General features: G+C 46.2%; 4 protein-coding genes and 1 pseudogene across 7 annotated transcripts; 2 read left to right on the top strand and 3 right to left on the bottom strand.

Annotated features, from left to right (window-relative positions):
* Window positions 1–8406: 8406 nt before the first annotated feature.
* On the bottom strand, window positions 8407–31873 carry RPUSD3 (RNA pseudouridine synthase D3). The gene is made up of 9 exons (XM_040359020.1): window positions 31646–31873; window positions 28934–29088; window positions 27063–27107; window positions 23842–23938; window positions 20373–20480; window positions 16920–17004; window positions 14390–14516; window positions 11843–11982; window positions 8407–8873 (listed from the first exon to the last, which is right to left on the bottom strand). The coding sequence occupies exons 1-9, from the start codon at window positions 31747–31749 to the stop codon at window positions 8679–8681; spliced, it is 1056 nt and encodes a 351-aa protein (XP_040214954.1). The 5' UTR covers window positions 31750–31873; the 3' UTR covers window positions 8407–8678.
* Window positions 31874–69847: 37974 nt separating this feature from the next.
* On the bottom strand, window positions 69848–73449 carry LOC120945135 (annotated as a pseudogene).
* Window positions 73450–115738: 42289 nt separating this feature from the next.
* Window positions 115739–150414, bottom strand: CIDEC (cell death inducing DFFA like effector c). 4 transcript variants are annotated; one of them, XM_040359014.1, is made up of 7 exons: window positions 150257–150410; window positions 139885–139964; window positions 128442–128519; window positions 123240–123381; window positions 122230–122379; window positions 119795–119982; window positions 115739–116318 (listed from the first exon to the last, which is right to left on the bottom strand). In XM_040359014.1, exons 1-7 carry the CDS (start codon window positions 150287–150289, stop codon window positions 116126–116128), a joined length of 864 nt encoding a protein of 287 aa, XP_040214948.1. In that variant the 5' UTR covers window positions 150290–150410; the 3' UTR covers window positions 115739–116125. The 4 variants fall into 4 exon arrangements, with proteins under 4 accessions (XP_040214948.1, XP_040214952.1, XP_040214949.1 ...); XM_040359018.1 differs by lacking the exon at window positions 150257–150410 and adding an exon at window positions 144488–144627; XM_040359015.1 differs by lacking the exon at window positions 128442–128519 and having other exon boundaries at window positions 150257–150414.
* Window positions 150415–150471: 57 nt separating this feature from the next.
* JAGN1 (jagunal homolog 1) lies at window positions 150472–165743 on the top strand. Its single transcript, XM_040359019.1, has 3 exons — window positions 150472–150584; window positions 152877–152980; window positions 164999–165743. Exons 2-3 carry the CDS (start codon window positions 152892–152894, stop codon window positions 165465–165467), a joined length of 558 nt encoding a protein of 185 aa, XP_040214953.1. The 5' UTR covers window positions 150472–150584; window positions 152877–152891; the 3' UTR covers window positions 165468–165743.
* A 23120-nt stretch (window positions 165744–188863) lies between these two features.
* IL17RE (interleukin 17 receptor E) lies at window positions 188864–268039 on the top strand. The gene is made up of 16 exons (XM_040359013.1): window positions 188864–189282; window positions 225426–225441; window positions 229287–229424; window positions 232940–233046; window positions 235442–235565; window positions 238449–238585; window positions 240421–240483; window positions 243788–243854; window positions 245798–245970; window positions 249373–249420; window positions 250846–250891; window positions 253749–253903; window positions 256102–256161; window positions 257126–257180; window positions 263007–263114; window positions 267290–268039. Exons 1-16 carry the CDS (start codon window positions 189151–189153, stop codon window positions 268018–268020), a joined length of 2160 nt encoding a protein of 719 aa, XP_040214947.1. The 5' UTR covers window positions 188864–189150; the 3' UTR covers window positions 268021–268039.
* Window positions 268040–282029: the final 13990 nt, after the last annotated feature.

Here is a 282029-nt window from a genome sequence, read left to right as displayed (position 1 = left end):
CAGCAGCTTCAGTTTGTTTCTGCCTAACCGTCAGGAGAGTCAGGCTCTCTCTGGAGTCCTGGACTCTGGAGTTTTTTCTTGCAAATTTTTTTTTGCATTTTGCGAGTTTTTTCCTCGCTTTTTTATTTTATTTTTATTTTTGAATCCTGCGATTCTTCTATCAACAGCCGACTGGGTGACAGGCTGGGTCCTCGACCCTTGTAGTCCCCCCAGGTTCGGCCTTCGAGCGTGTGCCGGCCCTCAGCTCCGCTTTGGGACGTCCACGACAGGCCCCATTGCTCCAGGGGCGGCCGGGGAACTTCGGTTCTAGGGCACACATATGACCGGTCTCTATGGCTTTGTCACAGTGTGTCTGGCCGACAGCCATGCCGTTCGCGGACGTTGGTTCTGTCTGGGATACCTCCAGCCGGGTAGTCGCAGGACAGGTAAGTAGTGGCCCCTTACTCAGGTAAGTGGTCTGGCTGGAATGTTTTCCCTTGGGAGGTCGACTGAGGGTTTTCCCCTGCTTTCCTCTCTCCCTTATTCCTCTCCCTCCTTCCCCCTTTGGGTGACGGCTGTGCAGGGGTTTTTTTTCTCTGGGGCTCATTTTTTCACTCGTGGTATGGCTGGGGCTGTTCTGTGTCACTGCAGGGGACTGTGGTGGACATTCTGGGCATTTTTGTGTGTGCTGTGTGCTGTTTTGGTGTACTGTCATTTTTGGGTACACTGTCTTTTTAAAACTGCGCAACGGCGGCCATTTTGCCGGAGCCGCGCTTGTATTATTCGGCGGCCATTTTCTTGTGGCCGGCGCCGTTTTAAGCACTAGTTCGGCCTCTAGTGGCCGTTTCGGCGGGGAAAAAAGACCGCGAATCATCTGAGGGGACAGACGCAGCGCTGCAGCTTCTCCTCAGCACACACTTGCCTTCACAGACCGCGCTGTACCAGGGGGGTGGTGAGTCTCAGGGGGCCCCAGACTGTGCTCTAGCGGCCGGGAGGTGACCTGTGGGGGACTTTTTTCCTGCCATTGGCAGTGGGGGTGACACGGCAGCTGCAATATGGAGCCTGAATCAGGCCCCTCATTCCTTACAATGCCGGAATTAACCCTTAGCGCCCCTTCCCCTGCCACATCTGTTGAATCGGTGTCGGCTGTCCTGGAATCTTTTCTCACCAGGTTTGAAGCTGCCAGTGCTCGGTTGGGGGGTAAAAAGCGCCCCCCCCCCCAGAGGCTGTTTCTGGGGATATCTCTGACGCAGAATCTGATAACGCTGTTGCTGCTTCTGGTTCTGTCATGTCAGAGGATGCGGGCTTAACCCACATGGACAGCGAGGATGACTCTGCTGCGGAGTCTGCTGACAAGGAATTTGTTGGAGCTCTTATTACTGCGGTACGTGAGACTCTTCATTTAGAGGATGTGGCGGAGACACCAGCGGTGTCAGTCCCTTTTGGATTCCGCAAACCACCGCGTACCGCTAAGGTATTCCCTTGTGTTCCTTATTTGGACAATTTGTTGTATAAGGAATGGGATACACCGCAAAAGGCTTTTACTATTCCTAAAAGCTTTGCTACCCGTTACCCCCTGGAGGAGGACTTTTTAAAAAAGTGGGTCACTCCTCCGTCGGTGGACCCTCCGGTGTCCAGACTGAGTAAGGCTACTACGTTGCCTGTGGAAGGGGCTCCTGCTTTCAAGGACCCCGCTGATAGGAGAGTGGAGGCCGTGGCCCGCTCCCTGTTCTCGGTGGTGGGTTCGGCGGTAAGGCCGGCTCTGGCCGGCGCCCTGGTTGCTCAGACGCTAACTGAAAGGGCGAAGCTCCTGCTGCAGGATCTGGAGGTCCAGGGTGCTTCCGAGTCCTCTAGGGACCTGGCTGAGCAGTTGATTCAGGGTCAGAAGTTTCTATGTGAGGCGGCTATGGATTAGATTCCTTTGCTTTCCAGGGCTTCTGTCTACGCAGTGGTTCTGCGCCGCCTTATATGGCTGAAGTGCTGGTCGGCTGACCAGTCCTCGAAAAAGGCCTTGGTGGATTTGCCCTTTAAGGGCGGACGGCTCTTTGGGGCATCCCTGGATGACATCATTAAGGATGCCACTGGAGGCAAGAGCACCTTGCTCCCTCAGTCGGGGAAGGGTAAGGAACCTCGCCGCAAGCAAGGTCCTACTTTTATTACCCCTAAGCGTTTTTTTCGTGCGCCCAGCGCGGCTGGAAAAGGTCCGCAAGGGGCAAAAGCCCCTGCTGCCGGGCGTAAGCGCCCCTGGTTTAACAAACCAAACAAGCCTGCGGACAAGCCTGCTTCCGCATGAAGGTCTGCCCCCGCCCGGGTCTCGGGTGGGGGGACGGCTTCACGACTTCGCGGATCGGTGGAACTCTCTTCTGACCGACCGTTGGGTTTGCGAGGTGGTCGCCTCGGGGTACAAGATAGAGTTCCTCTCTTGTCCCCCAAACAGATTTTTTCCATCCAACCTCCAGCTTCCTCCGGATCGTCGGCTAGCCCTGTCCGGGGCTGTCCAGGATCTTCTGGACAGAGGGGTGGTTGTGCCGGTTCCCTCGCTGGAACGGTTTCGGGGGTTCTACTCCAATCTGTTCGTGGTTCCCAAGAAGGGAGGGGTTCGCCCTGTCCTGGACCTAAAGGCCCTCAACTCCTTTGTCAAGGTGCAGCGATTCAGGATGGAGTCGGTCCATTCTATCATAGCGGCCCTCCACCAGGGGGACTTCATGGCGTCCTTGGACATCATGGACGCATACCTGCATGTCCCCGTTTGCACAAGCCACCAAAGGTATCTGCGTTTTGCGATCGGGGAGGACCACTATCAATTCGTGGCCCTCCCGTTCGGGCTGGCGTCGGCACCACGGGTGTTCACCAAGGTGCTCGCCCCGATCCTGGCCTTGCTAAGGCAGCGAGGGATCGCTATCGTGGGATACCTGGACGACCTTCTCCTGAGAGCTTCTTCAAGCTCAGAGTTAGAGGAGGACGTGTCCATCACGTGTCGGACTCTGCAGGAGTTCGGCTGGCTTCTGAATCTCAAAAAATCAGTGTTGGTTCCGTCCCAGAGGCTGGAACACCTGGGGCTGGTTTTGGATTCGGGGGAGGCAAAAGTGTTCCTCCCATCGGAAAAACTGCGGACCCTGCAATCTGCAGTGAGACAGTTGTCGACCCAGAAGTGGTCGTCTCTTCGCTTCTGCATGCGGGTTCTGGGTCTGATGGTGGCCTCCTTCGAGGCGGTTCCGTATGCCCAATTCCACACCAGGGTACTACAGAAGGAGATTCTGTCACGATGGGACAGGGTCCCATCTTCTCTGGATCGCCAGATTCGGTTGAGCCATCTGGCCAAGTCTTCCCTGGCATGGTGGCTGACGTCTCCGGTGCTTCGGTCCGGGAAGTCTTTTCTTCCGTGCCGCTGGACAGTGGTCACGACGGATGCCAGCCTCTTCGGCTGGGGGGGCGTCTGGGGCACCCAGTCAGCCCAGGGGCGTTGGACTCAGGAGGAGTCCCGCCTGCCGATCAATATCCTGGAGCTCCGAGCGATCAAGCTGTGCCTTGTCAGGTGGTCCCTGGAGCTGCAGGGCCGTCCTGTCAGGATCCAGTCCGACAACGCCACGGCCGTGGCGTACGTCAATCATCAGGGCGGCACAAGGAGCTCGGCCGCGGCGACGGAGGTCGCTCACATACTTCGGTGGGCCGAAAGGTCCGTTCCGGCCCTGTCAGCGGTATACATTCCGGGAGTTCTGAATTGGCAAGCCGACTTCCTAAGTCGCACGACTCTGGATCAAGGGGAGTGGTCTCTCCACCCGGAGGTTTTTCAGATCCTGTGCCAAAAATGGGGCACTCCAGACGTGGACCTTCTGGCGTCCCGTCTCTATCGGAAGGTACCACGGTTTGTGGCCAGGTCAAGGGACCCGTGGGCAGACGCGTTAGTGGCTCCCTGGGGTCAATATCACCTGATTTACGCCTTCCCTCCTCTAAGGCTCCTACCCCGCCTGCTGCGCAGGGTGGAAGCCGAAGGGATTCCAACGATCCTGTTCGCCCCAGATTGGCCGCGTCGCTCTTGGTACGCGGACCTGGTACGTCTGGTGGCAGACGCCCCCTGGCGCCTGCCTCTGAGGGAAGATCTCCTGTCTCAGGGCCCGATCTTCCATCCTGCTTTACGGTCACTGGCTTTAACGGCGTGGCTGTTGAGAACCAGGTACTGAAGGACCGGGGCCTGTCGGGCCCGGTAATCTCTACCATGATGCGTGCACGGAAGTCCACTTCTCGAAAAATGTATCATCGTACATGGAAAGCATACATCTCTATGTGTGAGGAGATGAAGTGGTGTCCCGGATCCTGCTGTTCCTACAGCGGGGAGTGGACCAGGCTCTTGCCTTGAGCACGATCAAGAGTCAGATTTCTGCTCTGGCTGTTTATTTTCAGCGTCCCATGGCAGCGCACTCTTTGGTTCGCACGTTTGTGCAGGGGGTCCGGCATGTGGCCCCCCCGGTGCGCCCTCCGCTACCTTCTTGGGACTTGAACTTGGTCCTCTCGGCGCTTCAGCGTGCCCCCTTTGAGGACATTCGGGAGATCCCCTTGCTGACTTTGTCGCAGAAGGTGGTCTTTCTGGTAGCTATTACCTCTATCAGACGAGTGTCTGAACTGGCGGCCTTGTCTTGCAAGGCCCCCTACTTGGTCATCCATCAGGATAAGGCGGTGCTGCGCCCGCGACCTTCTTTTCTTCCGAAGGTCGTTTCGGCCTTTCACATTAACGAGGACATTGTTGTTCCATCATTATGTCCTCAGCCGAAGAACCCGAAGGAAGCCGTTTTACATTCTCTAGATGTGGTTCGGGCCCTTCGAGTTTACTTGTCGGCGACAGCTCCGTTCCGGAAGTCGGACTCGCTGTTCGTGTCTGTGTCCGGTCCCAGTAAGGGCCTGGCAGTCTCGTCGGCCACCATTTCCAGGTGGATCCGACAGGTTGTGCTTCAGGCCTACGCCCTGAAGGGGCGGGCGCCTCCCTTTCGGGTCACGGCGCATTCGACCAGGGCGATTGGAGCCTCCTGGGCTTTCCGACACCAAGCCTCTGTGTTACAGGTGTGTAAGGCTGCGACCTGGTCGTCGGTCCACACTTTTTCGAAGTTTTATAAGGTGGATGTGAGTGCATCTTCTGATGCCTCATTCGGCCGCAGGGTGTTACAGGCGGCAGTTTAAGGTTGGAGTTCCTCCGTTGAGTAACTCCGGTTTTGTTTGGGGTGTAACCTGTTGTTTGCTGTGTTATTTTTCCCACCCCTCGTTTTTTTGACACTGCTTGGGGACGTCCCTAAGGTCAAAGGATGCTGTGTCCGTCTATGAACGAAAGAGAAAAAAGGATTTTTGTACTCACCGTAAAATCCATTTCTCTGAGTTCATAGACGGACACAGCACCCACCCCTCCTTTGTTTGTACTGCTTGTTACGAACTGAAGCTGCTGGAGCAGGGTGTGGGTTATGCCTGGGGGAGCCACGCCCCCTGGGAGGAGCGGCATGAAGGAAAGTTTTAACACCTTAAGTGCTGTAAGAATTCTGCCTAAAATCTCCTGGTAGGAAGGACATAACCCTAAGGTCAAAGGATGCTGTGTCCGTCTATGAACTCAGAGAAATGGATTTTACGGTGAGTACAAAAATCCTTTTTTTTCAGCTCTTTAGCGCCACGCTTTGGGCAACTTCTGCTAATGTTGTGTTATGGTGAGCATTGCTTCTGAGTATGCCTGTTTGTACTTTGGAGTTTTGTCCGACGGATTTGTGTACACACAAACGGATAATCCGACAGCACACATTTGTTGGAAAAGAGTACCGCTCCAAGCCCTGCGACCTATGCTGTGCTCCCACCCTGTAGTACCGACAGGTGCAGACTCTGCGCTGATCCGTGGAAAAAATAAATGTTCCTGGCCTGCCGCACTCTAATAGGCGATTTATTGAAACAAAATAGGGGTGCAACGGAACAAAAAACTCACGGTTCGGATCGTTCCTCGGATCAGGAGTCACGGATCGGATCATTTTTCGGATCGGCAAAAAATAAATAAAAAAAAATTCTTCCCCACTGTAATATACACAACTCCCCCCCACTGTTCACCCCCCCCAGATGCTTAGTCATAGCTTATGCTAGCTACGTTGGTGGTAAAGCACCGCTAGTTTTATCAGCTCTTAACTGTCGTTTCTCACATCAACCCATGCTCTGAGGCCACCATAAGAAAAATTGATGTTTATTGTTACATATTAAAAATACAATTAACCACTTGCTTACTGGGCACATATACCCCCTTCCTGCCCAGGCCAAATTTCAGCGTTCGGCACTGTCACGCTTTGAATGACAATTTGCGCGGTCGTGCGACGTGGCTCCCAAACAAAATTGACGCCCTTTTTTCCCCAAAAATAGAGCTTTCTTTTGGTGGTATTTGATCACCTCTGCGTTTTTTTTTTTGCGCTATAAAAAATAGAGCGACAATTTTGAAAAAAAAAAAAAAAAAACAATATTTTTTACTTTTTGCTATAATAAATATCCCATTTAAAAAAAAAAAAAAAAAACGATTTTTTTTTTCAGTTAAGTCCGATACGTATTCTTCTACATATTTTTGGTATAAAAAAAAAAAAAAAAAAAAAAAATCGCAATAAGCGTATAGTAATTGGTTTGTGCAAACGTTATAACACTTACAAAATAGGGGATAGAATTATTACTTTTTTTTCCCACTAGTAATGGCAGTGATCTGCGATTTTTGTCACGACTGCAATATTACGGCAGACACATCGGACGCTTTTGGCACATTTTTGGGACCATTGTAATTTATACAGCGAACAGTGCTATAAATATGCACCGATTACTGTATAAATGTGACTGGCAGGGAAGGGGTCAACACTAGGGGGCGAGGAAGGGGTTAAATGTGTACCCTGGGAGTGATTCTTACTGTGGGGGGAGGGGACTGACTGGGGGAGGTGACCGATCTGTGTCCCCATGTACAAGGGACACACCATCGGTCTCCTCTCCCTCACAGGACGTTGAGCTCTGCGTTTACACACACCGATCCACGTCCCTGGCATTGTGACTGCCGATTGCGGGTGCTTAGCAGACATCACGGCCGCCAGGCACGCGCATCGGCACCTGTGTGACGCGGCGGCCTCCCAGCAGATTAGAGCCACCTTGCGGCCGTAAATAGTCGCCCCGCCGGGTGGCTAGTGGTTAACTAATAAATGATTAATTGCACTAAGTGACACTGTCTTTTTAAAGTGGTTGTAAACCTCAGACATGAAATAAGAACAAAGCGTATCCCTCTATAGCAGTGATGGTGAACCTTGGCACCCCAGATGTTTGGGAACTAAGGGCCAGATTCAGGTAGAATTGCGGCGGCGTAACGCATCATAGATAAGTTACACCGCCGCAAGTTTTCATCGCAAGTGCCTGATTCACAGAGCACCTGCGATGAAAACTATGCCGGCGGCCTCCAGCGTAAGCCCGCGTAATTTAAATGGGCGTGTGCCATTTAAATTAGGCGCGCTCCCGCGCCGGACCTACTGCGCATGCTCCGTTTCGTAACTCCCGCCGTGCTTTGCGCGAAGTGACGTCATTTTTTCGAACGGCGACGCGCGTAGCGTAATTCCGTATTCCCGGACGTGTTACACAAACGACGTAAAATTTTAAATTTCGACGCGGGAACGACGGCCATACTTTAGACCGCAATACGTTTGCTGACTAAAGTTAGGGCACCAAAAACGATGACTAACTTTGCGACGGGAAACTAGACTAGCGGCGACATAGCGAACGCGAAAAACCGTTGTGGATCGCCGTAACTCCTAATTTGCATACCCGACGCTGGTTTACGACGCAAACTCCCCCCAGCGGCGGCCGCGGTACTGCATCCTAAGATTCGACAGTGTAAAACAATTACACCTGTCGGATCTTAGGGCTATCTATGCGTAACTGATTCTATGAATCCGTCGCATAGATAGAAACAGAGATACGACGGAGTATCTCCTTTGTGAATCTGGGCCTACATTTCCCATGATGCTCATGTACTCTGCAGTGCAGCTAAGCATCATGGGAAATGTAGTTCCAAAACATCTGGGGTGCCAAGGTTCGCCATCACTGCTCTATAGTGTGTACTTGTCTTAATTAAGAGCAAGAAGTGCCACTTTTGTCTGCTGCTTCGTTCCGCTGCTATCCACATAAATCACTTCTGACAAGTTTTCCCGACACAAAGGTTAAAAAAAAAAAAAAAAAAAATGGTGACTGGGGAGAGACTTCCAGCTGATTGACAACATCAGCTCTTTTCCTGTGTGAAGGGGGGGGGTGTCCCTTCCCTCCAATCAGCTCTCAGAGTTTTCCTCCCTAAGCTCTGCAGAGTGCAACTTCAGCTTTCCTTCCTCTTTTTTCTGAACTCTTTAAAATTCAGCACTTTGAACAGATGTAGAAAAGAGGAGACAGCAGATAAACAAATACAACTTATGGATTTGTTTATTGTTTGAGGCCAGTCACTTCACTGGGTATATGTAAGGGCTTACAACCACTTTAAGTTCCATTGTTGTTTAAAAAAAAAAAAAAAGAAAACCTATTTTATGAATCCAGAATGAGGCTACTGATTTTATGTGCATAGAGAACACTCAAACTGTCCCTGTTTTCCTGTAGCTCCCTGCAGAAGAAGAATAAGTCCACAGTGAAATCGTGTCACAAATCCATTAATACAGAAATCCATGCTTGATGCAAGCAGGTTAGTTTTGCACCCTAAGTCCTAAGAGTTCCATTGTCCGCTGGAAGAAGGGCAGGGGTGGAGCCTGGAGATGTGCGGGGTACCTCCCTTGAGGATCTTTCGGCATTATGAGCTGGTGAAAGTGGAGGTGAAGGGGCATCCGAGGCATCTGCTGGCTTGAGAAATGCATCTTACGAAGAATCTTCTCTTCTACCCTCTGGGGAAAACAAAGACAAACATGGGTCAGTTTGTTACCTATTAATATGATTATTAGGACATGAAGTGATAGGAAATCTCTCCAATAGGAACACAAAAGCAGTGAAGATTTACAGCATCCAACAATCAGGGCCGCCATCAGGGGGGTACAGGCAGTACACCCTTAAGGTGCCCGGATGGCAACCCCCCCCATTTTTTATTTTATAAAAAATATTATATATATATATATATATATATATATATATATATATATATATATATATATATATATATATATATATATATATATATATATATATATATATATATATATATATATATATATATATTTTATTATTTTTATTAAATGGACAATTTTTTTTTTTCTATATATTAAAGGGCCCAGAGGTTTCTTTTTTTTTGTATTATTATTATTAAAGGGCCCAGAGGTCCCGGATGGCAACCCCTCTTTTTATAAAAAATTTTTTTTTTTATATATATATATATATATATATATATATATATATATAATCGTGTTTCCCCGAAAATAAGCCCTACCCCGAAAGTAAGACCTAGTGCAATTATCAGGGTGGGCTGCAATATAAGCCCTACCCCAAAAATAAGCCCTATCAAAGTTCAAAAAAAAACAAACACTGTAATCCATTACTGTATACTGGTGCAGTGTCTCAGTTTATTACGGTTTAATTATATGTTTTACAGCCACTGGAGGTCCTCTTTTATTGTCCTGTCTGATGTCTGCCGCCCCTTTCTATTCAGTGTACGAGCGGGCTGACGTCAGCGGGATCTCGGCTTTCATCCTCTCCTCCCCGCTAACATTGCCTGGATCTCGGCTCTTCTCTCTTATCCTCTCCCCCGCACTGATGTCTGCAGCCCCTTCATCTTCAGTGTATGGAGCGGGCTGACATCAGCACATGCACTGTGCTATCCATCATGCTTCAAAAAGGAACTGTTTTTTTTTTTTTTAGGGTTACAACCACTTTAATGCCGTTATTAAATAAGCCCTACCCCGAAAATAAGCCCTAGTGTGTTTTTTTGTAGCAAAAATTAATATAAGACCCGGGCTTATTTTCAGGGGGAAACACGGTATATATATATTTTATTTCATTTCTTCTTCTTTTGTAAAGGCCCCCCCCCCGCTTTTCAATTTCAGGCGGCAGCACCCCCCCCCCCCCTCCATCGTTCTCTGCTGTGTAAGGGGGCCCCATAATTCCTGATGGCGGCCCTGCCAACAATGTTTTATTACTTCCTGTCCCGTGAACAATGCTTGCCCCATTTTTTTTGGCGGACAGGAATTGAGGGGAAATCTCCCAAACGGGGTCACAGGCAGAAATAAAATCCTGACGGAGACGTAACCCTTTCCTACACCATCTAAAAACTAGAAAAACATTTTGGTTGGATTCAGACTTCACTACTACTTACAGTAAACATACTGCAAGCGGGTGGCAGGTGCAGGCTAGGCAACATGCATGTACTTTGCCGGCTTTCCTCCGGGTTTGGGGCGTGCTGCCTTGTGTTGCAATTGGACACAGCAAGGGTGCTCGCCCCCTCCCTTGGACTACAGGAGACTCTCTACGTTGCAGATAAAGAAAGGAGCTGTCTGTTAGTGGGCGTCCTGACTCTCCTGTAGTCCAAGGGAGGGGGCGAGCACGACACTCCACACCAGGGAGAAAGCCTCGCATTACTGTGTGGAGTTACAGACAGAAGAACAGGAAGTGAGGATTTCTCAGAAGAAATAAGGACATTTAAAAGCAAAATGGAAGGATGAGGTAAGTGAAGGAGGACTGCACTAAGGTAAAGGAAGCTATTTAGGATTTTTTTTTTACCTTTACAACCCCTTTAATGCCCACCCGCTGCATATACTGTATGTGTTAATGGGTGGCAGAGCTTTCTGTGCTGAGAGCGCGCTCACTGCATACACCTAGCACAGTGACCTGCTGTCACAGATAGGACTGGCTCCTGATCACGTGACCTCTGATAGCCTCTTACAGTGGTCATGTGATCGGCGGGTCCCTCCCACTCCCCAGGCATAAAGATCCTGTTAAAGAGAAGCTGGAGAAGGGCGGAAAGGGTTACAAAATGCATGGAATGATAATTATAGACAGAGCTGCTTTCATTTGTACCTTTTAGATGCTCTATAACATTAAAGGGGAGTTCCAGCCTTTTTTATGTTTATTAAAAGTCAGCAGCTACAAGAAGTGTACCTGCTGGCTTTTAATAAACATACACTCACCTGCTCCACGGTCCAACAACGCGACGCCTGAAGCATTGTTACCCCCCCCCCCCCCCTTCGCCTCCATTCTAACTGTGGGCAACCGGCCGTGACAGCTTTCGGCTTCACGGCCGGGCACTCACTGCGCATGCTCAAACTGCGCAACGCTCCCTGAGTGGACAGGTAATCAGCTGGGCAGGGGCTGACTGACAACTCATGGGGCCCCCGGGCAATAGAAGATTATGGGGCCCCTGGGCTTACAGATGGCCACCACGCCAGGAGGCAGGGCAGCTAAAATCTCGGGATTTTCACATCAAAAGCATGTCGGTTTCGGACATATCAGGGACAGATGTAAAAAAATTTTAAAAATAAATAGATTTTTACATACTGTCCCTGGTTTTACTGAGCCTGGCAACCCTTATGGGGCCCCCTAGTGGCATGGGGCCCTCGGGCAGTGCCCGAGTGACTCAATGGTCAGTCCGCCCCTGCACCTGGGACCTGTCACGTGTCCCAGGTGATCGCCTACAGGGAGTTGCCGCCAAAAGCGATATGACGTATCACCTAAGCGGTCCCTGGGCGAAAGGAGGAAGTGGGACAGGAAGTCCCACCCCTACTGAAGCCCCCACTCCCCCCAAACAAAATGACATGCCAAATGGAGTGGTTTAAGCGGAAGTTCCACTTTTGGGTGGAACTTCGCTTTCATCAATCAATCATACTGGAAATGTGACAGGTACTCCTAAGAAAAGCAGCCAAGCAATTACCTGGGTTTGTGGAAGCGCCAAATCAAACGGAACGTAGGTGTCCTTTCCCAAAATCTTCCCTACTCGTGCGCTATACGTGTGGTCACCAAGTATCGGACAAAACTTCAGGGTGCATTGAACCATCAGCTGCTCTCTGAAGACTGAAAAAAAAAAAAATATTAAATAAAGTAACAATAATGATAAATGCAAATTTACCTCCCTAAAAAAGAAGAGCAATGCCATTTTTACATGGTGAGCCTGAAAGATAATATTCAACACACCGGAGGGGGGAGGGGGTCAAATCACCAACACCGAATGCAAGATTTGCAATTTTTTTTAAATAAAACATTGCATGCGATATTCAAAAAGTGGCCACTACCTGCACCTGTACTGGAAGTTCCGCTTTTAAGAATATTAGACATTGAAAAGGTCATTTTTAATACCATTCAATTACAATATGACTCGTGTCGCAGTTGTACACGCTATATTATTTTTTTTTCTTTATTTGACAACGAAAGTGGAGGTAATACGTTAAAAATTTTTAGCGACTTGCCTGTTCCTGACAACACAGGAGCACAACCGACAGACAAAGACAGAGCGTTGTCACCCTTTAACAGGAAGTGCCTGCACGGGGACATTCATGCCAGGGGATTATTTGAATGATGGAAATCCTGAAAAGGAACTTATAAATGACATTAACATGTTTAAGCTTCTATGAGATTTGAGCGATTGAATTTGCCCCGGACCATTATGCAGCTAAATGACCAGGACCCTTTTTGCGATTCGGCACTGCGTCACTTTAACTGACAATTGCGCGGTCGTGCAACGTGGCTCCCAAACAAAATTGGCGTTCTTTTTTTCCCCACAAATAGAGCTTTCTTTTGGTGGTATTTGATCACCTCTGCGATTTTTATTTTTTGCAAAATAAACAAAAATAGAGCGACAATTTTGAAAATAATTCAATATTTTTTACTATAATAAATATCCCCCAAAAAAGATATAAAAAAAAAACATTTTTTTCCCTCAGTTTAGGCCGATACGTATACGTATATGTATATATATATATATATATATATATATATATATATATATATATATATATATATATATATATATATATATATATATACACACGTATTTTACCAAAAAATCGCAATAAGCGTTTATTGATTGGTTTGCACAAAATGTATAGTGTCTACAAAATAGGGGATAGTTTTATTGCATTTTTATTAATAACTTTTTTTTTCTAGTAATGGCGGCGATCAGCGATTTTTATCGTGACTGCGACATTATGGCGGACACATCGACACTATTTTGGGACCAATGTAATTTTTACAGCAAACAGTGTTATAAAAATGCACGGATTACTGTAAAAATTACACTGGCAGTGAAGGGGTTAACCAGGAGGGGGCGCTGTAGGGGTTAAGTGTGCCCTAAGGGAGAGTTATTACTGTGTGGGGGCGTGGCTGTGCATGCGACGTCACTGATCGTCTGTTCCCTATGACAGGGAACAGACGATCAGTGACAGCCACACTAGGAAGCACGGGGAGATGTTTGTTTACACTCACCTCTCCCCGTTCTTCCTCTCTGTGACCCGATCGCGGGACACCGGCAGCGATCGGGTCCGCTGTTCCCGCGGGTACAGTCACGGAGAAGAGTACCGGGTTGACCCACGGTTGGAATCTTAAAGGGGACGTACATGTACGCCCTTGTGCCCAGCCATACCATTTGACGATGTATATCGTCGTGTGGCGGTCCTCAAGCGGTTAAAGCACTATATACTCATTCTCAAAAATATGGTGCAGCTCTGCATAGAAACCAATCAGCTTCCAGGTTTTATTGTCAAAGCTTAAAGCGGTAGTTCACCCTCCTTCACCCCATTATTCCATTACTTTCGGCATCGTAGCGCGAGCTACGGTATGCCGGTCTTAAATTTTTAAACCCCGTACTCACTGTGCTATTGTTGATTGAAGAATCCGACTCCCGCGGGGAATGGGCGTGCCTATGGAGAGGGAGGATGATTGACGGCCGGCTCTGGCACGTCACGCTCCCCGAAGACAGCCGGAGTAGGTCTCGGCTATTCACAGCGCCTGCGCACAGGCTATGCGCAGGCGCCGTGAATAGCCAAGCCTATTTCGGCTATTTCCGGAGAAGCGTGACGTGCCAGGGCCGGCCGTCAATCACCTTCTCTCACCAGAGGAACGCCCATTCCCCGGATTCTTCAATCAACGATACCGCAGTGAGTACGGGCATAAAAAATGTAAGACCGGCATACCGTAGCTCGCGCTACGATGCCGAATTTAATTGTCTAATAAAAAAAAACTTTTTTTTTTTTTTTACAGGGCGAACCCCCGCTTTAATTGAACAAGCTGAAGTTAAAAGCTGATTGGCTCCCATGCACAGCTGCACCTGATTTTGCATTCTCCAGTTTCAGTAAATCTCCCCCACGTGTGCCGCCTTTGCCTGCTGGCCACATTACCAAGTGCAGTACGGGGGGGGGGGGGTTCCCGGACAGGCAGACGTCTCTCCACCATCTATCATTGAGTCTACAGAGCGGTTGTAATGTACCTGTCATGGGCTGCAGCTGAAGTAAAGAACAACCATCTGCAGAGTGCAGAACCATATAGAGCGTCCGCGTCTCCTTCACCTCTCTCCTCTCCAGGCTCCCTCTGGATGGATACGTCACTGGAATCACCTGTACAAGAAGTATAAACTGTACATAAACCACATAGAATAATCATCACACAAGGAAGAAAAACTGCGCTAGTCAAATTATAACATTCAGAAAGAATACTCAACAAGTTAACAAACAGATCGAGTATAGAGGGAGGCGTGTAATACACAAAACAATATAGACAACAAGGGGTAAAGCCACGCCACTGCATGTAAAAAGCCTGTAAGGAGCCCTTCCTTCTCAGCGTGGTGACGTCACTGCACGTGCAGTGACGTCACCACGCTGAGGAGGAAGGGCTCCGTTCGCTTGCCGGCCGGCATTTTTTTTACATGAATGATTTTATCTGTGTCTTTGTAAGTACAACTTTTTTTTAATAAAATGTGTTATGCGGAGTTATGCTATGTCGCATCCTCTTTTTACACATGACCAATTGGTGGAGCTTATGTTTGTGAAAGAAGTCTGACTGGATGTGTGGGTGTTCCTAGGCGGGGTTTATGTGTATATATAGACTAGAGGGCGACCGATATCGTTTTTTTCAGGGCCGATACCAATACCAATTTTTTGGCTGCCTTTCGGGCCGATATCAGGTGCCAATATTCTGTACAGCCACGTCACTTGCCACCGTCACCTGCCACCAGATACTTGCCACCGTCACCTGCCACCAGATACATGTCACTTGCCACTGTCACCAGATGCAGCGTGTCACCTGCCACTGCCACCAGATGCAGCATGTCACTTGCCACTGTCACCAGATGCAGCGTGTCACCTGCCACTGCCACCAGATGCAGCATGTCACTTGCCACTGCCACCAGATGCAGCGTGTCACCTGCCACTGCCACCAGATGCAGCATGTCACCTGCTACTGTCACCTGCCACCAGATGCAGCATGTCACCTGCCACCAGATGCAGCATGCCCCCTGCCACCAGATGCAGCATGTCACTTGCTACTGTCACCTGCCACCAGATGCAGCATGTCACTTGCTACTGTCACCTGCCACCAGATGCAGCATGTCACTTGCTACTGTCACCTGCCACCAGATGCAGCATGCCCCCTGCCACCAGATGCAGCATGTCACTTGCTACTGTCACCTGCCACCAGATGCAGCATGTCACTTGCTACTGTCACCTGCCACCAGATGCAGCGTGCCACCAGATGCAGCATGTCACCTGCCACGGTCACCAGATGCAGCATGTCACTTGCCACTGTCACCCAGATACAGCGTGTCACTTGCCACCCAGATACAGCATGTCACCAGATGAAGCATGTCACTTGCTACTGTCACCTGCCACCAGATGCAGCGTGTCACCAGATGCAGCATGTCACTTGCCACTGTCACCAGATGCAGCATGTCACTTGCCACTGTCACCTGCCACCCAGATACAGCGTGTCACCTGCCACCGTCACCTGCCACCAGATGCAGCATGTCACCAGATGAAGCATGTCACTTGCCACTGTCGCCCATATGCAGCGGGTTACTACTTACGCTACTTCTGGCAGCCTCTCTCCAGCAGCGTCTGAGCGGGTAAATGGCCACATGGCAGGCGGTGAGAGATGACGTTTCTATCTCTCTGTGAAGAGCAGCCTCCCCATCGGGGCAGAACAGCGGTGATGCGAGGCGGGCAGTGAGAGATGATGTAATTTCTCTGCTGCCCGTCACACCTCTGACAGAGACTGGCAGAGACTGCAGCGAGCGCCGTGTGGGGATAGGGGGGAGGAGGTCTGACCAATATCGCCACGTTTCTGACCGATACCAATAACTTGAAAACTGTAAATATCGCCCCCCCCCGATAAATCGGTCGACTCCTAATGTAGACCCCCCCACCCTAGATAACTCACAACATGTGATGCTGAGCCTCCACGATTGAAAAAAAATAAAATAAATGAAATCCAATGAATGAAAGGGGGGCCCCCGGGACAGTCACGCTGGGGAGGAAGGGGGGTTGAAGACACTGCGGGGTCAATTTACTGAACCTGGAGAGCGCGAAATCTGGTGCAGCTCTGCATAGAAACCAATCAGCTTCCAGGTTTTATTGTCAAAGCTTAAATTGAAGAAGCTGAAGTCAGAATCTGATTGGCTACCGTGCAGAGCGGCACCACATCTTACACTCTCCAGTTTTAATAAATCAACCCCACAGCGTCTTCAACCCCCTTCCTCCCCAGCCTGACTCTCATTGGCCCGCCTCTTTCATTCATTAGATCTCAATGTCCTTCAGCCAGAAAATGAGACGGGAACTATCCAACTTGATTCTAATGAACATTGTGAGAAGCTCACAGTGTGCAGTGAAATCAGAGTAAGCAATTATAGTCCAAGAGAGGAACCTGTACAACTGTGCAAGCAAGACTGATGGGGAGGCCGGGGTTCAGATTTATCCATCGAAGGGCCACAAGCTGCTCAAATCCATGGAGACGTCAAATCAACTTACCAGCCTTAGATCTTTAATATCTTCCTCCTTCAGAGCCACTTTTACATCGCCCTCCGCTGGGTCTGGCACGCCCAATGTGATCGCACTGAAAAATAAGAGGCCATTACTACCTACATGGAGTTTGCATGTTCTCCCTGTGCCTGCGTGGGTTTCCTCCGGGTCCTCCGGTTTCCTCCCACGCCCCATAGACATGCTGGTGGGTTAAATGGCTCCTGTACATTTTAGGGACCTAAGATTGTAATCTCTGAGGCAGAGACTGATGTAAAACGTACACAGAGCCGCCATCAGGGGGTACAGGCAGGACACCCGTAAGAAGCCCAGTGGTCCCCAAGGGCCCGGATGGCACCCCTCCCCTTTTTAATAAAAAAATAAATAAAAAAAAATTGTCAGCACCCAAAGCCTCCCCCCCGACCTCTAAGGTACCCAGTGGTCCCCAGGGCCCCGGACGGCATCCCCCTTTTTAAAAAAAAAATTGTCAGCACACAAAGCCCCCCGACCTTAATTCGCAGCGACAGACTCCCCAGCTTCTCAATTCGCAGCGCCCCCCCATTCTGAATTTCCAGCGCCCCCTCTTCTCAAGTTGTTTTAACACCCCCCCCCCCCATCTCTCAACTTGCGACACTCCCCCCGCTTCTCAATTTGCGGCAGCACCCCCCTCCCCCTGGTTCTCTGCTCCAGGGGCCCCATGCCTGAAGCTGTGTAAGGGGCCCCCAAAATTCCTGATTGCGGCCCTGAATGTACAATATATATGTCAAGTATAATAAAATATATGTAAGGTGTCAACTGTATAAATAAACGTAATAAACATTCATTCCAATAGTAAGGATTGCAGTAAACAACCTTCGACAAGACATTGTACCTATGCATAATAGGAACAGGTTCAGGTTCACGGGCTCCAGTGCAGTGATTTGCCGGAGCCGCTATTACCTCACTCCCACGCATTCACGCGGGAGCCGCGGGTCCTGGAGAAACGGCACAGGCTTCAGAACCCATGCACCGATGACATAATCGGTGCAGTGTATAGTAAACATCTCCTAAACGGTGGAAGTTTATTAGATATTTACAATACCTGTTATTATTATAGGCAAACACACCAGAGGAGTTTACTTCTTCTTTAAAAAAAAGTAATAAAACCATTGATTCTGCACTTAGCTGGCGCCCTCTTGTGTTCCGTTTTGTAATTTCAGAGATTCCATCCTGTTTCAGGTACAGCTGCCTAATGAAGTACAACACCCATCCTATGGAATTTTTATGCACTCCTTATGAATATTTTTTTTTTAACTACCGTATATACTAGACTAGAGTATAAGCCGAGGCACCAAATTTTACCACAAAAAACTGGGAAAAAACGTATTGACTCGAGTATAAGCCTAGGGTGAGAATGCAGAAGCCATTGTAAATGGAAAAGAGGGTCAACAATGCCCATTTGCACGCCTCACTGTGCCCAAGTCAGTGTACCTGAAATGTTTACAGGCTGCGGGCGTCTATTCATTGTTTAAAAGTCGCGGTCTCCTCCTGGTCCCGTTCCGTGAAAGGCGTTTCCCAGCAGCCTACCACGGACGTCTTCTCATCCTCGGACTCGGTTTCCCAGCAGACACTGTGTTCAGTGTTCCGCCAATCACAGACGTTCTCTTGTCCGAGGATGAAAAGACGTCTGTGATTGGCGGAACACTGAACACAGTGTCTGCTGGGAAACACCTATCACGGAAGGGACCAGGGGGAAGCCGCGACTTTTAAACAATGGACGCTCGTAGTCCTTCGGGTACACCGACTCGAGTATCAGCAAGTGTATCCTCACATTTATCTCCCCCGTTGAAGTCACGTGAAAGTGACGTAACACGTAGGACACAGGCATACGGACACTGGAAGTGACGCAACAAGGTCCCGCGCTCGCTGCTCGTTTATGCATTGCACTTTACTTCATCTATAATGCGAGTACCTTTTACCTAATAAACTGTGAACTCGGTAATCTCTTATCTCTCCATCCATAATCGCCCCCCCATCCCACAATACTGGAAACGCTGGAGAAGGAAGGAACCCCCCTCCCCCACCTCGAATGACCTAGCATTCCACCATATCTTTTAATGCTGCTTACCTTAAGGTAAGTAAGATAAGAAGGTAGTACACCTACAGGTGTTACTTACACCGAAGAGCCACCTCTCACAGAAGTCACAGTGCCGCCTGTTACTGTTACAGAGCACCAGCAACACCACACTCCGCACCCTGGATCCAGAGGAATTGATTTTCTCCTTCTGAGATTCGCCAGCACTTTAGCACCTTTTGCTACACTTACAATGGACTTTATTTCCATTTGTTTTTAATTTTAAACTCATTGGGCCAGATTCACATAGAATTACGCCGGCGTATCAGCAGATACTCCGACGTAAGTCCGAATCTAAGGCCGTTGTATGTTTAAGTGTATTCTCAAACTGAGATACACTTAAACATGCCTAAGATACAACGGCCAGCGCCGTTGTATCTTAGGGTGCAATATCTACGCTGACCGCTAGGTGGCGCTTCCATTACGGTCAGCGTAGAATATGCAAATGACTAGTTACTCCGATTCACGACCGTACGCTTGCCCATCGTAGTGATTTTACGTAGTTTCCGTAAGAGTTACGCGGCGTAAAGATAAACATGCCCCCTAGGTGGCGTACTCAATGTTAAGTATGGCCGTCGTTCCCGCGTCGCAATTTAAACATTTTACGTTGTTTGCGTAATTCGTCCGTGAATGGCGCTGGACGCCATTTACGTTAACGTCGAAACCAATGACGTACTTGCGACGTAATTTCGCGCAATGCACGGCGGGAAAATTCGAGACGGAGCCTGCGCAGTACGATCGGCGCCCCCTACATGGATCATTTGAATTAGGCGGGCTTGCGCCGGTGGACTTTACGATACGCCGCCGCAAGTTTACAGGCAAGTGCTTTGTGAATCAAACACTTGCCCGTAAAACTTGCGGCGGTGTAACGTAATGGAGATACGTTATGCCGCCGCAGTTATACGAGAATCTGGCCCAGTGTCTTTTCTATATATTTTGAACACTCATTGTTGATTATCATTTCACTTGTAGTCACTTGTTTACAGCACAGCAGCACTTATATATATATTCTATCCTCTGTGCTTATTGTCATTAATTTATCTAGGTTTATATGTTATTTAATGTGGGAGCGCAACACCACTGTTTGATTTTTTTATTTCTGGATTTTAGCACAGTGCTAGGCTGTGTTGCAGTGTGAATGGGACACACGGGAAACAATTGTTTCTGGTGTGTCCCTGCGCTGACAGACGTTTTGCCACGAGGTAAAACATGTCACCACACATAGTGTGAATTGGCCTTTAAGTAAAACAGTTGCTTTGCCCCATACAGGTACACTTGGGTTTTTTTGGGCATTGTACACAACACTTGGACATCTTGGGTACCTTTTACAGGACCACAGGACACAAACTTACCGGAATGTTGTAAATGGTTTCTTTGCTTTGCGACACTGAGAATAAAAATCTTCAAAGTGCTTGGTTGTCACATGGCAAGTGGAGAGAAGGACGAGGCCGGAGCTCTCCCTACAGGAGAAAGAAGGAGGAAAAGATCACAGACATCCATCAGAAGTGCCTTGGTAGGAGTTCTACATCCTGGTAGGGTTGGGTTGTAAAGCCGGCCACACACCAGTAGAATTTCTTGAGAAAATTTTATTTTTGGAACGTTCGTTCCATTTACTGACTAATAGCCAGATTCAGGTAGAGCGCCGCATCTTTAAGGCGGTGTAGCGTATCGTATTTACGCTACGCCGCCTTAAGTCAGAGAGGCAAGTACTGTATTCACAAAGCACTTGCCTCCTAACTTACGGCGGCGTAGCATAAATGGGGCCGGCGTAAGCGCGCCTAATTCAAATGAGGATGGGGGGGGCGTGTTTTATGGAAATGATTGGTGACCCGACGTGATTGACGTTTTTTACGAACGGCGCATGCGCCGTCCATGTACACATCCCAGTGTGCATGGCTCCAAAGTATGCCGCAAGGACTTATTGGTTTCAACGTGAACGTAAATTACGTCCAGCCCCATTCACGGACGACTTACGCAAAAAAGTAACATTTTCAAATTTTGACGCGGGAACGACGGCCATACTTAACATCGGCTACGCCACCTAGGGGGCAGCTTTATCTTTACGCGGCGTATCTCTTACGGAAACTGCGTATCTTTACTGCGACGGGCGCACGTACGTTCGTGAATCGGCGTATCTAGTCATTTACATATTCTATGCCGAACTCAACGGAAGCGCCACCTAGCGGCCAGCGGAAAAATTGTACCCCAAGATAGGACGGCGCAGGCCGTTGTATCTTAGCTAGGTTTAAGTGCATCTCAGTTTGAGCATACACTTAAACGTACAACGGCTTAGATTCCGAGTTACGTCGGCGTATCTACTGATACGCCGGCGTAGTCATTTGTGAATCTGGCTATAAGGGGTCAAGTCAATGTTCATTTTTTTTTTTAACCTTATTGATGAGAACATTCAAAAGGAGGCTCTTGGGAGGAGCTGTGCAAATAACAAAATACCATGATGGGTGTTGTCAGGTAGGCTGTAATTGCATGCAGACCGCCCTAGGTAATGCCTGCATGTGATGCCGAGTCTCCATAATTGAAAGAACTAAATTCCAATGAATGACGGGGCGGGTCAGAGATGGGACAATCAGGCTGGGGAGAAAAGTGCTAGATCATGCTTGTGACAGACCCAACCGGGGCTTTTAGAGGGGACCAGCGGCGGCTGGTGCTCAAATTTTTTTTGGGGGGGGGGGGCGCAAACTGAAAATAAACAAACACATATTGCAGCCACTGTGCCGATCAAACGCAGTCACTGTGCCCATCAATTGCCGCCAGCGTGCCCCATCAATTGCCGCCAGTGTGGCCGCCCACCCGGCACTTACCTGTCTCGGGTCACAGCGCTGTCCTCCATGCTCCCTCAGAGTCCTCCATGTCTTCTCCCGTCCTCTTCCCATCTTCTGCTATGATTGGATGCCATGATTGGCTGAAGTGGCAGGTGCTGTGATTGGACGCCTATCAGGTGACAGGTAACCAGACCCGGTGTACCTAATTGGCTGAGAGGTGGGTCAGTGTTAGGGAAGCAAATAAATCGCTTCCCTAACACAACACAGAGAAAACAGCGAATGCACAGCATTGCGCCCACTGTTTACCAATTTGGAAGCCCATTAGAGCCCACGGCTCTAATCAGGAAGCCCATTAGAGCCTGCGGCTCTAATCAGGACGCCCATTAGAGCCCGCGGCTCTAATCAGGACGCCCATTAGAGCCCGCGGCTCTAATCAGGACGCCCATTAGAGCCCGCGGCTCTAATCAGGACGCCCATTAGAGCCCGCGGCTCTAATCAGGACGCCCATTAGAGCCCATGGCTCTAATCAGGACGCCCATTAGAGCCCACGGCTCTAATCAGGACGCCCATTAGAGCCCACGGCTCTAATCAGGGGCTTCCAAAAACACCCCACCGCTGTAATTCAGATGCCCGGCGCCCGACAAGGGGTCGGACACCTGAATCGGAGGCGGGAGCAGCGACAATAGATAGAGCAGTGCAGGAGAGAGGGGGTGACGCTCTTGCGCCCTCTATGGACGCACCTCCACTGGAGGGGACTGCAGGGTAGCCTCTTGCCTACCGACTATGGGTCCTGGCATTTGAGGGAGCATTCAAGAAGATGTCCTGTTATATAATGCTAGATGATATGTCATTACCACATGTAAAAATCAAGGAAGCCAACATGAGATTCAGTGAGAAGATGGATATGGAAAGAATTCCGTTTAATGAGATCTGTTGCCGGACTTTCTGGGGCGGTCACTCCGTAACTAATCAAGACTTGTGTAGGGGCCAAGCTGTTGATTAGATCACTGTTAGCTGCTAGCTGTTCATTAGATGTACTGTTAGGGTGGCCATACGTGGCCAATCTTCTTGTACAAATTTCCTTCAGATTTACCAAAAAACATATAAAAATTTGGTCAAACAAACTAAACAACTATCAATTGTATCCAATTAGGCAGGCCCTTGCACTACATGGTTTAAGGCAAATCTAAAAAGGAAAAAAAAAAAAATGTACAAAAAAAAATTGAACATGTATGGCCAGCCTAAGATGTGCTGATGATATTACTGTTTAAAGTTGGCATTGTTTAGGATAATGTGATCAAGCTCTTATCTGATATTGTGTGGTATATATTCTGTGCAAGCTTTCAATAAAGAGTCCAGTTTGCACCTAAGCTAGTGTCGTCTAGTTCTTGGATACAATATTCAGCTATAATACCTGGTTCCAGAGTAAAGGAAGCTGTATCTTGGCGGAGGCACCCAGGCGGTGCGTCACAATGGTGGACGTCCTCCAGCCAGGAAATAAGGGGGGGGGGGGGTTCTATCAGCCTTGCTGCAGCTTCTAGCGCACATTGTGAGAAGCTCACAGTGTGCAGTGAAATTGGAGTAAGCAATTACAGTCCAGCTGGAGCTCTGGCTGGAGACTGTAATGCGGTCGGAATTTCCGACAAGATGAGCCTTGGTCGGAAATTATGTGTGTATGCTCCATCAGACTTTTCCTGTCGGAATTTCCTCCAACAAAAATTTTAGCGCTGGTTCTCACAATTTTCCGACGGAAAAAATTCCAATCGGAAATTCCGATCGTCTGTAGCAATTCCGACGCATGCTCGGAAGCACTGAACTTCATTTTCTCTGCATGTTCTAGTGTTGTATGTCACCGCGTTCTTGGCGGTCGAAAGTTCAGAGAACTTTTGTGTGACTGTGTGTATGCAAGACAAGCTTGAGTGGAATTCCTGTCGGAAAAACCATCCAAGGTTTTTCCGACGGAAGATCCGATCGTGTGTACGCGGCATTAGAATGCGGCAACATACACTGAAAATAAATGATAATAAAATAACACACGTACTTTGGTGCTGCTTTCACGATATGCAGTTCAGGTTTGATCTCCAACAACTGCTGTAGATCTGGAAGTATGGACACCAGAGAGATCTCCTCTGAAGTTCCTGCAGAAATAGGAAACATTGTTAACAGGAAATGAGACTGGATGACATCACTGCGATACAGGGAAGGATGTGATTGGCCAATACAGACACTCCTCTAACCCATTATATAGTGCTACACAGTGCTGGGACAAGGTCATCTGGTGCCCAGGGCGAAGATGGCAAAATGGCAAACTGCGCCCCCCCCCCCCTCCCAATTATCGTCACTGTTCATTGTCACTGTTGTGACTATTTGTGCCTGTCTGGAGATTTCCACAGGTATTCTATCCCGCCATTACAGCCTCAGTGTGCCCGCCATTGCAGCCTCAGTGTGCCCGCCATTGCAGCCTCAGTGTGCCCGCCATTGCAGCCTCAGTGTGCCCGCCATTGCAGCCTCAGTGTGCCCGTGAATGCAGCCTCAGTGTGCCCGTGAATGCAGCCTCAGTGTGCCCGTGAATGCAGCCTCAGTGTGCCCGTGAATGCAGCCTCAGTGAGCCCGTGAATGCAGCCTCAGTGAGCCCGTGAATGCAGCCTCAGTGAGCCCGTGAATGCAGCCTCAGTGTGCCCGCCATTACATCCTCACTGTGCCTATGAATGCAACATCACTGTGCCCACCATTACAGTCTCACACTGTGCCCATTACAGTCTCACACTGTGCCCATCAAATGCAGCCTCGACTTGCCCATTAGTCTCACTGTGCCGACTAATTCACACTCACTGTCGTCTGGTTAGTAATGCATACACAGTGGCCATCTCCCGCTGTGTATCACGGAGTTGGCTGGGTCTGTGTTCAGACTTCGGCAGGCGCGCTGTAACAAAGTACCGCTCCTCTAGACTGGCTCGTGTGATAGGCGGAAAACTGCCATCACGTGAGCCGGTCTAGGAGGGCACTCGCCGAACACAAACACAGCCAGCGGGGAGAGAGAGAGGGGGGGAGAGGGGAACGCTGCAGCCGCAGGAGGGGGAGCGCGGAGCCCGCTAGTATGTACTGTGAAGCACACTGCCAGCCTGGCACTTCACCTGCGCCCCCTCCCGCCCGCAAATTGTATCACCCGGGGGATCCGCCCCTGCCTTGTACCGGCCCTGGTGCTACATACTGGATGACAGCTCACATATCACTCACACACACACACACACGTCACTTTGGGGAGATTTATCTTCACTTCCTGTCCCAAAAGAAACAAATAAAACTCTCCAAATTAAGAGGAAATCACCCGGTGTCCACATGGGAAGATTTCCTCTCTATTCCTATTTCATTGACAGCAGTAATAATGAGGATTTACCATCACTTTCTGTCCAGTTGTCAATAGCCATCAGGAAGAATAGAGAGGGCCAATCTCCCCAGAGAGGACACACCGCATTATAAACTCCAAAGAGGGTCCCAATATTCTGCACTCCATCCAAACAAATTAAATAAAAATGGCTTTAGACAATTTAGGGTTAGAAAAGGTGACCCAATACCCTACACCCCCCGCCCTCCAGTCCCCGATGTACTTACCTCCATGAGTGATGACCCGTTAATACCAAGGCAGCCGGTATAGCAGTCAGGGGATTCGAAATCCTATCTCTTACCCCTCTTCTGTCTGCAGGGATTCCAGGATGGATCTGAGTAATGCTCTGTGCGGTTGCTGACCAATCAGAATCATTTCTGATCCATCCTGAAGGCGCTGCAGAGAGAAGAGCTGGGATTTCAAATCCTCGGAACGCTATACTGGTTGCCTGGGCACTGACAGCTTATCACACAAAGAGTAAGTAAAGCAGGGACCGGGGATGTGGGGAGGGTGTATGGTGTAAGTTCACCTTTTTATTTTTTTCTGAAAGGGTAAAAACTTACACTTTAAAGCTGAACTTCAGGCAGAAAACAAATTGTAATTTCAATATACAGTGGAACCTCGGATTACGAGCATAATCGGTTCCAGGAGAATGCTCGTAATCCAAAGTACTCGCATATCAAAGCGAGTTTCCCCATTGAAGTCAATGGAACCTAAAATAATTTGTTCCGCATTGACCTTAATTGCATGCAATGCCGCATGTGGCCAGAGGTGGGGTGCGCCGGAGAGCCTCGGAAACAGCCGTGACATCAATGTGCTGTGCATAGCCTGTGTAGAGAGCAGAGCTGTGGAAGAGACCCACAAGGCCCCACCCACTACAGTAAACAGGAGGGGGCGGAGACAAGACCAGTCATCCTGCACAAGGAGAGAGAGCAGCAGTGAGCAGTCTTTATTACAGGAAGTCTCACACTGGATTACTGCACAGGTCTGGGTGAAATACATAAAGCTCACCAAGATTGATGGGAGAATACACAAGACAAATGGATTTAGACAATATTAGCTAGATTCAGGTAGAGTTAGGTCGGCGTATCAGTAGATACGCCGACCTAACTCAGAATCTGCGCTGACCTAAGTTTAAGTGTATTCTCAAACAGAGATACACTTAAACCTATCTAAGATACGACGGCTTGCGCCGTCCTATCTTAGATTGCAATATTTAGGCTGGCCGCTAGGTGGCGCTTCCATTGCGGTCGGCGTAGAATATGTAAATCACTAGATACGCCTATTCACGAACGTTCACCCGGCCGACGCCGTACAGATACGCCGTTTACGTAACGCTTTATCAGGCCTAAAGTTATTCCAACAAATAGTTGGAAGAGTAATGTTAAAGTATGGCCGCCGTTCCCGCTTCGAAAATTTTACGTTGTTTGCGTAAGTCGTCCGTGAATAGGGATTTACGTAATTTACATCCACGTCGAAATCAATAGGCCCGTGCGGCATACGTTGCCGCAATGCACACTGGGAAATGTAGGCGGACGGCGCATGCGCCGTTCCAAAGGTCAAAGGAAATTAACATAAAACACGACCCCTCAGCCTATTTTGAATTAGGCGCGCTTGCGCCCACCGCATTTACTCTACGCCGCCGTAAGTTAGGAGGCAAGTACTTTGAGAATACAGTACTTGCCTCTCTGACTTAAGGCGGCGTAGCGTAAATACGATACGCTACGCCACCTTAAAGATGCAGCGCTCTTACGGAATCCAGCTATATTTGCTTATTCCAGGGTTCAGCTGTACAGATTCCTGATCAGATCTCTGGTGCACATCAATCACTGTGGAGGGGGGACAGGTTGTCATTATTATATACATTGGGTGCGTACCTGCAATCGACAGTCCTTGTGGTTTGTTAATGGCAAGGAGCGGACCTGAAAAAAAAACAGGACAATGTTGCAGTCAGTAAAGACAAAATAAAAAGCGTATTTTAGATCTAAATAGGAGAACATTAAGAGCCGGATCACACCAGTCGCAGTGCGGGAACATGCGTGGAAGTGTGCGATTTCCCACACCGCATGGAAGCATGCTCGAGTTCCATTAATTCCAAATTGCGCCCCCATGCATCTTGGAAATGTGGTTGCCAAAGGGGGCACAGCTACAGGGGTCACCCTTTGCTGCGCCACCCTTTACGTATGGCCGATGCTAGCATAGGCAGCTGGATGGGTAGGAGTACCAGCGCCCGGAGGCTGGAGGAGGGGGGGTGGGTAGCAGAGTGCCCTCCTTTACCACACTGGCTGCTCTTTAGTCCCCCATTCCCCACCCGTGTCCTTGGCCAGCACCCTCTCTCCTGCCCCATGCAGCGCCACTCGGTCCAGTGTCCTCCCCAGCCAGAGTCCCACCACCTAGGGATGCCACCTCATCCCTTTAAACCCGAGCACATATCAATTTTGCAGGAAATAAATGCACTTTTCGCCTGTGTAGGCAAAAATCCTTTCATTGGCACTGCCTGCATAGGAGGGGCAGCTGTATATTGAGCATTCCTTCTCTCCATTTTCCTCCTGCCTGCCTTCCCATGCCTGCAGGAGGAAGAGGAGAAGCGGGCTGATTCAGGAGGAAAATGAAGAGATCAATTCCTCTATATGCAGCCACCACTCTACCTATCCAGCTTTCTTCCACTGTCCCCCGTGTACTCTCCAGCCCCTGTGTGCTCTTTCCCCGATCTCCACTCATCCCCCCTCCCCTCTGATAAATGTGTCATTTACCGGGCCCTTTTTTTTCCCCCTGAATTTAGAGTCAGTGATTCGTACCGATCACTGACTCTGTCCATTCATAACTGAATTATGAATGAACAGGAAGTTCTGTACAGAGATAGTCCTCTCCATTCATTCTGTGTAGCTGAGGTTTTGGAGATAGAGGTCTGTGTCCTCAGTCCCTTTCTCTGTCCCAAAGGTGAAACATCAGTGGTCTGTTTAGACCCCTGATACCTCACCAAAACCCCCAAATGGGGCTCCTAAAAAAAATTGTAAAAGATAAAAAAAAACATAGTAAAAATAAACAATAAAAAACTACTGGCCACCAGTGGCGGAACTACAGGGCTCACAAAGGTCGCACTTGTGACCGGGCCCTGGAGTTCCACCACTGGGCTTAGAGTGAGTTGTCCTGGCTGGGGGTCAGGGGGGCTCTTCATAGTTTCTTGCACCGGAGCCCTGAAGGTTCTAGTTACACTACTGGTGGTTGCGTTCACAGCGGTCACAACACATGGTACCGCAGTGGTTTGGCGCGGAGCGATTTTAAATGTCACGCCTGCCATACTTTTTTGCATGGAAATGTACAAAACCATGGAAAGTGGCCCTAGCTTTATCTTCATCACTAACCTGCAAGGAAAGATGTGGATTCTGTAGAACTCATCACTGCAGGGCTGTCCTGTCCTCTTCCTGATGATGAAGTTCCGGCACTGTGGGGGTTAACAGCTTCTGGTGCCCCGGGCTCAGCTGCACTAAAGATGACCTGACAGGGACACGCCCCCTCCTGCATTTTCCTCCAATGAGAAAAGTTCTTTCACCGATTACAATGCCATGATCTGTGAATGGGGGAGGAAATCCTGTAACTGATCAGACTCTTCCCCATTCTCTGGCAGTGTAAAAAGTGAAAGAAAGTCTCGCAACAGGAAGAGGACAGGGCTACAGAATCCAACAACCTGCACATCAGTGAGTGCCCCCAGGCCCGGTAGAGTGCCGCACTTTGCGGTTCGGTTTACCTTCCCTGTAGACGACATTCTGAGCCAGATGCTGGCACAGCTCCTCCTTGCTGAGGTTACTGACGAGGACGATCCCTGGGTTCCTCAGGATGCTGCGTTGGTCTTCCTTCTGAACCTTCTTCGTTTTATCCGGTGTTTGCAGAACCTCCTGGTACCTATCACAAGGGAAATACCACCATGATAAATATTCCCCCAACGTAACACCGGAACCTCACCTTTCTATAGACGTCCTATGACCTTCATCTATGACCTTCCTATAGACGTCCTGTGACCTTCATCTGTGACCTTCCTATAGACGTCCTATGACCTTCATCTATGACCTTCCTATAGACGTCCTGTGACCTTCATCTGTGACCTTCCTATAGACGTCCTGTGACCTTCATCTGAGACCTTCCTATAGACGTCCTGTGACCTTCATCTATGACATTCCTACAGATGTCCTGTGACCTTCATCTATGACCTTCCTACAGACGTCCTGCGACCTTCCTACAGACGACCTGCGACCTTCATCTATGACCTTCCTACAGACGTCCTGCGACCTTCATCTATGACCTTCCTACAGACGTCCTGCGACCTTCCTACAGACGTCCTGCGACCTTCCTACAGACGTCCTGCGACCTTCCTACAGACGTCCTGCGACCTTCCTACAGACGTCCTGCGACCTTCCTACAGACGTCCTGCGACCTTCATCTATGACCTTCCTACAGACGACCTGCGACCTTCCTACAGACGTCCTGCGACCTTCATCTATGACCTTCCTACCGACGTCCTGCTACCTTCCTACCGACGTCCTGCGACCTTCCTACAGACGTCCTGCAATCTTCATCTATGACCTTCCTACAGACGTCCTGCGATCTTCATCTATGACCTTCCTATAGACGTCCTGTGACCTTCATCTATGACCTTCCTACAGACGTCCTGCGACCTTCATCTATGACCTTCCTACAGACGTCCTGCGACCTTCATCTATGACCTTCCTACAGACGTCCTGTGACCTTCATCTATGACCTTCCTATAGATGTCCTATGGCCTTCATCTGTGACCTTCCTATAGACTTCCTATGGAGTGATGAGTCGGGGGGGCCCCCCCAACAGGAAATTCAGAAAAATAACCCTTTTGTATGTCATTTTTTCAGCTGTTTCCAAAAGGGTCAGTTCACTTTAAAGTGATTTTTCAGTTGTAGGTGGAGCCTGGCGATCAGAGTCCCCCATTGGGTGACCATACAATCAGATTGTACAGTATGTGGCTATGAGATCTCCCTGTCACAGTGCCTAGCTCTGTTACCGCCAACCTTTGTGTGTTACAGATCCTCCCGTTACATTCTCCATAAAATAAATAATCCAGTAGGGATGGTGGGAACCCTTCATATCAAGCACAGCAGTGTACAGACCTAGGATCTCAGTGCAGGGATGGTGGGAACACCTTAAAATGGGTGCAGCTGGTATAAAGACCTGGGAACGCAGTACAGAGAAGATGGGAACCTTATATAATGGGCACAGCGGGTGTACAGACCTGGGAACTCAGCACAGGGATGGTGGGAACCCTGTATAATGGGCACAGCGGGTGTACAGACCCGGGAACAAAGCACAGGGATGGTGGGAACCCCATATAATGGGCACAGCGGGTGTACAGACCCGGGAACTCAGCACAGGGATGGTGGGAACCCTGTATAATGGGCACAGCGGGTGTACAGACCCGGGAACTCAGCACAGGGATGGTGGAAACCCTGTATAATGGGCACAGCAGGTGTACAGACCCGGGAACTCAGCAGAGGGATGGTGGGAACCCCTCATAAAGGGCACAGCAGGTACACAGACCTGGGAACTCAGCAGAGGGATGGCGAGAACCTCTCATAATGGGCACAGCGGGTGTACAGACCTGGGAACTCAGCACAGGGATGGTGGGAACCCTGTATAATGGGCACAGCGGGTGTACAGACCCGGGAACAAAGCACAGGGATGGTGGGAACCCCATATAATGGGCACAGCGGGTGTACAGACCCGGGAACTCAGCACAGGGATGGTGGGAACCCTGTATAATGGGCACAGCGGGTGTACAGACCCGGGAACTCAGCACAGGGATGGTGGAAACCCTGTATAATGGGCACAGCGGGTGTACAGACCCGGGAACTCAGCAGAGGGATGGTGGGAACCCCTCATAAAGGGCACAGCAGGTACACAGACCTGGGAACTCAGCAGAGGGATGGCGAGAACCTCTCATAATGGGCACAGCGGGTGTACAGACCTGGGAACTCAGCACAGGGATGGTGGGAACCCCATATAATGGGCACAGCGGGTGTACAGACCCGGGAACTCAGCACAGGGATGGTGAGAACCTCTCATAATGGGCACAGCGGGTGTACAGACCTGGGAACTCAGCACAGGGATGGTGGGAACCCCATATAATGGGCACAGCGGGTGTACAGACCTGGGAACTCAGCACAGGGATGGTGGGAACCCCATATAATGGGCACAGCGGGTGTACAGACCCGGGAACTCAGCACAGGGATGGTGGGAACCCTGTATAATGGGCACAGCGGGTGTACAGACCTGTGAACTCACCAATGTCTACCAAACTCTGAAATATCAGTTTTGGGTGGAGGGACACATTCTTTATCCGCCTATCCATGCAGGATTTACAGGCAGTGCCCTCATACTGTCCTCTCATGTCACCTTCATGTCCCAGTAATCAGGGGCTAATAAAAGGACTCACCAGGGCACCGAGTGCTTCCTCCTTGTAGAGGAGATCTGGAGGGCTGCAATGTGACGGATCAGCCCACACACAGGCAGACAGGTCCTCTTCCAGGGCAGAGCCATCCTCAGAGTCCCATCACCTCCCTCTATCCAATCACATGTCAGCACAACACACGGCACAGGCCGCCTTCCTGGGAGCTGACATTTTCCTCCCCACTGAGCATGTGCCAACTGCCGCAGAGCATACTGGGAAATGTAGTTTTTCCCTTACCCTTTTCTAACGTTCCCCATTTTTCGGCCTCTTGTCCCTTCTGGAACTTGTAGTTCTACAAAAGAAGGAGAGGGGGATTTGGGAGGGAGAGGATTTGAGCTGGGAGGGGGGATTAGTACCTGAGATGTCGGGAAGAGATGATATGTGATATGAATAGGGGGGAGGGGGAGGTGTACCCGGGATGTATGGAGATGATGAATGGAAGGTCGGGGTGATAGTCGCACACACACCTCTACAGGTAAGGGGTGGAACTACAATCACCACAGACTTGTTTCCCATAGAGAATGTGTGACGCACATAAAGAGAACCTGTCTGCTGATGCTAAACCTATAAGAAGGCTTGTCTATGGGAACAGATGATAAAGGAATCATTTTTCCCTCTATATCACGTGGGCGGCACAGTGGTGTAGTGGTAACGCTATTGCCTAGCAACAAAAGTGTCCTGGGTTCGAATCCCGGCCACGACACCTGCTGGAGTTTGCATTGTTCTCCCTGTGACCTGCGTGGTTTTCCTCCGGGCTCTCCGGTTTCCCCCCACAGTCCAAAAACATGCCCAGGGGTTAATTCTCCAAATTAATGAATTAACAAGTTTAATTGTCCAAATTAACCCCTCACACGCCGATTCATCGACTACACAGGCTTCCAGCCAGCTGACCTCGGGTTCACCGGTCATTAACCTCTCACATGCCGATCGATCCGCGGCTACACTCCGATTAAATTCACACGTGCCAAGTGATCAATCCGGCCACACAGAGGAAGAGGACACCCTGCAGCTGACTGGAGTAATCCTCACACGTCCATCAATCGGCTTCCCAGAAGACAGGCAGAGGGGGGTACAGGCAGTACTACCCCCTTAACAAAAGAGAAATAATATAGGGTACAGGCAGTACCCCCTTAACAAAAGAGAATATATTTTTTTATAAAAAAAAGAGGGGTTGCCCCCCTTAACAAAAGAGAAATAATATAGGGTACAGGCAGTACCCCCTTAACAAAAGAGAATATATTTTTTTATAAAAAAAAGAGGGGTTGCCATCCGGAGCCCTGGGGACCTCTGGTCCCTTTAAAAATAATAAATATATATATATATATATATATATATATTAGGGCTGTGCAAATTAACTTTTAATTAATCGATTAATCTTTAATTTTTTTGATCGATCAAAATCTTTTTGATCGATTAAAATTCTTTTGATTGGTACTCACCTCTCTGCCGGCTTCTGGGCCTCCAGGGAGTTCCGTCGGAGATCCAGTAACGTCACGGACACCGGTGGGGCTTGCCGTGTCCATCTGAAGGGCTCCTCCTGCATGCCGGCGGGACCTTACTATCTGCCACACGCAAGGGCTGTTACACTTCCCTCTATGAGCCTAGGTTCACACTGCTGCGATTTCAAAATCACGGTAAAATGCGCGATTTTACCGCGATTTCGCGTCCGCGATTTTGCCGCGATTTCGGCCGCAATTTAATGTAAATCGCGGCCCGAAATCGCAAAAAGTAGTACAGGAACTACTTTTTGAAATCGCAGATGCGGCGTCGCACTGATTAGGACAGTGCCATTGCCGACAATTGCCGCCGATTTGAGATGCGATTTGACATGTCAAATCGCATCTCAAATCGTTCCAAATCGTACCCAGTGTGAACCAGGGCTCAACCTGGGATTCTACAGCCATCCACTGGGAGTTGTGATAGTTCCCTTCATGGGACATCTACATGCCGACGGACTGATGTTAACCTCTCCTCATCTTGATTCAGCAGTGGTATCGTTGTACACATTTTTATACCACCATCATACTTGGCTACATGTTTTTATGACTGCTTTTGTTACTGTTTGGTATTACTCGCACTATTTTTACAGTTTATGTAGCTACATCGATTTTATCTCCAAGAAGATCAGCTAAAAGTAGTTGGATTATTATATGCGTTATAATTAATCGAAATTAGTCGATTAATCGATTAAAAAAAAAACGATTAATCGAACAGAAAAATTTTGATCAGTAACAGCCCTAATATATATATATATATATATTTATATTTATATAAAATAAAAGAGATGAAAAATATATAAAAAAAGATTTTGTTTTATATAAAAAAAAAGGGGGGTTGTCATCCGGGGCCCTGGGGATCTCCGGACCCCTAAAAAAAAAAAAAAAAAATTGGCCCTTTAATAAAAAAAAAATATATATATATTAAAAATATATATATATATTTTATAAAAAATAAATAAAAAAAGGGGGGGTTCCATTCGGGGTCCTCTGGGGACCTCTAAAAAAATAAATAAAAAAATAGGCCCTTTAATAAAAAATAAAATAAAAATATATTAAAAAAGGCAGTACCCCCTTAAAAAAAGGGCTTCCGAGGTCCCCAGGGCCCTAGATGGGGGACCTTAACAAAAAATACCCCCTTAAAAGAAATACAAATAAAATAATATACATTTTTTTTTTTTTTTTTTAAATAGGGTTGCCATCCGGGGCCCTGGGGACCTCTGGGCCCTTTAATAGTAATATATATATATATATATATATATATAAAAGATTTTGTTTTATATAAAAAAAAGGGGGGGTTGTCATCCCGGACCCCTAAAAAAAATAAAATAAATTGTCCCTTTATTAAAAAATAAAATAAAAATATATTAAAAAAAATATGTTAATAAATAAAAAAAAGGGGGGGGGGTTTCCATTTGGGGTCCTCTGAGCCCCTGGGGACCTCCGGACCTCTAAAAAAATAAATAAAAAAAAAAAAGGCCCTTTAATAAAAAATATATTAAAAAAGGCAGTACCCCCTTACAAAAAAGTACTCCCTTAAATTAAAAAAAACGTGGGCGGCACAGGGCTTCGGAGATCCCCAGGGCCCCGGAGGCCGCCAGGGCCCCAGATGGCAACCCCCCCCCCCTTTTTTATATAAAAAAACTAATTTTTAATAGATTTTTATTTTTTATTTATTTTTTTAGGGGTCCGGAGATCCCCAGGGCCCCGGATGGCAACCCCTCTTTTTTTTATAAAAATGTTATTTATTTTTTTTATTTATTTTTTTATATATATGTATTTTATTAAAGGGCCCAGAGGTCCCCATGACCCCAGATGGCATCCCTCCTATTTAAAAAAAAAAAAATATATATATATATATTTCTTTATTCTGACCCCTGTATGATGGAGGGGGGGGGGGGCACTGACCACTATGGTCCCCCTCCTCTGCAATACAGTACTTCTGTAGGCTAGCATACCTCAGAGAAGGTACTGACTGTAGCGTGGATGGTGTCCCATGGTGCCTGTGTACACTAACGAGCTGAGGAGAAAGCAGCAGTGGGTTCTAATTGTGGCCGCGCTGTGTGGAGGTGTGTGTGGGGACGGTCGGACCCCGGGCACCCAGTCTGACTCTGCCTCACTCCCCCCATTCTCCCCGCACATCGCATGGAGATATCGGAAGGGAAGGAGGGAGCCAGTGAGCCGGGTGTCACCATAGCAACGCCACTGAGGATAGCCGAGGAGCCCGAGAGGAGAGCCGCCCGCCCGAGTGATGTGAATTTGTAATTCCCGCCTTCTGGAGCCTGCGGAACCTATCATGGACGTCCTGCGGCGCGGTATTGGAGCAGTGGGACGTCCATCACAGGCTCCAGAAGGTGGGACCGGTGCATTGCCATGAAATGTGATTTGCCATGAAATGTGATGGTCCGCCTCCATCACATCCTATTGGCTCACTCCTGTCACGTGACAGTCTCAGCTAGGCTATCATAGGGAGAGGATCTCCTCTCCCTGTGATAGCTGAACCTGCACGGAGCTGTTAGCGTAGACCTGTATGCACAGTACTAAATTTAGTTTACTCGCGCACCCAGGGAGGTCAACCCCCGTGCAGCTCTTCAAAGGGCTAAGAGAGAGGAGAGGGGGGCAGGCAGATGGGAGGCTGCTCCATGTTACACTGGCTTCTCCTTCCTAACAGTATATGTAATATGTTACACCACAAGCCCAACACTACTGCACTGCCTGCTCCCAGTTACAGGCTGTGCATGATGTATATACTTGGACACACAGCCTGAGGGGCTTTCTCCTGCCTCATATAGCAGCAGCTCCGTGCAGGTTCAGCTATCACAGGGAGAGGAGATTCTCTCCCTATGATAGCCTAGCTGAGAGTGATGACGTTTAACTATGTCACGTGACAGGAGTGAGCCAATAGGATGTGATGGAGGCGGACCATCACATTTCATGGCAAATCGCAATTCATGGCAATGCACCGGCTGCTATGGCACCCGGTTCGGCGGCGCTCGGGAACAAATCGTTCCCGGCGGTCGCCGCTCGGCTCGGGGCTCACAATAGTGAACCTGCATGCTGAGACTCGGGGCTTTCCGGGGACCCCAGCCACCCAAGCCAGGGCCTCCCGACGCCCCTGGGGGGAGGTGTACCCGGGATGTATGGAGATGATGAATGGAAGGTCGGGGTGATAGTCGCACACACACCTCTACAGGTAAGGGGTGGAACTACAATCACCACAGACTTGTTTCCCATAGAGAATGTGTGACGCACATAAAGAGAACCTGTCTGCTGATGCTAAACCTATAAGAAGGCTTGTCTATGGCAACAGATGATAAAGGAATCATTTTTCCCTCTATAACACGTGGGCGGCACAGTGGTGTAGTGGTAACGCTATTGCCTAGCAACAAAAGTGTCCTGGGTTCGAATCCCGGCCACGACACCTGCTGGAGTTTGCATTGTTCTCCCTGTGACCTGCGTGGTTTTCCTCCGGGCTCTCCGGTTTCCCCCCACAGTCCAAAAAACATGCCCAGGGGTTAATTCTCCAAATTAATGAATTAACAAGTTTAATTGTCCAAATTAACCCCTCACACGCCGATTCATCGACTACACAGGCTTCCAGCCAGCTGACCTCGGGTTCACCGGTCATTAACCTCTCACATGCCGATCGATCCGCGGCTACACTCCGATTAAATTCACACGTGCCAAGTGATCAATCCGGCCACACAGAGGAAGAGGACACCCTGCAGCTGACTGGAGTAATCCTCACACGTCCATCAATCGGCTTCCCAGAAGACAGGCAGGGGGGGTACAGGCAGTACTACCCCCTTATCAAAAGAGAAATAATATAGGGTACAGGCAGTACTACCCCCTTAACAAAAGAGAAATAATATAAAGAGAATATATTTTTTTTTATAAAAAAAAAAGGAGGGGTTGCCATCCGGGGCCCTTTAAAAATAATAAATAAATAAAATATATATATATATATATATATATATATATATATATATATATAAAATAAAAGAGATGAAAAATATATATAAAAAAAAAAAGATTTTGTTTTATATAAAAACAGGGGGGTTGTCATCCGGGGCCCTGGGGACCTTCGGACCCCTAAAAAAAAAAAAAAAAAAGGCCCTTTAATATAAAATAAAAATATATTAAAAAAAATATGTTAATAAATAAAAAAAGGGGGGTTTCCATTCGGGGTCCTGGGGGCCTAAATAAAAAAATAGGCCCTTTAATAAAAAATAAAATATATATTTTTTTTTAGGGCTTCGGAGGTCCCCAGGGCCCCAGATGGCAACCCCCCTTTTTTTATTTATTTTTTTATAAAAAAAACATATTTTTTTTAATATATTTTTATTTTATCTTTTATTAAAGGGCCAATTTTTTTATTTATTTTTTATAATATATATATATATATATATATATATATATATATATATATATATATATATATATATTTTATATATTTTTATTTTATTTTTTATTAAAGGGCCAATTTTATTTTTTTAGGGGCCCAGAGATCCCCAGGGGTCCGGATGACAACCCCCCTTTTTTTTATATATTTTTTATTTATATATATATATATATATATATATATATATATATATACTATTATATATATTACTATTAAAGGGCCCAGAGGTCCCCAGGGCCCCCGGATGGCAACCCCTCTTTTTTTTATAAAAATTGTTTTTTTTTTAATATTATTTTATTTATTTTGTTTTCTATATATGTATTTTATTAAAGGGCCCCAGATGGCAATCCCCCTATTTAAAAAAAAAAAAAATATATATATATATATATATTTTTTATATATATTTTCTTTATTCTGACCCTTGTATGATGGAGGAGGGGGGGCACTGACCCCTGTATGATGATGGAGGGGGGGCACTGACCCTTGTATGATGGAGGGGGGGCACTGACCCCTGTATGATGATGGAGGGGGGGCACTGACCCCTGTATGATGATGGGGGGGGCACTGACCCCTGTATGAAGAAGATGGGGGGGCACTGACCCCTGTATGATGGAGGAGGGGGGGCACTGACCCCTGTATGATGGAGGAGGGGGGGTGGGCACTGACCCCTGTATGATGGAGGAGGGGGGGCACTGACCCCTGTATGATATTTAGGCAACATTACAAAATAACATTATTAAAGAGGAAGTAAACCCTTAATTTAAAAAAAACAAAAAAACCCTGCAAGAGACGGGTATAATGAGCTAGTATGCACAGCATACTAGCTCATTATGTGTCACTTACCTGCGATCGAAGTCCTACTCCGTACCGGCCGCCGCCGCCATGTCCCCTCGTCGCTTCTTCCTGGTCTTGCCGCTCCGGCGCATGCCCCGTAGAAATCGGCGCCTGTCATTAGTGTAAATGACAGATATTTCTTGCACCTAAAGGTAAGACTTAATCTAGACTTACCTGTAGGTTCAAGTTGTGTGGTTGGCTTTACAAGCACTTTAATATAAAGCATATTTCAGCAGAGCTCAGACTGGGAGAGGGAGAAACAGCACAAAACAAAAACAAGACCTGTTTTTACTGAACTGTAGTTGAGGAACATCAGATCTTTTCCTCTGCCAGACAGGGCATTGCTGAGTCCACAGTAAATACAGCTGGATAAAACATAAACGGTCTGTCTTCATTTCAGGCTGCAAAGCAACAAATCTGATTACAGTGGAACCTTGTATTACGAGTATAATCCGTTCCAGGAGAATGCTTGTAATCCAAAGCACTCGCATATCAAAGCAAGTTTCCCCATAGAAGTCAATGGAAATGAAAATAATTTGTTCCGCATTGACTTCTATGGCATGCAATACCGCATTTGGCCAGAGGTGGGGGGGGCGCCGGAGAGCCTCGGGATAGCTTGGCTGAACTCTGAAAACCTTGGAAAAGGCTCGGGAACGGAGTATTTCCAAACGGCTCTGCTCGGCTCCGACACCCCCCTCCCCACCTCAGGCCAAATGCGGTACTGCACACCGCTCTGGCTTGAATCCTTCTCGTTTTGTGAGACAACAATCGCAACCCGAGTCAGGATTTTTTTTGTATTGTTAACCCCGTTACTCGCAATCCAAGGTTTCGCTGTTTTTTAAAGTGGGGAGAATTGTCATTGCTGGTCCAGATTTTTTACAAGTTCACTAATCCAAGCATTTTTGTTCAAATACTGAATATATATATATTTTTTTTGTTTGCCAGGAGACACATAGGTAAGGAAAATCATTTTAGCTCTGCCAGTGACACTAAATATCTAGCAATGGAATTACTTTGTGAAGTGCGATTTTATTATTTATTTTGTCAGCAGTTTGTAAAATTCCATTTCTCATTTGCGTTTTCACAGGTTGAAGTCACATGGAAGTCACAACATTCGATCCGAAGAACCCGACCCAATGCGCTACTTAACCACACCGGTGCAGTTCCTTGTTGTCTGCCAGGCAGCCGCATCATGGGACTTCGGAAGAAGCTCCAGAACAGAATCAGAGCAAAGAACGATCATCAAACGATCGATCCAACTTGCAAATGGAAAGCCTTTGTTTGCATCTGCCTCATACAGGGAAGTGTTCTCTAGCTGATAAGAGTGAGAGGGAGAGGAATAAATATTTGGAGGGACCTAGAAGGACCCTATTTCCCCCCCCCCCCGGCTTTGTTTGGAGAGTATGTAGTGGTGGGTGGTCCCTTGCCTGGGGAGTATGTAATGGTGGACAGTCCCTCGTCCTCCAGGCTTTGCCTGGAGAGTATATAAAGATTGTTTGTACCTTTGTTTGGGGAGTATGTCATGGTGGATGGTCCTTTGTCTGGGGAGTATGTAATGGTGGATGGTCCTTTGTCTGGGGAGTATGTAGTGGTGGGTGGTCCTTTGTCTGGGGAGTATGTAGTGGTGGGTGGTACTTTGTCTGGGGAGTATGTAGTGGTGGATGGTACTTTGCCTAGAGAGTATGAAAAGGTAGATGGTCCTTTGTCGGGGGAGTATGTAATGGTGGATGGTACTTGTCTGGGAAGTATGTCATGGTGGATGGTCCTTTGTCTGGGGAGTATGGAGTGGTGGATGGTCCTTTGTCTGGGAAGTATGTCATGGTGGATGGTCCTTTGTCTGGGAAGTATGTCATGGTGGATGGTCCTTTGTCTGGGGAGTATGTCATGGTGGATGGTACTTTGTCTGGGGAGTATGTCATGGTGGATGGTACTTTGTCTGGGGAGTATGTAATGGTGGATGGTCCCTTGTCTGGGAAGTATGTAGTGGTGGATGGTCCTTTGTCTGGGAAGTATTTAGTGGTGGATGGTCCTTTGTCTGGGGAGTATGTAGTGGTGGATGGTACTTTGCCTAGAGAGTATGAAAAGGTAGATGGTCCTTTGTCGGGGGAGTATGTAATGGTGGATGGTACTTGTCTGGGGAGTATGTAGTGGTGGATGGTCCTTTGTCTGAAGAGTATGTAATGGTGGATGGTCCTTTGTCTGGGGAGTATGTAATGGTGGATGGTCCTTTGTCTGGGGAGTATGTAGTGGTGGATGGTCCTTTGTCTGGGGAGTATGTAGTGGTGGATGGTCCTTTGTCTGGGGAGTATGTAGTGGTGGATGGTCCTTTGTCTGGGGAGTATGTAGTGGTGGATGGTCCTTTGTCTGGGGAGTATGTAGTGGTGGATGGTCCTTTGTCTGGGGAGTATGTAATGGTGGATGGTTCTTTGTCTGGGGAGTATGTAGTGGTGGATGGTCCTTTGTCTGGGGAGTATGTAGTGGTGGATGGTCCTTTGTCTGGGGAGTATGTAATGGTGGATGGTCCTTTGTCTGGGAAGTATGTAGTGGTGGATGGTTCTTTGCCTAGAGAGTATGTAATGGTGGATGGTCCTTTGTCTGGGGAGTATGTAATGGTGGATGGTCCTTTGTCTGGGGAGTATGTAATGGTGGATGGTCCTTTGTCTGGGGAGTATGTAATGGTGGATGGTCCTTTGTCTGGGGAGTATGTAGTGGTGGATGGTCCTTTGTCTGGGGAGTATGTAGTGGTGGATGGTCCTTTGTCTGGGGAGTATGTAGTGGTGGATGGTACTTTGTCTGGGGAGTATGTAGTGGTGGATGGTCCTTTTGTCTGGGGAGTATGTAGTGGTGGATGGTACTTTGCCTAGAGTGTATGTAGAGGTGGGTGACCTTGGCTGGAAAGTATGTAATGGTGGACAGTCCTTGCCTTCCAGGCTTAGTCTGGAGAGAATGTAATGGTGGATGGTCCCTTGCCTGGAAAGTATGTAATGGTGGGCACTGGGCAGTCACTTGTCTTCCAGGCTTTCCATGGAGAGTATGTAATGGTGAATAGTCATTTGCCAACAGAGTATGAAGTGGTGGATGGGCTCTTGCCTGGAGAGTATGAAGTGGTGGATGGGCTCTTGCCTGGAGAGTATGAAGTGGTGGATGGGCTCTTGCCTGGAGAGTATGAAGTGGTGGATGGGCTCTTGCATGGAGAGTATGAAGTGGTGGATGGGCTCTTGCATGGAGAGTATGAAGTGGTGGATGGTCCCGTGCCGTAAAAGTATGTAATGGTGAACAGTCCCTTACTTACCAGGCTTTGCCTGGAGAGTATGTAAGGGTGGATGGTCTTTTGCCTGGAGAGTACGTAAAGGTGTCCTTTACCTGAGGAGTATGTAGTGGTGGATGGTCCCTTGCCGGGAAAGTATGTAATGGTGGCCAGTCCCTCGTCCTCCAGGCTTTGAACTGGAGAGTATGTCAAGTTTGATTGTACCAGGGATTGTGGGAACCCCATATAATGGGCACAGCGGGTGTACAGACCCGGGAACTCAGCACAGGGATGGTGGGAACCCCATATAATGGGCACAGTGGGTGTACAGACCCGGGAACTCAGCACAGGGATGGTGGGAACAACATATAATGGGCACAGCGGGTGTACAGACCCGGGAACTCAGCACAGGGATGGTGGGAACAACATATAATGGGCACAGCGGGTGTACAGACCCGGGAACTCAGCACAGGGATGGTGGGAACCCTGTATAATGGGCACAGTGGGTGTACAGACCCGGGAACTCAGCACAGGGATGGTGGGAACCCTGTATAATGGGCACAGCGGGTGTACAGACCCGGGAACTTAGCACAGGGATGGTGGGAACCCTGTATAATGGGCACAGCGGGTGTACAGACCCGGGAACTCAGCACAGGGATGGTGGGAACCCCATATAATGGGCACAGTGGGTGTACAGACCCGGGAACTCAGCACAGGGATGGTGGGAACCCCATATAATGGGCACAGCGGGTGTACATAGCTACACCAGACTGACGAGCGGCCCATAAACCATAAGATGATAATGATGTCAAAGAAATAAATAGTGCTTTTTTAGATGTATGAAGCAGGATCAAACCTCACTGACACTGTCCCTAAGAATCATTCAGCAGCCTCTCCCTGTCATAACTAGAGCGGAGTTCTATGAATAAAGAATGCTTGTTTAGATGTACAGTATGAAGCAGGATCAAACCTCACTAACACTGTCCCTAAGCAGCAGAATCAGCAGCCTAACTCATGAAAGAATAAAGTTATGTTAAAACCAAGCACACCATTGTTTTTCTTGTGAAATTCCCAATAAGTTTGATGTGTCACATGACCCTCTTCCTATTGAAAAAACAAAAGTTTTGTGGAGCTGCGGTGGCTCAACGCGATTGGCACTGCGCTGACAAGCCATTCACCTCTGCAGCTAGGGGTTCGGATCCCGGTCTCGGCTACATGTGAATTGAGTTTGGTGGTCTCAGCCCGGCTCCCAGTGGGTGTGCTATGCAAGGTAAGCCTGCGCTTAGTACGCCCACCCCCCTCCCACAAAAACCACCACACTTACACGCACTCGAAATTGGGTTAACATCACGCACTTTGACCACGCGGTCTCTAAAAGGAGAGGCGAAGGACTAACGGGGCTGGTTGAGCGGGCTAATCCTCTCACTCCCTTATAGGGAGTCCCTCTGCCTCGTTGGGCTTCAAAGCGGAGCAGACCCCCTCACACACCTGCCATTGCCACCCGGGGCATGGAGAAAGGTGGCAGATTGCCTCTGGGGGAGGCCTGCCTACTCCCAACTCCTGCAGTCCGGCTCCTCTCTCGAGTACACGCACAAAATACACTTTAAAAAAGAAACAAAAAAAAAAACTAAAGTTGGATTCAAAATGGCCGACTTCAAAATGGCCGCCATAGTCACCACCCATCTTGAAAAGTTTCCCCCCTCACATATACTAATGTGCCACATACAGGAAGTTAATATCACCAACCACTCCCATTTTATTAAGGTGTATGCATATCAATGGCCCACCCTGTAGATAGAGATATCTATCTATCTATCTATCTATATATATCTACACACAGTATATATATATATATATAGTGTTGCCTTTGTAACATTTTACTGTACTCCAGTCCCCACAGTCCTCTTATCCCACATTGTGACAGCGGGTGGGGGAACCTCTCCCCCAAAAACCAGCATGGCCGCACAGGCCAACGGCTTGTAGTTCTCAATGGACTGCGGGGGGTGCTGGTGAGCGCTCTCATAGTCCATTGATCTTCCTTCTCTCAGGTAACTTCCTGTCCCTACGGGCAGACAGCTATCCTGAGTGTCTGCAGGAGCCTGACATTGCCCATATGATCTACTGATTGCGGGTGCCGTGCTTTGCAGGCTGTTTAGAAAAAAAATGTGCATTTATTATTATAATTTTTATTTTATTTTTTAAAGGTGAACTTTAGGCTAGACAGCTGGTAGATAGTTGCATTCAACTGGACTTGTTCTGTGATATTGAAGATGCTTCTCCAAGCCACATCTTCCATTCTAATGAGTGTCAGGAAAATAACCCAACATTTCTATCTACAGAGGAAGCACCAACACATAAATCCAATCACCATGGAATGTGTCAAGGTAGATGGCGATCGTCTAACAATTGGATGTGAAAGTGATGAAGACACCTTGTTCTAGTGACATCATCCCATCCTTGGTGTCAGGAACCTGAACAAGAATCCAACTTTTACTCACATTTCTAGATGGCGATTTCCAGGGCCGCCATCAGAGGGGTACAGGCATTACACCTGTAAGGGGACCGATGGTCCCCAGGGGCCCGGCTGGCTCCCCTCCCGATTTTTTTTTTAATTTAAAAACATTTTTTACTTTTTTTTTTTTTTTTTGCATTACACCTGTAAGGGGCCCGATGGTCCCCAGGGCCCCTTACAGGCCCGGCTGGTCCCCCTCCCGTTTTTATTTTATATATTTTTTTTTTCATTACACCTGTAAGGGGCCCAGATGGTCCCCAGGGCCCGGCTGGCCCCCCTCCAGCTATTTTTTTTTTTCATTACACCTGTAAGGGGCCCCATGGTCCCCAGCCCCCCCCCCCCCCCCCCCCGCTGCTTATTATCTTGCGTCCAGAGAGAAGAGATTACACTCATTTTTTTACATCAGCACCCCCCGGCCCCGGTTCTCTGCTCCAGGGGGGCCCTGCCTAAAGCTGTGGAAGGGACCCCAAAATTTGTGATGGCTGCCGTGGCATACTGGAATGATTGATTGGTATTATTCTACCTGCAAAGAATGACAGTATCATTTTAGTTCAGTCTTATAATTTAATAGTAACAGTTTATATTAATGTGCTTTAAAAGAGTCACATCATTCGGTTACACTTATAAAGAGCTGTCGGATAATGCCCGCCTCGCTCCCTCTCTGTAGAACGTGTCTCGACTGGCGGCATATTCCCGGACGTTGGGGAGGCCGGGCAAAATGCAGCAGTCCAGGGCGCTGCGATTGATGTTCATGTTGTGGACGCCGTACCACTCATCGTTCTTCCTGTCATAGTACTCTGCTTCGGAGATCGTTCTGTAACCGTCGAAACCTCCAGTCACATAAAGGAGATCCTCCAATACTTCAATCCCGAAGTTGCTGCGTGGGCTGAACATGGAGGAGATCTCATTCCAGCTGTTGTTGGCTGGGTTATAGGCCTCGGCACTGCTCAGTCTGCCGTCTTCATTACATCCTCCGACCTGTAAGAGACAACACATGTTACCGTGTACTACTTCATGTGGCAAAAGAGGTTTTACAAGGATGATGGGTATGGTCCTAATGGTCCCCATAACACGATGAACCTGGTCTGAATATAGCATGTAACCCTTATGCCACGCACACACGATCAGATTTCCAATGGAATAAAATGCGATGGGATTTTTCGTCAGAATTCCGATGAAGCTGACATTCACCAGTCTTGCCTACACACTATCAGACTAAATTCCGACCGTCCAAAACGCGGTGACGTAAAACACTACGGCGAGCCGAGAAAAATGAAGTTCAATGCTTCCGAGCATGCGTCGACTTGATTCTGAGCATGCGTGGATTTTTCTCCGATGGAGTTCCACACAGACGATCGGAATTTCCTATCGGTTTTTTTTTATCATCGGAAAAATTTAAAAGATGTTCTATTTTTTTACACCGATGGAAAAAAGTCAGATGGGGCCCCACACACGATCGTTTTTTCCGATGAAAAAAAGTCCATCGGACATACTTGCCAACTGTCCCGAATTTCCCGGGACATTCCTGGGATTTAAACCTTTGTCCCGGTCTTACCGTTTGCCGGGAAATGTCCCGGGAAATAGCTGTTTCCACATTTTTTAGAGGCTGTGGCCAGCACTGGTAAAATGTCTTTGCCGGCCACCATTTTTATAAAGACCAGCTCCATCCCTCGTACATCTCCGACTCTACCCACACACCCTTTGAGCCACGCTCCCTTTAACCACTTAAGGACCGCCTCCTGCACATAAACGTCGGCAGAATGGCACGGCTGGGCTCAAGCACGTACAGGTACGTCCTCTTTAATTGCCCAGCCGTGATTTGCAGGCGCGCACCCGCGGCACGCGCCCGCGACTAGGTCCGAAGCTCCGTGACCGCGGCAGCGGGACCCGCGGACCCGATCGCCGCTGGGGTCCCGCGATCGGTCCCCGGAGCTGAAGAACAGAGAGAGGTGTGTGTAAACACAGCTTCCCCGTTCTTCACTGTGGCGCCGTCATCGATCGTGTGTTCCCTAATATAGGGAACCACGATCAATGACGTCACACCTACAGCCACACCCCCCTACAGTTAGAAACACAGATGAGGTCCCACTTAACCCCTTCAGCGCCCCCTAGTGGTTAACTCCCAAACTGCAATTGTCATTTTCACAGTAAACAATGCATTTTTAATGCATTTTTTGCTGTGAAAATGACAATGGTCCCCAAAATGTGTCAAAATTGTCCAAAGTGTCCGCCATAATGTCGCAGTCACGAAAAAAAATCGTTCATCGCCGCCATTAGTAGTAAAAAAAATAAAAAATATAAAAATGCCATAAAACTATCCCCTATTTTGTAAACGCTATAAATTTTTCGCAAACCAATCGACAAACGCTTATTGCGATTTTTTTTACCAAGAATATGTAGAAGAATACGTATCGGCCTAAACTGAGGATTTTTTTTTTATATATTTCTGGGGGATATTTATTATAGCAAAAAGTAAAAAATATAGAATTTTTTCAAAATTGTGTCTCTATTTTTATTTATAGCGCAAAAAATAAAAACCGCAGAGGTGATCAAATACCACCAAAAGAAAGCTCTATTTGTGGGGAGAAAAGGACACCAATTTTGTTTGGGAGCCACGTCGCACGCCTGCGCAATTGTCAGTTAAAGCGACGCAGTGCCGAATCGCAAAAACTGGCCAGGTCCTTTACCTGCCTAAAGGTCCGGGTCTTAAGTGGTTAAGCCACACCCATTTCTGTTTATACCACGCCCATTTTTCCGATGCAGAGTCCCACCTTCAAATAAATGCCCTGCCCCCTACTTATAGCAAGACTCCGCCTACAGACAAAAAAGTGTCCCTAAAAAAATGTATTTTGCAATGTTGCCAACTATGCACTGATGACAGGTGCAATGCTTTCCAGGCTCCTCAGTCAAATAATAATAAATGCCCATTTCTTGCCTGCAAAAATATGTGTATTTATTATTTTTTTACCAAAAGGGGAACTCATCCTTTAAAGTGAAGTCAAGGCAAGGCCATCTTTCCTAGTTTTGGATGGAGTGGGGAAGGATTAGTACTCCTATCAGGGGCTCTGTTAGAGAGATATCCTCTCATTTCCAGTTCTTCTGACAACGGTTTCACCAGACACATGATGCAATTTATAGTTCTCATTCAATCTCATTTGGGTAGAAAGGAATCATTGCACATACTGCATAGATCAGATCTCCATAGGCGATGACACCGACACCACTGCGTTGGTTCCACATCGGGGCGATCATGCTCCATTGGTCTGTAGTTGGGTTGTAGACTTCTGCTGTAAAGAGGTGTTCTTCTCCATTGGATCCGCCACATATATAGATCTGTAAAAACATATTAGTGATATTAAACTCTTGGCTTTTAACCAGTTACCGACCTCCTCATGTACATTTACGTCGGCAGAATGGCACGGACAGGCACAATCACGTACCTGTACGTCCTCTGCTAGACGTGGGTGGGGGGTCCGATCGGGACCCCCCCCCCGGTACATGCGGAGGTTGGGTCCGCTCGGGGAGCGATCCGGGACGACGGCGCGGCTATTTGTTTTTAGCCGCTCCGTTGCGATCGCTCCCCGGAGCTGAAGAACGGGGAGAGCCGTGTGTAAACACGGCTTCCCCGTGCTTCACTGTGGCGACGCATCGATCGAGTGATCTCTTTTATAGGGAAAACTCGATCGATGGTGTCAGTCCTACAGCCACACCCCCCTACAGTAGTAAACACACACTAGGTGATCCCTAATTGTTACAGCGCACCCTGTGTTTAACTCCCAAACTGCAACTGTCATTTTCACAATAAAGAATGCAATTTAAATGCATTTTTTGCTGTGAAAATGACAATGGTCCCAAAAATGTGTCAAAATTGTCCAAAGTGTCCGCCATAATGTCGCAGTCACGAAAAAAATCGCTGATTGCCGCCATTACTAGTAAAAAAAAAAAAAAAAACTATCCCCTATTTTGTAAACGCTATAAATTTTGCACAAACCAACCGATAAACGATTATTGCGATTTTTTTTACCAAAAATAGGTAGAAGAATACGTATCGGCCTAAACTGAGGAACAAAATAATTTTTATATATGTTTTTGAGGGATATTTATTGTAGCAAAAAGTAAAAAATATTGCATTTTTTTTAAAATTGTCGCTCTATTTTTGTTTATAGCGCAAAAAATAAAAACCACAGAGGCGATCAAATACCACCAAAAGAAATCTCTATTTGTGGGGAAAAAAGGACGCCAATTTTGTTTGGGAGCCACGTTGCACGACTGCGCAATTGTCTGTTAAAGCGACGCAGTCCCGAACTGTAAAAACCCCTTGGGTCTTTAGCCAGCATATTGGTCCGGGGCTTAAGTGGTTAATAGACTTAATGGCTTTGGGGCGGGGGGGGGGGGGGACGGCCATAACAGTACAACAATACACCATAGCTCAATGGCAGCTGAAACACCTCAGTGTGTTACCTCCACTGTTGCTTACTTAACCACTTTCCGACCAGCGCACGACGATATACGTCGACACAATGGCACGGCTGGACAGTAGGGGCTTAAAAGGTACATCCCCTTTAAGATGCGGCATTGTGAGCGTGCGCGCGTGCCGCAAGCTCCGCGAGTTCGACCGCGGGTCCCGCAGATTCAATGTCTGCGCCGATACCCGCCATCGTCTCACGGAGAGGAACAACAGGGAAATGCTGATGTAAACAAGCATTTCCCCATTCTTACTAGTGACAAGACACTGATCACAGCTCCCTGTAATCGGGAGAGGTGATCAGTGTCGTGTCACACGCAGCCCATCCCCCCCACACAGTCAGAACACATCCCTAGGACACACTTAAAGGGGTTGTAAAGGTCTGTCTTTTATTTTCTAAATAGGTTCCTTAACCACTTGTCCACCGGGCCTATTTTGGCACTTCTCTCCTTCATGTAAAAATTGTTTATAGCGCAAAAAATAAAAACCACAGAGGTGATCAAATACCACCAAAAGAAAGCTCTATTTGTGGGGGAAAAAAGGACATTAATTATTTTGGAGCCACGTCGCACGATTACACAATTGTCCGTTAAAACGACGCAGTGCCGAATCGCAAAAAGTGCTCTGGTCTTTGGCCAGCCAAATGGTCCGGTGCTTAAGTGGCAAAGTGGTTATGAAGGCAGAAGGTTTTTTTTGCCTACTGCATTCTAAGCAGTAAGGTAGCATGTAGCTCCCCCCACAGCCCCCCAAAATACATACCTGAGCCCAATCTTGATTCAGCCATGTGCACGCGAGCCGAGGCTCTCTTAGCTCTCTCCTTCATCATTGACTCAGATACAGCTGATGTAAAGCGCTGCGCAAACTGTTAGCGCTATATAAATCCTGTATAATAATAATATTAATAATAATACAGCAGTAGAAGATGCTCTCGCTGCCACAGCGGGTGCTGTGGGGGGTAATGTGTTGCCACCATCCGGGGACCCCGGGGTGGCGGGGGTGTCGCCTGCCGCCCAGGGTTCCCCTGGGGGGCTGCAGGATTTGTTGGGGGGTTTGAGAGACCTGGTACAGCGTTTTGCTGGGTGGGGGGGGGGGCGCCGCCTCAGGCTGCACCCTGGGTAGGGGGTTCTGCTGGGGGGAGGGTTCCCGTGACAGTTGGGGCACCTGCCCCGGTTGGGGGGGATACGGGGGTGGTTCCGGATAGTAGTTCCGTAGGCGACGCGGGTGGGGACAAGCCCGGGGGGGGGTCAGGACAGACGTGGTGAGGATGGCTGATGCGGCAAAAGGTGAAGTATATGTATTCTTTTTAGGGGCCGCTGGGGGCTCATCTGAAACAAGAGGTCAGGGAAAAGATCGAGAAAGGTGAGTATGTGGAGATATTTTCCCTGTTGCCTTTAGAAAAATTCAATTTGGACAGGGTAAAACCGGATAGTACTAAAAAGGAGGACGAGGAGAAGAGACATTACAGGTTGATCCCTCGTACATCTAGTAATTGGTTACAGGCGTTTGCCATATTAGCCAGCGTCATAGGCAGTGGCGGCTGGTGAAGTTTTATGATGGGGGGGCGCAATACCCCGCCCTTCCACATTTGGTCCCTCCCATTTCTCATAAGCCACACCCCTTATAGAATCCACCACTCCGTCCCCTGTATTCCACTTGCTTCCACTCAATGTCAGGAGTATACAGCTCAGCGTCACAGCACAGAGTATATAGCCCCAGCATCACAAATCATGGTATATAGCGCAGCCTTACAGATCGGTGCAAACAAACTAAAATATGACACTGTTAGTAATGAAGGACTCGAAATGGGCAGGAGATTAGACTGCGGACATACTGCACAAGATTACCAGAGACTGCGGACATACTGCACAGGATTACCAGAGACTGCGGACATACTGCACAGGATTACCAGAGACTGCGGACATACTGCACAAGATTACCAGAGACTGCGGACATACTGCACAAGATTACCAGAGACTGCGGACATACTGCACAAGAGTACCAGAGACTGCGGACATACTGCAGAAGATTACCAGAGACTGCGGACATACTGCAGGAGATTACCAGAGACTGCGGACATACTGCAGGAGATTACCAGAGACTGCGGACATACATAAAAGATTACCAGAGACTGCGGACATACAGCAGGAGATTACCAGAGACTGCGGACATACTGCAGGAGATTACCAGAGACTGCGGACATACTGCACAAGATTACCAGAGACTGCGGACATACTGCACAAGATTACCAGAGACTGCAGACATACTGCACAAGATTACCAGAGACTGCGGACATACTGCAGGAGATTACCAGAGACTGCGGACATACTACACAAGATTACCAGAGACTGCGGACATACTGCACAAGATTACCAGAGACTGCAGGAATTACTTGTCCTGCGACTTGGGACTTAAATGTTGCATGACAAGTCGTACCCCATGATTTCCAATGAGAACCGTTCATATCTGTGCGACTTCAAAGTAGTCCCTGCATTACTTTGGTCCCACATTGATGCAACTTGAGGTCCCATAGACCTCCAGAATACACAGGCATTGCTTTAAGTCACATCAGAATTGCAGTAGAATTGTGCAACTTTCAGACTGCATTAGCCTGAAAGTCGCAAGATTCTGCCACAATTTTTTGGTGCGATTTTGCAGCGACTTGAAGCAATGCCTATGTATTCTGGAGGTCTATGGACCTCAAGTCACATCAAGGTGGGACAAAAGTAATGCAGGGACTACTTCAAAGTTGCACAGATATGAACAGTTCTCATTGGAAATCATCGGGTCCAACTTATCCTGCAACTTTCCAGTCCCAAGTCGCAGGACAATTTGCAAGCGGGGGGTGGGGTGGTGTTGACGGCCGATATTTTCCCTGCACATTAAGTATAAAAAAAGTTTTTTTTTTAATAACTGGGGGGGGGGGGGGGGGGGGGGGTGGGGTGGTCTGGTGGGGTAGTGTTACCGGCCGCTATTTGTGCTGTAATGAATTTTTACATAGAAAAGAAATGTTGTTAATAAATGGGTAAATGAATTATAAAAAAAAGATTTTTTTAATAACCGTTATTGGAAAAATCTTTTTTTTATAATTCATTTACCCATTTATTAACAACATTTATTTTCTATGTAAAAATTCATTACAGCACAAGTAACACTACAGCGGGCGGTAACACTACCCCACCAGACCACCCCCCCCCCCCCCCCAGTTATTTAAAAAAAACTTTTTTTATACTTAATGCTAAATTGAATCAAATATAAAAAATAAACTGTTAATAATCTTAATATATTTAACTAATATTAAATAAAAAAAAACATTGATGGGGGGGGGGGGGGGGGTGGGTTGTTGCCTGGCATTATTTTCGCTGAATATTAAATATTAAAAAATAGTTTAAAAAAATATAAAAAAATATATAAAAAAGAAATTGGATTAAGCAGGGGGGGTGGAGGGTGGATGCCAGCCGCTGAATAAGCGGGGGGTGGGGGGGGCCGCCGAATAATTAAAAAAAAAAGAGTTTTAATAAGCGGGGGGGGGGGGGGGGTGGGACCGACAAATAGTAAATGCAAGAAAAGACTATGAATAAGCGGGGGGGGGGGGGGCCGCCGAGTATTAAATAGAAAAAAAACTTTGAATACGCGGGGGAGGGGGGGGGTGCCGGGCGGCCACCAAATACGAATGTGGACATACGATAATGGAAATCACGGGAGGGGTTGAATGCTGCTGTGAGACAGGCAGGCTTACCTGTTCCTCGGTCGGGCGCAGTGAGCTCGAGCTGACCCGACGTCACTTCCGGTTTTTCCAGTGACGTCGGAACGAGCACAGAGACGGGCGGGTGCACACAGACAGTGTATGCACCCGCCCGGCCATAACAATACACTCCATCGCGCCAGAAGCAAGTGGCGCGATGGAGAGCGCCACAAAGGCATATTTTTGGTGCCAATGTAGCGCCGCGTCTGCAATCCCGTGATTGCACAGACGTGGCGCTACTCCTAAAGGACTGTTCCCGGCGTCCGGCGCGCGGACATAAGGCCCTTTTTTGGGAAAAAAAAATTTCTTAAAGGGACAGATTTAAAAAAAATTTTTTTTTTTTTTTTTTTTTTTACTGACTGTGTGATGGGGGGCGGCGCCCGGGCGCCCCTATGGACGGGCCGCCACTGGTCATAGGGGAGAAGAGCCCGGAACACTGTTCTGCGCTTTTCTGCTATATGGACCCATAGGGGAAGCTCATCGAGTTTATGGGGGAATGGGATGGCTGAGGTATGACAAACAGTTTCGCCAGCGACGGGCTGTCCGCCCTTCGCTGCGATGGGACCACAAGGATATTAGCTTGTGGATGCAGATGATTTCCGCACCCCGGACTAATACTCCGTTTTTTCAAGGTGGGGCCGGGGGTACGTCCACCTCTGGATCGCCGGCCGGAAAAAAATGGGGGGTGTGCTGGCAGTTTAACGAGGGTTCCTGCAAGTTTGGGGGAACCTGCCGTTTTAAATACGAGTGCTCCGGATGCGGGGGTGCTCACCCCCTGTCCCGGTGTTTCAAAAAAGGAAAGCGGGCGGGGGACAACGCCAGTGAGGGGGGAAAGGATGGGGCTTTTCCTAGATAGGTACCCGGATAGGGCGGCGGCGCGGCTGCTCGCGGCGGGGTTTTCCGAGGGCTTTGTCATTCCCAGTTCTTTGTCGAAGGCGCCACCCTTGGCGAGGAATCTGCCGTCTGCCTTGGAGAATCCTGCAGTGGTGTCAGCAAAATTGGCGAAGGAAGTGGAGCTGGGTAGGATGGCTGGGCCGTTCGCAGAGATGCCACTGCCGGATTTGGTGGTGTCGCCTCTGGGGGTGGTGCCCAAGAAAGAACCAAACAAGTTTCGCCTCATTCACCACTTATCTTTTCCAAAGGGGAGGTCGGTGAATGACACTATAGACCCAGAGGCATGCACGGTGTCGTATACGCCGTTTGACGCTGCGGTAAGGTGGGTGCGGCGCTACGGAAGGGGCGCTCTGATGGCAAAGTCGGACATGGAGGCTGCGTTTCGCTTGCTGCCGGTGCACCCTGACAGTTTTAGGCTGTTGGGTTGCCGATGGCGTGACGAGTTTTACGTGGACCGGTGTTTGCCTATGGGCTGCTCCATTTTGTGCGCACTGTTTGAAACGTCATCCAACGTGTGCGCGATCTTGTTGGCAACATTGCAGCACATGGCGGAAAGGTTCGGGGTGCCGTTGGCAGCCGACAAGACGGAGGGCCCGGCCACGGCTTTGAGTTTTCTGGGAATCATGATTGATTCCGAGGCGATGGAGTGCAGGCTTCCGAGGGACAAGGTGGAGAATCTCCGGATGGAGATTCGGGGGATGCTGGGGCGGGACAAGTTTCAGTTGCGGACTTTGCAGTCCTTATTGGGCAAATTGAACTTCGCCTGCCACATTATCCCTATGGGTAGGGTTTTCTGCTGACGGCTGTCGGCAGCAACGGCGGGTGTAAGGGCACCTAAGCACTATGGGCCAGATCCTCAGCCAGCGGTGCAAATTTAGTTTGTCCTAACTTATGTCATTTAAGTTACGTTGCCCTAAGTTGGTGTCGTAAGTGCCGTATCCACAGCGCATTTGCGTCTAAATTTGCGCCAGCGTAACTTAAATTCAGAGGCGTAAGGCGGGGTCTTTGCAAGTGGGAAGGAAGTGGGCGTGCTTCATTGTAATGAGCCGTGACCCCATGCAAATGAGGCGCCGGCCGTACTGCGCATGCGCGCACGAATCGGGACCTCACTGGGCATGTGCAGAACTGGTCTCGGCGCAATCAGTGAGATAGGTAAAAGGCCAAGTGTACTTAGTTTGAGGATCGCCCTGTGTGTAAAAAGCACCACACACACACACTTCCCTTGCAAAAGTATATCCCATTGTTCCCCTTCCATGAGCAATTTGCTTCTGCTCTGTTTGTTTGTGTGTTGGTAAGTTGTGTTTGTGAGAAAAGTGTTTGAGGAGTTGGAGAGTCTAGTTGTTGTTTGTTTTTGAGAAGTGTCTTTATTTAAAGCGGATCTCCACTCTAAAGTGGAGTCCCGCTGATCGGCACCCTCCCCCCCTCCGGTGTCACATTTGACACCTTTCAGGGGGGAGGGGGGTGCAGATACCTGTCTACAGACAGGTATCTGCACCCACTTCCGGCCCTACGATACGGGCAAAGGACGGGTTTTTTCTCCGCTTCCCGTCCGTCCCCCGTTGTATGCTGGGAACACTCGGCTCCCAGCACACAGCGGGAGCCAATCGGCGGGCGCAGCGCGACTCGCGCATGCGCCGTAGGGAACCGGGCAGTGAAGCCGGAGCGCTTCACTTCCTGGTTCCCTCACCGTGGATGGAGGGGGGAGCAGCAGGGTGACGAGCGATCGGCTCGTCATCTGCTGCGATCACCGCTGGACTCCAGGACAGGTAAGTGTCCTTATATTAAAAGTCAGCAGCTGCAGTATTTGTAGCTGCTGGCTTTTAATATATTTGTTTAGTGGCACATCCGCTTTAATTTGTTTGTTATTGTTTTTGCTGATTGTTTTTTGGTGTTTGTTTTTTGTTTGTTTGTTGGTGCGTGTTTGTTTTTGAATTACTATTAGCTGTGTCCTTGTGTGTTTAGATTTTGTTTAGTTTTTTGTGGTATATATTTTTGTCAGGTTTTTGGGTGTGTATTGTAGATTGTTTGTCGGGTGTGTTTGTTGTTGCTGGGTGGTGTATGTGATGCCCCCCAAACGCAGGAAGCTTAATTTCACCCTGGGAGAGAAGCAAATTCTTGCTCGGGGCATTGTGAAATATGGGCGATTTCTGCATGGCCCTGAGAGCCAGAACACCACCCCGGCCAGGAGGAGGCAGCTTATAAAAAAAATCACCGACCAGATCAATGCGGCGGGGGGGGGGGGGGAGATGATATAATAAATGATCTGAGAAGCGTCGTCCGGAATAAGATGGCAAGGATCGACGCCCATACCAGGGGCACTGGAGGAGGGGGACCCTGCCCAGTCAGACTGACGGAGGAGGAATGGGCAGTGGCCCAGTGTTTCCACCCACAGCAGGTGGTGGGCCTGCCTGGCTATACGTCAGATGTTCCTAGGAGGACAGGCAGGTTTTTTGTTTATTCTCTGTTGATTAGCATGTGTGGGTGGGGGAAGGGAAGATGTGCCAAGTGTGTGGTTCCTCAAACATGTGATTGTTTTGTGTCCTCCACAGATGGCCAGGAGGTTGCAGGCCAGGAGGTTACACGCCAGGAGGTTACACGCCAGGAGGTTACACGCCAGGAGGTTGCAGGCCCATCGGGCCAGGCTGCAGCACCACCCCCAAGACAGGCTGATGATGAGTCCCAAGAAGGGCAGGATTCCCCAGGGGAGGGGATTGGCCAAACCTCCACTCATGAGGGGGAGGAGGTTGAGGGGGAGGAGGATGAGTGGGAGGAGGATGATGAGGGGGAGGAGGAGGAAAATATGCAGATTGGCCGGGAAGTCCTCCTGGCCACTGATATGATGACCTTTGAGTCTTCCCCTGAGGCTACCCCTGAGGCTGGCACCAGTCAGGCCACCATCAGGGGTAGCCCCTCCCACTTCTCCCCCAACAGGCCTCCAGTCACCAGGGTCACTCTCTCCCCTCCTCCAGGCCCGCAAGACTCAGCGGCAGCCAGGGGGCCAACCCAGGAGACCGTGGCTGTGGGCGAGCGTCTTTTCGGCCAGTGTGGTGAAGGACAATGCCCGGCAGACCCGCACTCTTGGAAAAATACTGGAAAAAATTACGCAGATGGAGCACAGCCAGGGTGAAATGATGGAGGCACTCGGTGATGTGGCCACCAACTCAACGGCAGTCATTACATGTTTGAACGACATACAGACCGCCACAACACGCGTGGCCCATGAGCTGAGTGCCCTGACCCAGGCTGTGCAGGACAATACAAGGTCTGGCCAGGCCAATGCGGCTGCCCTCACTGCCTGTCTCACTCGCATTGCAGGGGCCATGGAGGGCAGGCCAGCAGGGGCGGCTCCTCCTTCCCCAGCTCACCCCCCCCAGGAGGCTCCTCCTTCCCCAGCTCACCCCCCCAGGAGGCTCCTCCTTCCCCAGCTCACCCCCCCCAATGGACATCCTCCGCGATGGCGTGGCCGTGCCCCTGCCCAGCCATGGCGTAGCAATCGCCGCCGCTAATTAATTTGCTGGGATACTTTTGTTTTTTGGTTTATGCTTTTTTTTTTTTTATTATTTAATTTGGTCTTCTGTACTTATGATTTTATTTATGTGTGTGAATGATGTGTGAATGTAGGGGGGGTGGCATTCCTGAGAAATTAAGGGTGTCACCCTCAGTTTTGGTGGAGAAGGGATCCCCAGGACCAGGGAGAAGTGCAATCCCAGGTTCCTGAATGGTGTATGAATGCACAGTGACATAATTGGAGCCGTGGCGTGGCGTTACTGCTCCCAAGTCCCAAAGGGGGGGGGGGGGACTTGGATCTAATCCAATTCGATGTGCATGTGATGTGTCTGTGCTAGGAACCACAGTGGTGTGCATTCATGCATTATCATTGTGACTTTATTGATGTGCATTTACAGGGAAAAGATACATTCTTATTGTGACATTAATCATTTACTGGGAAAAAATGCCTTCTGCAAGGCGTCTCCTGGCTGCTGTGCCCTCAGCAGACCGGGTAGAGTTGGTTGGGGGGGTATTGCCTGGGTCAGGGGTCAGGTCATCACATAAGTCAATATGCAGTCCCCTTCTGAGGGCAAAGTTGTGGAGTATACAACATGCCCCAATTATTTGGCACACAAAGTCAGGGGAATACAGCAGTGTACCCCCAGACTTATCCAGGCATCTGAAGCGGGACTTCATAAGCCCAAAGGTCCGTTCAACCACTCCCCGGGTACGTATGTGCGCCTGGTTGTAGCGTTGCTCTCCTGGGGTTTGGGGGTTCCTGAATGGGGTCATTAGATGAGGTCCCAAGGCATATCCTGAGTCACCTGTAAGGGAAAAGACAGGAGGATATTAGTCATGCATGTGCCCCTTGTGATGTCAGCATCATGGGGGGGACATACCTGACACACATGTCACTCACCAATCAGCCAGCTGTCTCCATACATGTTCTGGTCCAAATCTCTGGAGATCTGGGTCTGCCGGTAAATATAACTATCATGGCAGGATCCCGGAAATTTAGCACAGACGTGCCAGATGAGGCCATGGGCATCTATGATCACTTGCACATTGATGGAATGCCAGCCTTTACGATTCCGGAACATGTGCTCAGTATCATGGGGTGGTTATAGTGCCACATGGGTACAATCAATGGCCCCGATGGTGTGTGGAAATCTGGCAATGTGATAAAAGTCTGTAATGGTCTTTAAACGCTGATCCTCCTGGGTGGGTTTTTGAAACTGATTTCCCATGCGCCGCAGGATTGCAGGGACCACTTGGTGCACACACCTGCTGATGGAGGATTGTGCCATCCCAGCCACGCCTCCACTTGTGCGTTGGAATGAGCCAGTGGCAATGTTATATTCTAAAATCCCTTCCGGAAGGATTTTATAAAGAATATATATATTCTTGTTAATATGAATGAATGTGAGACTGTTTGAGCTATTAATTTTCTTTTGTAAATTCGCTGGATTCGATGTTTGAAACTCCAAAAACGTATAAGTTTGAATATGAAATATATATATATGTTCATTTGAAATGTTTAATGTTTTAAGTAAAGAATTGTATTTGATTGGAATGTGTTCTCCTATTGAGGTAATTCATATGGCTGTTTCTCAGTGATTGATTAGTTAGGCCACATTCTGTTTAGATTGTGATTTTAGCTGTGTAGACCTTTCACCTTTTCTTACCTAAACAAGCCATTTCCTCTTGAGATCTACAGAATATTTAGACTAGGTTCTCAGGAGACATTTCCTATGTAAAGGTTGAGATAGATGTAAAACAGATGTTGTATCAGGTTTTCATTATAAATCACGCCCTTTGGGAGGGTATATTTCTGAGCGCGAAATTCAGACAAAGAAATGTCTTTGATATATAAACTGAAGGTCTGCCAGCTGGGGCAGAACTCGCTCTTCAGCCATCTTGAAGGACTCTCTCAGGCACCATCAAGAGGAGTCACTCAGATATTTTGCAAGCATACAGAAGCAAGTCTTGGAACACACATCTGATTAATTTGAAATTCTTATTTTTTGAACTCTTATTTGAAGCTATTTTTATACATTGAAACTGTTTTGTACTTATATTAAGTGTGTACATTAAACACACGTTTTTTATTCACGAATCTGTCTCACGATCGATTTAATAGCAGTAAGTGTGCTATTTAAATATAAGCCAAGTTATCAACTTTATTTCATTGGCTAAGCCAGCCAGGCTTTGAACGATTTTCAAATTTTATACCACTTTCTCAAAGTGCTATCGGAGAGAAGTAGAGTATTGAGTAATTTTTGAAACGTTTGACGAGAACCTAGAAGTCAACAATCAGCCAGTCGCTCATTTTGTCGCAGTTTTTTTACAACTGTCCCTTATATCGAAAGGGGGAACATGTTAGTACTGAAAGAAACTACGCAAAGAGTTTGACGAGAGCCTAGAAGTATCGATTTATCGTGAATGACCTGGAGATTCGTAGAACACGGAAGACTTCTTATTCGGTGAGTAAAATCATGGAATGTTTTAAATGTTCAGCTGATGAATGTCAAGGTTTATCGAAACAGATTTGTTATTCTGTTTTATGGAAGTCGTTATATTTGCAATGTTTAGAATCTAATCTGGCTATTGATGCAGAGAGATTCTCGTTAGCTAAAATTAAAAGGAAATTAAGTAATGTAATGAAACTAGTTACAGATTTTAATTCAATGATTTCTGAGGTAACAGAAATACATTCAGAGGACACTTCGGGTAATGCAGGCAATATGCAAACACATGAGAATGTATCTACTGCAGCTAGTTGTTTAAATTGTGGAACTGTATGTAATTATGTTGAGCAGAGTGAAATAGGAACGCAGTCAGATATGGTATTAACAGAATTTGCTCAGTCCTCAGATAAAATGGAGGAGATACCACATGCAGGGAAACAGGATAATATTATTGCAGCAGACATTACTAAAAACACAGTGAATGTTTTTGAAAGCATTTCAGGCAATAGTGACAAGCAATGTGTTACGTTTGTTCATTCTAAGAAGCAATGTGTTTATCCATCGTCATATGCACAGAGAAAGCAAGTTTTCAAATGTTCTTTATGTCGCAGGAAAGGTCATATGGCAAATTATTGTTGGTCAGTGAGTGACAGGAAGTCACATAATTTCAAAACTTCTCCAAGGCGTTATGAAGTTTACTCTGTAAGATGGAGTAATCATAGGAGGTATAATTTTCAAGTTAGACAAGAAGAACAATATTATTTAAAGTACAATAAGCCATTTGTTACTTCTAATGTTACGCTGGGAGGAAAAAATAGGCATGTTCCTTAGTGAGCGGCATGGAATTTATGATTTTTGGTTATGACTTTTTGGCTATGATTTTTGGTATTGCATAAGGATTATTGAATAAGGTTTTGATGTAAGTTCGACAGATTTCATGTTGGGAATCAGAAAGTTGAATATTTTATTTTTCTGGCAGAATTGCAGACAATTCTGAAAGAAGAGATTTTAAGTGGAATATATGTAACGTCTAGTTCATGAAAAGTGAAGTGAAATTTTAAGGAATATTAATTGGTTTAGGAAAAGAGACAGAATTTATTGTTTCTTTACTTGTATAGTGTAGTGGATGTGCATTGTGCAGTAAATGTAACAGATCATATTGAAGTTTTTTTAAGACATGAAGGGAATTGATTTTAATGATAAAAGAAATCGAATGAATAAGTAAGGATTTATATATGTGTATGTATGTAGTGTTATTTGTTTCAAACATTGAGTACAATATATATTATTCCTATCTCAGCTCTTCACAGTCCATCCTTAGTAATTTTGGAGTAAGTGACATACATCCTTGTGATTTAAATTTCGCGGGGTTTTGCTTCCAAAGCTCTCCTTTGTAAGAAAAGGTGGGGGCCAAAGGGAGACATGCAGACGTGCTGACAGCCTGATAGGAATCACACACACACACTTTTGAAAAATCACACACACAAGGAAGTTGATCCAGTTTGAAACACATACACATACGCACAATATATATATATATTTATACTATCTTTATTAGTATTTTGAGGTTTCTATTTAAGAGACTTTAGCAAAGGAAGTAGGTTTTACATGGTGATGTGGTGATTCAACCTGAATTGGTATAATTGTTGCAAGGAAAACAAACACACAGATACCCTAATTTGCTGAAGAACAGGAAAAGGAATTTTTGTTCCTCTACAGGTTGATTTGACATCTTCTATGGTTCATGAGAACGTTGATGTTGCGTCATGACTTTCAATGGGTTTTTGTGTCTTGTTATACCTCAACACCTTTAGGGAATTCACTAAATTCATTCATGAGAGTTTAGGTCACTTTGGTAAAAGAAAAACTGTTTGATTTTCTTATAGTAAAGTTTTATTGGGACAAAATGGAATACATAACAGACAGTGTAATTTAATCTTGTTTTTTTTTGAGTAGTGTCAGAAGTATAGCATCTTCTGAAACACTGTGAATTTTATGACAGGAAGGAAAATGTCATTTGGTTTCCCAATGAACCTTTCTTGTCTACGCCGCAGAGAGAGGCAATAGAGAAAACAAAGTGGTTACAGATGTTACAGGACAATCTGAACAGTATTTTGCCATATGCAGCTACTTGCATGCAAAAAATGATCCCTCCTCATACTTCCAAGTTTGAGAAAGGAGGTCAACTCATGATAAAATCTTTCAGGAAAACTGGACCATGGCAAAGTAATTGGGAAGGTCCATTTGACATCTTAGATGTTCAAGGAGTGATGGTGAAGGAAAATGCCGCTTGTGTTTCAAGTTCAAAGACCTCTCAATTCAGTGAAAAATGCGCGTAGACAACAAAAAGTTGGATGCACACTGATCAGTGCAAATTGTATGATCCAAAATAAAAATTATATTTTGAGATAAATGATACTGCTTTTCTTTTCTTTAGGAAAAATTGTAAAAGATCTAAACAAAGAAGGAAAGATGACTACAAAAGGAATGAGAAATCTTAAAGAAAGAAAGTTGATTATCATCATCGCAGGATGCATTTTTTCATTATTGACATTTCTATCAGTGGTAAAATATATCACAAACCGTTCCAGCCATGTAGAGGTTAACAGGATTGAACATTTTCTCAACAAAGACATTATAGTAATAAGAAACAAAAGAGATGTGGACAATGATGTCACTTTAGATAACGGCGAGCCAGATATTAATACTAATACGGAGGACAAAAGCGATAAAAACCATGATATTAAGATAGATAAAAATTTGGACAAGTTCAGATATACTGATGTTAATACAGCTGACGATTTGTTTGGGTATATAGCTGTGGGACAGGGGTATGAGCATTGTATGGAATTATATTTCATTCATAGTAATGAGGTGGAAATAGAAGTTAAAATAGAGTCGAAAACCAATTTTGTTAAAATGCAAGGATTTTATAGGTCTAATAACATAACCAAGACTTTTGAATGTAATATACTGATTAGAGCTTTTTGGTCATTATTTATAAAAGGTAATGATTCAACAATCTGGTCAGGAGATGTTAATAATGATATGTCAAGGTCTGGAAAAATATTTTATCCAGTAGACCAGTATTATTACCTTTTTCAATGTTTTGTAAAAATATTAGACCCAGAACATCTAAATATAATTGGAGATGAAAAAGGAGACATTGTAAGAAAATGGGATTTTAGAGTAATAAGAAAATCTACTCAGTTACGAGTCAAAATTAGCATTACTGTGGTAGATATTATTGTTCCAGAGATAAAAGTGTCACCACAGTCTTTAAAAGTCATTGAAGATGAAGATGGATTGAATTTGATGTGTAGTACTCAGATATATTTACCTCAAAATTCATTGTTAACTTGGAAAAGGAATGGTGAGTTTTTGGGTAGTTTTTTCCACAGTACAACTAATATAATTCACAAAGGAATTTTTGGTAATGTGAATTGGATCAATGATAAATTTATTTATCATCAATCAGGTGTATCTTTAAATGATACTGGTATATATGAGTGCTGCATATTAATAGAAGGCTATCCCTTGAAATGTGCTAATGCAAGTATAATTGTCATGTCCCCAGGGAAAACTCCATGTGTTGGTAAAAACAGTGTTTTTGCTAATCCCTTCCAGATTAACCATTTACAATCCAGAGCTCTATTGAGAGAAGGAACATTCGTCATTATATTGTGGAATTTTAATATTTCAGAATGGAAAATTTCTACAAGGTTTCCACAATGTCAAAGATATTTGGTTAATATGGAATTGGGTATTGAAAGATGGTTTGGAATCAATAGTCATAACAGAAATAGACGTGGTATTGTTGAAGGAGCCCTAGGGGGCATAGGTATAATTGGCAGCATTGCAAATAGTATGGATATTAACACGTTAAAATCTGATCTTGAGTCAGCAGGTTTAGTGGGAAGTAAAGGTTTTAAGATCCAAAGAAACTTAAATCAGATATTAGAAGATATGGTTATTAAAACAGCCAATGTAATGGGTCCATCCATACTACATCTTCAGAATATTACTCTCAATTTAATGACTAGTGAAGAACATTCACATATTGCCAGATTATGTTTAGAAATTCAAACAGAATATTCCACTAATTTTAAAATAATTGCACAAGCTTTTCAGAGTGGAATTACCCCTCTTGGTATATTGCAGAATTTACCCAGAGAATATGCATATGCAAGAAATCATACTGATTTATGGGTAAATAAATGGTTAGGATGTAGTCAGGATGTATGTTATAGTTCTTCTATGATTCCTATAGCAGGGAGAGAACAAATTTTGGTTCCAATTACTGTTTTGGGATTACCAATTAGTGATACTCAATTATTATTTTATAAATTGCAGTATACAGATTTTGCGCTTAACAAGGATAATTTGGAATTAGAACAATTAGATTTGTCATCATGTTTACAATTTCAGTCTAAAGTTCTTTGTTTACCTAATCAAGATAAAAGTATATTTCATTCTTGTTATCATAATCATACATTATGTTCTGCAAGAATAGAAACATTTGAAGCTTCTTCTGAATTAACTACTCTTGTAGATAAAAGGAAAGTTTGTTTTCAGATCATGAAAGATACAGAAAGGGTTCAGACTTTCTTTTCCTCTTGCACAAACACAGAAAACCTAAAACGGGGATTGTATTGTACAGAAGGTGATTTAAGGGCCATAAATGTAAATGGTATAAGAACTAATTTATCTCATCTATCATTGAGAAATGTTAGTGTTAGTCCGACACTATATAATTTGTCTCAAATAGATGAGTTTCCATGGAGAGAATGGGTTAACATAATTCAAAAGGATCAAGGTTTATTAATGGCTCTAGCTAAAGAACTCAGGAATGCAGAGATATCGTTTAAACATGAGCAAGGGAATTTGCAAGAGGTAGTTCACCAATGGTCCACTTTAACAGGTTCCAGTTGGTGGCATCAATTTAAAAACAGTATATCTATTTGGGGAAAAACTTCAATTACTTCCGCAGCAGGAAATATTTTATCACATCCTATAGTTATTATTTTTATTATTATTATGTTATGCATTATATATCAATTATTTTTAATGTTTAGAATGAAAAAACTGTATAAGCAAATCAGAAATGAAATCAAGAAAGGTGACGATATGTTGCAAAATAAGCTTAAAAGGAGATTAGGTTTTGGAGTTGCAAATTCGATGACAGGTGACAATGCATTTGGAGTTATTAGATCAAAGTCAGAGTGTTTGTGACATAAATGGGTGTATAAATGATTAGGAAATATGGTCATTATTCATATTTCAGAGGGGAATGTTATATTCTAAAATCCCTTCCGGAAGGATTTTATAAAGAATATATATATTCTTGTTAATATGAATGAATGTGAGACTGTTTGAGCTATTAATTTTCTTTTGTAAATTCGCTGGATTCGATGTTTGAAACTCCAAAAACGTATAAGTTTGAATATGAAATATATATATATGTTCATTTGAAATGTTTAATGTTTTAAGTAAAGAATTGTATTTGATTGGAATGTGTTCTCCTATTGAGGTAATTCATATGGCTGTTTCTCAGTGATTGATTAGTTAGGCCACATTCTGTTTAGATTGTGATTTTAGCTGTGTAGACCTTTCACCTTTTCTTACCTAAACAAGCCATTTCCTCTTGAGATCTACAGAATATTTAGACTAGGTTCTCAGGAGACATTTCCTATGTAAAGGTTGAGATAGATGTAAAACAGATGTTGTATCAGGTTTTCATTATAAATCACGCCCTTTGGGAGGGTATATTTCTGAGCGCGAAATTCAGACAAAGAAATGTCTTTGATATATAAACTGAAGGTCTGCCAGCTGGGGCAGAACTCGCTCTTCAGCCATCTTGAAGGACTCTCTCAGGCACCATCAAGAGGAGTCACTCAGATATTTTGCAAGCATACAGAAGCAAGTCTTGGAACACACATCTGATTAATTTGAAATTCTTATTTTTTGAACTCTTATTTGAAGCTATTTTTATACATTGAAACTGTTTTGTACTTATATTAAGTGTGTACATTAAACACACGTTTTTTATTCACGAATCTGTCTCACGATCGATTTAATAGCAGTAAGTGTGCTATTTAAATATAAGCCAAGTTATCAACTTTATTTCAGGCAAGAAAATGCAGAGTTGCCAGTACTTTGGTGAGTGGCTGCAGTGCATGGGAGCGTTGTGTTGGGCTGGTAAGATCATCCTGAAGTATTGTTGTTAATTCCTGGATGGCCTCACGGGTAAATCTGTAGTTGCGGAATACTTCAGAAGCAGGCATGCCAAACAAATCTTGGCGTGGGCGGAATACCCTCTCCTGTGCCCTCCTCCTCCTCCTCTGTGCCCTCCTCCTTCTTTGTGCCTCTATAGACACTAATGCAGCTAGGATCATTGATGGTCCTGGCATTTTGGCAGAGAGATTTTAGTCCTGAAAGTGTGTGTGTGCTGAGCTCTTCCTGAATGGTGTTGCTTCAGCAGACATTCAGACGGCATGTGTAAAATTAGGGCTGCTTTTATAAAGTGTAAATTCCCACCGGGAAACTAACAGGTGCGCACAGGGCGTAATCTACGGCGCACACACTTAATTCTGTGGATCGCCCTATCTCCCTCATTTGCATCTTTGCCTATCAAATAAAGCGGCGTGCCTAGCGTAATTTGCGCCCGAGAATGCGCCGGTGTAATTATTTTAGGTAGGACGGAAAAGCCGGAATTTCAGGCGCTTCTCGTTTTGAGGATCGGGCGCAAAGATACACGCCGTGTAAAATTAGAAAAATCGAGTTAAGTCGGCGTATCTCTTTTGTGGATCTGGCCCTATATTCGGCTAACGGGGGAGCTGAAGGCAGACTTACAGGTGTGGGACACGTTTCTGGAGACGTACAATGGGAGGGCCATTTGGATGTCTGGGCCCGTTAGCAACTTTGATTTGGACCTGGTCATGGACGCGGCCGGGTCCACGGTTTACAGGGCCTTCTTTAAGGGATGATGGGGCGCGGAGGCGTGGCCGGAGTCATGGCTGGCAGCGGGTTTTGAAAAGAACCTGGTGCTGCTGGAGCTATTCCCAGTGGTATTGGCGATCGAGTTATGGGGTGCAGAATGCAGAGATCTAAAGATCAGGTTGAACTGTGACAACATGGGGGTGGTGCAGGTCATTAATCGTATTTCCGGTTCGTCGGTTCCGGTGGTGCGATTATTGCGCCACCTTGTGTTGCGCTGTTTACAGTGGAATATTTTTCTGTATGCAGTGCACATTCCGGGGGTGGATAACAGGCTTTCTGACGCCTTGTCTCGATTTCAGTGGGACAGGTTCAGGGAGCTGGCTCCAGGGGCAGACGCAGAAGGGGTCCCTTGCCCGGGGTGGATGTGGGGACTGGCATTGGAGTCGCAGCAGACTGGATCAGGAGGTCGGTGAGTGGGCCGACATGTGGGCCGACATACTCGAAGGTATGGGAGGAATGGGCTGGTTACAAACGGCTGGCGGAAGCTGAGCTGGGGGACGTGGAGATGGGTTGGTTAGTGGTCTATTTTGTGGCTAGACACATGGAACAGGTGGGGTCCGTGTCTTCCTTGGAGAAGAAGCTGGCGGCCCTGGCCTTTTTGTTTAAACTGGAGGGTCGGGAGGACCTTACGAAGACATTTTGGGTAAAGCAGGCGGTAAAAGGGTACAAGAAGGGACGTCAGAGCAGTGATACATGGAGTCCGGTGTCATTTTCGGTATTGCGCAGGATTTTTGGGGTATTGGGGGAGGTTTGTTCGTCCGACTATGAAGTGCGGTTGTTTCGGGCGTTATTTTTCGGGGCGTTTCGGGTGGGGGAGCTAGTCAGTCCCTCTAAGCGGGGTGCCAGGGGGTTTATTGATGGAAGACGTTAGGTCATCGGAGGACAAGGTGGTTTTTAGGCTGCGGAGGTCAAAAATGGATGAGAGGGGAATAGGGGTGGATGTGTCTTTATATCCGTTGATGGGTTCGGAGGTGTGTCTGGTAAGGGAATTTCTGGGGGTGCGCCCTGGGGGGGGGGGGGTGGCCCATTCTTGATACATGGGAACGGGTCTTTCGTTTCACGGTTTAAATTTACAGCAATATTTAGAAAATGTTTGAAGAAGGTGGGGTTGGACGAGCGACTGTTTGCCTCGCACTCCTTCCGCATCGGGGCGGTGACCGAGGCGGCCCAGTGCAAGTTGGATGAGGCGGCAGTGAAACGGATTAGGAGATGGGAATCTAGGAGATTTCGCTCTTATGTACGCCCACACTTGGTGCTGGATTAATGAAGGGGGTGGGGGGTGTGTGTGGAAAGTCCGGAATATATCATGGTAGTAGAGTTCTGATAGTCATTGTTATTGTTTTGTTTTTCAGGTGGAAGGTGGGCACGCCTCGTGTGGATCATGGGGCATTCATATGTTTGTAGGGGTGCCAGGCGAGCAGATGCTAGGCCAGAAGGTAGGCAGTTGGGGATTTCCAGGCGGGAGGCAACAGTTAGGTGGTTGGGTATCCCGGGGATGGGTTGGAGCAGGGTGCTGTCAGAGGTGCAGCGCTATGCTCGGCTCGACCGACCTCCGGATGTGCTACTGTTGCACGTCGGGGGGAACAACCTGGGTATCCGGCCTATAGGGGACTTGGTGACGGCAGTCAAGGCGGATGTCTTGACGTTGCGGGCGTCTTTCCTGAGAATGTTGATGGTCTGGTCTGACATTGTCGCGCAAACAACTTGGCGTATGGCAAGGTCAGTGGATCGGGTCAACAAGGGACGGGTGAAAGTGAATAAGGTGCTGGGAAGGTTTGTGGCCAAACATGGGGGGTTAGTGGTTCGACACAGGGAATTGGAACGGGATGTGGGGCTGTACCTGCTCAGGGACGGTGTTCACCTAACTGATGTGGGTACAGATTTGTGGATCCTAGGTGTGCAGGAGGGAATTCAGAGGGCCCTGCGGGTGTGGGGAGGCCCGTAAGGAAAAGGGGTTTTTCCCTTTCGGGCTGTGGCGGTGTCCTTGGTCTTTGATGGTGGCAGTTAACTGATGGAATGGAAATGGTTGGGGGGCTCATCAATGGGATGGGCCCCCTTATGGGGTTATTGCAGTGGAACGGTGTCCGTTGTAATACGGTTACGGTGCACTGCGGGTTAAAAAGGGGTGTCTCCGAGCTGGAGTCGGCTGGAGGCCTGGTATGGTAATGGTAACGCAGTGTGGTGGTGAAGAAAAGGTTAATTGGGGGTTTTACTGTCAAAGACCAATTGGGACTGTTGTTAATAATAAAGAGTTTTGGTAAAAGTATTGTTAATAATAAAGTTGGAATTGTTGGAAATTCCTATTATTCAAATTTGGTTAAATATTTAATTTTGGTTACAAAATAAAATGGCTGTTGTGGCCAATTTTACTCCAATTTTCTGTGTCAGTGTCGTTACTTGGTTAAGAGGTTAAAGAGAGGTGGTAAATGGGGGTGGGTAAAAAGGGGAAGGTTACAATGGGGGGTGGTAAAAGTAGGGTTGCAATGTTATACTACACTAGTCATGTACCTTAAGGCCCCTTGCACACTGGGCGTTTTTCATGCGGTACAGCGCTAAAAATAGCGCTGCTATACCGCATGAAAAATCATGCCCTGCAGTGTTCAATGTAAAAGCCCGAAGGCTTTCACATTGAACCGGTGCGCTAGCAGGAGCGCACCAAAAGTCCTGCTAGCCGCATCTTTACCGCGGTATAGGAGCAGTGTGTTCACCGCTCCTATACCGTGCCTTCCCATTGAAATCAATGGGAAAGCGCGGTAATACCGCCTGCAACGCGGGCGGTATTAACCCTTTTTCGGACGCTAGCGGGGGTTAAAACCTCACCGCTAGCGCCCGAATATCGCGGTAAATGCAACGGTATAGCCGCGCTACAAATAGCGCGGCTATACCGTCACCGCGGCTCCACGCTGCAATGTGAAAGCAGCCTTACGATGATTTCAAAGTGAACCTGAACAATACCCAGAACTCTGCTTATACTGGTAATTTGTGTGTCTGTTTTGTGCATAAATAATTGTGTAAATTACCGTATTTATCGGGGTATTGCGCGCTCCGGCGTATAGTGCGCACCCCTAATGTAGACCCAAAATTCCTGTAAAAAATGTTTTTTATTACTTACAGTTTTGGTGTCTTGCCCGGCGTCCATCAGCGGCCTTGTCCGGTCCGGCGTCCGTCTGCGGCCTTGGTGGTGTCCTCCCGGCTTCTCCCGCGCTGTCTCCGAATCCCCGCTTCCAGCGATCAGTTTGAACGCCTCCGCCGACATATACCGAGCGCAGTACACTCGGGCACGCTCGGCCACTCGCGCGTAAACGTCACAGAGCGTGACCACGAGCGAAGCCGAGCCTGGCCGAATGTACCCGAGTGTACTGCGCTCGGTATATGTCGGCGGAGGCGTTCAAACTGAGCGCGGGAAGCGGGTATCGCGCACCCACGATTTCCCCCTTATTTTAAGGGGAAAAAAGTGCGCGGTATACGCCGATAAATACGGTAATTCTTTCTTCACTGCTTAGCAGGTCCCTGACCTGGAAGAAGGAACGTCCTCTGACCCCCATGTCATTGCTGAGTCTTGTAGTGGCCCAGTGGTCAAGGAATGGAAACACTTCATGCTACAGAGGACAAAGGCATCCGACGCTCACAGAAGTGTTGAATGCCGAAGAAACTCATGGAGGCTGCAGCTCTAGAATGTTGGGTTGTGTAAGACCATTTGGTTTTTGAGTGGGTGTCTATATCTTACCTTGCCATTGAGAGTGGTGGCTTTTGCATCGCTTCTTATTTCATTCATTGGAGCTATAAGATCCCATTGATTGGTTTCTGGGTCGTAACATTCTGCAGATTCCAATCGAATGTAGCCATCAATCCCGCCCATGGCGTAGAGCCGGTTTTCCAGGACTGCCGTGCTGACATAGCAGCGCTTATGATTCATCGGAGACACTTGTTTCCAGATCTTCCTGACTGGGTCAAACCGTCTTACGCTATTGCAGAAATCCACGCCGTTAAACCCTCCAACCAGGTACACATAACCATTTAGGTACGCCGTTCCATGATAGGCCCTGGGGCTTTCCATATCATAGGTGATGTCCACCCAGCGGTCAACTCTGCAGTCGTAGGTCTCCATGGCGTTGGTAGGGTTACTAGAGCTATAGCCGCCAACGGCGAGTAGAATTGCACTAGGCAGGCGCGGCCTTGTCAATGGGTTCATGAAATCTGACCCGGAGGATCTGTTTGCGTTTAGGTCGTTCTTTGTTTTCAGCACACTGGTGACAATACTCATACATTCTTTGTTGTCCTTTACATGGATGTTGGTCATCACGTTGTTCATCAAATACCTGGTGTTTATCAAAGCCATTCGAACCTGAGGAAGAAGAGAGAAAGGGGTTTTGTGTTGTAGAGGTCAACAAAACTCAATAGACAATCATTGAGGTACAACAGCCCAATACAATTTTGACACCACATAAGCTGTGAAGTGGTGTTAAAAATCCCATTTATAATTTCACAGTACCAGAGCAGTGCTTCATTGGAGGGGTGGTGGTAAGATTCAGTGACACGAGGTTCCACTAGGCCCCTGCGGTATATGATGGTCATAGGTAGTCTGTTTGAGACCGGTGCAATGGAGACACCCAGAAAAGGAGGCCTACGCATCCCTGCTCCTCCAGGACCTCTCCCTACATCTGCACCTGTGCTTTTCCTAACCAGTGGACCTTTCTACCTACCTTACTGCCTCATAGCGCCCAACTGTCCCTGATTTCAAGGGACTGTCCCTGATTTGGAGCAATGTCCCTCTGTCCCTATTTCCATCTCATTTGTCCCTCATTTTGGTCTGATCCATAGAGATGTATATAAAATGCACTTTTTATCTATCAAATAGTGTTTTCTAGTGCTAAATATTTCATCCAAATTCTAAATTGCTGCATTTGTAAATTTCAAAAGCCAATATAAAGAAATAGTAATGGTTAAAAAAAAAGCCCCTGTTGGTTTAGCCAATCTTGTTTTTTTGTGTACAAGTCTCCTTTAAGGGGGCGTGGCACGGGGGTGTGTCCTATGCCTGCATACTTTTACAGATAGGTGTTCCTCATTTCCAACTCAAAAAGTTGGGAGGTATGCTGCCTCATTGCGATTGGGGCAAATGATCACCGTCCTCCCCAAGATGGCCACCCGGAGCCCAATATAGGAGCCTTTCCTCCCCACTGGACCCCCGCCAACAAGAACTACCGCAGTTCCACCATCAGGTTGGAGGATGTACTGCAGCCTGCCCCTGCCTACATACTGGTTGGAGCTGGCATAAATCCAGGGAATGTTGGCTATGGTCAGGGAGCCCATAGAGAAACAAACATGATCTAGCCATAAGTCGGTTGGGATAGCAAACACTCTCAGATATTTAAAGATAACTTAAAGAGGAGTTCCACACAAAAATGGAACTTCCTCTTATCCCACTCCTCTCCCCCTTACATGCCACATTTGGCATGTAATTTTTTTGGGGGGGGAGTGGGGGCTTCAGGAGAAGGGGACTTCCTGTCCCACTTCCTCCTTCCGCCGAGGGGCTGAAAAGGCGATTAAGCTTAATCGCCTTTTGGCAGCCCCTCCCTGTAGGCGATCGCCTAGGACACGTCAGGTCCTAGGCGATCGCCTGTCCAATCAAGCAGCGCAGCGCCGAGCCACGCCGTGCGCGCATGCGCAGTGCCGCTCGCGCATGCGCAGTGGGTGCCCGGCCGTGAAGCCGAAAGCTGTCACGGCCGGGTGCCCACAGTTGAAATGAAGACGTCGGGAGGGGGGGAGAGGAGCGGAGCCCCAAACGGCGCGTCGCTGGAGCGTGGAGCAGGTAAGTGTCAGTTTATTAAAAGCCAGCAGCTACACTTTTTGTAGCTGCTGAATTTTAATAAACTTAAAAAATGGGTGGAAAACCCCTTTAAGACTGTTCAGTTTAACGAGGATGTTCACTCTGGAAAAAAAAATGAAAGTCAGCAGCTCCAATCCTGCAGCTGCTGACTTTTAATAAAAGTACACTAACCTGTCCAGGGCCTGCATTCTAACTGTGGGCAGCCGGCGTTGCTGCTTTCGGTTTCACAGCCAACTGCCCACTGTGCATGCGTGAACCTCGTTGCGCTTTGTGAATGGTCCTGCAGTCTTCTGGGACCTGTGGCATGTCCCAGAAGACTGCAGGGAAGAAGAGGGAGAGGAGAACTTTGGTTCAGATCGCCTAGAAGATATGAGTGGATGTAGGAGAGGGTACCTGTCAAAACTAGGTACCCGCTCCCCCCCCCCCAAAAAAAAGGAGGAGGATGTAAAGCTTCCTGTTTTGGGTGTATTTCCACTTTAAGATTACCTGTAACATTGTGTACATTTTTACAAACCAAGGAAAGGAAGGGGTTGAAAACCTTCATTATTTTTCTCAAAAAAAGTTCAACAGGGGTGCTGATTGCTCTGTGCGAGAACACACCTACAAAGTAATGCATAAAATATGGAATTTGTTTTTCTTACATTGAGGTTGATTTGCTAAAACTGGAGTGCAAAATCTGGTGCAGATGTGCAAAGAAACCAATCAGCTTCCAGTGTTTTTTTGTAAAAGCTTAACTGAACGAGCTGAAGTTAGAAGCTGATTGGCTACAGTGGCGTAACCAGAGTTATGGGCGCCCGGGGCAGAATTTTGTTACGCCACTGATTGGCTACCATGACAGATCTGTTTTTGCACTCTCCAGTTTTAGTAAATCAACCCCAATGGGTAAATGGAGTCCTCCTTACCTTAGGCAGTAGGGTGGTAATATGTTGCCTACGTTAAGTTGGGTGGTACTCAATCCATTTGATTATAGCTTCGAAGACGACTTGCTCCCCTTTAACCATAAGATCGTCTTTCTTGATGAGATCTTCAAACTCCGTTAGGCTCAGTTCCAGAAACTCCTCGGAGGTCGTTGTTATTTCATGAAAGTGGCAGAGAATGTACGCATGGGTTTTTTCATGCAGCTTGTGGCAGTGAAAATGGTTGGAGAATCTGCCAATGCCAACGCAGTTCTTGGGGCACAGCTGGTCTATGAGAAAATCTGAGCAGCGCCATTGTAGACCCAGGATGTTAAATTGGTCAGCGGCCATAAACAGGTCTTCCACGTTCTCAGAACTGATGGAAATTGCATTGGTGTAGGCATAGAGAAGGATCAATCTCATCATGTCCGGGGCAATTCCAGGAATGTGGTACACGTTCTTTCCGGTCCTTGTCCACCTTTCAGAAAACAGAGTCCTGGGAGGAGGAGAAGAATTCACTTTACACCGCTGTTTTTAAAATAAAGTTTTTAATAATTCAATATGTGTTTTTTTTGTTTTGGATTTGCAGTAACACAATTACTACACGTAGGTCTGTAGTTGATGGTAGGGTAGCCCAGTGAAAGTGAATGTTGTACCGTGTTTCCCCAAAAATAAGCCCGGGTCTTATATTAATTATGCCAACAAAAGACACAGTAGGGCTTATTTTCAGGGTAGGTCTTACCATGTAATGTGCTGTCTTCTCTCCGCCTCTCCCTCCCTGCCTGTCAGGAATCCCCAGTGTGAACCGAGTTAAAATGCTTGTACAATCCTATAATCCACTCTATTACAGTAGTATATAATGTACAATGTGTGTGTTTCTGTAATATAATTGTGCCAAATACCTTCGTTATAGCGCTGCTCTGCACTTCTGTTACCCGCCGCAGCTCTCTTCCCCGCAATTATATTACAGAAACACACACATTGTACATTATATTATACTGTAATATAGTGGATTATAGGATTTTACAAGCATTTTTAACTAGGGCTTATTTTCGGGGTAGGGCTTATATTGCAGCCTTCCTGGAAAATAGCACTAGGTCTTATTTTCAGGGTAGGTCTTATTTTTGGGGAAACAGGGTATGTCCCAAACTGCTGGCGTTATATAAATCCTGCATAATAATAATAATAATAATAATAATAATAATAATGTCAAGCAACAACATTTTGCTGCACAGTAAAGCCTTCTTAGAACAGGAGATATTCACATGTCTCATTCCATCACATTTCCCCAAAATAAGAGGATAATTCCTCATTTCAGGACAGCAAGTGGAACCATGCAAATAATTGCCTTTTAGCACACTGGGCCAATATTATAGAGCCATTCATTCCAAACTGCATGCAGCTTTTTTTTCTCAAAGTCCGCGGTGCACAAAAACAAAACACCAAAGTGAACCTTGTTTCCCATGGAGAAGATCCCTTTAGGGCCCTCATCATACCAGTAGGGATACTATGGCCCTAATTCACATACATCGGCGCATATTTATGCCGGCGTAGCGTATCTAATATGCGCTACGCCGACGTAGCGCAGAGAGGCAAGCACTGGATTCACAAAGCACTCGCTCCCACTCGCTGTTAAACCTACACTGGGTTTCCTCAACTAATTGGTGCCACTGTGATTGTTGCCGAACAATGCCGACCCAAATAGAGTCTACTTGTTGCAGGGAGATCGAGTCTGTTAGGGAGAGTATTCCGGAGGGAAGCAATTGCATTACCCTCGCTCCAATGTTTATATCGCAAATAGCTACAGAAGCCAATGTCAGACTTACAAATAATTCATGGTACCTTCAGGAAAGACCTCTTGTAGATGCTGATAATAACAGGTATTTATATAAACATAAATATATCAACATAAATATATCTATAATCATATATTATAATAAATATGGATTGACTATATTTTTTTTCTTTTTTTTTTACTAAATAGAAGATTGAGGAAAACGGCATACCGATTATTTATCGGATGGATATACGGATTTTTAGGGAAGGGAAACCGTAGAGTAATTCCGTCGAGTGCTGTCAAAAAAATACGAGAGGTTTTCCCTGATCCTAATGCAACTTATGTAGGTTTCAAATATTCGCAGGATTACGATGCCGCAGAAATGGCATTTGATTAAAAAAAAAAAAAGTGTTATTTTTTCCGTATTTTCAAAAAACTTTTAATTTTTCTAATTTTTGTGCTGTGTTATATTTAATAAAAATAATTCTAAAAGTAGTTATGTATCTGTTTCTTTTTATGTATTTTCATTTATGCAAAAACAAAATTTTTAACAATATCTTTTTTATTAAAATATATATATAAATAAATTTCAAAAAAATATACAAGGCAACTGTATTTAAAAAAAAGACACTAAAATGTACGTGTCACAACAACATAAAATAAACTTATCACACATATTATTGAAAGGTAAATAAAAATAACATAATGTAGATTTTATTGGTAATATTTCTTTTTAAAGCGGTTGTAAACCTTAAATTTGCACTTTTACCTACAGGTAAGCCTATAACAAGGCTTACCTGTAGGTAAAAAGAATATCTCCTAAACCTGTACGGTTTAGGAGATATTCCCCTCGCAATGCGGGCGGCGCATGCGCAGGGGGGATCCACGGCGGAAGATCCGGCAGCCGCCGGACCTTGCCGATTTTTAAATCTCCCGCGCGCATGCGCGGGAGTGACGTCATCGCCGCTCCAGCCAATCACAGCGCTGGAGCGGCGCCGCTCCAGCCAATCACAGCGCTGGAGCGGCGATACCCGGAAGACACGCCGGAGCAAGATGACATCTCGCTCGGCGTGAACCAGGTAAGTGTTGTTCACCTCGTTTTTAGGTAAGTATTTCATAATCAGCTATTATGCGGTGCATACTAGCTGATTATGCATTTTGCCTTGCAGGTAAAAAAAAAAAAAAAATTATATATGCGGTTTACAACCGCTTTAAGATTTCTTAAATCTACTCATGTGTTCCCTGATAGCAACACTCTTATCCGGTCTTTCAATTGGTGCGATGTTTTTTGGCATTTCTTTATTTTTTGATCGCCAAGAACTGGTGAGTTTGCCCTCCACAATGTCAATCATGTTTGCGAGTATCTTGAACAAATGTTGATTGTCCATTTTTTCGTATATATTACGCACTATCCATTTTTTTTCCTGCCCCTTGGATATTCCAAATTTTTCCTTTCGACGGTGATTACCTGACCGCTTTCATCTTTTTTTTTTTGTCAGAGCGGGCTTCCGAATCGCATTATGATTGTGGCATAAAGCTGACAACTTTGTTCTGGTTTCCATTGAATCGAATCGATAGTGAATTCTTTTAGGCTGAAATTTTAAAATCATACTGTGGTATGTTTCGATTATCCCAGTCTGATAAAAATGTGTAAGATGCTTGATGTCTTTGTCCAATTTGGCATCAAGGACAATTGTGGACAATGCATGGTATGCAGCCGAATCTTCTTCTAGCCATTTAACATTAGTAGAATCCACACTGATCGGATCGTGTAAGCATTTATGCTTTACATTATCGACTTCCCATTCATGTACATTTTTTACATGATGTAGTAGTGATTGCCAAATCTGACGGAAAAGGTCCTCATTTCCTTTGCAATGACTACTACAAAAGTAGAAATGAAGCAGAATTTGTCGAACCCATGGCAAAAGTTTTCTGTAATTTGCTTTTTTTGCAAGTTGCACCAATTTTCTATTTATACTTTTGACGTAATGCCATTGTATCGAATTGATGGTCTATTTTTTTTATATTTTTTGTTAGTTGACATTAATTTTCTGATCCCAGTGTGACGATCGGTTCCCACAAATTGAACATCCAAATTTTTGTCAATGATGCGATCTAAACAATTTTGAAATCCCAACTTCTCCATCGCAACTGAAGAAGTTGTCTGGGAGACCTGCACCATCTCAAAGTCCACAATTGTTTTGGTAAAAAAGTCCATACACGTGTACGTCGAATATTTGGCAGAAAATCCGGGGCTATCACATTGCCCATCCCCTATAATGAACACAGGTTTACCGTCCAATTCCTCATTAACATCAGACATGTTGTTTTGCCATGCAATGTCAACAGCCTTATGAATAAAGACTGATTGTGCTCTGTTATATGAGGTTTTACCGAAGATTGCTATGCCGCAGAGATCAAACATTTCTCTAACTTTGGCATAGCTCCCTCCGGTAAGATCAATGGCCCCTGAAAGTAAAATGTTGCCAGCTGCATAGTGTTTTACTTTTGGTTGGCTCTCCCAAAGTTTCAGCCGATGTAAAGAAGTACATGTTGAATAAACGACAAGCATTGTCCCTATAATTATTTTTTCCAATTTTCTAACATGTGAAAGACAGCCAGTTAACGGACAAATTTGTAACTTTAGTAGTAGGTCAAGACAGCTTTCAAAGACAATGAATTTTTTATCTTTTACAACATTCAAGGGGTATGGAAGCGGATTCTCATTTTGATGTTCCGTTTCATCTAGACTGTCATCTAATGTGAGATCGCTTTTTTGGGGTGTGTCACAGTCAGATATATGAAAACTTGGGTCATCATAATAGGTTAATTTTCTTTTGCTCTCCAACTCTGGACTATCAATCTCATCAGACAAAATATTGTGTGTTTTTTTTTTCTTTTTGGATGGAGGGGGAGACATGAGGGACGTAGAGGGTGAAATATCCAAAGGGATCACTTCTGATCTCCTTTTTGGATTTTCAGGGGTAGACCTGTGTAGTGGTGACATTATACATTGCTCTCTACTTACATAGGGGTGGTCTAAACCAAATGATCGAGGGCTGCCCATTTTGGGAGACGTAGGCTCCGACACCATAAACTGAGACGAGGGCGCTACTGTTTGGGTGCCAGCTTCCTGCCTTGACACAATATCCATATTATTTTTGTCATGACATGGGCAATGACAATTAACACTGCTTACAGTAGCAGTAGAGGTAGAGGCCATCATCTGTTCTGTTCCCCAAATTTTTTTAAGTTTCGATAGCCATTTATTATCGTGAACGAACAGGTTTTGCGGTTTTGAAAAAATGGTTGGTACAGCATCTATGTTCAGTCTCTTTTGTGTCCCACGCATTACAAAACATTCATTGGTGAAGTGTGCGGAACACATTCTGTAAGAGTCAGAACGTTTGTCCCCTTTTATAATTGGAATGTATTCGGAAATCATTCCTTGGTCCATTCCTGCATTGCTCAGCCAAGCTTTCATCCTGTCATCCTCCTTTGGGAAGGCAAAGTAACTAATGTTACTTTCCTTTTGACCCTTCCTTGTGTAATTACCACAATTTTTGGCAAAACATCCAGGCATTTCTAATAAATACATAAGATTTATGGTGGTTAATAAAGGTAAGAAAACAAGAAACAAAATATAGCAAAGTTATTATACTTTAACATGAGATTGTACCATTAAAAAAAAGTAATTCTTAATAAAATTTTATTAATATCAAATTTTACATAAAAATTAAATCATTAAAAATAAAGAATACAAATATTTTAAAACATAAAAACTCAATTTACAAATTGAAAAATAGACATAAAGAGAGCAAGAAAGAGAGCGCGAGAGAGAGAGAGCGCGAGAGAGAGAGAGTGCGAGCGCGAAAAAAAGAGAGAGAAAAAAGAGAGAGAAAAAAGAGAGAAAATAGAGAAAGACTAATATAGAGAGAACAAGAGATTGGAAGTACCAAAAAAATTATACAAGAAACAAACTCGATAAATAAACCTTATGCAATCTATAATTTATAATGCTTGTTTTGAATAAAATTCAAAAACAATTGTCGGATGAGGGTGGGGGGGGAGAGAGAGAGACAGAGAGAGAGACAGAGAGAGAGATAGAAAAATATAAACAGAGACACAGTGAGAGAGAGAGAGAGAGAGACCCACAGTGAGAGAGAGAGACCCACAGTGAGAGAGAGACACCCACAGTGTGAGAGAGACAGACACACAGCGAGAGAGACACAGAGAGAATGAGAGAAAGAGAAAGAGAGAGAATGAGAGAAAGAGAATGAGAGAAAGAGAGAGAGAATGAGAGAAAGAGAGAGAGAACGAGAGAACTAGAAAGAGAGAGAGAATGAGAGAAATAGAAAGAGAAAGAGATAATGATAGAGAAAAAAAAATAGAAATAGTCAGAGACAAAGCTGAAAGGTAAGAAAAAAACAAAGAGACTAATTTAAAAATATAGAAAGAGTAAATTAGAGAGAACAAGATATTGGAAGTACAAAAAAAATTATACAAGCAACAAACTCGATAGATAAACCTTATACAATATATAATTTATAATGCTTGTTTTGAATAAAATTCAAAAACAATTGTCGGATGAGGGTGGGGGGGGGGGGAGAGAGAGAGAGACAGACACCAAGTGAGAGAGAGAGAGACACACCAAGTGTGAGAGAGAGAGACACACCAATTGTGAGAGAGAGAGAGACACAGAGAGAGAGAGAGAGAGACACCAAGAGAGAGAGAGACACCAAGAGAGAGAGAGAGAGACCCACAGTGAAAGAGAGAGAGAGAGACACCCACAGTGAAAGAGAGAGAGAGAGACACCCACAGTGAAAGAGAGAGAGAGACACCCACAGTGAAAGAGAGAGAGAGACAACCACAGTGAAAGAGAGAGAGAGACAACCACAGTGAAAGAGAGACAACCACAGTGAAAGAGAGAGAGAGAGACACCCACAGTGAAAGAGAGAGAGAGACACCCACAGTGAAATAGAGAGAGAGACACCCACAGTGAGGCCCCATACACACCATAGAATCTATCCGCAGATAAATCCCATCAAATGGGTTTCTGCGGATAGATCCTATGGTGTGTACACGCCAACGGATATTTATCCGCAGATAAATCTCCCCTGGGATGGATTTCCAGCAGATGGATATTTGCTGACATGCTCAACAAATCCATCTGCTGGAATCCATCCCAACGGATGGATCCGCTCGTCTGTACAGACTTACCGGATCCATCCGTCTAAAGGGATTCCCCGCACGCGCCGTAATGATTTGACGCATGCGTGGAATTCCTTATATGACAGCGTCGCGCCCGTCGCCGCGTCATAATAGCGGCGACGGCGCGACACGTCATCGGCAGAGGATTTCAGCGCGGATTTCAATGCGATGGTGTGTACACGCCATCGCATAGAAATCCTCTGAAATCTTAGAGAGGATTTATCCGCGGATACGGTCCGCTGGACCGTATCTGCGGATAAATCCTCTCGTGTGTATGGGGCCTGAAAGAGAGAGAGAGAGAACCACAGTGAGAGAGAGACACCCACAGTGAGAGAGAGACACCCACAGTGAGAGAGAGACAGCGAGAGAGAAAGAGAGAGAAAGAGAGAAAAAGAAAGGGACAAGCGAAAGAGACACACACAGTGAGAGTGACAGTGAGAGTGACAGTGAGAGAGATAATGATAGAGAGAAAAAGAAAAATAGAAATAGACAGAGACAAAGATGAAAGGAAAAAAACAAACAAAGAGACTAATTTAAAAATAGAGAAAGACTAATATAGAGAGAACAAGAGATTGGAAGTACCAAAAAAATTATACAAGAAACAAACTCGATAAATAAACCTTATACAATCTATAATTTATAATGCTTGTTTTGAATAAAATTCAAAAACAATTGTCGGATGAGGGTGGGGTGGGGGGAGAGAGAGAGAGAGAGAGAGAGAGAAAGACATAGAGAGAGACAGAGAGAGAGAGACAGAGAGAGAGACAGACAGAGAGAGAGACAGTTATAGAAAAATATAAACAGAGACAGAGACAGAGCGAGACACAGTGAGAGAGAGAGAGAGAGAGAGTGTGAGAGAGAGAGAGAAAGAAAGAAAGAAAGAGACAGTAAGAGAGAGAGACACACACACACACACACACACACACACACACACAGTGAGAGAAAGAAAAAGACACACAGTAATAGAGAGAGAGAGACACACACACACACACACACACACACTTAGTGAGAGAGAGAAAGAGACACTGACAGAGATACACAAAAAGAAAGAGAGAGACACAGACACAGTGAGAGAGACAGCGAGAGTGAGAGAGGGGGAGACACAGACTTAGCGATAAAGAGAGAGAGAAAGAGTGAGACAAAAAGAGAGAGAGAGACACAGAGACAGAGAGAGACACAGAGACAAAGAGACAGAGACAGAGAGAGACACAGAGACAAAGAGACAGAGACAGAGAGAGACACAGAGACAGACAGAGAGAGACAAACATTTGTAACAATTTTTAAATAAACAAATAGTAAAATAACTACTAATTTGATAGGTTTGCATGGCTTTGAAAAATTAAAATTAATTTTATTTCACAATTCTGCCAAGGCTAAAATATGTATGTAAATATGGATACAGACCTACATAAAAAAAAAACACACACACACACACACACACACACACACACACACACACTCTATCATCAGATTACATAATACTACAGATTACATAATACTACAATCAAAAACAATAATAAAAAAAAAAAAATTACCTGCAATCAAATGAAGATTATGTAGATATTTGAAATTGTTGGAATTACTGAATGAGTAGTTTTTCTTCAAAACTATACATTAAAAAATAAATCAAATGTTAATATTGCTTTAAAAATGTTTTTTTTTTTTAATAAAATATAATAATGAAATTTTATACTATAAGCATATAGAGTGTGTGTGTGTGTATATATAAAGGAAAATTTATTATCATACTTACCGTAATTTTCCTTTCCTGATAGACTCCATGGCAGCCTACGTGTGGGTTAATCCCGCCTCCTCTCCAATGTGATAGGACCCCATACCCATAAAAGTTAACTCACCAATAGACTCAGTGTTCCGTAACTATCCCGACTCCATAATTTCAGGGTGGGAACTCCGTCTGCCATGGAGTCTATCAGGAAAGGAAAATTACGGTAAGTATGATAATAAATTTTCCTTTTTCCTGACTGACTCCATGGCAGCCTACGTGTGGGAAATAACTAGCCAACACACGGGTGGGTATGCTGAACAGAAATATATTTAATTTGTCCCGTCAGCCGACAAGACTGATAAACCAAAATTTACAGAAGACAGTGCTGCAGGTTCAACACAGTAATGGGACATAAAGGTGTTTATAGAAGACCAAGAGGCCGCTCTACAAATAACATCTGGCGCCACATGACGGGCTGCTGCCCAGGAAGCTGCCATCCCTCTCGTGGAGTGAGCTGTTACCGCCTGCGGAGGAGCCAAGCCCTTTGCACAATAAGCCTGTTGTATCGTTTGGACGATCCAGGATGCGATTGTTCTTGAAGATGCCTTCTTCCCTTTGTTCTTGCCTGAATGCAGGATGAACAGGTGATCAGAACGTCTGAATGTGGATGTAATTTGAAGATATTCAGTGAGTATCTTGCCCATATCCAGAGGGTGAGTCTCATCAGAATCCGGGTTTTTAAAGGTAGGGAGAACTACTTCCTGATTCTCATGGAAAACCGACGAGACCTTCGGTTTGGAGCCCAGCATAGGTATCAGAACCACTCTGTCTGGAAAAAAGGTGAGAAATGGCTCCTTGTGACCCAAAAAACCGATCTCGGACACTCTCTTGGCCGAGGTGATAGCTACCAAAAAGGCTACTTTGGCTGAAAAGTTCTTCAATGAGGACGGGGAAGGTCCCGACATACTAAGTCCATTCAAAAAGTCAAGTACTAACGGGAGATCCCATTTGGGGAATCTTGGCTTCCTCAGAGGTCTCAATCTTGAGGCTCCACGAAAAAATTGTTTGATTAGTGGATGAGTTGCCCAAGGGATTCCAGAAAAGGCTGAAAGTGCTGAGATTTGAACTCTTAGAGAACTTACAGACAGGGGTAGGTCTAGCCCTGATTGAAGAAAGCTCAGGATGTTTTGGATTTCTGGGTTCTTGAAGGAACTGCCCGCGGTTAAAGAAAATTCCACAAACTTAGACCAAATTCTACCGTACACTTTATTTGTGCTTCCTTTCCTTGAGCTCATAAGGGTAGAGATCACCCGAGAGGCGCAGCCAAGGGATTCTAGCCTTTCCCTTTCAAGAACCAGACCGCTAGTTTCATTTGAGCCGGACAGGGATGGAGGAGTGTCCCCTGGGAGAGAAGGTCTGGTCTGCATGGTATTGGAATTGGGTCCTGAAGACTCAGCTGGACCAACAGAGGGAACCAAGGCCTGTTCGGCCAGTATGGAGCCACCATTGTGATTTCCACTTCTTCCGCTAGAAGTCTCTTCAGGAATTTTAGAATTATTGGGATCGGGGGAAAGGCGTACGCCCTCTGAAACCACCATCGATCCGTTAGGGCATCTGTCCCGATTGCCTGGCTGTAGTAACCCCTCGTGTAGAAATTCTTCAATTTGGCGTTGTTCGGGGAGGCAAAGAGATCCACTTGGGGATTGACTCCCAGTGATAATATCCAACGGAAAGACTGGTCGTGGAGAGACCATTCGTTGACGTCCACCTGAGTTCGTGACAGGAAATCCGCTTGGGAGTTCTGAATGCCTGGAATGAAAACAGCCGTCAGGTTGACCAGGTTCACTTGGGCCCATTTCATAATGGGCTCTACTTCCTGGAGAAGGGATGAGCTCCGAGTCCCGCCTTGTCTTTTGACATATGATACTGCTGTGGTGTTGTCCATCCTTAGAATTACTGACTTTCCCTTCAGCAGTTGTGAAAAGGACTGTAGGGCACACCAGGCCGCTCGAAGCTCCAGGGTGTTCGAGCCTGGATTGTGGAGGCGAGCGTCCCACCTGCCTTGCGCCATGCTTGTGCCGCATAAGGCCCCCCAACCGGAGCCACTGGCATCTGTCGTCACTGTGACCCACGAAACTGGAGCGATGGAGTGACAATTCAGCAGATTCTTCGGTTGAAGCCACCAGAAGAGGCTGCCCCTCATTGACGTGGAAATGTGGATCCGTTGACTCATGCTCCCTGACTTCCACTGCCTGAGAAAGCCGGATTGGAAGGGACGTAGCCTCCATAGAGCCCATTTCACCATCGGTGTTGTGGATACCATTGTCCCAATGATCTTCAAGCATTGATGAGCTCTTAGGTGGCGAGTACTCAAGGCCCGGGAAATCCTCTCCTGAATTACCGGAATCTTCTCTGCTGGTAGAGAGATGGTCTTCCTTACTGTGTCGAATTGAGCTCCCAGATAGGTTAGACACTGAGTTGGCTCTAGATGGCTTTTTGCCAGGTTCAGGAGCCACCCGAATTCGGATAAGGTCGAGATGACCTGATCCCTCTGTGCCAAGAGAAGGGTCTTGTCTTGGGACAGGACCAGGAGGTCGTCCAGATAATGATACAGACGAATCTTCTTCAGCCTGATGAGAGCTACCAGTGCCAAAAGAACTTTGGTGAAGACCCGTGGGGATGTTGTTAGGCCAAAGGGTAGGCACACGAACTGGAGGTGTTCCTGGTTGACATAGAACCTGAGGTACTTGTGCAGCTCTGCTGCTATTGGGACGTGGAAATAGGCATCCTTTAGGTCCACGGAAATCATCCAGTCGCCTGGCTGTATTGCTTGTTGGATGGTTGATAGAGTTTCCATTTTGAACTTTTTGTGTGTTATAAATTTGTTCAAATATGTCAAGTCTATGACTGGGCGCCAGGTACCGTTCTTCTTTTGTACTAAGAAGAGAGGGGAGTACACCCCAAGAAACTGTTCGTCTTTTGGGACGTGTACCACTGCTCCTTGAATCTTCAGGAGGTGAATGTAGTCTAGAAGGACCTGTTTCTGCTCCAGTGACCCTGGAAGAAGGGTGGAGATGAACTTTGGACAGGGAGGACTGGAAAAGGACCATGTGTGTCCTGAGGTCACGGTCTTGATGACCCAAAAGTCCTTGATTGAGGCCGCCCAGACGTGCCGATAAAGGAGTAGACGAGCTCCCACACGATCCGCTTGGGCGGGCGTTGTCTCAAAAAGATTTCCCCTTGTCGCGTCCAGTTGACGCCTGAGTAGTTGGAGTAGGTCTCCGGTAGGAGCCTCTACCTCTGCTCCAATTCCTTCTGTAGTTTCCACCAGGCCTGTAAGCGCGAGCTTCCCTAGCGCGGTCCGGGCTGTATCGCCGGAATTGAGGCATTTTTCTTCCCGATTGGCGCTTGTCCTGAGGAAGGAAACCAGACTTGCCGCCCGTGACTTTGGAAATGGCATCATCTAGCTTGTTGCCAAACAGGGTTGATCCTTCAAAGGGAATCTTGCACCAGTTCTGCTTCGAAGATGGGTCAGCAACCCAGGGGCGTAGCCAGAGGGCCCGTTTCGCGGTCACAGAAGAAAGCATAATCCTGGCTAACAGGCGGATTAAGTCAACGGAGGCTTCGCCCAGGAATGCGACCGCCAGTTTTAACTCTGCCGTGGCTGAGTTCTTGGCTAGTTCTTCAGAGACGCCTTTGAGGAAAGAATCGACATTTTCCGTCCAGGCTTCCATGGCCTTTGATAATGCCGCTAAAGCTAGAGCCGGTTTGCACGCTGTGCCCGCAAGGCCATAAATTCTTCTGAGGTCCTGGTCCATTCTTCTGTCCAGGCCATCTTTGAAAGAGACGGAGTCAGCAATAGGTAAAGTGACATGTTTAGCCAGTCTCGTTACTGCCGCATCTACCAGAGGAACATTTTCCAAATGTTTGACCTCCTCCTGCTTGAAGGGATAGAGCCTTGAGGCTTTGTTAGCCATGGAAGATTTTCTGTCCACCTTGCTCCATTCCTCTTCAAAGATACCCTTCAGTTCGGATAGAAACGGGAACGTAGGGCGTTCTTTTCCCAAGCGCTTAAAGTATTTTTTCTGCTTGGCTGGAGAAGCAGGTTGTTCCTCCCATAAGAGAGCCTCCTTAATCGCTTTGACGAGTGGCGTCACCTGCGCGAAGTCAAATTCTAAGCCTTCTTCATCACTCTCTAGGTCACCCTCAGGAAAAGCCGGAGTGGAGGCTTGAGGCCGGGAAGGACCTGGATCCTCTAGGATCTCCAAGTTTGGAGAAGCAGACCCGTCAGTGTTGGTCTGAATCTGCGTGTGGGGCATGTTCTCTCTTAGAGTTCGTTGAACCACACGTTCCACCAGAGACTCGATGCGATGACCTTCAGTCTCTTTTTCCCTAACCGCATGGGCGTAGCATCGGTCGCATAATGATTTGCCCTCAGGGACACGAGTGTCACATCCCCAGCAGGCTCTGCGATCAGAGCGACTTTCATGGCGGTGGGAGCGGTGTCTTGAGGAGGAATGTGATCTTCTCCTCCGGTGGGAAGAAGTAGATGGAGATCTACGCTTGGACCTCGACTTTGAGGAAGAAGAAGTGCGTTGCGGACTGGCAAGGTCTTCCGGTTCTGGATTGGAAGGGCTAAATAAAAAACATTTAGGGAGGAAACTGTCAATACACATGAAAATGTGACTAGCAGCCCCGAACCCGAACCCTTTCCCGCACATACCTTGTGCGTGAGGGCTGGCCGCCTGTGGACGGTGACTGGTCCATAATTACTCTGGACCTGCGTACAGTGGATGGTAATTCAGGATCAACAAGAAACCTATGGTGCCGAATAAAAATACATTAAATAAAAGTGTGCTGTCCCCTTAAGAAGAAATTCTCTGCTGCTGTTTTTTTTTTTTTTTTTTTAAATAAATAAATAAATATATAATCAACTAAATAAAATTCATTAAGACAAATCAATTAAGTTTACATAGTGATTTAAATAATTAAATAATTAAATACATGCAGATAAATATAGGCAAAAAAATAGGAGCATGGTAAAATCAATAAGCCAGAAGCAACACTCACTGACCTGGCAACCAGAAGGGAAACACCCAGACACTCAGCTGCTCGCCTGAAGGGAGACCCAATGATCATAGGCGAGCAGCTGATTTTAAATCACCCGCCGGTGACGTCACGCGTCCTCCACGAACGCGCCTGCGCAGTGGAACGCAATCCCACGGCGCCTGCGCGGCCGCCGCGGGAATCGACGGACTGCGCATGCGCGACCAAGCCTCGCTCTGAGGATGGATACGGCGCATGCGCGGGGCACTAGCGATGGGGAATCAGGAAGTCACAGGCGTGCTGGAACGCAGAGGCGCTCCAGCCGCCATACACACACAACACAAACAACACAGAGGCACGAATAAGCGACTGCCATGGAGGAAATATATATAGAAAGGGACCTTGCCAGCCGATCCTAGAAGTCTTCAGCACATGCCACAGCCACAACCAAGTGTGCTGGGAAGCTCACCACCCGCCCATGGCTGGGATCCGAGCTGCACCGCTTAAAGTGTGCTCTTTTCCATTCCTTGAAGAAAACGATTTTGATCCATGGAGGAGGAAAAAAAAGGAACACTGAGTCTATTGGTGAGTTAACTTTTATGGGTATGGGGTCCTATCACATTGGAGAGGAGGCGGGATTAACCCACACGTAGGCTGCCATGGAGTCAGTCAGGAAATATATATATATATATATATATATATATATATATATATATACACATACACACACACACATATACACACACACACAAAAAATTATCAAAAAATGTATAAAAATAATATTTAATTAGACTTACCAAATTCCTAAATTTTGAATGAAGATTCCTCAATTTTATTACTTTCTTGATGTAATTCAAAATCTATTTTTGGATATAAAGAAACTATGATATATATTTTTTTAAATCTTTCCTTTGTTTAACAAATATTTTTTATATATATATATATATATATATATATATATATATATATATATATATATATATATACACATACACATACATACATACATACATACATATTATATATATATACATATATATATTTTTTTTTATTAATTTATAAAAATAAATTAGATTGATTGATATATATATATATATACATAAATCAATCACACTATCGCTCTGTATATATATCTATATATTTTTGTTTTACTATATGCATGTACATAGAGAGATATGAACAGATGTATTTATAGCATATAACATAAATTAGTATATATAAGGTTGGTTGTGTGTTTGTGTGTTGGTATTTTCTTACTGTATACTAGAATAAGTCATAAAATGGAAATTTAAAAAAAAACTGAATGTGTTTCAAAAAACAGTATAACTAGATGCTTTGTCTGTGTAGCATTACAATGTTATCTTATCTCTGTAAAACAAAAGAAGCTCAAGAGAGGCCAAGTACAGGTAATGCCCTTTCTCTTGACCTTCTTTTATATATACCCAGCATGTGCTTAGAGTCTATATCTACACACATGCAGACATGAATTTGTGTATTGTAAAGTAAGAAAATACAAAAAAAAAAACACACACAGACTTATATATATATATATATATATCTATATTAATTTATTTTATATGCTATATATACACACACACACACCTGTGTTAATATATAACAGTTTACATGCATGTATTAAAAAAAAAAAAATAGATATATATATTTTCATAATAAATAAAATGTATATGTTGCACAAGTTTAGCTGGTTTTGGTAGATAATCCTTTTTTTTACAGTACCTTATTGAGAATTCAAATTTTCTATCTCTCTAATTATTTTTACAAATAAATCACGATAGGAAAAAACTTGATTCGCTCTATATGACAGAGATTATATATATTATAGAGCAAAGCATGTTTTTTTTATACCATGCATTTTTTGTTAAAAATATATATATATTATCATTTAAAAAAAATATATATAACATCTTAAAAAAACTTTTTTTCACTCTATATGACATACATTATACAATTTAAAAAAATAAAAAATATATAATTATATATATATATATATATATATATATATACCGTATATATATATATATTTTTTTTTTGTTATACTAAAATAAACAAAAAAGACAGACAATTAAAAATGTTCTTATTTTTTACAATATTTGATAAAATAATATGAGATGAACACACACAAGCACGGACACACGGACACACTTACGCATCCAAATTTAAAAAAAATTATTTCACTTACCTGATTAAACAATAGATGAGATAAATTGAGGTTTTGAGAAATGTCTGTATTTTTTCTGTTGTTGGTAGTGTTAATAGTAGTTATTCAACCTGGTAAAAATAAGATGAATGATTTTTCAAATAATTTGGTTTAAACATTTTATAAAAAGAAAAGCGAATCCATCAGAAAAAAAAAATAGAAAACACACACCAAAATATATGATTCCCAAAAAAATATATCTATAAAAAAAAAAACAATTTATTCTCAAATAATGATTGTGATAAATAATAATGAACGTGGATATATAGCATTTTAAATACAATAAGGCCATTTTAAAAATAAAAATCAATTGCATCCATTCTTTCATTGCAAGCTGTAAAGCTAGCAATGAATTAATAGAGATAAGTTTTGTTGTCATTTTACATTTAATATGAACAATGAATAAAACATTTACAGCTTTGAAAAGTAGTTTACTTACCTTACATTCAAGTTTAGTACGCCAGCAAGGACCGAAATACCGCTGTACCGTCCGATGGATTCCTTTCTCTGCTGAATTCAGGTGTGTAATGGCGTTTTACACCTCTCTTCCAATACTTGAAATGGAGACTTCGTTCCCGCCGACGTCACATGACCCGCTTGCCGAGTCACATGACACGCTTGAGGACTCAGGTGACCGACGAGATGTCACGCGAATACAGCAGAGCGCGTCGACAGAGGAGTTCCCAAATCGGAGTGACAGGACGGGGGAGAATGGACTAACACGCCCATTCCCCGCGGGGGATATTGATTGACAGATCTAAACATCGAGCTGCAAACGGGTAAGGAGCACTCAAAAAAAAAAAAAAAAAATCGCCTGGGCATTGTTTTTGCAGAGCAGTTGAATTGATTGTATGTTGTAAAACAGGGTGAACCACCGCTTTAACCACTACGCAGTCCCTAAATATCCTTCCACTCCTGTACATAGTGCTCACTGTCATACTCTCCACACTCCTCTCCTGTACATAGTGCCCACTGTCATACTCTCCACACTTCTCTCCTATACATAGTACCCACTGTCATACCCTACACACTCCTCTCCTGTACATAGTGCCCACTGTCATACCCTCCACACTCCTCTCCTATACAGAGCGCCCACTGTCATACCCTCCACACTCCTCTCCTGTACATAGTACCTGCTATCATACACTCCTCTCCTGTACATAGTGCCCACTGTCATACTCTCCACACTTCTCTCCTATACATAGTACCCACTGTCATACCCTACACACTCCTCTCCTGTACATAGTGCCCACTGTCATACCCTCCACACTCCTCTCCTATACATAGTGCCCACTGTCATACCCTCCACACTCCTCTCCTATACATAGTGTTCACTGTCATACCCTCCACACTCCTCTCCTATACATAGTGTTCACTGTCATACCCTCCACACTCCTCTCCTATACATAGAGCCCACTATCATACCGTTTACATTCCTCTCCTGTACATACTGCCCACTGTCATACCCTCCACACTCCTCTGCTGTACATACTGCCCCATCATACCCTCCACACTTCTCTCTGGTACGTACTACCCTCTGTCATACCCCCACACTCTTCCTGTACATACTGCCCATTGTCATACCCTTCACACTCCTCTCCTGTACATAGTGCTTTTTGCCGTACCCTTTGTACTCCTCTCCTGTACATAGTGCCCACTGTTAGACCCTCCACATTCCTCTCCCTCACCTGCACATACTTCCCACTTATTTACCGTCCATACTCCTCCCCTATGTCGCTTACCCACAAAAACAGTTCTTTAAAATTATACTGACTATCCTCAATGTTACCAGCTCTAGAATGGACACACTTTTGTTAGTTCAACTAAAGGAAATCTCAGTTCTCATATTTGTCCTGCCCCATTATTAGTACTCATTTAATTTTGTGATTACTACTATGATGTATAGAGGAACATCGGGGATCTCAGCTACACTAAATATAGCACTTATATAAAAAAGTGGCCCTGAAAATATTTTTTAAATGTTGGCAACTGTGCACTTAGGCACTGCCCAAGGGCCACCGGGTCAGTAGGGGCCCCATGAGAGGCTCCTGGGATCCTGTGATAATAAAGCGGTAGTAAACTTTCCTGACATTACTACTTTTTAGAGGCCCTGGGGTAGGTTATGCCACAACGTACAAGTAGGCACAGCATATTAGCACATTAGTGTACACTTACATTTTCAGACTGAGCCCTCCAGTGCTGTGATGAATCAGTCGGGGCCCGGGCGCTTCCATCTTCACCCGGTCTTCCTTCTGGGTTCTGTGCCTTTGGTCACTTGCCTTGGCCGGGCTGCGTTCATGTCATTCCCACGCATTTATTTATTATTTATAAAAGGCCCCACCAAAATCCTCAGCACCAGGCCCATGATGTTCTTAATCTGGCCCTGGGGAGCGGTCATCAGTGACGTGTCACGTGTAGCCACACCCAAGGGCGGACTGACAACTCATAAGGCCCCCGGGCAATAGGCAATTATGGGGCCCCTGGGCAATAGGAAATTATGGGGCCATTCAGTATACAAACACACACTGAAAAGGTACTGGAGAGGCGGGGCAGCTATAATCTTGGGATTTTTTTTAAAAACACAGATTTTTACATACTGTCCTGGTTTTACCGAGGCTGGCAACCCTGATGGGGCCCCCTAGTGGCATGGGGTTCTCGGGCAGTGCCCGAGTGTGCGAATGGTCAGTCCACCCCTGGCCATACCCCCTAACAGTAAGAATCACTCCCTAGTACTGACTTAACCCCTGTAGCGCCACCTAGTGGTTAATCCATTCACTGCCAGGGTCATTTTCACAGTAATCAGTGCATTTTTATAGCACTGATCGCTGTAAAAATGACAATGGTCCCAAAAATGTGTCAAAAGTGTCCGATGTGTCCGCCTTAAAGTCGCAGTCATGATAAAAATCGCTGATCGCCGCCATTACTAGTAAAACTTTTTTTAATGAAAATGCCATAAAACGACTCCCTATTTTGTAGATGTTATAACTTTTGTGCAAACCAATCAATAAACGCTTTTTGCGTTTTTTTTTTACCAAAAATATGTAGAAGAATACGTATCGGCCTAAACAGAGGAAAAAATATGTTTTTTTTTTAGATATTTTTGTGGGATATTTATTATAGCAAAAAGTAAAGAATATTTTTTTTCAAAACTGTTGCTCTATTTTTGTTTATAGCGCAAAAAAAAAAACACAGAGGTGATCAAATACTACTAAAAGAAAGCTCTATTTTTGGGAAAAAAAGGACGCCAATTTTGTTTGGGAGCCACATCGCACAACCGCGCAATTGTCGGTTAAAATGACGCAGTGCCGAATCACAAAAAGTGGCCTGGTCTTTGACCAGCAAAATAGTCTGGGGCTTAAGTGGTTAAGAAGTAAAAGGTTTACCGTCTCCAAGTGAAATGTACCCACACAGGGGAGCATAATTCCTGTATAATATTAATAATAAATCACATGGCTATGCTCACACTCAAATCTGAATGGGGGCAAGACTGAGCCCATGTTGAACCATTTGAACATGGTGCTCTTGCAATCATTTGGCCAGCCTCTGTAGTACCTCTTGTAAGCCACAAGATGTCAGTCTTCTGGGTTCAATATTTCCCAGTGTCACTCAGCCTGTGCTGGGAGTGCGCTGTGAACACAAACACATTGGGGCATATTTGTGCCCCCCCCCCCCCCCACGGATAAAGAACCACTTCTGTGAGGCTGCATATTTGTGTACGGCCATTGGGAAGGGGTAATAAAATGTAGCAATTTATTATTTTTATGCATTTATAAATTTTTTGCATTTAAGCCTGCAGGGAGTTGCATTTGCAATCAGTGCATCATGGGTGCAATCAGTGCCGATCCTGACCTCTCTGGGGCCCTAAGCACAATTCTGCTAAGGGGCCCTCTACCTTTTTAATGCCCATTTTTCACATTGAGAAAAATGTTCTGGAGCCTACACATGACCGTTTTTAATGACCAATTTAAAAAATTGCATTTTTCTTGTCATGAAAAACGGTCGTGTGTACGCGGCATGACAGTGTTTACCAGTACACAGTGGCGGTGCGTCCATAGTGGGCGCAGGAGCGCCGCCCCCTCTCGCTCCTGCACCGCAACAGAAAGCAATACATAGATTCATGCATTGGGACCCCTGGCGAGCCCCTGGCGAGCGCCGGCATCTGAATAACGGCAGCTGGTTGGCTGTGTGGAAGTGTCTATCAGAGCCACCGGCCTAGGGGCTGTAATTGGCTTCCAAATAGTTAACCAGGGGAAGCACGGTGCGTGCATTCCCTGGTTAACACTGACACGCATCTCCGCCAATCAGGTTCACCGGATCTGGTTACCAGTAACCTGATTGGCTGAAGCAACATCGAGGGCGGGAGAAGACATCGAGGGATCGTGAAGGAGGGTGGCTGACGAGAAAGGTAAGTGCCGGGCGGGGGGGGGGGCAATCTGGCGTCATTTTAAGGGGCAATCTGCCGGTAATTGATGGGCACAATGGCAACAATGGCACGGCACAGTGGCTGCGTTTGGCATGGCACAGTGACGACAATGGCATGGCACAGTGGCGACAATTGATGGGCACAGTGGCGAAAATTGATGGGCACAGAGGCTGCGTTTGATGACATGGCACAGTGGCGACAATTGATGGGCACAGTGGCATGGCACAGTGGCTGTGTTTGGCATGGCATCATGGCAACAATGGCATGGCACAGTGGCAACAATGGCATGGTACAGTTTCGACAACTGATGGCATGGCACAGTGGCGACAATTGATGGCATGGCACAGTGACGACAATTGATGGCACAGTGGCTGCGTTTGATGGCATGGCACAGTGGCGACAATTAATGGGCACAGTGGCTGTGTTTGGCATGGCACAGTGGCGACAATTGATGGCATGGCACAGTGACGACAAATGATGGCACAGTGGCTGCGTTTGATGGCATGGCACAGTGGCGACAATTAATGGGCACAGTGGCTGTGTTTGGCATGGCACATTGGCAACAATTGATGGGCACAGTGGTGACAATGGCATGGCACAGTGGCGACAATTGATGGCATGACACAGTGCCAGTGGTGACAAGTGATGGACACAGTGGCATGGCACAGTGGCTGCATTTGGCATGGCACAGTGGCAGCAATTGATGGGCACAGTGGCATGGCACAGTGGCTGCGTTTGGCATGGCACAGTGGCAACAATGGCATGGCACAGTGGTCGACAACTGATGACATGGCACAGTGGCGACAATTGATGGGCACAGTGGCGACAATTGCTGGCACAGTAGCTGCGTTTGATGGCATGGCACAGTGGCGACAATTGATGGGCACAGTGGCATGGCACAGTGGTGACAATTGATGGCATTCAGGGTTTTTTTCCCCACATAACATTCAGGGTTTTTATTTTTTTCCACATAACATTCAGGGTTTTTTTTTTTTTTTCATATAACATTCAATGTTTTTTTTTGTTTTACCACATTCACCTCATAACATTGCACTGGCAAAATGCGATCTCACCGCTGCTGTGCCGCTCTCCTCAGAGTGACTGACGACTCCACCCCCTCTCCCCTCCCTCCCCCCTCCCTCTCCGGAGCAGGGAGCTTCAGCAAGTAGCCGCTCGCGGACTACAGCTCCCATGAGCATTAGCGGGGGCCGTCTCAATGACGTCACCTGACGTCTGACTCCTAAACACTGGCCGCCCGCGGGGCTGAATCAGAGTTTGGCATGGCACAGTGGCGACAATGGCATGGCACAGTGGCGACAATTGATGGGCACAGTGGCGAAAATTGATGGGCACAGAGGCTGCGTTTGATGACATGGCACAGTGGCGACAATTGATGGGCACAGTGGCATGGCACAGTGGCTGCGTTTGGCATGGCATCATGGCAACAATGGCATGGCACAGTGGCAACAATGGCATGGTACAGTTTCGACAATTGATGGCATGGCACAGTGGCGACAATTGATGGCATGGCACAGTGACGACAATTGATGGCATGGCACAGTGACGACAATTGATGGCACAGTGGCTGCGTTTGATGGCATGGCACAGTGGCGACAATTAATGACGCCGATACACAGAGCTTCCCAGCGGGGCCCCGAGTCAATCCGGGGGCCCTAGACAGCTTGCGTAGTCTGCGTATAGGGCGGATCGGCCCTGGGTGCAATGAATAGACTCTTGCATTGCTTATCCCCATGTCCAGAAAAAAAGTGAAGACGGCAACTCCGGATTCCCACAGAATATCTTTATTTCTACATGATTAATGTAGAAGATTAAAAACAGCTGATGCGTTTCGACATACAACCTTGTTTACTCCAGGACCGTACAGAAGTGTGGTCCTTCTGATAGGGTTGGAAGATGGCACTTGTGTGTATAATAATACTTTTTTTTTATTTTTTTTAAAGATTTTTATTAATATTTTCATATTAATAGGGCAGAGAAAAGAAGAAGTAAAGAACAAAAAGGAATCGTATAATAATATTAAGAATAAATCTCATGACTATGATCACACTCAGGTTTGAATGGGGGCAAGACTGAGCTCATGATGAATGAACCATTTGAACGTGGTGAAATCATTTGGCCAGCCTCTGCACTACCCCTTGTAAGCCACAAGATGTCAGTCTTCAGAGTTGAATAATCCCCAGTGTCACTCGGTTTTGAAGACCGAGGACAGACAGTGAGTACAGAGACTTTTGTAGCCTAATGTAACCCCTAATGTAACCAGCAATCCTAAAAACAGCCAAACAGATTAAAGAGCAGCCCCAATTAAACAACTGGGATAAGGCTTAGGAACACCAACCGGAGGATTATCATAAAGGAGGAACATACAAAGCAATGCATGAGAATTCAGCAAGCCTTCAGCTCCAGTCTGGGAGGGTTGAATGCAGATCCTACATTGCTATTCACCTTTAGTGGCCTATTATCTAATTTAGCTTCACTTAGCTGCTGGGGCCTAATCCCCCCTGACCTTATGACTAGGCCATGCCCAATAGCCATTGAAGTAAAACTGTCTCTGTGACCAGTAGAGGCCAACTGTCACCACACAGGGGAAGGCAATGGGGGGCATTACACCATGGAGGTCAATTCCCATTGAGTGCCAATGTTGTCTGCAGTTCTTGGACAAGGTTGTAGCAGCTTGATTAGAGCTAAATGGGTGTCATTTTTGTGCCAGTAATGATTTATCTTCACTTACCTAAAATAAAGGCTGCATACAGAGAGGATGTTCTTATGGGCTCTGAACACGACATCATCCACCTTTATGGTGACATCACAAAACTCGTCCTCCATCCGCAGATCATGGAATTGGGTCCAGGCCATTCTTCTAATTGTCTGTTCCAGGGTGTCAGTATTGGAACAGGCTGATAGGGCCACTGAATCCCAATCCATGGCCAGCCCTGGAGGCTCCTCTGTGCCCGTCCGTGACATGTCTCTGTCTCCACTGAACTGACAGTTGGCTGTACTGCTGAGGTTACCTGACATTTCAAAACTGACCAATCAGAAGCCACTTTACTACTCTAGGGTTACATTATAAAGTTTTGACGTCTGGCAATTACAGACAACGCTATTGGTTGTCCTTTGCATAGATATCAAGCCATTACCAATATACAATACATCTGTCACTATAAAGTGGGATTAAACCCCAAAAGTGAACATTATTTTGCAGCTTTCCACTTCTTAGATGTGATGGCTGCATTAGTTTTCTTTTTTAGGTTTTCTCTCCTTTATTTTCATCTGGTGATCCAGCCAGTAAGTCTGTTTTACCAAAAGGTCAATCTGTCCTGCAGTATAACAGTTAGAGGGATGAGACAAACCATTTAACACCGACAGGCATAGGCGTGCGCAGCCTATTACATTAGGGTGTGCACCTCAAACCAAACCTCAAAAACACCTTCATGTGTGTGTGTGTGCCTATATATAGATAGATATACATTCAAATTCTCTCTCTTTCTTTCTCTCTCGTTTTCTCTCTCTCTCTCTCGTTTTCTTTCTCTCTCTCTCTCTCGTTTTCTTTCTCTCTCTCTCGTTTTCTTTCTCTCTCTCGTTTTCTTTCTCTCTCTCTCTCTCTCGTTTTCTTTCTCTCTCTCTCTCGTTTTCTTTCTCTCTCTCTCTCTCGTGTTTTCTTTCTCTCTCTCTCTCTCTCGTTTTCTTTCTCTCTCTCTCGTTTTCTCTCCCTCTCTCTCTCTCTCGTTTTCTTTCTCTCTCTCTCTCGTTTTCTTTCTCTCTCTCTCGTTTTCTTTCTCTCTCTCTCTCGTTTTCTTTCTCTCTCTCTCGTTTTCTTTCTCTCTCTCTCTCTTGTTTTCTTTCTCTCTCTCTCTCTCGTTTTCTTTCTCTCTATCTCTCTCTCGTTTTCTTTCTCTCTCTCTCTCGTTTTCTTTCTCTCTCTCTCTCTCGTTTTCTTTCTCTCTCTCTCTCTCTCGTTTTCTTTCTTTCTCTCTCTCTCTCTCGTTTTCTTTCTCTCTCTCTCTCTCTCTCGTTTTCTTTCTCTCTCTCTCTCTCGTTTTCTTTCTCTCTCTCGTTTTCTTTCTCTCTCTCTCTTGTTTTCCTTCTCTCTCTCTCTCTCTCGTTTTCTTTCTCTCTCTCTCTCGTTTTCTTTCTCTCTCTCTCGTTTTCTTTCTCTCTCTCTCTCTCTCGTTTTCTTTCTCTCTCTCTCTCTCTCGTTTTCTTTCTCTCTCTCTCGTTTTCTTTCTCTCTCTCGTTTTCTTTCTCTCTCTCTCTCTCTCGTTTTCTTTCTCTCTCTCTCTCGTTTTCTTTCTCTCTCTCTCGTTTTCTTTCTCTCTCTCTCTCGTTTTCTTTCTCTCTCTCTCTCGTTCTCTCTCTCTCTCTCGTTTTCTCTCTCTCTCTCGTTTTCTTTCTCTCTCTCTCTCGTTTTCTCTCTCTCTCTCTCTCTCGTTTTCTTTCTCTCTCTCTCGTTTTCTTTCTCTCTCTCTCTCGTTTTCTTTCTCTCTCTCTCTTGTTTTCTTTCTCTCTCTCTCTCGTTTTCTTTCTCTCTCTCTCTCGTTTTCTTTCTCTCTCTCTCTCTCTCGTTTTCTTTCTCTCTCTCTCTCGTTTTCTTTCTCTCTCTCTCTCGTTTTCTTTCTCTCTCTCTCTCTCTCGTTTTCTTTCTCTCTCTCTCGTTTTCTTTCTCTCTCTCTCTCGTTTTCTTTCTCTCTCTCTCTCGTTTTCTTTCTCTCTCTCTCTCTCGTTTTCTTTCTCTCTCTCTCTCTCTCGTTTTCTTTCTCTCTCTCTCTCTCTCTCGTTTTCTTTCTCTCTCTCTCTCTCGTTTTCTTTCTCTCTCTCTCAAATTCAAATAAGCTTTATTGGCAGGACCAAATACATGTTAGCATTGCCAAAGCAAGGAAAAGGGGAAGGGGGGGGGGTAATATAACAGGGAATGGACATAAGTCTGTGAAAGTCCTCAGTTTTTCACGTCCCTCTCAGTATGTGACACGCTGTCACATATTGGGCAGCTATCTTCGCCATTGGCTCCTCTTCTCCCAGTAGAATTTGGAGTTTCCTCTTCTCTTCTGTAGAATTGAAGTCCGGGATGAGAGCGGAGAGTCTCTGGAAGTGAGTGTCCCTCAATGATGAGTACTTGGGGCAATGTAGCAGGAAGTGTTCCTCATCCTCCGGGACCCCCTGGTCACATTGATGGCACAGTCTCCTCTCCCTAGGCTTGTAGGTCTGTCTGTGCCGTCCTAATTCCATTTCCATAACTCTCTCTCGTTTTCTTTCTCTCCCTCTCTCTCTCTCGTTTTCTTTCTCTCTCTCTCGTTTTCTTTCTCTCTCTCTCATTTTCTCTCTCTCTCTCTCTCGTTTTCTTTCTCTCTCTCTCGTTTTCTCTCTCTCTCTCTCGTTTTCTCTCTCTGTCTCGCTTTCTTTCTCTCTCTCTCTCGTTTTCTTTCTCTCTCTCTCTCTCTCACTTTCTTTCTCTCGCTTTCTTTCTCTCTCTCTCTCTCTCTCTCTCGCTTTCTTTCTTTCTCTCTCTCTCTCTCGCTTTCTTTCTCTCTCTCTCTCGCTTTCTCTCTCTCTCTCTCTCTCTCGCTTTCTTTCTCTCTCTCTCTCTCGCTTTCTTTCTTTCTCTCTCTCTCACTTTCTTTCTCTCTCTCTCTCTCTCGTTTTCTCTCTCTCTCTCTCGTTTTCTCTCTCTGTCTCGCTTTCTTTCTCTCTCTCTCTCTCGTTTTCTTTCTCTCTCTCTCTCTCTCTCGCTTTCTTTCTCTCGCTTTCTTTCTCTCTCTCTCTCTCTCTCTCTCGCTTTCTTTCTTTCTCTCTCTCTCGCTCGCTTTCTTTCTCTCTCTCTCTCTCGCTTTCTCTCTCTCTCTCTCTCTCTCGCTTTCTTTCTCTCTCTCTCTCTCTCGCTTTCTTTCTCTCTCTCTCTCGCTTTCTTTCTCTCTCTCTCGTTTTCTTTCTCTCTTTCTCTCTCCTTTTCTTTCTCTCTTTCTCTCTCCTTTTCTCTCTCGTTTTCTTTCTCTCTTTCTCTCTCCTTTTCTCTTTCTCTCTCCTTTTCTCTTTCTCTCTCCTTTTCTCTTTCTCTCTCCTTTTCTCTTTCTCTCTCCTTTTCTCTTTCTCTCTCTCTCTCTCTCCACACTCTTATAAATAAATGTTAACAAACATTTTTAAATGTATTAAAACATTTTTAATTAAAAAAAATATATCAATGTAAACAAACATAATTTTTTTAACTTATTAATTCAATAATCTTAACATAAACAACGCTTTTAAATACATTTCTAAATCAAATAAGCAATTTTAAAAACTGAACGGTAAGTAGGATTTTTTTTTTAATAAGTGTCATGTTTTAATATCCTGAATTGTATTTACTGCTTTAAATAAATTTGTTAGATTCCCCCAGCAACAATAGATCCCCCAATAACAAGACATCTCCCCAACAACAATAGCTTGACCAGCAACAATAGATCACTCCCATTAACAATAGATCTCCCCCGCAACAATAGATCACCCCACAAGAAATACGCCCCCAGCAACAATAGATCTCCCAGCATCCGTTATCAATATACTCTCCAGCAGCCAGCAACATAAGCCCCCTCCCTCAACAGTAGTATTCTCCCATCAGCAATTGACCCCCCCCCCAGAAACAATAGATCCCACCAGCAGTAATACATTTTTATCTGCTGGGAATCCGTCGGCTGGATTTTTATCCGCTGGGAAATGTCCGCTCGGACGTACACGCGACCGGATCTATCTGCTGGAACTGATCCTCGGATCAATCCCAGCGGATCGATCCGGTCGTGTGTACGGGGCCTCAAGGTTTGACCTCATATTAGATGGTTTTGGTAAACATGAAGAGAAAACCATCAGGAAAACTGATAGTGTGTATGGGGCTTCACACTTGCTCACCTTGATTAAACAAAACAGGCTGCTTAAAGCCACTCACCTTCCGCTGCCGCTGTTTCCAAACTGCCATTCAGGGACACCCCCACAAAAAGATGATTTTTGCCATTTTTTGCCGACTTTTGGGGCATGGGCGTATAAAATCAGCGGGCCCGGGTGCAAGATTTTGGTGGAACTTTCCTGAAATACAAATGAAATCCTGTGTATCCGGACTAAGAGTCTGTTTATACCAGAATGCTGTGAGGGAATCCTGTGTTTTGTGTGTGTAACGGAATGACCCGTGACACCCAAAGACTTTGTGAGGATGGAGGGTACTCCTGTGTCAGCGTCCCTGATAACTCTTGGGTCTGAGTCCACTCTGTGCCCTTTGGGCATGGAGTAGCAAGTGAATCATAATTCATGTATTACATGAGATTTGACATCACTGATAGTTCGTATTGCAGGATTTTGAGACACTGCAAGATGTTGGTTAATTGTGACCCCAACCAGTCAATAGTGACTCATCTCTCTCTGAAGACTGTTAATATGTTAAATAAGGCTGGCTTTTGAAAGGCCTTTAATTGTGTGATAACACTGTCTAAAACCTATTGATGCTCAGAGGTGTGAATAGGTGTCAAGCTGCATGCGGAGACGAAACGTCTGCCTAGGAAACTCAGTGTGTGATGGGTTTGTTTGTTATGCTGTTTAAGGAATGTGCAGTGATTAGACATGATAATTATAGGCCGGTGCCGACCTGTCTAGAATGTTTAAGTAATTAGCCTTAGTGTGTGATTAGGGGGGTGGAGATCTCATTGTTGTTTTAATGGTTGTACTGTATATAAGACTGAGAAGAAACTATTAAAATTGTCATTACATTTGGAACAAGCACAGAGGTGTGTCTCGTCTTCATTCTGGGCAAATGAAATGTGATCGGGTCCTGTCGGTTGGAGTGTCGATAAGCTGTCGTGACTGGGATGGAAGGTCGTAAACGGTGGTGACCGTTACAGTGCATTTCAAAATGCACTCCCATAGCAATCTGTAGTGGGTGTCAACTTAACCCCTTTACACTTTGCCTCCTGGCACACACGATCCAAAATCTCCTGATCGCTTGCAGCGATCGCAAGCTTTCGCTTAGATGCCGGTAACTGTGAAGGGGGTGCTCAGGGCGTTCACTCTCGGCACAGTGCTACCGATTGCAATTCATTCAAATATGTGACCTCTCTGTGCCAAGGCCCAGGCACAGAGAAGTCGCATATTTGTGTGTGGCCGGTGCCAAGGGGTTAATGACTACCCAAATGCAGGCAGCAAATGCAGTGATTGCCTGCACCAGAATGTATGATCAGCAGTACCATGCGATCCAGTTGCTGTGTGTTTTGTAAAGTAGCGCATGCACAGCTCTTGGTGCAGACTGACATGGTTTCATCCCATTCAAATGAAAGGGCTGAAATCGCACAGCACCTGGAAGGCATGTGAATTGCAAAGGAACGCAGAGCATGTTCCTATGTGATTTGTGGTGAGAACCAGTCCTGAGCCTTGGAGCCCATTGCTGAAAAAAGGTCCGGCACTTGGCTTCACTAACTTGCCTGACATGGGGGCACTGGCACCTGGAGCAATTGCCCTGAATCTCTAGCAAAGTTTGTCCCCTCAATAACAGCCAGCTTGTCTTTGAAGATGGGGAAGGGAAGGGGCAAGTTGTCTAATATGAATACTGCCAGTGATTTTGGGGGATAAAAGCATGCTGTATGTGCTAGGGGCACACTTTAAGAGGGGAGAGAAATTGAGCTGGAAGGAGGGGCAGGGGCAGATCCAGAGTCTTATCGCGGGAGGGGCACTGCCAAAATTTTTGCAGGCAATTTGTAGGGGCGATGGCTGGTGTTGTCGCTTCAATCATCACGGCACCGTGGTTAATATGGTTGCAGAATGATCAAAGCACATCATTTCAATTAATACTGTGTGGGAGCAGCCAGGTGGAGGGAAGGAAAAGGTGGTTGCAGCCAGGTGGAAGGGAGGACAGGGGGGGGTTGCAGCCCAGTGGAAGGGAGGACAGGGGGGGGGGGGGGGTTGCAGTCAGGTGGAAGGGAGGACAGGGGGGGGGTTGCAGTCAGGTGGAAGGGAGGACAGGGGGGTTGCAGTCAGGGGAGGACAGGGGGTTGCAGCCAGGTGGTGGGGAGGACAGGGGGGTTGCAGCCAGGTGGTGGGGAGGACAGGGGGGTTGCAGCCAGGTGGTGGGGAGGACAGGGGGGTTGCAGCCAGGTGGTGGGGAGGACAGGGGGGGTTGCAGCCAGGTGGTGGGGAGGACAGGGGGGTTGCAGCCAGGTGGTGGGGAGGACAGGGGGGTTGCAGCCAGGTGGTGGGGAAGACAGGGGGGTTGCAGCCAGGTGGTGGGGAAGACAGGGGGGTTGCAGCCAGGTGGTGGGGAGGACAGGGGGGTTGCAGCCAGGTGGTGGGGAGGACAGGGGGGTTGCAGCCAGGTGGTGGGGAGGACAGGGGGGTTGCAGCCAGGTGGTGGGGAGGACAGGGGGGTTGCAGCCAGGTGGTGGGAAGGACAGGGGGGTTGCAGCCAGGTGGTGGGAAGGACAGAGGGTTTGCAGCCAGGTGGAAGGGGAGGAGAGAGGGGTTGCAGCCAGGTGGAAGGGGAGGACAGAGGGGTTGCAGCCAGGTGGAAGGGGAGGACAGAGGGGTTGCAGCCAGGTGGAAGGGGAGGAGAGAGGGGTTGCAGCCAGGTGGAAGGGGAGGACAGAGGGGTTTCAGCCAGGTGAAGGGGAGGACAGGGGGGTTGCAGCCAGATGATTAGCTGCAATTGCCCTGTTGCGCCCCCCCCCGGATCCGCCGTTGGTGCCAAGTGATCAATCCGGCCACACAGAGGAAGACGACAGGGGCTCCCTGCAGCTAACTGGAGTAATCCTCACACGTCCATCAATCGGCTTCCCAGAAGAAGACAGGCAAGGCCGCCATCAGGGGGGTACAGGCAGTACCCCCTTAAAAAAAAATTAAATAAAATAATATAAAAAAAATGATATATTTTTTTTTTTTTAAAAAGAGGGGTTGCCATCCGGGGCCCTGGGGACCTCTGGGTCCTTTAATAGTAAAAAATAAAATAAAAATATATTTAAAAAAATATGTTAATAAATAAAAAAAGGGGGGGGTTTCCATTCGGGGGCCTCTGGGGACCTCTAAAAAAATAAATAAAAAAATAGGCCCTTTAATAAAAAATAAAATCAAAATATATTAAAAAAAGGCAGTACCCCCTTAAAAAAAGTACCCCCTTAAATAAATTTTTTTTTTTTTTTTTTTTAGGGCTTCGGAGGTCCCCAGGGGCCCGGAGGCCGCCAGGGCCCCAGATGGCAACCCCCCCTTTTTGTATTTATTTTTTTATAAAAAAAAACATTTTTTTCAATATATTTTTATTTTATTTTTTATTAAAGGGCCAATTTTTTGGAAACCCCCCCTTTTTTTAATAAAAATATATATATTTTTTAATATATTTTTATTTTATTTTTTATTAAAGGGCCAATTCTTTTTTTTTTTTTTAGGGGTCCGGAGGTCCCCAGGGCCCCGGATGACAACCCCCCTTTTTTTTATATAAAATAAATCTATTTTTTTATATATATTTTTTTATTTCTTTTATTTTATATATATATTTATTATTATTAAAGGGCCCCGGATGGCAACCCCTCTTTTTTTTATAATTTTTTTTTTATATTATATGATTTCTTTTTTTTAATTTAAAAGGTCCTCTTCCAGGGCAGAGCCATCCTCAGAGTCCCATCACCTCCCTCTATCCAATCACATGTCAGCACAACACACGGCACAGGCCGCCTTCCTGGGAGCTGACATTTTCCTCCCCACTGAGCATGTGCCAACTGCCGCAGAGCATACTGGGAAATGTAGTTTTTCCCTTACCCTTTTCTAACGTTCCCCATTTCTCAGCCTCTTGTCCCTTCTGGAACTTGTAGTTCTACAAAAGAAGGAGAGGGGGATTTGGGAGGGGGAGGATTTGAGCTGGGAGGGGGGATTAGTACCTGAGATGGCGGGAAGAGATGGTATGTGATATGAATAGGGGGGGGGGGGAGGTGTACCCGGGAAGTATGGAGATGATGAATGGAAGGTCGGGGTGATAGTCGCACACACACCTCTACAGGTAAGGGGTGGAACTACAATCACCACAGACTTGTTTCCCATAGAGAATGTGTGACGCACATAAAGAGAACCTGTCTGCTGATGCTAAACCTATAAGAAGGCTTGTCTATGGGAACAGATGATAAAGGGATAATTTTTCCCTCTATAACACGTGGGCGGCACAGTGGTGTAGTGGTAACGCTATTGCCTAGCAACAAAAGGGCCGTGGGTTCGAATCCCGGCCACGACACCTGCTGGAGTTTGCATTGTTCTCCCTGTGACCTGCGTGGTTTTCCTCCGGGCTCTCCGGTTTCCCCCCCCACATTCCAAAAACATGCCTAGGGGTTAATTCTCCAAATTAATTAATTAACAAGTTTAATTGTCCAAATTAACCCCTCACACGCCGATTCATCGACTACACAGGCTTCCAGCCAGCTGACCTCGGGTTCACCGGTCATTAACCTCTCACATGCCGATCGATCCGCGGCTACACTCCGATTAAATTCACACGTGCCAAGTGATCAATCCGGCCACACAGAGGAAGAGGACACCCTGCAGCTGACTGGAGTAATCCTCACACGTCCATCAATCGGCTTCCCAGAAGACAGGCAGGGGGGGTACAGGCAGTACTACCCCCTTAACAAAAGAGATAAAATAATATAGGGTACAGGCAGTACTACCCCCATAACAAAAGAGATAAAATAATATAGGGTACAGGCAGTACCCCCTTAACAAAAGAGAATATATTTTTTTTAATAAAAAAGGAGGGGGTTGCCATCCGGGGCCCTTTAAAAATAATAAATATATATATATATAATAAAAGAGATGAAAAATATATATAAAAAAAAAAAAGATTTTGTTTTATATAAAAACAGGGGGGTTGTCATCCTGGGACCTCCGGACCCCTAAAAAAAATTGTCCCTTTAATAAAAAAATAAAATAAAAATATATTAAAAAAAAATATATATTTTTTATAAAAAATAAATTCAAAAAAGGGGGGGGGTTTCCATTCGGGGGGGGGGGGGGGGGGGGGGGGGGGGGGGGGGGGTTCAGGCAGTACCCCCTTAAAAGAAATACAATTAAAATAATATAAAAAAAATATCTTTTTTAAAAATAGGCTTGCCATCTGGGGCCCTGGGGACCTCTGGGCCCTTTAATAGTAATAAATATATATATATATATAAAAAAGATTTTGTTTTATATAAAAAAAAGGAGGGTTGTCATCCCGGACCCCTAAAAAAAATAAAAAAAATTGTCCCTTTACTAAAAAATAAAATAAAAATATATTAAAAAAATATATATTTTTTATAAAATAATATGGGGTACAGGCAGTACCCCCTTAACAAAAGTACCCCCTTAAAAGAAATACAAATAAAATAATATAAAAAAAATATATTTTTTTTTTTAAAAAGAGGGGTTGCCATCCGGGGCCCTGGGGACCTCTGGGACCTTTAATAGTAATATATATATATATATATATATAAAAAATATTTTGTTTTATATAAAAAAAGGGGGGTTGTCATCCCGGACCCCTAAAAAAAAAAAATTGTCCCTTTAATAAAAAAATAAATAAAAATATATTAAAAAAAATGTTAATAAATAAAAAAAAGGGGGGGGGTTTCCATTTGGGGTCCTGGGGGCCTCCGGACTTCTAAAAAAATAAATAAAAAAAATAGGCCCTTTAATAAAAAATAAAAATATATTAAAGAAGGCAGTACCCCCTTACAAAAAAGTACTCCCTTAACCACTTGGGATCCGCCTGCCGTCAATTGACGGCTACAGTGCGGATCCCAATCTCCAAACTGCCGTCAATTGACGTCCGCCCCTTAGGGCGGTCCCCGCGCGCGCTCCAGAGCGCGCAGCGGGGAAACTCTGTGTTGGCCGTGTCCCTTGGACACAGCCAATTACAGATCACCGCGAACGGCCAATCAGAGAGGCCGTTTGCGATGCGATCTGTGCGGCCAATGAGAGAGGATCTCATATGTAAACATATGAGATCATCTCTCGTTGCCGTTTTACACAGAGACAGCGGTGCTGTCTCTGGAGAGGAGACCGATCTGTGTCTCTTGTACATAGAGACACAGATCGGTCACCCCCCCCAGTCACCCCCCCTCCCCCTACAGTTAGAACACTAAGCAGGGATACATTTAAACCCCTTCCTCACCCCCTAGTGTTAACCCCTTCAATGCCAGTCACATTTATACTGTAATTAGTGCATATTTATAGCACTGATCGCAGTATAAATGTGAATGGCGCCAAAAATGTGTCCGATGTGTCCGCCATAACGTCGCAGTCCCATTAAAAATCGCAGATCGCCGCCATTTCTAGTAAAAAAAAATAATTAAAAAAAAATAATTCTGTCCCCTATTTTGTAAGCGCTATAACTTTTGCGCAAACCAGTCGCTTATTGCGATTTTTTTTTTTTTTTTTACCAAAAATATGTAGAAGAATACGTATCGGCCTAAACTGAGAAAAAAAAATGTTATTTTTTTTTTTAAATTGGGATATTTATTATAGCAAGAAGTAAAAAATATTGTATTTTTTTCAAAATTGTCTCACTTTTTTGTTTATAGCGCAAAAAATAAAAAACCGCACAGGCGATCAAATACCACCAAAAGAAAGCTCTACTCGTGGGGAAAAAAGGACGTCAATTTTGTTTGGGAGCCACGTCGCACGACCGCGCAATTGTTAGTTAAAGCGATGCAGTGCCGAAAGCTGAAATTTCACCTGGGCAGGAGGGGGGTATATGTGCCCAGTAAGCAAGTGGTTAAATAAATAAAAAAAAAACATTTTTTTTTTTAGGGCTCCGGAGGCCGCCAGGGCCCCAGATGGCAACCCCCCCCCCCCCCATTTTTTTTTTTTATAAAAAAAACACATTTTTTTATTTTATTTTTTATTAAAAGGCCTATTTTTTTTTTTTAGAGGTCCGGAGGTCCCCAGGACCCCGAATGGAAACCCCCCCCCCCTTTTTTTATAAAAAAATATATATATTTTTTAATATATTTTTATTTTTTATTAAAAGGCCTATTTTTTTTTTTTTCTTTTTAGGGGTCCGGAGATCCCCAGGGCCCCGGATGGCAACCCCTCTTTTTTTATTATAAAAATGTTATTTCTTTTTTTTTAATATATGTATTTTATTAAAGGGCCCAGAGGTCCTCATGACCCCAGATGGCATTCCCCCTATTTAAAAAAAAAAAATATATATATATATATATTTTTTTTTCTTTATTCTGACCCCTGTATGATGGAGGGGGGCACTGACCCCTATGGTCCCCCTCCTCTGAAATACAGTACTTCTGTAGGCTAGAATACCTCAGAGAAGGTGCTGATTGTAGCCTGTGTACACTAACGAGCTGAGGAGAAAGCAGCAGCGGGTTCTAATTGTGGCCGCGCTGTGTGGGGACGGTCGGACCCCGGGCACCCAGTCTGTCTCTGCCTCACTCCCCCCTCCCCATACATCGCATGGAGATATCGGAAGGGAAGGAGGGAGCCAGTGAGCCGGGTGTCACCATAGCAACGCCACTGAGGATAGCCGAGGAGCCTGAGAGGAGAGCCGCCCGCCCGAGTGATGTGAATTTGTAATTCCCGCCTTCTGGAGCCTGCGGAACCTATCATGGACGTCCTGCGGCGCGGTATTGGAGCAGTGGGACGTCCATCACAGGCTCCAGAAGGTGGGACCGGCTGCTATGGCACTCGGGAACAAATCGTTCCCGGCGGTCGCCGCTCGACTCGGGGCTTTCCGGGGACCCCAGCCACCCAAGCCCGGGCCTCCCGACGCCCCTGGGGGGAGGTGTACCCGGGAAGTATGGAGATGATGAATGGAAGGTCGGGGTGATAGTCGCACACACACCTCTACAGGTAAGGGGTGGAACTACAATCACCACAGACTTGTTTCCCATAGAGAATGTGTGACGCACATAAAGAGAACCTGTCTGCTGATGCTAAACCTATAAGAAGGCTTGTCTATGGGAACAGATGATAAAGGAATCATTTTTCCCTCTATAACACGTGGGCGGCACAGTGGTGTAGTGGTAACGCTATTGCCTAGCAACAAAAGTGTCCTGGGTTCGAATCCCGGCCACGACACCTGCTGGAGTTTGCATTGTTCTCCCTGTGACCTGCGTGGTTTTCCTCCGGGCTCTCCGGTTTCCCCCCACATTCCAAAAACATGCTCAGGGGTTAATTCTTCAAATTAATTAATTAAAAAGTTAATTCTACAAATTAACCCCTCACACGCCGATTCATCGACTACACAGGCTTCCAGCCAGCTGACCTCGGGTTCACCGGTCATTAACCTCTCACATGCCGATCGATCCGCGGCTACACTCCGATTAAATTCACACGTGCCAAGTGATCAATCCGGCCACACAGAGGAAGAGGACACCCTGCAGCTGACTGGAGTAATCCTCACACGTCCATCAATCGGCTTCCCAGAAGACAGGCAGGGGGGGGGGTACAGGCAGTACTACCCCCTTAACAAAAGAGAAATAATATAGGGTACAGGCAGTACTACCCCCTTAACAAAAGAGAATATATTTTTTTTATTTAAAAAGAGGGGTTGCCATCCGGGGCCCTTTAATATATATATATATATATATATATATATATATATATTTATATATAATTTTGTTTTATATAAAAAAAAGGGGGGTTGTCATCCCGGACCCCTAAAAAAAATTGTCCCTTTAATAAAAAAATAAATAAAAATATATTAAAAAAAATATATATTTTTTTTATAAAAAAAAAAAAAAATAGGCCCTTTAATAAAAAATAAAATAAAAATATATTAAAAAAAATGTTAATAAATTAAAAAAAGGGGGGGGGGGGGGTTCCATTCGGGGGCATAAATAAAAAAAAAGGCCCTTTAATAAAAAATAAAATACATATATACATTTATAAAAAAATAAATAAAAAAAATAGGCCCTTTAATAAAAAATAAAATAAAAATATATTAAAAAAGGCAGTGCCCCCTTAAAAAAAAGTACCCCCTTAAATAAATAAAAAATTGTCCCTTTAATAAAAAATAAAATAAAAATATATTAAAAAAAATATATATTTTTTTATAAAAAAAATAAATAAAAAAAATAGGCCCTTTAATAAAAAATAAAAATATATTAAAAAAAATATGTTAATAAAAAAATAAGGGGGGGGTTTCCATTCGGGGGCATAAATAAAAAAAAGGCCCTTTAATAAAAAATAAAATACATATTTTATTTTTTTAAGGGCTTCGGAGGTCCCCAGATGGCAACCCCCCTTTTTTTATTTATTTATTTATAAAAAAAACATATTTTTTTAATAGATTTTTATTTTATCTTTCATTAAAGGGCCAATTTTTTTATGTATTTTTTATAAAAAATATATATATATATTTTTATTTTATTTTTTATTAAAGGGCCAATTTTTTTTTTTTAGGGGTCCGGAGGTCCCCAGGGGCCCGGAGATCCCCAGGGCCCGGATGACAACCCCCCTTTTTTTTTATATAAAACAAAATCTTTTTTTTATATATATTTTTTTATTTATTTTATATATATATATATATATATATATATATTTTAAATGGGAGGGTTGCCATCCGGGGCCCTGGGGACCTAATAATAATATATATATATATATATATATATATATATATATATATATATATATTTATTATTATTAGGGCCCCAGATGGCAACCCTCCCATTTAAAATATATATATATATATATATATATATATATATATATATATATATATATAAAATAAATACAAATATATATATATATATATATAAAATAAATAAAAAAATATATATAAAAAAAAAGATTTTGTTTTATATATTTAAATATATATATATATATTTTATATATTTTTTTCTTTATTCTGCCCCCTGTATGATGGAGGAGGGGGGCACTGACGCCGTATGATGATGGAGGGGGGGGGGGCACTGACCCCTGTATGATGGAGATGGGGGGGGGCACTGACCCTTGTATGATGGAGATGGGGGCACTGACCCCTGTATGATGGAGATGGGGGGCACTGACCCCTGTATGATGGAGGAGGGGGGGGTACTGACCCCTGTATGATGGAGGAGGGGGGGTACTGACCCCTGTATAATGAAGGAGGTGTGGCACGGACCCCTGTATGATGGAGGAGGGGGGGGTACTGACCCCTGTATGATGGAGGAGGAGGGGGCACTGACCCCTGTATGATGGAGGAGGGGGCACTGACCCCTGTATGATGGAGGAGGGGGGCACTGACCCCTGTATGATGGGGGGGCACTGACCCCTGTATGATGGAGATGGGGGGGCACTGACCCCTGTATGATGATGGAGATGGGGGGGGGGCACTGACCCCTGTATGATGGAGATGATGGGGGGGGCACTGACCCCTGTATGATGGAGGAGGGGGGGCACTGACCCCTGTATGATGGAGGAGGGGGGGTGGGCACTGACCCCTGTATGATGGAGGGGCACTGACCCCTGTATGATGGAGGAGGGGGGGGGCACTGACCCCTGTATGATGGAGGAGGTGGGGGCACTGACCCCTGTATGATGGAGGAGGGGGGGGGGGCACTGACCCCTGTATGATATTTAGGCAACACAGTTGACCTTGATCCCCCCCCTAGTGTTAACCCCTTCTTTGCCAGTGACATTTATACAGTAATCAATGCATTTTTACAGCACTGTTCGCTGTATAAACGTCACCGGTCCCAAAAATGTGTCAAAAGTGTCTGATTTGTCCACCGCAATATTAACAACTTCTTCCAGGCTTTTCCTGAAGAGTATGTAATGGTGGACGGTCCCTTGAATGGAGAGTATGTAATGGTGGACGGTCCCTTGAATGGAGAGTATGTAATGGTGGACGGTCCCTTGCCTGGAGAGTATGTAATGGTGGACGGTCCCTTGAATGGAGAGTATGTAATGGTGGACGGTCCCTTGAATGGAGAGTATGTAATGGTGGACGGTCCCTTGCCTGGAGAGTATGTAATGGTGGACGGTCCCTTGTCTTCCAGGCTTTTCCTGGAGAGTATGTAATGGTGGACGGTCCCTTGAATGGAGAGTATGTAATGGTGGACGGTCCCTTGAATGGAGAGTATGTAATGGTGGACGGTCCCTTGCCTGGAGAGTATGTAATGGTGGACGGTCCCTTGAATGGAGAGTATGTAATGGTGGACGGTCCCTTGCCTGGAGAGTATGTAATGGTGGACGGTCCCTTGCCTGGAGAGTATATAGGGGTTGATGGTTCCTGGTCTGGAAAGTATGTAATGGTTTTGTCTGGAGAATATGGAACGGTGGGCAGTCTTTTGCCTGTGGAATATGTAGCGGTGGACGGTCCCTTGCCTTCTGCCTGAGTAAGATACGAGTCCACAGGCCCTTTCCTCCGAGGCCTGCTGTTAACGACTGCCCTGGAAGAAGGTCCAAAGAGTCCTAAATATATCTGTCACCCTCGCCTACCAAATCTCCATTAGCCTGTGACATTGGTTAAAGATACCTCAAGATACTATATGAAATTTTGGTGCTATTTTTGTGTATCCTGTACCCCCAACTCACTCTCCCTTGGAACACTGAGCCAATAACATAGCAAAATATTGATAAGTTTGAAGTCTGTCTATTGCTGTTGCTAGGTTGGCGAGTGTCTGGGTGCAGCAATAGGGCATATTACCAGTACAAGGTCTAGTAGGGCCCAGAAATACCAACAGCAACTTCTACATCTGTATAGAATTGTTCTCAGTGCCGGCCCAAGACATTGTGCTGCCTGGGACCAAGAATGAAGTGCTGCCCCCCCCCCCCCCCCAAAAAAAAAATCACGTCATGGCTCTATACATGTATAAAGAGGACCTGTCATGGCTCTATTCATGTGATAAAGACAAAATTGCTTAAGGAAAGCAACCAATGGTCGGACTTTATAGGCAACACAGACAGGAATAGTAAAAAATATATAATATTATTACAAAGTAGTTACATAAAACAACATTAAAAAGAAAACCATACAAGATGTCAGGTATGTATGTTGCCTATAAATGTCCCCTGTGCGTCTACGCGTTTCGCCATGAGGCTTCTTCAGGACAGACAAGAGAGGAAAATAGTCAAAGTCATCTGAACCACATAGGCATAGGTATAGATATATCCTGTACACAGGCTGTCTCCCGGGGGCAAACGCTGCTATCCAATCTGCCATAATGAGTAATAACATTGTACCGGGGAAACGCACGGGACGGGGCGGTATTAGGATCATAAGAATTTGTGGGTAGAGTAGGAGGGAGCGGCAATGCAGAGGGCTGGAGAGGCGGAGTTCCGATCGGAGCCGAGAGCTAGGGGGAACAGATTCCGACGGGCAACCATTCTCGGCACAACAGGTTCCTCAGAGGGAGCGGCGCCTGCCTTTCTCACTCGCAGACTGCTCCCCTCCGGCTGTGAGTGTCCTCACAGGCAGAGGAGTGGGCTGTCTTGCGGGCGGCAGAATGCTGCCCCCCCTAAAAAGTGCTGCCTGGTACCCATGGTACCACCCGGTCCCATCATAGGGCCGGCCCTGATTGTTCCCATGTTTTTTTTTTTTGTAATAGTTTGTTTGTAAATGAAAGAATTCACAAGTATAAGTGATTTAATAGATAATTCATATAATGATATATTTTTTTACAACCAGAATAAATACATATTATACATCAGTTTAAATACAATATAAAGTAGTACATTAGCAAACTGGTAACAAGTCTGTGCTGCTCAGACAAAGCTTGTGAATTCCCTCTCGTTGCGCTGAAAGTCCTTTTTTATAATGGATATGAAGATACTGAACCACACAGTGCAGAGTATAAAATCCAGGACTCTGTGTGAAGGTACAAGACCTGCCTAGTGGATAATGATTCTCCAGCAGTGTGCTGTCTCACCTCAAGTCTATACAAGGATATTAATGAGTGATGAGTGCGGAGGGACATGTTAGAACGTCTTTAAATGGGACATTTATGGAAACTAGAATTCCAGAATTTTATACCCGATACTGGAATAGTGATGAAAGCTGAAATTCAGGTGAGAAGCCATATACGTGAAAAAGAAAATCCTGCCAAAGGGCTGTTCAGCCAGTTTTGTGATTAACACTTCTGTGCCATGGAGGCAGATGATGTCAGCACTACCTGGTTATGTTTTGCAGCTTTGCATGCCACCTTTTCACTTCCAACCACTTACAGTACTTCATAAGGCTGCATTCACACCTGAGCGTCAAAACGCCCGACGCCGGACGCTTCTGCCGCTAGAGGGGAGAATTCCCATTGCTGTCTATGGAGATGGTTCACATCTCATAGACGCCGAACGCCTGTCGCCTGAAAAAAAGTCCCGGACCCTTTTTTTCAGGCGACATTGGCGTTCGCCCATTGACAGCAATGGGAAGAGTTTAAAAAAAAAAAAAAATTAAAGTTTCACACTCGCGGCAAAATTTGCCGCGTACGCCGAACGCCGCTGTCGCTCAGGTGTGAATGGAGCCTAACTACTGAAAAGAGAGGAGAAGTGCAGATGGGGGGGTTCTTTCTGGCAGTGCAAATCACAAGACTGGCTGAACAGAATAACAAGTCCTTGGCAGGTAAAATAGTTCCCCTGCTTGTACTCCCAGTGGTGCATTTAGTGATTGGCCCAATGTTTCATTTGAACTGAAAGGCTTATTAGAGGTCACATCCAATGGCAGCCAGATGCCCGGCCACCAAATATTTTATATATGACCATTCCCCACGGAGATATACCCATGAATTGCTCGAAGGGGGCCCAATCATGTAGCAGAATAGTTAAGGCGATTGATACCTCTGGTGCTGTCTAAAGCAGCCTTTCTCAACCTTTTTACCCCAGGGGAACCCTTAAAATAATTTTCAGGTCTCGGGGAACCCCTGATGAAACCCATTCATTGGGGGTCAGTGGGAACAATGTCCCTTACTTTGTTGGTCAGTGAGAAGAATGCAATTTTTTTACAGTGGTGGTAAGAATGGCCCCCTTACAGAGAACTATGAAGATCATTGGTGTCATACCACTGGCTCCTCCAAGTGGAATTGGCTCAGAACTATGGAGGCACCATCAAACAGGAGGTAAATCAGTAACAGCTCAAGGAACCTCTAGCCACCTCTTGAGGAACGCTAGGGTTCCACGGAACCCTGGTTGAGAATGGCTGGTCCAAAGGAACAAATACAAAAGTCTGTTTCTTAAAGGGGTGGTTCACCCTAAAAACTACTTTTTCTTATTCCACTGCCCCCCCACATTCCATCATGATTAAGGCTCTTATTATTTTTTTCATGCTGTACATACCTTAGTACAGCATATTCACCCGTGCATCCGGGTTGCGAGTCCCGCGGGAGTGGGCATTCCTCACATGCTGGTGATTGACGTTTTGCCCAAAAACGAGTTCCCCCCCGTCGCGCAAGCCGCGTCACGATTGGCGAAAGGAGCCGAACGGCGATGTGCATGCGCAGTATAGCGCCGACTCGCCATTCGGCTCCTTTCGCCAACCGTGACGCGGCTTACGCGACGGGGGGAGCTCGTTTTTGGGCAAACCGTCAATCACCAGCATGTGAGGAACGCCCACTCCCGCGGGACTCGCAACCCGGATGCACGGGTGAATATGCTGTACTAAGGTATGTACAGCAGGAAAAAAATAATAAGAGCCTTAATCGTGATGGAATGTGGGGGGGCAGTGGAATAAGAAAAAGTAGTTTTTAGGGTGAACCACCCCTTTAAAGATCCAGGAAAGGATTGGGTTGGGTTGGGTTGGGATTGTTCATGGTTCCCATGAATATAGTGACTGTCCCATTTTTGATGACCACCTCTCCCAATCAGGAAGGATAAAGATGAGACCCCTGGAACCTGCACTGTCAAATCAAGTCACCAATGGCAGCTCCCATATTTCTACCCCATTACCGTCCTTTGAAGACTGCCCTGTTTTCAGATAAAACATCCAGCAGTATGGTCTTTGAGCTGGCAACACATGGTTGGATTTTGATTGGTCAGCTCAATTCTACCATTTATATTAAAATCTATGAGAATTTTTCATTGGTTCTTAACCAAATTGATCTTTCATATTGTCTATTACATGCTTGCAGTAAAAGCTGGCCATATACTAGTAGACGTTTGTTATAAAATTCCCAGTACATTTAATGGCTTGAATGTTATTAGAAAATACTTAAAAATTTGAAACAAATGGACTTTACCAAAAACGAAAACCATGTTCACCGTTTTGAGATTTTTTTTTTTTTACAAATACATTTCTTTCTGCTCCTTTGAATTTTCTCATCACGGCGGTCAAAATGAAACGTTGATTTGGCCCAACTAATGTAAAAAGAAATCCAGAAAACGTTCTAGAAATGTAAAATTTTGAACAAAGTTCTACTAGTGAATGGCGCGCTATTATTGGAAGCAGTAGCCCATAAAAATCTTTCTGTGCAAGACCAACTCTAGAGTTAAAGCCGATTTCCGATTGGCAAATGTGGATGTTTGCAGCTTTTTTTTTTTTTTTTGTGCATTACGTTAAAGCCCAAGTGAGTGTATAAAAAATGATAAAAAAGCAAAAAAAGACACAGCAACTCATTAACCATCAATAGTCTGACTCCAATGGAAAGAGAAATTTGATTGGCTGTTGCACTTTGCCCTTCATCCTTACAGCAAGTGACATTTTCACAGTGTCTACATCCCGGCTGTTCCCGTAAAACGATGTGTATTATGTGCTATCAAAAAAATAAAAATTTTCAGATGAAATGTAAAAAATGAGGAACAGCTCATCAGTCCATGACCTGTAAACTCGGTTATTGGTGGAGTGAACAGCGCTTCGTTATGGATACAGAAATTGTCCAGATCCGGCAAGCTCAGGATAAGGCTGGAAGGATCCTCCTAGGATAAAAGGGGATGAAGTCTCTGAGAGCGGGGAGCTGCTTCTTCTCTTCCTCCTCCAGCTTCAGCTTCTCGCCGGGTTCCAGCAGCTGCTGCACATAGCACGACGTACCCAGGAGGACATGACCCGTAGCCTGCATAGTGTAGAGAGTCCAGCGTAGCGCCTCCCTATGGGGACAAATTAAATATTAATGGAAAAACAGGGGCATTTTTACACTCTTTGGGGCAGATCCACAAAGGAAGTACGCCAGCGTATCTACTGATACGCCGGCGTACTTTCAAATTTCCCGCGTCGTATCTTTGTTTTGAATCCTCAAACCAAGATACGACGGCATCTGGGTTAGATCCGGCAGGCGTACGCCTTCGGCTCTTAGATGCAATACTTCGGGGTCCGCTAGGGGGGCGTTCCCGTCGTTTTCCGCGTCGAGTATGCAAATTAGCTATTTCCAACGATCCACGAACGTACGAGCGGCCGTCGCATTCTTTTACGTCGTCTCTAGTCGGCTTTTTTCGGCGTATAGTTAAAGCTGCTATTTGGTGGCGTACGCAATGTTAAGTATGGCCGTCGTTCCCGCATATAATTAAAAAAAAAAAATGTTGTTTGCGTAAGTCGTCCGTGAATCGGGATGGACGTAATTTACGTCCACGTCAAAACAATGACGTCCTTGCGACGTCATTTAGCGCAATGCACGGCAGGAAATTTAGGGACGGCGCATTCGCAGTTCGTTCGGCGCGGGGACACGCTTCATTTAAATGAAACACGCCCCCTACTCGCCGATTTGAATTTCGCGCCATTACGCCGCGAGAGATAGACTATGCCGCCGTAACTTACGGCGCAAATTCTTTCTGGATTTGAAGCAAACGAAAGTAAGTTACGGCGGCGTAGCTCAGATACGCTGCGCCGGGGCAGATCTTTGTGGATCTGCCCCTTTGTAGGCAGATGATGTTTTTCTTTCTGTAATAGAAGCAAAAGAACCTCTATGTGGTTGGGGGCATGTTAACCACATCCCGCCTGGCCTATAGCAGAATGACGGCCGGGCGGGGAATCAGTTAGCCTGACTGGGAATCATATAACTTCCAGCAGGATAAGCCACTCACGCGCACCCCCTAAGGGCATGCAACTCAGCGATCGGTGGTGTTGCGATGTGTTGCTCATACACACCGCATCTCTGATCTCGGTAAAGAGTGATGTAGGCTCTTTACCATGTGATCAGCTGTGTCCAATCAGAGCTGATCACATTGTAACCAGGAAGTGCCATTTATCAGCTTTTCTTCCAATCATGCTGACTAGGCTTGAGTAGAAGAGAGCCGTCCATTCCAGCGCCTCTTCTTCTGACGGGGGTGGGTGGGTCTGTGCTCGATTATCAGTGCAGACCCATCAAGGATACCCTAAATTGCCCACCAGGGATTCAATCAATGCCCATGAGCAATGTCCATCAGTGAATAAAGTGAATCTCTCGTGCTACTGTGAGTATATGAAAAAATGTGTAGATACAATAAATTACTAAAGCTGCTGAATCTCGTAACGTTCACCGAACATAAACAATGGATATATCTAAATAAATGATTAGCGCTAAAGTCAATACATACATATAAATAGTGCCAACACCATGTGATGTGGTGCTGATAAATCTAGCAAGTATTATATTGCTTGCTAGATTTATATATCCAATGTCCATCAGTGCCTCATCTGTAGGGCCCACCAGTGAAGGAGAAAATGTACTTATTTACTACATTTTTTAACAGAACTGAAGAATAAAAAAATAAAAAAATTCTGTCTTTTTTTTTGGTTTAGCAAAAAATAAAAAACCCAGTGGTGATTAAATACCACCATAAGAAATTTTTTTTTTTTTCACATGGGTACAGTCTTGCATGACCACGCAATTGTCGTTCAAATTGCAACAACGTTGAAAGCTGAAAAATGTCCTGGGCAGGAAGGAAGGGGTGAAAGTGCTCGGTATTGAAGTGGTTAAAGATGCAAGGTTAAGCTGGGTTATAATAACCCCCTAATTATGCTCCCCCCCCCCCAAACTGCAGTGGAGGGGGCGATTACATGCTTTGTGAAAAAGGTATCACGATTGGAACATAGGAAGTGCCGCAAATGCCCTGCACCTGCGTGCAAATTTGTTTTGAATAGAAAATCGGGTTAAAATTAGGAAGTGAAGAGGCATCACATTACCTTCTCACTTCCTGCCAGTCACCCAAATGAAGATCAATCTTCAGAGGAGTGGCAGGTTTAGATGCAAATCTAAAGCTACGCTAAAGCCCCATAAACTCTCTTAGATTTTCTGCAGATTTTTGGCTTCAGATTTACCAAAACCATATACTATGAGGTCAAACCTTAAGAGTTTCAATTTGTATGCAATCAGACAGGCCCTTGCACTACATGGTTTTGGTAAATCTGAAGACAAAAATCTACAGAAAATCTAATAGTGTGTATGGGGGCCTTAGGCTCCATTCACACGATCGGACCATTCAGGTCCGCCTGTCAGTTTTTACGGCGGACCTGAACGGCCGCTCCATGCAGTCCTATGGAGCGTCGGATGTCAGCGGTGACAGTGACAGAGTTGCCAACTTTCAGTAAATTTACAAACAGTTTGTAAAATCGGTAATTTTTGCATCTGTCCATAAATGACCATTATGGACGTGTAGTCTGTATTAGCTAGATTCAGGTAGGAGAGCCTAACGTTAGGCAGGCGTAGCGTATCGCATATACGCTACGGCGCCGTAAGTTAGAGAGGCGAGTGCTGTATTCACAAAGCACTTGCGTCCTAAGTTACGGCGGCGTAGCGTAAATGTGCCGGCCTAAGCGCGCCTAATTCAAATTGTGAAGAGGTGGGCGTGTTTTATGCAAATGAATCGTGACCCGACGTGATTGACGTTTTTAACGAACGACGCATGCGCCGTCCGTGGATATATCCCAGTGTGCATTGCTCCAAAGTACGCCGTTACGACGTGAACGTAAATTACGTCCAGCCCAATTCGCGTACGACTTACGCAAACAACGTAAAAAGATAGGCTCGTTCCGACGTCCATACCTTGCATGGGCTGCGCCACCTAGGGAGCAGCTTTATCTTTACGCCGGCGTATCTCTTACGCGCACGTACGTTTCTGAATCGGCGTATCTAGTCATTTGCATATTCTACGCCAAACTCAATGGAAGCGCCACCTAGCGGCCAGCGTAAATATGCACCCTAAGATACGACGGCGTAGGAGACTTACGCCGCTCGTATCTTAGCCTAATTTAAGCGTATCTGGTTTCCAGAATAAGCTTAAATTTATGGCGGCGTAGATTCAGAGTTACGACGGCGTATCTACTGATACGCCGGCGTAAACGTCTCCGAATCCACCTATGTATGTCCGTAATGGACAGATGCAAAAATTATAGATTTTACAAACTGTTTGTAAATTTACTGACGGTTGGCAACCCCCGCTCAGTGAGCGGAGAGGGACTTGTCATCTGCAGGCTCAGCGGAGAGATCTCCCGGACTCCGTAGCGACCAACCATTGCCCCAGTAATGCCAGGCCTTATAATTTTTGACTGATCTTTAGTATTTTTTGCATGGGCTAGAGTTGAGATTTAAATCTTATGTTACAAAGGCTTCCGTATGTATCTGTACAAAATATACCGTGTGTGTACTCACTTCATTACTCGCTTGGCGCTGTAGCACTGAAGATCATAGGACACAGTGTACGTTCCATAGAGTGTAGCTTTGACATTGATGCATCCTATGAAATCCTGTGGATGATTCTTGTACAGGTCGAAGCTAATCCGAACCACATCGATCTTCTTCTGTGGCTTGCTGGACAGGGAGATGTGGTAGCCTGCTGTCTGTAGGGTATGAAAATAAGTATTAGACTTATTGGCTCCGATTCCTGGAAATATTTGTCATTATGGCACATACAGTGAGGGAAGAAAGTATTTGATCCCCTGCTGATTTTGTACGTTTGCCCGCTGACAAAGAAATGATCCGTCTTTAATTTTCTTGGTAGGTTTATTTTGACAGTGAGAGACAGAATAACAACAAAAATATCCAGAAAAACGCATTTCAAAAAAAGTTAAAAATGTATTTGCATTTTGAGTGCAAGAAGTATTCAATCCCCTATCAGCAAGATTTCTGGCTCCCAGATGTGTTCTATACAGGTAACGAGCCGAGATTAGGAGCCCTCAAAGGGAGTGCTCCTAATCTGAGCCTGTTACCTGTATAGAAGACTATAGGCATGCGCAGCCTATTACATTAGGGTGTGCACCCCAAAACTCAACACATACTACCGATCACTCACGTTGAAAGGGAAGGGGTCAGTAAGTTACATATTTACCTGCCCCTTCCCGCACTCATCCTAAAACATCCCCGCAGCAACAGCCGGAGGGAGAGGAGAGTAGGGAAGCTGGATGCGCTGCGAGGGGAAGCCAGCACAGTAGGGGGAATTTGTGCTGCACAGTGTGATTAGGGTGTGCCTGGGCACACCTGGCACACCCTGTGCGCACGCCTATGTAGAAGACCCATGTCCACAGTAGCAATCAATCAGGATTCCAATCTCTCCACCATGGCCAAGCCCAAAGAGCTGTTCCTTGGTCTTCATGATGCGTTTTTTTTTTCTTTTCACCATGGTTCTCTAACAAACCTCTGAGGGCTTCACAGAACAGCTGTATTTAAAGTGGTTGTAAACCCAGTTTTACAAAAAAAAACAAAACACACACACCACCTGCAATACAAAGGCATAATGAGCTAGAATACTAGCTCATTATGTAATACTCACCTCAGATCGAAGCCCCTGCAGCCGTCCTCATACACCGCTCGGACAGCCAACATCTCTCCTGGGGGTAACTTCCGGGTATCGCGGCTCCAGCACTGTGATTGGCCGGAGCCGCAATGACATGTGCGTGGGAGCCGCCAGTCACGGCACAGCCTCCTTTAGGAACGGCACAATTGCCGTTGCTAAAGTGCGCCTGCACCGTTGTCCACAGCGCATGCGTCGTAGACATCGGCGCCCGTCATTATTGTAAATACTTCCTGAAACGCGGAGGTTTAGGAGAGAATTCGAGCACCTACAGGTAAACCTTAATCTAGGTTTATCTATGGGTAAAAGTGGTTGTACAGGGTTTACAACCACTTTAATACTGAGATTAAATTACACACAGGTGGACTCTATTTACTAATTAGGTGACTTCTGAAGGCAATTGGTTCCACTAGATTTTAGTTGGGGGTAAAGGGGGGCTGAAAACAAATGCACACCACACTTTTCAGGTATTAATTTGTAAAAAAAAAAAAAATGAAAACCATTTATCATTTTCCTTCCACTTCACAATTATGTGCCACTTTGTGTTGGTCTATCACATAAAATCCCAATAAAATAAATTTACTGTATATACTCGAGTATAAGCCGAGATTTTCAGCACAATGATGCCCCTTATACTTGTCACCTTTTTGCGCCTGATCTCCCGGACTTTGGGGACCCAGGACCGGCCAGCCGACCGACCAAACTTGGCACACATATAGCCCCACTCTTCCTCTACAAGTGTACAAAGTTTGTTGTCCGGGGGACCTACGACCGGGGAGCACCGATTTTTTAAAACCGGGCACCCCTTCCATAGACTCCCACGTTAAGCGGTAATTTCTCAAGTTATTTTGGGGACCCGGTACCCGTCGTAGGTCCCCTGGACCCGGAACTTGGCACACATGTAGCCCCATTTCTCCTCTACAAGTGTGCAAAGTTTGTTGTCTGGGGGACCTACGGCTGGGGAGCACCAATTTTTCAAAGCCTGGCACCCCTTCCATAGACTCCCATGTTAAACGTCAGTCTAGTCATGGGCACAGTGAGGAATGGGCACAGTGAGGCATGCAGATGGACACCCTAGGCTAATACTCGAGTCAATATGTTTTCCCAGTTTTTTTGTGGTAAGATTAGGTGCCTCGGCTTATATTCGGGTCGGCTTATACTCGAGTATATACGGTACGTTTTTGGTTGAAACATGACACAATGTGGAAAATTTAAAAAGTGTTACGAATACTTTTTCAAGGCACTGTAAGTGTAGATTCTGTAAGTTTGTACATCAGACATAGTACTCTGCGCTCACCTGGGAAGGTTTCCATGTCTGCCCTTTGGTCAGCGCCATGAAGACAACTCCGCTATCCACTGACTGAAAGAAGTCCTCGGTGTCTACTCCAGTCCCATCTTCATCCAGAACCAGCGTGATGGCATCACTCATGAGCAGAGCGTCCTGGGCCTGTGCACAAGGAGAATGGATACAGATCATGCAGGATGACCACATATCAAACAGCTGTATATATTGTGTAGATAAATGAAAGTGTACATATGGGGACCATCGGGCCCCATACAGATGTAATGCAAAAAAATATATATATATACCGTATATATAATAATAATAATAAAAAAACCGGGAGGGGGGCTGGCTGGGCCTGTAAGGGGACCATTGGGCCTCTTACAGGTGTAATGCAAAAAAACGAAGGGGGGCCAGCCGGGCCCCTTACAGGTGTAATGCCTGTACCCCCCTGATGGCGGCCCAGAGTACAGGAGAGGAGTCGGTACAACTGTGCAAGACTAAATGGAAAGCCGGAGGAGTATTTTTCAAATACAGTGGAACCTCGGATTACGAGCATAATTCGTTCCAGGAGAATGCTCGTAATCCAAAGTACTTGCATATCAAAGCGAGTTTCTCCATTGAAGTCAATGGAAACTAAAATAATTTGTTCCGCATTGACTTCAATGGCAGGGGGGGCGCCGGAGAGCCTAGGAAACGGCCAAAAAGGCCCAGGGACATCTCGGCAAACCTTGGAAAGACTTTGTTCCCGAGATTGTCCTCAGGCCTTTCCGTGCATTTCCGTTCGGCTCCGGCGCCCCCCACCTCAGGCCAAACGCGGTACTGCACACCGCTTTGGCCTGAATAGTGCTTATTTTGCGAGACAACACTTGCAAACCGAGCTACGATTTAAAAAAAATACAGCGCTCGTATTGCGAAACGCTCGTTAACCGCGTTACTCGAAATCCGAGGTTCCACTGTAATGTATTTTTTCTTCTCATTGAGAGATAAAGACCTCAAAACTGATATTAATCCCATTTCCTCACCTTGTTCAGTAGATCTCCGAGACTATCCGCTACAATGCCCTTGCGGACGCTCCGATCCCAGTTACAGACTCTGAAGGGCCGAGGCTTGGACGCCGGGCGAGAGAGGAACTGTTGAGTCATAGTAGCACTGACCGAGACACATCTAAAAGAAAATCATGACAACAGTTACAGTATAGAAATAAGACAAATCTTTTTTATGTGCCGGTATTATTGCACGATCCTAAAACGCGAATGTTTTTTTTTGTCTGGTTCCTACTATAACCCAAAACTTCATGTATTCGGGTGGATCCGAGATTGGCCTCCCTCCACAACCTCAAAGTGGAAGTTTAGTCGGAAAATTAAAGCGGAAGTAAACCCTTCTATTTTATAGTTTCAAAAAAAGTTACATTCCTGGCATGCCGGAAATGCTAGCTGTCACATTGGTTGTGCTCTCAACCAAACTGTCAAACCATCCAATGACCGGTGTCATAATGGATGACATGTGCAGCAATATGGCAGTTGCAGATTAAACAGAGGCCAAGATGGCAGCTTCCTTGGCTGAAAACAATAGAAGGGTTTACTTACACTTTAAGTCCTGCTAGATCACTGCATGCTGACCTCTTTTACAGGTTTATGTAAAACATTAAAACAATGCCTGTGCGGTAGACATGTGCGGTTCGTTTCGTATAAATATTCGGACCAATTTTTAATTTCTCGGATATATCCGAATTGCAGTATAAACGAAGATTCCCGAATGCGCCGAATAACTAAAACAGCATTCGTCCTACTTTCCGAAATTCTAATCCTAATTTTACATCAAATTTTACGGTAAATTCGAAAAAGACATAAAAAACAAAATTCCGAATACGAATTTAATGAACCAACTGAAATTAACAAAACTAAATACAGCAATACCTCAGATTACGAGTAACGCGCTTTTACAAGCGTTTCGCAATACAGTAAAACCTTGGTTTGAGAGCGTTTTGTAAGACAAGCTAAATGTTTTAACTACTACCCGACGGCCGTACGACTTTATACGGCCGCGGGGTGGTTCTGAATCTCTAACAGGCCGTAAAAACACGGCCTGCGCGCGCATCCAGCGGCGCAGGCGCGCGCGTCCGACGGCGGCGCACGCGTGCTCGCCGCATCGCTGAGATGCCGATGCGAGTGCCTGGCGGCCGTGATGTCCGCCAGGGACTCGCGATCCCCCGCTTTAAAAGTGCCTCTTCTCTTTTATACCCTGTAAAACAAAATGCTTTGATATACAAATGCTTTGGATTACAAGCATGTTTTTGGAATTAATTATGCTTGCAAACCAAGGTTTTACTGTACTAGCCACTATTTTTTTTTTAAATCCTGACTCGGTTTGTGAGCGTTGTCAAGGATTCAAGCCTCTGGGGTGTGCAGTACCGCATTTGGCCAGAGGTGCGGGGAGCGCAGGTGACATTCGGAGCCGTTTGTAGCTGCTCGGAAACACTCAGTTCCCGAGTGACTCAGAGTGCATCTGAGCGTGTCCGAATGTCTCCGATGCCCCCCCCCCCCCACCTCTGGTTACATGCAGTAATGCATAAACAAGCAGTGCCACTGGAACGGATTATCTGAGTTTCCATTATTTCCTATGGGGAAACTCGCTTTGATATACAAGTGCTGTGGATTACAAGCATTCTTCTGGAACTAATTTGGTTCGTAATCCAAGGTGCCACTGTAACTAGATTAACGAATCTAAATGAAACAATTTTTTTCGGCATGCACACGTCTAATACAAGGTCTCACCCTGCTCTGCACATGCTCAGTTGCTTGTTATTTTAAAAAGGCATTGTGCCCATTTCCTGACATCCTAAAGATTTACTGCTGCTCAAGGCTTCTGTAATATGGCAGCCTCCAGCAAGAAGAAACAGAAGCAATTTACAGCACACACTTCTTTTGGTAGCAGAATTATTAATGTGTAATGTATGTTCCTTGCTAATGAACATCATTTTTTTTTTATCAAGTTGTTTAAAATTCCACCGAGAGTGGCACACAAAACACCATCAGGAAAAGTGAAAACCATCAGAACCCTTGGTCATCATAATCTAGCTGTCCATCAGCCTGTGTCTGTGACAGTTCTTCTTTCTGGGAATATTTCCCAACTCCGTCTGTCCTTTGTCCTCACTGCACACGGATTGTGACTTTTGGTCAGAGTAGGAGTGAGTCTCAGACATTGCCAGTGAATTGCCAAACATCGGGCTGTCTGACCAGCAAAGTAAACCAAAGGGAACCGGGCGATCAGCACAAACCATGTACAGTACTACAGTCAGAAACAAGCCCCTCAGAGGCGTTGCTAGGGGGGTGCGGTCCGCACCAGGTGACACCCGCTAGAGGGGTGACAACAGCCCTATACCACCCCAGCCTGCCCTGTACCCCCCCCCCCAAACAGCCCTGTACCACCCCAGCCTGCCCTGTGCCACCCCAAACTTTCCCATGCCACCCCAACTTGCCCTGTGCCACCCCAACTTGCCCTGTGCCACCCCAATCTGCCCTATACCACCCCAACCTGCCCAATGCCACCCTAACTTGCCCTGTATCACCCCAACTTTCCCATGCCATCCCAACTTGCCCTATGCCACCCTAACTTGCACTATACCACCCCAACCTGCCCTGTACCACCCTAACTTGCCCTATACCACCCCAACCTGCCCTATGCAACCCTAACTTGCCCTATACCACCCCAAACTACCCTATATCACCCCAACATGCCCTATACCACCTTAACCTGTCCTATAACACCCCACTACACCAACCTGCCACTATACTACCCTAACCTGCCACTATACTGCCCTATACTATCATTTACAGGGGCTGGTTTGGGATGTGCCCCGTGCATGTGCGCTGCCTGCTTGGTGCTAGGCAGCCTAGACAGAGGGGGGTGACACCATGTTTTACCGCACCGGGTGACACCAGCCCTAGTGACGCCACTGAAGCCCCTGACAATAATATGGTGACTGCATTAGTTTTCTTTTTTTCAGACTGTTCAGCGGAGGCCAACAAAATGTGCGCCAGATGGTTGTCTTGAGAATCCACAATTATTTTGCTCCTGAATAAGTTGAAACAACAGGAAGATAAAAGACAGCCACTGCTTTTTGGCGGGAAAACAATCCCCCTTTATTGGGGCTTAAAGTGGTTCTAAAAGGCTTTTTACCTTCATGCATTCTCTTCCTGGGTCCTCCACCGCCACTCCTGGCTCCTCCCCTCTCACTGAGTGACCACCATAGCAAGCCACTTGCTATGGGGGCACTCATGCAGGCTGGCTGCTGAGCCGACTCTGTGTCCATAGGCAAACAGAGTGCAGCACCCCCTTATACGTCTCAATCCAGCGTTATGCACACCAGCAGCGGCTCTTTCTGCTCACTCCATCCTCCTAGGCTCAGAGACAACAGCAGGAGCCATTGGCTCCTGCTGCTGTCAAATCACAGCCAGTGAGGAGGGGGTGGGACAGAGCCAAGCTCTGTGTGTCTATGGACACACAGAGTCGACCTGGGAGCAAGCCCACATGAGTACTCCCATAGCAAGCGGCTTGCTTTGGTGGCCACCCAGCAGGTGGAAGAGGAGCACTGGAGGGGGACCTGAGAAGAGGAGGATCGGGCCGGGGTTGATCTGTGCAGAGACACAGAGTCCCAGAAAAAAAGGGGGACGCACGAGAGAAAACAGGATAAATCATTGGAGTGCAAGATAAAATGTTTTGATTTGTGCATAAAGGTTACAGTGTATATACCTCTTTGGACAGATACAGTGGATATGGAAAGTATTCACCCCCTTAAATTGTTCACTCTTTGTTATATTGCAGCCATTTGCTAAAAGCATTTAAAGTACATTTTTTTCCTCATTAACCACTTAAGGACCGCCTCCTGCACATATATGTCGGCAGAATGGCACGGCTGGGCACAGGCACGTACAGGTACTTCGCTTTTAAGAGCCCAGCCATGGGTCGCCGGCGCGCACACGCGACCCGGTCCGAAGCTCCGTGACCGCGGGACCTATTCGGAGCTGAAGAACGGGGAGAGGTGTGTGTAAACACACCTTCCCCGTTCTTCACTGTGGCATATATCTGATATAGGGAAAGACAATCAATGACGTCACACGTCCAGCCCCGCCTACCTACAGTTAGAAGCACATATGAGGTCACACATAACCCCTACAGCGCCCCCTAGTGGTTAACTCCTAAACGGCAATTGTCATTTTCACTTCCAATTTTTCTTCACTGACCTCAGAACCTTCTCTACTCCCAATTGCCACAGTCCAGCCCACCTAAAATCTGAAAGACAGCAAGTGGGCCCTTTGTTTTAGAAAGTTTGGAGACCCCTGAACTAGATGGTAGATGATAGACAAAAGGACCATACATCTAGTTCACCTCTGGAGTAAACCTGCAGGTCTGTTATATAAAAGGGCAAAGAGCAATGATAATAAACTGCAATTACCAAAAGCAACTAGCATTTACCGTATTTATCGGCATATGCCGCGCGCCGGCGTATAGCGCGCACCACAAGCTGAGGAGGGAAGTTTAGGGAAAAACTTACATTTTGGATGTCTTGCCCGGCGTCCATCGGCGGCCTTGTCCGGCGTCCGTCGAGCCTTGTGGGTGTCCATCTGCGGCGGGGGTCCGTCGAGCCTTGTGGGTGTCCATCTGCGGCGGGGGTCCGTCGAGCCTTGTGGGTGTCCATCTGCGGCGGGGGTCCGTCGAGCCTTGTGGGTGTCCATCTGCGGCGGGGGTCCGTCGAGCCTTGTGGGTGTCCATCTGCGGCGGGGGTCCGTCGAGCCTTGTGGGTGTCCATCTGCGGCGGGGGTCCGTCGAGCCTTGTGGGTGTCCATCTGCGGCGGGGTCCGTCGAGGGGTTGCAGCGTCGTGTGTTCGAATTTGGCACGCTGTGCAGAGCCGGATTTCCTGCGCACTCGGCTTCTCTCGGCTGCGGGAGTGGCCGAGCCTAGCGCGCAGTACACTCGGCTCGGACAATGTCGGAGACAGCGGGGTATCGGCGTATATCGTGCGCCCGCGATTTTTTCACAAATTTTAAAGGGGAAGAAAGTGCGCGGTATACGCCGATAAATATGGTACTTATGGAAACCAGATGATTGAAAAAAATTGGATCGCTGAGCCTTCGACACGGGGCTATGCCTTGCTGAACAACTCTATTAGATATGATAGAATTTGGAAAAAGTGGAAATACATAACAGAAAGTTATATTCTTACTTGGAAAGAGATCTGGGGGAGAGGAGACTCAGTGACTTCATGGCATATTCCATATTTGTAAGAACGATCTGCTCTTCTCTGAAAGAGAAAATGGAATTTAATATAAATAATCTTAGATTGTAAACTCCTTGGAGGGCAGAGACTGATGTGAATGTACAATATATATGTAAATTGCAATAGCTGGATTCATGTAGAGCGCCGCAACTTTAAGGCGGCGTAGCGTATCGTATTTACGCTACGCCGCCGTAAGTTAGATAGGCAAGTACTGTATTCACAAAGTACTTGCCTCCTAACTTACAGCGGCGTAGCGTAAATGTGGCCGGCGTAAGCGCGCCCAATTCAAATGAGGATGGGGAGGCGTGTTTTATGTTAATTACTCGTGACCCGACGTGATTGACGTTTTTTACGAACGGCGCATGCGCCGTCTGTGTACATATCCCAGTGTGCATTGCGCCAAAGTACGCCGCAAGGACGTATTGGTTTCAACGTGGACGTAAATTACGTCCAGCTCTTTTTACGGACGACTTAAAATTTTCAAATTTCAACGCGGGAACGACGGCCATACTTAACATTGGCTACACCACCTAGGGGGCATGTTTATCTTTAGGCGGCGTATCTCTTACAGAAATGGTGTATCTTTACTGCGACGGGCGCACGTACGTTCGTGAATAGGCGTATCTAGTGATTTACATATTCTACGCCGAACTCAGCGGAAGCGACACCTAGCTGCCAGCCTAAATATTGCACCCTAAGATACGACGGCGCAGGCTGTCGTATCTTAGCTAGGTTTAAGTGTATCTCAGTTTGAGAATACACCTAAACTTAGGACGGCGCAGATTCCGAGTTAGGTCGGCGTATCTACTGATACGCCGGCCTAACTCTTTCTGAATCTAGCTACAAGCGTCATTAGGCAGCCAAATCCTCCCGGGGCTGAAGTGGTAAGAAAAAGGTTTTGTGATACTTAAATTTCATCTTTAAAGTTTTTAGGTTTTTAAAACGCAATTGAAATTTCTGTCTCTTCACAAGCATTTCAATATTTTCATTTAACCAGACCGACTACAAATAAGCCAATTCCAAAAATATCATTTTGTAAAGATGTAGCTGCAGGCGGTTCATATAAAATACGCAAGTCATCAGGGTGGACAATCCAGTTTTCCCAGCCGAGAACCACAAGAAGCAAAAGATCTGTCCGTATGTTCCCACCTTTACTACAATCTATTGGTAGCCTTATAATAAAAAGCAATTTCTAACCTAGTAGAAGCCAGTATTCAATATACTTACTCATTGACCATTGTATCAGATGTCTGAGAAGTTCACAGGAAACTTGTGTAATGTAAATTGCGACAATGTCAGGCTTTATATCCTTTCTCTACTCGTCATCGATTACATCACAGAGTGTGCAAAGTCTCCGCCACCGAGTCACTTCTCCAGCTCCACCCAAAGTGGCCCAGTACATAGAGAGGGCAAGGTCTGCTCTGGTGAGGGTTCATAGGTGAATGACGACGGTTTATTAGTCACTTGTCAGATTACACACTCATGTGATACGTTTTTTTAAAATATCACATGCTGTAATGTTATAGGAAGACTCCAGCCAAAGAGGAAAACTTAGGGCCAGATCCACGTAGGGATGCGTATTATTAGGCAGGCGTAGCGCATTGTAGTTACGCTACGCCGCCGCTACTTTCAGAGGCAAGTGCTGTATTCACAAAGCACTTGCCTCTAAAGTTACGGCGGCGTAGCGTAAATCTCCCAGCGTAAGGGCGCGGAATTTAAATGATGAACGGGGGGGCGTGTTTTATGTAAAACAAGCTTGACCCCACGTAAATGACGCTTTTTCGTACGGCGCATGCGCGCGCATGCTCAATATCACGTCGGATTTTTCAAATTAAAATTACGCCCGCTCAATGCCTAGACGACGTGAACGTAATTTACGCAAAGCCCTATTCGCGAACGTTTTAAGCAAACAACGGAAAATTCTACGCTGGCCCGACGTCCATACTTAACATTGCATACGCCTCATAGAGCAGGGGTAACGTTACGCCGAAAAAAGCCTTATGTAAAAAAAAAAACGCCGGGCGGACGTACGTTTGTGGATTGGCGTATCTAGCTAATTTGCATACTCAACGCGGAAATCGACGGAAGCGCCACCTAGCGGCCAGCGTAATAATGCACCCAAGATCCGACGGCGTACTAAGACGTACGCCAGTCGGATCGAGCCCACATTCAGTCGTATCTTGTTTTGTGGATACAAAACAAAGATACGACGGGGCATCTTAGAAATTACGCAGCGTAATTTCTTTGTGGATCTGGGCCTTAGTGGGTAATATGCAGGGGTGGACTGACAACTCATGGGGCCCCCGGGCAATAGAAGATTATGGGGCCCTCGGGCTTACAGATGGCCACCATGCCAGGAGGCAGTGCGGAGGCAGGGCAGCTAAAATCTCAGGATTTTCACATCAAAAGCATGTCGGTTTTGGACATATCAGGGACAGATGTAAAAAAAAAAACACAGATTTTTACATACTGTCCCTGGTTTTATTGAGCCTGGCAAACCTGATGGGGCCCCCTAGTGGCATGGGGCCCTCGGGCAGTGCCCGAGAATCCCAATGGTCAGTCCGCCCCTGGTAATATGTCTCCAGAAGAACATGGAGACCATAAGGACATTGATTTGGGGTCTGTCTCCTCCATGTACAAAGGTGTGCGACTACAGCCTCGTACACACGATCGAAAATTCTGACAACAATTGTGTGATGGACGTGTTTTGTCGGATAATCCAGCTCTTTAACGCCACCCTTTGGGCAACTTCTGCTAATGTTGTGTTATGGTTAGCATTGGCAGGGCTGTCTTTAACCACTTCATCACTGGGCACTTAAACCCCCTTCCTGCCCAGACCGATTTTCAGCTTTCAGCGCTGACGCATTTTGAATGACAATTGCGCGGTCATACAACACTGTACCCAAATTATATTTTTATCATTTTTTTCCCCCACAAATAGAGCTTTCTTTTGGTGGTATTTGATCATCTCTACAATTCTTATTTTTTGCGCTATAAACAAAAAAATACAAATATTTTTAACTTTTTGTTATAATAATATCCAATTTTTTATTTTTTTTTTTTATATTTTTTTCCTCAGTTTAGGCCGATACGTATTCTTTTACATATTTTTTTTACCAAAATCGCAATAAGCGTATATTGATTGGTTTGCGCAAAAGTTATAGCGCCTACAAAATAGGGGATAGATTTATGATTTATTTTTTACTAGTAAATGGCGGCAATCTGCGATTTTTTTTGTCAGGCCTGCGATATTGCGGCGGACATATCTGACACTTTTGACAAATTTTTGGGAGCATTCAGATCAGGGCAAACAAACCTGCTCCCCTCACTCACACCGAGGCCGCAGCGGGGATTGGCCAGCAGGAGAATAAGGAAGACAATAGCTAATAATTACGGTATACGCTATTGTCACACAACTGGGTAGGCTCAGGGCGCAGTGCTTCCACCCTTTTTTGAAGCCAATTAGTACAGTGTTTCTCAACTCCAGTCCTCAAGGCGCCCCAGCGGGCTTTCCATTATTTTACACAGGTGATTTGATCAGTTTCATTGCCTTAGTACCGTATTTATCGCGGTATAACGCTCTCCCGCGTATACCGCGCACCCCTAAAGTTGCCCCGAATCCTGTGGAAAAAAAGTTTTTTTTTGTACTTACAGTTTTGGTGTCTTGCGCGGCGTCCATCGGTGGCCTCGTCGGGTCCGGCGTCCGTCTGCGGCTTCGGGTATCCTCTTCGTCGGGTCCGGAGTCCTTCTGCGGCTTCGGGTGTCCTCTTCGTCGGGTCCGGCGTCCGTCTGCGGCTTCGGGTGTCCTCTTTGTCGGGTCCGGCGTCCTTCTGCGGCTTCGGGTGTCCTCTTCGTCGGGTCCGGCATCCTTCTGCGGCGTCGTCCCGGCGTCCTCCCTGCTCGTTTCCCGCGCCGAGTTTGAATACTGCGCCGACATATACAGAGCGCAGTACACTCGTGTATTGTCGGCAATGCTCGGCAACTCTCGCGCTGACGTCCTGTACGTCCAGGACGTGAGCGCGGAAGGAGCCGAGACTGCCCGACTATACCCGAGTGTACTGCGCTCGGTATATGTCGGCGCAGTATTCAAAACTCGGCGCGGGAAATCGGGTATCGGCGTATACCGCGCACCCACGATTTTGCCCTGATTTTCAGGGCAAAAAAGTGCGCGGTATACGCCGATAAATACGGTAATTACCACAGCTGTTTCATCTGAGGGAAATCCTGAAATCATGACCTGTTGGAGCACTTTGAGGAATGGAGTTGAGAAACACTGAAAGAGCCTCAGGCTCTAATCATGTACAAAAAAACAAAACAAAAAAAAAAACCACACCCATTGAAATCCATGTGTCCGGCGCCCTGCATGTAGATTAGGGTCGGGGGCATGGATTAAGGGCGGCGTTCCTTATGGACGGACCACCACTGAAACTGACCAATGTATGGGCTGCCTAAGAGGGGTGTTCCCCTCACTTAGGGGGAGGCCCCCTCTAATTTCCCATTGTGTTTAGAGACAGGAAGCCAGGGAGAGTCTACCCAAAGACAGACCCCCCCTACGAAATTGAACAGGGGGTTTGGCCCAACCCTACTCAGGGCAGCCATCACAAATTTTGGGGCCCCTTACACCAGGGCTCGACAAATCCCGGTCGCCAGGTCGCCATGGCGACTAGAAATAGGGTCCTGGCGACTTGGCTTGTGAGCTGGCGCCATCTGGTGGTGAGCCGTTGGCATTACAAGTTATTAGCACCAGATGTGTAAGCTGGCGCCATCTGGTGGTGGCCGTTGGTATTACAAGTTAAACAGCAATTCTAATGTAATTTTTACTGCCATCTTCTTCCCTCTAATTAGAACCCCCAAACATTATATATATTTTTTATCCTAACACCCTAGAGAATAAAATGGCGATCGTTGCAATACTTTCTGTCACGCCGTATTTGCGCAGCAGTCTTACAAGCGCACTTTTTTTGGGAAAAAATTACACTTTTTTTAATTAAAAAATAAGACAACAGTAAAGTTATCCCCATTTTTTTTAATATTATGAAAGATAATGTTACGCCGAGTAAATTGATACCCAACATGTCATGCTTCAAAATTGCGTCCGCTCGTGGAATGGCGACAAACTTTTACCCTTTAAAATCTCCATAGGCGTTGTTTAAAAAATTCTACAGGTTGCATGTTTTGAGTTACAGAGGAGGTCTAGGGCTAGAATTATTGCTCTCGCTCTACCAATTGCGGCGATACCTCACATGTGTGGTTTGAACACCGTTTACATATGCGGGCGCTGCTCACGTATGTGTTCGCTTCTGCACGCAAGCTCGTCGGGACGGGGCACGTTTTCTGGCTCCTAACTTTTTTAGCTGGCTCCTAGATTCTAAGCAAATTTGTCAACCCCTGCTTTCCACAGCTTTAGGCAGGGCCCCCCTGGAGCAGAGAAAAAAAACTGGAGGGGGGCCAGCCGGGCCTGTAAGGGGCCTTGGGGACCATCTGGCCCCTTACAGGTGTAATGCAAAAAAAATAAAAAACAGGAGGGGGACCATCGGGCCCCTTACAGGTGTAATGCCTGTACCCCCCTGATGGCAGCCCTGACCCTACACAATCCAAAGCAAAAAAATAAAAATAAAAATGGATTTAGAGAATTCTGAAAGCTTTTTAAAGCTTGACAACAATGGATCAAATAAGAATACATTCACATCCTGAGCAGCTTTAGGAATTTAAGTTTAAGTCACCTAATTAGCTATGGATAATGTTATGGTGACCTCAGGATGAGAGTTATTTCAAGGTGTAGAAGAAACATAATTGCATGCTTATTCTAAAGCCTTCATTGATGGATTAGACAAACTTCATCTCAACCAACCTTTCCCAGAGGCAAGTATTATCTTTAGGGTACAATGTAAGGTGTCTCCTCTATACCCAAAGGCCCCTTTCACACGTGCGGACCGTATGTCCGCTTTTTTATCCATCCGTTTGCAGATGAAAACGGGACATACATTGGTCCCTATGTGATTGCGGGTGTCAGCGGATGAACTACAGGTCCCAGGATGAACCAGTGAAATCTATGGGGGTCACAAATTTTATTTTATTTTTTCAGGAAGGAGGTGGGGGGGATTTTGTCCCTGAATGGCAGTTTGGAAATGTGGTCACCCTAGTACAGGATAGGGTCACTTTTTTTTTTTTTTGGAGCTTGTAAAGCATTGCTCCAGCGATCAGCAGATTGCTGGTGCCATGCAGGTCTCCTTTAGGCCTAATTCACACTGGTACAATTTGAGATGCGATTTGACATCTCAAATCGCATCTCAAATCGGCGGCATTTGCCAGCAATGGCACCGTCCTAATCGGTGCGATGCCACATCTGTGGCGCTGCACCGATTTCAAAAAGTAGTTCCTGTACTACTTTTTGCGATGTCTCTGAAATCGCGGCCAAAATTGGGACTGCAAGCGGAAGTGAAATCGTGCGAGTTCAGCTGAACTCGCACGATTTCACTCCCGCAGCCCAGTGTGAACCTGGGCTCAGATCTATTAGTATATCCGTGCAGGGCCAGATTAAGAACATCATGGGCCTGGTGCTGAGGATTTTGGTGGGGCCTTTTAGGCTGCATTCACACCTCCGCGACAAGTAACGCCGCGTACGCGGCGTATTTTGCCGCGAATAGTGTAACTTTTTTTTACAAATCCTTCCTATTGCTTTGTATGGCCGAACGCCAATGCCGCCTGAAAAAAAGGGTCCGGGACTTTTTTTCATGCCGCAGGTGTACGGCGTCTATGAGATGTGAACCATCTCATAGACAGCAATGGGAATTCTCCCCTCCAGCGGCACGAGCGGCCGGCGTCGGGCGTTTTGTCGCGGAGGTGTGAATGGGGTGTAATAAATAATAAATAAATGCGTGGGAATGACATGAACACAGCCCAGCCAAGGGAAGTGACCAAAGGCACAGAACCCAGAAGGAAGACCGGGTGAAGATGGAAGTGTCCAGGCCCCGCCTGATTCATCGCAGCACTGGAGGGCTCAGTCTGAAAATTGAAGTGTACACTAATGTGCTAATATGCTGTGCATACTTGTACGTTGTGGCATAACCTACCCCAGGGCCTCTAAAAAGTAGTAATGTCAGGAAAGTTTACTACCGCTTTATTATCACAGGATCCCAGGAGCCTCTCATGGGGCCCCCTACTGACCCGGTGGACGGTGGCCCTTGGGCAGTGCCTAAGTGCACAGTTGCCAACATTTAAAAAATATTTTCAGGGCCACTTTTTTATATAAGTGCTATATTTAGAGTAGCTGAGATCCCCGATGTTCCTCTATACATCATAGTAGTAATCACAAAATGAAATGAGTACTAATAATGGGGCAGAACAAATTTGAGAACTGATATTTCCTTTAGTTGAACTAACAAAAGTGTGTCCATTCTAGAGCTGGTAACATTGAGGATATTCAGTATAATTTTAAAGAACTGTTTTTGTGGGTAAGCGACATAGGGGAGGAGTATGGATGGTATATATGTGGGAAGTATGTGCAGGTGAGGGAGAGGAATGTGGAGGTTCTAACAGTGGGCACTATGTACAGGAGAGGAGTACAAAGGGTATGGAAAAAAGCACTATGTACAGGAGAGGAGTGTGAAGGGTATGACAATGGGCAGTATGTACAGGAAGAGTGAGGGGGTATGACAGAGGGTAGTACGTACCAGAGAGAAGTGTGGAGGGTATGATGGGGCAGGATGTACAGGAGAGGAGTGTGGAGGGTATGACAGTGGGCAGTATGTACAGGAGAGGAATGTAGACGGTATGATAGTGGGCTCTATGTATAGGAGAGGAGTGTGGAGGGTATGACAGTGAACACTATGTATAGGATAGGAGTGTATGACAGTGGGCACTATGTATAGGAGAGGAGTGTGGAGGGTATGACAGTGAGCAGTATGTACAGGAGAGGAGTGTGGAGGGTGCGACAGTGGGCACTAAGTACAGGAGAGAAGTGTATGACAGCAGGCACTATGTACAGGAGAGGAGTGTGAAGGGTATGACAGTGGGTACTATGTATAGGAGAGAAGTGTGGAGAGTATGACAGTGGGCACTATGTACAGGAGAGGAGTGTGGGGAGTATGACAGTGAGCACTATGTACAGGAGTGGAAGGATATTTAGGGACTGAGTAGTGGTTAAGCGGGTCATACATGGATTGAAATTACGCCAATTATGCAGAGACCAGCCATAGTCAATCTATGTATGGGCTAGCTGGTTTTACACAAGTCAATCTATTAATCAACTTGAGTACAACCAGCCTGTTTTTTTTTCTTAAAACAATCAGTGCTGCCAGCTAAAGTTAGCAACACTGATCATTGTACGCACTGGCAGAACACAATAACACTGCAGGAGCGATTCCCCCATCCACAGGTCAGCAGGTGAGAGGGTGTGTGGGGACAGGCTGGGGAGAGATACTAGTCAGTGGCTGGGTAGGCACTGGTAGTGTCAGAGCCAGATACACACAGGTTACATACGCCACGATCGTTAGAGCGAGAACAATAATTCTAGTACTAGACCTCCTCTGTAACTCTAAACATGTAACCTAAAAAAATGTAAAGCATCGCTTAGGATACCAAAAAAAATTGTGCTAACTTAACTAACTAACTGTTTTTTTAATGAATGAAACATTTTTTTCCAAAAAAACATGTTTGAAAAATTGCTGCGCAAATACCGTGCTAGAGCTGCACAATTAATCGTTAAAAAAATCGAGATCTCGATTCAACCCCCCTGACGATCTTCAATGCAGAGTTTGCTGATTCTTTCATATAACAAGTGGGGAGACTTTCTGCTGTCAAAAGAAAATATCTGGGCAGTCTGCCAAGTTTTTAACAGGAAACATTGTAACTGACACTTCCTTCCTAAGATCAAAGGGATACACTTCTGTGTGTAAAGAACAAATCTGGGCAGTCTGCGAAGTTTGTAAACAAAATGAAACATTGTAACTAACTAACATTGTAACTAAATTTAACCACTTAAAGTCCAACACTTGTTTCTTAAGTTAGAAAGCAATATTATTTGCTAGAAAATTACTTGGAACTGCCAAACATTATATATATTTTAGCAGAGACTCTAGGGAATACAATGGCTATTGCTGCAATATGTTATGTCACACTGCATTTTCCCACTTCAATGAATAATAAAAACCATAAAAACAAAACAGTGAAGTTAGCCCATTTTTTTATTTTTTGTTGTTTTAATGTGAAAGATGATGTTACGCCGCAACAATCGTGAGAGAATCGTGATCTATCTTCTAAGCAAAAAAATTGCAATTCTCATTTTAGCCAGAATCGTGCAGCTCTGTACCCTGAGTAATATACAAATAATTATTATAAGCCCTGTGATCCTATCAGTCTGCTGCAGTGTGTCAGCTTGTATTTATATTGGCCGCTCTGAATGTAGCTTCTGACAGGCTGTGCAAGCAGGCCGTATCTCCGGAGCCATAAATGATAGCCGTCCCATATTTTAAACAGTTGTGGGGTAGCTCTTCCCATGCCTACCCCCAAATGTGGGGTTTCTGTGACCTCTGATCATTGAGCTACAACCCCCCAAATTCGATCTTAGAAAAAAAAAAATCTTAAAAAAAAAAAAAAAAAATTTTTTTTTTTTTTTTTTGGCAAATGGGCCTATCTTGAGAAAGGGGCCTGGAGCTGCAGCTCCATCAGCCCCATTGTTAATCCGGCCCTGTATCCGTGTGCCGTACATCCCATATGGGCAGGAAGATAAACCGACAAAGAAGAAATCAATGAACTACCACGACGCTCTACAGCGCTGCGAATGAGCATTGAGAACTACAAACCGACAACCGCAAAAGGATGCCACGGCTTGTAGTTCATTCACACACACACAGCTGTGAGAAGGACTGACGAGGCCACGTGGGCGGAGCCCCGCATGGCCGCGCTGATTCTAAAAAGGGGACAGCTAGTACGGGAAACTTCATACTGTACTGCTGCCACAGGGAGGGGGAAATCAGGCGGCAGCTGCAGCATTGGGTACATGTTACATGTTCCCAAAAGGTGAACTTATCCTTTAACCACTTGAATACCGGGCCTATTTCTGACACTTGTTGTTTACAAATTAAAAAAAAATCTGTATTTTTTGCTAGAAAATAACTTAGAACCCCCAAACATTATATATATTTTTAGCAGAGAACCTAGAGAATAAAATGGCGGCCATTGCAATATTTTATGTCAGACTGTATTTGCACATCGGTCTTTCAAACGCAATTTTTTGGAAAAAAAAAAAAATACACTTCAGTGAATAAAAAAACAAAACAAACAAACAGTAAAAGTTGGCCCAATTTTTTTGTATAATGTGAAAGATGATGTTACGCCGAGTAAATAGATACCTAACATGTCACACGTTAAAATTGTGCACACTCGTAGAATGGCGACAAACTAGGAATCCCTACTGTGGAGCTATTGGGCCAGATCCACAGACGAAGTACGCCAGCGTATCTACTGATACGCTGGTGTACTTTCAAATTTCCCGCGTCGTATCGTTGTTTTGAATCCTCAAAACAAGATACGACGGCATCTGGGTAAGATCCGACAGGTGTACGTCTTCGTACGCCTTCGGATCTAAGATGCATTACTTTGGCGTCCGCTGGGTGGCGTTTTCCACGTCGGGTATGCAAATTAGCGATTTACGACGATCCACGAACATACGCGTGGCCGTCGCATTTTCTAACGTCGTCTGTAGTCGGCTTTTTTGCGGCGTATAATTAAAGCTGGTATTTTGCGGCGTATAGATAGAATTGCCATGTTAAGTATGGCTGTCGTTCCCGCGGCGAAATTTGAAATTTTTTCTTTTTTTGCGTAAAAGGCATCCGTGAAGAGGGATGGACGTAACTCACGTCTAAGTTCAAAAAATGACGTCACTTCGCGCAAAGCACGGCGGTAAATTTCTGAACGACGCATGCGCATTTCATTCGGCGCAGAGACGCGCTTCATTTAAATGAAACCCGCCCCCAACCCTGCCCAATTTGAAATCCGACGCCAGAAATACACTACGCCGCCGTAACTTACGCGGAACTAAATGTATGTGGATCTGGCCCATTGTGTTGTTCTGCATACTGGCAGAACACGACTAGTGCTAGCAGCTATAGCCATTTTTCAGTAATCGCTTGCAAAAAATCCGACCAGCTAGTTTTACTGAAGTCGACCCATCAAATCAACATCAGGACAACCAGCCTGCCCATGGATGGATCAAATCTTGGTCGGTCCCTGCTGAACCGGCCAAAAATTCGATCCATGCCCAACTTTAGGATGCTAAAAGACATGTATGGGCATTCAGGAAGAAATCTTCTAAACACGGCAGAGGGCTCTGTAAAGTAGCAAGGTCAGCAGAGGGGGGAATTGGCTGTAAAGTATAAATAACTCTCACCGTCCAACTTCTCTTCCACCTGTTGAGGACCCCCGACTGACCCCCTTCTGGATCCCAGCAGCCCGAGATACGACTTCTGTCTGAGAAAAAAAAAAAAAAAACGTGAAACCAAATAATGAAATCGATAAAACTGTTGGAGGGTATTTATCATTATATTCGTCTTGTTGTTCTCGTTTGAAGGACAGACCACTATCAGAGAGAAAGTGTCTGATCTATAGACAACATTACTAATCCCTTTAAAGACAGAGCAGTCAGCCTTTGTTTAGCCTGTAATGGGTGACAGCAGATGTGAATGGGATGTTCTCCGCCTTGTACACAAAAAAGGCAGAGTGTCGGGTAACACAACTACTGTACAGGGAGGAGACAACCGCAATTCCTAGTAGCTCAGGTTTCAGGTAAAGCCTAAATTTCAAGATAAGGATCACAATCATCAGATGTATTCTTCTTGACTATTGGTGTACTTTGTGTATTTCTCCCAGATCTGTACATTCAGTGTGAGACTTCCTGTAATAAAGACCGCTCACTGATGCTCTCTCTCTCTTTGTGCAGGATGACTGGTCTTGTCGCCGCCCCCTCCTGTAGTTTCCTACAAGCAGCCTGTAGTGGGTGGAGCCTGCTGGGCTCCTCACACAATTCTGCTCTCTGCACAGGCTATGTACACTACAGTGATGATCACCCCACTACATTTAAATGCATATATTGTAGGCTGATATCTTCTGTTGCTATTCAGAAATATCGTTTAACCCCTTTGGAGCCGGTGTCTCCCAGCCCTTAAAGGCCCCGTACAGACGACCGGATCGATCCGCTGAAAACGGTCCGCCGGATCGTTTTCAGCGGATAGAACCGCTGCGACCGCTGCCGGATTTCTGTCCGATGGTTGTACACACCATCAGACAGAAATCCGCGCGTAAACAATACGCGGGGCGTGGCTGCGCCGTCGCCCCGACGATGACGCGGCGACTTGGGCGGCCCTGGAAGTTCAAAGCTTCCACGCATGAGTCGAATCAGTACGACGCATGCGAGGGATGGCGGTCGGTCGGACGTGTCCGGTGAGTCTGTACAGACGACCGAATACGTCCGGCGGACAGGTTTCCAGCGGACAGATTTCTTAGCATGCTAAGAAATTTTTATCCGCTGGAAACTGTCCGATCCGCGGGACAATTGTCCGCTCGGGCCTACACACGACCGGATCCGTCCGATGGAACTGGTCCGGCGGACCAGTTTCAGCAGATCGATCCGGTCGTGTGTACGGGGCCTAAGGGGTTTAGAATGCTGGGAGGTGGGTTTAGGATCATGCCTCCCGCCGTGATTGGCCGTTACAGCGGTCACATGATATGAAAGCTTTCCGATTGCAAGGAGGGACCAGGGGCTTTCTGTTAGCCACTGGTATCTGTGCTGGGAGCGCGTGCGCTCTTAGCGCAGGTGTATTAGCACTAATACACGCAAATATGTGGCGTCTTGGTGCCAAGGCCCACCTGCTGAGAGGCCGCATATTTGCCAAGGTTAAAATTAAAACGTTTTTGTGTCCGGAGTTCAGCTTTAAAAGAATTATCCAATGAAGTAAGGGGTTTGTCTGGGCAAAAAAAAGAAAACAATACTGGCACATTTTCCCAATTTTTTTTTTATTTTTTTTATTTATTTATTTATTAGGAGCCCCCTGGATTTCACAAGATGAGTAGGGATTTTTCACCGTTTGCATAATTTTTAGAACATGGGGAAATGCGCATGTATTTTACAGTTATGTACTGCATATTTATATTATTTAGACCAGATACACGCTTTTTTTTTTTTTTTTTAATTAGGTCATACAGAGTCTGCAGCCATATAAACTCTAAGCCAACCATAAATAATTCCTCAAGCCCCCCCCCCCCCCCCCAATTATTCTGCACAGCTGACAGCTTCATTCCGCTGTGTCTAATTTGTGGATTTTTTTCACATATTAGGAAGTCTCTTGACTATAATGACTAATGGCCTGTACACACGATCCGAATATCGGACGAAAACGATCGTCAGAGGAAGAAATCGTACGATTTTCGGATCGTGTGTGCACTACTTTCGAGAGCCGATCATGACAGTTCATCCGTTTTTATTCGATCGGACAAGCACGAAAATTTTCCTCGTACGATGTCAGATCGTATGATTTTCGTTTAGTCAGTATAGTTGTCGTCCGAAAATACACTACAAATACATTACAACACGTGACACCACTTCCGAATTTTTTTTTTCTGTCGTTCGAGAATTTTCGTGACTTTATTAACCTATTTAATTTTACTTGCGACTATTAAGCGGAAAAAGTCATACGATATTCGGATCGAGCATAAGTCTTAAAATAGCTAGGAATGTTACAGACCAAAAGGTCACATGGATTGCTGATATAGGACTACCTGGAGATTCATTTTTTATATTTACATATTACCGGAATGATGGATGAATGAGATAAAATAAAACTAAAATATGTTATTCTATCTCACTTATAGGGATTTTGGGTGATTAGCGTCCCCATCACAGCCCCCCCCATACATCAGTGTCCCCATCACAGTCCCACCCCCCATACATGAGTGTCCCCATCACAGTCCCACCCCCCATACATCAGTGTCCCCATCACAGTCCCACCCCCCATACATGAGTGTCCCCATCACAGCCCCCCCATACATCAGTGTCCCCATCACAGTCCCACCCCCCATACATGAGTGTCCCCATCACAGTCCCCCCCCATACATCAGTGTCCCCATCACAGTCCCTCCCCCAATACATCAGTGTCCCCATCACAGTCCCTCCCCCAATACATCAGTGTCCCCATCACAGTCCCTCCCCCAATACATCAGTGTCCCCATCACAGTCCCACCCCATACATCAGTGTCCCCATCACAGTACCCCCCCCATACAGTGTCCCCATTACAGTCCCCCCCACAGTCCCTCCCCCCATACATGAGTATCCCCATCACAGTCGTCGTCCCCATACAGTGTCCCCATCACAGTCCCCCCCACAGTCCCTCCCCCCATACATGAGTGTCCCAATGACAGTCCCCCCCCCATACAGTGTCTCCCCATCACAGTCCCCCCCCCCATACAGTGTCTCCCCATCACAGTCCCCCCAGGACAGGTATGTCTTCTGCGCTTAGACGCTTCCCTGACGGGTCAGTATTTGGCGCATTACAAATACAATAAATCAATCAATCAATCAATCAATCAATCAATCATCACAGTCCCCCCATACAGTGTCCCCCATCACAGTCCCCCCGCAGTCCCTCCCCCCCATCACAGGTCCCCCCTCCCATACATCAGTGTCCCCATCACAGTCCCTCCCTCACACACATCAGTGTCCCCATCACAGTCCCCCCTCACATACATCAGTGTCCCCATCACAGTCCCCCCCATCATACATCAGTGTCCCCATCACAGTCTCCCCCATCATACATCAGTGTCCCTATCACAGTCCCCCCCATCATACATCAGTGTCCCTATCACAGTCCCCCCCATCATACATCAGTGTCCCTATCACAGTCCCCCCCCCCCCATCATACATCAGTGTCCCCATCACAGTCCCCCCTCACATACATCAGTGTCCCCATCACAGTCCCCCTCACACACATCAGTGTCCCCAATCACAGTCCCCCCCTCACATACATCAGTGTCCCCAATCACAGTCCCCCCCTCACATACATCAGTGTCCCCATCACAGTCCCCCTCACACACATCAGTGTCCCCAATCACAGTCCCCGCATCATACATCAGTGTCCCCAATCACAGTCCCCCCCTCACATACATCAGTGTCCCCAATCACAGTCCCCCCCTCACATACATCAGTGTCCCCATCACAGTCCCCCCCTCACATACATCAGTGTCCTCATCACAGTCCCCCCCATCATACATCAGTGTCCTACCACTCCATCAGTGTCCTCATCACAGTCCACCCCATCATACATCAGTGTCCCCACCACAGTCCACCCTATCATACATCAGTGTCCCCACCACAGTCCACCCTATCATACATCAGTGTCCCCACCACAGTCCCCCCATCACTGTCCCCCCCCCATCATACATCAGTGTCCCCCCCATCATACATCAGTGTCCCCATCACAGTCCCCCCAATCATACATCAATGTCCCCACCACAGTCCACCCATCATACATCAATGTCCCCATCACAGCCCACCCATCATACATCAGTGTCCCCATCACAGCCCCCCCATACATCAGTGTCCCCATCAGAAGACACAGACCAACTTATCTAAATCCTATACACACAGTGAGGATCTCCTAGCAGGCCATAGCTTGGAGACTTCTTATCTACAAGATACCTGCTACTGTTTCAAGAGCAATTGAAAATGACTGATCACCCAAACACTATATGAGAGAGATAAAACAGTCCTAAAATATGTTATTTTAATTCATCCAATCACCATTCCGTATTGAATGTTTGTAGCATTTTCCATATAAATGTTCTGTACATGGCGAGCCTTAGAGGGTACTAATAATAGACTGCCACATTAAAGGGGGTGCCAACATAACCCCCATCAGGGGTACCTGTCACGCCTCTTATAATAAGCACTAATATAGGATTCTCTTTACAAAGTAACAATAATAATAAGAGAAGTACTCACTGAGGATGGATTGGAGCCAGTCTGTCCTCCTCCAGCTGGCTATCAGCTGTTTCCCATTACCTGGCTGGGGAGTTTTGTGTATGAAGTGTCCCCTCCCCTCCCCTTCCCCAAACTGCTCAACTGTAATGAGTGATCTCAGGTCATGACAATACAGTCCCCCCCCCCCCCCCCCCATCAGTGTGGAAATAAACAGGAGGAGAGGTCAGTAGTCATTAGTCCATCTCTGCATTGAATTCCTGCTTTATTGCCACAGGCTCCAGCCTATCCCCCACCCCCATCTCAGCCTGCTGTCACTATCACATGGTGCAATGGCTGCACTCCTAGCTCAATCACAATTGCATCATCAATGCTGTACAAGTGGCACGGGCTGCATGGGTGCCAGGTGCGATCAGCTGCTGCGCCAGGGTTGTAGGGGAAAGGTCACCGGGATCTAACGACTGCCATGCCCTTTGGTTACACACACACACAGAAAGATCTGGATTGGTCAGATCATAGGGACGGCCTCTTTAAAAAGTGAACCTGTCAGGCTCCATATGCAGCAGTGTTGCCAACCTACCAGATTGAGATTTACTGGCACGACACCCGAAATTTACTGGCACAGTCACGTTTTTACTGACATTTCACAAAAGTTACTAAATTACATTTTTAGGTGCAAATTTCAGTATTTAGGCTACAAACAAGTACGCTAGGCAAATAGCAATGTGATTTAAGGTAGATATTAAGGTAAAAAAACATATTTTTGTTATTTTCGATATAAGGGCAAATTATTTAGTCACATCACCCCCTGCCTCCATCCCCCCTCTGCCACCAACACCCCCTGCCTTCACCCCCCTCTGTGGTGCCACAATCTCCCCCTGCCTCCAATCTCCCTCTGCCTCCAAACTCCCTCTGCCTCCAATCTCCCCCTGCCTCCAGTCTCCCCCAGGCCCCCTGCCTCCAATCACCCCCTGCCTCCATCGTCCCCTGCCTCCATCCCCCTCTGCGGTGCCACCAACAACCCATGTCTCCATCCCCACCCTCTGCGATGCCACCAACACCCCCTGCCTCCAATCTCCCCCAGGCCCCCTGCCTCCAATCACCCCCTGCCTCCATCGTCCCCTGCCTCCATCCCCCTCTGTGGTACCACCAACAACCCCTGTCTCCATCCCCCACCCTCTGCGGTGCCACCATCCCCCTCTGCGGTGCCACCAACACCCCCTGCCTCCAATCACCCACTGCCACTAACACCCCCTGCCTCCAATCTCCCCCTGCCTCCATCCTCCTCTGCCACCAACACCCCCTGCCTTCACCCCCCTCTGTGGTGCCACAATCTCCCCCTGCCTCCAAACTCCCCCTGCCTCTAGTCTCCCCCAGGCCCCCTGCCTCCATCGTCCCCTGCCTCCATCCCCCTCTGTGGTACCACCAACAACCCCTGTCTCCATCCCCCGCCCTCTGCGGTGCCACCATCCCCCTCTGCGGTGCCACCAACACCCCCTGCCTCCAATCACCCACTGCCATTAACACCCCCTGCCTCCAATCTCCCCCTGCCTCCATTGCCCCCTGCCTTCACCCCCCTCTGTGGTGCCACAATCTCCCCCTGCCTCCAAACTCCCCCTGCCTCTAGTCTCCCCCAGGCCCCCTGCCTCCATCGTCCCCTGCCTCCATCCCCCTCTGTGGTACCACCAACAACCCCTGTCTCCATCCCCCACCCTCTGCGGTGCCACCATCCCCCTCTGCGGTGCCACCAACACCCCCTGCCTCCAATCACCCCCTGCCACTAACACCCCCCTGCCTCCAATCTCCCCCTGCCTCCATTGCCCCCTGCCTCCATCCCCCTCTGCGGTGCCACCGCAGCCACCATCACCCCCTGCCTCCAATCTCCCCCTGCCTCCATTGCCCCCTGCCTCCATCCCCCTCTGCGGTGCCACCGCAGCCACCATCACCCCCTGCCTCCAATCTCCATGTGCAGTTCCAAGCCGAATCGATCTCGGCTATTTTTACTGGCACTTTCCACAACCACTGACATTTACGAAAGGGGGGGGGGGGGGGGGGGGGGGGGGAGTGCCAGTTTTTACAAACTGTCTGTAAAAATACGGACGGTTGGCAACACTGATATGCAGCCAAATGCATTTTTTAAAGCAGAACTGCATGTATGCGAGAATATACATCATCCGCTGACAAATAAAATATTAGGAACCAGTAATGTGAAAATTAGAAAACAGCTCATGCCGACGTCGGCTCAACCCCAACGGCCTCTGACGGCTTGTTTTCCCCGCAATCCCTGCATTCAGTGTGCAGTACCGCACACGTTTGTCATTTATTTAGGCGCATTTGCGGTGCATTTTCTTTGGGCATTATTTTATTTATTTATTTTACCTGGCATTTACACGCATTTGTGGTGTGTTCATATTAGGGTGACCACATTTCCAAACTACCATTCAGGGGACCCCCCACCCTCGTTCCCAAAAATCAGCTTGTGCTGCAACGAATCATGCCACAGTGATTGGACACAAGAGGCGGGATTTATGATTTCTCCAATCACAATCAGGGGGCGGGGATTGTGCTCCTCCAGGCATTCCCGGCCAGGACAAGTACTGTTAGTGAGCAAAGCGGTGATGTGGTGGCCTTTTTTGGGGGGATCAGATTGGCCCGGGGGGGGGGGGGGGGTGTCTGTGTCAGTTTTATTCCGGGACACTGTATTGTCCTGAAATGAATGTGCCCGGGACAGCCCGGGCAACGTGGTCACCAGTGGCGGCTGGTGCTCAAAATTTTTGGGGGGGCGCAAACATACGAAAAAAAATAAATAAAAAAATTGCAGCCTTACTGTGCCCATCAAACGCAGCCACTGTGCCCATCAAACACAGCCACTGTGCCCATCAAATGCAGCCACTGTGCCATCAATTGTCGTCACTGTGCCATCAATTGTCACCACTGTGCCATGCCATCAAATGCAGTCACTGTGCCATGCCATCAAACGCAGCCACTGTGCCATCAATTGTTGCCATTGTGCCCATTAATTGTCACCACTGTGCCATGCCATCAAACGCAGCCACTGTGGCATCAATTGTCGCCACTGTGCCATCAATTGTCGCCACTGTGCCCATCAATTGTCACCACTGTGCCATGCCAAAAGCAGCCACTGTGCCATCAAACGCAGCCACTGTGCCATCAATTGTTACCACTGTGCCCATCAATTGTCGCCACTGTGCCCATCAATTGTCACCACTGTGCCCATCAATTGTAGCCACTGCGCCCATCAATTGTTGCCACTGTGCCTATCAATTGTAGCCACTGTGGCCATCAATTGTAGCCACTGTGCCCATCAATTGTAGTGTAGTGCCTCCTGAACATCTGTCAGCCAATGCTATAGTACCCTCTGAAAGGCAATTTAGAGCGGATCGCATCCCATAGAGCTCATTCACACTAGCGATCAGGCAGTGGTAAAACCCTGCAGCTGAGCCACACTTTTACTGCTGCCCCCCCCCCCCCCAATGACCGTGGGTGTACACATGCCACACCCACGATGCTTTGTGGCACACTAGCGCAGGGATCAAAGCGGGTGTTGAGGCAATACTGCACCTCCTCACAGCCTGTCAAATGCTCGGAAAAAGCCTTTTAGTACCCCCCCCTCCTTAAACTGCAAGGGCAGGAAATGGGGGTGTTCACAGCCGCAGCAAAAGCTATCCAACATATTCCGATTGCAAGGTGCAAAGCTCGCCAAACGCAACCCATTCAAGTGAATGTGGAAGCACCACAAATGAGCGAATAAACAAGTGTATGTATATTATATATTTTTATATCCTGACTTTTGATGTGATTACTATATGTAGATTCTCGTTCAATAGAAGGCTTGTATCCCAAATGGTCAGCATCCCCTGGAGAAGCCTGGAATATTGGCGAAACATGTTGGGAATTCCATTCAAAAGTGCTGTACAGGGAGTCCCCGAGTTACGAAAACATCCGCTTGCGAACGACTCCTACTTATGGACGGGAGGCTGCGTGGCCACTTTTCTACGGCAGGCACATTCGACGGGACCTTTTCGACGGTGGGCACATCAGACAGAAGCTTTTTGACGGCGAGCACATTAGACAAAACCTTTTCGACGGTGGGCGCATTCAACTGAGCCTTTTCGACGGCGAGCACATTCGACTGGACCTTTTCGACGGCGGGCACATTCGACGGGACCTTTTCTACGGCGGGCACATTAGACGGGACCTTTTCGACGGCGGGCGCATTCAACTGAACCTTTTCGACGGCGCGCACAGTCAAATGGACCTTTTTTCGACGGCGGGCACATTCGACGGGTCCTTTTCGACGGCGGGGGCATTGGACGGGACCTTTTCGGTGGTGAGCACATTCAACGGGACCTTTTCGACGGTGGGCACATTAGACAGAACCTTTTCGGCGGCAGGCACATTCCACGGAACCTTTTCGGCGGCGAGCACTTCAGACGGGACCTTGTAAAACAACGTATCTGCCGCTCTGCGCAACTTTTTACATTATCTTTTGAGATCGCTGTACTTCATTTTGCACCCTAAAAAAATCCCATAAAAATTCCCCAATACCTATTGAATTAAGGGATAGGGTGCTAATAATAGCGGTTTGCCCGTGGTTATAAACTCCAACCCCTCAATTGCGCGCAATGCACGTGCTCGTGGCACGTTTATTTGGCAAAAATGTGGTTTAACTGCCAGTGAGTAGGCATCAGTCTCCTCTGAAAAGCAATCCAGGCATGGATCGCTTTTCAGAGGAGCGATACGTTTAGACGTATGACTAATCCCAGCATTATGGAGGATTTTTGTTCTCCCCCCAGACATGGGCTTTAACCCTTTCCTACTCTATCCAAATTATATATATACTGATGTTTAAACTGTGTTATGAACATGTCTCGTTGCCACTAACAACCAGTCAGCTACAAACAGTGCAGAACAAAAAAATGAAAAAAAAACTACACGAGTCTGTCAGGTTGCTATGGGCAGAGGCGTTTCTAGGGGGGTGCGGTCCGCACCGGGTGACACCCGCTAGAGGGGTGACACCATCCCGTTTTTTTATTATTTTTTTAGCTGACATGCCCAGCCTGCCCTGTGCAATCCCAGCCTGCCCTGTACCACCCCAGCCTGCCCTGTGCCACCCCAGCCTGCCCTGTACCACCCCAGCCTGCCCTGTATCACCCAGCCTGCCCTGTACCACCCTAAACAGCCCTATACCACCCCAGCCTGCCCTGTACCCCACAAACAGCCCTATACCACCCCAGCCTGCCCTGTACCCCACAAACAGCCCTATACCACCCAGCCTGCCCTGTGCCACCACAGCCTGCCCTGTACCACCCCAAACTTTCCCATGCCACCCCAACTTGCCCTGTACCACCCCAATCTGCCCTATGCCACCATAACTTGCCCTATACCACCCCAACCTGCCCAATGCCACCCTAACTTGCCCTGTACCACCCCAACCTTTCCCATACCATCCCAACTTGCCCTGTACCACCCTAACTTGCCCTATACCACCCCAACCTGCCCTATGCAACCCTAACTTGCCCTATACCACCCCAAACTACCCTATATCACCCCAACATGCCCTATACCACCATAACCTGTCCTATACCACCCACTACACCAACCTGCCACTATACCACTTTATACTACCCTAACCTGCCACTATACTGCCCTATACTATCAATAACAGGGGCTGGTTTGGGGTGCGCCCCGTGCGCTGCCTGCTTGGTGCTGGGCAGCCTAGACAGAGGGGGGGGGGTGACACCATGTTTTACCGCACCTGGGGACACCAACCCTAGTGAGGCCACTGGCTATGGGCAACCACATAGCCTCTCCTCATTTCTCTTTGCATACAGAAAGCCTAAAACACGGAGCTGTAGCTGCCTGGAGGAACACAAGTCTCAGCATGTCCTAATAAGACGCTACAGCCAGCCAGGACTCCTAGAACACCCCTCCTCCTCCTCCTCTCCCCTAGATTTATTCGCTGAGCCCCTCCTGCCACCCACTTCCTTCCCAGCTGCTGACTATCACTTCCGGGAGGAGCAAGATGGCGCCGCCCAGAAACCGGAAGTGGTCATGGTGCAGCGCTGAGTGAGCCATTATTCGGCTGTGAAATTGAGAGGTGAGTCTGTGGTGGAAACAGTCACCTTATTGATATTGTGGGGGGGGCGTCCAGCGCCCGGATAGGGGGTGATAGTGGTGGTGCAGTGACAGGAAGGGTGTCAGTAAATATCGCATAGGGCAAGGTGTCTATGGGGAGCCTGGCAGATCAGTGTGTGGGGGTGCAGATTTGTATGGGGGAGGGGGAATATTGCAGAGTATATGAGACACATGGTGCTGGGGAAGCTGGGCAGAGCAACCTGTCACCCTGCAAACTAAGCCCTCCCTCACCCTATTGCATGCATTGTATATATTATACCCAAAATCGCCTCGCCAATTGATTACAGCGCAGTGATGCACTAATGTGCGTTGCGGTGCACTGCTGAAAATACATTGTGATTGACTGACCCACCCTAATGGCCCGTACACACGATCGGAATATCGGACGAAAACGATCGTCCGAGAAAGAATCGTATCCTTTCGGATCGTGTGTACACTACTTTCGAGAGCCGATCACGGCAGTTCATCCGATATTATGCGATCGGACAAGCACAAAAAAATTTCCCTCGTATGATACCCGATCGTACGATTTTCGTTTAGTCAGTATAGTTTTCGTCTGAAAATACATTACAACACGTGACACCACTTCCCATTTTTTTTTTCTTTCTGTCGCATAAGAATTTTCGTGACTTTAGTAAATAAGGATGAGCTCCGGCGTTTTCGCACAGTCCACGTGCAGAGCCCGCCAGAAAGTCGGCACCGCGCTGCGCTAATCACAGGCAAGGAGACCTTGGCCACAGAGATTGGGAAATGTCTCACTGCCTGTGATTAGCGCGGTACCGACGTCCTGGCGGGCTCTGCACGTGGAGTGTGCGAAAACGCCGGAGCTCATCCTTATTAGTAACCTATTCAATTTCTACTTGCGACTATTGAGTGAAAAAAATCGTACAATATTCGGGTCGTGTGTACAGGCCATAATACAACGCGCGTTATTGCATGACACGCTGCGCCCGCATTTAATTAAATTTAGCTTCTTTTTTTATTTATTTTTCATACATTGCATTTTTTGAGGGCCCATTCACACCGCAATGCATGCATTAACGCGTGAGATTTTTGTAATGCGTTTGCATTTGTTGCATTTATTTTTTTGCCTTCATTTCCTTACAGAGTAGTGCATTTATCCACTTGACCTCTGGAAGAACCCCCCCACTTTCATGGCCACGCCTTGACAATTGCGCGATCGTGTGACTCTGTACCCAAATACAATTGTGTCCTCCTTTTTTTTTGTTTGTTCTCTCAAATAGAGCTTTCTTTTGGTGGTATTTGATCACCCCTATAAGCAAAAAAAGAGCAACAATAAAAAAAAAAAAAAAAAAAAATCCAACAATTTTTTTTATTTTATTATTTCTATGTAAATTTAGGCCAATATGTATTCAGCTAAATAATTTTTGCGGAAACCCCCCCCCCCCGCAATGCCTTGTACAATTTATGCATTAAGGTGAAAAAACATCTGATGCCGGCCCCCCCCGAGCCCCCGTTTTACTTACCCGACCCCTCGAAAGTCCCGCGCTCGGTCCCGAGATCCTCTTCGCCGCTCAGCCTGGCCGCTGATTGGCTAGAGCAGATGGATTGAGAGCAGCGCAGCCATTGGCTGGCGCTGCTGTCAATCACATCCAGTGACGTGGCACACCGAGGGGCGGGGCCGAGTGATACAGTGAGCGGCTATGGCCACTCTCTGTATCACGAGAGCGCGCCTGCAAGGACTCATCACCATGCAAGCTTTCTCTCATGAATGTGGTGAGTTCTTGCGGGGAGGACCAGAGACAGCCACCGAGGGACCCCAGAAAAAGAGGATCGGAGCCGCTCTGCAAAACGAACTGCACAGTGGAGGTAAGTATAAAATGTTTGTTATCTTAAAGATTTTTTTTTTCCTTTATTAACCCTTTAAGTGTGTCCTAGGGAGTGATTCTAATTGTGTGGGGGCTGAGCTACCAATGACACTGCTCCCGGTGACAGGACAGATCTCTGTCCTGTCACAAGGCAGAACAGGGAAATGCTCGGTAACACAGGCATCTCCTCGTTCTGCAGCTCCGTGACACGATCGCGGGACACCGCCGGACATAGAGTCCACGGTCAGGGAGCTCGTGGCAGGCGCACACTCACACAGCAGCAAATTTAAAGGGACATACTTGTACCTGCCTGTGCCATTCTGCCAACGTAAATGTTTGTGCGGCGGTCGGCAAGTGGTTAATACAACCACAGCAATTAAATACATAACTTATTGCTCTTTTCTTTATTTCCGTCTGCCTTGTAGGAGTTGGACTGAATTATGGCTTCCCGAGCGGGTCCTCGAGCCAGCGGCACAGATGGAAGTGACTTCCAGCATCGAGAGAGGGTGGCTAATCATTACCAGATGAGGTATGAGCATATCCACCATGTACAGGTCACATAGTGAGAGTATCAACTGTTCCATGATTGTATTACTACATGTATGTATAAGTATATACAGCATGTCATTTTATAAGCCCTTACCATGATCTCTGCTCAATCACTGCAAAACAAAATACCTTTCCATCCTGCCAGAGATCCGGGAAAAACTGCCTGTACTTTCACATTTCTTTTGGAAAGGTTATGTCACAAGAATAATGGTTATATGGTTTAATTAATCATTAACCACTTAAGACCCGGACCTTTAGGCAGCTAAAGGACCCGGTCAGTTTTTGCTTTTCGGCACTGCGCAGCTTTAACTGACAATTGCGCGGTCGTGCGACGTGGCTCCCAAACAAAATTGGCGTCCTTTTTTTCCCACAAATAGAGCTTTCTTTTGGTGGTATTTGATCACCTCTGCGGTTTTTATTTTTTGCGCTATAAACAAAAATAGAGCGACAATTTAGAAAAAAAAACTATATTTTTAACTTTTTGCTCTAATAAATATCCCCAAAGAATATATAAAAAACAATTTTTTTTTCCTCAGTTTAGGCCGATACGTATTCTTCTACATATTTTTGGTAAAAAAAAATCGCAATAAGCGTTTATTGATTCGTTTTTCGCAAAAGTTATAGCGTCTACAAAATAGGGGACTGTTTTATGGCATTTTTATTATTATTATTTTTTTTTTTACTAGTTATGGCGGCGATTTTTATCGTGACTGCGACATTGTGGCGGACACTTTTGACACCATTTTGGGACCATTGTTATTTTTACAGCGATCAGTGCTATAAAAATGCACTTTTCACTGTAAAAATTACACTGGCAGTGAATGGTATAACCACTAGGTGGCGCTGCAGGGGTTAAGTGTTCCCTAGGGAGTGATTCTTACTGTTGGGGGGTGTGGCTACACGTGACACGTCACTGATGACCGTTCCCGATCACAGGAAACGCTCATCTGTGACAGTGTCACTAGGCAGAATAGGGGAATGTCTTGTTTACAAAGGCATTCCCCTGTTCTGCCCTTGCCGACCGCAATCGCAGGCCTCCCGGGACTCGTGAGGCACACGGCAGGCTCGCAAGCGCACGCTGAGTGGCAGATTTAAAGGGACGTACCTGTACGCCAGTCTGCCTGCCCGTTCCATTCTGTCGACGTAAATAGTCATGTGACGGTCGGCTAATGGTTAACATTCACCACTGTTGGAAGCATTCAGCGCTTTATGAATAGTTTTCTCTCACATTGTGTTATATGTTGGCACTTTATTCCGCTAGCGCTGTTATTATTCATTCACACGTGGATATAGACCAACGTGGGGGCATGTGTAAGCGATCCAGTGGCTGCACAGCTGCCGAATTGCTTTCACGTGACAGCTGGCCTGTCAGATTTCTAGTACAGACATTCCTTGCTGGTGTAGCAAAATAATGGTGGTTTTGGCAAATCGACCCAATTATAGGATGGTGAGCTGAGTCTGTGCTGTGGACCAGTGATGGGACAAGGTCATTTTAGCACCTAAGGCTCCTTTCACACTAAACGGACTCCGTCGCTACGGAATCGGCCTGCTCCCGCCTGCTCTGTGGGACATCTGTCCGCAGATCTCCACTAAGGATGAGCTCTGGCGTGTTCGCATGCTACACGTGCAGAGCCCGCCAGGAAGTGTGCACGGCGCTGCGCTAATCACAGCCAGGGAGACATTGTCCCGATGCTCGGCTACAGAGATCGGGAAATGTCTCCCTGGCTGTGATTAGCGCAGCGCCGTGCACACTTCCTGGCGGGCTCTGCACGTGTAGCATGCAAACACGCCAGAGCTCATCCTTAATCTCCGCTGAGCCGACGAAAGACGAGCTCCTCACTGAGCGGGGAGGGGCTTGTTGGGCACCGCTGTCTCCTATGGAGCGATCTGATGAAAACGGACAGCATGATCCAATTCGCCATGAACGGATGGGGACATATCCCCATACGTCTATTTTTAGCCGATCGGGTCGGATGTCAGCGGACATGTCTCCGTTGACATCTGACGCTCCATAGAGATGCATGGAACGGCCATTCAGGTCCACCGTCAAAACTGACAGGCGAACCTGAACGGTCCGTCCGTGTGAAAGAGGCCTTAGGCTAAAAGCCCAAGTGCCCCTCCCCCCCCCAGCCAGCGATCCCTAGCAGTCCTGCTGTTTTTGTCGTCCTCTACATACCTCGCTGCCTGTCCTGACAATGTTGTGAACTATTGCTCTGGCTTCCAAGTTAAATACAATTAGGTAGATTCAGTAAGAGTTAGGCCGGCTTATCAGTAGATAAGCCGACCTAACTCCGAATCTACGCCGACTTATGTTTAAGCGTATGCTCAAACAGAGATACGCTTAAACATATCCAAGATACGACGGCTTGCGCAGTCCTATCTTAGATTGCAATTTTTTTGGATGGCCGCAAGGTGGTGCTTCCATTGCGGTCGGCGTAAAATATGTAAATGAGGAGATACGCCGATTCACGAACGTACGCCCGGCCGACGCAGTACTTTTACGTAAGAGATAGGCCGCGTAAAGTTAGAGCTTAGCCCTAGTTGGAATAGTAATGTCAAGTATGGCCGCCGTTCCCGCGTCGAAATTCGAATTTTTTACGTCGTTTGCGTAAGTCGTCCGTGAATCGGGATTTACGTCCACGTCGAAATCAATAGGCCCGTGCGGCGTACTTAGCCACAATGCACACTGGGAAATGTAGGCGCCCGGCGCATGCGCAGTTAGAAAAAAAACGTAAAAAACGTGAGGTCAAACGCCATTAACATAAAACACGCCCCCCTCAAACACATTTGAATTAGGAGCCCTTACGCCCGCCGATTCAGGCTACGCCAACGTAACTTAGCAGGCAAGTACATTGTGAATCATGTACTTGCCTCGCTAACTTACGGCGGCGTAGCTTAAATTCCTTAAGCTACGCCGCCGCAAAGTTACGCGAACGTACCTGAATCTACCTAAATGTATTGTATGTACACGGGCCACTGAAGTCTTCAAATCACGTGAGACGGCTTCCAGCTATGTTCTGAACAAAATGCCATAGAAGAATGCATTCATTGTCATACCTGTGGAAACTTCACGAGCAGGTACAGTTCATAAATACGAGTCATGAAAACAGGTGATATTTCAGGTGTTTGTACCTGCCCAGGGGTTGGGTAATTGGTATTTGAGTTCTATAGAGAAGAACTGGCCTGTGCCAGGAGCAAAGATTAATGGCACAGTTTGTGTCGGGAAGTACGTCATAGAAGAAGAACACGAATCTATGTAAAGGTCAGAATGTTGTTTAAAGACACCTTTAGTAGGTGGCAGAGAGTTACATCACCGATTTGTCATCCTTAACCACTTCAGCCCCGGACCATTTGGCTGCCCAAAGACCAGAGCACCTTTTGCGATTCGGCACTGCGTCGGTTTAACTGACAATTGCGCGGTCGTGCGACGTGGCTCCCAAACAAACTTGACGTCCTTTTTTTCCACAAATTGAGCTTTGTTTTGGTGGTATTTGATCACCTCTGCGTTTTTTTTTTTTTGAGCTATAAACAAATAAAGAGCGACAATTTTGAAAAAAAAGCAATACTTTTTGCTATAATAAACCCAAAAAATATATAAAATTAGGCCGATACGTATTCCTCTATATATTTTTGATTAAAAAAAAATCGCAATAAGCGTTTGGTTTGCGCAAAAGTTATAGCATCTACAAAATAGGGGATAGTTTTATTGCATAATTTTTTTTTTTTATCGTGACTGTGACATTATTGAGGTCACATCGGACACTTTTGACGCCATTTTGAGACCATTGCCATTTATACAGCGATCAGTGCTATAAAAATGCACTGATTACTCTATAAATGTCACTGGCAGTGAAGGGGTTAAGAGCCCATTCACACCTAGGCGTTTTGTCGCCTGTAGCGCGACGCTCACAAACGCCAGAGGGACCAAAAAACATTAAAGTCTATGGGGATGGTTCACATCTGAACGCTGATGCGCCTGACGCCCATCGCCAAAAAAAAATCCGGACCCTTTTTTGTCGCGCGTATCTGGCGGTTTGGGCGTATTTGAGCGTTTCCATTTCCCATAGAAACGCTCGATTCAAGCGACTTGCGCGACAACGGGCGTTTGCTACGGGCGTTTCGTCGCTTTAATCAATAGAACTTGTCGCCCATGCAGAAGATTAAAAAAATCTACCAACAAGAGATGAAAAGTTGATAGTTTTTCCTATTGGCTAAAATAAAAAACGTCAAAGTACAAAAACGTCGGACAACGCTGTATGCAAACGCGCAAATAAGCATGAAAACGCTGGAAAAAAACGCAGAACGACCGACGCTCAGGTGTGAATGCAGCCTAAGTGTGTCCTAGGGATGTGTTCTAACTGTAGGGGGGATTTGCTACGTGTGACACAACTCATTTTTCTTTTGGCAGGTACACCAGTCTGGCTGTAAACATATTTACCACCACTTGGCGGCACTGCTGTCGTCTTGTCGGTTGTCCGCACGCAGCTTCTTATCGCATGGAAAGCTTCATTTTTCATGAATGGTTTGCATAACTCTGTTTTTATTTTAACAGCGCCTGGGGTAACGCGGAGCAGCTCCCTGTTTTATGCAAACACACCTTTTGTATGCGCTTATATCATTTTTTGTGTGTTTTTATTTTTGGGGACAATGGTGATAGCCATGAACAGTTGTTGACAAGAGAAGCTTTTAACCAGGAAGCTTTATGGACCAGGCCTATTATTCATACTCTGCCAAACCTTTAAAGGAAAATTTCCACTCCTGACCCGTTTTTGATTTGATCACCTCTGCGGTTTTCATCTTTTGCGCTATAAACAGGAATAAACCGACAATTTTGAGAAAAAAAAAAACTTGCTATAAAACATATTCAATAAAAAAAAAAAAAAGTAAAGAATCGAATTTCTTCATCATTAGGCCAAAATATATTCTGCTACGTATTTTGGGTAAAAAAAAAAATCCCAATAAGCGTACATTGATTGGCTTGCACTATAGTTATAGGGCCAGATTCTCAAAAAAGCTCATATCTATAGGCGGGCGTAGCGTATCTCAGATACACTACTCCGCCGTAACTTAGTGAGGCAGGTCCCGTATTCTCAAAGAACTTGCGGCCAAAGTTACGGCGGCGTAGTGTAACTGTGCCGGCGTAAGCCTGCGTAATTCAAAGTAGGCTAGTGTGGGCGTGTTTTATGTTAATGTATCGTGACCCGACGTGATTGACGTTTTTAATGAATGGCGCATGCTCAGTATCACGTCGAATTTTCTAATTAAATTACGCCCGCTCAATGTCTAGTCGACATGAACGTAACTTACGTCCAGCCCCATTCACGGACGACTTACGCAAACGACGTAAAACACGACGCTGTTCCGACGTCCATACCTAACATGACTTACCCCTGCTTTAATGAGGGGTAACTTTACGCCGGCGTATGTCTTACGTAAACGACGTATCTTACTACACCGGGCACACGTACGTTCGTGAATCGGCGTATCTAGCTCATTAGCATATTCAATGCGGAAATCTACGGAAGCGCCACCTAGCGGCCAGCGTAAATATGCAACTAAGATACGACGGGTGTAAGACTTACGCCGCTTCTATCTTAGCCGAATTCATGCGTAACTGATTCTAAGAATCAGCCGCATAGATACGACGGCTCTCATTTGGACTTAGGACGGCGTACATGGCGCTACGCCGTCGTAAGTCCTTTGAGAATCTGGGCCATAGTCTACAAAGTACAGGATAATTATTTTTTTCAACTAGTAATGACAGTGATCAGCGACATATAGCGGGACTGCGATATTGCAACGAACAAATCGGACACTAACTGACATTTTTTGGGAAACAGTGATCAGCGCAAAATATATGCACTGGCAGAGAAGGGGGATCAAAGGGTTAAATGTGTCCCTATGGAGTGCTTTCTAACTTTGGGGGAGGTGCTTTAACTGTGGGAAGGCAGAGATCTGTGTTCTTGCTTAGCAGAAACACAAGATCTCTGTCTTCCCCCTTGTTTACATAGGCAGACCGCTGTTCTGCCTGTCTCACGAATGATTGGCGGGACCCGCTGATTGGCTCCCGCTGTCTCCAATCACAACAGGAGTTGCTTGGTGGCGGCATGCCCCCCTAGACCTGGAAGTGTCAGATAATGTACTAGGTACGAGATCTGGCACAGAGCGGCCACCTTGCTGCAGTGTATGTGCGTGGGGTGGTTGCTAAGCTGTTAAAGGAGAAGTATGGCCAGGGCTCTTTTTATCCCTCCTTCACCTGTGGGTCACAGGAGGGCACTTCGTTCTGCACTCCTGTGACCCGTCTTTTTTTGCCCATGGTCCAGGCTCTAGATCAGTGATGGCACCCCAGATGTTTTGGAACTACATTTACCATGATGCTCATGCACTCTGCAGTGTAGTTGAGCATCATGGGAAATGTAGTTCCAAAACATCTGGGGTGCCAAGGTTCTGCCATCACTGCCCTAGATCGATTCTGACTTTAATGTCAGGATCCCCCCAGATGCCTGTACCGGCAGCTGGCTAAAGCCTCTCAGCATGCCGCTGGAACACTGTTCCAGCCGCTCCCAACCCCTCCACAGCACGGCGATCCAGTGAGTGCCGGAGAGGCAGAGCAGAAAGTCGGTGACTGACAGCCCCTGGCTCCCTGAAGACTGAGAACTAAGCGATACGCATCGCTTGATCGCTCAGTTCTTGGTCTTAAAGGCAGCATGGAACAGCTGCAGCAGGTAGGTATAAATGTTTTTATTTTTATTTTTTATTTTTTTTTAACAGTTCCAGAACTTTTCTGTTAAATTTGATGGAAAGCTTTTTGGTTTGGATAGAGTAGGAGAGCGTTAAAGCCTCTGCCAGGTTAGGGGAGTAGAAGAGCGTTAAAGCCTCTGCCAGGTTTTTTAGTGCACACTGGGAGCTCCCCACTTCCTGTGCCAGTGGTAGCATTGTCACCCAGACTGGAAGTGATAAGAAAATATCCAAGGGGGAACCTGGAACATAAAAAGCTGTTGAGGGTCCTATAACTGGGTATACACGTAACGAAATGCAATTGGTTCAACAGTACGTGTTCACCGCTGTCTGTTTAACAATCCGTCGGTCAAACGATCTGCTTCTGTTGAATGATCCTGCTGGAAAACCAGTATTCGATCAGCGCTTGAAGCCAATGGCTGCAGTGCTGATCTGTGTATTTTGACAGAGGACGGGGGTCCGGTCCCCAGCAGGGGAGATCTCTGCATTATCATCGCTTGTGTTTTAACCATTTATACCTAAATCTAAAACAACGTTTTTGCTTGGTCATACCTGTTTATGCTGCAAAACTGTTTTCAGGAAGATTTCCGTGCCTTTTGAAAAAATGCAGCCATGCTGCATTTTTCTGCACCGCACCAAAGCTTAACTAAAGCAACCATTCACTTGTGTTCCTATGCAGGAATGTATGAAATGTCACTTTGACATTTCAATAAAGGTAAATGGAAAAAACTGTGTAAACAAACATCCACACTCACCTAGGTGGATGCTGCATCTGTCCCCTACTGCCTACAAGACGGAGGACTTGGCGATCAAACAACATTAATCGCTCAGTTCTCGGTCTTCAGTGAGCAGAGAGCCGGTGACTGTCCCCTCCTGAGCAGAGAGCCGGTGACTGTCCCCTCCAGAGCTTACTGTGGATGGAGTGGGAGAGGCTGAGCCAACTGCCAGTCCAGGCATCTGGGTGGATCCTGACATTAAAGTCGGGATCTCTCCAGAGCCTGGTCCGGCTGGGAAACGTCAGCAGACTTTAGCCCGCCGCTGTCGGCTGAATAGGGGTCACAGGAGTGCAGAACGAAGTGCATTCATGCGACCCACAGGAGAAATAGGGCTAAAAGAGCTTTGGCCATACTTTCTCCTTTAACAGTATTTTGCGTTGTTACAACGCAAGGCACCGCCAGCACACAACGCACACTAGCCTGCACGCTAAAACAAATATTTTTGGCATTCAGCTAGTGTGAACGGAGCCTTAAGCCCCATACACACTATTAGATTTTCTGCAGATTTTCAGATTGACCAAAACCATATAATTATAATATGAGGTCAAACCTTAAGAGTTTCAATTTGTATGCAATCAGACAGGCCCTTTCACTACAGGGTTTTTGTAAATCCGAAGACAAAAATTAGCAGAAAATCTAATAGTGTGTATGGGGCTTAAAGTGGAGGTTCACCCGAAAAGTACATTTTTAACATTAGATTGAGGCTCATTTTGTGAAGGGGAATCGGCTAGTTTTTTTAAAATCGAAGCCGTACTTACCGTTTTAGAGATGCATCTTCTCCGCCGCTTCCGGGTATGGGCTGCGGGACTGGGCGTTCCTACTTGATTGACAGGCTTCCGACGGTCGCATCTCTCGCGTCACGATTTTTCCGAAAGTAGCCGAACGTCGGTGTGCAGGCGCCGTATAGAGCCGCACCGACATTCAGCTTCTTTCGGCTACTCGTGACGCGATGTATGCGACCGTAGGAAGCCTGTCAATCAAAAAGGAACGCCCAGTCCCGCAGCCCATACCCGGAAGCGGCGGAGAAGATCGCTCTCTAAACGGTAAGTACTGCTTCGATTTAAAAAAAACTACCCGATTCCCCTTGACAAAATGAGCCTCAATCTAAGGTTAAAACATTTTTTTCGGGTGAACTCTCGCTTTAAGGCTCCGTTCACACCTAGGCATTACTATTTGAGGCTACATTCACACCTGAACGTTTCAAATTTGCACGTTTTTGCCGCAATTTTGTACAGGTCACCATTGTAAAAAGCTGAAAAACGCCTGTATTCTGCCCCAAAGAAACTCATTTCTTTTTTTCTTTTTGGAGCTTAAGACGTTTTTCAGGCTTTTTGCTTCAGGTGACAAAACGCTATTGGGTGGGGCCCATGGGCTTGAGCCCAGTCAAGCCCAATGGTAAGTCCGGGCCCTGGCGACAGAACACTCAGATGTGAACAGGGAAATTACCGTATATACTTGAGTATAAGCAGAGTTTTTCAGCACATTTTGGTTTTTTTTGTGCTGAAAATGCCCCCCCCCCCCCCGGCTTATATTCGAGTCATCTTTTTGTGCCTAATCTCCCGGACTTTGGGGACCCGGAACTGCCTGGCCGTAGGTCCCCTGGACCCCAAACTTGGCACACATGTAGCCCCTCTATTGTTCTACAAGTGTGCAAAGTTTGTTGTCCGGGGGACCTACGGTCGGGGAGCACCGTTTTTTCAAATCTGGGCACCCCTTCCATAGACTCCAATGTTAAACGGTCATTTCTCTGGTGACTTTGGGGACCCGGTACCGGCCATCATGGGTCCCCTGGACTCGGAACTTGGCACACAAGTAGCCCCATTTCTCCTCTACAACAAGTGTGCAAAGTTTGTTGTCTGGGAGACCTATGACTAGGGGTCACCCCTTCTTTAGACTCCCATGTTAAACGTCAGTCTAGTCATGGGCACAGTGAGGCATGCAGATGGACACCCTAGGCCAGGGATATTCAATTAGCGGACCTCCAGCTGTTGCAGAACTACAAATCCCATGAGACATAGCAAGACTCTGACAGCCACAAGCATGACACCCTGAGGCAGAGGCATGATGGGATTTGTAGTTTTGCAACAGCTGGAGGTCCGCTAATTGCATATCCCTGCCCTAGGCTTATACTCGAGTCAATAAGTGTTTTTTTTTTTGTGGTAAAATTAGGTGCCTCGACTTATATTATACGGTAATGGGGTTTGTCTTGATGGACATTTTTAGAGTCGAGGCTTACAGCAGAAAAACGCCCAGGTGTGAAACAGAGCCTCTAGTAATGGTGGCAATCAGCGGCTCTCTGCCGCCCGCCTCACAGCCTGTCAACTCTTCGGTCCCCGGGTACTACTGGGTGGGGAGCAGAGGAAGATGACTCTGCCAGGGAAGGCAAGGAGATAAGCAGGAGGCAGGCTGGGACTTGAGCCAAGGCAGAAGAACATGCGAGCGGGAGCGGAACGGTCATGCACCAACTACTACTACTAAGAAATAAGAAAACGCCCATCCAAGTAAATAAGCTCTTTTTATTCCAGCTTTTAGCATGTCAGCAAAGAACAAAATGTGAAACATGCAAAGTGAGCTCATTAAATAGAAATCTTAAATAGAGCCGGTTACCTCTGGGCTCATGCATCTAAAGTATTCAGCCCTAAAGTTGAACTCAAGGTTTACTTTTTGTATTGCATAGTTTTTTTGGCTCAGCTTGAACCAATGTAAGTGTACATGTTTCGTAAGAGTGATCGCCGTAGTCTTCCAAGTCTTCAGCTTCTCTCCTGCTTGGTGAACACAGGTCACTTGATCAGCAGTTCGGCCATTTACAGAATTGCTTTTGTTTTTAATAATGAACACAAGGCATTCTCAGATTGTCCAATCGGAGAACTCTCTTTTTTGCAAGGCGTTTTGAAAATGGTGGTCATCCTGAGCGGCACAGGACCAGGAAAGTCTGCGCAAATCATTGTAGTAGCACCGACTTCTACAATAATAACTTCTGTGTATTGCGGCTCCGGCGCTGTGATTGGCCAGAGCCGCGATGATGTCGCTTGCGCTCGGGAGCCGCCGGTAATGGCACACGGACTGAAGCAACGGCACATATAAGTGCCATTGCTTCCGTTTGCCCCAGTGAGCATGTGCCGACGACATCGGCACATACAGGGGATATCTCCTAAACCATGCAGGTTTATGAGATATCCTGGGTAGCTACAGGTAAGCCTTAATATAGGCTTACCTGTAGCATAAAGTGGTTGTAAAGGGTTTACAGGTGAAAAACCTCATGTGATGCAGAAGACTTTTTTTACTTGCCTGAACCCGGTCTTTTCATCAATGGGGACAAGTACATAGATTGAGAGCAGTGCAGCCATTGGCTCCCGATGCTGTCAATTCAAATTTAATGATGTGGGAGCTAGGGGGCAGGGCCAAGTCCTGCTGTCTGTGTCAATGGACGCAGGACACGGGAGCATGCTCGCATGAGTGCCCCCCGAGGGAGAGCGGCTCTCCAACGGGGCACTCAAGAAGAGGAGGAGCCAGGAGCGCTGCCAAGGGACCCCAGAAGAGGAGGCTTAGGGCCACTCTGTACACTGCACAGAGGAGGTAAGACATGTTTTTTTGTTTGAATGAACCTTTACATATCCTTAAAGTGGAGGTTCACCCGGAAATGTAAATTTTTAACATTAGATTCATGCTCATTTTGTCAAGGGGAATCGGGTAGTTTTTTTAAAAAACAAAGCAGTACTTACCGTTTTAGAGAGCGATCTTCTCCGCCGCTTCCGGTTATGGGCTGCGGGACTGGGCGTTCCTATTTGATTGACAGGCTTCCGACGGTCGCATCTATCGCGTCACGATTTTCCGAAAGTTGCCGAACATCGGTGCGCAGGCGCAGTATAGAGCCGCACCGACTTTCGGCTACTCGTGACGCGATAGATGCGACCGTCGGAAGACTGTCAATCAAATAGGAACGCCCAGTCCCGAAGACCATACCCGGAAGTGGCGGAGAAGATCGCTCTTTAAAACGGTAAGTACTGCTTCGTTTTTAAAAAAACTACCTGATTCCCCTTGACAAAATGAGCCTCAATCTAATGTTAAAATTTTTTTTTAGGGTGAACTCCCGCTTTAAGGACCTGCAACTAGGTAAGTCGAGGTTAAAAAAAAAGGGAGTGGGAGTAGGGAGCATGAAAGTCCTATTTATTCAGAGACAGTGGCTGGACAGGGAAGGAAAAGCAGCGCAGCGATGAGCTTGTCTGTGCGCCATTTTTTTCTTCTCCTATCGGCATGCTCCTTGAGTTCTGCTGTATATGGACTGCAACGGGCTTATTACCAGGTCAGATTCAAGTACTTGGGCTGCGTTTGTATAGTGTTGTATAAATGATTACCGAACTGCATTTATTTGTGTCTCTTATCTGCCCAGAATTCAGCTATAAAATGCTCATGTGCATGAGAATTGACCACAGATTGTCCCACTCCTGTCATAGTCTTTAATAACTTGTGTCTCTTCCGCTTAGCGTGTCTCTGAAGAATGAAATCAAGAAGCTGACCTACGCCCACATCCTCATCTGGGTCCTGCTAGCCGCTCAGATCGCTGTGGCCCACCTGAAGCTGGTGCCGCACAGTTTGGTGGCCATGCCGTACCAGTGGGAGTACCCGTACATGCTCAGCATCATCCCATCTCTATTGGGCTTGTTCTCCTTTCCACGTAACAACATCAGCTACCTGGTCATCTCCATGATCAGCGCCGGGCTCTTCTCCATCGCACCCCTCATCTACGGCAGCATGGAGATGTTCCCCATGGCCCAGCAGCTCTACCGACACGGCAAGGCCTACCGATTCATCTTCGGCTTCTCCGCCGTGTCTGTCTTATACTTGGTGATGGTGGCGACTGTGCAGGTTCACGGCTGGCAGATTTATTACAGCAAGAAGTTGCTGGACTCTTGGTTCACCAGCACTCAGCAGCAGGAGAAGAAGAAGAAATAGCCAATGAGGGTCTGCGGGATTGAACAGTAGGGAGAGACCTGACTCTGCTGAGATGCATGATGTCACTAGAACATGACTGGTCCAAGCTAAAGGGGGGGGGACATGCTACAAGGAGGCCTAGTAAAAAATGACATTCACGTCTGCCAAGCCTGCACATAGCGGACACTCACATCCATGAAGGGAATCATCTGTGTTCGTGCCACCATCTGTCTGTGAGCTTTCTGTGTCCTTTTAAAAGAATGTACATGATGAAATAAAATATCTTCTTGTATGAAACATCGGTGAATAGACTTGTACACAAATGTTATGTGTAATGTTCTATGTTTGTGTTACAGCCCACAGACCCTTAAGTTTCCTGGAAAAGATGAGAGCTGCTTGATGCCTTATGATAAAAATGGTTGTGAGATGAGGGCAGAGAAGGTGCTGCACCAGATAACTAACTACCTTATGTACAAACAACGGGGGACATTTACTAAAACTGGAGCACTTCGAATTTGGTGCGGCTGAGCGTGGTAGCCAATCGGCTTTTACCTTCAGCTTGTTCAGTTAAGCTTTGATAACAAAACCTGGAAGCTGATTGGTTTCAATTCAGAGCAGAACCAGATTTTGCACTCTCCAGTTTTAGTAAATCTCCCCCCAAAGTGTCTCTTCAGTTCGGTCCACGCTTGCCCACTGCAAATGGGTGCTTGTCCAGCTCATTATTGAGGGAAAAGCACAGAGGCGCCACTCTAAGTGCAGTATAGTAAATTTATTTTAATGAGCAAACTGAGCGTACCATACTCACAAGAGTAGGGTTAAAGCAGGCATGTCAGACATAAGTTGTCAGTTCGTCCGGGAAGGGGAGTTCATCCATTGGCTATTCAGCTAGTAAATTGGAGTGGGTTGCGCCGGTGTTCGCCGATGCTTCCTGGACTTCGAGCACACAGGGAGCTGGGTGGATGACAACACTTCGAGGTTAGCGTGTGGGGGGGGAGGGGGGACCAGGTGGATGACGACACTTGCGGGTTAGCGTGTGGCGGAGGGACCAGGTGGATGACGACACTTGCGGGTTAGCATGTGGGAGGGGACCGGGTGGATGACGACACTTGCGGGTTAGCGTGTGGGAGGGGACCGGGTGGATGAAGATACTTGCAGGTTAGCGTGTGGGAGGGGACCAGGTGGATGGCAACACTTGCGGGTTAGCGTGTGGGAGGGGACCGGGTGGATGACGACACTTGCGGGTTAGCGTGGGGACCAGGTGGATGACGACACTTGCAGGTTAGCGTGTGGGAGGGGACCAGGTGGATGACGACACTTGCGGGTTAGCGTGTGGGAGGGGACCGGGTGGATGACGACACTTGCGGGTTAGCGTGGGGACCAGGTGGATGACGACACTTGCGGGTTAGCATGTGGGAGGGGACCAGGTGGATGACGACACTTGCGGGTTAGCGTGTGGGAGGGGACCGGGTGGATGAAGATACTTGCGGGTTAGCGTGTGGGAGGGGACCAGGTGGATGGCGACACTTGCGGGTTAGCGCTTGGGAGGGGACCGGGTGGCTGACACTAGCAGGTTAGCGTGGGGACCAGGTGGATGAGGACACTTGCAGGTTAGCGTGTGGGAGGGGACCGGGTGGATGACGACACTTGCGGGTTAGCGTGTGGGAGAGGACCGGGTGGATGACGACACTTGCGGGTTAGCGTGTGGGAGGGGACCGGGTGGATGACGACACTTGCGGGTTAGCGTGGGGACCGGGTGGATGACGACACTTGCGGGTTAGCGTGTGGGAGGGGACCGGGTGGATGACGACACTTGCGGGTTAGCGTGGGGACCAGGTGGATGACGACACTTGCGGGTTAGCATGTGGGAGGGGACCAGGTGGATGACGACACTTGCGGGTTAGCGTGTGGGAGAGGACCGGGTGGATGACGACACTTGCGGGTTAGCGTGGGGACCAGGTGGATGACGACACTTGCGGGTTAGCATGTGGGAGGGGACCAGGTGGATGACGACACTTGCGGGTTAGCGTGTGGGAGGGGACCGGGTGGATGAAGATACTTGCGGGTTAGCGTGTGGGAGGGGACCAGGTGGATGGCGACACTTGCGGGTTAGCGCTTGGGAGGGGACCGGGTGGATGACGACACTTGCGGGTTAGCGTGGGGACCAGGTGGATGACGACACTTGCGGGTTAGCATGTGGGAGGGGACCAGGTGGATGACGACACTTGCGGGTTAGCGTGTGGGAGAGGACCGGGTGGATGACGACACTTGCGGGTTAGCATGTGGGAGGGGACTGGGTGGATGACAACACTTGCGGGTTAGCGTGGGAGAGGGACCGGGTGGATGAAGACACTTCCGGGTTAGCAGTGGACCAATAGGCGATGCGTTTATGAAGCATGTGCTCCTTCTTTAGGCCTAACGAGGGCCATGTTGGAAAATGGCTTATAAGCTCCAGTGCCAGAGCTCCTGGGTCCCAATATATATATATATATATATATTATAGCCAGCTATGCTATATGTGGCATGTCCAATGTGAGAGGACATTGGGACCCAGGAGCTCTGGCACTGGAGCTTATAAGCCATTTTCCAACATGACCCTTGTTAGGCCTGAAGAAGGAGCGCATGCTCTGTAAACGCGTCGCCTATTGGTCCACTGCTAACCCAGGAGTGTCGTCATCCCACCCGGCCCACCGCTAACCCGCAAATGTCATCCACCCGGTCCCCTCCCACACGCTAACCCGCAAGTGTCATCATCCACCCGGTCTCCTCCCACGCGCTAACCCGCAAGTGTCGTCATCCGGCTTCCATCCGGGAAGGGGAGTTCATCTGTTGGCTATTTAGCTAGTAAATTGGAGTGGGTTGCGCTGGTGTTCGCCGACGCTTCCCGGACTTCGAGCACACAGGGAGCCTGGGTGGATGACGACACTTCCAGCATATGTTTTAGGTACTTTTCAGTTTGGTGGGCCCCCGCACTGAGGCTGGTGCAAGCGCCAACTCTTTTCTATGTGCCCAGCTCATTACTGACGTCTTGTTCAAAACCGATTAGTCCATGCAAATTCTTCAAAGGTGAAATGGATAAATACCAGATATTCATAAATCTCAGGCAGCGCTTGCTCATACATAAACTAGTTATGCTAAAAATGTTGTAGTGAATATAAACATTACTATATTAGTGAGATCAAACAGTATTCCACTCTGTTCATCAATAATAAAAAAAGTGATATAGTGCTTTTGGCAACGTCGCCTATTGATGACGAAACGCGCCAAGCTGTCGCTCCTGTGCGTCACTTCCGACCCAGAGAGTGGAACCAGGTGTGGACCAGAGTTTTAAGTGCCGAAGTTTGGCGCTATTCCATGAGTGTGCGCAATTTTTAAAGCGTGACATGTTGGGTATCTATTTACTCGGCGTAACATCATCTTTCATATTATACAAAAAAATTAGGCTAACTTTACCGTTTTGTTCTCTTTTAATTCGTGAATCGTTTAAATAATTTTTCAAACGACTGCCATTTTATTCCCTAGGGTGTCCGTTAAAAAAAATATATTTAATGTTTGGGGGTTCTGAGTAATTTTCTATCAAAAAAAAAAATATGAATTTTACATCAAGGAGATAAGTGCCAGAATAGGCGCGGTATGGAAGTGGTTAACAACGCCCTGGGATCGCAACAGGAAGGAGTTGGGCCTGTGGGCGTCACCAGAGGATACCAGGGAGAGTGGAACAGGTCCCCCTAAATAAGACCTGCAAGCCCAGTTAACTTTCCTTGCTATAAAGCAGGGATATGCAATTAGTGGACCTCCAGATGTTGCAAAACTACAATTCCCATCATGCCTCTGGGTGTCATGCTTGTGGCTGTCAGAGTCTTGCTATGCCTCATGGGACTTGTAGTTCTGCAACAGCTGGAGGTCCGCTAATTAAATATCCCTGCTATAAAGCAAGGGAGTCCCCAACATCTGGTGAGTGCGGAGTGAATGTACCATTGCACGTGGTGGAAACACCGGGGACACCCTGGGAACAAGGAAGGCACAAAGCACTTTATATTGCACAAAATGACTGTGTTTGCACTCTATCCCTTTTTTTTTATTGATGATCAGTTTAAAAAATTGTTTGATATCACTAATATAATAAATTTTTATAGTATTCACTACAACATTGTTAGCATAATTAGTTTATGTGTAAGCAAGCACTGCCTGATATTTATTTATATCTTGTTAATCCGGTTGGATAGCATAGACAGCGGCTGCTCACATTACAATTATCTATACACAACTTGAAATTACTGGTTGTTCACCTGTCTATTATTGTTAAGGGCTTACGACGGCGCAACTCAATGTACGCCGTCGTAAGTCCTAATCTGGGCCGTCGTATCTATGTGACTGATTCTTAGAATCAGTTACGCATAGATATCCATTAGATCCGACAGGCGTTTTTACGCTGTCGGATCTTAAATGCAATTTTTTTTTTTTTTTGCCGCTAGGTGTCGCCTCCGTCGTTTTCCCCGTCGTGTATGCAAATTAGCAAAATACGCAGTGAAGTTACGACGTTTACGTTAGATTTGCGACGCGTAAAGTTGCCCCTGCTATATGAGGAGCAACCAATGTTAAGTATGGCCGTCGTTCCCGCGTCGTAAATTTAAAAATTTACGTTGTTTGCGTAAGTCGTCCGTGAATGGGGCTGGATGCCATTTACGTTCACGTCGAAACCAATGACGTCCTTGCGACGTCATTTAGCGCAATGCACGTCGGAAAATTTTAGGGACGGCGCATGCGCAGTACGTTTCGGCGCGGGAACGCGCCTAATTTAAATGCTCTACGCCCCCTACCCGGCTCATTTGAATTAGGCGGGCTTGCGCCGGGGGATTTACGCTACGCCGCCGCAACTTTACAGGCAAGTTCTTTGTGAATAAAGCACTTGCCTGTAAAACTTGCGGTGGCGTAATGTAAATGACATACGTTACGCCGCAGTTTTACGCCCATCTACGAGAATCAGTGCCAATATGTTTTACTTAACTGGTTGCCGACCAGCCGCCGTCGTTTTACGCCGGCAGATCGGCTCCCCTGCGTGAGAGCACGTAGCTAGACGTCGGCTCTCGCGCAGGCCACTAGAGGCGCGTGCTCGCCCCCGACTCCCGTGCCCGGCGGGCGGGATCGCCGCTGGGCACATGCGATCGCTCGTTACAGAGCGGGGACCGGGAGCTGTGTGTGTAAACACACAGCTCCCTGTCCTGTCAGGGGGAGAAATGCCTGACCGTCTGTTCATACAATGTATGAACAGAAGATCAGTCATTTCCCCATGTCAGTCCACCCCCCCTACAGTTAGAACACACCCAGGGAACATACTTAACCCCTTCCCCGCCCCCTAGTGTTAACCCTTTCACTGCCAGTGGCATTTTTATAATAATCCAATGCATTTTTATAGCACTGATCGCTATAAAAATGCCAATGGTCCCAAAAATGTGTCAAAAGTGTCCGAAGTGTCCGCCATAATGTCGCAGTACCGAAAAAAAAAACGCTGATCGCTGCCATTACTAGTAAAAAAAAAAATATTAATAAAAATGCCATAAAACTATCCCCTATTTTGTAAACGCTATAAGTTTTGTGCAAACCAATCAATAAACGGTTATTGCGATTTTTTTTTAATGAAAAATATGTAGAAGAATACGTATCGGCCTAAACTGAGGAAAAAAATTGTTTTTTTATATATTTTTGGGTGATATTTATTATAGCAAAAAGTAAAAAATCGGATCTTAGGATGCAGTACTGCATCCGCCGCTGGGGGCATTTTGCGTCGAAATGCCGCCTCGGGTATGCAAATTAGCACTTACGGAGATCCACGAAGCTTTTCAGCTTCGTTTTTTCTCCGTAAGTTTTAGTTTGCAAACGCAAAATTAGGGCTGCTTTTACAAAGTGTAAACTGTTTACACCTTGTAAAACCAGACCTTTCTGTCCAGCGACGCGATTTTTTTTAATTTTTAATTTTTTTTTTCGCGCCGTATCTTTTTTTTTTCCCGACGCAACTTTATTGACCCGTCGCAATCCACAAAGCTCGGGGTAACGTAATTTCGCGCTATGCACGTCGGGAAAATGACGTCACGAGCATGCGCAGTACGGCCGGCGCGGGAGCGCGCCTAATTTAAATGGGAATCGCCCCCATGAAAAAAGGAACGCTTTGCACCGGCAGGAATTTAAGTTACACAGCCAAAAATTTCTAGGTAAGTGCTTTGTGGATCGGGCACTTAGGTAGAGATTTTAAGGCAGTGTAACTTAAATGGAAAAAATTAAGTTACGCCGGATCTTTGTGGATTACCCCCTTAGTTCTTACATACATCTTAATTATAGAACACTAAAGCAAATGTACAGAGAAAGTAGGTCAGTGCGACAATTTTTTTCCCCTTTATTGGGGCTGACCCAGTTCTGCGAGCGCTGATTTTTATGAGGCGTAAACCAGCAAACTTTGCTCCCTACGCGGGTTTTTATTATTAGAAATATTTCTTGTAGACTTTTTATTTCTTTTACTCATTTATATAACACAACCCACCACCCAAATCTGTCCCCGACCCACAAAGGATCTCAGTCTCATCTCTCATGTCCCCATATGTAGGTTGGAAAGTGGGGTGGGGTACATGATGTGGGGAAGATCAGTGATGTTGAATTTAGTGGGATTTAACCACATCAGCCCTGGAAGGTTTTACCCCCTTTCATGACCAGGCCATTTTTTGCGATTACTTTAACCGCTTGCCGCCCGCTGCAGGCAGAACTACGTCTGCAGCATGTCACGGGCAGGCAGAAGGACGTACCTGTACCTCCCCTATAAGAAGCGCTTGTTGCGGGCGCACGCCTGCCACGATCTCCATGAGCGCACCCACAGACTCGGACGCCGCGGGCATACCCGCAATCGTCTCACGGAGAGATAGAACGGGGAGATGTTAGTGTAAACACAACGGCCCCGATTCACAAAAAATTACGCCGGAGTATCAGTAGATACGCCAACGTAACTCGGAATCTAAGCCCATCGCAAGTTTAACCACTTAAGCCCCGGACCAAGGGGTTTTTACAGTTCGGGACTGCGTCGCTTTAACAGACAATTGCGCGGTCGTGCGACGTGGCTCCCAAACAAAATTGGCGTCCTTTTTTCCCCACAAATAGAGCTTTCTTTTGGTGGTATTTGATCACCTCTGCGGTTTTTATTTTTTGCGCTATAAACAAAAATAGAGCGACAATTTTAAAAAAAATGCAATATTTTTTACTTTTTGCTATAATAAATATCCCCCAAAAACATATATAAAAATATTTTTTTCCCTCAGTTTAGGCCGATACGTATTCTTCTACCTATTTTTGGTAAAAAAAATCGCAATAAGCGTTTATCGGTTGGTTTGCGCAAAATTTATAGCGTTTACAAAATAGGGGATAGTTTTATTGCATTTTTTTTTTTTTTTTTTTTTTTACTAGTAATGGCGGCGATCAGCGTTTTTTTTCGTGACTGCGACATTATGGCGGACACTTCGGACAATTTTGACACATTTTTGGGACCATTGTCATTTTCACAGCAAAAAATGCATTTAAATTGCATTGTTTATTGTGAAAATGACAGTTGCAGTTTGGGAGTTAAACACAGGGGGCGCTGTAACATTTAGGGTTCACTTTGTGTGTGTTTACAACTGTAGGGGGGTGTGGCTGTAGGACTGACGTCATCGATTGTGTCCCCCTATAAAGGGATCACTCGATCGATGCGCCGCCACACTGAAGCACGGGGAAGCCGTGTTTACATACGGCTCTCCCTGTTCTTCAGCTCCGGGGAGCGATCGCGACGGAGCGGCTAAAAACAAATAGCCGTGCCGTCGTCCCGGATCGCTCCCCGAGCGGACCCGACCTCCGCATGTACCGGGGGGGGGTCCCGATCGGACCCCCCACCCACGTCTAGCAGAGGACGTACATGTACGCCAATGTGCCTGTCCGTGCCATTCTGCCGACGTATATGTACATGAGGAGGTCGGGAACTGGTTAAGTGGATGCTCAAACTGAGATACACTTAAACCTAGCTAAGATACGACAGCCTGCGCCGTCGTATCTTAGGGTGCAATTTTTCCGCTGGCCGCTAGGTGGCACTTCCGTTGAGTTCCGCGTAGAATATGTAAATGACTAGATACGCCGATTCACGAACGTACGCTTGCCCGCCGCAGTAAAGATACGCCGTTTTCGTAAGAGGTACGCCGGCGTAAAGATAAAGCTGCCCCCTAGGTGGCCTAGCCAATGTTAAGTATGGCCGTCGTTCCCGTGTCGAAATTTGAAAATTTTACGTCGTTTGCGTAAGTCGTCCGTGAATGGGGCTGGACGTAATTTACGTTCACGTCGAAACCAATGCGTCCTTGCGGCGTACTTTGGAGCTATGTACACGGATGGCGCATGCGCCGTTCGTAAAAAACGTCAATCATGTCGGGTCACCAATCATTTACATAAAACACACCCCCTCATCCTCATTTGAATTAGGCGCGCTTACGCCGGCCCTATTTACGCTACGCCGCCGTAACTTAGGAGGCAAGTGCTTTGTGAATACAGCACTTGCCTCTCTGACTTAAGGCGGCGTAGCGTAAATAGGATACGCTACGCCGCCTCAAAGATGCGCCCGGATACGTGAATCTGCCCCAACATCTCCACGTTCTGCCTAGTGACACTGTCACTGATCGTGTTCCCTGTCATCGGGAACACGATCGGTGACGTGTCACGGCAAGCCACGCCCCCCCCCTACAGTAAGATTCACTCCTTAGGGAACACTTAACCCCTACAGCGCCACCTACTGGTTAACCCCTTCACTGCCAGTGTCATTTTCACAGTAACCAGTGCATTTCTATAGCACTGATCACTGTAAAAATGACAATGGTCTTAAAAATGTGTCAAAAGTGTCCGATGTGTTCGCCAAAATGTTGCAGTCATGATAAAAATCGCAGATCGCCGCCATTACTAGTAAGAAAAAAAATATTCATAAAAATATCAGTAATCTATCCCCTATTTTGTAGGCGCTATAACTTTTGCGGAAACCAATCAATAAACGCTTATTGCGATTTTGTTTTACCAAAAATATGTAGAAGAATACGTATCGGCCTAAACTGAGGAAACATTTTTTTTTAGATATATTTTTTGGGGATATTTATTATAGTAAAAATGATGTGCCACAACCACATGCATTGCACATGGTTGCGGGCGCTTGCGTTCACTTGAGTAGGTCGCGTTCGGCAGGCACAACACCTGCTGAAAGCAACAGGGGGAATAATTCCTGCCTGCCGATGTGCGCAGGTTCACGTATATATATAAAAAAGGGGGTGCGTGGGCGTGTACACAGCAGAAGCCGGCCTGTGGGCGCCGGGGCACTTAATGGCCGCAATCTTCCAGGGGTCAAGCGGTTAAACTTGGAAAGCTACTCAACTGGTACCTGGTGCTGAATTTGGCCCAAAACTACCAAAAAAATCCCTTTGTCTAAAATACTGCGAAGCACCTTTTACCAAATCTAGAATTCAATGTAAAAGAGACGCTTCTGTGGTTATATGTGGGACGTACTGCTGCCCTTTAAATTATGCTTGACGTGCAGATAGATAACATTCGTCTTCATGAAACTCGCCGAATCTGAAAGGAAACACGTCTAATTATATCTAGAAAAACGTTTTCTGCACTTTTCCACAAACCTTTGAGTTTTTCTTGATATTCTTAGTGTGATTTTATTATATACGACTTTCACGTTCCTTGCAAACCTTTATTGTATATACAGGAAACCAGAGCGCGCAGAGCGTGCAGAGCGTGCCGTGTCTGGCGCGTGTGACACAGATAAACGACCATGGGTTAACTCTTTTAGTGCTGGAGAAGTTAACAAAATCAGCTTAAAATGACTTTTATATTTTCACAGGGTGGGTGGGGCCGCTGACGAGATACACTAAATTGTCAAAAGTATTGGGACGCCTGCCTTTACATGCACATGAACTTTAATGGCCTCCCAGTCTAAGGCCCCGTACACACGAGAGGATCCATCCGCTGGAATTGATCCGCGGACCGGCTCCAGCGGATAGATCCCCTGGTGTGTACATTCCAGCGGATCTGTTTCCGCTGATTTTTATCCCCTGGGATGGATTTCCAGCGGATCAAAATTTGAAGACATGCTTTCAAATCTATCCGCTTGAATCCATCCCAACGGATTGATCCGCTGGTCTGTACAGACTCACCGGATCAATCCGTCCGAATGAATCCCCCGCATGCGTCGTAATGATTCGACGCATGCGTGGAATTTCTTATATAACAGCGTCGCGCACGTCGCCGCGTCATCATCGCGGCGATGGCGCGACATGTCATCGCGATGGGATTTCAGCGCGGATTTCGATCCGATGGTGAGTACACTCCATCGGATCAAAATCCTCGCAAATCCTCGAGAGGATTTATTCCCGGATACGGTCCGGTGGACCGTATCCGCGGATAAATCCTCTCGTGTGTACGGGGCCTTAAAGGGGTTGTAAAGGTAATTTTTTTCCCCCTAAATAGCTTCCTTTACCCTAGTGCAGTCCTCCTTCACTTACCTCATCCTTCCCTGGGACAGCATCCCCCACCCTCCCCGCTGGGAGAAGACAATGGCCCGTCAGGAGGGATTCCTACATCAACACTGTCTGTGATGATGGGGGAATCAAGCAAGTTTCTTATCTGAAACCCGTGGTTGCAGGACAGAAATATGCTTTGTGTATGGCTGGCCTAAGAGATTCTGTAATTTTCCTGTGTTAGGCTTGGTTTTTTCCCCCCTATATAACAAAGCCCACAAGGGCGTTTACTCATGTGAACCACACAGTTGCTCAAACAAAATAAAAATCTTCATATTCTCGTGCAGTGTGCGGATGGGTGAATGTACTCTGCTTGTTCATGTTAGAGCAATGCATACAGGACAGACAACATCCTGGTTTCCTAGGACCCGAGAAAGTCAACAGTACATTCTTCCTTTCTTTTAGAATACCCTGTTTCTCCGAAAATAAAACCTACCCCTAAAATAAAACCTAGTGTAATTTTCCAGGAGGACTGCAATATAAGCCCTACCCTGAAAATAAGCCCTAGTTTAAAATGCTTGTAAAATCCTATAACCCACTCTATTACAGTAGTACACAATGTACAATGTGTGTGTTTCTGTAATATAAATGCAGGGAAGAGAGCTCCGGCAGGTCACAAAAGCGCTGAGCGGTGCTATAATGAAGGTATTTGGCACAATTATATTACAGAAATACACACATTGTACATGGAGTGGATTACAAGATTTTACAAGCATTTAACTCAGTTCACACTGGGGATTCCTAACAGGCAGGTAGAGAGAGTGGAAGAGAAGACAGCACATTACATAGTAAGACCTACCCCAAAAATAAGCCCTACTGTGTCTTTTGTTGCCAAAATTAATATAAGACCCGGGCTACTACTACTTACGGTAGTAATTATTTACTATTTCTATCCCTTGTTCTTCCTTTGTGATGGACTTACAATGGTGGTATCTGAAATTCACTAATCAGTGGATAATTCACTTTACGTATGTGCCGATATTTACAAATACTTGAAAAAATATCACTTGAAAATGGATGAAATGATTTTTCACGTCTTTCTCTCTATTTATCTTGTCTCATAAATCCATCAAGGACGTCGCTGGGGTGAGCCCCATGCTTCAATCTGTTTCACATTTCCGTCATTCCTGTTATGCCGCCTACACACGATCAGTCCATCCGATGAGAACGGTCTGAAGGACCGTTTTCATCGGTTAACCTGACTGATGGTCCGTCGCGCCTACACACCATCGGTTAAAAAAAACGATCGGGTCAGAACGCGGTGACGTAAAACACAACGACGTGCTGAAAAAAAACGAAGTTCAATGCTTCCAAGCATGCGTCGACTTGATTCTGAGCATGCGTGGATATGTTTTGAATCGGTCGAATGCTGCAGCCGAAATGTTTACATTTAACAAGTGCATTTCCAAACTGACTAACAATTCAATATAGAGTAATTAGCATTAGGGTTGTCCCGATACCACTTTTTTGAGACCGAGTACTGATACTTTTTTTCAAGTACTCGCCGATACCGATACATTTTTTTTAATGTCATGTGACAGTGGCAGTATTTCTTTTTTTTTTTACAATTTTACAATTTTTTTTTTTTTTAGGGGGGGGGGAGTGGATTGTGAGTGTGTTTTTTTTTGTTATATCAATTTTATTTTATTTAAAAAATTATTTATTGCAATTTTATTTTTTAATCAGCCCTGTTGGGGGTCCTTGGAGAGATATCAGGGGTCTTAACAGACCTCTGACATCTCCCTTTTAAGACATAGAAAGGGACTAAGGACACAGATTCCCCAGTCCCTTTCTCAGCAACCTCAGCTAAAATGAATGGAGAGAAGCTCCTCTCCATTCATAAACTGAAGCATTGTAAACACAGGTTACGATGCTCAGTTATGTGAATGGACAGAAGGCAGCACGGGGGAGAAGGACAGCACGGGGGGAGAAGGACAGGACTCAGTTTTTTGTCTGTAGCAATCCTGTGTTGGATCAATGGGCATCCAGAAGAAAACAGACTTGTCTGTTAATATCAGGTTATCTTTGATTCCTCTAATTTGGGTACGTAAAAACGGAAGAGGATCCTTTTTAATTGTTATTTTCCAACCTAGATGGACTCGGAATTTGGTGAGTGTAAGCACATCCACCTGTCCATGGACTTGTATGGAGCTTCTGATCAGGTCTGCAAGAAAACTGACAGGTGGTCCTAATGAGAAAGTCCATGTAATGATGGGAAGGTTATCCCTGCTTTATGACCGCCCCCTCTAAAGCGTTTCACCCAATAGAGTCTTTATGACTAAGCCCTATTGGGTGACATGCATTGGAAGGGTGGGTACTGTCACTGCCATGCTTGTGGATGTCTTACACAATAAACGTGGGTACCAGTGATTGATCCAGTGTGAGAGGGCCCTTTCTTTCCACATTGAGTCTATGAGCGGAGACAACTCAGTTCTAACTTTGGTACCTGGGTTTTCGAGAGACGGCGGGAAAGAGCTAATGGGAGTTGCTTGTTTGCTGTCAAACATGTAATGACTTAACACATCACAAAAATACTAGGATGATTATATTAATAATCTCCTTTATATCTAATCTGGGTATTAGGCGTGTCTGTCAAACTACATCTGGGAACTGTTTTACCCGTTCATCTGAATCATCCACATTTTTTTTTAATATCGGATCTTCCTGAAGGCCAGAATGAGAGAAGGCGTGGTAGTACAACACATAAGAGGAGAAGAACTAAGGAGACATTTACCCAGATGCACCAAACAATAGGTGCATAGGGCATAATCCACAGTCTTTCATCACTAAATCTCAATTCTGCTGAACCTTCTGTTATGCATAAAGATTTAGGGCAGGGATGGCCAACCAGTGGCCTAGGGGCCACATGTGGCCCGCGGAGCCCTCTGATGTGGCCCATGACCTCTTGCTCCTAAATGGTTGGTTGGAAAGCCCAGATCACAGGTTGCCGACCCGCCATACCACAGCATCAGTGTTGTGAATGAAGCTGATGGTAGAGGAAGAAAGTGGCTGCGTAGCTGAGCCCCATAAGCCGATGCTTCCTCTACAGCGCCGGCTTTTGCCACAGGGGGAGTCTATGGCAAATTTCAGCTAACGCGCAGAATAGATACAGGTGCACTACGCTGCACCCGCGGTGTGAGAAAACCACAGAACATCAGTGTGAAAGCAGTCTTAGGCCCTTTTCACAAGATCAGCCTGACCAAATAGGACCCTCAATTCACCTGTAAAGAGCGACAGGTGTCTGTTTTTTGCCCACCAACCTCCAATCCGAAAACAGAAGGGAGTTCGTACCCTTTTGTCTGGGCGGATCGGATGGCCATAGCGTAGCCGTGACCTGTCATCCGCCCGCTCCGCTCATTGTGGCCCTTGACTGGTTGCCAAGTTAGTTAAGTGGCCCTCGCTTTTCAAAAGGTTGGGCACCCCTGATTTAGGGTTTTGCCTGAAACCAAAAATGAATAGATGTTACCAAAAGTATTGGGACGTCCTTTACACGCACATGAACTTTAATGGCATCCCAGTCTTAGTCCGTAGGGTTCAATTTTCGCTGCTCTAAATCATCCCAAAGGTCTATCGGGTTGAGGTCAGGACTGTGCAGGTCAGTCAAGTTCCTCCACTCCATGGGGCCGGATTCAGATAGGTTAGCGGATCTTTAGATCCACGTAACCTATCTGATTTACGATCCGCCGCCGCAAGTTTTTGAGGCGAGTGCCTAATTCAGAAAGCACTTACCTCAAAACCTGCGGCGGCGTATCGTAAATCCCCCGGCGGAATTCAAATTCAGCGGCTAGGGGGAGTGTACTATTTAAATCAGGCGCGTCGCCGCGATCCAACAGCGCATGCGCCGTCCGCAAATTTTCCCAGCGTGCATTGCTCCAAATGACGTCGCAAGGACGTCATTGGTTTAGACGTTAACGTAAATTATGTCCGGCTGTATTCGCGAACGACTTACGCAAACAACGTAAAAAATTCAAAACTTGGCGGGGGAACGACGGGTATACTTAACATAGGATACGCCACACTTACCCCTGCTATAGCAGGGAAAAAGCCGGAAAAAGCCGAACGCAAACAACGAAAAAGAAAAAGCGCCAAGCGGTCGTTCGTTTCTGAATCGGCGTAAATGCTCATTTGCATATTCGACGCGTAAAACATGTGGAAGCGCCACCTAGCGGCCTGCCTAGAATTGCAGCCTAAGATCCGACGGTGTAAGTCACTTACACCTGTCGGATCTTAGGCATATCTATGCGTAACTGATTCTATGAATCAGTCGCATAGATACGACCGGCCGGCCTTAGAGATATGACGGCGTATCAGGAGATACGCCGTCGTATCTCCTATCTGAATCTGGCCCCATGACTTTATGGACCTTCCTTTGTGCACTGGTGCGTAGTCATGTTGGAACAGGAAGGGGCCATCATTTCCCACAAAGTTTGGAGCATGAAATTGTTCAAAATGTCCATCGCACCGGATTCCTGTACAAATTGACTCGGGGCACTGTGTGAATCGAGCAAGGAGACAGCTCGATCACACAGCGGGGAGACATCGCAGGATCCAGGGGACAAGGTAAGTTACTTTACCTGGATACTGTGATGCGATCCCGAGAATGGAAGGAGATGAATGGTGAGTGAAACTTTTAGCTTAAAGATGGATTATTTCACTAAGACGAAATGTGTTACTATTAGAGACACGATATCTGTCTGTGTGCTCTGCAAACAGCCAGATTTTTATAACACTTGGAAAACAGGACGGGTTAATCTGTCCAATGACAATGGACCCACAGGTCAGGTGTGTTCAAATTTCTCATCAGTAAACACACTTAAACATCCCATAATAGTTGAGGCAGATAGCCACAATAGAACAATAGAACACAGTCACACCCCAAACCATCACAGCAAAGAGTACACAACAGCATGAGACAACACACAATGGCCCAGATTCTCGTACGAGTTACGCCGGCGTATCTCCAGATACGCCGTCGTAACTCTGAGTTTGAGGTGTCGTATCTATGCGCCTGATTCTTAGAATCAGTTACGCATAGATTTGTATTAGATCCGACTGGCGTAAGTCTTTTATGCCGTCGTATCTAAGTTGCATATTTATGCTGGCCGCTAGGTGGGGCTTCCGTCGATTTACGCGTCGAATATGGTAATGAGCTAGATACGCCAATTCTCAAACGTACGTGCGGCCGGCGCATTTTTTTACGTCGTTTGCGTAAGGCTTTTTTCGGCATATAGTTACCCCTGCTCTATGAGGCGTAGATGAGACGTACTAATGTTAGGTATGGACGTCGGAACAGCGTCAAATTTTTCACGTTTTACGATGTTTGCGTAAGTCGTCCGTGAATGGGGCTGGACGTAAGTTCCGTTCACGTCGACTAGGCATTGAGCGGGCGCAATTTAATTTGAAAAATCAACGTGATACTGAGCAAGCGTGCGCATGCGCCGTTCGGTAAAAAACGTCAATCACGTCGGGTCACGAACATTAACATAAAACACGCCCACACTAGCCTAGTTTGAATTACGTGGGCTTACGCCGTATCAGATACACTACGCCGCCGTAACTTAGAGCGGAAAATGTTTCAGAATACGGGACCTGCCGCTCAAAGTTACGGCGGCGTAGTGTATCTGAGATACGCTACGCCCGCCTAAAGATAGCATACTTGCCAACTGTCCCGTTTTTAAAGGGACAGTCCCGTTATTTGGGACCTAGTCCCAGCTAATTTAGACTGCCGGGGCTTATCCCGGCTATTGGGGAAGGCAGGTGCGGCTTCTGGGTCTCAGCAGGGACCTGAGCCTGCGCTGTGTGTTTGGGATGCAAAGCTCCTTTCTGTCCCCTCCCCTCCTTCCAGTCTCGTGCTGCCTGTGCGGGGTTCTTGTTATCTCTGACTCAGCCTCCCCTCCAATCAGCAGCGCGGTGTGCTGTGAGACCTGGGAGGCGGAGCTCACTGTAGCTCCTGTCGGCTGGCCAGAGGAAGGGAGGAGGTGAGTGAGCTGAACTTTTCTGTGGGAAGTTTCCTAGGGTATATAGTAGTATACACTTTCAAGGAGATTTTTTCTTAGGAGAAGAATCGGGGGAGATAGTGAGTTTGAGTGTGGGGGAGGGGAGGGAGGGATGAGGTCTGCAGCCCAAACACATTTTGACAGATCACTTCTAAGCATGTCTGTGCAAACATCATCCAATCCAATTGCTCAGACTAGATAATGTGGAGTCATTTATAGCCATTCATGTAACCTGTATATATATGTGGTGAGTTCACACTTCTGATTGTACATGTATACAGAGTCTGTGCAATCAGAAGTGTGAACTCACCACTTACACACACAGGTTACATGAATGGCTATAAATGACCCCACATTATCTAGTCTGAGCAATTGGATTGGATGCAGAGTGCTATAAACTGGATTACATAGATCTGTATTTACATCTAGTACTGTTGTAGGATTCATTGTTTTAAATGTTTTTAGTGGATGAGTTTTTTTTTATTATATACATCGCTATCTGACCACTTCTCAGTCCCCCTCTCCTGTACATACTGCCCCCAGCTTGCATCACCCCCAGATCACATCATACAGACATCACTCCGAGCTTCCTACCCCCCCCCCCCCCCCCTGCTGAGGGACATCATTCCATGGTCACTTTCCTTCCCTTATCTTCCCAACATCACTTCCTGATTACCCCATAGACACCACAAGAAATCCCTCCCCATTATGCCACCGCCATACCCTCCAAACTCCTCTCCTGTACTAACTGTGTCCATCATACCCTCTGCACTCCTCCTCTCCTGTACATACTGCCCCAGCATACCCTCTGCACTCCTCCTCCTCTCCTGTACATACTACCCCAGCATACCCTCTGCACTCCTCCTCCTCTCCTGTACATACTGCCCCAGCATACCCTCTGCACTCCTCCTCTCCTGTACATACTGCCCCAGCATACCCTCTGCACTCCTCCTCCTCTCCTGTACATACTGCCCCAGCATACCCTCTGCACTCCTCCTCCTCTCCTGTACATACTGCCCCAGCATACCCTCTGCACTCCTCCTCCTCTCCTGTACATACTGCCCCAGCATACCCTCTGCACTCCTCCTCCCCTGTACATACTGCCCCAGCATACCCTCTGCACTCCTCCTCCTCCCCTGTACATACTGCCCCCATCATACCCTCTGCACTCCTCCTCCTCTCCTGTACACACTGCCCCCATCATACCCTCTGCACTCCTCCTCTCCTGTACACACTGCCCCCATCATACCCTCTGCACTCCTCCTCCTCCTCTCCTGTACATACTGCCCCATCATACCCTCTGCACTCCTCCTCTCCTGTACACACTGCCCCATCATACCCTCTGCACTCCTCCTCTCCTGTACACACTGCCCCCATCATACCCTCTGCACTCCTCCTGCTCTCGTGTACACACTGCCCCCATCATACCCTCTGCACTCCTCCTGCTCTCGTGTACACACTGCCCCCATCATACCCTCTGCACTCCTCCTCCTCTCGTGTACACACTGCCCCCATCATACCCTCTGCACTCCTCCTGCTCTCGTGTACACACTGCCCCCATCATACCCTCTGCACTCCTCCTGCGCTCGTGTACACACTGCCCCCATCATACCCTCTGCACTCCTCCTCTCCTGTACACACTGCCCCCATCATACCCTCTGCACTCCTCCTGCTCTCATGTACACACTGCCCCCATCATACCCTCTGCACTCCTCCTGCTCTCGTGTACACACTGCCCCCATCATACCCTCTGCACTCCTCCTCTCCTGTACACACTGCCCCCATCATACCCTCTGCACTCCTCCTCTCCTGTACACACTGCCCCCATCATACCCTCTGCACTCCTCCTCTCCTGTACACACTGCCCCATCATACCCTCTGCACTCCTCCTCTCCTGTACACACTGCCCCCATCATACCCTCTGCACTCCTCCTCTCCTGTACACACTGCCCCCATCATACCCTCTGCACTCCTCCTCTCCTGTACACACTGCCCCATCATACCCTCTGCACTCCTCCTCTCCTGTACACACTGCCCCCATCATACCCTCTGCACTCCTCCTCTCCTGTACACACTGCCCCCATCATACCCTCTGCACTCCTCCTCTCCTGTACACACTGCCCCATCATACCCTCTGCACTCCTCCTCTCCTGTACACACTGCCCCCATCATACCCTCTGCACTCCTCCTCTCCTGTACACACTGCCCCCATCATACCCTCTGCACTCCTCCTCTCCTGTACACACTGCCCCATCATACCCTCTGCACTCCTCCTCTCCTGTACACACTGCCCCATCATACCCTCTGCACTCCTCCTCTCCTGTACACACTGCCCCCATCATACCCTCTGCACTCCTCCTGCTCTCGTGTACACACTGCCCCCATCATACCCTCTGCACTCCTCCTGCTCTCGTGTACACACTGCCCCCATCATACCCTCTGCACTCCTCCTGCTCTCGTGTACACACTGCCCCCATCATACCCTCTGCACTCCTCCTCATCTCCTGTACACACTGCCCCCATCATACCCTCTGCACTCCTTTTGCTCTCGTGTACACACTGCCCCCATCATACCCTCTGCACTCCTCCTCTCAAGTACACACTGCCCCCATCATACCCTCTGCACTCCTCCTCCTCTCCTGTACACACTGCCCCCATCATACCCTCTGCACTCCTCCTCCTCTCCTGTACACACTGCGGAGTGGGTGGAGCTTCGGGGAAGTGAGTGTGGTAATTAATTAATAGCTGTGCTGCAAAGTGTCCCTGGAATTTTTTTTCAAATGTTGGCAACTATGAGATAGGCGTTTTTTAGTGAATCTGGGCTAGTATATACAACATTGAGTCTGACTAGCACAGATCATAGTGGGGTTCTCATTCACCCTGTGCCCCTATTAGAGACACAGGGTGACGTACACATAAGGGGGGCTGGGGAAGCTAGACAAGGAGCCTCCAGATCTCTCCAAGGCAAGCTGAGTTGCACAAACCCCCCACCCAAAGTGACCCCCGTCACAGACATCAATAATGGATACCTCCTCATACTAACCACAGGCACTATGGCCCAGATTCTCGTATCTCAGCGTAAATCTCCCCGGGTGTAACGTATCTCGTTTACGTTACGCCGCCGCAAGTTTTACGGGCAAGTGCTTTATTCACAAAGAACTTGCCTGTAAAGTTGCGGCGGCGTAGCGTAAATCCTCCGGCGCAAGCCCGCCTAATTCAAATGATCCGGGTAGGGGGCGTGGATTTAAATTAGGCGCGTTCCCGCGCCGATCGTACTGCGCATGCGCCATCCCTAAAATTTCCCGACGTGCATTGCGCTAAATGACGTCACAAGGACATCATTGGTGTCTACGTGAACGTAAATGGCATCCAGCGGACGACTTACGCAAACAACGGAAATTTTTAAATTTCGGCGCGGGAACGACAGCCATACTTAACATTGGTTGCCCCTCATATAGCAGGGGCAACTTTACGCGTCGCAAATCTAACGCAAACGTCGTAACTTCACTGCGTCGACCGCGCGTACGTTCGGGAATTCGCGTATTTTGCTAATTTGCATACTTGACCGGGAAAACGACGGAGGCGACACCTAGCGGCAAAAAAAAAAATTGTATTTAAAATCCGACAGCGTAAGAGCCTTACGCCTGTCGGATCTAATGGTTATCTATGCGTAACTGATTCTAAGAATCAGTGGCATAGATACGACGGCCCAGATTAGGACTTACGACGGCGCACATTGCGTTGCGCCGTCGTAAGCCCTTTGAGAATCTGGGCCTATGTATTTCTTTTTACTCCCACTGACAACCAAGCTTGAGGCATTGTTTGCCCCCACGACACTGGGCATTTTCTACTCCCATTGACCACAGTCTGACCCCCCTAAAGTCTGAAGACCAGGAAACTGCCCTTTGTTTAGAAAGCTTGGAGACCTCTGCTCTAAATGAAGAACATTTCCAGCAGTGGAACCAATGAGGTTATATTGCCGTCGCCGTACAGTTATAGGAAGCTGTGGGAGAAATTCTCTTTCAAAGCTTTCAGTTCCTGTCTGCGTCTGTCTCCAAGAAGAGAATTTACTGTCTGAGAATCAATCAGCCTCCATCCTAAATGTCAGAACCGAAACTCATCAGAAACAAAAAAAATAAAAATAAAAATTTCTGTGGCGTCTACAAAATTTACATCATTGTTTTGACTCTTGAGAGCTCAGCTATTGCGTATGGTAATCACAGATGTGGGTGCGACGAATATTTCAAAGGGTCTGTCACAACACGCGCTCAGCAAACAAACAAACTGTGTCAAAGTTGTGAAAGCACCAAGAAGGGGCTTCCGGAATTACACAGAAGAGACCACACTGATTACTCGTACGTGGCTGGAAAATGCCCCTGATTAACCACTTCAATACCGGGCACTTTTACCCCCTTCCTGCAAAGGCCAATTTTCATCTTTTAGCGCTGTTGCACTTTGAATGACAAGTGTGCGGTCATGCCATGCTGTACCTATATGACATTTTTACATTTTTTTTTTAACACAAATAGAGCTTTTTTTTAGGTGGTATTTAATTACCATGGGGTTCTTGATTTTTTTTTAAATGAACAAAGACAGAAAAAAAAAAAAAAAAAAGGTTTTCTTATAGCCAGATTCAGATAGACTGGCTTACTTTTGAGGCGGCGTAGCGTATCGCATATACGCTACGCCGCCGTAAGTCAGAGAGGCAAGTGCTGTATTCACAAAGCACTTGCCTCCTAAGTAACAGCGGCGTAGCGTGAATGGGCCGGCGTAAGCGCGCCTAATTCAAATGAGGATGAGGGGGGCGTGTTTTATGTAAATGACTCGTGACCCGACGTGATTGACGTTTTTTACGAACGGCGCATGCACCGTCCGTGGACATATCCCAGTGTGCATTGCTCCAAAGTACGCCGCAAGGACGTATTGGTTTCGACGTGAACGTAAATTACGTCCAGCCCCATTCACGGACGACTTACGCAAACGATGTAACATTTTCAAATTTCGACGCGGGAACGACGTCCATACTTAACATTGACTAGGCCAGCTATTTGTTCGATTAACTTTACGCCGGAAAACGCCTTACGTAAACGGCGTATGTTTACTGCGACGGGCAAGCGTACGTTCGTGAATCGGCGTATCTCGCTGATTTACGCATTCTAGGCGTAAATCAGCGTTCACGCCCCTAGCGGCCGGCGGAACTAGACAGCTAAGATACGACGGCGCAGGCCGTCGTATCTTAGCTAGGTTTAAGTGTATCTTAGTTTGAGAATACACTTAAACTTACGACGGCTTAGATTCCGAGTTACGACGGCGTATCTACTGATACGCCAGCGTAACTCTTTGGGAATCTAGCTATTAGTTTCTGCTATAAAATTTTGCAAATAAGTAATTTTTCTTCTTCACAGATGTGCGCTGATGGGACTGCACTTATGGACATTGATGAGACTGCACTTTGAGGCTGCACTGATGAGGGGGCACTGACGTGGCTGCACTGATGGGCACTGATGAGGCAGCACTGATGAGGGGGCACTGACGTGGCTGCACTGATGGGCACTGATGAGGTGGCACAGATGGGCACTAATGAGGCAGCACTGATGAGGGGGCACTGACGTGGCTGCACTGATAATAAGGACACTGATTATCTGTGTAAGTGTCCGTTACACTTGCCGGTTATTGGCTTTCCCTTCCTTACGCTGTGACAGTGTGTGAGAAAAAGACTGCTGATAACTAATACATTTATTTACATGTGATCAGCAATGATTGGAGACCTGCGTAGCATCAGAAGTCTTTTTGGAATCAAATTTAGGACCGGAATGAAGGAAAGGGTTTGATGTGGTGCCTTATCAGGAGCAGCTGTTGCAGGTTTTTCTGGAGAAAGTTTGCTCTTCTGACCTTTTAATTTATCTAAACAGATTTGTTCCAACATAGTCCTAACCTGTCAGCGTGCCAGGAATATGCTATCATCACAGGGGTGCGCGGTTATGTATCTTGTATCTGCATCAAAGCAGAGCGGAGTGCTCCGGGCACCATACACGTTATATATGACACTATCCGAGCCCTAAGCTCGGTGTCTCACTCTCAACCCCATCATCAAAATTTTTTGCATTGTCTGTCGGGGAGTGGGTGAAATTTTCTTTTTTGGGTGGGTATTTTTTTTCTTTTACTTCTTTGTTTTAAAAATCTGCGTCACCTGTGCCAAAACCTTTTATTTGGAACTAAGGGCCAGATTCACAAAAGAGATACGATGACGGCCTCTGTTTTAGGGCCGTCCTAACTATGCGACTGATTCATAGAATCAGGTTACGCATAGCTAGCCCTAAGATCCGACAGGTGTAATTGAAGGTTAAACGCATGGAGAATGCATTTACGGGAGTACAAGCATGAACAGCGATGCATGTCTATGGCCAGGTTTTTGTGCCACCTGCTGCTCCGCGGGCATGGGAAATGCCAGGAGTTTTACTGTCCCTTGCACCTGTCAACATCAGAGTTGGGGTAAAGCCAGAAATCCTGATCTAAAACTTATTACTAAGATGTGACTTGGAAAATACTAAAGACAGAGGATGAGCATGACAGCTATGTTTCTATAGCAGGTGGTCAGAAATGCCAGTTTAGGAATTTCTCCTGTGACAGGTTCCCCTAAAAGGGAAATCCTGAGATACCAGCATAGCATTTCTCAGATAGTTGTCTGTGCTGTGAGTCAAAGCAATACTTTACTAGCATTGTGCTCTGCAGGCAGGTGGGCCCCCAGCTGTAGGCGGCTCCCTGTCCCCAGCAGGTAAGAGTCATCTCTGGGAGAGGCTTACACCAGGAAATCCACTTTATACACACACAGCACAGAAATACAAGTGGGTGGAAATGTTCTGTCTATGGGTAAAGGAGGAGCAGGCCCTCGAGGTGGAGTTATCACACCAGGCAGAAAAAAACCAACTAAGTAGGTTAAAGTCAGAAGGGAGGTGACAGGGATGGAGCTACACAAGTGACAGAGAGAAGAATGTGGCCTGGCCAGCTATAGCCAGACTTTCGTACAAACCACCTGCAGAGACGCCAAGCGTACAGGTGATGTCTTCTCCAACATGGAGCTGGATGTATACCTCCAGGTGGGATAAGTGTACTTCGCCATCAGCCAACCTGGGAAATTAATCCATGGGGAGTCTGGGATCTGGAACCTGTCCACTGCTGGTCATCATCGCCCTGCACCTACTACTCCTGCAGAGCCCATGTCAGGGGTGGTTAGCAGGAAATGAAGATTCACCAAGACAAATCAAAGCCAACTTTGTAAGACATTTTTTTATTGCTTTAATATTTTGCTAATATTGAGAGAGAGAGAAAGAGAGAGAGAGAGAGAGAGAGAGAGAGAGGGAGAGAGAGAAAGAGAGAGAGAGAGAGAGAGAGAGAGAGAGAGAGAGAGAGAGAGACTGAGGCAGTTACGATGAGATAGACAGAGGTAGAGAAAAGAGAGAGAGAGAGAGAATAGGGGAAGAGGGAACAAGGAGAGAGAAAAGAGGGAGAGGGAAGAAAGAGAAAGAAAGAAAAAAAGAAAGAGGAAAAGAAAGAAAGAGGACAAGGAAGAAAGAGGAAAAGAAAGAAAGAGGACAAGGAAGAAAGAAAGAGGAAAAGAAAGAAAGAGGTAAAGAAAGAAAGAGGAAAAGAAAGAAAGAAATAGAAAAAAAGAGAAAGAAGAAAAAGACAGAGAAAAGGAAGAAAGGTAAAAAAGAGAAAGAAAGAACTGTTTCCAATCTGCATTGCATGTACTGTAAGGTTGCTTTCACACTGCTCCATTGCAAAAATGTAGTAAAAACACATATGCAACTGTGAATAAGGACATATGGTTGAGCTTTTGCAACATTTGTATGCGTTTTCAATGCATTTCAATGTGCATTTTTGGTGTGTTTTGTTTTGCAGCACCAAACATGCACCAAAAATGCAGCATGCAGGATGTTTAAAAATGCAACTAACCCGGCCGCAGTTGACTGGTGTGAAGCGTTCCATAGGATGTAATGGTTATGCATTTTTTGTAAGGCGAAAACGGAAAAAAAACTGATCATTGTGAAAAGGCTCTAATAGTGAACAATTGCACAAATTTGGAGCATTGTGCTATCAATAATTAATCGCTACTACGTGGTACACTACATTGTCCAGTAGATGTAGCGATCGATAATCGCTAGCAACTAATATATGGGAAAGAATGAGCACATTTTGATTTTGAATTTGATTTTATTAGTAAAAAACATCCACAGACACCCAGCTCAAGAGGAGGAGGAAGAGGAGCGATAGAGAGACAGTGGCAAAGGGACAGGGGGGAGAGAAAGAAATAGAGAGAGGGCTAAATGAAACAATAGAGGTGGGAGGCATAGAGAGAGCAATAGACTAGGTAGAGAAAGAGAAAAATAGAGATGGAGAGAGAGAAAGAGAAAAATAGAGATGGAGAGAGAGAAAGAGAAAAATAGAGATGGAGAGAGAGAAAGAGAAAAATAGAGATAGAGAGAAAGAGAAAAATAGAGATGGAGAGAAAGAAAGAGAAAAAAAAGAGAGAGAGAGAGAAAATAGAGATGGAGAGAGAGAAAAATAGAGATGGAGAGAGAGAAAGAGAAAAATAGAGATAGAGAGAGAGAGAGAGAGAGAGAGAGAGAGAGAGAGAGAGAAAATAGAGATGGAGAAAGAGAAAAATAGAGATGGAGAGAGAGAGAGAGAGAGAGAGAGAGAGAGAGAGAGAGAGAGAGAGAGAAAATCGAGATGGAGAGAAAGAGAAAAATAGAGATGGAGAGAGAGAAAGAGAAACATAGAGATGGAGAGAGAGAAAGAGAAAAATTGAGATAGAGAGAGAGAGAGAGAGAGAGAGAGAGAGAGAGAGAGAAAAGAGAGATGGAGAGAGAGAAAGAGAAAAATTGAGATAGAGAGAGAGAGAGAGAGAAAATAGAGATGGAGAGAGAGAAAGAGAAAAATTGAGAGATAAAGATGGAGGGATATGGAGATCGATAGAGAGATAAAATAGAGGTAGGGAAAGAGTTAGGGGTGGGGGGACAAGGTAAAATAGAGATGGAGAGAGATAAAGAGAAAAATTGAGATAGAGAGAGAGAGAGAGAAAATAGAGATGGAGAGAGAGAAAGAGAAAAATAGAGATGGAGAGAGAGAAAGAGAAAAATAGAAATGGAGAGATAGAGAGAGAGAGAGAAAATAGAGATGGAGAGATAGAGAGATAAAAATAGAGATGGAGAGAGAGAAAGAGAAAAATTGAGATAGAGAGAGAGAGAGAGAAAATAGAGATGGAGAGTGAGAAAGAGAAAACTAGAGATGGAGAGAGAGAGAGAGAGAGAGAGAGAGAGAGAAAATAGTGATGGAGAGAGAGAAAGAGAAAAATTGAGAGATAAAGATGTAGGGATATGGAGATCAATAGAGAGATAAAATAGAGGTGGGGAAAGAGTCAGGGGTGGGGGGACAAGGTAAAATAGAGATGGAGTTTTACAGGGAGAGATAATGACAGATGGAAATTAGAGAAAGAAATAACGATGTAGTGAGAGAGAGAGATAAAAAAGGGAGAAAAAAAGAGATGGAGGGAGAGAGAAATAGATTTGGATCAGGAGAGAGAGGCAGCAAAAGAGAAAGAAAAAAGGGGATAGAAATTATAAACAAACATGAAAAGAGAGAAATAGAGACGCGGATAAAGAAAGCAAGAGAGCAATAGGAAACTAAAGAAAGAAACAGAGACGTGGGGGCCGATTTACTAAAGGCAAATAGACTGTGCACTTTGCAAAGTGCAGTTACACTCTGCAAGAGCAGTTGCTCCAGAGCTTAGCAAATGAGCAGACGCTCTGCTGACTTCCATCATCCAATCATTTTTTTTTTTTTTTAATTTTCCTTGCATTTGATTGGGTATTCTTTGTAAAGTGGAGCTGTACCTCATTTACTAATTTTTGGAGCTTGCTCACTTGCAGAGAGCAATTGCACTTTGCAAAGTGCACAATCTATTGGCCTTTAGTAAATCAACCCCGTAGAGAGAAAGAGGGAAGAGAAGAGAAATAGAGATGTGGAGAGAGAGAGAGAGAGAGAGAGAAAGAGGGATGGGAGAAGGGGATAAAAAGAGACTTATGTGTGTATACTGTAAATAAAACCCATTGTGTACTTAAAAGTGAGGTATGCCAGTACAGTATATATATATGTATAGAGAGAGATATGATATATGTTGTTATGTAAAATAGATTGAACTGGCCAAAAAACGACATAGATTTTACAATTAGCAATCACCTTCAATTGTGCCGGTGTTCTGACGAGAAATGACCCCCCGTCCCCTGTCGAATCGGCAAATTCGAATTTGAATCGGCAAATTCGGCGGCTCCGTTGTTCCCCGTACTGCGCAAGCGCTGCGCCTGCGCAGTACAGGGTGGACATTATTCGAAGGGGGACCTTTCTCGTCACAACGCCGGCTGTGTGAATACATACTTAAGTACATTTGTCTATATGATATTAATTATCTAAATATTATCTTAGTATGTAGCGTGTTCATGGATAGAATGCTGCTTGCAATTTACATTGTATTTACATTGTATACACCTGTATTTTCTTGACATGCAGAATTAAGGAGCTGTTTCTATGTATTGCCTAACACCCCCTGATAGAGCAAATAATATAAATAATAATAATAATAATATATTAGGATGGCTTTCTCAATGCTGATTCATCCTGGAACCATAGACAGGCATGCCATACAGGGTCAGTTGATAATGATGACAAATCATGACTATGTCAATCTTAGTTATAAAGCTCTGTCTCTCCTATTAGTTGGAAGACTTAATTACTTCTGACGCTACATGAACTGTGACCAATTTGAATGTAAGCTCTGACGGTGCCAAGACCTTGGCCTTTAGGCTGCATTCACACCTGAGCGTTTTGTCGCCTGAAGCGCGACGCTCAAATACGCTAGAGGGGGAAAAATACATTGTTCCCTATGGAGATGGTTCACATCTCCACGCAAATAGGCCTGACGCCGAACGCCTGAAGCTCAAACAAGTTCCAGACCCTTTTTTGTCTCGCATATCGGGCGGTTTGGTCATTTTTGAGCGTTTCCATTTCCCATAGAAAGTAATGGAAACGCTCAATTCAAGCGACTAGCGCGACAACGAGCGTTTGCTACGGGCGTTTCGTCGCTTTAATCAATAGAAGATTTCACCCAGGCAGAAGATTAAAAAAATCTACTAACATAGCAACAAGTGATGAAAAGATGATCATTTTTCCTATTGGCTAAAATAAAAAACGTCGAAGTACAAAAACGTCGGACGACGCTGTATGCAAACGCGCAAATAAGAATGAATACGCCCCGGAAAAAAACGCCGGAAAAAACAACCGAACGACCGACGCTCAGGTGTAAATGCAGCCTTATTTGTGTAATAATAGTGTTTACCAAGGTGTTTCGTCATTGTTAATATGTTGTTTCCTTTGTAGCGATGAAGTTGTATACAAAGAAACCTTTGTGTTTACATTGGGATTTTGTGCTTTGTGATGGATCTTTATTGGGAGTTTTATGGTGGTGAGGGGGCGATCATTTGCATTTCATCTATAGGAGCCGATATAATTCTATATATACGTTTATACCACCTGTCATAAGGAAATTCTGGCTGACGGCAGCTTTAGTCAGGTGAAGGATAGCCTGGGTAGGACAGTTTACAGTCTGAGCGCGCCTGCCGTCCCCGATTTAGATCCGCGATTTGTTTATTTGTTCATGTTCAACCATAAAATTCACTTCCTTTACGTTATCTCAGTTTTATTATCTATATGGCTTTTTTTTTTAAGATAGACATATAAAAAAACAATTTTTATGACAAATTCTTCAGCAAAAGTCCCACTAAGTGGACCTGTCATCTGATATGTTTTCTTGATGTTAAAGAGGAACTTCAGTAAAGTAAAACCTTGGTGGTTTGAGAGCGTTTTGCAAGACAAGCAAAATATTTTAATACATTTTGACTTGATATACAAGCGATGTCTTGATATACAAGTAGAGTCATGTCACAAATGAGTATAAAAGAGAAGAAAGACGCCTCTAAGTGTAGCAATATGGTTACATTTAATGAAGGTACAACATTTAGCAACATATTGCTACACTTGCTATACTCTTCTCTTTAACCGCTTGTCTACCGCCCGCCGTCATATGACAGCGGCAGTGCCAGCTCAAGACATTGTGCTACCTGGTACCAAGAATGAAATGCTGCCCCCCCCCAAAAAAAAATTGCGCCCACCAAAATGCCCCTACATCCATTATTTTATGTCATGATAACTAAAGTGGACCTATCATGGCTCTATACATGTATATAGGAGTAGGACCTGTTATGGCTCTATTCATGCAATTTAACCCCACAGTGGAGCGGAGAGCGGAACGGGAGGAGCGGTTGGGCGGCAATTAGCCCCACAGTGGAGTTGAGAGCGGAGCTGGAATAATGGGAATGGCGTGCGGGCGGCAATTTGCTGCCCCCCCTAAAAGAGCTGCCTGGTACAATGGTACCATCGGGTCCCATGGTAGGGCCGGACCTGGACAGCGGGACGAAGACTCTCTTGTTCCGGACAGACGTCATATGACATCGCACCTTCCCGAGCCACTAAGGGGCGCGCGCGCGTCTGCGGCGTCACTGGGAACCCGATGCGCATACCCAGCGGACATCGCGATTGCCAAGTAACCTAGCAGGACCGTGGATCTCTGTGTGTAAACACAGAGATCCACATCCTGTCAGGGAGAGAGGAGACCCATGGTGTGCCCCTTGTACATAGGAACACAGATCGATCACCTCCCCCAGTCAGTCCCCTCCCCCCACAGTTAGAATCACTCCCTAGGGAACACATTGACCCCTTGATCGCCCCCTAGTGTTAACCCTTTCCCTGCCAGTCACATTTATACAGCAAGCAATGCATTTTTATAGCACTGATCGCTGTATAAATGTGAATGGTCCCAAAAATGTGTCCGATGTGTCCGCCGTAATATCGCAGTTACGATAAAAATCACAGATCGCCGCCATTACTAGTAAAAAATAAATAAATAATAAAAATGCTTTAAATCTATCTCCTATTATGTAGCCGCTATAACTTTTGCGCAAACCAATCAATAAACGGTTATTGCGATTTATTTTTTATTTTTTTTACCAAAAATATGTAGAAGAATACGTATCGGCCTAAACTGAGGAAAAAAATTGTTTTTTAAAAAAAAAAATTGGATATTTATTATAGCAAAAAGTAAAAAATATTGTGTTTTTTTCAAACTTGGCCCTCTTCTTGTGTTTATAGTGCAATAAATAAAAACCGCAGAGGTGATCAAATACCACCAAAAGAAAGCTCTATTTGTGGGGAAAAAATGATAAATATTTAATTTGGGTACAGCGTTGCATGACTGCGCAATTGTCCAACCATGACATGATATTGTAGAACATGAGATGCCCTCTCTACCCCTTGGCACAGCCCAACCATGACATGATATTGTAGAACATGAGATGCCCTCTCTACCTCTTGGCACAGTCCAACCATGACATGATATTATAGAACATGAGATGCCCTCTCTACCCCTTGGCATAGCCCAACCATGACATGATATTGTAGAACATGAGATGCCCTCTCTACCCCTTGGCACAGCCCAACCATGACATGATATTGTAGAACATGAGATGCCCTCTCTACCCCTTGGCACAGCCCAACCATGACATGATATTATAGAACATGAGATGCCCTCTCTACCCCTTGGCATAGCCCAACCATGACATGATATTATAGAACATGAGATGCCCTCTCTACCCCTTGGCACAGCCCAAACATGACATGATATTGTAGAATATGAGATGCCCTCTCTACCCCTTGGCACAACCCAACCATGACATGATATTGTAGAACATGAGATGCCCTCTCTACCCCTAAGCCCGGACCGTAACTTTTGGCGAACAAGAATTGCTCCGTCTACCCCCCAGCCCGATCATAGCTTCCCAATGTTGTTTTTCTTAAAGTGCGGCCAAATCAGTTCAACGTTTTTGACATTTCACAAAAGGCCAAAAGAACTTGTTCTTCTGCTCCCTTCTGGGAGAACCAGTATAAATATTTTCCTAGTCTTTTCACGTGCGAGAAAATATTTTTGTTTGCCTTTTTTGCTGTTTCTGGTTGACATTTCCTGTAAAATATTATATTACATTTCCATTACTAGAAACATGAGCGGAGGGATAACCTCGATGTGACCATGTTTTACACCAGAATTGTATCACTGGGTTGACTTTTTGTGTTAAAAGAACCACAAAACATTGGGCCGGATTCAGAGAGATCGGCGTATCTCTGTGCGGGCGGAGCGCATCTCATATGCGCTACGCCGACGTAACCTAGAGAGGCAAGTACAGTATTCACAAAGCATTTGCTCCCTAAGTTACGGTGGCGTAACGTAAATGGGCTGGCGTAAGCCCGCGTAATTCAAAGTAGGCTGGTAGTGGGCGTGTTGTATTATAATGAATCGTGACCACATGTAAATGAAGCGTCGTACGAACGGCGCATGCGTGCGCATGCTCAGAATCACGTCAAATTTACACCCTAAGATACGACGGCTCAATGGCAACGACGTGAACGTAACCTATGCCCAGCCCTATTCACGTACGACTTACGTAAACGACGTAAAAACATACGCTTGTTCCGACGTCCATACTTTGCATTACCTGCGCCCTTACGTAAACGGCGTAGCTAAATCCGACAGGCACAAGTACGTTCGTGAATCGGCGTATCTAGGTCATTTGCATATTCGAGGCGTAAATCTACGGAAGCGCCCCTAGCTGCCAGCGTAAATATGCACCCAAGATACGATGGCGTAAGGAGACTTACGTCGGTCGTATCTTGCAAAATTCAGGCGTATCTCAGTTCCTGAATACGCGCATAGATACGATGGCGCGCATTTGGACTTATGACGGCGTATCTGGAGATACGCCGTCGTAAGTCCTTTCTGAATCCGGCCCAGTGTATTTAAATGGTGCGAGTGTATTGTAGGAAAAGATGTACACAACAATAGGACTCAATATATTTAAAATTTAAAGATGACATACCTAGAGGTTCTAATCTAATCACTAAACCCGCATGGTAAAAACTATCAATTAATGGTGTATTCCATGCTGTTCATACTCACTCAGTCACTATTAGATTCACTTTCTGTATTCTGCAAAAAACCTGGTTGATCCTTCTGCTCTCTATCTCCCCCTTCTGTTCATGTCCGTAATGCAGCTAAGGATTTTGCAGAGCATTGTTGGTAGCTCTGCACATGCTCAGTTTTCAGTGAGTTTCTATGCTGAGCATTTCCCTCCTCCTCCATGCCCACTAACCAGTCAATGGGGGCGGAATGTTACATGAAGATTAATGGAGGCTTCACCTCCCTCTTATTCTAGGGCTGGAGGGGCGTTACACAGCCTGTGACTAGCAGAAATCCGCCCACGCCAAAAAATAATAAAGAATTGATCTCAAATATATATTTTTATGTCAATTTAAAACAATTTATTGATATTAATTATTTATTTTTTTACTAAAGGCTGTTTTTTTTTTTAAATATCCTTTTTATTTTGAACATGTGACCAGCAGCTCCTCCTGCTTATGTTTCCCTGAGAGAACTGGGTCATGTGACAGCTGTAAATCAATTAGGAAAAAAGTGTTTTTTTATTTTATTTTTATCTTTTATATTAAAATAATTACGAGAAAGTATAATGTATATTAAACAGTGTGAGCTAGATTCAGGTAGCTCGGCGCATTTTTTTGCCGGTGTAGCGCATCTCACATGCGCTACTGCCTACGTAAAATAGGGAGCCCAGAATAGTATTCTCAAAGATCTGGCGCCGTAAATAGGCCGGCGTAAGCCCGCCTAATTCAAATGTGGAAGGTAGTGGGCGTGTTGTAGTAAAATTAGCCGTGACCCCATGTAAATGACTTCCCGAACGAACGGAGCATGCGCACGCATGCTCAGAGTCACGTCGCATATACTCCCTAAGATACGTCGGCTCAATGCTTTTGACGTGAACGTAACCTATGTACACCCCCATTCACGTACGACTTACGTAAACGAGGTAAAGCCCGACGGCTGTTTCGACGTCCATACCTTAACATTGGCTGCGCCTCATATAGCAGGGGTAACGTTACGCCGGACGTAAGCCTTACGTAAACAGCGTAGCGGGCGCAAGTACGTTCGTGAATCGGCGTATCTAGCTCATTTACATATTTTTTTTTTTTTTTTTTTTTTAAGTGTATTTTGTGCGTGTACTCGAGAGAGGAGCCGGACTGCAGGAGTTGGGAGTAGGCAGGCCTCCCCCAGAGGCAATCTGCCACCTTTCTCCATGCCCCGGGTGGCAATGGCGGGTGTGTGAGGGGGTCCTCCCACACAGCCCACCCTACCTGCTCCGCTTTGAAGCCCAACGGGGCAGAGGGACTCCCTATAAGGGAGTGAGAGGATCTAGCCCGCTCAACCAGCCCCGTTAGTCCTTCGCCTCTCTTTTTAGAGACTGCGTGGTCAAAGTGCGTGCATGTTAACCCAATTTCGAGTGCGTGTAAGTGTGGTGGTTTTTGTGGGAGGGGGGTGGGCATACTAAGCGCAGGCGTACCTCGCATAGCACACCCACCGGGAGCCGGGCTGAGACATTTACATATTCTACGCGTAAATCTATGGAAGCGCCCCTAGCGGCCAGCGTAAATATGCACCCTAGATACGACGGCGTACTAAGACTTACGTCGGTCGGATGAAGCAGGAATTCAGGCGTATCTAGTTCCCTGAATAGCGCGCATAGATACGACGACGCAACTTTTAACTTACGCGGCGAATCAATAGATACGCCGACGTAAAGGGTACGTGAATCTAGATCTGCCAGAAGACCTTATCCCGACACGACACTGCATCACGTGGTCACACTTACAGCCAGATAGCAGCCTGTGCTAATGACATTCCATTAATATCTCCCACTTGAGCTCCTGTGTGTTTTTTTATGGATAATCTATTTGGCAGCAGTCCCAGTGGAGAGATGATGTCACAGCGCTGGACAAGGACAACCCTCGTGGTTTGATCTTTAGAAATCCTTGCATAGAAGAACGCAGTCCATAACTGCAGCCAAAATATTTTAGATTTTTTTTTTTTTATTATTATTAGCGTTGGGTTGGGTAAGTACATCTGCCAGGTCTTTATTGCCAGCTGAGTCTCTGTTGAGGGCCCCGACTCATATGTCAATACATACAGAACACATAGGGGTAGATTCACGTAGATCCGCGTATCTTTGCGGCAGCGTAACGTATCCGATTTATGTTGCGCCTCCGCAACTTAGACGGGCAAGTGCTGTATTCTCAAAGCACTTGCTCCGTAAGTTGCGGCGGCGTAGCGTAAATCGGCCGGCGTAAGCCCGCCTAATTCAAATGTGGGACAGGGGGGCGTGTTTTATGTTGATGTTCTGTGACCCGACGTGATTGATGTTTTTCCCGAACGGCACATGCGCCGTCCGTGGAATTTCCCAGTGTGCATTGCTCCTAATACGCCGCAAGGACGCCATTGGTTTTGACGTGAACGTAAATGACGTCCAGCCCCATTCACGGACGACTTACGCAAACGACGTAACTTTTTCAAATTTCGACGCGGGAACGACGGCCATACTTAACATTGGTATGCCGCACTTACGCCACCATACAGCAGGGGTAACTATACGCCGGGAAAAGCCTAACGTAAACGGCATAACTGTACTGCGTCGGCCGGGCGTACGTTCGTGAATTCGCGTATCTAGCTGATTTACATATTTCGACACGTAAATCAGCGTACACGCCCCTAGCGGCCAGCGTAAATATGCAGTTACGATCCGACGGAGTAAGAGACTTACGCCTGTCGGATCTAAGGGAAATCTATGCGTAACTGATTCTATGAATCAGGCGCATAGATACGAAGGCGCAACTCAGAGATACGCCGTCGTATCTCCACTGAGAATCTGGCCCATGATCTGGCGGGAGGAACCATCACGTGTCGGCTGGGGTAACAGGTATTCATCACACCAGGCCAGTTTTTGCGATTCAGCACTGCGTCGATTTAACTGACAATTGCGCGGTCGTGCAACGTTGCTCCCAAACAAAATTGGCGTCCTATTTTCCCACAAATAGAGCTTTCTTTTGGTGGTATTTGATCACCTCTGCGGTTTTTATTTTTTGCACTATAAACAAAAATAGAGCAACAATTTTGAAAAAAAATCTATATTTTTTACTTTTTGCTATAATAAATATCCCCCAAAAATATATATAAAAATTATTTTTTCCTCAGTTTGCAATACGCATTTATTGATTGGTTTGCGCAAAAGTTATAGCTTCTACAAAATAGGGGATAGTTTTATTAATAATTTATTTTTTACTAGTAATGGCGGCGATGAGCGATTTTTATCATGACTGCGACATTATGGCGGACACAACGGACACTTTTGAAATAATTTTGGGACCATTAGGGCAGTGCGCCCTAGGCGGCTGCCTAGTTTGCCTAGTGGTAGCACCGGCCCCGTTACTAACTGTGGGGGAGGTGCTTTGACTAGGGAAAGGCAGAGATCCATGTTGCTTGCTTAGCAGGAACACAGGATCTCTACCTCCCCTTCTTACAGAACAGCAGTTGTTTACATAGGCAGATCTGCCTGTCTCAGTCCCAGCTGATATCGCATCTGCTGGACCCGCTGATTGGCTTCTGCTGTGTCCAATCACAGTGGGAGCGGGTCAGCGGCGGCGTGCACGTCCCAGACCCGGGAGTGCAGATGCCCCTACAGGTACGTGATTCTGCCCAGAGCGACTGCCCGGCCGCAGTAAAAGTACGTGGGGCGGGGGACATCTGCTGAAGACCCCCATTGAAGCGCAGCGCTGTGAAGGACACGTATAGAAGAGATGGGATTGGACCGCGCAGTTGATGGACGGGCAGCTCTGAAGTTCTCGGTGAAGCTGAGCTCTATATCTAGCAGGATGTCAGGCTTTGTCTGGGAGGGGTTCCCAGCACATCCACCCAGACACTTCTTAGAACTGTACGGCTGAGGCGCAGGTTTGTGGTGAGAAAATGTTGTGCCCCAGATTTCAGGCGTACGTCTGGTAATATTGTGATCAGATATCGGGGGGGAGGGGGAGGAGTGCGGGTACCGGCGTCTGATACCTAGAAATCCTCCACTGTCTACATCACGGGGCCATTATCAGCGAAGAGCCAATCCTTCACCAATCAGGAATTGTTCCTTAACCGCTTAAGCCCCGGACCATTATGCAGGTAAAGGACCAGGGCCCCTTTTTGCGAATTTGGCACTGCGTCACTTTAACAGACAATTGCACGGTCGTGCGACGTGGCTCCCAAACAAAATCGGCGTCCTTTTTTCCCCACAAATAGAGCTTTCTTTTGGTGGTATTTTATCACCTCTGCGGTTTTTATTTTTTGCGCTATAAACAAAAATAGAGCGACAATTTAAAAAAAAATGCAATATTTTTAACTTTTTGCTATAATAAATATCCCCCAAAAATATATATCTAAAAAAAAAATTTTTTCCTCATTTTAGGCCGATACGTATTCTTCTACATATTTTTGGTAAAAACAAAGTTATAGGGCCAGATTCAGGTACATTTGCGGCGGCGTAACGTATCGCATTTACGTTACGCCGCCGCAAGTTTTACGGGCAAGTGCTTGATTCACAAAGCACTTGCCTGTAAAGTTGCGGCGGCGTAGCGTAAATCCCTCCGGCGCAAGCCCGCCTAATTCAAATGATCCGGGTAGGGGGCGTGGATCATTTAAATTAGGCGCGTTCCCGCGCCGAACTTACTGCGCATGATCCGTTTTGAAATTTCCCGCCGTGCTTTGCGTGAAATGACGTCTCACCGACGTCATTTTTTGAATGTCGACGTGAGTTACGTCCTTTCCTATTCACGGACGACTTACGCAAAAAACTAAAAATTCAAAATTTGACGCGGGAACGACGGCCATACTTTAACATGGCAAGTCTATCTATACGCCGCGAAACAGCAGCTTTAACTATACGCCGGGAAAAGCCGACTAGCGACGACGTAAGAGAATGCGACGGCCGCGCGTACCTTCGTGAATTGGCGGAAAAAGCGAATTAGCATACCCGACGCGGAAAACGACGCAAACTCCACCCAGCGGGCGCCAAAGTATTGCACCTACGATCCGAAGGCGTACGAAGCCGTACGCCTGTCGGATCAAAGCCAGAAGCCGTCCTATCTTGGTTTGAGGATTCAAACTAAAGATACGACGCGGCAAATTTGAAAGTACGCCGGCGTATCAGTAGATACTCCGGTGTACTTCTTCTGTGAATCTGGCCCATAGCCTTTACAAAATAGGGGATAGTTTTATGGCATTTTTATTTATAATTTTTTTTCTTACTACTAATGGTGGCGATCAGTGTTTTTTTCGTGACTGCGACATTATGGTGGACACATCGGACACTTTTGACACATTTTTGGGACTATTGTCATTTTCACAGTGAAAGGTGCTATAAAAATGCACTGATTACTGTAAAAGTGACACTGGCAGTGAAGGGGTTAACCACTAGGGGGCGCTAAAGGGGTTCAGTGTGTCCTATTGTGTGTTTCTTACTGTAGGGGGGGCGTGGCTGGACGTGTGATGTCACTGATCGTCGTTCCCTATAACAGGGAACAGACGATCAGTGACAAACCACAGAGAAGAACGGGGAAGGTTTGTTTACACACACACCTCTCCTCGTTCTTCAGCTCCTGTGACCCGATGGCGGGAAACCGGCGGCGATCGGGTCCCGCGGGCGCGATCACGGAGCTTCGCACTGGGTCTGTCCCGGGCAACTTCATTCCAGGACAATACAGTGTCCCAAAATTAAACTGACACAGCCACCCACCCCCCCCCCCCCCGGCCAATCTGATGCCCCCAAAAAAGGCCGCCACATCACCGCTTTACTTACTGACAGTACTTGTCCTGGCCCGGGAATGCCTGGAGGAGCACAATCCCCGCCCCCTGCTTGTGATTGGAGAAATCATAAATCCCGCCTCTTGTGTCCAATCACTGTGCTGTTTTTTTGGGAAGGGAGGGTGTCCCTGAATGGTAGTTTGGAAATGTGGTCACCCTAGCCAGGGATAGTCAAGCTGGTGGGAAAAAGCTACATGACGCTGGATGTTCTGGGTTCTTTATGACTTGCTGCAACTTCTAATGCACATTGTGAGAAGGATCAGAGGGGGAGGGGCCAGTGATTTCTAACGATCTGACCAATCATAACCCAGAGAGCAATCTGCTGGGCATATGGAGCTACCCTAGAAGTGAGACTGCCACCGGCGGTAGGGTTGTGTTGGGTCAACCGGGTAAAGTCCTAATTATCATCTGCAGTACAATGTGCCAATTAAATACACGTTGTTATAACACAAGAGTCTATTTACAGAAATTAAATGCTTGGGCTTGACCTGCTTGAACTTGATTTTTTTTCTCATTAACGACTTTCTTCTTCCCTGTGGGAGGAATATGCAAACGACTTTTCCCAGAAATGTGCGCCCATCCGTTTTCCATATTACAAACAACAACGGTCGCTAAGGAGATCCCATACACACCAACAAGGGTGTAGATAATGACTTGGGTGCATCATTCTAAGGAGCAACTCCGAGCAAACAGCTTACTAAACCGCAGAACTACGTACATCACACCTCCCAACTGTCCCTGATTTTGCGGGACTGTCCCGGATTTGGAGCAATGTCCCTCTGTCCCTCTTTCCTCCTCATTTGTCCCTCATTTTGGTCTGATCTATAGCGATGTATATAAAATGCACTTTTTTGGGCAGATTCTCGTACATTGCGGCGCAGCGTAGCGTATGCCATTAACACTACGCCGCCGCAACTTACTGGAGCAAGTGCCGTATTCTCCAAGCACTTCCTCCTTAATTTGCGGCGGCGTAGTCTAAATGGCCCGGCGTATCCCCGCGTAAATCAAAGGGGGCGGCTTGTATTTAAATTAAGCGCGCCCCCGTCCCGTACGATCTGCGCATGCGCCGGCCTTAAACGTAGGCCACTGCGCATGCTCCGTAGTACGCCGCAAATACATTGGTTGCGACGTGAACGTAATTAACGCACAGCCCTATTCGCGACGAGTTACGTCAACGACGGAAAAACCAGACGCTGTCCCGACGGCCATACTTAACATGGCATACGGCGGACCGACGTAAGGTTACCCCTCATATAGCAGGGGTAACCTTACGCTTACGGAAGCGATGTAAACTACGGCGAAGCTGCGCAAAAACATTCGGGAATTGGCATATCGGCTCATTTGCATATGCGACGCTGAAATTGACGTAAAAGCCACCTAGCGGCCAGCGTAGTATTGCATTTAGGATCCGACGGTGTAAGTGACTTACACCAGTCGGATCCTAGCCTAATTCCGGCGTATCTTGTTTTGAGAATACAAAACATTGATACGACGGCGGGATTTTCGAATTACGCCGGTGTATCTGTAGATACACCGGCGTAATTCTTTTGAGAATCTGGCCCTTTATCTTTCAAAATAGTGGGGCAGATCCACAGAGATCTGCACGGGTGTAGTGTATGGGAGATACGCTACGCCGCTGTAACCTACTTTTTAATTCTTTGAATCCACTAAGAATTTGCGCCGTAAGTTACGGCGGTGTAGTGTATCTCACGGCGCTTAATTCAAATCGGTGGGTAGGGGGCGTCTTTCATTTAAATGAAGCGCGTCCCCGCGCCGAATGAACTGTGCATGCGCCGTCCCTATATTTCCCGCCGTGCATTGCGCTAAATGACGTCGCAACGACGTCATTTTTTTAACTTAGACGTGAATTACGACCATCCCTATTCACGGACGACTTACGCAAAAAAAAAAAATTCAAATTTCGACGCGGGAACGACGGCCATACTTTTTTTTAAATCAGAGATGTTTATTGAGAGAAACAAAATTTTTTTAAACAGAAAAGAAAATCACAACGACGGCCATACTTAACATGGCAATTCTAACTATATGCCGCAAAATACCAGCTTTAACTATATGCCGGAAAAAGCCGACTAGAGACGACGTAAGAGAATGCGACGGCCGCGCGTACGTTCGTGGATCGTCGGAAATAGCTAATTTGCATACCCGACGCGGAAAACGACGCGAACTCCACCCAGCGGACGCCGAAGTATTGCATCTACGATCCGAAGGCGTACGAAGCCGTATGCCTGTCGGATCGAACCCAGATGCCGTCGTATCTTGGTTTGAGGATTCAAACTAAAGATACGACGCGGGGAAATTTGAAAGTACGCCGGCGTATCAGTAGCTACGCCGGCGTACTCTCTCTGTGGATCTGGCCCAGTGTTGAATAGGCGTATCTCGCTGATTTACGCATTCTAGACGTAAATCAGCGTTCACGCCCCTAGCAGCCGGCGGAACTAGACAGCTAAGATACAACGGCGCAGGCGGTCGTATCTTAGCTACATTTAAGTGTATCTCAATTTGAGAATACACTTAAATGTACGACGGCGCAGATTCAGAGTTGCGACGGCGTATCTACTGATATGCTGGCTAAACTCTTTCTGAATCTAGCTATGTGTGTATGCTCCATCTGACTTTTCCCCACAGGAAAACTGCCGGGGGAAAAAAAGAGAGCGGGATCTCTTTTGTCCCCATCAGGAAAAAATCCTAGCGGGAAAACCGTTCATCAGTATGCTTTTCCGACCCGAAAAAAACGCACATGCTCGGAAAGAATTTGACGCATGCTCAGAAGCATAGAACTTCATTTTGTCTGCTCGTCGTAGTCTTTTTACGTCACCGCGTTCTTGGCAGTCAAAAGTTCACCGGACTTTTGTGTGATCGTGTGTATGCAAGGCAGGCTTGAGTACGGGGAATAACTTTAGCTATTTATTTTTTAATTTTGTATAAACTGGTGAAGAGTTGATTGGGTGATTTTCTGCTACTTCCTGTCACTGTGACACCCATACAGAAGAAGGGGTTGTCACCAGGGCAGTAAACCATGGACAGCATTAAGAGGATCTATCCGCTGGGATTGATCCGCGGATCAGTTCCAGCGGATAGATCTGGTCGTGTGTAGCCCCGAGCGGACAATTTTCGGCGGATAAAAATCCAGCCGACAGATTCCCAGCGGATAAAAATTTTGTAGCATGCTACAAAATCTATCCGCTGGGATCCAGTCCAGCGGACTGATCCGGTCGTCTGTACAGACTCACCGTATCAGTCCGTCCGCTCCCATCCCTCGCATGCGTCGTAATGATTTGACGCATGCGTGGAAGTGTTTACCTTCCAGCGTCGCGCACGTCGCCGCGTCATCGTCGCGGCGACGGCGCGACACGTGACCGCGGATGTTTTCCGCACGGATTTTGATCAAAATCCGGCGGACCGTTTCCAGCGGATAACCCCTCGTCTGTACGAGGCCTTAGAAGCTCTAACAGGAGGGATGATCTCCCTAACAGGGAAACAAATGATGATAAAAACCTAACAGAGGCGCAAACCTTTTCCTGTTCCATTTGAGAAACAATCATATTTTTCAGAATAATAAAGTAATAATGCGCTAAAATCAACCTTCCAATATTACATAAACTTATGTAAAGAGAAGAGGCTTCACTACGGGATTAAACTGTGAGTACGGCGCAAAAAAAAGAAAGGCATACTGTAGCTCGCGCTAGTATGCTTGATGGCATGCTAGAAACTTGTTTTTTAGGCTGCATTCACACCTAAGCGACAGCCGCGTACGCGTGTAGCGGCAGATTTGCCGCGATTACAAATGTTTCTTTTTTTTTTTTTTTTTTTTCTAAAGTATTCCCATTGCTGTCTATGGGAAAACGCGCCTGTCGCGTGAAAAAAAGGGTCCGGGACTTTTTTTCAGGCGACAGGCGTTGCGCGTCTATGAGATGTGAACCATCTCCATAGACGGCAATGGGAATTCTCCCCTCAAGCGACAGAAGCGTCCCGCGTCGGGCGTTTTGTCGCTTAGGTGTGAATGGGGCCTTAGGGTGAAACACTGCTTTAATAAAAAGAAAAAAGAAACCTCTGGGCCCTTTAATAAAAAATAAATAAAAAAAATATATATAAAAAAATAAACATTTATAAAAAAATCATAAAAAAAGGGGGGTTGCCATCCGGGGCCCTGGGGACCTCTGGGCCTTTTAATAATAAAAAAAATAAAAAATAAATAAATAAACATTTATAAAAAAAATAAAAAAAGGGGGGGTTGCCACATGGGGCCCTCTGGGCCCTTTAATAATAATAATAAAAATATATGTGTGTATATATATATATATATATATATATATATATATATATATATATATATAAAAATAAAAAAAATATATTAAAAAATCCTTTTTATAAGAAAATAAATAATACAAGGGGGTTGCCATCCGGGCCCCTGGGGACCTCCGGGCCCCTTACAGGTGTACTGCCTGTACCACCCTGATGGCGGCCCTGACCACCACTAATTGGTGGTGGTAAATAGTTGTTCACATATTGGACTTTCATGGCTGGAATTCAATTGTACACCCATTGTTTTTTAATGCCATTGGAATTTGTATACGTTTATGTAATATTGGAAGGTTGATTTTAGCGCATTGTTACTTTATTACTTCAGCACTATATAGTGATATCTGTACACTTTTGAAATAGTTGCAGCTTTAATCATTTATTTATCTTTTAATATTTTTGGTTCACATCAGCGCTTAAAGGGGTTGTAAAGGTACAATTTGTTTTTCCTAAATACCTTAGTGCAGTCCTCCTTCACTTACCTCATCCTTCCATTTTGCTTTTAAATGTTCTTATTTCTTCTGAGAAATCCTCACTTCCTGTTCTTCTGTCTGTAACTCCACACAGTAATGCAAGGCTTATTCCCTGGTGTGGAGTGTCATGCTCGCCCCCTCCCTTGGACTACAGGAGAGTCAGGACGCTCTCTACGTTGCAGATAGAGAAAGGAGCTGTGTGTTAGTGGGCGTCCTGACTCTCCTGTAGTCCAAGGGAGGGGGTGAGCACAACACTCCACACCAGGGAATAAGCCTTGCATTACTGTGTGGAGTTACAGACAGAAGAACAGGAAGTGAGGATTTCTCAGAAGAAATAAGGACATTTAAAAGCAAAATGGAAGGATGAGGTAAGTGAAGGAGGACTGCACTAAGGTAAAGGAAGCTATTTAGGGAAAAAATTGTACCTTTACAACCCCTTTAAGTACACAATTTTTATACAATCATATTTTTCGGCTGGAGTTTGTACTGAGGGAATAGATCTTGGTGACTTATATTTATTTATTTCATAAACAGAGTATGATGGGTGTATTATTACGTGTAGTAACCGCAGATGATTGATTTATTGTTGTGATAATTGAGGTTATACAGCCGTATGGAGAGAATGTCTGTTTCCATAATAAGGAAATAGTGATCTGGGTTTGACAGGCGCGTTGTATTCTTCTTCCTTATAGGAGATAAATGAGTGCGTTCCGATAAGAAATATCAGTCAAGTCAGGACGCTCTCTACTTTTCAGATAGAGAAAAGAGCTGTGTGTTAGTATGCGTCCTGACACTCCTGCTCGCCCCCTCCCCCCTCAAGAGGCTTTCTCCACACCAGGGAGAAAGCCTCGCATTGCTGTGTGGAGTTACAGACAGAAGAACAGGAAGTGAGGATTTCTCAGAAGAAATAAGGACATTTAAAAGCAAAATGGAAGGATGAGGTAAGTGAAGGAGGACGGCACTAAGGTAAAGGAAGATATTTAGGGGGAAAAAAAAATCCTTTACAACCCCTTTAAGGTATTGACAGTGCTTGGGAATAAAAATACAACCAGGGCCCATTTCTATCTATGTGTGTGTAGAGGTGCGGTTTTTCTTAGAGTTAGGCAGTCACGTCAAGCGTCAACATGAGATTCCTATGTGTGGTGACATAAGTTTTGATGGATGTTAATGCACGTCAACACAAATTTTTCATTTATTAGGTTACCAGCCATTGAACAAAGCTTGTTAATACCTGTTGCCATCGCATGAAAATGCACTACATTACCAAAAGTATTGGGACACCTGCCTTTACACTCACATGAACTTTAATGGCATCCAGAGGCGGCTGGCGCTCCCTTGGTTTAGGGGGCGACGAACAAACCTGAAACATCTAACCGAGACCCCCCCCCCATGGTCGTTCCAGCCCACCACCCACACACAGTGGGGCAGATCCACAAAGGTATTACGCCGGCGTATCTACTGATACGCCGGCATAATTTTAATTTTCCCGTGTTGTATCTTTGTTTTAAATCCTCAAAACAAGATACAACGGCATCTCGGCTTCGTACGCCGTCGGATGTAAGCTGCAATTTTTCGGTGGCCGCTAGGTTAGCATTCCCGTCGAATTCCGCGTCGAGTATGCAAATTAGCTAGTTACGGCGATTCACAAACGTATGTCCGGCCGGCGCATTTTTTTACGTCGTTTGCGTTCGGCTTTTTCCGGCGTATAGTTAAAGCTGCTATTCTGAGGCGTACTCAATGTTAAGTATGACCGTCGTTCCCGCTTACAACGTTTGCGTAAGCCGTTCGCGAATAGGAATTTGCGTAGAATGACGTCACCGTCGTAAGCATTGGTGGGTTCCGGTTTAATTTCGAGCATGCGCACTTGGATACCCCCACGGACGGCGCATGCGCAGTTAAAAAAAACGTTGTTTACGTCGGATCACGACGTATTTACATAAAACACACCCCCATTACATCCATTTGAATTCCGCGCCCTTACGCCGCCAATGATACACTACGCCGCCGTAACTTACGGCGCAAATTTTTTGAGGATTCAAAATAAAAAAGATAAGTTACAGCGGCGTAGCGTATCTTAGATACGCTGCGCCGGGCGCAGATGTATGTGGATCTGACCCAGTATATATAATATATGTACCCAAAGTAAAGTAAAAGTGGGCATAACTTTTTTTATTAACTTTTATATAGGTCATCAAATTTTATATTCTATAGTAAGAGCTTTATAGTAAGAGCAATGTCTTGTGATTGGTGATTCATGGTGTTATCTCTATAAACAATAGCCTTCTGTGGCTGTCAAACAGCTCGCACCCTTTCTTCGTCAAGGACTCAATGAAGGCATGTTGCCTCTGCTTGGAATGCAGAAGAAACGTTAATATAGAGGAAAGGCCATTCTACCAGCATGTACAATTTAAATGTACCTCGGCCCTCCAGCTGTGGTGAAACTACAAGTCCCATGAGACATTGCAAGACCCTGACAATCACAGGCATGACTCCTAGAGGCAGAGGCATGATGGGATTTGTAGTTTCACCACAGAAGCAGTGCCAAGGTTTCCTACGCCTGTCATAGATAGTAAAAAGAGCCAGAAAGCTTTACACAAGTTTGTGGTGGGCATTTGTTGATGATTGTGCCCATTCAGCCAAAATAACATTTGTGATGTTAAGTATGGGTGCTGTATAAGAAGTCCTAGCTCACAATCAGTATTCCAACTCATCCCAATGGCATTCAGTAAGGTTAAGGTTCAGTAGGGTTGATGTGTTCAGTAGAATTGAGGTTTAGTAGCGTTATGTCTAAGTAGTGCTGAGATGTTCAGTAGGGTTGAGTCTCAGTACGGTTGAGGTGTTCAGTAGGGTGAAAGTTCAATAGGATTCAGGTGTTCAGGAGGGTTGAGTCTCAGTAGGGTTGAAATGTACAGTAAGGTTGAGGTGTTCAGTAGGGTTGAGCCTCAGTTGGGTTGATGTTTACTTGGTTTGAGGTATTTAGTAGGTTTGAGTCTCTGTAGGGTTAAGGTATTTAGTAGGGTTTAGGTTTAGTAGAGTTGAGTCTTCAGAAGGGATGAGTCTCAGTATGGTTGAGCTGTTCAGTAGGGTTGAGGTTCAGTAGGGTTCAGGTGTTCAGCAGAGTTGAGTCTCAGTAGGGTTGAGATATTCAGTAGTGTTGAGTCTCAGTAGGTTTGAGGTATTTAGTAGGTTTGAGTTACTTTTTAGTAGGTTTGGATTGGGGTGTTCAGTAGAATGCAGGTTTAATAGAGTGGAGTCTTAGTTGCACTTAGGTGTTCAGTAGGGTTGAGGTTTGATAGCGATGAGTCTCAATGGGGTTGAGGTGTTCAGTAGGGTTTAGGTTTAGTAGGGTTAAGGGGCTCAGTAGTGTTGAGCTGCTTAGTAGGGTTGAGTCTCAGTAGGGTTGATGTATTCAGTAGGGTTGAGGTTCAGTAGAGTTGAGTCTTAGTAGCGCTGAGGTGTTCAGTAAGGTTGAAGTTTAGAAAAGGATGAGTCTCAGTACAGTTGAGCTGTTCAATAGGCTCAGTAGGGTGCAGGTGTTCAGCAGAGTTGAGTCTCAGTAGGGTTGAGATGTTCGGTAAGGTTGAGATGTTCAGTAGGGTTAAGGTACTCAGTAGGGTTAAGGTGTTAAGTAGAGTTGAGGTTCAGTAGAGTCTTAGTAGCGCTGAGGTGTTCAGTAGGGTTGAGGTTCGATAGCGATGAGTCTCAATGGGGTTGAGGTGTCCAGTAGGGTTGAGGTTTAGTAGGTTTCAGGTGTTCAGTAGGGTTGAGATGTTCAGTAGTAGGGTTGAGGTATTTAGTAGGGTTGAGTCTTATTAGGGTTAACGTATTCAGTAGGGTTTAGGTTCAGTAGAGTTGAGTCTTAGTAGTGTTAAGATGTTCAGTAAGGTTGAGGTTAAGAAGGGATGAGTCTCAGAAGGGTTAAGGTGTTTAGTAGGGTTGAGTCTCAGTGGGGCTGAGGTTCAGTAGGGTGGAGGTATTTAGTATTGAGTCCCAGTAGGGTTCAGATATTCAGTAGGGTTGGGGTGTTCAGTAGAGTTGAGTCTCAGTAGCACTGAGGTGTGTACTAGGGTTGAGGTTCGGTAGGGATGAGTTTACGTAGGGTTAAGATTCGGGTGTTCAGGAGGGTTGAGTCTTAGTAGGGTTAAGATGTTCAGTAGGATTGAGGTGTTCAGTAAGGTTGAGTTTCCGTATGGTTAAGGCAGTGTTTCCCAACTCCAGTCCTCAAGGCACACCAACAGGTCATGTTTTCAGGCTTTCCATTATTTTGCACAGGTGATTTGATCAGTTTCACTGCCTTAGTAACAGCCGTTTCATCTGAGGGAAATCCTGAAATCATGAACCTGTTGGTGTGCCTTGAGGACTGGAGTTGGGAAACACTGAGTTAAGGTATTCAGTAGGGTTGAGGTATTTAGTAGAGTACGCCGTTTACGTAAGGCGTTTTCAGGCATAAAGTTAGTCAAACAAATAGCTGGCCTAGCCAATGTATGGCCGTCGTTCCCGCGTCGAATTTTGAAAATTTTACGTCGTTTGCGTAAGTCGTCCGTGAATGGGGCTGGACGTAATTTACGTTCACGTCGAAACCAATACGTCCTTGCGGCGTACTTTGGAGCAATGCACACTGGGATATGTCCACGGTCGGCGCATGCGCCGTTCGTTAAAAACGTCAATCACGTCGGGTCATGGTTTATTTACATAAAACACGCCCACGTCTTCACAATTTAAATTAGGCGCGCTTACGCCGGCCCATTTATGATACGCCGGCGTAACTTAGGAGGCAAGTGCTTTGTGAATACAGCACTTGCCTCTCTGACTTACGGCGGCGTAGCGTAAATACGATACGCTACGCCGCCTCAAAAATATGCCGCCCTACGTGAATCCAGCAGCATGTGTTTATGGAGCTGGCATTTTGTATAGGGGCTGGAACAGGAATATTATTATTTTTAACATTTACAGTACCCTTCGATGGAAACGCCTGTGTTTGGTGGCTGGGGGTGAGGAACCTCAAATCACAGCTCATAAGAAAACATCTGCAGGTAATGCGGCCCTCACTGTTTGATCTTTCAAAGGACAAGAATGGGATCACATCTCTGAATATGCAGCATAATATATTGTCTGGTAATTGACAATGGCCCGGATTCAAGTAGATTTGCGCATTTTTTACGGAGGCGCAGGGCAACGTTTTTGCCCTGCGCCCCCGCAAATTTACTGCGCTGCCCATGATTCACGGAGCAGTAGCTCCGTAAATTGCGTGGGCGCGCCGGCAAAATGCCCGGCGTAAGCGCGCGCAATTTAAATGATCCCGTAGGGGGCGGGAATCATTTAAATTAGGCGCGTTCCCGCGCCGAGCGTAGAGCGCATGCTCCGTCTGGAAACTTTCCCGACGTGCATTGCGGCAAATGACGTCGCAAGGACGTCATTTGCTTCAAAGTGAACGTGAATGGCATCCAGCGCCATTCACGATTCACTTACGCAAACTACGTAAATTTCAAATTTCGCGACACGGGAACGACGGGTATACGTAACATTGGCTGCCCCTGCTAATAGCAGGGGCAGCCTTACGCGAAAACCGCCGTACGGAAACAACGTAAATTGCGTACGCAGGGCTCGCGCAACGTTGTGAATCGGCGTTAGTATGCAATTTGCATACTATACGCTGAGCACAACGGGAACGCCACCTAGCGGCCATCGCAAGAATGCAGCCTAAGATATGCGGGCATAAGAGCCTTATGCCGCGCATATCTTAGGCTGCAGTCGGCGTAACGAGGTTCCTGAATCAGGAGCATTCGTTACGCCGGGGCAAGTAAGCAATTGCGCTGTGTAACTTATGGTTACACAGGCGCAATTGCTTCTTGAATCCAGGCCAATGAATTTAGCAACCTAAAAAAAATTGCTTTAAAAATTGCTTTAGAGCTTGAAGGTTTGGTATCTGTCTATAGTTTAGGCCTGTGACAATTCAAACTACATTTGCCAAAATCCTACCTCCTCCTTAAATTTACAGGACAATTATTAACTTGAACTAACGACCTGAAGTCAGTTCCATGCCAACTTTTTAACATCCCTTGACACAGAAGATTATTTTACACCTCAGCTTTACGTCATTTGCAAAAGCGAACAAAAATGAATTGTGTCTCGGAGGAGAGACCTCTTCCAAAACAAATACAGGCTCTCGTCCCGGTTCCTTATACAGAGCCTGCCAATTAGCTGGGCAGCCGAGACAAACATACAGTTGTGCCACTTTGTGCCAGGAGCAATGCCATTTCCTGAGCCCTGTTGGAAGTATTGGCAGAGAATGTTCAGTTTTTTTTTCTCTTTGACCTCCAAAGTGAACATAGAGAAGCCGGGATTAAGTGGATCCATTGTTCAAACAGTCCCAGTTATGTCTTTTATTAGCAAAATGACAACATTTGCATAGTTCCTAACTGTCCCTGATTTGGAGCAATGTCCCTCTGTCCTCCTCATTTGTCCCTCATTTTCATCTGATCTATATAGATGTAGAGAAAATTCTCTTTTTATCTATCAAAAAGTGTTTCTCGGGGGCTAAACCTTTCATCTGATTTCTAAATTGCTGCATTTGTAAATTCCAAAAGCCAATATAAAGGAATAGTAGTGGTAAGAAAAGCACTTGTGGGTTTAACCAATCTTGTTTTTTTTGTACAATTCTCCTTTAAGGGGGCATGGCAAGGGGTGTGTCCAATGCCTGCATGCTTTTGCTGATAGGTGTCCTTCATTCCCATCTCAAAAAGTTGGGAGGTGTGCATTTGAGGTCAACTCTCAACTTTGCTAATAGAGCAGCTTTGGCAAAATTAGCATGAAAAAAAAAAAAATTCGACCCTACCCTATAAAATTAGGAGGGTAGGGACAGTGGTGGCTGGTGGCATATTTTCTAGGGGTGGCGGCATACACCCCCCCCCCCCCCCAGTCACCAGCCCTGCACTTACCCCATACCCCCCAACTTTTTGAGATGGAAATGAGGGACACCTATCAGTAAAAGTGTGCAGGCATAGGACACACCCCTTGCCACACCCCCTTAAAGGAGAATTGTACAGAAAACAAGATTGGTTAAACCCACAAGTGCTTTTTTTACCACTACTATTCCTTTATATTGGCTTTTGAAATTTACAAATGCAGCAATTTAGAAATCAGATGAAAGGTTTGGTGCTGAAAACTCTTTTTGATAGATAAAGGGCTAGATTCAGGTAAGGGCGCGCATAGTTACGGCGGCACAGCGTATCGTATTTACGCTACGCCGCCGTAAGTTAGAGAGGCAAGTGCTGTATTCACAAAGCACTTGCCTTCTAAGTTACGGTGGCGTAGCGTAAATGGGGCTGGCGTAAGCGCGCGTAATTCAAATGTGGATGCGTGGTTTATGTTAATTCTTGGTGACCCGACGTGATTGACGTTTTTCCCGAACGGCGCATGCACCGTCCGTGGAATTTCCCAGTGTGCATTGCTCCAAAGTACGCCGCAAGGACGTCATTGGTTTCGACGTGAACGTAAATTACGTCCAGCCCTGTTCGCGAACGACTTACGCAAATGACGTAAAAAATTAAAAATTCGACGCGGCAACGACGGCCATACTTAACATTGCATGCGCCTCCTAATAGCAGGAGTAACCTTACGCCGAAAAAGCCTGACGTAAACGACATAAAAAAATTGCGCTGGGCGTACGTAAATTTGTGAATCGGCGTATCTAGGTCATTTGCATATTCTACGCTGAAAACGACGGAAGCGCCACCTAGCGGCCAGCGTAAATATGCACCCTAAGATACGATGGTGTAAGAGACTTACGCCAGTCGTATCTTAGGCTAATGTCGGCGTATCTTGCTTTCTGAATACAGAAAGAGGATACGCCGGCGCAGATTTGAATTTACGCGGCATATCTATAGATATGCCGGCGTAAATTCTCTCTGAATCTAGCCCAAAAAGTGCATTTTATATACAACTATATAGATCAGACCAAAATGAGGGACAAATGAGGATGAATGAGGGACTTTGTTCCAAATCAGTGACAGTTCCTTAAAATCAGGGACAGTTGGGAGCTATGCTTACCCCATCACCCTGCGTCTCCTCCTCCTAGGCTTCACGACGGCTTCCCCTGCGTATCCTCCCTCCTCCTCGTCAGCCAATAGGATCACTTCTCCTCTCGGCCAATCAGGCTGACTGGTCTCAGGACTCTGCTTCCTGAATTTTCCGGGAGGAGAAGCAGGAAGACAATAGCAAATATTAATTTGCTAAAAGCCCACAACTGGGTGAACTCGGGGCGCAGTGCTCTGCGCCCCGAGCCCACCCTTTTTTTAAGCCAATTAGAGTCTCAGGCTGTAATCATGTGTGTCTAAAAAAAAAAAAAAAACATTTTTAAATTGTTCACTAGGTAGCGCTTTAATCCCTTTCTATACACACACAGACGAAGTAGGGTAAATGCGTTTCGGACAGGAATCACACCGCATTCCTGTTCAGATAGAATGCGATTCTTTGCAGTGCGATTTGCGCCAATTTTTTGGTATTGCTGAAAATCGCACTGCAAAGTATTGGTACTCGATATGAGCAAGTACTTGACTGAAAGTATCGTACTCGCTGATAACAAAAACCGTATCAGTGCAACCCTAGTTATTATGCCGCGTACGCACAATCGGACATTCCGACATCAAAACCGTGGATTTTTTTCTGATGGATGTTCGCTCAAACTTGTCTTGCATACACACGGTCACACGAAAGTTGTCAGGAAATTCCGAACGTCAAGAACGCAGTGACTTGTAGCTGGATTCAGGTAGGGCGGCTCACTTTTGAGGCGGCGTAGCGTATCGCATATACGCTACGCCGCCTTAAGTCAGTGAGGCAAGTGCTGTATTCACAAAGCACTTGCCTCCTAAGTTACGGCGGCGTAGCGTGAATGGGCCGGCATAAGCACGCCTAATTCAAATGAGGATGAGGGGGGCGTGTTTTAGGTAAATGACTCGTGACCCGACGTGATTGACGTTTTTTACGAACGGCGCATGCGCCGTCCGTGTACATATCCCAGTGTGCATTGCTCCAAAGTACGCTGCAAGGACGTATTGGTTTTGACGTGAACGTAAATTACGTCCAGCCCCATTCATGGACGACTTACGCAAACAACGTAAAATTTTCAAATTTCAACGCGGGAATGACGGCCATACTTAACATTGACTAGGCCAGCTATTTGTTCGACTAACTTTACCCTGGAAAACGTCTTACGTAAACGGCGTATCTTTACTGCGACGGGCAAGCGTACGTTCGTGAATCGGCGTATCTCGCTGATTTACGCATTCTAGGCGTAAATCAGCGTTCATGCCCCTAGCGGCCGGCGGAACTAGACAGCTAAGATACGACGGCGCAGGCCGTCGTATCTTAGCTAGGTTTAAGTGTATCTCAGTTTGAGAATACACTTAAACATACGTCGGCTTAGATTCCGAGTTACGACGGCGTATCTACTGATACGCCGGCGTAACTCTTTGTGAATCTAGCTAATAGAACACTACGACAAGCCCAGAAAAATGAAGTTCAATGATTCCGAGCATGCGTCAAATTAATCCAGAGCATGCGTAGGATTTTTGTGTGTCGGAATTGCCTACAGACGATCGGAAATTCCGACAAGAACTTTTGTCGTAAAAATTTAGAACATGCTCTCAAACATTTGTTGTCGGAAATTCTGACCGTGTGTCATTAATGTTGATTTCCGTTGACAAAAATATTTTGAAAAGTAGCTCACGCACTATTGCACTAGCTTCTCCATGTTCCAGTGCAATTTCAGCCACAAAATGTCACTTGCACGGGGACTCACAATAATCGCACAGTGCGGCGTTCAGGTGCGATCCCGGTGTGAATAGCTCCTAAATGATAAAATCACCAAAACTACAGTGATGAGACCCCTGGAAATACAGACTGCGCACAGGTTACCCTTTGTACTGTTAGTAAATGAATAGCTAAAAACTGAGCGAGTATCTTCCAGATCTAAAAATGCAGCGACTTGTCATGTCATCGCAATGCAGAGGTAATCTCCTATAAAAGAAAATGTGTCAGATTAAACCGGTGTTCAGATATTTCACCTATTAACCAAAACACATAATTATACCTTCCACGCTGCAATTATTTTCTCCTCGGTACGCCCAGAATATATCACACATTACATGGCACATTACCATTTATCAATCTATTTGTGGATTTATCCCAGGGCTCAAGTCCTGCGGGAACGCGTGGGAACGGAGTTCCTGCACTTTTTTCACAGCAGGAACTCAGTTCCCTTTGCAGGACTAGAGCAGCCGAGCCGCCCGAGCCAATCCTTCACTAAGCGGTGATGCCCAGCTCGAGTCACTGTCAGGGGCAGGCAAACCTTAGTAATTCTTTATGTTACTGGCCGCTTCCTGTATATGGATTCATCGAGTAGTGTGCGGGTATTCCGTCACTTCCTCGATGCCGAAATGTCTCCTGGGAGCTTTTGTCATTATTCCCAGGAGACATTGCGGAGGTCTGCCGCGAGTTATCAGGGGATTTGAGTGGAGTGGATCTTGGGTGGGAGTTCCCACACTTTTTCCCCCAGGACTTGACCCCTGATTTATCCGATCCTCTCTTATATTTGACATGATAAGTCCATGCATGCTAAGCAATATGGGCCAGATTCACATAGAACTGCGGCGGCGTAACGTATCGTAGATACGTTACACCGCCGCAAGTTTTCATCGCAAGTGCCTGATTCACCAAGCACTTGCATGAAAACTTACGACGGCGGCCTCTGGCGCAAGCCCGCGTAATTCAAAGGGGCGTGTGCCATTTAAATTAGGCACGCTCCCACGCCGGACCTACTGCGCATGCTCCGTTTTGAAATTCCCGCCGTGCTTTGCGCGAAGTGACGTCATTTTTTTCGAACGGCGACGTGCGTAGCGTACTTTCGTATTCCCGGACGTCTTACGCAAGAATTTTTTTTTTTTAAATTTTGACGCGGGAACGACGGCCATACTTTATACAGCACATACGATTGCTGTGTAAAGTTAGGGCAGGTAAAACGACGACTAAAATTGCGACGGGAAACTAGACTAGCGACGACGTACCGAACGCGAAAAACCATCGTGGATCGCCGTAACTGCTAATTTGCATACCCGACGCTGGAATACGACGCAAACTCCACCCAGCGGCGGCCGCGGTACTGCATCCTAAGATCCGACAGTGTAAAACAATTACACCTGTCGGATCTAAGGGCTATCTATGCGTAACTGGTTCTATGAATCAGTCGCATAGATACTCTGAGAGATACGACGGAGTATCTCCGCTGTGAATCTGGCCCTATGTACCTGATACCCCTCCAGGTATTTATTACCACCCATAGAGATCACAGTACTCCCTCCCCCTGACAATACTTTGTCTCAGTGGCGGCCCATCCATACCAGGGACAGGGGCTCCACCCCCCTAATCCATGCGCCTGGCCCCTAATCTACATGCAGGGCACCGGACGCATGGATTCCAATGGGTTTTTTTTTTTAGAAGCATGTGATTAGAGCCTGAGGCTGTAATTGGCTTAAAAAACGGTGGGCTTGGGGCGCAGAGCACTGCGCCCCAAGTCCACCCAGTTGTGTGACAATAGCAAATTAATATTCGCTATTATCTTCCTGATTCTCCTCCCGGCCAATCAGGAAGCGGGTCCTGAGACCCGATTGGCAGAGAGAAGAAGCGATTATATTGGTCACCTAGAAGGTACCGTATATATCAGCGTATACCGCGCACTTTTTTGCCCTGAAATTTAGGGCAAAATCGTGGGTGCTCCATATACGCCGATACCCGCTTCCCGCGCTGTGTTTGAACCACTGCGCCGGCATATACCGAGCGCAGTACACTCGGGTATAGTCGGGCAGGCTCGGCTCCTCTCGCGGTCACGTCCTGTGCATCCTGTACATCCTTTACGCGAGAGGAGCCGAGCCCGCCTGACTATACCCGCGAGACTATACCCATTTGAGTTCCCCCCTTACATCAGAGACTCCAACAAAGCCCTCCTTTACATCAAAGTCTCACCTTACATCAGAGTCTCCAACAAAGTTCCTCCTTACATCAAAGTTCATCCCTATATCAGGGTCCTCATTAGAGTCCCCCCTTACATCAGAGACTCCACTAAAGTCTCCCCTTACATCAGAGTCTCCAACAAAGTCCCCCCTTACATCAAAGTCTCTCCGGACATCACAGTCCTCATCAGAGTCCCCCTTAGATTATGGTCTCCTTAAGAGTCCCCCTTACTTTAGAGTCTTTCCTTACATCAGGGTCCCCATTTGAGTCACCCCCTTACATCAGAGACTCCAACAAAGTCCCCCTTTACATCAAAGTCTCACCTTACATCAAGGTCCCTAGCAGAGTCCCCCCTCACATCAGAGTCCCCCCTTACATCAAGTTGAAGCAGAGATCATAGGCAGCCCCTTCTGATCTGAACCCTCAATCTGTGAACACGGATAGGCCAACGACCCCAGCTGCCGGCCATATAAAATCCTGTATTGGGCCGCATGTGGCCCTTATGGGCCTTAGTTTGGAGTCACCTGGTCTAGACAGAAGAACCGGCTCTAATATCCTATCCTAACACAAAGCTGACCAATGTTTAGCTAAAATCTTTCCAATCGATTTGAATTGATCTGCGATGAAAGCAAACTCCCAGTTTACGGTTTTCCATCGCTCTCACCGATCGTTTCTTCCTGTCCACAGACAGCCTCCCCCCCCCTTCATTTCTGAGAATCAGCATCACTAAACTCACTGGCCCGGATTCAGAAAGAATTGCGCATAAATTACGGAGGCACAGGGCAACGATTTTGCCCTGCGCCCCCGCAAATTTGCGCCGCTGCCCTCGATTCACGGAGCAGTAGCTCCGTAAATTGCGAGGGCGCGCCGGCAAAATTGCCCGGCGTAAGCGCGCGCAATTTAAATGATCCCGCAGGTAAAGCGCATGCGCCGTCGGGAAACTGACGTCGTAAGGACGTCATTTGCTTCAAAGTGAGCGTGAATGGCGTCCAGTGCCATTCACGAATCACTTACGCAAAGGACGTGAAATTCAAATTTCACGACGCGGGAACGCAGTGTCATCTTAAGAGCATTATAGGCCCCTGGGCAATACGGTGCACTGGGGCCCTGTCTACACAATCACGCACGAGAATTTACTGACAAAAATCATAAAATTTACTGGCAGAACCACATTTTTTACTGCCACTGCAAAAAAAGTAGACTGAGTTCCCCCTTGCATTGTAAGGGGGAATCCTGCAGACTCTGATGTAAAGGGGAACTCTGATGTGGGGGGCACTCTGGTGACCAGACGACCTTCCGTAGAGTAAATACACTAAGGTAAGGGGGGTCACTAATATAGGAGGGGGAACCTTTATATGAGTGCCCCCTTACATTTTTGCATTCACTCCCCCCTTACATCAGCAACCCCCCCGCACTCGTGGAGGACCGGATCTTCTCTGTGATTTCCGCAAACTGAGCATGGTCAGTTCTAACCCGTCACTCGCCACAATTTTTTTACTGGGGTTGCTGGGCAGCCGGTGGGGCCCCCCAGGCAAGCAGGGCCCCCGGGCAACTGCCCAGCGTGCCCAATGGAAAAGATGGCCCTGCGGGAACGGCGGGTATACTTTAGCATTGGCTGCCCCTACTATTAGAAGGGGCAGCCTTACGCTAAAGACGCCATACGGAAACTCCGTAACTTGCGTACGCAGGGCTCGCGCAACATTGTGAATCGGTGTTAGTATGCAATTTGCATACTATACACTGAGCACAATGGGAGCGCCCCCTAGCGGTCATCGCAAGAATGCAGCCTAAAATCTGCGTGGCATAAGAGCGTTACGATGTTCCTGAATCAGGAGCATTCGTAACGCCGGCGCAAGCAAGCAATTGCGCTGCGTAACTATGGTTACGCGGGCGCAATTGCTCTCTGAATCCGGGCCACTGATCACAGGTATCTCTCACACACCTGCAATGATTCTTTACACCAAAGTCCCAAACAAATCTACTGACCAGAAAGGAATTTTGCAAAGCAGCTTCAGTAACAAGAATCCAGAAGACGCTGGAAAAAAAAAAGTGGTTGTGCCTGAAAAGTGACAATGGGGCCCCGTGTATAGAAAACTAGAAGAAAGGCGAGGTGACTTTGTTGTGGAGATCATTCTTCTCTATGGTTATAGAGTGTTTTCTGTGTGCTATGGGGATTGTATATACAGGAAATGTCACACACAGAAAAGAGAAATGGGACTTTCATGGTAATGAGCATGTCAGTCATATATATATATATATACAGAGCTTTTTTTCTCAGAAAATAGGTGCAGGAACTCAACCACGACCCCGTTCAGATTTCTCAAACAGTAGAAGGGTCTTAATGGTGCATTAAATACCAGAATTGCATTACATACAGAGTGCAGAGTTCAGGGGGTTACACACAGAGTGCAGAACTGTCACTTGTAAACATAGAAACCAGACTTCTGTGTTTACAAGTGATTGTGGTGAGCAGGCACCAAAGGGTCTGAGCCAAAGGTGGTGGAACTGAGTTCCCCCAAGTTCCCCCAGAAAAAAAGCCCTGTATATATATATATATCCATACTAAAATAGGTTTTTATAGAGCAATTACTTTTATTAGAAAAAATAAAATCAGGAAATCAACAAACATATGCTAAAAACAAAGGCCCGGATTCACAAATCACTTGCGCCGACGTATCTCTAGATACGCCGCGTAAGTGCAAATATGCGCCGTTGTATCTGTGCGCCGGACCCACAAACTAAGATACGCCTAAAAACAGGCTTCAACCCGCCAACGTAACTTGCCTACGCCGGCGTAGCGTAGGCGCACATTTAGGCTGGACGCTCCCATTGTTTAGCCATTCAAATATGCAAATGAGGGAAATACGGCGATTTACAAAGCCCGACGCAGGCTACGCGATGTGCGCGTAAGTTGTACGTCCGGCGTAAAGTTAAGCCCCGTAAAGCAGGTGTAACTCAGCAGCAGACATGCAAAGGTCTGCACCAGGGAACTCAAGCCGGCGTATTTTAGGTTGTTTACGTTGGACGTGTGTCTGGCTGGGCGTAGGTTACGTTCATGGCGTACGCAGTGATCCGGCGTATCTTAGGCAGTTGTTCCGACGTGGTTGTGAGCATGCGCAGAGGGATGCGTCCACGTCCCGGCGCATGCGCAATTCGTGATATGTATCTGTCTGGCGCTCGGACCATCATTTGCATGGGGGGTCACGCCTCATTTGCATGGCTCACGCCCACTTCCACCTACGCCGACTTACGCCTTCGAAACCCAGAGCAATTTTGGGAGCAGAGGCTTTGTGAATTCCATGCTTGCCTCTCTGCGCTGCGTCGGCGTAGCGTATTTTATTTGCGCTACGGCGGCGTAATCTGCGCCTGCTCTCTGTGAATCCGGGCCAATATGTTCTGTCCCACATATGAAGTATTCTGACATCTAGTGGTGGTTTAAGGCCCCTGTAACTTGTTTATTGGTGTGATTTTGGTTTATCTTTGTCTTTGCTTCCTGTTTAGTGCTAGTTAGTTCAGTCCTAGCTAGACCCAGATTTCCCAATGTTATAGAGATAGAGGGAGTTCAAATCAGGTGTGATTGTTCATGGGTGACAATGGTGCTCCTTCATAGATACGTACAGCCATAGGCGTGCACAGGGGGTGTTCCAGGTGTGCCTGGGCACACCCTAATATCTTTGTGCAGTGGCAATTTCCCCTACTGCCTGGGCACCCCCCCTGTTCCCCCCCACTGCAGCACTACTAGCTTTTCTCCACTCCTCCGCCCCGTGGCTGCTGCGGGGGATGTTTCACGATGGAGAGCTGGAGATGGGGCTAATCAATATGTCATTTACCAGCCCCTTCCTTTTCTAAAAGAACTCAGTGAACACACTCACCCACTGTGTTCAATCATAAACTGTGTTTACTATGCTTCAGTTTGTGAATGAACAGGAAGCCGCTCAGCACAGAGCACTTCCTATTCATTCACTGTCCAGTGCAGCTGAGGCTGCAGAGAAAGGAATGTGTGTTTTTGCTTTGGGGTGCACACCCTAATGTAATAGGCTATGCACACCTCTGGATACAGCACAGCGTTGTCACCCTAATGGCCCGTACACACAATCCACAAAACGGAGTGGTCAATTGAGGCAATTACACGCTATAGAGGGATTTGCTTTGTTCATATTTCATGTCTGAAGTTTACAACCACTTCAACTCAGATACAATGTAACCTTAATGAGTTCCAATATTGATACAAATGGAACATAGAGTCAGATTTAGTACAATTACATAGTTACATAGTTACATAGTTAGTCAGGTTGAAAAAAGACACAAGTCCATCCAGTTCAACCACAAAAAATAAAAAAACAAAAATTAAAAAACACAGTAAAATCCTATACACCCAACTCCATTCCCACAGTTGATCCAGAGGAAGGCAAAAAACCCCAGCGGAGCATGATCCAATTTGCTACAGCAGGGGAAAAAATTCCTTCCTGATCCCCCGAGAGGCAATCGGATTTACCCTGGATCAACTTTACCTACAAATCTTAGTACTCAGTTATATTCTGTACATTTAGGAAAGAATCCAGGCCTTTCTTAAAGCAATCTACTGAGCTGGCCAGAACCACCTCTGGAGGGAGTCTGTTCCACATTTTCACAGCTCTTACTGTGAAAAAACCTTTCCGTATTTGGAGGTGAAATCTCTTTTCCTCTAGACGTAAAGAGTGCCCCCTTGTCCTCAGTGTTGACCGTAAAGTGAATAACTCAACACCAAGTTCACTGTATGGACCTCTTATATATTTGTACATGTTGATCATATCCCTCCTTATTCTCCTCTTCTCAAGAGTGAATAAATTCAGTTCCTCTAATCTTTCCTCATAGCTGAGCTCCTCCATGCCTCTTATCAGTTTGGTTGCCCTTCTCTGCACTTTCTCCAGTTCTCCGATATCCTTTTTGAGAACTGGTGCCCAAAACTGAACTGCATATTCCAGATGAGGTCTTACTAATGATTTGTACAGGGGCAAAATGATATCTCTGTCTCTGGAGTCCATACCTCTCTTAATACAAGAAAGGACTTTGCTCGCTTTGGAAACCGCAGCTTGGCATTGCATGCCATTATTGAGCTTATGATCAACTAAAACCCCCAGATCCTTCTCCACTACAGATCCCCCCAGTTGTACTCCCCCTAGTATGTATGATGCATGCATATTCTTAGCCCCCAAGTGCATAACTTTACATTTATCAACATTAAACCTCATCTGCCACTTAGTCGCCCAATTAGACAGAGCATTGAGGTCGGCTTGTAAATTGGAGACATCCTGCAAGGACGTTATTCCACTGCATAGCTTGGTGTCATCTGCAAAGACAGAAATGTATCAGATTATTCCTATAAGAAAGGAGGGGGTGGGGAGAAACCAATGCAAAGATGATCAATGTGTATAATAAAGGCACATTTTCAAAATGTACAAATCAATAGGTCTCCATTGTGAAAAATAAGGAAAAAGAAAAGCCAAAAAAAAAAAAAAATGCAACCACCACATCGAAATACTAAGAAATATATAACAGTTTTGTTCTTGATTTCAGATACACTTTGACACTTTGTTGCAAATGTATTCTAAAACCTGGCAATTGGATTTTTTTTTTATATATATTTAACTTCAGGATACAATTTAATATTTACATTTTTAACACTTTTTGCTGTGTATCTAACTGCTTTTCATTTTTCTCCTTTTTTACAGGCATACAGACGAATAGGTAAGTGTTTATTTGTGTTCTTTTATATTAAAGTCATGAACAGGGGCAGACTGACAACTCATGGGGCCCCCGGGCAATAGGAGATTATGGGGCCCCAGAGCAATAGGAGATTATGGGGCCCCCCCGGCAATAGGAGATTATGGGTATGAATAATGTTGGGTGTAATGGCGCTAAAACACTAGAAAACTTAAAAAGACTTTAAAACAATATTCTCATCACTAGGCCCATAAGTAAATAAGGAAATGTGTACGTAGTAAATCCTCCAATGGATGTGAATAAAATGTGTTCCACTCTGGGTTAATCCTGGAATACCATCCGACATCCACAGAAAAATGTGGAGGGTATTTGTAGTGGTAAATAATAATACGTAACCAATAATGCGTGAACAACTGTGCCAAAACACTGCACAATGTTGCAACAATGTAATCAAAAAGTGGATAATGAAAACAAATCCAATGTAATTAAGACACCAAAAACACTGGTCTATTAAGGTGCAGCGTGCAATGATTGAAGTGCAAAAAATATTAATTCAAGTGATCCACAATAGAGATAAATGACATGCAAAAATCAGCATGAAAATAAATAAATAAAGAATATCCAGTGAGATAATAAGATATTAACGATGTCTTTAATAGTCCACCAATTAAAGTAGGAGTAGAAACAAAGTGATAATGATAAAGTGTTCCAGTGCATATGATAATAAAGAATATAAATTCATGAATGAATGTTCAGTGAAAAAAATTTGTGCTCCAAATCACAGATCCTTATATCCACAGCGTTCAGTGATCAAATGTTGGATATGCATGCATGCTTAAACTTCCACCATCAGGCTTCCCAGAAGTGTCGGACAGACTAGGTGTTCCAGCCCCTTACCTCAGAGCGGCTTGTAATCAAGCCTAAATGGATATCCCCCAGGCAGTCTGCTGTTCATCCAACACCTCAGTCCCACGATTCAGTCACAGCTGCTTGCGGTCTCTCAGAGGGAATACAAAGCAAGGGGAGCCTCCATAGTGTAGTAATATTAAAACATTTATTAAAGAAACAAGTAAACACTCACAGTATAGGTAGTGAAAAGTCGGCGTGTACGATCTAAGTGTCCACCCGCTCTGCGGCCGCGAGCGGGTGACGTCACCAGCAGCTCCTCCACGTCCTCACGCGTATCGCAACTGTTGCACGTTGCTTACTCATAGGATGGAGAGCGGCTGGCAAGGAGGTGACTTATATAGCGCCAGATGGCATCCTAATAACTCCAAGCTTGAAAAGTTTAATACTTAAATTCTGGTGTGCAGGATGCCATCTGGCGCTATATAAGTCACCTCCTTGCCAGCCGCTCTCCATCCTATGAGTAAGCAACGTGCAACAGTTGCGATACGCGTGAGGACGTGGAGGAGCTGCTGGTGACGTCACCCGCTCGCGGCCGCAGAGCGGGTGGACACTTAGATCGTACACGCCGACTTTTCACTACCTATACTGTGAGTGTTTACTTGTTTCTTTAATAAATGTTTTAATATTACTACACTATGGAGGCTCCCCTTGCTTTGTATTCCCTCTGAGAGACCGCAAGCAGCTGTGACTGAATCGTGGGACTGAGGTGTTGGATGAACAGCAGACTGCCTGGGGGATATCCATTTAGGCTTGATTACAAGCCGCTCTGAGGTAAGGGGCTGGAACACCTAGTCTGTCCGACACTTCTGGGAAGCCTGATGGTGGAAGTTTAAGCATGCATGCATATCCAACATTTGATCACTGAACGCTGTGGATATAAGGATCTGTGATTTGGAGCACAAATTTTTTTCACTGAACATTCATTCATGAATTTATATTCTTTATTATCATATGCACTGGAACACTTTATCATTATCACTTTGTTTCTACTCCTACTTTAATTGGTGGACTATTAGAGACATCGTTAATATCTTATTATCTCACTGGATATTCTTTATTTATTTATTTTCATGCTGATTTTTGCATGTCATTTATCTCTATTGTGGATCACTTGAATTAATATTTTTTGCACTTCAATCATTGCACGCTGCACCTTAATAGACCAGTGTTTTTGGTGTCTTAATTACATTGGATTTGTTTTCATTATCCACTTTTTGATTACATTGTTGCAACATTGTGCAGTGTTTTGGCACAGTTGTTCACGCATTATTGGTTACGTATTATTATTTACCACTACAAATACCCTCCACATTTTTCTGTGGATGTCGGATGGTATTCCAGGATTAACCCAGAGTGGAACACATTTTATTCACATCCATTGGAGGATTTACTACGTACACATTTCCTTATTTACTTATGGGCCTAGTGATGAGAATATTGTTTTAAAGTCTTTTTAAGTTTTCTAGTGTTTTAGCGCCATTACACCCAACATTATTCATATCTGTCTTGAGTGTGTGAACACTTTTCGTCGTGGCTGCTATTTATTAATTTTAGTTTGGTTTTTTAACTTAGAATTATCCTTGATTAGGGTGATTTGCGCATTGGTTCCCCCTCTTATCACAGGAGATTATGGGGCCCCCAGGTAATAGGAGAATATGGGGCCCCAGGGCAATAGGAGATTATTGGGTCCCCAGGCAATAGGAGATTATGGGGCCCCAGGGCAATAGGAGATTATGGGGTCCCCAGGCAATAGGAGATTATGGGGCCTCCCGGGCAATAGGAGATTATGGGCCCCCCAGGCAATAGGAGAATATGGGGCCCCAGGGCAATAGGAGATTATGGGGCCCCCAGGCAATAGAAGATTTTGGGGCCCCCGGGCAATAGGAGATTATGGGGCTCCTGGGCAATAGGAGATTATGGGGCCCCCAGGCAATAGGAGATTATGGGGCCCCAGGGCAATAGGAGATTATGGGGCCCCCGGGGATTAGATTATGATGCCACACAGTATACACACACACATACAGTATACATACACAGTATACCCACACAGACACACACACAGAATACACACACACACAGAACACACACACACACAGAATACACACAGAATACACACACACAGAACACACACACACAGAATACACACACACACAGAATACACACACACACAGAATACACACACACACAGAATACACACAGAATACACACACACAGAATACACACACACAGAATACACACACACACACAGAATACACACACACACAGAATACACACAGAATACACACACACAGAATACACACACACACAGAATACACACACACAGAATACACACACACACAGAATACACACACACACAGAATACACACACACACAGAATACACACACACACAGAATACACACACACAGAATACACACACACAGAATACACACACACACACAGAATACACACACAGAATACACACACACAGAATACACACACACACACAGAATACACACACACAGAATACACACACACAGAATACACACACACAGAATACACATACACACACTGAGAGGCGGGGCAGCTCTAATCGTAGGATTTAAAAAAAAAAACACAGATTTTTACATGTGATAAAAAAGTGATCAGTGCATAAAAATGAATAAATTAATAATATATAAAATCTTCCAAAATGGGAAAAAACTATTGGTAAAATACCAGAAATGGTGTGCATGCAGAAACGCATCCTGCTCACATCCAGACTGCGATTCTTTGGTGTGAATGATGTAAGATTTCCCCCCAACACCCTGGAATCCCATCACTTTATGTCTCAGTGATCACCAGGAGACAACGAGAGGGTTAACCTTCTCATCAGGGACACCAAGAGCAATAAAACACTGCCAGAGGGTCTAGCCCTCTCCATTCCCCAATGGCTATAGATTTATTCAGTGATGTTTGATCCCCTTCTGGTTTTTTTCATCAGACAATCCGTTCTCTCGTATAAACAAGTCGGAGAATTTGACGTCCCCCCAGAACCTTCCTCCAGATGCCCTCAACGTCTCCACCGTCCTGTGGGACAAAAAGCCATGCGTGCAGATCGCTGTTTCCCTAAATGTGTCAGGTAATTCCATGTCCTGTTCAGAACCCTGTAAGGGAAATACGTTCTAAGTAAATGACCGACACTTATTTATAAAAAAAAATAATAATAATGGAGGAAACGTGCGGCGTCCCATAGTGGACTTTAATCACCACCAGAGACCTGAGAGCCTGCTGGGCGATTCGTTCCCATCATGCCTCTGGGAATACAGTGGAACCTCGGATTACGAGCATAATTCCTTCCAGGAGAATGCTCGTAATCCAAAGCACTCGCATATCAAAGCGAGTTTCCCCATAGAAGTCAATGGAAACTAAAATCATTTGTTCCACATTGACTTCTATGGCATGCAATACCGCATGTGACCAGAGGTTGGGGGGCGCCGGAGAGACTCGGAAAACCCTCGGAAAGGCTTGAAAACACGCAGGAACAGAGTATTTCCGAGTATTTCCGCTTGGGTGCCATCAGCCTACCAATAGAAGGATTAAATCTCAGCTGGTCCCTGCTGAACTGGCTTAGATTTGATCCATCTATTGTTTTTTTTTTTTATTCTCTCTAGTGTTCTCCAGAACTGTTACATTTAAGGCCAAGACAAGGGGTGGGCAGAAGTGATGGGTGCCCTGGACCCTGTGGTATAATGTGAGGTGGGGACGCTGCAAGGAGATAGGGGGGAACGCATTTGTGTTGGAAGGGGGAATTTGGGGCCACCCGAGCCTCCCTACTCCGGGGACTCCCTCCTCCGAGGACTCCCTCCTTCCAAGCCTCCCTCCTCCCGTGCGTCTCTCCTCCCGAGCTTCCCTCCTCCCGGGCCTGCCTCCTTCCGAGCCTCCCTCCTCCCGGGCCTCCCTCCTCCCGAGCTTCCCTCCTCCTGGGCCTCCCTCCTCCGGAGCTTCCCTCCTCCCGGGCCTCCCTCCTCCCCTCTCCCGAGGCTCCCTCCTCCCGAGCTTCCCTCCTCCCGGACCTCCCTTCCCCTGGAGCTTTCTTCCTCCCAGGCCTCCCTCCTCCCGGGCCTCCCTCCTTCCGAGCTTCCCTCCTCCCGAGGCTCCCTCCTCCTGGGCCTTCCTCCTCCCGTGGCTCCCTCTTCCCGGGCTTCCTCTTCCCGGGCCTCCCTCCTCCCGAGCCTCTCTCCTCCCGAGCCTCCCTCCTCTTGGGCCTGCCCTCCTTCCGAGCCTCCCTCCTCCCGGGCCTCCCTAACCCAGAGGTGGCAAACGCAACTTCATTGTGGGTCACATTATGGTTGCCCTCAAAGGGTCGGTTGTGTTTGTAAATGGCACCCTCAAATTGCATTATATGGTGCAATGAGTTAGTTGCAATAGACGGACTCCTATACCGGGTGCAGACAGTTCAGCTTCTTCTAGTTTTCCTGTTTATCAGGATGAAGCTGAAAAGTTCAAGTAATGCCAAGTCTGTGACCACGAGGTGTACAGATAGTCTGGAGGAACTCGCGGTTATTTGTACTTCCTCTACGTCATCCTCCAATGTGTACACACCACACAATAGAAATCTTTCCACACGGCTTATTATTATTCCAATTGATGGATTGGAAAAAAGTACATTTCCTTAAAGCTGAGCTCCGGGGCACGCTTCCATCGTGCACAATTGTATCGGCTCTTCTTCTGGGCTGAATGGCTTTCTCTGATTTCACTGCACACTGTGAGCTTCTCACAATGTGCATCAGAAGCTGCAGCAAGTCATATAGAGCCCACCTTATTTCCTGGCTGGAGGATGTCCAGCAGCATCTAACCCTTTCCTCCCCTGCCTGACTGTCCCTGGCCCACCCCTTTTTTTAATTGGATTCAAGCCCCAGGGCCGAGACAAGGGGTGGGCAGGAGGATCTTCTTCCTCACGCTATTGTCATTGATTTTACAACTCTTTGTTTTACCAGTCAACATTTGCACTGCATAGTTACTGATTTTTAGAAATGCATTTCCCAGGTGAATGTAGAAAGTCTTCACAATGGTTTAATCAACACATATTGTGACAGTGATGTCATAGTACACATGGCCGTTCAATGATTTCTACAATAAGTGAAAGCTGAGCAACACTGACACCTACTGGTCAAATATGTAAACTCTTCTCTTGCTCTTTTTAGCTCTCTCCCCCTCTCTCTCTCCCCCTCCATCCCTCTTTTTTTGCTCTTTCTCATTTGTTTCTCTCCCCCCCCCCCCGCCCCCTTCTCTCTCTCTTCTCTCTATTTCCCCTCTCTCTCATCTGTATCTCTCTTCCCTTTCTCTCTCTCTCTCTATTTCCCTTTTCTCATCTCTCTTGTCTGTTTCTCTTCCCCCCTCTTTCTCTCCCCCTCTTCTCCCCCGCCCATCTTCTCTCTCTCTCCCCCTCTTCTCTCCCCCCATTTTCTCTTTCCCCCTTCTCCCTACCACTTCTCCCCCTCTCTCCCCTCTCTCTCTCCCCCGCCCATCTTCTCTCTCTCTCCCCCTCTTCTCTCCCCCCATTTTCTCTTTCCCCCTTCTCTCTACCTCTTCTCCCCCTCTCTCCCCTCTCTCTCTCCCCTCTCTCTCTCCCCCTCTTCTCCCCCGCCCATCTTCTCTCTCTCTCCCCCTCTTCTCTCCCCCCATTTTCTCTTTCCCCCTTCTCTCTACCTCTTCTCCCCCCTCTCTCTCCCCCCTCTTCTCCCCCGCCCATCTTCTCTCTCTCTCCCCCTCTTCTCTCCCCCCATTTTCTCTTTCCCCTTCTCTCTACCTCTTCTCCCCCCTCTTCTCCCCCGCCAATCTTCTCTCTCTCTCCCCCTCTTCTCTCCCCCCATTTTCTCTTTCCCCCTTCTCTCTACCTCTTCTCCCCCCTCTCTCTCCCCCCTCTTCTCCCCCGCCCATCTTCTCTCTCTCTCTCCCCCTCTTCTCTCCCCCCATTTTCTCTTTCCCCTTCTCTCTACCTCTTCTCCCCCCCTCTTCTCCCCCGCCCATCTTCTCTCTCTCTCCCCCTCTTCTCTCACCCCATTTTCTCTTTCCCCCTTCTCTCTACCTCTTCTCCCCCTCTCTCTCCCCCCTCTTCTCCCCCTCCCATCTTCTCTCTCTCTCCCCCTCTCCTCTCTCCCCCCATTTTCTCTTTCCCCCTTCTCTCTACCTCTTCTCCCCCCTCTCTCTCCTCCCTCTTCTCCCCCGCCCATCTTCTCTCTCTCTCCCCCTCTTCTCTCCCCCCATTTTCTCTTTCCCCCTTCTCTCTACCTCTTCTCCCCCCTCTCTCTCCCCCCTCTTCTCCCCCGCCCATCTTCTCTCTCTCTCTCTCCCCCTCTTCTCTCCCCCCATTTTCTCTTTCCCCCTTCTCTTTACCTCTTCTCCCCCTCTCTCCCCTCTCTCTCTCCCCTCTCTCTCTCCCCCCTCTTCTCCCCAGCCCATCTTCTCTCTCTCTCCCCCTCTTCTCTCCCCCCATTTTCTCTTTCCCCCTTCTCTCTACCTCTTCTCCCCCTCTCTCCCCTCTCTCTCCCCCTCTCTCTCTCCCCTCTCTCTCCTCTCTCTCTCCCCTCTCTCTACCCCCTCTTCTCTCTCCCCCCATTTTTTGTTTTAGCTTTATCTGCGTTTTTGTTGCAGGACTCCCCGGGTTCCGTGGCTTTGACATCAGACTTCTGGAAACCAGAAATAACGGGTTTCATTCAATCAGGATTTTAAAAAGGAAAACTTCTCTGGCTGGGGATTTGGTGAGTGACATTTTTATATCGGCATCAAATAAAAAGCACACGCAGCTTCCATCTGCTACAAGAATGTCAGGAGATGCAGGGTTATTCAATAAGAGCTAATAAGAGGTAAAACTCGCACTAGATCACTGTAACATGGGATTGCTGCTATAAACCTGGAATACTGGATTTAACCACTTAAGGACCGAGCCTCTTTTTCAGATTTGTTGTTTACAATTTTAAAACAAGTTTTTATTTTGCTAGAAAATTACTTAGAACCCCCAAACATTATTCATTTTTTTCTACCCCCCCTAGAGAATAAAATGGCAGTCATTGCAATACTTTTTGTAATTTTTTTTTATATTGTGAAAGATAATTTTATGGCGAGTAAATTGATACCCAACATGTCACGCTTCAAAATTGCGTCCGCTCGTGGAATGGCGACAAACCTTTACCCTTTAAACTCTCCATAGGCGACGTTAAAAAATTCTACAGGTTGCATGTTTTGAGTTATAGAGGAGGTCTAGGGCTAGAATTATTGCTCTCGCTCTAATGATCGCGGCGATACCTCACATGTGTGGTTTGAGCAGCGTTTTCATATGCAGCGGCTGCTCACATGTGCGTTCGCTTCTGCGTGCGAGCTCGTCGGGATGGGGCACTTTAAAAAAAATTTATCCAGCATTAAGATCACTGTACTAGAAAGCACGGCTGCGGGACCATCAGACTGGCTCTTGCGTAATGACTTCACACACTAGCTCCGCCCAACGCGTTTCCCCAAAACTAGGGTCATTTGGGATTGATTGGATGCTTTATGCTTGGCTGTTGTGTGGACTTGCAGCTCTATCTTACAGATGGGGTCATTTAGCTACATATTTTCATAATAATTTTTATTATCATCATAAGACGCACTTTTTCCCCCCCAAAAATTGGTGGAAATGTCTGTGTGTCTTATGGAGGAAATATTGGCCAGGCCTCCCCCCCTCTGTCGCCAACTAGCTAAAAATCTAAAAAATAAAGAAAAAAAATTATAATTTCTTCATCCGTTTGGTAAAAAAAGCGTATATTGATTGGTTTGCGCAAAAGTTTTAGGGCCAGATTCAGAAAGAATGGCGTAACTTTTGGCGAGCGTAGTGCATCTCATATACGCTACATCGCCGTAACTTAGAGAGGCGAGTACTGTATTCAGAAAGAACTTGCGCCCTAAGTTACGGCGGCGTAGCGTAAATGGGCCGGCGTAAGCCCGCCTAATTCAAATTATCAAGGCAGTGGGCGTGTTGTATTACAATGAGCCATGACCCCATGTAAATGAGGGGCCGAACGAACGGCGCATGCGCCGTCCGTGGACATATCCCAGTGCGCATGCTCAAAATCTTGTCGGCTAGAATGCCTAAGATACGTCGAACACTGCCTATGACGTAAACGTAACTTACGCATAGCCCTATTCACGTACGACTTACGTAAACAACGTGAATTTCGATAGTCGTTCCGACGTCCATACCTTAACATGACTTACCCCTGCTTTATGAGGGGTAAAGTTACGCCGGTCGCACGCCTTACGTAAACAGCGTATATTAATACGCCGGGCGCAAGTACGTTCGTAAATCGGTAATTTGCATATTTATAATGGGAACGCCGAATGCGTCCAGCGTAACTATGCACCCACGATACGCCGGCGTAGGCAAGTTATGTCGGACGGCTAAAGCCATGTTTTTGGACGTATCTCGCTTTGTGAATCGGCGCAAAGATGCGACGGCGCACATTTGAAATTACGGCGGCGTATCTGGAGATACGCCAACGTAAATGCTTTGTGAATCCGGGCCATAGTGTCTACAAAATAGGGGATAGATTTATGGATTTTTTTGGCGGAAATGCAACATTGTGGCGGACAAATTGGGCACTTTTTGGGACCAGTGACATTTATACAGCGATCAGAGCTAAAAATAGCCACTGATTACTGTATAAATGTCAAGAGGTTAAGTGTTTTCCCTGGGAGGTGTTTCTAACTGTGGGGGAGATCGCTGTTCTTGATCACTAGAAACAGCAGATCTCTCTCTACTTCCATGACAAAACGGGGATCTTTCTGTTTACATTGACAGATCCCTGTTCTGGCTCTCTGAGGAGCAATCGTAGATGGTCGGCAGACATCGCGGGCGCCGGTCACGCTCATGGGCTCCGACGTCACGCCGCGAGTACACCTGTAACTTCTTAAAGCAGCAGACATACAATGACAGTGATTCGCGCAGCCGTGCCGACCTGCCGCAGTACAACTGCGGGGGCTGGTCGGTAAGTAGTTAAAGAAAAGATTTTACAGGTAGGCAGAGGTCTAGTGATTTTTATTTTAGGTTTAAGAATAGAGTTTGTGTTCCCCTGATAAGTCTACATCCATTACTAACCCCTTCAATCTCCTTTCTACATGTAGTTGCAGTTACAGTTCCACTGCTGGACAGTTGCACCCGGGCAGAAAATTTCGGTGTCACTTTTAACCATTCCAGATTATGGCATAACGATAACGAAAAAAGTACATATCCAGCATTATAACAAAGGTAAAGATAAAGCATGTTTGAATGTATTCACATCTTTATAACATATTTACTGCATGTCTTTTCTTTTCTCTTTGGAGAGATTCCTCACGTTGCTGTGCTGTGACTAACCATGACTAACGTCCGAAACGCGTAGGGTATTTTACAGCTCTGTACATGTATTTAAAGGGTTTGTAAAGGATTTTTTTTTAAATAACAAACATGTTATACTTACCTCCACTGTGCAGACGATCCTCGTCTTCTGGGGTCCTTCGGCGGCTATCTCTGGTCCTCCCCGCAAGAACTCCACACATTCATGCAAGCTCCCTCGCATTGTGTGGAGTCCTTGCCGACATAGCCGCTTACTGTATCACTCGGCCCTGCCCCTCGACGCACCAATGGCTGCACTGCTTTGAATCCATCCGCTCTAGCCAATCAACGGCCAGGCTGAGCGATGAAGAGGATGTCAGGGACGAGCGCGGGACTTTCGAGGGATCAGGTAAGTATAACGAGGGGCCGGGGGGGGCGGTATAGTCGGAAGTTTTTTCACCTTAATGCATAGAATGTATTAAGGTGAAAAAACATTTTCCTTTACAACCCCTTTAATAAAGGAATACTAATTTGGATGTCATCCTGAGTGCCGACCATCTCTTTCCTTATTCTAGTCCATCCAGATCAACCGGAGTGCGTCTGTGCATGCGTGTGCTTGTGTCACTACCGTTCTCACAGTAGAGCTACAGTAGCTGCCCACCCCTCTATTTCCTTGAGGTCTTCTTGCAAAGATTATTAGCCGGATTCAGAGAGACTTACGACGGCGTATCAATAGATACGCCGTCGTAATTCCGAATGCGGGCTGTCGTATCTTATGCGCGCTTTCTTAAAATGAGATACGCCTCACTGTTGCTAAGATACGACCGACGTAAGTCTCCTACGTATCTTATGTGCATATTTACGCTGGCCGCTAGGGGCGTGTACGTGGATTTACACGTCGAATATGTAAATGAGCTAGATACGCCGATTCACGAACGTACCTACGAACGTCGCAGTAAGCTACGCCGTTTACGTAAGACATACGTAAGATAAAGATAAACCACCAAAAAGATGGCGCAGCCCATGCAAGGTATGGACGACGGAACAGCTGTCGTATTTTACGTTGTTTACGTAAGCGTACATGAATGGGGCTGGGCGTAGGTTACGTTCACGTCGAAAGCATTGAGCCGACATCGTTACGTAGGGAGTATTTGCGACGTGATTCTGACAATGCGCTCGCATGCGCCGTACGAACGGCCCTCATTTACATGGGGTCACGGTTAATTTAAATGTAGCCCGCCCACTACATGCCTACTTTGAATTAGGCGGGGTTACGCCGGCCCATTTGCGCTACGCCGACGTAACTTACGGAGCAAGTGCTTTGTGAATACTGTACTTGCCCCACTATGTTACGTCGGCGTAGTGCAAATGGGATGCGCTACGCCGGCCAAAAGATACGCCATTGTATCTGAATCTGGCTATATATATCCAGTTGTTAAGTTATTGCCCTGCTTAGCTTTGTATCATCAGCAAACACTGAAAGGTAAACAACCCTCTGCATGCACTCCTGCAACCAGTTTTCTGTTCTGGAAAAGCAATCCTAAAAAAACTTGATTTGTACATGAATCGTTTATGAGGTACTGTATCAAGTGCCCTCGAGAAATCTAGCTACACCACAGGCCTTCCTCTATCCAAACTACAGCTCACCTCCTCATACGGTAGAATGTTAAAAGATTGATCTGCCAAGAACGATCCTTCATAACTCCATGCTGGTTACTGGTTTCATAAGCAGATTCTTCAAAATTGTCCCTTCTCATCCCTTCCAATAATTTACATACTACTGATGTTAGGCTGACTGGTCTTTATTTTTTTGTATATATCTTAATCCTTTTATTGAATATCAGTACCACATTTTCCTCCCAACTTTTTGAGATGGGAATGAGGGACACCTATCAGTAAAAGTGTGCAGGCATAGGACACACCCCTTGCCACGCCCCCTTAAAGGAGAATTGTACAAAAAAACAAGATTGGTTAAACCCACAAGTGCTTTTTTTTTACCACTACTATTCCTTTATATTGGCTTTTGGAATTTACAAATGCAGCAATTTAGGAATCAGATGAAAGGTTTAGTGCTGGAAAACACTTTTTGATAGATAATTTTTTTTTTACACATCTATATTGATCAAGCCAAAATGAGGGACAAATGAAGAGGACTGAGGGACAAAGGGACATTGCTTCAAATCAGGGACAGTTGGGAGCTATGCATTTGCTTTTTGACCATTCCGGTCACACACATTGTACATTATATACTACCGTAATAGAGTGGATTATAGGATTTTGCAAGCATTTTAAACTAGGGCTTATTTTCGGGGTAGGGCTTATATTGGAGTCAGGCTGAAAAATAACGCTAGGTCTTATTTTCGAGGGAAACACGGTATGTACAGTATGTGCATAGTACAACGGCTGCTGGAATAACCTGATTGTACAGTCAGCCATGCACAGTGTAGCACTCAGCAAGCTCAAAGGAGGACCAGTGCTTGTGAAAACATTTTAAAGTGGAAGTAAACCCTTCAATTTGATAGTTACAAAAACAGTTAACTTTCTCGGCATGCCGGAAATGCTAGCTGTCACATTTGTTTGTGCTCTCAACCAAACTGCCAAACCATCCAATGGCTGGTTTCATAACAGGTCACATGTACAGCATCATGGCAGTTGCAGATTAAAAAGAGGTCAAGATGGCCGCTTCCTTGGCTGAAAACGATAGGAGGGTTTACTTCCACTTTAAGCAAATGTACATTTGTCCAGTAAACCCGAGTAAGGTCTCTAGGAAAAAACGATCACACTGTTTACCTCTTCCTATTCTCTGACCTCAAATAGCGCCGCAGTTCCAATATCAGCACTTAGCGGAAGAGAAGAGATTTGTGGTGTCCATACCCGACAGCCAAAATGCTTATGCACGCCTGTGCCACAAACTTAACGTCTGTGAAGATCTGGAGAACAGCGACAAGAAGTTGGTAAGTACACCTTTTCTTTATGTACAGGGCGCAGAAACACAGATCTCTGTTTTCCCCTAGTCAAAGCACCCCTCCACAGTTAGAAAGCACTCCCTAGGGACACATTTAGGGTCAGATTCTTGTACTTCCGCGTAAAATTGTGCGGGCGTAATGTATCTGATTTACGTTATGCCTTCGCAACTTGCACAGGCAAGTGCTGTATTCTCAAAGCACTTGCTCCGTAAGTTGCGGCGGCGTAGCGTAAATCGGCCGGCGTAAGCCCGCCTAATTCAAATTTGGATCGAGGGGGCATGTTTTATGTAAAACTACTGTGACCCGACGTGATTGACGTTTTTTCGGAACGGCGCATGCGCCGTCCGTGGAATTTCCCAGTGTGCATTGCTCCAAAGTACGCCGCAAGGACGTCATTGGTTTCGACGTGAACGTAAATGACGTCCAGCCCCATTCACAGACGACTTACGCAAACGACGTAACTTTTTCAAATTTCGACGCGATTGTTACACTGCACTTATGCCTCATATAGCAGGGGCAACTATACGCCGGGAAAAGCCTAACGTAAACGTCGTAACTTTACTGCGTCGGCCGCGCGTACGTTCGGGAATTCGCGTATCTAGATAATTTGCATACTCAACGCGGAATTAGACGGAAGCGCCACCTAGCGGTCAAAAAAAAAACTGCAGTTTAGATCCGACGGCGTAAGAGACTTACGCCTGTCGGATCTAATGGATATCTATGCGTAACTGATTCTAAGAATCAGGCGCATAGATACGACCGCCCAGACTCAGAGATACGACGGCGTATCTGGAGATACGCCATCGTATCTCGTTTGTGAATCTGGGCCCCTATTTTTTATTTTTTTAAATGTAAAAAACAAATAAAAAAGGTTTAATACACACAGGTTCTCTGTTATGTTTGTGTCCGCTAATAATGGCCCAGATTCAAGAAGCAATTGCGCCCGTGTAACCATAGGTTACACGGCGCAATTGCTTACTTGCTCCGGTGTAACGAGTGCTCCTGATTCAGGAACCTCGTTACACCGACTGCAGCCTAAAATCTGCGCGGCATAAGGCTCTTATGCCACGCAGATTTTTGGCTGCATTCTTGCGTGGGCCGCTAGGGGGCGCTCCCATTGTGTATCAGCGTGTAGTATGCAAATTGCATACTACCAACTGATTCACAAACTTGCGAGGGCCCCGCACAAGCCAGGTACGGAGTTTCCGTACGGCAACTTTAGCGCAAGGCTGCCCTTTCTAATAGCAGGGGCAGCCAATGCTAAAGTATAGCCGCCGCTCCCGCGCCGTGAAATTTGAATTTCACGGCGTTTGCGTAAGTGATGCGTGAATGGCGCTGGACGCCATTCACGTTCACTTTGAAGCAAATGACGTCCTTGCGACGTCATTTGCCGCAATGCACGTCGGGAAAGTTTCCCGACGGAGCATGCGCTGTACGCTCGGCGCGGGAGCGCGCCTAATTTAAATGATTCCCGCCCCCGGCGGGATCATTTACATTGCGCGCGCTTACGCCGGGCAATTTTGCCGGCGCGCCCTCGCAATTCTAGGAGCTACTGCTCCGTGAATCGAGGGCAGCGCCAAATATTTGCGTGGGCGCAGGGCAACATCGTTGCCCTGTGCCCGCGCAAATATAGCGCAATTCTACCTGAATCTGGGCCCATGACTTTAGTGTATTTTTTGTGAAAATATGGTCTTGATATATTGGGGGGGGGGCCTGCCAGGTAGGCTGTATGGGGCCCCGTGCTGCTGAGAGTGCGCTGTGTGTGTTGTTACTGATAGTTTTATCTCATACTCATAGTATCCTCTTTACTGTTTGTTTTGCAGTTCAATTCTTCACACAGTATCTCCTTATCATACGACTCTGTACTTCCCTGTTTATGTATTGAGGTGAGCTCAGCTCCTTTACAATTGTTATGTCATTGTTGCTGTTTTGGCTTATTGCATGTTACTTTATGTATTACATAACAGCTATTATCGTCTCTATTGATTGCGCAGCAAGGATTTGTTGCGCCTTCGATCTGTCAAATCGGCCCTCACCGCAGATTGCCGGGGCCGGGCCCAGGTTCGCCATGCTGCAACTTGTCCCGTAAAAAAATCAAAACACATTTCAATGGATGCTGCATCTTAATTGCTGTGACTCAAGTCGCAGCGACTAAAAAAAAAAAGGCCCGCATTCTCAAAGGGCTTACGACGGCGCAACGCCATGTACGCCGTCGTAAGTCCTAATCTGGGCCGTCGTATCTATGCGACTGATTCTTAGAATCAGTTACGCATAGATATCCATTAGATCCGACAGGCGTAAGGCTCTTACGCCGTCGGATCTTAACTGCAATTTTTTTTTTGGCGCCTCCGTCGTTTTCCCCGTCGAGTATGCTAATTAGCTAGACACGCAAATTCCCGAACGTACGCGACGCAGTAAAGTTACGACGTTTACGTTAGGATTTTCCGGCGTAAAGTTGCCCCTGCTATATGAGGCGCAGCCAATGTTAAGTATGGCCGTCGTTCCAGCGTCGAAATTTTAAAAATTGACGTCGTTTGCGTAAGTCGTCCGTGAATGGGGCTGGGCGCCATTTACGTTCACGTCTAAACCAATGACGTCCTTGCGACGTCATTTGGAGCAATGCACCCTGGGGAAATTTTACGGACGGCGCATGCGCAGTACGTTCGGCGCGGGAACGCGCTGAGTTTAAATGCTACACGCTCCCCTACCCGCCTATTTTGAATTAGGCGGGCTTGCGCCGGGTGATTTACGCTACGCCGCCACAACTTTACAGGCAAGTTCTTTGTGAATAAAGCACTTGCCTGAAAAACTTGCGGCGGCGTAACGTAAATGAGATACGTTACGCCCGCCCTAAGTTACGCCATTCTGCGAGAATCTGGGCCAAAGTTCCTGTACATTTTTTCTGCCTCTTAAGTGCCACAGACTGCAATGATAAAATCACAAAAGTCGCAAGGAAGTCGCATCTTTTATCGTATCAATGACATGATCCAACTTCAGCGCTTTATTTTAATTCTACACTCCACTCCCAGTCTATTGTCTTCTGTGTATTTGTGACTATAGTCTCGTGCACACGGCCCGGATTCTCGTCAGCAAAAAAACGTTGTTTTTCCTGACGAGATTCCTGGCAAGAATCTCTTGCCGGCCGAGTGTACACACGTACGAGTCAAAAGAACCGCGCATAGCCATTGGCTCCTGCTGCTGTCAATCAAATCCAATGACGGGGGTGTTGGGGGCGGGGGTGAGTCCTGCTTTTTGTGTCAATACACGCAGAAGCAGGACTCGGGAGCATGCCGGCACGGGTGTCCTGAAGGAGAGCGCTTCTCCGACAGGCCACTTGAGAAGAGGAGGAGCCACCAGCACCACTGAGAGGCGGATCGGTCCACTCTGCACAAAACACTAACAACCCCCCCCCCCCAAACACACACACAGACGGGATAGGAGAGAGGGCTCAATCTGCACCTCTCCCCCCCCCACCACTCTGTGTCTTCCCACACTCCAATCCCCGGTGCTGTGCCTCAGAAAAGGAAAGCGGGGGCTGTAAATTTGAAGTCCAGCAGCCTCAGTTACATCTGGATGAGAAGTGCTGACTGCGATGGGGTGAGTGAGCTCACCATCCATTCCTGTCTGTGACTGAAGTCCCCCCTTCTCTCTCCTGCTACTGAGTGAGTATACTAAGGTAAATCATGGTTCTCAGAGCACCCCTTACATCAGCGTTCCCTTTTACACCAGAGGCCACAGTGTTCCCCCTTACAGTCCTCTCCATACATCAGCAGTGCCGCCATCAGGGGGGTACAGGCAGTACACCTGTAAGGGGCCCGGAGGTCCCCAGGGGCCCGCATGGCAACACCCTTTAAAAAAAAGGGGTCCGGAGGTTCTCAGGGGCCCAGAGGCCCACAGGGCCCCAGATGGAAACCCCCCCCTTTTTTTTTTATAAAAAAAATATATATATTTTTTAATATATTTTTATTTTTTATTAAAGGGACATTTTTTTTTAGGGGTTCCGGAGGTTCCCAGGGGCCCGGATGGCAACCCCCCTTTTTTTTATTTATTTTTTATTAAAAAAAAATATATATTGTTTTAATATATTTTTATTTTATTTTTCATTAAAGGGACATTTTTTTTTTTTTTAGGGGTCCGGAGGTTCCCAGGGCCCCGGATGGCAACCCCCTCTTTTTTTATTTATTTTTTATAAACAAAATATATTTTTTTAAATATATTTTTATTTTATTTTTTGTTAAAGGGACAATTTTTATTTTTTAGGGGTCCGGAGACCCCCAGGGCCCCGGATGACAACCCCCATTTTTTTTTATAAAAAAAATATATTTTTTATATAGATTTATATTTCTTTTATTTTTATATATTTTTTTTATTTTATTTTTTATCAAAGGGCCCAGAGGTTTCTTTTTTTTTATTAAAGGGCCCAAAGGTCCCCAGGGCCCCAGATGGCAACCCCCCTTTTTAAAAAAAAAAAATATATATATTTTTTATATATATTTTTTTCTTTTTGTTAAAGGGCCCCGTATGGCTACCCCCTTTTTTTATATATATTTTTCTTTATTTCTTCTCTTTTTTTTAAAGGGCCCCCCCCACTTCTCAATTTGCGGCAGCCCCCCCCCTTCTCTCAATTTCAGGCGGCAGCACCCCCTCCGGTTCTCTGCTCCAGGAGGGCCCATACCTGAAGCTGTGTAAGGGGCCCCGTAATTCCTGATGGCGGCCCTGTACATCAGAGTTCTCAGCGTTCCCTCTTACATCAGGGTTCCCAGAGCATCCCTTATGTCAGAGTCCCCAGGTTTCTCCCTTACATCAGAGTCTGCAGCGTCCCCCCTTAGTCACAGTGTAAGGGGACTCTGCGAGTTCAGATGTAAAAGGGGAACTCTGTGGACTCTGATGTAAAGGGGGACTCTTGTTATTAACTTCATATAATTATAAATGTTATTTAATAGCAAAATATATGTATAGTTTATACTATAAAAAAAATTGTTGTGCGTCGCTAAAGTGTTTCACTTGAAAAAAAGGTGGCAACTCTAGTCATCAGACTCCACCCAGTGCGCTCTACCATAACGGACTTTATAAGGAGCACGGAGCTGATGGCGTGCACGCTGTTAGCCTGCTAGAGAAGCTTTGCCTGTATATGTGTGTGTTGGATGGCCAGAATTTGTATTTTGATTTGTGTCACTTTTTCTTCCCCAGGTATTTTATGCACAACCTAATAGTAGACGGAAACAAGAGTGTCCCTTTATAGAGCAGCCGGAGCCTTGTAAGTAATGCCATGCCTGCGGCTAACAATACCTAAAGCCTCGTTCACACGACAGGAAAACTGCCAGGAGAGCATTTGGCTGAGAATCCCGGCCGTGTGTATGCTCCCTAGCAGTTTTCCCGTCAGGAAAACAGCCAAGAATCCTGACGGGAAAATAGAGAACCCTGCTCTCTATTTTCCCGTCGGGATTCCCGGCAGAGGGTTTCCTGCCGAGAAACCGTTCGTCTGTATGCTTACCTGTTCCAGGTAAACCCGCGCATGCAGTGATGTATTAAGGCCTAGGCCGACAAGGCCCAGGCCTAGGGTGGCACTTTGCAGGGTGCGGCGAAAAATCAAATCACTCCCCAGCACATATCCCCATACCACCCTCTCCCCCCAAATTAAAAGATGCTCTGTCCCTCTGTCCTCATCCCACCCTGTCCCCCTGTGCTCATCCCATCCTGTCCCTCTGTCCTCCTCCCATGAAAATGATAGGGCGGGTCTTAAAAAGGAAGGGGTGCGTCATATATAAAGTAGGGGGTGCGCGAGTTTCACCAGGCCTAGGGCGGCACAAAACCTATAAAAACACCCATGCGCGCATGCTCGATAAGAGTTTGACGCATGCGCGGTAGCATCCAAGTTTAGTGTGGGGTGTAGCAAGATGGCGGCGACGGCATCGAATGTGATGAGCGCCGGCTCATCGTAGACGATGGTGTCACTGCGTTCTTGCCATTCAAAAGATCGGCGGTTCTTTTGAATGGTCGTCTGCATGCACAGCTTTGCAAGACAAGCTTGCCAGGAATCCTGTGTGTACAGGGCCTAAAATTTTAATGCTGCGGATTCTATTTATAAAACATTACCGTATTTATTGGGGTATAGCGCGCACCCCTAAAATTGCCCGAAATTCCTGTGGAAAAAAAGATTTTTTGTACTTACAGTTTTGGTGTCTTGCGCGGCGTCCATCGGCGGCCTCGTCGGGTCCGGCGTCCGTCTGCGGCTTCGGGTGTCCTCTTCGTCGGGTCCGGCGTCCTTCTGCGGCGTCCTCGCTCGTTTCCCGCGCCGAGTTTAAAATACTGCGCCGACATATACAGAGCGCAGTACACTCGTGTATGGTCGGGCAGGCTCGGATACTCTCGCGCTGACGTCCTGTACGTCCAGGAAATCAGCGCGAGAGGAGCTTTTGCGCAAACCAATCAATATACGCTTATTGCGATTTTATTTATTTTTTTACCAAAAGTTTGTAGAAGAATACGTATCGGCCTAAACTGAGGGAAAACATTTTTTTATATATTTTTTGGGGATATTTATTATAGCAAAAAGTAAAAAATATAGTGTTTTTTTTTTTTTTTCAAAATTGTCGCTCTATTTTTGTTTATAGTAACAAACAATAAAAATCGCAAAGGTGATCAAATACCACCAAAAGAAAGCTCTGATTGTGGGAAAAAAAGGACGTAAATTTGGTTTGGGTGCCACATCGCACGACCGCGCAATTGTCAGTTAAAATGACGCAGTGCCAAATCGCAAAAATGGGCCATTTTTTTGTGATACGACACTGCGTCACTTTAACTGACAATTGCGCGGTCGTGGGACGTGGCACCCAAACAAAATTTGTGTCCTTTTTTTCCCACAATCAGAGCTTTCTTTTGGTGGTATTTGATCACCTTTTTTGTGTCCTTTTTCCCGGAAAAGCGGAAGTTCCATTTTTTTAACTCTTACATCATCAGCTCCATCAAGTGGCCAAGTGCAATACAACTTTCTGAAATACCCTAATATGAAAATATACCACATTTTGACCACTAGATGGAGCTGTTGCTACAGGAAAACATACAGTGAAATTTAGTTTAGTTTAGTTTAGCACAAATATGTCCAAACATCGTGCAACACGTTTAAAAAAAATAGCTCCCTGTGTGTTTGTTTCCTTATTATATTCCCCGCTGCATTAAATAAAACCGATCTTCTTACAGATTTCGCAGATCTGATGAGGGTGTCTACAAAGGAGATAACGTTTAAAGCCAACACCATGATGGTTCACTATATTAGTCCATGCCAGACATGGAGTCCCAATGTTTCTCTATGCAGAAAGCAAAATGGAAGCTGCGTGACGGTCGATGATGCCACCATAGAACCATATGACCTGGTGAGTTCAGATTAGATTGATGAGGGCGATTTGGACATCTCTTGTCAACTATCACATGAAATGAATACTCAGGAGAGCCAAGCATACATTTAGGATCAGCCGGTAATGCACATGTATTTGGACAGTTGTGCTTACATGATTAGCACTCCATGTATATCTGTGGCCATCTTTACCGCTTCCCGTCCAGCCCCGGTGTACGTTGAATAGGGTCTGTATGCTCCAGGGAAGGTGGAGGAATCACATGACAAGTGGCTAATCGCATGACAAATTTGATTGGCGGTCACATGATCAGGAGCCGGTCCCGACAACTCCTAATCATCAGCGCGGACTGAGCTGTCTTTGACAGCTCGGTCACTGTGCTGGGAATGTGCTGGGAGTACGCTCTTAGCAGAGAAAGCTCTGCCACCCATGGGTGCATATGTGTAGTATGTGGGCAGTAATGCCCATCCTCTTTGCCAACAAACAGATGTGTTATATGTCGATGATAAATTCAATTACAATATACCACAGGCGATTCAGTTCGCATGTGTTGCGCTATATAAGTCTCTCATTAACTCAGTATCATTTTTCAGAGAGGCTCCACCTTTTATCATTTAACCGCTTCAGCCCCGGAAGATTTTACCCCCTTCCTGACCAGAGCACTTTTTACAATCGGGCACTGCGTCGCTTTAACTGACAATTGCGCGGTCGTGCGACGTGGCTCCCAAACAAAATTGGCGTCCTTTTTTTTCCCACAAATGGAGCTTTCTTTTGGTGGTATTTGATCACCTCTGCGGTTTTTATTTTTTGCGCTATAAACAAAAATAGAGCGACAATTTTGAAAAAAAAACAATACTTTTTGCTATAAGAAATATCCCCCAAAAAAAAAAATATATATATATATATATATATATATATATATATATATATAAAAAATGTTTGCTCAGTGCGACGCTGTACCCAAATGAAATTTGCGTTGTTTTTTCCCCACAAATAGAGCTTTCTTTTGGTGGTATTTGATCACCTCTGCGTTTTTTTTTTTTTTTTGCGCTATAGACAAAACAAGAGCAACAATTTTAAAAAATATAGATATTTTTTTTTACTTTTTGCTATAATAAATATCCCCCAAAAATGTTTATAAAAAAACAATTTCTTCATCAGTTTAGGCCGATACGTATTCTTCTACATATTTTTGGTAAAAAATCGCAATAAGCGTATAATGATTGGTTTGCGCAAAAGTTATAGTGTCTGCCATCTATGGTAAAGATTTATTGCATTTTTATTGCATTTTTATTATATATATTTTTTTACTAGTAATAGCGGTGATATGCAATTTTTAGCGGTATTGCGGCGGACACTTTTGGCACATTTTTGGGACCATTGGCATTTATACGGCGATCAGTGCTATAAAAATGCTGATTACTGTGTAAATGTCACTGGTAGGGAAGGGGTTAACACTAGGAGGCGATCAAGGGGTTCCCTAGTTAGTGTTTATAAAGCCTCATACACACGATCGGACTTTCATCGGACAAATCCGTGGATTTTTGTCTGAAGGGCGTTGGCCGTGAACTTGTTCTGCATACAGACGGCAGAACTTTTTCAGCCAACATTCACAAAACAATTTTCATTTTCAGTCCTTTGGGCAACTTCTGCTAATGTTGTCTGATAGTTAGCATTGGTTCGGAGCATGCGTGTTTGTACTTTTGGAATAATCCGACGGAACACATTTGTTGTCGGACAATTTGAGAGCCTGCACGGCCAACATTTGTTTTCGGAAATTCCGACAACAATTGTCTGATGGAGCGTACAGGCGGTCGGATTATCTAACAAAACAAGTACATCTGACAATTGTTGTTGGAATATCTGATTGTGTGTACGGGCCTTAAGGATAGGACTGACTGGGGGAGGAGACATATTGTTGTTCCTACATACTAGGAACACACGATAGGTCTCCTCTCCCCTGACAGAACAGGGATTTGTGTGTTTACACACACAAATCCCCTGCTGGCTCTCGTGCGCGCGATCGTGCCCGCCAGCCACGCGCATCAGGTCCCCCGCCGTGCCGCGGGCGTGTGTGTGCCTTCGGCGACTCTTAAAGGGAACAACGTACCCATACGTTGTTTTGCACAGCCGTGCCATTCTGCCAACGTATATCAGCGTGAGCCAGTCGGCAAGTAGTTAAATAACGTCCTTGATTATGTTTTCTATCCTTTAAAAATCTTAATAAAAATGTATTGAGAGTAATTCAGAGGATGTCCACAGACAGCAGGGCACTATGGCACACATATGGTGGTCGTGTCCAAAGGTTTGCAGGTTATGGGTCAGAATTTACATTCTTGTTCGCAATATATTTCATGTTAATCTCAAGAGGGATCCTTACGAAACTCTTCTTGGCAAACCAATTGCTGAATTGCTTTATCTGGAGCGCCAACTGGTGCTACATCTTTTTACTGCAACTAAGTTAACCATTGTGAGCAGGGCTGCTGATAGGGGGGGACCACCAGCCCTCCTGTAGGGGGCCCCGGCACACAGAGGGGCCCGGACAGCAGGAGGATCGGTGAAGAACAATGCCCTCCGTGTCTCTCACACAGGTTTCTCCCCCTCTTGTCAGGTAGGCTGTATGGGGCCCCATGATTCCTTACAGCGGCCCTGATTGTGAGGACATGAAGGACTCCTGCACTTAGTTTTGAGGCGGTTAAAGGGGTTGTAAAGGTAAACATTTTTCCTAAATGGCTTCCTTTACCTTAGTGCAGTCCTCCTTCACTTACCTCATCCTTCCATTTTGCTTTTAAATGTCCTTATTTCTTCTGAGAAATTCTCACTTCCTGTTCTTCTGTCTGTAACTCCGCACAGTAATGTGAGGCTTTCTCCCTGGTGTGGAGTGTCATGCTCGCACCCTCCCTTGAACTACAGGAGAGTCAGGACGCCCACTAACACACAGCTCCTTTCTCTATCTGCAACCTAGAGAGCGTCCTGACTCTCCTGAAGTCCAAGGGAGGGGGCGAGCACAACACTCCACACCAGGAAGAAAGCCTTGCATTACTGTGTGGAGTTACAGACAGAAGAACAGGAAGTGAGGCATGTGGCCAGAGGTAAGGGGGAGCCAGGAAAACTCAGAAATACTCAGAAACCAGCGGAAAGGCTCGGAAACACTCGGGAATGTGGTATTTCCGAGTGTTTCTGCGTATATCCGAACGGCTCTGGCGCCCCCACACCTCTGGCCAAATGCAGTACTGCACACCACTGTGGCTTGAATCCTGCTCGTTTTGCGAAACAGCACTCCGAGTCAGGATTTAAAAAAAAAAATATTACTCGTTTTGTGAAAACGTTCGTTAACTGCGTTACTCGCAATCCGAGGTTCCATATTCAGATGTCTTGAGATGCTGATAGTAAATTATTTGATGCTGAATTATTTTATTCCAGAAATATTCAATTTCCAACATCGACAGAGACCCCAACCTATGTTTCAAGGTAAGAGAGCTTGGTTGGCCAGCTGATATAGACCTGACATCAATCTAAAATATTGCATGTAAAATCACCAATTTTCATTTTCACCTATTTTCTAGACATGTGCAATTAGTTTAGTTCCAAATTCGTTTTTTTAACGAATTTAGACAAATTTGTTTATTGGGAAATATCCAAATTTTTCCGAATATTCGGAAATTCGAGATTTGAAAATACATCCTCACCTCCTTGCGGCAGCATTGGTGTGATGCTGTAGATCAGGGATATGCAATTAGTGGACCTCCGGCTGTTGCAACACTACAAGTCCCATCATGCCTCTGCCTCTGGGTGTCATGCTTGTAGCTGTCAGAGTCTTGCTATGCCTCATGGGAATTGTAGTTCTGCAACAGCTGGAGGTCCTCTAATTTGCATATTCCTGCTGTAGATGTTCCGTGTTGGCTCTAACATCGAGAACTGAGAGAACGCTTGACCTCATTGGATGAATGTTTGCCTGCTTCCCTTCATTCGGGAGTCAGGACACAGACACAGTCCCCCGCCGCCGCTGCGCCTCTGACACTATGTGCGAACAGAGCGGTGGCTGCCTGCTGATGCTGAGACTTAGTTGCTTGCTGCAGAGAGAGGAGAGTAGGAACACCAGCGACCAGGTGCCTTAGGCAGCAGTGCGCCCTAGGCGGCTGCCTAGTGGTGGCACCGGCCCTGCAGAGAGGTGCTCGCTGTGGGTACCCCCCATATGAGGGCGCTGCACCCAGGGCAACTGTCTGTCCTGCCCCTCCCTTGTCCAGGCTCTGCCTTCCCCCTAGGAGCTTGCATACACTACTGGGACCAGTTAACCTCCCAGTGTGTCTTTAGAATGTGAAAGGAAACCCATGCAAGCAGAAGGAGAACATGCAAACTCCATGCAGATAGTGTCCTCAAATAGAGTGTTGGTATCTGAACTGAGGACCCCAGTGCTGCAAGGCTAAAGTGCTAACCACTACACCATTGTGATATTATTAGAACTAGGGATGTAAAAGACGAGGCACTTTTGGCTAACAACAATTTTTATCTTTCATCGTGTAAAAAGTGGTCAACAGAGCAGAGAACAAAATCGGGAGCCTGTGGTGGTTTTTCATGAGGCCTCTTCAAGCTGAATGTGGCTGACTTGGAAAAGATGTGGCGGTATCTATTTGAAATGCCCAAGCATGAGCCACTTTAAATTGCTCTGTTAGAAATAAAGCTTAAAATGTCCCATCACTTTCATATTTGATGGAGGAATATATCTGTGTAGTGGGTGGTGAGTGGTGGACTGGTGTAGAGTGTCCACCTACTATGACCATGTTTGTTCTGGTTGGCATGTCAAGCACATGGTCATCTCTTCCTGAGTGCACCAGTTTTGTCAATTGTATTATGAAGCTTGTTTTTTATATTTGTGTTTTTCCTTTTTTTTTTCAGTTCACATTAGGTTATCACACCTTTGTCAAATGTCCCAACAACAGCGGTAAGTTCATTTAATTGTATTAAATAGAAACATTTTCTTTATGACCAAAAGTATAATGGTGGACGACAGTGGCGGCTGGTGCTCAAAATTTTTTTTGGGGGGGGGGCGCAAACAAACTGAAAAAAAAAAAAAAAACCCCATCAATTGCAGCCTTACTTTGCCCATCAAATGCAGCGACTGTGCCCATCAAACGCAGCCACTGTGCCCATCAAACGCAGCCACTGTGTCCATCAACCGCAGCCACTGTGTCCATCAAACGCAGCCACTGTGCCCATCAAACGCAGCCACTGTGCCCATCAAACGCAGCCACTGTGCCCATCAAACGCAGCCACTGTGCCCATCAAACGCTGCCACTGTGCCCATCAAACGCAGCCACTGTGCCCATCAAATGCAGCCACTGTACCCATAAATTGCCACCACTGTGCCCATTAAACGCTGCCATTGTGCCCATCAAGCACAGCCACTGTACCCATGAATTGCCACCACTGTGCCCCTCAAACGGAGCCACTGTGCCTATCAAACGCAGCCACTGTGCCCATCAAACGCAGCCACTGTGCCCATCAAACGCAGCCACTGTGCCCATCAAACGCAGCCACTGTGCCCATCAAACGCTGCCACTGTGCCCATCAAACGCAGCCACTGTGCCCATCAAATGCAGCCACTGTACCCATAAATTGCCACCACTGTGCCCATTAAACGCTGCCATTGTGCCCATCAAGCACAGACACTGTACCCATGAATTGTCACCACTGTGCCTATCAAACGCAGCCACTGTGCCTATCAAACGTAGCCACTGTGCCTATCAAACGCAGCCACTGTGCCCATCAAACACAGCCACTGTGCCCATCAATTGCAGCCACTGTACCCATGAATTGCCACCACTGTGCCATCAAACGCAGCTACTGTAACCATCAATTGTGCCCCATCAATCGCCGCCAGTTTGCCCCATCATTTGTCACTAGTTTTCCCTAATCAAATGCTGCCAGTGTGCCCCCCCCCCCGGGCCGGCACTGACCTGTCTCGGGTCAGCGTTGTCCTCCACGCTCCCTCCGAATCCTTGATGTCTTCTCCCGTCCTCTTCTGCTATTAATGGACGCCTAATAGGCTGAATTTCCTTTCAAATTTGGCTGTTAGTGAACGTAACCAATACAAATTTATCCAAAGCTACGAATTATCCGAAATAACTAATGCTGCATCTAAACAAATGGGACGGAATGAATTATTATTATTATTAATAATAAGCCATTGGCTCCTGCTGCTGTCAATCAAATCCTGTGAGGCGAGATTGGGGGCAGAGCCAAGCTGTGCTGTGTATGTCAATGAATGCACACAGCACGGCTCAGGAGTAAGCCCGCAGGTGTGCCACCCTAGGAAGCAGTTTACTAAGGTGGCACACAGAGAAGAGGAGGAGCCAAGAGCAGAGGACCCCAGAAGAGGAGGTTTCAGGATACTCTGTACAAAGCAGGTAGGTATAACAGGTTTATTATTTTAATTAAAAATAAATACCCTTTACAACATCTTCAACTACTAGCCGACCGCGCACCGTCATTATACGGCGGCAGGTCGGCTCTCCTGGGCGAGAGCCCGTAGCTATACGGTGGCTCCTCCGGCGGCAGGTCAGCTCTCCTGGGTGAGAGCCCGTAGCTATACGGCGCTCCTCCGGCGGCGCGCACGCGCCCCCCGCTCGCCCCCGACTCCCGTGCGTGTGCCCGGCGGGCTCGATCGCCGCCGGGCACACGCGATCGCTCGTTACAGAGCGGGGACCGGAAGCTGTGTGTGTAAACACACAGCTCTCGGTCCTGTCAGCGGGGGAAATGCTGATCTTCTGTTCATACAATGTATGAACAGAAGATCGGTCATTTCCCCTAGTAAGTCCACCCCCCCCCACAGTAAGAACACACACAGGGACATACTTAACCCCTTCCCCGCCCCCTTGTGTTAACCCCTTCACTGCCAGTGGCATTTTTATAGTAATCCAATGCATTTTTATAGCACTGATCGCTATAAAAATGCCAATGGTCCCAAAAATGTGTCAAAAGTGTGCGAAGTGTCTGCCATAATGTCGCAGTACCGAAAAAAAATCGCTGATCGCCGCCATTACTAGTAAAAAAAAAATATTAACAAAAATGCCATAAAACTATCCCCTATTTTGTAAACGCTATAACTTTTGCGCAAACCAATCAATAAACGCTTATTGTGATTTTTTTTTACGAAAAATATGTAGAAGAATACGTATCGGCCTAAACTGAGGAAAAAAAATGTTTTTTTATATATTTTTGGGGGATATTTATTACAGCAAAAAGTAAAAAATATTATTTTTTTTCAAAAATGTTGCTCTATTTTTGTTTATAGCGCAAAAAATAAAAACCGCAGAGGTGATCAAATACCACCAAAAGAAAGCTCTATTTGTGGGGAAAAAAGGACGCCAATTTTGTTTGGGAGCCACGTCGCACGACCGCGCAATTGTCAGTTAAAGCGGCGCAGTACCGAATCGCAAAAAGTGCTCTGGTCTTTGGGCAGCAATATGGTCCGGGGGTTAAGTGGTTAATCTCTGATAAAGTGGCATAAATCAATTGGTCACAGTTTACCCTGTAATTGGTACTTCTGTGGCCCCACGTGTGATCTGATTACCCCCCCCCCCCCTCTTACAAATAAAACGGCTTTACTTTTCTGATTGCACACATCTGTCTGCTGTCTCCCTGCCAGACGCTCACAATGGAATAATCATCTATTTGTACTCAAAGGACTGGAAAGTTTTAAAAAATATGTTCATTCATAAAATGAGGAAATATTGTTTGAATTGCGGTTTTGTATTCTAGTAAAAGAAAAATTATGTTTTGTCTTCTGTTTTCTGCAGATCGGGTCTGGAAAGTGGAAGTTAAATCCAACCTCTTTGATGTGCTTCTGAAAATCTCCTCTGAGGTTCCGGCCGCTTTCAATGGGGCGATCTGCTACCAAAACCAGAGTACGGGCGCCTGCCACATCCATTCCGCGGTATATCATTTTTCAGCGGTGAGCAAAAAGATTTACTTAACTTTTTGCAGCGATCTTTAGTTTATTTGGAAACGCAATTTATAAAAAAATAAAAAACTCACCATGCAGATGTTTTCGCTGAATGATTATCTTCTATGAACATTAGCTCCATCTAGTGGCCTGATGCAGACTTTTTCTAAAATACCTAAAATATGGCCTCTAGATGGAGCTAGAGATCATAGAAGATAATCATATTAAAAAAATATGGTGATACAGTTGTACCTTGGATTACGAGCATACGGTGAAAACTCGAATTGCGAGTAAAGCGGTTAACGAGCGTTTCGCAATACGAGCATTTCTTTTTAATCTTTAAATCCTGACTCTGTTCGCGAGTGTTGTCTCGCAAAACAAGCAGGATTCAAGCCACAGCTGTGTGCAATACCACATTTGGCTAAAGGTGTGGGGGCGCCAGAGCTTAGAAATACTTGTAAAAACTATTTCCAAGGCTCGCCAGCGCCCCCCCACATCTAGCCACATGCGGTATTACATGCCATAGAAGTCAATGCGGAACAAATTATTTTAGTTTCCATTGACTTCTATGGGGAAACTCGCTTTGATATGCGAGTGCATTGGATTACGAGCATTCTCATGGAACGGATTATCCGAGGTTCCACTGCAATTCGTTCCAGAAGCATGCTTGTAATCCAAAGCACTCGTATATTACCAAAGCCCCCTAACCGATCGTAAAAAAATAAAATAAAAAAATATTATAAAAAAATAAAATAAAAATAAAAATACCCTAATCCAATAGGCTGTGCACCCCTATGGTTATTATTTATTTATTTTTATTTATTACAGGCACTTATATAGTGCCATCATTTTATTCAGCACTTTACCCACATATATATATAGATATATCTATATCTATCTATCTATCTATCTATCTATCTATCTATCTATCTATCTATCTATCTATCTATATATCTATACATATATATATCTATACATACATATATATATATATATATATATATATATATATATATATATATATATATATAAATATATATATGTATATATATATATATATATATATATATATATATAGATGTATAGATATATATATACATATACATATATATATATATATATATGTATAGATAGATAGATAGATAGATAGATAGATAGATAGATAGATAGATAGATAGATAGATAGATACGTCTTAGTACGCCGTCGGATCTTAGGTGCATTTTTTCCACCGTCCGCTAGGTGGCGTTTCCGTCGAATTCCGCGTCGAGTATGCAAATTAGCTAGTTACGGCGATCCACGAACGTACGTCCGTCCGGCGCATTTTTTTACGTCGTTTGCGTTCGGCTTTTTCCGGCGTATAGTTAAAGCTGCTATTATGAGGCGTACTCAATGTTAAGTATGGCCGTCGTTCCCGCGTCAAATTTTGAATTTTTTACGTCGTTTGCGTAAGTCGTTCGCGAATAGGAATTTGCGTAGAATGACGTCACCGTTGTAAGCATTGGCTGGTTCCGGTTTAATTTCGAGCATGCGCACTGGGATACCCCCACGGACGGCACATTCGCCGTTAAAAAAAACATTGTTTACGTCGGGTCACGACGTATTTACATAAAACACATCCATTTGAATTCCGCGCCCTTACGCCGCCAAAGATACACTACGCCGCCGTAACTTAAAGCGCAAATTCTTTGAGGATTCGAAAAAAAAATTACGGCGGCGTAGTGTATCTTAGATACGCTGCGCCCGGCGGAAAGATGCGCGGAGGTACGTGAATCTGCCCCAGTATTTTCTGTTTTAAACCAATGAAAAACATTTGTCCAGCACAGAAAATTGACTAGAAAAAGTAAGTTTTTTTTGCTCCATTTTCACAGAAAAAATGTACATGCACCTTCACAGGACTAATTACTCTGTGTTTTTTTTTTTTTATTATATATAAATACGACCCCGAGAGTACAGTTGACAGTGTCCCTGTTGCTAAAATAAAAACTTGTAAATACGACTTGCTGTACCCGAAATGGAAAGAATTTTATTTTTACCTGTTTCATCTCCCGCATCACCATTTTTTACTCTTCATTTTTGGAAGTGTTGTCTACCTGGTTCCTGTTTTTAATTCTGAATTGTATTGATTTTTTAATCTACGCTTAACTGTGCCTAGTTCGCCTTAAAAAAATATATTTTTCATATTGAGATGATTAATTTTATCTTTCAGAAGCAATCGAAAACGATGCAGCTCTCCCTTCCTTGGCCCGGCCTCGGTCGTTGTATCAAGGTAGGAACTGTCTCTATCTACCTTTTGTTTGTCTAATCTTTGCAGATAAAGAACAAATATAAAAACAATATATACTATCTATCTGTCCAAACATTGTCAATATTATTTATCTTTACGCCTTTTTATTGGTGATCCCAGTCATCTGTTGTGCACCAGGCTAGCAGCGGCAGCGTTGCAAGGTGACGGGGAACCGGATTGACCTAAGCTGATCTCACGTTATACAATTTTCTTGTACAATTTCTATACAATTTCCTTTTCGATTCACCTTCAGCAAGGGTCTGCTTGATTGGATATTATATTTTGTAAATCTAAAAGAAAATTATATAATGTTCAGTAGGGCCGGCCTAAAGCTGGGCTTATACCAATAGACTTTCCTTTGAACATTCGGAAATTCTGAACAATAAAAAAATGTAATAATAAAATGAAAATAACATTTTTATATTGGTGATCCCAATTATTTGTTGTATGCCAGGCTGGCAGCAGCAGCGCTGGACCGACTAAAGTTGACCAAACACCAGAAAACTAAAAGTGCTTTTTTTTTTTTTTTTTAAACAGGAACGTTTACTATCACTTTAAATGGGAGTCTCAGGTTAAAAAAAAGACACAGGGATCTATTTATAAAATGTTGCTGTGCAAATGTTTTCACGAATAATTCCATATTTTTACCTAATACGTTTAGTTCCTATGATCGTCAGCGCCATCTAGTGGCCATGGTGCAGTGTTTTCCTGATTGAGATATTTCAGGAGAGTACCACATTATGTCCACTAGATGGCGTTGATGGAAATAAATGCATTAGGCAAAATACGGCATTATTAATGACAGCTGAGCGAATGCTTGAGACATATAAATTTTTTTTTTTATACATAGACTCCAATTGTGTTATAGAAGAAAACAGACGTTAGCCGAGGGTTTTCTAGTGATTATAAAATTGTAATATGTTGCTTTTATTATCTTTCCGCACAGGTGTGGCGGTCTGATGTCCGTTTTGCCCATGAACGTCTCATCTGTTCATTTGATTGTGAGTATGACCGCTTCTGATCTGGATTAAGAACTTATTTTACCAGTTACCCTTCTTTTAGACCCCAAGGGGGTGAGGTTTAACCTCATGGGTGGGGCTACTCCAAATATGGTCATAAAGAGGAGGTATTTATAGTTCTCAGTCCTTTACTCCAGGTATCTGCAGTCCTTGCTGGGCACATACAGCCAGAGCAAAAATAATGAAAATACTGATTTGGCAAAAAAGGTGATAAAATGGCCACACAGGGGGGGACGGACCACCAGTCCTCCTGTAGGGGGCCCGGGCCCACAGGGGGGGCCCGAACAGCAGGAGGCGTTGTTCCTGTAATTGCATCCCCTGCACCGATCCCCCTCCCTGTTCTGCTTACTTCTGATCCCACCCCCCCTGTGCCCCCCCGTCACTGTGCCACGCCACTTCCTTCCATGGCGCTGCCAGCTTCCCTGCCCTTTAAAAAATAAAAATATTTAAAAATTATTATAATAAATCATTTTTAAACACTGTAAAATAAAATCATTTTTAAATGTATTTTTTTTTTTAATTATAAATAAAAAAACAATTAGATTTTCGTCAGGTGAAAAGAGATAGAACCTTTATCACTCTTCTATTCCTCTCTGTGTGGCTGTTGGGGAGATTTACCTTCACTTCCTTTCCCAGTTACTGGTTGTCACAAGAACAGGAAGTGATGAGATTTCTGTGTGATGGGGCAAGGGAAAAGTAGCTTAGTTTTTTTTCCTATCCTGGTGACAGCTGTGCTAATTTCTTGTCCTGGTGTCACTGGGACAGGAAGTGATGGTGAATCTCCCCAATGAGGACACAGCTTTAAAAACCTGTCCGAAATTCTGAATCTTACTTGCTCAATGAAAAACTAAAAAAAAAGGAAAAAACTTTCACCTTGAGTTGGGCTATCAGTTCATCAATGCTAAGGAATGTGTCAGTGAAATATACAGAGGTATTTATTACATCTCCAGAAGTTCACACATTTTTTTCTAAGAATGTCTAAGGCTCGGTTCACATGTCTACATGCAGGAACGTGTGCAAAAATCACATGCTTTTCTGTCATGCAGAGAAACGCACGCACTTTAGCATGAGGGTGCCATTCGTTTTTAAAGGCACTCCCATGCATTTGCAAACGCATGTGTTTTTTTTTTTACATTTGCCAAACTGCACGGTGCCATAGCACCTTGTGGTTCAGTGCGGCGCATTTCTTTTTACAGCTTCTTTTCCACATTTCTCATGCGCAGGGCAATCACGTTGAAATTAATAGCCCCCCCCCCCCTACACGCAACTCTGCAACTCTGCGTGCTAAAAACATGTGAAAAAACACGTGCTCGCTCCGGCACAAGCCCTCGTTTCGACGCGGGAACGACGGCTATACTTACCATTGGCTACGCCACCTAGGGGGCAGCTTTATCTTTACGCGGCGTATCTCTTACGGAAACGGCGTATCTTTACTGCGACGGGCAAGCGTACGTTCGTGAATCGGCGTATCTAGTCATTTACATATTCTACGCCAAAATCAACGGAAACGCCACCTAGCGGCCTGCAGAAAAATTGCACCCTAAGATACGACGGCGCAGGCCATCGTATCTTAGCTAGGTTTAAGTGTATCTCAGTTTGAGCATACACTTAAACTTACGACGGGCTTAGATTCCGAGTTACGTCGGCGTATCTACTGATAAGCCGGCGTAACTCTTTGTGAATCCGGGCCTAAGTGTTTACAACCACTTTAACCAGTTCCCGACCCCGCATGTACATATACGTCCACAATATGGCACGTACAGGCACATGGGCGTACACGTACGTCCTTGCCTATTAGCGGGTGGGGGGTCCGATCGGGACCCCCCCCCCCGCTACATGCGGCGGTCGGGTTCGCTCGGGGAGCGATCCGGGACCACGGCGTGGCTATTTGTTTATAGCCGCTCCGTCGCGATCGCTCCCCGGAGCTGAAGAACGGGGAGAGCCGTATGTAAACACGGCTTCCCCGTCCTTCACTATGGCGGCGCATCGATCGCGTCATTCCCTTTATAGGGAAGACACGATCGATGACGTCATTCCTACAGCCACACCCCCCTACAGTTGTAAACACATACTAGGTGTACCCTAACTCCTACAGCGCCACCTGTGGTTAACTCCCAAACTGCAACTGTCATTTTCACAATAAAGAATGCAATTTAAATGCATTTTTTGCTGTGAAAATGACAATGGTCCCAAAAATGTGTCAAAATTGTCCGAAGTGTCCGCCATAATGTCGCAGTCACGAAAAAAATTGCTGATCGCCGCCATTAGTAGTAAAAAAAAAAAAATTAATAAAAATGCAATAAAACTATCCCCTATTTTGTAAACACTATAAATTTTGCGCAAACCAATCGATAAACGCTTATTGCGATTTTTTTTACTAAAAATAGGTAGAAGAATACGTATCGGCCTAAACTGAGGAAAAAAAATGTTTTTATATATGTTTTTGGGGGATATTTATTACAGCAAAAAGTAAAAAATATTGCATTTTTTTCAAAATTGTCGCTCTATTTTTGTTTATAGCGCAAAAACTAAAAACCGCAGATGTGATCAAATACCACCAAAAGAAAGCTCTATTTGTGGGGGGAAAAAGGACGCCAATTTTGTTTGGGAGCCACGTCGCACGACCGCGCAATTGTCTGTTAAAGCGACGCAGTCCCGAACTGTAAAAACACCTTGGGTCTTTAGGCTGCATATTGGTCCGGGGCTTAACTGGTTAAACAAAGCCTCCAGCCGCAATGAAATCGGACGTGCAAATCGCACTGACCTGCGGCTTTGAAATCACGCTGAAGTAGAGCGATTTCAATAAGGCATAGGTGTAAATAAGGGCTTGGGTGTAAACCAAGCACCAGGCCTTGTTTCTGCTTGTGACGGTGTTCACCACCTTCTGAAAAATGATCTTTGTTTTATTGCTTTTCTGTGGGATTTGGCAGGTGGCTACAAGATGATACGCTGCCTTCTGGATGTGGCAGAAGCACCGCACTGCAACCACATGGATGGTTACGGCACAACCACATTCAGTCGAGCAGGTCTCTTGTCAGCGATACCAAATGTGACTACGGGTGGATCCACCGCGAGGCTAACAAGGAGTTTGCCTTGGGCAGCATTTTTTATGGGGGCGGCGTTCTCCCCCAAGGCAGAAGGGCAGGGGGATGCTCTTTAGCCACTTCCAGTCCTTTCGGTGGATGTACCAGGATGATGCCTGCTGCTGCCGGTGGTCATCTCTTTTGTAATAGCAATCAGAGCAGCTTACTAGCAGCTCGATTGCTATCAGGCTCCATTCACACCTTGGCGACAAAACGCCCGACGCCCGACGCTCGTGCCGCTGGAGGGGAGAATTGCCATTGATGTCTATGAAATGGTTCACATCTCATAAACGCCGTACGCCTGCCGCCTGAAAACAAGTCCCGGACCCTTTTTTTCAGGCGGCATTGGCGTTCGGCCATAGACATCAATGGCAATTCTTTGTGAAATAAAAAAAAGTAACCTAATCGCGGCAAAATACGCCGCGTACACGGCGTTACAATGTGAATGGGGGCTCACAAGCAGCGAGAGGGAAGGCCCCCCCGCTACCTTCCGTGGCTCTCTTGGGCTCTCCTGTCCCACTGGGAGACCCAAGTGACCAGCCAGCACATCCTCCAGCTGGCCGGACTGCCAAGCAGAGCCAAGTCATGACATGACACCACTTCCGGTTTACTCAGAAACCATTAGTGCCAGATTTAAAAATAAAATCGGAAGCATTAAAAAACACAGATTTTGTTGTTTTGAATGCTTTTAAGTGCAAATGAGGATCTTATAGACCCCAAAACCCTCCATAAAGAGTACCTGTCCCTGCCTATTACTATCAAAAGCAGGGGTGGTCCATCCATTAGGGGCACCCAGGCACCGCCCCCTCTCTCCAGGCCACCCCTATATACAATGGTTAGATTCATGCATAGCCCAGAGTCCACACAAGTGTGTTGCAACAGCGAATGAATATTTGTTGTTGCAACACTAATCCTCCTCCGGGCCAATCGGGAAGCGGGTTTGATACCTTTCACCCCATTGGCTGAAAGGACAGGTGGTCCTATTGGATCCCTAGGAGGAGGGGAGGAGACGCATGGCAGAAGCGAGGAGGAGAAGAGCCACCTAGATGTTTTTTTTAAAGCACGTGATTAGAACCAGAGGCTCTAATAGGCTTCAATAAAGGGTGGGTTTGGGGCACAGAGCACTGCTCCCTGAGCCCACCCAGTTGTGTGACAATAGCGAATGAATATTTGCTATTGTAACACTGATTCTTCTCCCGGCCAATCAGGAAGCGGGTCGCGAGAGAAGCTTTCCAATAGGCCTAGGAGGAGGAGGGAGGAGACGCAGTGATGCAGAGGAGAGGAGGAGAAGCAAGGGGAAGCCGCCGCCCATTTCCCACGCCATAAATAGGGTAAGTCCTGGGCTGTGAACCTTCCGACCGAATGACTGGAAAGGGGGTGTTTGATTGCGGTTGAGCTGCACCGGGGGTGCACTGTTTTCAATAATGACAACCAATCGGAATTCATCTTTTGCAATCAGAAAAAGGACCTGTGAACCTGTGATTGTTATATTTCTTCGTGCTGACTTTCTGAAATGCAGGGCCATCTTAATGCATGGGCACTGCCCAGGGGCCCCAGGTGCATGGGGGCCCCATGGTAATCTTGCATTACTTCATACTTGCCAACTGTCCCGGATTTGCTGGGACAGTCATGCTTTTACTAAGCTATTCCAGAATGGCCGTGTCCTGGGCAGCGTCCCAGAGCCAGTACTTTGCCCTCCTGACCTACCCTGTACAGTGCCTTTCTGCCTGCCTCTGTACTGAGCCCTTTGTGCCGATTAGTCTTTGATTTATGGCATGTGTTCTCATTGTTTAAAATAGATTTTATTGAAAGTACTAATCAATATATTTTTAATTCTATCAACTATTCATACTATTAGCTGGATTCAGGTAGGTTTACGCCGGCGTATCAGTAGATACGGCGTCGTAACTCTGAATCGACGCCGTCGCAAATTTAAGCGTATTCTGGAAACCAGATACGCTTAAATTAGGCTCAGATACGAGCGGCGTAAGTCTCCTACGCCGTCGTATCTTAGGGTGCATATTTACGCTGGCCGCTAGGTGGCGCTTCCGTTGAGTTTGGCGTAGAATATGCAAATGAATACATACGCCGATTCACGAACGTATGTGCGCCCGTCGCAATTAGTTACGCCGTTTACGTTAGAGATACGCCGGCGTAAAGATAAAGCTGCTCCCTAGGTGGCGCATCCCATGCAAGGTATGGACGTCGGAACAGGACTATCTTTTTACGTCGTTTGCGTAAGTCGTACGCGAATCGGGCTTGATGTAATTTAGGTTCACGTCGAAACGGCGTACTTTCGAGCAATGCACACTGGGATATGTCCACGGACGGCGCATGCGCCGTTCGTTAAAAACGTCAATCACGTCGGGTCACCAGTGATTTACCCCCCCCCCCCCCCTGTTCCACATTTGAATTCGGTGCGCTTAGGCCTGCCCATTTACGCTACGCCGCCGTAACTTAGGAGGCAAGTGCTTTGTGAATACAGCGCTTGCCTCTCTAACTTACGGCGGCGTAGCGTATATGCCATACGCTACGCCTGCCTAACGTTGCGCCCGCCTACCCGAATCCAGCTATATAATTCTTCAGAGTAGGGGTGCAAATTGGGGCAGGCTGGTAGAGGGCCCCAGTGTATTACTTTGCCCAGGGGCCAATGATGTTATTAATTATTAATGATATCGGTGTTGTGGTGTTCAGAGCTCTTGTTTCATATCTTCTCCCTCGGCAGATTCCCACAAACACCTCGGCCTGATCGCGCTCGTGGCGCTGCTGGTGGTCTTCGCTCTGACGTTATTCTGCTTCATCACCTTCCGCAGGATATGGAAGATATTCACAGGTGAGAGAACAATATTACCTTTTCGCACTCCTGACATGCAAGGAATGTAGAGCAGTTAAACGATACATAAAATAAACCCCTGGGTGACCTCCCGGGAGAATTTGTGACGCGGGTTACCTGGTTTATTTACTGTTTTTATTTCTGCTTTTTGTGGATATGCTTAAGCCGGACTGGCGGGTTGAAAGAATTTATTAACTATGTGTACTTTGTGCACGCCTTTAATTGTTTATGGCAGTTCTGCTTTGCTTTTTGTTGTAAACTACCCCCTGGCTGATGTCCGCTATCGCCGGGACTTTTTGCCCTGGCGGTTGAGCCCCTTGCCATAGCCCTGAGGGCTGAGGCCGGGGTCAGGGGCATAGCGGTGGGGGACATAGAGGAGAAGGTGTCCCTCTACGCGGACGACACTCTACTCTACATGGCGGATGCATCCCAGTCGCTACGGAGAGCACTTGACCTATTTGAAGAATTCGGCCGGTTCTCAGGAATCCGCATAAATTGGGGCAAGTCCGTTCTCTTCCCACTGCACCCCTCGCTTCCCAGAGTAGATACTGGAACCCCCCTCCAGTGGGTAAGTGAATTTACATATCTAGGCATTCGGATTAGTAACACCTCACAGGAATACATAGAGGGGAATGTACGGCCCCTCCTCTCTCATCTCACTGACAAATGCACGACCTGGCGCACCCTCCCACTAACTCCAGTTGGCAGGGTGAACCTGCTTAAAATGGTGTTCCTCCCTAAGTTCCTATATTTCTTCCGCAACACCCCTTCCCACATCCCCAGAACTTTCTTCAGGCGACTGGAGGGGGTGCTGACGTCTTTCATTTGGGCCGGAAGGCCACCCAGAGTTGCAAGACAGATACTGTATCTCCCCCTATCGGGGGGGGGATTGGCCCTCCCAAATTTTTTGCTGTATTACTGGGCGGCTGTCCTAGTTACAGTGCGCTGGTGGTTCTCCCAGCCCAGACAGAACCCGGCGGTGAGGCTGGAAGCTGCTATACTGGGATCATATGCAGCGTTGTCTAATCTGGTGTACAGGGGTCCCGGCGCCCCCCATCCTCTGACGGCGTCCATGAAGACGACTGTTAGGGTGTGGCGGGCGGCCAGAGCTATTTATGCTAAACCGAATTGTATCTCCCCACACACCCCGCTGTGGGGTAACCCCACCCTGCCTCATCTCTGTGATCTGCCCGAACCCTCACAGTGGGCCAGACGCGGGATCACCACCCTTAGACACGTCATAGCAGATGGTAGGATCAAGCCCTTTCAGGACCTGAGACGACAGTACTCCCTCCCTGGCTCCCTCGAGTTTAAATACTTTCAGCTGAGACATGCGATGAGGGCCCAATTCCCGGACGCACTGACCCTGGAACCTGACTCAATTGAGCGACTGTTGACATCGAGCGCAATGGGGAAGCCCCTTTCCACTCTCTACATGTACCTTACGGTGGCCCACGATGTTAAACTCACCCGGTTAATGGATAAATGGAGGGGGGACATTCCAGCTTTGGGGGAGGACGAATGGGAGGAATGCGTCTCCACATACATCCCATCCATGATAGCAGCTAAGGACAGGTTCCTCCAGCTCAAGTTCCTACATAGGGCCTACTTCACCCCTCATAGAATGGCCAACATATACCCGCATCTTGATCCGAACTGTCCCAGGTGTGGGGTCGAGGTGGGGACATTCTGGCACATGGTGTGGGACTGCCCGAAGCTTCGGCCGTATTGGGCGGGGGTAGCAGAGAGGCTTAGCGACATAGGAGGGACCAGAGTGCCGTTGGACCCCTTGGTGCTCCTTCTGAGTCATTTGGGTGAGGTCGAGGGAGACAGGTACACTAAGCTATGTATCACGTTCTCACTGTTCTATGCTAGGAGGGAGATATTGCTACGGTGGAAGTCGGTAGGACCTCCCACCCTTGGATCCTGGAGGAAGGCGGTGGACTCGGCTTTGCCCCTTTACAAACTTACGTATGAGAGTAGGCAGTGCCCTGCTAAGTACGATAAGGTCTGGTCGGCCTGGGTGGATGCACCGGGATGGGGGGCCGGGGGGGTGGGGGACTAAGATGGATTCCCCCCCCGCCCGGATTGGGGGCCTTTGCCCCCCCTTCTCTCTCGGGGCGCTGCCCACTTTGATCGGCTGCTGGGGTCCTCACACGGTCTGGGGGTAATCTAGGGACTTGGTGCGGGGGCGACGGTCTTCTGCCCGTGTGTACTCCAAGGAATACTCCGGTTGGTCTGCGACTGGTGGCTTACGGTCGGGGGGGACTGGGGAGGGAGGGCTATGGACTAGCATCTCGTTGCTTATTATACTTGTATTATTTTCCCTTTTTCCTCTCTGGATTGCCTATGTTTATGATCTGCAAATGCTGAAATCACTTGCTTCTGACTGTCATTGTTTCTATGCAAATCTGATTGTTGAATAATGCATATCTTGTAATGCTGTTTTGTTAATAAAAACCTCTTTCTGTTAAAAAAAAAACTACCCCCTGGCTGCCCGTTTAGAAGGTAGAAGGTTCATAAGGCCACGTGGGAGACTGGAGGGAAAGAATTGCGCCATACCCCACAGGGCGAGGTTTCTTTTATGTAAGCGCGCCCCAGGCCAATTTTAATATTTTACAACTTTAATCTGTGGCCATTAGCACCTGCACACAACATAGCAGAGAAATGTAGATCATAAAAACAACAACAACAAAAAAAAAGATTCGTGGGACTGTAAATATACCTCCAATAGTGACACGTGTATCAACACTCAATTCTTAAAAAAAAAAAATTATAAAAAATAATAAAATTTTTATATAAAATCTTGCCACATGGCTTATAAAAGTACAAACGACAATACAAAATTGTTTGCGCTGAGGACTGTTGTCTACGTGTTTCACAGAGACACCGACTTCTTCAGGACTTCTCCGGTCTCATTCGGATATCAAAAGATTCATTGACAATGAACAAACACCCAATGTATACACAGTCTCATAGGGGGGCGGTGGTGGGTGCAAACGGTGAGTGCCGCCTATGAGTGCCCATCAGTGCCGCCTATGAGTGCCCATCAGTGCCGCATACCAGCGCCGCCAATCAGTGCCCATCAGTGCCACCTCATCGGTGTCCATCAGTACTACCTCATCGGTGCCCATCAGTGCCGCCATATCAGTGCCCGTAATTGAAAGAGAAAACTTACTTATTTACAAAAAAATTAACAGAAAAAAAAAAAAACATAATTTTTTTCAACATTTTCAGTCTTTTTTTAGTTGTTGCGCAAAAAAAATAAAAAATTGCAGAGATGATCAAATACCACCAAAATAAAGCTCTATTTGTGGGGAAAAAAGGACGCCAATTTTATTTGGGTACAGTGTAGCATGACCGCACAATTGCCATTCAAAATGCGACAGCGCTGAAAGCTGAAAATTGGCTTGGGCGGGAAGGTGCGTAAGTGCCTGGTATGGAAGTGGTTAAATAGTTACTGCATGTGTTTGAAATGTGTGTATACCGTATTTCCCCGAAAGTAAGACCTACCCTGAAAATAAGACCTACCCCGATTTTCCAGGAGGGCTGCAATATAAGCCCTACCCCAAAAATAGGTCCTAGTTTAGGTTGGTTGTGGAGTCCTCTCTATTCCTGCTGGAGTCCTCCCCTTCTCCCAGCTGTCAGCTGGGAGCAGGGGAGGAATTTTTTATTTATTTTTTTATTATATTCTGCTGCGGTGGTGAGGATTCTGGCAGTTTGCAAGCACTTGCACACTGGGGATTAAAGGGGTTGTAAAGCCTCGTGTTTTTTTACGAGTGTATCACATAGGAGCGCAGCAAGCTAACCCCCTTGGGAGAGCGCTTCCCAGAGGGGGGTTAGCTCTTGCGGGGAGCCGAGACAGGGACCCCAGAAGACAAGGATCGGGCCACTCTGTGCAAAAACGAATTGCACAGTGGAGGTAAGAATGGTATGTTTGTTATTTAAAAAATAAATACAAATTAAACCTTTACAACCACTTTAAATTACAAGCCCTACCCCGGAAATAAGCCCTAGTGTGTTTTTGGTTGCACAAATGAATATAAGACCCAGGCTTATTTTCGGGGAAACACGGTAGCTACTTGACTTGAGCAGTTCCTTTTAGTTAGGGGCAACATTTTGCTCTACAGCCTGCAATCTCTAATCATACTAACAAATGTTTATCCTTTGCACAGCTCCACTTTGGAGAAGAACCGTCCTGCTTGTGTATTCTCCGGATTCCTCCGAGTATAAGACTCTCATCTGTGCCTTTGCCGACTTCCTGCAAAGCATCCTGGGCTGCGAGGTCATCTTGGATATGTGGGATATGAACACGGTGAGCAAGATTGGGATGTTACCTTGGTTTTATCAAAAGAGAGAGCTAGTGAGTCAAAGGAAAGGCAAAGTGATGATCATGTGGACCAAACGGACTAAGTCTATGTATCATCAGTGGAGGAACCGCCAACTCAACAGTTTTGCGTGGAAAGACCCAACAAACTTGTTTGGGGCCGCTATGTCTTGCCTAAGTAAAGACCTGGGAGGAGAACAGGAGAGCGGGAAGTTGAAGGAGTACTCCATAGTCTACTTCGAAGGCCTTTGCGAAAGGAAAGACATTCCGAAAAACCTGAGGAAGATCTCCAAGTATCGTCTTTTTAAGGACCTCTACAGACTGGTCATCAAGCTGCAGGACACTACTTGCCTAGCTTCACAATGCCTGATCAAGGCAGTTGCCAAATACCTCATGAAAAAGCTAATACGCTTGGAAGAGAGCCAAGACCTACAACACCACGTAGAACTTTGCAAGCAAAGACTACATGAAGAGGTTGGCGCAGAGAAGAAGAAGAGTCAACAGGCCTTTGAGCCCTTATTAGGGCTGGACTGGGACAAAAATTTGGCCCTGGACTTCATCCAGACGGGCCCACTTTGACAGGTCTCTCCCATGGCGGCCGGACAACTCCCGCACCCCTCCCCCCGGCCACCCAAGCCCCATCTCCCCCTTCACTAGCCACTAACCGTTCTACTTTATTAGAGTAGAACGGCTGGTACTGGTACTCTTATAGGCAGTACCAGTGGGGAAGCTAGACATTATTTCACCCGGGCCAAAGAATCAGTTTGGTGCCCCCCCTTTATGGGACAAGATTAGGCAGAAATGAGAAACTCCCAGGCCATAGCTGTTGAGTCAGCTGTCTGTCCCCTCCCCCATGCTCCTCTGTCCCCCCCCCCCCCCCTGCTCCTCTGTTCCTCCCCCTGCTTCTTTGTTCCCCCCAGGTGAGCGCTGCAGGAAGGGAGAGACAGAGGAGCGGAGGGGGTCGGCGGTCCGCTGTCACTGAAGCCGGCCCACCGGGAAACTCCCTGTAGTCCCAATAGCCAGTCCATCCCAGTCCCTCATTTTCATTCTTGGAAACGAAACCTTCTCTCTAAGTATTATGCCTCGTACACACGACCATTTTTCTCGGCAGGAAAAAAAACGAAGTTTTTCCCGACCTGATTCCTCTCCAGCCTGACTTGCATACAGACGTTCATGCAAAAAAACGTCCGACCAAAGCGCGGTGACGTACAACGGGACTATAAAGGGGAAGTTCCTTTCAAATGGCGCCACCCTTTGGGCTACATACTTGATTCTGAGCATGCACGTTTTTTTTTCCACCCTCGGAAAAGCATACACACGGCCGTTTTTTCGCAACGAGAAAAAAACTGACGGGAAACACGACAAGAAAAAAGTGAGCTGGTTTCAAATTTTTTTTTTGCGGGCAGTTTTTTTCATCGAGAAGACTGTTGGGAGCATACACATAAGTTTTCTCGTCGTGAAAAAACGATCGTGTGTACAAGGCATAATAGGGGGACAATTATTCCTTTGGAATGGATTGGCAGCTGTCGACTTTGGAAGGACTGTATTATAAATCCGTTTCACAGAATACTGTAATTTCCATATTTTTTTTTAATAAGGGGAAGTCAATGTTTTGAATCACCTGCTAGTCTCTAATATGAATGTTCCTGGTGAAATTTCCCTGAAACAATTTCTGTGTCCACTCCTTCTCCCAATGGCATCCCCTTTTGGGGATTGGTCAGCTATAAAAGTGGTGTAGAAAATCCTTTAGGTGAGCCCTGTAATTGCTCTGGAAGTTGGCCCGGATTCAGATAGAGATACGACGGCGTATCTCCTGATACGCCGTCGTATCTCTGAGTTCCGTCGGTCGGATCTATGCGGCTGATTCATAGAATCAGGTTCCGCATAGATCTCCCTAAGATCCGACAGGTGTGTGTGACTTACACCGTCGGATCTTAGGCTGCAATTCCAGGCCGGCCGCTAGGTGGCGTTTCTTTTTTTACACGCAACGAATATGCAAATGAGTATTTCCGACGATTCAGAAACGAACGCCCGCCCGTCGCTTTCCTAAATCAAGCGCAGTTGATTGATGGGCTTGGATAGAGCGTCACGCCATCCGGAAATAGCCGACGTGACTCTCGGCTGCTTACGGCGCTATACGGCGCCTGCGCCTGCCGTGTAGAGCTGACTGCGCAGGCGCCGTAAATTGCCGAGAGTCACGTCGGCTATTTTCGGAAGGTGTGACGCGCTATCCAAGCCCGTCAATTGCGCTTGATTTAGGAACGCCTATACCCGAAAGGATACGCCGCTCAGTGCCGGAGAAGAAAGACCGCTAAAATGATAAGTACAAAAAAAAAAAAAAAATCCAGTATACTGCAGATGTCAGCAGTATGCTGGATCTAGTGACAGGAAGTTGATTTTTGGGTGAACCCCCACTTTAAGTATGGCCATCGTTCCCGCGCCGAGTTTTGAATTTTTACGTCGTTTGCGTAAGTCGATTCAGAAAAGAGCTGGACGCAAGTTACGCTCACGCCGAAACCAATGACGTCCTAGCGACGTCATTTGGAGCAATGCACGCTGGGAAAATTTGCGGATGGCGCATGCGCTGTTCGATCGGCGCGGGGACGCGCCTGATTTAAAATTGTAGACGCCCCCTAGCCGCGAAATTTGAATTCCGCCGGGGGATTTACGATACGCCGCCGCAAGTTTTGAGGTGAGTGCTTTCTGAATTAAGCACTTGCCTCAAAAACTTGCGCCGGCGGATCGTAAATCAGATAGGTTACGCGGATCTAAAGATCCGCTAACCTATCTGAATCCGGCCCGTTGTGTGTACCTAAAATTGTGGATGGAGAATGCCGCCATGGAAGTTCCTGAGGGCTATTAGAAGCCAGCATCTGATTCTGCTCGCCAACAGCCATACTGAATGTAAAATTCTCTGGCCTTTAATGTGAAGATCGACAAAGTGCCAGTAGTGAAAAAAAAACGATAAGCCTTGAAGGAACCAAATATATGTATAATTGTCATTGTAAAGTGTTGAACCAATCCATGTGATTTTTGTGATTTATTTCTTAAAAAGGGCAACTATCATTAAAAAGTTTGATATCTAACTTTTATCTTTAAATTATAACCTTTGCGTTATTACATGTACGATTCATGATCCGCAGTGGAACACTTTTCCTGCTGTCTCCTGAGACCCAAGGGGTTTTTACAGTTCGGGACTGCGTCGCTTTAACAGACAATTGCGCGGTCGTGCGACGTGTTTCCCAAACAAAATTGGCGTCCTTTTTTCCCCACAAATAGAGCTTTATTTTGGTGGTATTTGATCACCTCTGCGGTTTTTATTTTTTGCGCTATAAACAAAAATAGAGTGACAATTTTGAAAAAAATGAAATATTTTTTACTTTTTGCTGTAATAAATATCCCCCAAAAACATATAAAACATATTTTTTTCCCTCAGTTTAGGTCGATACGTATTCTTCTACCTATTTTTGGTAAAAAAAATCGCAATAATCGTTTATCGGTTGGTTTGCGCAAAATTTATAGCGTTTACAAAATAGGGGATAGTTTTTTTGCATTTTTATTTTTTTTTACTAATAATGGCGGCGATCAGCGATTTTTCGGACAATTTTTACACATTTTTGGGACCATTGTCATTTTCACAGCAAAAAATGCATTTAAATTGCATTCTTTATTGTGAAAATTACAGTTGCAGTTTGGGAGTTAAACACAGGGGGCGCTGTAACATTTAGGGATCACCTAGTGTGTGTTTACTAGTGTAGGGGGGTGTGGCTGTAGGAATGACATCATCGATCGGATCTCCCCTATAAAGGGGATCACCCGATCGATGCGCCGCCACAGTGAAGCACGGGGAAGCCGTGTTTACACACGGCTCTCCCCGTTCTTCAGCTCCGGGGAGCGATCGCGATGGAGCGGCTAAAAACAAATAGCCGCGCCGTCGTCCCGGATCGCTCCCCGAGCGGACCCGACCTCCGCATGTACCGGGGGGGGGGGTCCCGATCGGACCCCCCACCCACGTCTAGCAGAGGACGTACAGGTACGTACATGTGCCTGTCCGTGCCATTCTGCTGACGTATATGTACATGAGGAGGTCGGGAAGTGGTTAAATTAAACACGCCCCCCTACTCGCCGATTTGAATTAGGCGCCGTTACGCTGCGAGAGATACACTACGCCGCCGTAACTTACGGCGCAAATTCTTTGTGGATTCAAAGCTACAAAAAGTAAGTTACAGCGGCGTAGCGTATCTCCCATACACTGCACCCATGCAATTCTTTCTGGATCTGCCCCTGAGTCTAGGAAACTTTTTAATATCTCTTAACCACATCACCTAATATTCAAAGTGTACCAAATTATTTTTGTGCCATCTGCAAGTTGTTACTTGGCACTACTGCTGTGAACACCTGAGCTCATTAGTGGACTTCGAACCAAGGCAAGATCCTCAAGCAGCCGGTCAACAGGTTTGTCTGTTTGCTCATGTCCTGGATAGAAATCTCTCTACTTGACTTCCGTCTCACATTTAGTTCATTTATTTCAGGTACTTATATACCGAAGACCATTTACGTAGCGCTTTAGATACTGGGCATTTCGGATTAGTTTTGTTATCGCTGTACCGATCCCTCATTCTCCTAGCATCACATTGTACAAAAACTGGTTTTAAAACTCCTGGCACAATAACCATCAAAGTGCAGTAAATGACTGTCATAGGAAATCCCATCAACGCCCCCCCCCCTTCCACATTTGAATTACGCGGGCTTACGCCGGCCCCATTTACGCTACGCCGCCGCAACTTACGGAGCAAGTGCTTTGTGAATACTGCACTTGCTCCTGTAAGTTACGGCGGCGTAGCGTAAATACGATACGCTGCGCCGCCGTAAGAAGAAGCGCAGGTACATGAATCTACCCCACAGTTTTGTATTTGTTGGCCAACAATTCTTTGCTGTTTGTATGCAATACAAGTTCACGGCCAACGTCCTTCGGACAAAAGTCTGAGGCTTGGTCCGCGGAAAATCGATCGTGTGTATGAGGCCCCGTACTCACGACCAAACATGTCTGCTGAAACTGGTCCGCAGACCAGTTTCAGCAGACATGTTTGGCCGTGTGTAGGCCCGAGCGGACCATTTTCGGGCGGATCGGACAGGTTTCCAGCGGACAACTGTTTCCTGGACTTGCTTTAAAACAGTCCGCTGGAAACCTGTCCCCCCGACATGTACGGTCGTCTGTACAGACCTACCGTACATGTCCTGCCGCCCGCCATCCCTCGCATGCGTCGAATGACTTTGACGCATGCGTGGAAGCATTTTAAAGGCGGGCCGCCCACGTCGCCGCGTCATTGTGGCGGCGACACCGCGGACACGCCCCGCATATTGTTTACGCGCGGACCTCTGTTCGATGGTGTGTATAGCCATCGAACAGAAGTCCCCGGGCAGACCGTTTTCATCGGACATGTCTGGCCGTGAGTACAAGGTCTGAGGCTTAACACTGTCTCTATGTCAAATTTCAGTCCAATTAGGCAATGCTGGCTGGCTCCAAGAGCCCAGGGTACACCCTCAATCACTTTAAGATCATGCCTTTTACATAGAACCCCCCCAAACATTATGATCAGCTGTCAAACCCCTGGCCAATGGGAATGTTCTTACTGGTCACTGAGGCCATCTCATTGGAAAGTGGAAAGGCAGCTGACAGGCCCTTTTAATTAAGTAAGAAAAAGTAACCCAGTGGTGGTTACAAAGGGAAACTAGATCAGAGAGGGCCACAAATAAAGGTAACAAGAGTCTCAGGTGAGATGCTTATATTTAAAGATTTATAGCTGGATTCAAATAGACCGCCGTATTTTTGCGGCGGCGTAGCGTATCATATTTACACTACGCCACTGTAAGTTAGCTAGGCAAGTACTGTATTCACAAAGTACTTGCCTGCTAAGTTACGGCGGCGTAGCGTAAATAGGCCGGCGTAAGCGCGCCGAATTCAAATGAGGATGTGGGGGGCGTGTTTTATGTAGATTAACTGTGACCCGACGTGATTGACGTTTTTTAAGAACGGCGCATGCGCCGTCCGTGTACATATCCCAGTGTGCATTGCGGCAAAGTACGCCGCAAGGACGTTATTGGTTTATTAAATTACGTCCAGCCCTATTCACGGACGACTTACGCAAACGACGTAAAAATTTCAAACTTCAATGCGGGAACGACGGCCATACTTAACATTACTAGTCCAGCTATTTGATGGAATAACTTTACGCCTGAAAATGCCTTACGTAAACGGAGTATCTTTACTGCGTCGGGCGCACGTATGTTCGTGAATAGGCGTATCTAGTGATTTACATATTCTACGCCGAACGCAACGGAAGCACCACCTAGCGGCCAGCCTAAATATTGCACCCTAAGATACGACTGCGCAAACCGTCGTATCTTAGATAGGTTTAAGTGTATCTCTGTTTGAGAATACACTTAAACTTAGGTCGGCGCAGATTCCGAGTTAGGTCGGCGTATCTACTGATACACCGGCCTAACTGTATGTGAATCTAGCTATTAGTTTGGAGTACAGTGTTTAAGACACTGTATCAAATTTGTAATAGGACTATGAGACACACATTACAGATTCCACTTCAAAGATAAGCTGGCGAGACTGCTGTGTAAACCAGACGTGGAATTATTTTATTGATTCAATAAATTCTCTACAAGGACAAGATGAACTATTAATAAAACAAAAATGGATTTTGTTTTCAGTTTGCTAAATAAAAGCTCAACAAAACATAAAACATATTAATAATAAAATTGTAATCAAATACATGAAAATATAAACCTGTTTTTCAACAACTGACACCCTTCACTTTATCACTTTGATTCTTTAGCGCACTTTCCCAAACAATCTTAAATATACATATTATTCGGTGATAAATACAGGGCAAGCCCCTTCTATATGCATTTTGCAAATTGCTTCCTCAGGAGATCTTAGAAGGCTTTATACTGTATAGTGGCAACACCTCCAGGGTAATGAAAGGTCCGTGGCGGCTGGTGCTCAACATTATTTATGGGAGGGAGGTACAAACAAACTGAAAAAAAAAAAAGCATCAATTGCAGCCTTACTGTGCCCATCAAACACAGCTACTCTGCTCATTAATTGCCGCCACTGTGCCCATCAAACACAGCCAATGTGCCCATCAAAAGTAGCCACTGTGCCTATCAAACGCAGCCACTGTATCCATAAATTGCTGCCACTGTGCCATCAAACACAGCTACTGTAACCATCAATTGCTGCCAGTGTGCCCATCAATTCCCGCCAGTGTACCCCATATATATATATATATATTTTTTTTTTATTAAAGGGCCCAGAGGTCCCCAGGGCCCCGGATGGCAACCCCCCTTTTTTTATATAAAAAAATTAGTTTTTAAAAAAAAATATATATATATTTTTGCTTTTTATGTGTTTTTTTTAATTAAAAGGCCCAGAGGTCCCCAAGGCCCCAGATGGCAACCCCCCCCCCCACTTTTTTTATTTATTTTTTATAAATTCAATTTTTTTTATATATTTTTTTATTTATTTTTTATTAACCACTTAAGCCCCGGACCAATATGCAGCCTAAAGACCCAAGGTGTTTTTACAGTTCGGGACTGCGTCGCTTTAACAGACAATTGCGCGGTCGTGCGACGTGGCTCCCAAACAAAATTGGCGTCCTTTTTTCCCCACAAATAGAGCTTTCTTTTGATGGTATTTGATCACATCTGCGGTTTTTAGTTTTTGCGCTATAAACAAAAATAGAGCGACAATTTTGAAAAAAAAGCAATATTTTTTACTTTTTGCTATAATAAATATCCCCCAAAAACATATATAAAAATATTTTTTTTCCTCAGTTTAGGCCGATACGTATTCTTCTACCTATTTTTAGTAAAAAAAATCGCAATAAGCATTTATCGGTTGGTTTGCGCAAAATTTATAGTGTTTACAAAATAGGGGATAGTTTTATTGCATTTTTATTAATTTTTTTTTTTTACTACTAATGGCGGCGATCAGCAATTTTTTTCGTGACTGCGACATTATGGCGGACACTTCGGACAATTTTGACACATTTTTGGGACCATTGTCATTTTCACAGCAAAAAATGCATTTAAATTGCATTCTTTATTGTGAAAATGACAGTTGCAGTTTGGGAGTTAACCACAGGTGGCGCTGTAGGAGTTAGGGTGCACCTAGTATGTGTTTACAACTGTTTGGGGGTGTGGCTGTAGGAATGACGTCATCGATCGTGTCTTCCCTATAAAGGGAATGACGCGATCGATGCGCCGCCATAGTGAAGGACGGGGAAGCCGTGTTTACACACGGCTCTCCCCGTTCTTCAGCTCCGGGGAGCGATCGCGACGGAGCGGCTATAAACAAATAGCCGCGCCGTGGTCCCGGATCGCTCCCCGAGCGGACCCGACCTCCGCATGTAGCGGGGGGGGTCCCGATCGGACCCCCCACCCGCTAATAGGCGAGGACGTACGTGTACGCCCATGTGCCTGTACGTGCCATATTGTGGACGTATATGTACATGCGGGGGTCGGGAACTGGTTAAAGAGCCCAGAGTTTCTTTTTTCTTTTTATTATTATTTTTTTATTTCTTTTTTTATATATATTTTTTTGTAAAGGAGCCCCCCCTCCCCCCGCTTCTCAATTTTCTCAATTAGCGGCGGGACCCCCCTGCTTCTCAATTCGCGACAGCCCCCTCCTCTTCTCAATTTCAGCACCCCCCCCCCCCCCGATTCTCTGCTCCAGGGGGCCCATGCCTGAAGCTGTGTAAGGGGCCCCATAATTCCTGATGGTGGCCCTGCCCTTACAGTAGGGGTCAGTGGGAAGAATGCTCCTTATATTGGTGGTCAGTGGGAAGAATGTCCCCATTGGATTGATAGTCAGAGTGCCACACCTACAGACAGCTAAAAAGATCATTGGTGTCATGGTGATGGCTCAGCCAAATGGCATTGGCCCTGGAACCATAAAGGCACCATTAAATGGGAAGGGAATCAGCTCAAGGAACCTCTAGCAACCTCTGAAGGAACCCAAAAGTTCCATTAAACCCTGCTCTCAAGTGCTGAGTGGACGTCTTTGGACGTCCTCTTGTTGACATTCCCCGCGTGCACCACTGGGGGGCGCGCAGAGCGGAAACACTGCGCACGGCGCATCGCTGGGAAGCCGATGCGTGTGCCTGGCGGCCGCGATGTCCACCGGGTACCCGCGATCGCCGGCAACAGCAGGGACGTGGAGCTCTGTGTGTAAACACAGAGCTCCACGTCTTGTCGGGGAGAGAGGAGACCGATCTGTGTCTCTTGTACATAGGGACACAGCATCGGTCACCTCCCCCAGTCAGTCCCCTCCCCCCACAGTTAGAACACACCCAGAAAAAATTGGGATATTATTATAACAAAAAGTAAAAAATTTTTTTTATGTTTATAGTTTATAGCGCAAAAAATAAAAATCGCAGAGATGATCAAATACCACCAAAAGAAAGGCTGGGCTCTGATGAAGAGGTCTTTGTAACCTCGAAACGCGTCAACCGGCAGTGACACACCTTCATCCTCACCATTTGGAGGGTGCTTCGAGGTGTATCTACTACAGCGTTGTCGATAAGCCTGTTATGTTGCTTCCCTTGTGAGTAGTTTTTTATTACATTTTTATTCGATTAAACTGTCAACGGTAACACACTTGGCTGGTTGCGCCTTTTTCTTTCTTTTCTCTTAAGGATTTGGATTCCTTACAGAGCGCCCACAGGGCTGGAAAATCAGGTTTTTATAGAACATCGCAAGATATTTAACAAAACAAAAGTTTCATCTGGCGTGGGTGACTAATGGCTCAACGATCCCATGTATGCTAAGTGGGTGGAAGAGTCTCCAATGCCGGTTATTGGATTTGGGTGTCTGCGGCACCCACAGCTGCCAAAGAGGATAAAGTCTCTATAAGCTGATCATTTTACACTCGCCTCAGTCACATTTATACTAGGGTTGTCCCGATACCGATACTAGTATCGGTATCGGGACCGATACCAAGCATTTCCGATACTTTACCGATACCTGACTCTCCCTCCATGCTCCTGTGTCCCCCCTCCGTGCCGCTGCCCTTCTGCTCTCCCCCTCCGTGCCGCTGCTCCCCCCTCCGTGATCTGTGTCCCCCCCTCCGTGCCGCTGCTCTCCCCTCCGTGATCTGTGTCCCCCCCTCCGTGCCGCTGCTCCCCCCTCCGTGATCTGTGTCCCCCCTCCGTGCCGCTGCTTCCCCCCTCTGTGATCTGTGTTCCCCCCTCCTTGCCGCTGCCTTCCCCCTCCGTGATCTGTGTCCCCCCCTCCGCGCCGCTGCTTCCCCCCTCCGTGATCTGTGTCACCCCTCTGCGCCGCTGATTCCCCCCTCCGTGATCTGTGTCCCCCCCCCGTGCCGCTGCCTTCCCCCTCCGTGATCTGTGTCCCCCCCCTCCGCGCCGCTGCTTCCCTCTCCGTGATCTGTGTCCCCCCCTCCGTGCCGCTGCTTCCCCCCTCTGTGATCTGTGTCCCACCTCCGTGCCGCTGCTTCCCCCTCTGTGATCTGTGTCGCCCCCTCCGTGCCGCTGCCTTGCCCCTCCGTGATCTGTGTCCCCCCTCCGTGCCGCTGCTTCCCCCTCTGTGATCTGTGTCCCCCCCTCCGCGCCGCTGCTTCCTCCCTCCGTGATCTGTGTCCCCCCTCCGTGCCGCTGCTTCCCCCTCTGTGATCTGTGTCCCCCCCTCCGTGCCGTTGCCTTGCCCCTCCGTGATCTGGGTCCCCCCTCCGTGCCGCTGCTTCCCCCCTCCGTGATCTGTTAACCCCCCCCGTGCCGCTGCTTCCCCCCTCCGTGATCTGTGTCCCCCCCTCCGTGCCGCTGCCTTCCCCCTCCATGATCTGTGTCCCCCCCTCCGTGCCGCTGCTTCCCCCTCTGTGATCTGTGTCCCCCCCTCCGTGATCTGTGTCCCCCCTCCGTGCCGCTGCTTCCCCCTCTGTGATCTGTGTCCCCCCCCGTGCCGCTGCTCCCCCCCCTGTGTGATCTGTGTCCCCCCTCCGTGCCACTGCCTTCCCCCGCCATGATCTGTGTCCCCCCCTCTGCGCCGCAGCTTTCCCCCTCCGTGATCTGTGTCCCCCCTCCGTGATCTGTGTCCCCCCTCCGTGTCCTCCTCCGCCACCTCTGTCAGGATGGAGAGCGGCGGTAGGAGCCGCTAAACCCGGCTCCTACCTTTTTCCGAATGATCACCGACTCTGTCAATTCATATAACTGAGCATTGTAAACTGTGTTTACGATGCTTCAGTTTATGAATGGAGAGGAGCTTCTGTCTCCTGTCCATTCATTTCCAGTGCAGCTGAAAAAGGGACTGGGGAATCTTTGTCCTTAGTCCCTTTCTCTGTCTCAAAGGTGAGATATCGGGGGTCTGTTATGACCCCTGATATCTCACCAAAGCCCCCCAATAGGGCTAAGAAAAAAAAAATGGCAATAAATAATAAAAATGTATTAATTGTAAAAAATAATACATATTAAAATAAAAAAAATACTGACACATGACATAAAAAAAAAAGTATCGGTAATCGGTATCGGCGAGTACTTGAAAAAAAGTATCGGTATTCGGTATCGGCGAGTACTTGAAAAAAAGTATCGGTACTTGTACTCGGTCTTAAAAAAGTGGTATCGGGACAACCCTAAGTTATACAGTAATCAGTGCAGTTTTATAGCACTAATCGCTGTAAAACTGCACTGATTACTACAGTAATGTAATAAAAAACTACAGTTAGAAACACAAATGAGGTCACACTTAACCCCTTCAGCGCCCCCTTGTGGTTAACTCCCAAACTGCAATTGTCATTTTCACAGGAAGCAGTGCATTTTTAATGCATTTTTTGCTGTGAAAATGACAATGGTCCCAAAAATGTGTCAAAATTGTGCGAAGTGTCCGCCATAATGTCGCAGTCACAAAAAAATTTGCTGATCGCCGCCATTAGTAGTAAAAAAAAAAAATTACTAAAAATGCAATAAAACTATCCCCTATTTTGTAAACGCTATAAATTTTGCGCAAACCAATCGATAAATGCTTATTGCGATTTTTTTTTTACCAAAAATAGGTAGAAGAATACGTATCGGCCTAAACTGAGGGGAAAAAAAATTGTTTTATATATTTTTGGGGGATATTTATTATAGAAAAAAGTAAAAAATATTGCATTTTTTTCAAAATTATTGTCGCTCTATTTTTGTTTATTGCGTAAAAAATAAAAAACCGCAGAGGTGATCAAATACCACCAAAAGAAAGCTCTATTTGTGGGAAAAAAGGATGCCAATTTTGTTTGGGAGTCACGTCGCACGACGTAGTGCTGAATCGCAAAAACTGGCCAGGTCCTTTAGATCAGTGGTCCCCAACCTTTTTGGCACCAAGGACCGGTTTGTGGAAGAATATTTTTCCAAGGCCCGGTAGGAGGAATCGCGATGTGTTGCGTTAGCGGTTAGTGCGGGAACCCTGCAAATCCATTGCGGGTTCCCGCATCACATGTTTTGCGGCAGTTCACATTGCCCTACGCGAACTGCTGGGAGTGTCATTTAAAAGTTAACAACACCCCCAAATCAGTTCGCATATCGCAGTGCGATCTGCAAACTCGGACAGGAATCGGATCGCATGGGTGTGAACACCCATGCGATCCGTTTCTGCTACGAAAAAAAAGGGACCTGTGCGAGTTTGATGTGAATTCAGCCATACAATTTTTATGGCTGAAATCGCATCGCACAGAGATCGCATGTGATGTGCACTGCAGTGCGGTGCAAATCACATCCGAACTCTGACATTGGTGCAGTGTGAACCGGCACTAAATGGCCCAGTGTAAAAATATTATTAAATGTCCCAGTATAAAAAAGATTAAATGTCCCAGTATAAAAAAGATTAAATGTCCCAGTATAAAAAAGATTAAATGTCCCAGTATAAAAAAGATTAAATGTCCCAGTATAAAAAAAATTATTAAATGCCCCAGTATAAAAAAAAAATACTAAATATCCCAGTATAAAAACGATTAAATGTCCCAGTATAAAAAAATGATTTAATCGTTTTTTTATACTGGGACATTTAATAATTTTTTTATACTGGGACATTTAATGTCCCATGATAAAAAAAAGATTAAATGTCCCAGTATAAAAAAAAGAATAAATGTCCCAGTATAAAACAATATGCATGTCCCTCCGCAGTGCCCACTGTACTTACAGTCTCAGGGCGGGAATGTGAGGGGAGCCGTTCGCTTGCGGGAATGCATAGAGGGGGAGGGCGGAGAGATGACCTAATGCTCTCATCGGGCGGCTGCGACGCTGTGTAGCGTAGCCTTGCAGCCCTGAATGTTAGGGCGGGACAGCGGCGCTGATTGGCCAGGAGGATCAGTGCAACAATAGCGAATTTTCATTCGCTATTGTCACACAATGGGCGGGCTCGGGAGTGCAATGCTCTGCACCTCGGCCGCCACAGTGAAATAATTTAAAGTTCCTCGGGCGGCCCGGTACCGTTTGATCCACGGACCGGTACCGGTCCGCGGCCCGGGGGTTGGGGAACACTGCTTTAGATGCCTAAAGGTCCAGGTCTTAAGTGGTTAAAGTGGAGGTCCACCCTAAAAAAAAAAAAATTACACCAAAACCCAAAGAAAAAAAAGAAAAAAATGTGAAAAACATTTTTTTCCTTACCAGAAATTGCAGTTGCTATGCGGATCTTCCTAATCTGCCTCTTCCTAGACCGCGGCTGGTCTTCATTCTCGTCCTCCTCACGTTGTCTTCTGGGGAATGGGGCGCACTGCCCTCTGGGAACTGCCTTCTGGAGCCCATTCACAAAGCGCCGCCGAAACTCGCGCATGCGCAGTAGAAAACGGGCTCCACTGCCTGTTACCTTAGTGAGTATGGCGGTGCCGGGACCTGGCAGGATCGGCCTCGGGGGGCAACATCGCGGGCGCCCAGGACACAGTGGCAGTTCGTCCATAGAGGGCGCTGGAGCGCCGCCCCTTCTACAGCCACTGAAATACATAGATTCATGCATTGCATGAAGCTATGTATTTTCACCGCTGCCGCCCACTATTCAGATGGCCGGATGCTGAGCGCCGTCCATCTGAATAACGGTAGCTGGTTGGCTGTGTGGAAGTGTCTATCAGAGCCAGCGGCTTTCCGAGTACAGCCCTCAGGCTGTAGTCGGCTTCCTGAATGCTTATCCTCGAGACGTACGGGGGGTGCGTTCCTTGGATAAGACTGACAGGCGTCTCAGCCAATCAGGTTCACCGGTTCTGGTTATCGGTAACCTGATTGGCTGAAGCGTCATCGAGGGCGGGAGAAGACATCGAGGGATGTGGAAGGAGGATGGCTGACCCGAGAAAGGTAAGTGCCAGGCAGGGGGGGGGGGCATTTTACAGGTCACAGTGGCAGCATTTAACTGGGCACAGTGGCGACAATTGCTGGCCTGCTGGGCACAGTGGTAACAATTGATGGCACATACAGGTCACAGTGGCAGCATTTTACTGGGCACAGTGGCGACAATTGCGGGGCACAGTGACAGTGGTAACAATTGATGGCAATCATGGCACTGTGGTAACAATTGATGGCACAGTGGTGACAATTGATGGC

This window comes from Rana temporaria, chromosome 7, assembly GCF_905171775.1.
Source record: "Rana temporaria chromosome 7, aRanTem1.1, whole genome shotgun sequence".
Classification (NCBI taxonomy): domain Eukaryota; kingdom Metazoa; phylum Chordata; class Amphibia; order Anura; family Ranidae; genus Rana; species Rana temporaria.
The sequence above is the reverse complement of the archived record's forward strand: the minus strand, read 5'-3'. Positions and strand labels throughout refer to the sequence as shown.

Coding starts and splice junctions, on each gene's coding strand:
- RPUSD3 (XM_040359020.1), bottom strand. CDS start 31,749: ATGGCTCTGCCCTGGAAGAGGACCTGTCTGCCTGTGTGTGGGCTGATC. Junction 27,108..28,933: donor GAATGTCGTCTACAGGGAAG/GTAAACCGAACC, acceptor TTTTTTTTTCAG/GTCCGCTCCTTGCCATTAAC. Junction 20,481..23,841: donor ATCGTGAAAGCAGCACCAAA/GTACGTGTGTTA, acceptor TTTCTCCTGTAG/GGAGAGCTCCGGCCTCGTCC.
- CIDEC (XM_040359014.1), bottom strand. CDS start 150,289: ATGTGGTTGCCCATAGCCAGTGGCCTCACTAGG. Junction 119,983..122,229: donor AGACATGGAAACCTTCCCAG/GTGAGCGCAGAG, acceptor CATACCCTACAG/ACAGCAGGCTACCACATCTC. Junction 116,319..119,794: donor AGCGCCAAGCGAGTAATGAA/GTGAGTACACAC, acceptor TTGTCCCCATAG/GGAGGCGCTACGCTGGACTC.
- JAGN1 (XM_040359019.1), top strand. CDS start 152,892: ATGGCTTCCCGAGCGGGTCCTCGAGCCAGCGGCACAGATGGAAGTGAC. Junction 152,981..164,998: donor GCTAATCATTACCAGATGAG/GTATGAGCATAT, acceptor TCTTCCGCTTAG/CGTGTCTCTGAAGAATGAAA.
- IL17RE (XM_040359013.1), top strand. CDS start 189,151: ATGGGGAGTCTGGGATCTGGAACCTGTCCACTGCTGGTCATCATCGCC. Junction 229,425..232,939: donor TGTTTCCCTAAATGTGTCAG/GTAATTCCATGT, acceptor TTTTTGTTGCAG/GACTCCCCGGGTTCCGTGGC. Junction 235,566..238,448: donor TATCCAGCATTATAACAAAG/GTAAAGATAAAG, acceptor GACCTCAAATAG/CGCCGCAGTTCCAATATCAG.